Source organism: Chrysoperla carnea, chromosome 2 (genome assembly GCF_905475395.1).
Source record: "Chrysoperla carnea chromosome 2, inChrCarn1.1, whole genome shotgun sequence".
In the NCBI taxonomy this organism is placed as follows: domain Eukaryota; kingdom Metazoa; phylum Arthropoda; class Insecta; order Neuroptera; family Chrysopidae; genus Chrysoperla; species Chrysoperla carnea.
In genome coordinates, this window is record NC_058338.1 from 30,307,446 (window position 1) to 30,550,221 (window position 242,776).

General features: G+C 28.9%; 10 protein-coding genes across 11 annotated transcripts; 6 read left to right on the top strand and 4 right to left on the bottom strand.

The window, feature by feature from the left end:
* Positions 1 to 20,927: 20,927 nt before the first annotated feature.
* On the bottom strand, positions 20,928 to 35,278 carry LOC123292453 (transcriptional regulator ATRX-like). 2 transcript variants are annotated; one of them, XM_044873120.1, is made up of 18 exons: positions 34,938 to 35,278; positions 32,522 to 33,880; positions 31,915 to 32,107; positions 30,674 to 31,097; positions 30,508 to 30,593; positions 29,046 to 29,174; positions 28,832 to 28,976; positions 28,680 to 28,772; positions 28,268 to 28,513; positions 26,111 to 26,770; positions 24,764 to 25,552; positions 24,491 to 24,618; positions 23,779 to 23,993; positions 22,859 to 23,030; positions 22,480 to 22,674; positions 21,666 to 21,814; positions 21,512 to 21,604; positions 20,928 to 21,061 (listed from the first exon to the last, which is right to left on the bottom strand). In XM_044873120.1, the coding sequence occupies exons 1-18, from the start codon at positions 35,200 to 35,202 to the stop codon at positions 20,991 to 20,993; spliced, it is 5,412 nt and encodes a 1,803-aa protein (XP_044729055.1). In that variant the 5' UTR covers positions 35,203 to 35,278; the 3' UTR covers positions 20,928 to 20,990. The 2 variants fall into 2 exon arrangements, with proteins under 2 accessions (XP_044729055.1, XP_044729056.1); XM_044873121.1 differs by lacking the exon at positions 22,480 to 22,674.
* A 5,634-nt stretch (positions 35,279 to 40,912) lies between these two features.
* On the bottom strand, positions 40,913 to 237,038 carry LOC123292438 (neuromodulin). Its single transcript, XM_044873096.1, has 4 exons — positions 236,931 to 237,038; positions 98,469 to 98,702; positions 42,259 to 42,368; positions 40,913 to 41,158 (listed from the first exon to the last, which is right to left on the bottom strand). Exons 1-4 carry the CDS (start codon positions 237,016 to 237,018, stop codon positions 41,015 to 41,017), a joined length of 576 nt encoding a protein of 191 aa, XP_044729031.1. The 5' UTR covers positions 237,019 to 237,038; the 3' UTR covers positions 40,913 to 41,014.
* LOC123292434 (protein amnionless) lies at positions 53,866 to 60,067 on the top strand. The gene is made up of 8 exons (XM_044873092.1): positions 53,866 to 53,988; positions 54,919 to 55,197; positions 56,793 to 57,221; positions 57,467 to 57,682; positions 57,754 to 57,913; positions 58,398 to 58,683; positions 58,918 to 59,086; positions 59,948 to 60,067. The coding sequence occupies exons 1-8, from the start codon at positions 53,922 to 53,924 to the stop codon at positions 60,007 to 60,009; spliced, it is 1,668 nt and encodes a 555-aa protein (XP_044729027.1). The 5' UTR covers positions 53,866 to 53,921; the 3' UTR covers positions 60,010 to 60,067.
* Positions 79,927 to 94,436, bottom strand: LOC123292439. The gene is made up of 3 exons (XM_044873097.1): positions 94,381 to 94,436; positions 90,352 to 90,609; positions 79,927 to 80,192 (listed from the first exon to the last, which is right to left on the bottom strand). The coding sequence occupies exons 1-3, from the start codon at positions 94,384 to 94,386 to the stop codon at positions 80,106 to 80,108; spliced, it is 351 nt and encodes a 116-aa protein (XP_044729032.1). The 5' UTR covers positions 94,387 to 94,436; the 3' UTR covers positions 79,927 to 80,105.
* On the top strand, positions 129,512 to 138,606 carry LOC123294104 (the record flags this gene model as incomplete). The annotated part of the gene is made up of 9 exons (XM_044875190.1): positions 129,512 to 129,822; positions 129,894 to 129,983; positions 130,940 to 131,758; positions 131,832 to 132,051; positions 132,116 to 132,409; positions 135,351 to 135,556; positions 135,999 to 136,808; positions 137,003 to 137,222; positions 138,375 to 138,606. Coding segments are annotated over exons 1-9 (3,138 nt in total), but the record flags the coding sequence as incomplete, so codon positions are not given.
* Positions 139,652 to 142,362, top strand: LOC123292437 (UDP-glycosyltransferase UGT5-like). The gene is made up of 5 exons (XM_044873095.1): positions 139,652 to 139,909; positions 139,972 to 140,781; positions 140,854 to 140,915; positions 140,986 to 141,073; positions 142,216 to 142,362. The coding sequence occupies exons 1-4, from the start codon at positions 139,663 to 139,665 to the stop codon at positions 141,034 to 141,036; spliced, it is 1,170 nt and encodes a 389-aa protein (XP_044729030.1). The 5' UTR covers positions 139,652 to 139,662; the 3' UTR covers positions 141,037 to 141,073; positions 142,216 to 142,362.
* LOC123292435 (UDP-glycosyltransferase UGT5-like) lies at positions 143,764 to 146,650 on the top strand. Its single transcript, XM_044873093.1, has 3 exons — positions 143,764 to 144,019; positions 144,335 to 145,364; positions 146,320 to 146,650. Exons 1-3 carry the CDS (start codon positions 143,773 to 143,775, stop codon positions 146,618 to 146,620), a joined length of 1,578 nt encoding a protein of 525 aa, XP_044729028.1. The 5' UTR covers positions 143,764 to 143,772; the 3' UTR covers positions 146,621 to 146,650.
* On the top strand, positions 150,946 to 153,044 carry LOC123292433 (glucose dehydrogenase [FAD, quinone]-like). Its single transcript, XM_044873091.1, has one exon. It carries the CDS (start codon positions 151,156 to 151,158, stop codon positions 152,941 to 152,943), a length of 1,788 nt encoding a protein of 595 aa, XP_044729026.1. The 5' UTR covers positions 150,946 to 151,155; the 3' UTR covers positions 152,944 to 153,044.
* LOC123292432 (glucose dehydrogenase [FAD, quinone]-like) lies at positions 154,090 to 156,566 on the bottom strand. The gene is made up of 2 exons (XM_044873090.1): positions 156,511 to 156,566; positions 154,090 to 155,983 (listed from the first exon to the last, which is right to left on the bottom strand). The coding sequence occupies exon 2, from the start codon at positions 155,974 to 155,976 to the stop codon at positions 154,141 to 154,143; it is 1,836 nt and encodes a 611-aa protein (XP_044729025.1). The 5' UTR covers positions 155,977 to 155,983; positions 156,511 to 156,566; the 3' UTR covers positions 154,090 to 154,140.
* LOC123292436 (UDP-glycosyltransferase UGT5-like) lies at positions 175,515 to 178,381 on the top strand. The gene is made up of 4 exons (XM_044873094.1): positions 175,515 to 175,799; positions 176,564 to 177,367; positions 177,932 to 178,160; positions 178,303 to 178,381. The coding sequence occupies exons 1-3, from the start codon at positions 175,550 to 175,552 to the stop codon at positions 178,153 to 178,155; spliced, it is 1,278 nt and encodes a 425-aa protein (XP_044729029.1). The 5' UTR covers positions 175,515 to 175,549; the 3' UTR covers positions 178,156 to 178,160; positions 178,303 to 178,381.
* Positions 237,039 to 242,776: the final 5,738 nt, after the last annotated feature.

Sequence of the window (242,776 nt, forward strand, 5' to 3'; positions counted from 1 at the left end):
AAGAAAAACATTATATTTAAATTAAATGAGAAAGTACTTAAAGCTTAGGTGAATTTAATAATTTATTTCTATATGCGATACCTTTTGATACCAAAATGGGAGAATTGTTTATAAAATATGAATCAGAAGAGAGTTGGTGAACCTTTTTCACCGAACAAATTAAAATATTAGGCTTTTTGCAATTATGTGAAAACTATCTAAAATACTTAGACAATCTTGTAGTTTATAATAGTACCATAAAAATATATGGTTGTCGATGATATAAAAACAAAATTTTAATTTAATTAGGAGTTCATCGAAGATCCATAATTTGATGAACAGAGAAGACTATAGTTTAGAGTATTGATGATTGAAGAGAATTTCTATATTATTAAATTTATAAGCAGCACTTCCACACAAGACATCATATATTTTTGTAGTTGCGTGATATTGTAAAGCTAAAAATATCACATTATTTGACTACAAAGCATGTATTTGGTATGTATGTACCGTGCAATAAACCAAAACTTTTTTACAATACTCAAGGGAAACAAACACCTTAAGTGCATAATCTAGCTCTAGTTTTCCTGTTCTTCACCGTTTACAAAATCATTGCAGAATGAAAAATTGCCGGAGAGAAGAGAATTTTCCAAGCGAAGACAAGATAATTTTTTTTAATTCTCGTCAAGCATTTTATACATTACAGGTGTCTTTGGGACATAAGTAACTGTATATAGAGCACCTTGACTTGTATACATTCTAGATAATATTTCATTTTTAAAAACTATATCGAGACATATTCTGGACACCAAGACTTAAGGCGCCATATTACACGAGCGCATTGCAATTGATTATTATCTTTATTAATATTTCAATAAAAAAACAATACCGACCTTCAAATAAAATAAAACAATATTGCGTAACAAGTTTCAAAATACACTCATTCTGTGCTAATATTTAAATATAATAATAAAATATTTATATAAAATATAAATGATAAAATAAATAAAAATATATAACAATATATAAATGTATTTATTCATTCAATTTATAAATAAAAACAAATTTAATAATCATTTAACATTTGACTTGATTTATTTGTATATAATATTATTATTATTTATAATAAAAGAATATTATTTATTTTTGATAATAAAAACAATTAAATTTCATACAAATTTACATTATTCAGGATATTTGATGGCTTATCACAGAAAAATAAATATCCACAAGATCATATTTTATTTCACCACGATCTTTTCATTTACTTTTATCCCAATAGCTCATAATGAAGCGAAATTTTCATGATTACTTTTGCCTGCCTTTTTAGTAAAAATTTTGTATTTGAAATTTTCCGATGAGATAGAGTCCAATATTTTTAAGCGTTACAAACGTGGGACTAAACTTAATATACCATGATATATTTCATATACATGGTATAAAAACATTTCAACGTTCAATTAATATCGTGCCACAATATTACCAGTATCGTTGTGAGAATGATGTATTACATACATTTACGTTTTACTTTAAAATTTTAAATTACCTATTTATGTCTTTTAAATTAATTATGATTATTTATTCGTGTCGTTTTGTGTACATAAACGACCTTCATGAATTTAATTGTTATTTAAATTGAATTACAATGAAAGTAGATCGAATTTACCATAAATTTTATGTGGGTGTATGAGTAATTAATTACAAATGAATTTAGACAATTTAAGCCCACCTGGGATTATAATAAGGGAATAGAATGGTGAAATGTATAGACCATGAGACACCACGGTTTTTTAAAATGATGAATACATATTGGAAACTTCATGAGTGGCTTCCTTTTGGCAAGTCTATTAAACTTTCCTCTATTATTTCAGTTATTATGTTGAAAAAACACAGCAAGGAATTTGTCGGCCACTATGACCACTTAATTATGAATTATTATGATTTTAATTTTTTGTTGGGAAAATTTTTTGGAAAGGAAGTTTTGCCCATGATACTCGCTGACATTGTAACTTTCTATAGGTGTCTAATCATTAATTTTAATCTGATTTTTATACTTTTTGGATCAAAGTTACCCCATCCACTGAGTTTCATCAAATTCCAAAAAAAAGAATTGAAGAAATTTTATCAAAATTCCGGCATTTCGCTAATTATAAATATATATATCCTAAACATGTCTGTAATAACCTAATATATAGTTCTTCAAAACGACGATGCTTCTTGCAATATCGATGAAGAATTTTATTGATTGCAGTGTTTTTATTATTTCAAGGTGATTGTCTATCATGGTTGAGATAAATTTTGAAATCCAGATGTGTAAAATTCAATACATAGGAGTAAATAAGACGGTATGTTCTTTTTAAAAACTAAAATACATTATTTCAACACCTTCATTTACACATATCGTATATCATCTGCCCCTTGTATTATTCATAATGCCTATGTTGTTCAGTTGTTTTGTGATAATTAAAACACTTGCACAACATCTTAAATAATCATGTTTGTTATTCATTATAACTATTATTATATGTCTTATATATACCAAAGATTATATTATTTAACAGCTAAAACAATACAGTGAAATTAGAAGAAATTGATTATCATGCAACAAAAAAAAACAACGATTTTACTGAAATGTTCATCTGAATTATGCGACTGAATTCTGGGCGACGAGTGACAAGGGTTTATAAACAGTTTTGATCATAATTTCATACAATTTATTTGAAAGATCTGTCACACGTCGCTTGCCGCTATAGTGTGAATTCGCTATTAGCATTGTAGATTTGTTTTCTTATCAGGTTAATTTTGATCGATTTTAGTCCGTATCTCAAAAACTATTCGGCCAGTCAACAAATGCACCCGATTTTTGTAATTTTTGGGTCAAAATTACCTTATAAACTGAGTTTTATCGAAATTGGAGGTAAAAAAAATTTTTCGATTTTTTGCAATTTTTTTAAGGGGTACCCCTTTGATAAAATCGAGAAAATCGCAAAAAAAATTTTGTTTTGGAATTTGATGAAACTCGGTGGGTGGGGTAATTTTGATCCAAAAAGTATAAAAATCAGGTTAATTTAATGATTGGATGCAGAGTTTCTGAGATATCGCAATATTTTGATCGATTTTAGTCCGTATCTCAGAAACTATTCGGCCAGTCAACAAATGCACCCGATTTTTGTAATTTTTGGGTCAAAATTACCTTATAAACTGAGTTTTATCGAAATTGGAGGTAAAAAAAATTTTCGATTTTTTGCAATTTTTTTAAGGGGTACCCCCTTTGATAAAATCGAGAAAATTGCAAAAAAAATTCTGATTTGGAATTTGATGAAACTCGGTGGGTGGGGTAAATTTGATCCAAAAAGTATAAAAATCAGGTTAATTTAATGATTGGATGCAGAGTTTCTGAGATATCGCACTATTTTGATCGATTTTAGTTCGTATCTCAAAAACTATTCGGCCAGTCAACAAATGCACCCGCTTGTATATAGAATTTTTACTTTGTATATAGAATGTTTCATAAGTGGCAATGTTTTTTATCACTCATTATTCATAAGGCTGAAAATTTACTCAACTAAAAATGAACACACGAGTTTTATAGCACTTGTTTTATCAAATTAGGTTTAATAAATAACACGATAGGCTACACACATATTTCTTAATTAAATTTATAATTTAAAACATAAATTGTCTGGTATTATAAAAATCATGTGATTATATTTATCATTATTACTAGAAAAAATAAAAATAAAAAAACTAAATTTATAAGTAATGGATCTTTTTTTTTAATCCACGATATAATCCAGTGTCTAGTTCTGTGGAAAAATTCACTCAAATTTATGTATGGATTGCATTTATGACTTGCATTGAAAATTTAATATTATTGTCTCACAAATTTAAATAAATACATAATTATGATAATTTACATTTGAAAAATAATATTTGTGCAATTTGATTTCTTATTTTCACAATTTTTAATGCATTAAGTTTAATTAATTAGTGTTTTTCAATAATATTAATTTGACATTTTCTTTAATATTAACATTTAAAGAATTGCAAATTAGTTATAACAGCCTCCTTTAACGCCAAAATTCAAATTCACTGGAAACGCTGGCATCGATTATATTGTCCCTACCATGACTACGCACACAACGAATAAGCTTTTATTACACCCAAAATAATTACTTTAGGTGAAACAGTATCTATTGAAAGCTAGAAACATACTTAATTATAAATACACAAAATATCACGATCAAAGGTACAAAAACAAAAAAATATAAGTTCATTGTAAATGTTACAATATAATTATCAATAAAATTTGTTACCTATAATTAGATACATCTCAACTAAAATCTGTATATTTGTTAGTTGATTAAATGCGAGCTAGTTTATTAAAATTGGTAAAAATAAGATAAATTATAAAAACTTAAATGCTAAGTGGAAAGTTATAAGCTTTTATTATAGAATAGTGACGTTGAAATAGTGTCTTTGAATTAAAACATCTACATATCTACAAATAATTCTTTAGCTTAATTTAGGGAAGTGTAGAAATCCGAAAGGCCTTATAGCAGCGAAAATATTTGATATTTAATAAGGAAAGGGGAGATTGGAAGATGAAACTCCAAAAAACTACTTTCTCGAAACTACTTCAATGTGCTACAGGGCCGTCGGAAAAGCGAGTTTTTTTCAGTAGGAATCTCCCTCTAATTGCTGAAATGAAACACCGGTTTTATAACATCGAGCCGCCTAGTATACAACTCTTATTCGAATTTCAGCAAACCCCTACTAAATTGGAGTAGTTTTAGGGGGTGTAATCATTCCTATACATATAGAATTCTTGAAATATTAAAAACTATTATTATTGCATTTTTAATTTTGCAATAAGAGTTTTTATTTGCGTCTAGAGAAATCACACGAGTACTTTTTTGCTTATAAATGATCAAAAAATACAGAAATATTATTTTGAATAAATTCAAATTTGTACTTTTACAGTCCCCATTTCTTGTTTATCTGTCGATTGTTTTCATTAACGAACTTAACCTTTCAAATACCAAAACTTTATTTAATTAAATTACTTGCAAAACCAATGTCGCATTAGACCGAGTACACGAACAATTGGTTTCGTAAATTATATATTTTCACCTACGTACAGAAAGTGTCAACTTTCGTCTTGCTGTGGAAAACGAAGTTGCCGCTTTCTGCCTCCGCCGGTGAGAAAAATAGTATACCACACCACGGAAGCATGTAAAGAATATCTCATTGTTTGTTAATGAACATGAGATCTGGGATATTCTTTACTTTTTCTCCTTAGATGTGTAATATACCTACTATTTCCAGCATCTAAGCCAAGCAAGTATTAATAGCTAAAGTACTAGTACTAATACTCAAGTACTAAGTACTAAACTTACGTACATATAAGAATTTATAACCCCTAAACTATTCCATTGTTCTAATTGATAAGGCAAAAAAAAAACATATGAATAATTATAATAATTCTAATAAAAAAGAAATATTTTATTTAAACATGAATTAAGGAAAAATAACATGGTTAATAAATAATAGGATTGATAAAAAACATTTCAAGGTAAAGATATTCGAATTATTTTACAAGGTTTTATAAGAGTGATTATACTTGTACCATAAGAAAAACCTCTTAATTACTTTTTTTTGCTATTAATATGGTACAAATTACAAAATTTTAATTACAGAAAATATAGTTGAAAAAAAATATTTACAATTTTAATATAAACATTCTACCTTATTTAATACAAGAGAAATTTACAAAATTTAAAAAACCCCGACAAATTTTTCGCGTACGGAACCCTAAACTCGCACTTGAAACATATCTAAGAACACTCTCCATTAAATTACCTTTTTCTAAACTGAGCTGATTTTGAAGGACATCACCAATGTTTTTGCACTTTGTACTCGCAGTTGAAGCATAGTTAAGAACACTCTTCAATAAATTATATTAAAAAAAAATCGGTTCATCCATTTAGGCTCTACGATGCCACCGACAGACAGACAGCCTTATAACACCACTTTTTTTAGTTCAGTGGTTAAAAAAGGTTGCCTGGGAGAATTTACGACTTTGATTGTTATTTTTTATTTTAACTATTAATAATATTATTCCAAGATTATCTTTAGTATAAGTTCCATATGGTGGGCTCTAATAAAAGTTTTAGATCTTTCTACTATACATCCTATACGTACTATTATACATTCATGTTCCTTTCATTTCCCAAAATGACCAGAAAAAGTATTATATTACGAACGATTAACCGGACGAACCAAAATTCAAAATGGAAAATGAAATCAACATTAACTTGATGCGCCCTAACTTCCTTGAATTCGGTTTGACTACCATAGTCCGCGAAGAAGCCGAGAAGTCCTATCGTATCGCCTGCCTGCATTAGTAAATTTCGTTTTATTCAGTCTTTCCAGAAAAATTTGAAATTTGGTTTTGCGTCAAAATTTTGACCAATACTCTTCCAAAAATTCAGCCTAATGTTGATATTCTCGTATCTTACTCTAATTGGGTAGATACCCGATTCTAGTATATCGCCCTGCTTATGTAATTAGGAGTTTTAAACGTTCTTATTTTGCGAATTTCTCAAGATTCTCAAAAACTATTTCACCATTTTGTAAAGTAAAAATTTTTCACCTGAAGTGATAAAAAATATTGTAACATCCTTATTTTAAAATTGCACTAAACCCCTTACTCAACCACCTGTAATTCTGATTGGATAACGTTAAATAAAATGAATCAATTTTACTATTTTTATAAACGCTTATGACCTTAAGGTCATATTCCATCTTTAACGAGTATCAATATATCAATATCGATATATGTTGTTTGTATATACGTTATAATTATCAAGTTTACAATATTATTATAATCTGTTTACAATAAAATTATATACACTGAACTCGTTAAATGATATCCAACGGATATTTTATTTAAACGTTTAAATGTATAATAATGTCTTATTGCTATTTTGAATCTATATTACATTATCAGGAAATAATTTGCATAAAACAGATAATAAGGAAGTCAATAATGGTTTGTAAATTAATAAGTCACGATATTTTTATATATATGTACATATTGTAAGTCAATATAAATGAAATAGTGTTTTTTGACTATATGTATCACACAATAATTACTGAAGATGCGGTTTTTATCTTATTTCTTTGTAATAAATTATTCACTGACCATTTTAATCCACATTGGACCACAAGAGGTAGCCGATATACAAATTTTTATAACGTTATATTCCATCAAGTTCAAAATATTCCAACCAGTTTTATAATAATAATAACTGGGTTTAACATCCGTTTTTCAGATACCTATCTATAACAGAAGCCACCCACATCATTATTTTTAAATTTTATTTATTATTTAACTACATCCATATAAACAATTAACTATATGATGGAATCGGTTGCTTCGTTCTCATCCAATTAATTGTAATTATAATTGATCACACTGACGCTGACTGAATTCGAGCCCGCAGCCTCCGAGCGAAATTTAACCAAAAACTTTACAGCTATTTTGAAATATTTTTAAATACAATTTCTTACACTCAATTATTAAAACCGAAGAAGTATTAAATGTTTCAATAAATTGATTAATTTTATAACATAAGTTATTAAGTATTAATAATGAACCACTCAATAAAATGGATATAATAATAAAATATATATGAAATGTTTTATGAATAACTGACTGACTGCTTTAAAATTCATTACCACGACTTACTTTATAAAAGATCTATTTATATTTTCTACAAGTAAGAAAGAAGTGCTTATTTAAAATATCGAATAAGAGAATTCATTGCCAATGTTATTAAATGTATGCACAATAAAAAAATATTGATTGCAAATAAATAAATATATGTTCGATTTATTAATTTTAATACCTATTATAATCTTTGCCAAGAGATGTTTTAACTATTTATTTACTAGTGATAGGTAAAACTTAAATAATTTAAGTACCACTATTATAGTATAAATGATTTACTGGTTACAGTTTCATATTTATTCAATTAAGTACACTAACGCCTAACGCAAATGGAGTCGTAACTTGGTCGTAGAAGATTAGTGGCGAAAGAAATTTTTTGGAAAGTGGGTTATGCTAGTTTTAGAAATTAACAGTCATAGTTTTTAACCCTAAAAGATTTTTCGTTCATAATATGTGCCATTTCTAATTTTTCTAACTTGCCGTATTGGCAATACTCACAAAAATGTTAATTTTTTCCAAAATTTTAATATGCTGTGGCTACAAAAGGAGGAACAGAAGGCTAACCTAAATGGGTAACACAAGTTTATGTGTCTTGGGCTTTATATAGTTTTCTGAATTTGTACGCCATGAGTTTGAATGCAATTCATGATCCACGTTATAACAACAGTTCAGCAAATGGTAGATAACGAAAGCTTTCTTTTCTGGACACAATATTTTGAAATTTTGGAAAAAATTGTCATTTTTGTAAGTATTTCCAGAACGGATGTTTGAAAAAATTTGAAATTTGACACATAATAGTATGAATTAAGAATCTTTCATGATTTAGAACTACGTCATAAATTAAGAAAAGCATTAATGAAGATACGAGTGTTAACCCAATCCAAAAAATATCTTACACCTCAGACTTCATTGCATATACAATAACGTTAAATATTTTTTCAGTTAAGTAAGAGATTTTGTAGAACCGGGATATGGCACGCCTAAGTCTCCACCGCTGGTTTTCATAATTTATCATCATAAGCTTTAAATCATGAAGAATTTTGTATAATTTCAACACCCTATATCTAGAAAAGAAGGCTTCCCCGGCTGTAAGTGTATTGAGAAATTATCATTTTAACGTTACCATATTCTGAAGGCTTGTTGTTGTAACTTGGACCACCCTGTATTATAGATATTGCCATCATACATATACCTGCGTTACCCACTGGCCTGCATCTACATAAATCATCACTTTATCGCTAAAAGTCTCAATTTGCGCTTGGCCTAATAGGTTATTCGTGTGTTTGTAGAAAGAAATAAAATTTGTATGCTTTTTCTATTCCAATAAAAATTTCCCCGAGGAATAAGATTTCGGTATGTCGTTGAAGCATATCCCCGTCTCGGGTACAAGGAAAATTTCATCCTTAGCTAACTTCAATAAGGGAAGAAATATCCGAAAATCAGTCTTCTTAAAATTAACTCTTAAAAAACGTCGCCAGTCTTCGAACCATTAGGTCATTGTGAAAATATATGGAAAATAGTCAACAGAATATGTTAAACAAATCTCTCTGTCTTCAATTTTCTATATAAAATTGTATGTTATACTAATATTTACATTTTGAAACCATTAATACAATTGATTATATTGTAAAGAGTATATTAAAAATTGTTTTAAAATGATTTCCTTCATGATGGTACTTGAAATACTTGAGAGGTACTTCAGACAAAATATCTTTTTAACACTTATTCTATCATTTACAATAGCAAGTATTGTAAAGAAAATATATTTATTGATTTTAGAATTAAAATCATTTGATTGAAATATAATATTCCCATGGCTTAGTTAAGCGTTTACTCGTTTTATACTCCAATACGCGTCTTTAAAAGTATGATGGATACCTACGCAATGTAAAATTTCTTAATTACTTCTTTATTTTAGGAGCCATTCAATAATTACATACGCATTTGGAGGGGGGTTTATAATCTATTCGTGTGCTTATGTGGGGGAGACGGGGTGGTAAATTTAATGATTTTGATGTCGATGGGCTTGCCTGCGTCTTCATCTTCAAACTCATTTGTGACAAAATACAAAAAAAATTTTTTTAATTTTTTTTTTGAAAATAGCTTTTTAATAGTGCACCGCAGCAGTCAAGAGATATCGAGCTGAAATTTATATAGCGTGCTTAGGGCGTAAAAAGTGAAATCGAGTTCATAAATGAACAACATAGGTCATTGGACCTGTGGCCCGTAGATCCATCTTTTAAACCGTTAGAGGTAGAATATATATATTAAGGACATGAAACCTATAAGCGCCCGTGGCTGAGTTTAAAGCGCTAATCTGGACGGGGTCTAGTCATCGGTCGTTGCGTACTTCGTACTGCACATCAGGCTGTCTAAGTGATTGAAAACAACTGAAATTGTTCATTTGATACCCTCTCAACTCTAGTTTTACGTCCTCAATATACATGTACATGGGTAGAATAAACTGTTTACCCATGATGGCGCAAATTAGGTTAGAAGCACAAACCGTTACAAAAAGAAATTCACGAAAAAATGTTTAATTTTGAACACGAAAAACTTTGTTTCTATCAATCGTAGCGTGAACTTTGACATAAATGAGTTTGAAGATAAAACGCAGGCAAGTCCAACGACATCAAAACCACCAAATTTGAATAAATAGAACGCAAGATATGAGCCAAAACGTAAAAAAAGCCTTTATCCAAGATAACGGTGAAAGTAATAATTTCCCAAATACGCAAAATCATATTTATGATCTCCAAACAATCCCCTATTGAATCAATGAATAAAAAAATCAAGTGTCAAAATTTTTGGATCATCCCTCGTCGATTTACGTAAGTGCACTGTACTATAAAAAAAAAATACTTATCAAACTATTAAACATTCAAATCATTCGTATTTGCAAATGAATGAATGTCATGTGACGACATTGACAATAAATACATGAACAACATATTATAACTGGATACAAAAAAATAAAATTTGCATAAAAAAAATATTTTAAACAAACATTTATTAAACTCAGTACATAGTATAACATTTTACATAATATAATTAATTATATTGTTTTATAAAACCTTAAGGTAATTCATAAATGATTATAATATTTTTTTATTATAATTTATGCATCTACATATCTACTATATTTTAATTACCGGCATCATGTAAATAAGTAAGTTAATATATACAGTCGTTCAAATAGATAAACATTAAACATTTAATATAATATAATGATTGACAATAGTAATTAAATAGATAAATCAAATTGGTCAAATTGGTGGTTTTTACTTTCCAATAAGGGAATAGCAATATGTCAGTCATATAAAATACCTACACTGAAAAAAAATTATTAATATCAACAACCTTACTTAATAATATCAACCTTATCGCGAGAGTAAATAAGGTGAATGGGCCCACGAATGTGATAAAACTACCGTACGGGGTTGAGTGCTGTAGTAGACACAACCGCATGAGTTTTTTGTATGAAAGTAATATACTGCCTAACAAATTTCAAATATTGTTGTTTTGAAACGCAACATAGCTTTAAACAATCTCTTTTTGATTGGTTCTAACACTTATAAATGTTATAACAAAACAGTGAAGTGATTGACACAACTACATGAGCAGACTTATTAGGTTCATTTAAAAAAAAAATAGATTCCTTCGAGTGGGACTTGACTCAGCGACCTATGGATTACTATTGATTTTAGTGTCTTAAATTTACCGCTGTACCAAATGGGCTACCAATGGTTTTATTTATATGTACAAAAATATGTTATATATTATAAAAATGATCTCCTTAGCTATTGGATTTTGAAGAAAAATATATAAGACAATTTCTACAAAAAATTTCCCAAAGAATACGCTCTTAATAGATGTCAATCGCACCCTGTATATGATCAAGTATACCTATATATCAAACTGAGTTAATTGTTGAAATATCATGTATAGATAGTGTCGATTACTATATATTTACAAGATGGGTCTTACGGATTTCAGTTTGATATCTTTTTTCGTTTTTGAGTTGTGTTCACAGACGGGTGGACAGGCGGACAACCGAAAATGGGCTAATTAGATGATTCTATGAACACCTATGCCAAAATTTTGTTCGTAGCATCAATATTTTTAATCGTTACAAACTTGGGACTAAACTTAATATACTATGTATATTTCATATATATACATGGTATAATAATTTATAAGACACAATACGAGAAAATGTTCCAAGTTCATTGACATTGGCATTATTGCAGAGAAAACGACTTTTATGATAGTGAAAATATTTTTAAATAATAAAAACAAAAATTGCAATAAAAATCGAAATCAATAATAAAAAAACTTAATAAATATTTCTTTAATTATAAATCATCGGTCGCGCCTAGCAAAACAGTAATAATTTACAAGTACGAATTTACTAAGAGTGAAAAACAAAAATTTATTTCAAACCAAACAAAAAAACCATAAATCTTCTTCCATCTTCTCAGACAATAAACAATAACAAATAAAACATAAACTACATTCAAAACTTTTCAAAATAATATATAGGTGGTTCCCAAAAGTAGTTCCGCCTTTGCCGTAAATACACAATCTTAAGACCTTCGGCCTAAAGAGGTCTCCGATATATAGCTCTTCTACTGCCATCATTTAATTTATTTCTATTCCGATGAAATTTCCAAATTAGGAAGTTGTCTCTATGATAAATAAATCACATAATGGAAAATGTACTACAGATTATTAGAGAAAAACATAACTTTCCAGTTATGAATCCAGTTTGTCAATTAAAAATCAGAGTGAGGTTTTAATTGAACATGAAAACGAATTTGATGCCGGTGTGTATAAGATGGCTCCCTTAAAGTTGTCGATTAAATTTATTTATCGAGTTTCAAGTATATGTCAAGTTAAAAAAAAGTATTTGCTGCTATAAAAACCTACTGACGAGAAGTCTATTCCTTGATCAAATGCTTTATTACCTATAATATCTACATTTCTGACGTTTTATACTAGCCACCCAATAAATTTAAATTCTTCCATGTTATTAAACATGCGCACACAAATTATAATTTACAAACTTTAATAATATATAATTTTTAAATGTACATAAATATAAACGGTCGTATGTCATCGCAAATGGAACAGCTGCATATCAGTCGAGTGGCAGTTGACGTTGACGTTCGATGACCCAAAGTCCATCATCAATGTACTATAATGTATGTATAGTTGAATAAAAGATGCAATATACATTCAAGGAAGTTTTTTCTTTCAACTTCGTACTCTTCGCATACATAAAGAAGATTTTATTACATTATTGTTAATAAAATAATAATACATTGTATTCAGTTTTATCAGAAATCGTTTTTTTTTTAACAAAGTTTATTCACTGAGAGACATTATTGAAACACAAAATGCGGTTATTACCTCATATAAAATTACAATGTTTGATTTATATTGGATTAAATAACAGCTTTTTTTTACTTCATCATTGTGGTAGTCCCAAAGAAAAAATATTACATTGGGTATTATATACATTGGATATACGTAATACCCTTCCCTGAATGAGAAATTCCACAAGACAACATATTTTGGTTTGTTAAAAGATCAATAAATAAATTTAAAACAAATTAACTGGATTAATACACTGAAGAAAAAAATCTTAATACCAACCGATATGAGGTTGTCTCAACCTCATCGCCAGATCATATATGGCGATTGGTGCCACGAATGTGATACAACTACCGTACGGGGTTGAGTGGTGAAGTTGACACAAACGCATGAGTTTTTGTATGAAAGTAATATACTGTCTTAACAAATTTCAAATATTGTTGTTTTGAAATGCAACATAGTTTTAAACAATCTTATTTTGATTGGTTCTACCAGTTATAAATATTATAACAAAATACTGCTGTGATTGTCAAAACTACACGAGCAGGTAAAAAAAATAAAAGGTTTATACTTGCTAATAGGTTTATTTAAAAATAAATTAATTTCTTCAAGTCGGATTTGAACCAGCGACATATGGATTACTATTGATTTTAGTGCTCTAAGTCAGCAGGCGAACCTGTTGCGCTATCGATGCTTGTTACAGATAAACCAAAAAATATGGTAAATGTTATAAAAATGATTATTGAAGTTGGCTTAATCAAATATGGACTAGATATGCGATTTTAATAACCAAATACTCTATTTAAAGCAAACGTAAAGAAGTTTTCTCTTAATTCAGTGTAATCAAAGCAGGAATTACATAGCCCATTTGTATGCGTGATGTTTGGATAGGAAAATATTACTGACTTTGTGAGAAGTCATCCAGGTCGAATGCGCTGGATTTTTGACGTGAATCAAAAATAATATTTTAATATGAATGGCAACATGAGATGAGTTTTCATTTAAGTTAGTATTAACGGTTCAGTCCGTGCAAGCGCATTCTGTTACTAGGTTCCTAATTATCACAAGATTCATAGCCTGTAATATAATGCTAGGGGTTAAAACATTTCCAGCTTCGTTCAAAATCAATGATATAAAAATATATTTCGAGACACCCTATATTTTTATTGTAAATTAATATCATTACTATAATGGATATTTTGAATCTCTTGCGATATAAAAAAGCCCCCCACAATATTGGTATAGTGATGTATATACTTCACTCTCATGAAAACTCTTGGTAAATTTGTCAAAGTCAATTCATATTAAATACTTTCAAAATACATCCATCTACTAATAGACTAATGATAACGTTAATAGTTATCAGAAGAAAATTTTTATATCAAGTGTTATAAAAATTAGGGCTAGATAGCAAAAAAGTTCTTTTAAATTAATTGATTTTGTTAGTGCCACTGATTTATAAAAACATAATTAATATAAATTTTTTTAAATAATTTTCTTTATATAAGTAGATACACAGACATTAACAACAGACAAGGTTGAACATGGCGCATATAAAATAGCTAATCCAGTATTATACGGCTCTGGTGGTATGTATATCATGGACAATTATATGCCGGCCGGCAACTTCACTGTGACTGTATTCTCACATGTAAGCAAATCTTTCCATATAATCAAAAACAAAATTGACTGGTATTAAGCCCAAAAAATGAGTCGGAACTGTTCCTGATGCCAATCGCTTGAATTGTTGGGATTATTACAAAAACAATTCTAGTCTGATTCGACATTTAGCATTCTTCTCAAATCTCCAGATACCATGCTGAGTTTTTCATTTCCCAATATTGCACGTTCACAATCGGATTCTTCGATTTTATTGCCCATAAAAATACTTTTTTAAACCAAACGGGCGTCAATTTCAACGCACCTTAAAAGGTTAAAGTTACACATGCATTTTTTTTTCTCAAAATAAATAAATATTAGTAATATATTTTGTTAAATAAAGCTACTTTACGTTAGAGCTTTACCCTATGTATTCGCAGTATCATATAGCCAAACATTTTATTTTACATAAACGTGCGTTCAACGAAAAAAATTCTCTCTTCTTTCAAAACTTTAAAAATTTTTTGTGATTTCAACACCGTTTTATACCAGATTAAAATAGAAAAAACACACATCTACACATGACAATGTATAAGTAAGACATATGAATTTATGTATTATTAACGCTTACATAGATCACGTAATATGCATTAATTAGCCTTGTAAATTTTATATATAATTTTAAAATGTTATATCTTTCATGATATTATTATTGGATTCTTCATGCAAACAAAATCCAACCGTAGTTCCTTAACGATTAATAACTTCAAAATTGGAGACACATAACAAAAAAATTAATATAGTCTCTGTATTGGTAAGTATGTAAGAGCAATAAATTTTTCGTTGCCGGAATCTTTTATTACTTGTTCAAAATTTTGAGCCATTAAAAAGTAAATTTAGGATTTCGTAGATGATTCACGTCGCAGCATTTACGCCTTAAAGAAATTAATTGATAAGTAAATAAGAATCCACACTAAAATCGGCGTGTAATGTTGCGGTAACGCGACAGAAGTCGCTCATGCAAAATTTTGAATTGACTCTAGTACACTACATAAATTTCGATTTTTGCCCCAATTCCTAGATCAGTTTTTTGTATTTTTAAAATACGTATTTTCGACTACCAAGTAGTCATCATCAGTAAGAATTAGCTAGTGAATGTTACTCTTTGCTAATTTGGTGGCGGACTGCGACTTTATTTCGACATATCCTAGAGTTCTCATTTATTATCTTCGATAATATTTATATTCTAGTACACTACGTTTCAATATCTTCAGCTATATCTATGTACTACAATATGCTATCACCTTAGATCATCTAGAACTAACTTTGCCATTCGTATACCAAGTATGTACCTTTTTGCTTCACAGAGATGATTAACAAAGACAACAACACAATATTCAAACAGCTGACAGAGAAACATAATAACAGAGCATGTTATTCAATGCGTATGATCATATTGACGGAAGTCAGCTCTTTCAATAGTTACTGTTTGTTTAATTAATTCTGTGTAAAAGTTCTAAAAAATGGTTAGATATTCCTTTATTTGCAAGGGATATTTCAAAATATACATGTATCACAGGTTATTAAAGTTTAATAATTAAATAAATATTGATTAAATGGCAATTATTATGTTGTAAATACGCGCCAGGATATTATATTGTATATTAAGACATGCGCATTAATAATCATGATCTATCATTTATTATCATATTGGAGACGTAGTTCTCCCTCTGTTGCCATATCCAGTACATTTTGAAAAGCTATCACACAAAGTAATAAAACAAAAATCTAATTTTGCTTTGCGCACTTTCGTAAGAACACAAATATATTGTTACTGGACTATTCGACTGGAGTAAAAATATTCCCGCTTTATCAAATTTTAGAAACTGCTGGCCTTCCACAGACTTTAAACCACTGAATCAGTAATGAATTCAACTCTAATGGATAAAGTCTAACAATTGAAATATGGTGGCAAAAATGCAATATTATATGAAAATTATTGTTGACGTCACTAAATTCAGTTTTACTCGTTAATAAGAACTTTTTCTTCGCTAAAAATTATAACGGGTTTTTTACATCTAGTAAATAAAATTATTGCAATCTCTGATGTTTAAATTTTGTCAATTTAATGCAGAAAATTGGAACTCTCTAGTTTAATAGCGTTGTTGCATTCCTTACGCACGCATACAAAATTATAGACAAAATAAAGAAAATCAAGTTGATTAATTAAAATAGTAAAAACTATTTGGTAATAATTAATAATATTCAAAACTTTAAAACCAGTTATTATCAATAAATATTATGAAAATACTCGTTTTTCCTTTATTAAAATAAAAAATGTAAGTGAAAATACTAAAAAATTATGCAATATTTAATAATTAAATATAGACCATAAAACAAGAATAGGCAATAAACAATAACAACTTGTTACTAAAAAAATACAAGTGAAAACAAACAATTGACTGAGTTAATTGTTGAAATACCATGTATAGGCAGTGTTGATAACTCTGTCACATTTCACATACATACATATCTGACATATTTAATGATATTCTCATATAATGCGCAAGTGTTGATGCGCAATCGTTTGTTTTTTGACGTCACGTAAATAACAAAAGATATTCGCTTTGATATTCCTATATTAATACATACTATAGAATTTGCACCTAATTAAGGCCCTCGTGGGTAAACAGTGATGTTTACAAAAAAATGTTTCAAACAAAAGTTTTTTATTTTTTTATAAGCAACATTTTTTACATTTAAACTTTTGTTCTATCTCTAACGGTTTACAAGATGGGTCCTACGAACCCAAGACCCAATTGACCTATGATGCTCATTTACGAACTGGACCTGACTTTTTACGTCCTGAGTACGCTGTAAAAATTTCAGATCGATATCTTTTTTCGTTTTTGAGTTATCGTGTCCACAGACGGACGGACGGACGGACAACCGGAAATGGATTAATTAGGTGATTCTATGAACACCTATACCAAAATTTTGTTCGTAGCATCAATATTTTTAAGCGTTACAAACTTGGGACGAAACTTAATATACTATGTATATTTCATATATACATGGTATAAAAACTTAATATACTATGTATATTTCATATATACATGGTATAACAAGAATATTGTACATATTACCATATTTACATTTTAAAAAATATCGTACGTGTCTATAAACCAGAAACAAACATTTTTTCCCAAACTACTCTCACAAAAAAGTAAATATCGTTTTTTTTATCAATTTCTTCAAAATTCACATGTGATAATTTTAAACTTATACACATAGGGTAGTCAGGGTGCTAAATTACGCAAAGTTTTATTTCCTCTTTCAGTTAAACCCATGTGAACTCTTTATTTCTAATCGTCAAACCAGGTAAATTAAATTATGAAAATGTCTTTTCAACAAAATCAATCATAAACAAACAATTGACTGATTTAATTGTTGAAATACCCTGTATAGAAAGTGTTGGATATCGGTGCTTGCATTATTTTTTATAAATTAGAAGAGTACAAAAAACCAACACAATTATGGCGGCCTTTCGGTCGGCAATTATTTGATTTTCTAGAATTGTTTTTCGTTTTTCGAGAAAGTTTCACAAGACAACTACTGAAAGCAACCTGAAAATTTTCAATTCCCTATCTTTTATAGTTTTGGAGAAAATGGACGCCAAAATTTTGTAATAATTGTCGTCATCGCGGGTTAACAGTGATGTTAAGAAAAAAGGTTTCAAACAAAAGTTGTTAATTTTTTTATAAGGATCATTTTATGCATTTAAACTTTTGTTCTATCTTTAACGGTTTACAAGATGGGTCCTACGGACTCAAGATTTTCACCTTTGTTGCTCAGTTACGAACTCAACCTCACATTTTACGTCCTGAGCACAATATAAAAGTTAAATAATTTTACCTATTCCTAACTACATTCTTTTTATGTTCTATGTTCGTGGAAGTCAGAATTTCAGAAGAGAGTAAATTTTACTACTATACCAAAAATGGATGAACCAATTAATAAAATCTGATCGCCAAAATGGATATGAAGAGAAAAAGCGGCGGAATAGTAATAGTAATGAAATGAGAACCTTAATATCAAACAAAAACGCATACAACCCGCATATCTTTCTGAAGTTATTAGTCTTCGAATTATATGAATATATAAAGATGACATAAATATCTATATTATAATCGTCTGAGCCACACAGAATTATAAAAAAAAAAAATCTGTCAATCAAACACACGAAAGGAAGCTAATACACACAAATTTCAACGAATTACAGTTGTATTGTGACCTTAAACCTTATGATATAAGACTCAAAAAACATATAATTAGATTAAATCATATGAAACCGGATTGAATTAATTCGAAGATTAATAAACTTTCAAAAGTTTAAAATTAATATTATTCAAATAAAACGAATGACAAATATTACATACCACCACTAAAAACTTATGATACCTACTGTCATTTATCCCCCCTCGAAAGTTAGAAATACAACTCTTATAATCTTTTTTATCACCGTGGGAAATTTATTTATACATAGAGTAATAGAAAAACTTGAGTTTTATGAAAACCGACAACTAGCCAAATAAATAAATATAAAAACGAAAATTTTATTACATAATAAACGATTGTGTATTTTTAATACAAATTAATAATTCGAAAAACCGTAACTATTTTTCATTGTAAAAATAAATCGAAAAGAAAAATAATAAAAAAGAAGTCTTATTTCTATTCATATTTATGATACTTACTTGATTGAATATAAAAAATGTATTATGATTTTTGATCCTTAGAAAAATAACACATTTAAATTTATGTTTTTATTTAAAAAAAATGAATATAAAAAACTTAATATTTAAAAATACACAGTCACAGCACAAAAACAAAACATACGCACCAAACAACAGTCAGTTAAAAACTGTCGAAAAGTGAAAACATAAACATATAAATGCGCGCTGCCATACCACGCAATTCAAACATCTTTCATTTCAGTTTATTCTTATTTTATTTGTTTCATACAAACAGTACAAACATCATCATAATAATATTCATAATATGCATGCATTTTACTGCTGTTTCAAAATATTCACCTTTTTTTTACCTTTTACCTAGGTATACTAATACCTGTAAGGTTGTAAATTTCTTAAGTACATTTTCTTAAATTTTGCTTTTCAAAAGTCCGATTATTTTATTCAATTGTTTTGAATCATTAACACATGCAGACATCACCTACTGATAATTTCTCAAAACAATACAGCATCTATTGGTAGCTTCTCAAACCATTCTTGCTGAAGCGCTATTTTATTATTTTTATACTCATTAATTTTTAAAACAAATGAATATTATGGAGAGGTTCCCATTACTGCCAATGTTAAAAAAGAGTATACGAGTTTCAAAAGTTTTTCAACGCCTAGTGAATGGGTCTAGTCATAAACGCTCTTCACCTTCATAATTTTGTTTTAAAAATATTCTGTTAGCAAAGCGTAGTTTCGGTCTAAGAACCTTTGGGATATAAGCCCAGCACGCTTCCACTGCGCCACTCTGCTCTGTGTAATTATATCATAATAACATGTACTAATTCTGTTGTAAATACAGTAGTGTTTACAGGACCCAAATACCAGATGGCATTTGTGCCTGTATGCACAAATTTGTGTATTATGCTCATTATATGGTCTAAATCGTACTCATAGAATACTAAACTGTATCTCGTGCGTCAAAAAAACGCACATCTTTAATTTGTTTTTTCTTCCCACTCTAAATATATTTTATAAGTGGAAGCATTTACGTTATCCGTATTATGAGGAAATGTGACGTTCATATCGGCGGATTAACTTAGTAAGCCATCACCTTATCCATCCTCATAAAAGGTTACCATCCTCATGTTATTTAGTGTATTTTTAATTAATTTACCGATATATACATAGGGACAACAAAGTCAACGTTGTTGAATTTTTAATTTGGAAATAATTTCTTATGATTTGCCCGAGCAACGCTATACAATAGTACAATTTGGCTATTTTATTTTCCCTGATACTATTTCATTGCTAAATGGTTTGTATAACCACTATTAGTGATTGTAGAACCACTAATATGAACAAAAGTTTGTGGAATGTTGGTTTCAGTAAATATAATCCAAAATAAAAATATATAATATTTTATTCAAAATATAAAATTTTAATTCAAAAATTTATTCTTTAAATTTCAATTTTTTAGATAATTTTAATTTAGCGATATTAAACAATTCGTAGACTAGATTAACTTAACTAACCATAGTATAATTCTAATTAAATATATTTTAATCTTCAATCACAACGACATAATCCGTTTCAATAGCAGGTTCGGGCAGTTCAATACTAGGGCTATTATCTGAAACAAAAATACCGTTAATTGGACATCAGTCACAACAGCCTCCTTTATGCCAAATTATCCACTAAAAGCGCGGACGTCGAATTGCTTCTCCCTACCATGACTACGCACACAGTCAATACGTGTAAACACTTGTACCTACATTCAAAATACACCCTTTGGACACACTTAATAAATCGTCATTTTTCTTCCACTTCAGTTGGAAATTTCGCAATTCAATAATAATTTTCATTTTAATGAATGTTAAAACTGGAAAATTTGTTTTGCTTATATCTTTTTTCAGAGATAAGTGACAAGGTCCAACAAAATTTTGAGCGTTTGTTATGTAATTCTCAACAGATTTTTTTTCACTCGTTTTATAACATTCTCTCATTTCGTTCATAATGTTACCAACAGTCTAGAAATTATTCATTTTTTAAGAGTAGAGAAAACTATAAAAATTGTATTTACCTCTATTTTGTTCTAATGTTGTGCTTTGGTTTCTATTCAGACTATTTATATTTTCGCTTCGTAATCTATTATCATTAACAAACGGATTTCCATCTAAAATAAAATTTCAAATTAAATAAGATTAAATAAAATGTAGGAAATATAATCAACATACTATTTGTATTCGATTCATTATTTGATTGTTGTTCTATTTCCATACGATCGGAGTCAAGTGGATCTGAAAGAATATACTCTGGTTCGTCACACTCTTTACTAGTGCTCGGAATATTTTGATAGTTGTTAATATTTTGGAGAACACTCGCCCTGAAAATTTTTTTAATTGGTTCTAATTAATGTTTACATTTTTTTGAGTGGTAATGTTGATACTATTGAAGCATTTGGATAGCAGAGAAGAGGTGGATAGAGGATGAAAGTTTAAAGTGAAAATTATTTTGAAGTTTTTCAATCTGACGTATTTTTAGCCACGTATGGCATCGTTAATCGTTACTTAACATTTTAAATTTGGAAGAGTTTCTAGATTAGTATTAGAAAAATCCGCATACTTGTAGAAAATAAATATTTACAGAGATATGTTTACTTCCACTATTATATCGAGTGAAACGAGCAATGAAACTGAAGCCGTCCATGAAAGATTTAAAGGGGAGTTAAGAGGGATAAGTGAGTTCAACTTAAATACAAGATAATTTTACATCAAAGTGGCTGGATAACGGTTAGTGAATGATAAAATCAAAAAGCTTAAATTTAAAGTAGCTATATAAAAATAATAACCACAATTAATTAGTAATATACCTACCATAAATTATATTCAGTTTAAAACTTGTTAGTAAATTGGCTGTCAGTTATATAAATTTCAGGAATCAAAATGTCTAGTATAGTTTAAATTTCAACACTGGTACAATGAGAAAACGTTAGTGTGGCTATTTTAACGCTAGTGTAGTTATTTTAACTCATATTTATGCATTACTTACTTTTGTTTATATTGAGAAAGTTTATTAAAAAATCTAGATGTAGTTGAAAGTTCATTTGAATTTTCTAATGATAAATTTTCTAGATTATGGACTTGCATTTGATTAAATAAAGGATTAAAATTTTTCTTTCTTTTAAACGCTGGAAAATTGGTATACGAATCTCCTACTATAGTTTCATTGTTCATGTTTTTCTTTCTAAAATTATTGCACGTTGTAATAATATAAATATGATTCAATAATTAGAGTTAGTTGTAAATTTAAGATTCTGTATCCTCAAATAATCCTTGGATATTTAATAAAGTAAATAACCTTTTCGTTAAACACTTTTGAGGTTATAATATAAGCAAAAGCTAGCGAAGTTACATGAATGTTTCAATACCTGAGTAAATTTTTTGGATAATTCATTGGATTTAAGTGGTTTGGAAGTGGTTGAATCATTGAATGTAAATTATTTTGAAGTTCCATTGACGTCCCAGCTTGATTCGTTGGATTTAGATGATCTGGAAGCGGTGGCATTGATCGATTCATGAAATATGAACTATTTTGAAGTTCTGAAAAGGAAAACAAATTTTTCAAATAATTTTAAGCAAGCTTATAATGAAACAGTAACTAGGCGGACTGAGTTTTGTTCGTTTTGCGACTGAGCAAAACAATATCTTCCCTCCTAAATACGACTGGAAGTTTTCGACCGAGCATTGAAGAACATTTTCATCAAAATCGTTAGAGCCAATTCCGACATATTTATATATACCTATATATACAGTGTGTTCATTTCAAAATATCCTCCCTTAATAACTCTTGACCTGATGTGAATATTTTTGACTGAATACACGTCGATTTAGATATCGAGGGGAAGTTCAAAAATGGTACCTAAAATTTTCTTGGTACCAATTTTGAACTTCTCCTTTCATATCTAAATCGACGTGTTTTCATTCAAAAAAATAATCACATCAGGTCAAGAGTTATTAAGGGTGGATACCTTCGTTCTTCTGTGTAGTCTATCTTAAGAACCAATCGATCGATTTTATTTTTTTAATTTTGGTTGAATAGAGAATTTAATGCTCTTTCAAATGATGTATAACAAAGTAGAGTGTGCCATTTGAAATTTCAAAGTTAGGGTGGCTAGTGGTGAAAGGGTGAAACCTAAAATTCTCTCGGTACCATTTTTGAACTTCCTCTTCAATATCTAAATCGACGTGTTTTCACATCAGGTTAAAAGTTATTGAGGGTGGATATTTTTGAAATGAACACACTGTATATAAGAACTGCTCGATTAAATATATAATATAAAATACATACGGTGGTTTTTCAATCTTTCCTCTTCCATTTCAAATTCTTGCCAAGCAGCTTCTCTTTCAGAGTCATCTAATTCTTCATCTTCTTGATTTTGAAGTAATTTATCATGTTCATGATAACTAAATACATAATCAGGATATTTTTGCAAGAGAGTTCCTAAAACACGATCTGATGGTACATTTGGTGCCGGGCGCTCCAATTGATTGTAATCAACAAACCTGTAAAATCCAAATTCATAAAAATTATTATTCATGTTATCGGTGGTATGGGGGTTTTAGGGGTAACTAATTTTAAACCAAACTTCCAGAAGAGAAATTAATCTATGTACCAACTTTTGGAGAAGAAAGAATTAACCATAAGTCTAAAAAAACAAAATTTGCATTCTTGCAGTCAGAAGTCGTAAAATATGAAAAAATTATAGTGTTTTGACGTGTAATTTTAAAAATAATCTTGCATGCAGTTGAAAATTCTTATATTTAACATATTTAATTATACAATTAAAATTTGGGTAGGATTTCACTTCATTGTTAACGAGCATAAGGGTAATCTGTTCAGCCTTAACTAACAATTTTGTTTCGAATGTAGTGATACGATTTTTGGTATTTTGACAGCGATAAATAAGCATCACCAGCCCGTTACAATATCAAAAATTTCAATTTCCAGATTTATAAGAATTTTTATTAACTTATGGAAAATTGAAAACTTAAATACTCACGTGAAAAATTCTTTAATTACATTTCCTTTACTGCGATAATGTCTATCTACTTGTTGCTGATCTACGACACGGCATGATATGGCCTGTTTAGTTACACATCTTTCATAGATTTTTTCTTCCATGGCACCCTGTTAAAGTTTGTTTAGATTACGCAATTCTAAATCAGTATTTTCATAAAAACAAAGAAACTTTTCAAATGAATCGTGATCAATTAGATGAATTGAATCAGGTTTATGATTCAGAGTACAATTATAGAATAATTTTTAAACTTACCAATGACACTAGCGAATATACATAACAGTCTTTACTTTGTCCAAAACGATAAATCCGATATACACTTTGCATATCATCCGATGGATTCCATGATGTATCTAATATAACTATACGATTAGCACCCAATAAATTCAATCCTAAGCCAGTCACTTTTGTTGTTGCAATTAATAAACGTAAACGTTGATTACTTTGATCATTAAAATTTTCATAAATTTGATCACGTAATTCCGTTGACGTACTACCATCAACACGTACATAATCAATACCATTCTCAAATTTACTAGAAATAAAATTCTCTATTGGTGCATTTTTTAAAAAGAATTCAACCACATTTAGTATATTGACTGATGTTGAGAATGCAAGTAATTTATCACCGAAAATTTCACACTGATTTAATATATGAAAGAATATCATTAATTTACTGCCACATTCAACACGTTCTAATTCTGTTTTGTCATATAAAGATGTATACCAACTTGAATCTTTTAGTAGATCTCCATCAACTTTATCATTTTCTAGTTGCTCTGCTTGAGAATTATCAAGTTTATTATTTGGTGAGATTTGAGTATCTGGATTTGCATTTTTTGAATTTCGTGTAAATAAACACATTGGATGTGTTGAAATTTTTTTAGCACGTTGATATGTTGATAATAAACGTAATGAATGAATTTGTTTAGCAATTTCAATAAATTTTTTATAAATTGTTACTTGTTCGTTTGACATTTTTATGAAAACAATATAATGAAGTAATGATGGTAAATAGGGTTTTAAAATAGATCCTTCTACACGCTGAAAAAAAAATTAAATTATAGAATTTATCAAACTATTTTCTTATTTTATATTAAAATACTTTCAATTACAACAAATTAGTTTGCGACGATTCGCCAATTTATTTAACTCAATCGAGCTCTAAAAACACACATAGAGTATAAAATAAAGTCGTGCTTAATCTTTGCGAGCGTTTGAAGTAAAAAAAAAAATCATTTAAATAAATATTATTTTTTGGTAAATAGTGCTTTTTCAAAATAATTAATATTAAAGTCCCGGTGCCAATCAACACATAATGACGTTGATAAATATACCTCTGGAAATTATAGTATGAATATATTATGCTTATTGTTAATCTAACAAAAATTTTTAAGTGAGTGGAAAGTTTTAATTGCGCAGGAAAACTTCAATTTCACGGATATCCGCTTTTCTGTTATTCGGAACTGCATGGATATTTTTAAAACTTTTCAATATCCCGTAACGAAATATAATAATATATCGATGGGAAATGATGAATAAGAAATATTTGACAGTCTATGTTTAACATTAACGCTACCGAAAATTAAATATTATAAATACCTGTACAACACCCGATAGTTTTTTATGTAGCACGTGAGCTCTTCGTTTCATCATGCGTATATCACTTGCACTTGAATCTTTTGCTTGCCCTTTGATTATAGGATTTTCAAATCGGTTTGCAAATTCTTTTGCACTTCCCAATAAATTCGGTTTGACCAGATTAATCATACAATAATATTCTTTTAAATTATTTTGCATAGGTGTACCCGTCAGCATAATACGTCGAGCCGTCTTTATTTCAGATATACATTGTGAAATTGCACTTTTACTGTTTTTTAATGTATGTCCTTCATCACAAACTAATATATCGGGACCAGGATTTAAAAGTGCTTTCTTACAAAATTCCCTTAGTTTATTATTTTCTTTAATTGCTGATATTTCAACACCTTTATTTGTTTTATTTGTTGTTAGTGAACGAAATAAACTATAGCTCATAATAAAAACACCACCTTTTTGAAACCATGTTTTAATTTTTCTAAAACGAACTTCAGCAGCCAATTTTCCAATTACTGAATCTACTGTAAATAGTTTATTTAATTTAGATAGCCATCTATTAAATTCTCTCTCCCAATTTTTTATTGTTGTAATTGGTGCAAGTATTAAAGCTCTTTTAACTGCTGTTTCTGGGTAAGAAAATAATGTGTAGAGCAAAGTTACGACCTAAAAAAATTTTTTAACCAATTGTTTGTTATACAGTCGTAGTTGCTACACATTTTGATAAGATGTCAGCTTATTAACAGAAAGACTAAATCAAATTTTTTTACAGTCTGCCAATGACAGAGAACATCTATACAGCCATAAGCAACAGAAAAATGTATAAAATAACATTCATAACGAATTAATGTAAAACTCAGAGAAAAATTTTTGACAGTCTGTGATTCATTTGAATAAAAGGCAAGACAAACTTTAACATAACCATTAACTGCCTCCCTCTAGAGATTCACAAAAATGATTCAAAGTTTATTCATTTGATTTAAAAATGAAAAATTCTACTGAATTCAAAATTCCATTTCAAACTTTTATTTTCGAAAGTAACTTGTTAAAATATTCATTAACGATGTGCTAGTATGTTCGGTAAACGTTTCCCAGGTATTTTTACTGTCTGATTATATGAAAGAAATCACTGCACCTTTCATATATACCCAAATTCTACTGTAAAAATAAGTTCGTGGCCTAAAAGCTAATGTGAAAGTATGAATAGATGTAATAATGTTATAATTGAAGTTTTAGAGTGTTTTGCAGTATAAAAATAGTCGATTCACCCGTCACTGTAATTGAAATACGCGTAAAAGTTGTTTTAATAAGGTAATAAATAAATATTGATATAAATAAATGTTATCTTCTTCAAAAAGTTATTAGAATTGCTTTATCTAAATTCTAAAGAATCATCAATAATCAATTAAGCAAAATGTACCATCTCTAAATCTGTCAAATGAGGTCGCATGCGTTAGAAAAGCGCAAAAATTATGTTTGGCCTTTTTAGGAATTTTAGCAAAATGACCCTTTAAAATTTTTTTTCTTGTACTTCTTATTATGTATCTTTCAGGTTGCCTCCCTCTGGCCTAATTGCTGACGATGCCTCTGCCAATATCAGTAAAAAAAAATATTGTTAAAGTTTGTACATGAGAAAACCATCTGCCAGATCTCAAATGAATGGCAGACTGTAAAAAGTTTTTTTTTCTGTTGTATGTGGCTGTATATATGCCGTCTATCATTGGCAGACTGTAAAAAATTGATTATGTTTTTCTGTTACGAGCTGACAGTCTATTGACTAATGTAAATATAAATACTGAGATGTTTATAATGTAGCTCATGATTTTCAATGAATTATATTTAAGTTTTTAGGTTAAAACAAATAGACTGAGATATAGTGACAGATTACAGCCAACGATTTCCTAGAGTGTACCTCAGAAAATACTGTGTATGAAAAAACTAATATACAGAGCAGGAAATTTTTTTATACTACCAAAATTGGACACATAAATAATATAATTGCTTCTGTCTCAAGTATTAATTAGCTTACAATACTGAAAAGCATGTGCTCGGAGGCATTCGGAAAATGAAATCTATCACTATACAGCCAGCCTAAATTATAAAAGGTTTTGTTTTCGTTTATGAAATTTAACATTCATGAATTCTTTAATTTTTTTTAGATACCTGCAAAGTTTTCCCAAGTCCCATGCAATGCGCAAGAACACACCCAGATCCACGACTGTTGGAAATTAAATCAATACTCTCATAGCATGAATCCCACATGAACTTCACACCTTCTTTTTGATGGTCTTTCAATACTTTGAATAATTCTGGATGAACTTGTATTCTCGGCTTTTTAGTTTCCATATTATATTCTAATATCAATGTTTTCGGAATATCTTCTCCTTGTTCAATAGACAATTGTGAAGACTTGAAACAATTTTTTTTAAATTTTAGAACCATACTATTTAATTATGTTATCAAAATGAACTACTTAGTTTAGATAGTAATTAGTCCAATTGGAATCGCATTTAAGTAGAAAATGCACAAATAAGAAGACCTCATTTTAAAATTAATTTAAGTTTTCAATACTTACCATACTATTTCTTTGCGTCAAACGGAACATTCTCTCTTTTTCTTCTTCATTGGCTTTTTTTGTAGCTACTGCTAATTCTTTGTACGACATCACCTGTAGTAATTCATTAAAATATTACATTACAGAAATACTTTTAAAATATATGATATTACTTTGGTTCTTCTTTTACGTTGCGTTGTTTTGTCTGCTTCAGCTTCATGTCCAGATAACTCATCGGATGAAACGCTCTCACTTGAAATAGCTACAGTTATAGTTTTATTCGATTTATCTTTTCGATTTATCATCTCCAATAAATCTCTGCAAAATAATTTTGTTGTTGTTAAGAATCTACTCAGTTTTTTAAAAATATTTTTAATTTTTGCTTACTTTTGTTTCTTCTTTTTGATGTCATTTCTATCGTTGTTTTCTTTATTATCATCGGTTATAATTACATCATCATCTTCAGACTCATTATCTTCTATTATTTCTACATCACTACTTCCAGAATTGCGTTTGCTAAAAAATTTAAATATTTGAACTATTTTTAAATTATTTAACAATTTACCAAAATCGATAATCAAAAATATATGAAAAATGTAAACAAAAAGCAGAAAAAAAGGCGAAGAATAACTTTATTATTTTTGTTAGATGGTTCAACAAAAGATGAAACAAGGAGCGATTTGTTCTTTTTAAATAAACATTCTCAATTTTAACTATTATTTATTACAAAATTATTTTTTGATTTTGTAGATTTTGCTAGAAACTAGATAGTTCATTTGAAAGATTTGTGACGTACTGTTTTCACCTTTAAACTGATTGACTTGACTTTTATGGTATACTAATGATCTGGTCCAATTTCGGACGAGTGCATAGATGGATACCTGGTTTACCCTCGAGAAGGTCACGGCCTATAGAATTTTGTATATATTAACAATTTGTAACATCTAAAAATATGTATGTATATATGTATAGAACTTTAGAATTTATTATTTTCACAATTTAAGAAATTTTAATTAGGATGTACTATACGTATAGAAGGAGTTAGCGGATAAACCAACAGGCAGGCGCGAATAGCAATTTTCTTTTATATGAATAGATAATATTTGTTAAAATTGATCTTCATAGTTTTAATATGGATATTTTTCATATTTTAGTTTTAATTATTGAGAATATAACAGCTCTTTAAACATCCTCTCTGATAAATAATTTAAAAAGATAGAGTGAATTAACTAAGAAATGTTATCGATATTTTGTTTCTGTCATCGATATTTCATAGCAAACAAATTTCTTCATTCTTTCAAAATATTTTCATGAATTTTCATTTTTCCTTTCAAGTTTTATGTACACAAGGCAAAACCATTTCAAATGTATTTAAATTGTAATTATAAGACAAAATAAATTTAAATATACAGTAGAATCTCGATAACTTAAACCTCGGTAACATAAAAACCTCTGTTACATACTTCAAAAAATACTATGTTCCCTTCCCATCAGAGCCCAAAACATCTATAGCTTAAAATACGTAACCTCTATAACTTAAATAAATAATCTCTGTATAGGCCCTCAGTAACTACATAGAAACATGTACATACCTCTATATTAACTAGGGTACATAGAAACATGTACATACCTCTATATTAACCTTTACCTAACATAGACCCTTGATAACTTAAAACCTCTATAACTTAAAATATTTTGTGTTTCCCTTGGACTTTAACTTATCGAGATTCTACTGTATTTGGTTAAAACAAATTTTTTCAATTTTTACCCCAGATATATGTTTTTTGAGAAACTAAAATCCTTCAAAAATATCTACTACTAACATAAGTGTATTTAATGTTTATCTTACCTTTTGTACTTATCCTTTTTATTATCATTTAAATTAAATCGTAACAGTGGATCATTTCGCCAGTCATCACCAGATGAACTTTTCGCCTGAAAAATGGGTGAAACATTTTTTTTGCGTATGTTTACAGATAAAAACATAAGTAAAATAAATTTTTTTATGTACATACGTTAGTTTTGTCTGATAATAACTCCGATACGTCACTTCCATTTTCTGTTTTTTGTGTGTTTCCATCTTTTTTTTTTGTTTCATTAGATTTACGTCTTTTTTTAACTCGAATCTCCTCATCTGAACTATCTGTAGACGATTCGTCAGATGATTTACCACTTATAGAACTCATGTCACTAATGTCTGGTACATAGTCACTTACATTTTCATCACTAAGTTTAAAATCATCATCTTCATCATCGCTATTAATTGAACTGTCAGAATTACTGCTGCTGCTATCACTATCGCTACTTGAAGATGAACTGGATAACGATTGTCTTTTCTTAGGCGATTTATGCTTTTTCTTCGGTCTCGCCATTGACTCGTTAGAAGAACTTGTACTAATTCGACGACGTTTTCGATCAAGGGAAGATATATTTAATAACCTAAAAAAAATTTAAAAATCCTTCAGATTGATTATAGATGGCATAGAGTTCAGGATATAAAGATCTAAATCAGTTCAATAAATTTTTATTATGTTTCGATCACAAGAATTATCGTTGAAATAAATCTATTTAAATGATATTTCTGTACGATCAAATAAGCCTCGACCTGTGTGAAATCGGCATAAAAATTTTTAATGGAAACCTCCTCATTTTTTATAACATCTTTATCAAATAAATTCCTCATAAATTGAATGGAAAATTCTATGCATGTTGGCAGGTATAACTGTATTTTCATGGATCTTTCGGATTGTAATTGTTTTTCGAGAAAGTTATCTCCGTAAAGAAATAAATTTTAGTCTAAACCTTTTATAAGGTTTTAAGTTTTAACAATTACTTTGTATAATTACAGATATATTCTTCCATTTAATTTCTGCCGAAATATAAAATTTGCGAAAAATTATTTCGGAAAAAAATTAACTAATTTTGTTAGAGAGTAGAATATGAAATATCTTGTTGTAGAATATGAAATTTCGAAGTCAACTTCCACATTGTAATTCTAGGTCAAACGAATATGTCTGGTTTTACAAATTTTTATTAAACCTAATCGTATTTAATCGAAATTGCTACAATTTAAGCTTTAATTAAATAATTACATTTCCAATGTCTTAAATTATACACAAATTGAAGTATTCTGACGTATAGAGGTATTTCGATATATTAAAGAATTTATCTATCGAAAATTATTTTATGCAAGGATACCTTAGTATACTTTCTTTTCAATCACTCTTTAACATTAATAAATCAAATAAAAACTCACTTGTTTATATCATCTGTACTGCTTGCAGAAGAACTTTGTATTTTATCTGGAAGGTTTGAAAAATCCATTTTTTCTAGTTGAACGACGCATTTTTGAAATTTTTCAGTTAAATTATCCGAATCTGATGCAGATTTTGATTTTTCATCTAATATATTGAGTTTTATAATTTTACCATGTGATCGACTCTGTAAAGCTATTTGAATATAAGGATTAGGAACTTCCATAAATTAACGTTTCTTACAATAAATTATTGAAAACAAGTGAGGGCAAACAATTGACTGAGTTAATTGTTGAAATACCCCTGTATAGAAAGTGTTAAATATCAGTGCTTGTTATCATTTTCTTATAAATTTCTTAAAAGAGTTTAAAAAACCAACACCATGTTATTTGATTTTCGAAAGTATTTACTATACGTAAAGTTAATCGCGAATACCAAAATTTTGTTCGTAGCATCAACATTTTTAGGCGTTACAAATTTGAGAATAAACTTACATATATACAGGGTATAAGTTATATAATCAATTCAAAATCAAAATAACGGTATCGTGCCTAAACTTTTATAGAATATTAAAATAACGTATAGAATATTAAAATTTTCTAAAATTACCTTCATTTTCAAAATTATCTATGGAATTGTAACTTTTTTCGGAATCAGACGATTCACTCGAGGCACTGTCATCACAAATATTTTTAAGTGCTTGTTTATATTTTAATTTTAATTCTTCATCCGATATATCAATATCCGATAGTAACTCGTCAATGTCATCCATATCTTTTTCACTACTTGTGTCATGCTCAGAATTATGTTCTATATCTTCTAAATCAACGGACAAATTACTATCATTATCAAGTGGTTCTGTATTTTTCTCAAAGATTGATGATTTTTCACTATCCGTTAATAATATTTGTGTTTCAATTCTAGCCATTTTTTCTTCATCCATACTTGACGAATTTTCGTTTAAATCCGGTAAAATATTATCTGTTGTATTTTCATTATCATGTGGTTTACGATCAATTTCAACATAATTCTTTTCAGATTCTGATAAGTTAAAGTAATCAAAACTACTTTTATTTTCTTCAGCGATGTCAACTAGTTTGTTACCCGCAGAAATAGTATCTTGAGTTAAAAGCTCATCATTTATTTGATTTAGTTTATCATTTACTAAATCTTCACTGTTGTTCTGAGACGTACAGCTCAGAGGTAGATTTTGAATATTTGAATCCAAATCAGTGGTTTGAGACGATGTTTCAGGTTTAATTTCTTCATCATTACGGAATTTTTCATTAGGGTTTTGAAGATTATCCTCAGAAACAGAATTTTGTGTTAAAACCTCATCTTTAATTTGGTTTATTTTATCCTTGAATAAATTTTCAGTATTATAAAAATATCGTAGAGGAAGCCTATCAACATTTTCATCCGCATTAATCAGTTGAGATGAAGTTTCAAATTTAATTTCGCCATCGTTTAATATATTTTCTATTTCATTATTTACTGATTTATTAGTGGCTTGTGACAAAATCTCAGATTTAATATCTTCATCCATTTCCATATTTTCTGATCTATGAGGCGTTTGAGATAAAATCTCAGATTTAATTTCATTGTCATTGTTAGTTACTTTTTCGTGATCACATTGGCACTTTTGTGGTGAAGTTTCTGATTGTATTCTATTAGTTGAATTTAATAATTCTAAATTTTTCGGTGCAGGCACTTCATTATGATTCTCAGTCTGTAATTCTATAGGTTGAACATTATTTTCATCCACGAGATCATTATTTTCAAACGATTTATCATGAATATCACTCAACTTTAATAATGCGGTATCAATTTCATTATTTTCACTCTCAAATAACGAAACATATTCAGATTCACTTATAGAAGTTTCACCTATGTTTTCGTTATTTTCATCTTGAATGTTGCCATTTTCATTAATGATTTGTGAGTTTTCACTTATGTTATCCGAATTTTCTGTTTGGAAAAGTAAATTATCAGTTACGTTTAAATGAGATATATAATTTTAATACACCATCACCAATATTTCATAAGTGACATTCCCCTAGTAAAAAAACCACCGAATAAATTTTTAGAGTTTAAAGAGGGATAATTCCTGCTCATAAATAATAAAAATATTTCCCCCAATTTCTGATAACACAGGTCTGCAACCAAAAATTTTCTGATAGATTTTGACCTCCCAAAAACATAAAAAATATTCTAAACATTCTATCACACAGGTTTTCATAGATATTAGTAACAACATAAACTAGTCTTTAAGTAGTATTATATAGTCTTTTATAGTAATATTATATTAAACTAGTCTTAAAGTATTATTATTACACAATGAAAATAAATTAGCTTCGCTTCCAATAGGGTATTCTGTGCATATGGAAGGAAACTAACCGTAATAATTTGGCCATTATCCTGGAAAGAATCAAATATCAAGACCATTAATGGATGGTTTGTGGGGACTTTTGGGTCAGAAGGCAGGCTATACTAAATACCCTCGCTTCTTATGTTTATGGGATAGTAGAGCCAGAGAACAGCATTGGACTAAAAGTGATTGGCCACCCCGAGAAACTTTAAATCCTGGAGAGAAAAATGTTATCAATACTACTTTGGTGCCGCCAGAAAAAGTTTCACCAGGATGTCCGCGCGATATCGAGAGACGGTACCAAGGAAGATGGGATGTCACTATGCTTGCAGGCTACTGTGTAATTTTTAATAAACGAGTGCTTTTACCAATTTTTTGTTTTTGAATTTGCAAAAAAAAAACCTTACGTGATAGAAAAAAATGGCCATCATTTCTGAAATCAGCGCATTCTAAAACATATAATTTAGTAAAAATATCTCATGCAGCTGACAAAAAATTTTTTTTGTAGACCTGTGTAATTAATAAATACATATTAAACATTTTTGGACCCACCATAACGAAGCCGCATATAAAGTTTAGGTATGGTAAACAATAAACTCTACTAATACATAATGTGGTTTATTACAAAATAAACTATGAAAAAACTATATATCTTACCTGCAGAATTGTCTTCCACAATACTAGGTGCAGGACTATTTAATTCATGAAGCGAAAGTGTGCTATTCAATATACCAGATTTTACTGATTTAGGATCCAATAAATTTTGTTTACTAACTATTTCAGAAGCATATGAACATTGTGAATTATAGTGTGGTTCTAAAAGTTCATATGAATCATATACATAATTATCAGGAATAATTTCTGAATACCTTTTTCGCCATTGAAAAAATTCATGTTCAAACGTTCTATAATAATCTTTCATGTTTGCTTCACTATACTTTTGGATTAATTGCAGTTTGGCAATACAATATTGAATTTTATGAAATGATGTCAGAAATTCTCTTTTTACTTTACGTTTTTTAAATACTTCTAATGTATCAATCATTGTTTTTGCAAAATATTGTAAAGTATTGATATAATTATTTAAAAATTGTGCAGCATCTTCATACTGTTTTTCCGTAAGTTCTGTCATGCTAATGTTTTATTTGTAAAAACTAAATTATTAATATGTATAAAACCACTTGAGTAACAGAAAACTTTATTCTTTTTCAATATTCTAGGCTAAAACCTGGCTTTAAAATATTATCATTTTTATTTTTAAGCTAGTAGATACTAGATAACAAATAATCAACATCCGTGATTCCATAACCTCAAAAAATAATATTATTTGACAATAGGAAAAGGTTGACGGACCAGCTGTGAGCCTGACTGACATTGCAATGGGTTTGTTCAGCATAAAATGCGCATTATGGGGTTAGAAAAAGGTGATATTTTCATATATTTAAAATAAAAATATATGGATAATGCCTTAGCAGAATGACAAAGGTTCATTTTTGGCCTTACTAACTTATATATATGTTAAAATAAATATAGAGGGAGGATTCGATGTAATAATGGTTCCAATATTAGAAAGAGATAAAAAACAAGTGAAAACAAACAATTGACTGAGCTAATTGTTGAAATACCTTGTATAGACAGTTCTAATAACACAATCGTTTGTTTTTTGACGTCACGTAAATAAAGAAAGAATTCCACTCTTAAATAGCAGCACACACATAACTGATATTCCCATATTAATACATACTATTGCACCTAATTAGCGCCCTCGTAAACAAACAGTGATATTTATAAGAAACTGTTTCACACAAAAGTTGTTTATTTATTTATAAGGAACATTTTTTACATTTAAACATTTGTTCTATCTCTAACGGTTTACAAGATGGGTCCCAAGACCCAATTGACCTATGTTGCTCATTTACGAACTCGACCTTACTTTTTACATCTTAAGCACACTATAAAAATTTCAGCTTGATATCTCTTTTCGTTTTTGAGTAATCTTGATGACAGACAGACAGACGACAGACGACAGACAGACAGACATACGGAAATGGACTAATTAGGTAATTTTATGAACACCTATAACAAAATTTTTTTCGTAGCATCAATATTTTTAAGCGTTACAAACTTGGGACTAAACTTAATATACCATGTATATTTCATATACATGGTATAAAAAAGTTGCGGTGGAGTTATCTCTGTCATATGTCTATGGTCATCTCTCAGTGCAACCAAGATAGCTCTACCTTAGATTCAGAGACTATCTCTTTCTAAAGATGGCACAACATTTCAACACAGGAAGTATATGCATCGCACCGTCTAGTATTATTATGTCTATGGTACAATCATAATGTATATACCATAGAGATAATACATATAGAGAACGCGAGGGATCTACTATCCTGTGAGTGGATGCTCACAGGATGATGAACGAAAGAGAAGACTGCTAGTAAGATGCTCTGTGTCCTTGTCATAATATGATATATTTAGGTATAGAGATTTTGTGTCTGCTATTGTATTTGCATTATTATACTATGCATATATGAAATATACATAGTATATTAAGTTTAGTCCCAAGTTTGTAACGCTTAAAAATAATGATGCTAGGAAAAAAATTTTGTCATAGCTGTTCATAAAATCACCTAATTAGTCCATTTCCGGTTGTCCGTCCGTCCGTCCGTCTGTGGACACGATAACTCAAAAACGAAAAAAGATATCGAGCTGAAATTTTTACAGCGTACTCAGGACGTAAAAAGTGAGGTCAAGTTCGTAAATGAGCATCATGGGTCAATTGGGTCTTGGGTCCGTAGGACCCATCTTGTAAACCATTAGAGATAGAACAAAAGTTTAAATGTAAAAAATGTTCCTTATAAAAAAATAAACAACTTTTGTTTGAAACATTTTTTTGTAAACATCACTGTTTACCCACGAAGGCGTTAATTAGGTGCAAATTTTATAGTATGTATTAATATAGGAATATCAGTGTGAGTGTGTGTATTTAAAAGTGAATATCTTTTGTTATTTACGTGACGTCAAAAAAAACAAACAATTGCGCATCAACACTGTCTATACATTTTTGTATGTGTTATGTGATAAAGAAGTCAACACTGACTATGCATGGTATTTCAACAATTAACTCAGTCAATTGTTTCTTTTCACTTGTATTTTGTATGTAATGGACAAGGACACAGGGGAACTCACTGGCACTTACCGGCTAGCGTTTTCTGTATTACTTCTATGGAAATACAATAGAATACAATCAAGTCGCGTTCTAAATATTGTACTAGTTATCTATCTTAATACATGAAGGAAAGTCGGGTTTGTTAAACCATTTATAACTCGAGAACAGCTCGGCAGTTTGCATGGTTTTTAATTTTTTTTTATTTGTCTCCAACTCGAATCACAGAATAACTATTAAAAAAGCAATTCGGAAAAGGAGCCTTTATTAAACGAAAAATGGATTTATTTAGGAAGGTAATTAAAACAATCTCAATATATTTTATGTGTGGAATTTTATTTTAATATCTCTGCAGTACAGATGGAAATATATTTTCGAAATATGTCTAAATAGTTTGATAATATTGTACAACAACAATAATAATATTTATGAATTTTATATACTTTTTTTTAATAATATTCATCATTTGGCATTTCGCCACAGAATTTGAATAATTTCTTTATTTAGAGAGAAAATTTTATTTTATTTTTTTCATTTATTTATTACTATTTTTTTAAAACATGAAATAATAATATTTCAATTATATACTATAAAAAAATATTTATCAAAATGGTGGTTAGTCGTAATAATAATTTTCTTCTGAAAATTTCTATTATACAATAAAGTTATTTGATTAATTCCAAATTATGTAAATGTTAAGCTGCGACCAAACAAGAAGGCGAATACCACACAACAACGAAGGTAGGCTACCCTATCTTCGTTGTTGTGTGATGATCGACTTCGTATCTAGCCACAGTTTTAGGGTTCAGCTCTATTATTTGCTTCAAGCGACTTTAAACCATAGAGGTAATATAACAACCTCTTTGCTTTAACCACTGGCGAACGGCAAAAAAGTTACGGCAAACTAAAAAAGACCTATGTTTAGTTACTTTAGCGTCATACTCGTGAACAGATATGATTTCTGGTTGGTTCCATTTTTTAGTACTAATCAATTAGAAGTTATTTTTTGTTACCGTTTATTATCATGATAAGCAAATATTGCTTCGTTTTATTAACGAGTTTAAAGCCGCTTGACGCGACGATGGAGCCAAGCCCTTAATTTCATTAGTTTGGGTATGTAATGTTACGTTTAATATTTTATATGTGTTAATTGAAAATAAAATACAGCGAAATGATATTAAGGATTAACCGTTACTTTTAGCTGCTAATTTTTTTGCTTTTATAACTTAAACAATGTATATTATTTAAAGAAATGAATTTCTATCTCTCTTTCATTTTAAAATCAACTAAAGATCTTGCTCAGGGGTGAAATTAAAAGATCCGTTATATCTGAAATTTTTAAAGCTATTAAAGAATTTTAGGTTTATCTGATAAGATTAAAAATAAATATTTTAAGAGAGTCTAAGTGTTTTATTATTATTATCTTACGATAAATTTATAGAGTTCCTATCTTTCATTAGATTTATTTCACAGAAATAAGAAAAAGTTGTTTTGTTATCGTATGTCTTGAAAATGAAAAGTTTCTTACCAAAAGTTTTATGAACTTGTATCTTATTTCAAGGAAATGAAGCCAATATTAAAATATTTTCTTATTTCTATGCAAAGAATCTCACATTAAAGTTTTTTGCAATATTATTGATAAACTCTGAAACCCAAAGTCTATACTATATGTTTACTAAATGAAACAATTTTTCACTCCACTAGATACAATTAAAAGTTTTATAACTTTTTTGGAAACCGTGGCGAAATTAAATTAATGTATGTCAGAGCCTAATGCCTTATAGTACTCTTTCAAGGCCCAGCGACATATTAATTTTGAAAATAATATAATTTTTGATGAATTATTTATGTTATGTTTGATATTAATAATTAATTGAATAAGAAAGTTACTGATTTTATTAAAAATACGATTTGGACATCCCCGGGCAGCTCTTTAAAATACGCTTAACTAATCACTTTATTTTTGGAACGTTTTTCTGTAATACTTCAATAAACAGTTTTTAACACAGCTCGGAATAAATTGATTTGCTGATAGTAAAAAAAAATTAAATTGAAAGACTAATAATTTTTTTAAATAAATAAAAATAACCTACATAAATTGTACAAAAGTTTTCCTGCTAGTTCATTATACTAAATTTTTCTGATGTTATTTATATTTTAAAACTGCAGGAATACTATAATAAATTTAATGTATGTTAAAAAGAATGCAAATATAAATGTAAAAAAAAAGTTTATTATTTATGATATAAAAAAATTTATCTCTTTTATTTCATACTTCCACCTATGCATGAACATAATACACATGAACTGTAAAAATATGCGCATTTCCCAATTATTTCTTTATAAAGGATTGGGATGAAACCAAAAAGGGACAACTTCTGATAAAGGTACGTTTGTATGTGAAAAACAGATATATAAATATAAGTTTATAAACCGTCTCTTTCTAATATTTGCTCAATTATGCAAGAGAATGCGCAGTCTATGTATTATATGTCTATGATTTTTATAAATTATGGAGTGTATTCACTTCCCTTCATTTATGGGTTCGTTTGTTATTATATAATCGAGTATTTTAAAAATTTGGAAATACAATAGGTTTTTGATATGAAATAATTACTAGTATATTATTATATAATAATATTTAAATATTTTTTCTACAAATAGGTAGTATAATTTAAAGGTTAACGAGTAGTTTTCTATAGTTTTTATCATGGTTTTGAAAATTCAATCTTATATAATATATCAAATTCCAAACTTGCTTTACGACTCATTAAAACATAGATGTTAAATATTTTTTTCGAAATCCACTAAAATATGCCCATAATTTACATTTGTTTATGACGTCACATAAATTTTAAACTAAGCATAGTGATTTCAATATTGAAAATACTTGAATAGGTAATAATTACAATTTTTGGAAATATTTTATATAAAATTAATAAATAGGGATTATATAAGTACACGTGCTACATACAGACTTCTGACTTCACCATAATTTACCCTATATGTTTAGATAAAATAGTTTTTAAAAATTTGAATTTTGGGGAAAAAAGACAAGCATATTTAAAATGCAAATCAATACCAAAAATGCAATTTTTAAATATCTTCATTGGCAGTGTTAATAGCTTCTGTACTTATATTACCCTTAAATACCCTTATAATTTGTTAAACATTTTTTTAAACTTCCAAAAAATATTTTAATAATATTGATTATTATTTATTAAACGTAACATGAAGAAATGAGTAAATAAGATACCAACACATTTTTAACCACTTTGATTTGTTTTTCAGATGTCGTAAATTGTATGATAAATGAAATATAATTATTTTAAATATATCGTTTTTGTTTTTAAGGAGAAGGTATTTTTTGGTTTATATTTTTTTGTTTAAAGCATGTTATCTCTAATTTTTTTTTATTGAGATACTCAATAATGTTTTTTAGTATTATTTATTTATTTTTTTTAAATATATAATAGATTTTGTTTCAGTTAATTGAGGAGCTAAAAGAGGTCTCATACGTTTTATTTTTGTTTTTAATTTTTCTCTAAACATAAACTCTTCATTTTTTGGTTGGAGCATTATTTGTGGCTGCAACGGGCTCCGTTTCCTTACGAACTTTATGTCCACGAAATGATGCTTGTATTTTAGTGGCAGCTGTATTCAAATCTGGATCTGTTAGATCAATATCCAAGACTTCTTCAACCTGAAATAATGAAAAATTAAATTGAGGTTTTTCTTAATATTGTTGGCTACTTTGAAAAGTATAATTTTTGGGATAGCAAGCGCAGTTCATAGTTTACACTAATATTATAAATATTATAAAGTGTCAAAATTTCTTTGTTTGTTTGTAGGATTGTTCTAAATGATAAGAGTAATACTTATCAATAATCCCGAAAATTTCAAAATTAAGGCACTAAACTATCATATTAGATTGTGGATTATGTGCAAAGTTTATAAAGATAAATTTATCGTAATTGATTATTGGTATGAAAAAAACGTACACCACACATTCCAAACTCCTCGTGACCTTTTTGATACCAATTACGATAAATTTATCTTTATAAACTTTGCACCGGCAGTTTAGAGCCCGTTTCATGTAAGTATAATATGTAAATTGGAACTACTGAAATCGGGCCCACTTTTTAATGAGTTGTAATTCCCAATTATCAATAGTATTCGATTTTAACGCTAAGATATCAGCGCCACGAGTAAAAAAGCTAAACCATACATTTAAAAACTGATTTTTTCATTAAAATAAGTTAAAAAGACTAAAGATGCCTACTAGGCTACTTCATTATATATCTAAATGAGCTTTGCCATATTTGCTCCCCGAGCCTTTTATAATTGCGATCAATTTAAAGTTGTGGTGGAGGTAATAAAACTTTTTCTGACATCACAGTGAGGTGTAAGATATTTTTGATAACAGCCTTACAAATTTTTGACCTAATAATAACAGTTGCCATAATCTAAAGAAAGCTATTTATAACGAAATATAAAATTATTGATATAATTTTCGAAAATAAAAATAAAAATTAGCACCTATATCAGTTAGCACCTAAATCACACCAAAGTATTTTGACACAAACGGTTGAGAAATTAACGCGTGATTAAACTCACAATTAATTGTATAGCAATCAATCAATTATAGAAATAATATAGAATTTTCTCAGTTGATGATTTTCTTATAAATAATAAATCATTTATTTCTGATGGTGGTGTGAAAATAATAAGGAAAGAGCAAAAGAAAGCATAAAGATAGTATACTATAATACTAATAAGATGCTATTGTATGTTGTGTAATACCTTATCAGCAAGAGCTTGATCAACATCTGCTTTAGCTTTTTCTTCATCAGCTTTTCTACTCATGTGACCTCGAAATGATGCTTGAATTTTGGTGGCAGCATGACACAACTCTGTAACAGAAAATATAAGTGCTTATGTAAAGGATAGTTTTTATCATAAAAACAAGTGAAAATAAACAATTGGCAGAATACATTGTTGAAATACCCTGTATAGGCTGTGTTGAATATCAGAATGTTTTAATTTCCTAGAAAAATTATTATTTTATTTTCAAAAATCTATGACAAGACTTACTAGGTAAAGCTTGATATCTTTTTTCGTTTTTGAATTATCGTGCTCACAGACAGGCGGACGGACGGAAAACCAAAAATGGATTAATTAGGTGATTTTATGAACACCTATACCAAAATTTTGTTCGTAACATCAATATTTTTAAGCATTACAAACTTGGGACTAAACTTAGTATACCTTGCATATTACATATATGCATGGTATAAAAACTTAGTATATCTTGCTTATTACATATATGCATGGTATAAAAACTTGGGACTAAACTTAGTATACCTTGCATATTACATATATGCATGGTATAAAAATAAGCAAAGCAAAAACAATTTTATAGTGATGGTTTTAATGCACTTTATCTATTTTTCTTTATAATGAAATAATAATTTCTGTTATCTCTTACGCATTTTTTGAGCTTGATAAAGTAAAAATAAATTGACAAAATATCACAAATCAATGAATATATTTATATATTTTAATTTTATATATTTTAATAATATATAATCGATAATATGTTTCAATTGTAAACAGGATATAACAAGTGAAAATAACAGCTAACGAAGTTGCTAGCGTGCATACGTGGTGTTGAGAGTATCAATATTTGAACTGCGGTTATAATTTAGTTATAATCATTATAACTGCTTATAAATATTTAGAATATATTAATCTCAATTCGTATTTCTCGAAAATTTATGTATGTAAATATTTTCATATACGTACATCCAAATACTTTTGTACTGATTTGAATAATTTCCAGCTGAATTATTTCTACTTTAATTTGAATTCTTGTTTGTCCAATATATTTGTTGTTACAATTCCCCTAGTCAATTCTATTCAAAATTGGTGATGTTCTCAGTGGCGGATTTAGCCTTGATGCCGCCTTTAGCATGGTTTGATTTAAGTCAGTATCTCAGAAACTATTCGGCCAGTCATCAAATAAACCCGATTTTTGTATTTTTTGGGTCAAAATTACCTTATATACTGAGTTTTATCGAGATTGGAGATATAAAAAATTTCTCGATTTTTTGCAATTTTTTTAAGGGGTACCCTTTGATAAAATCGAGAAAATCGCAAAAAAATTTTTTGTTTAGGAATTTGATGAAACTCGGTGGATGGGGTAATTTTGATCCCAAAAGTATAAAAATCAGGTTAATTTAATGATTGGATGCAGAATTTCTGAGATATCGCAATATTTGGATCGATTTTAGTCCGTATCTCAGAAACTATTAGGCCAGTCATCAAATAAACCCGATTTTTGTACTTTTTGGGTCAAAATTACCTTATATACTGAGTTTTATTGAGATTGGAGATATAAAAAATTTCTCGATTTTTTGCAATTTTTTTAAGGGGTACCCCTTTGATAAAATCGAGAAAATCGCAAAAAAATTTTTTGTTTAGGAATTTGATGAAATTCGGTGGATGGGGTAATTTTGATCCCAAAAGTATAAAAATCAGGTTAATTTAATGATTGGATGCAGAATTTCTGAGATATCGCAATATTTGGATCGATTTCAGTCCGTATCTCAGAAACTATTAGGCCAGTCATCAAATAAACCCGATTTTTGTACTTTTTGGGTCAAAATTACCTTATATACTGAGTTTTATCGAAATTGGAGATATAAAAAATTTTTCGATTTTTTGCAATTTTTTTAAGGGTACCCCTTTGATAAAATCGAGAAAATCGCAAAAAAAATTTTGTTTTGGAATTTGATGAAACTCCTTGGATGGGGTAATTTTGATCCAAAAAGTATAAAAAACAAATTAACTTAATGATTAAACCTATAGAAAGTTGCAATGTCAGCGAGTACCAAGGGCAAAACTTTTCAAAAATAAAGTTTTTTCAAAAAGTCAGAGTTCCCCACCAAAAAATTAAAATCCATAAAATTGTGAACAAAAGGGTGGATAAGTGAGGGCTATAATGTGATACTTCTAAATCATTTTATTTAAAAAATTATTTATACAATTACTTTCTTCTTTCTGGCTTTGGTTTGCGCGAAATAAAGTCGATTATATAAATCTTTATAATCAATTTCTTACACTAATTCAGCTTCTATTAAAAAATTAACACTGCGGCAAATTGAAAAGTAATGGATTCATTAGATTACTCAATATATTTAATCATTAGATTACTCAATATATTTTATTGAAAATATTTGGATTGTCCTTGAATTATTTCGTCTTTAAAATTTTGACTTTCCGAAAATTTTGCTGCATAGGCACTTGCCTGATATGCTTAAGCCTAAATCCAGCACTGGTTGTTCCCTTTAAGTTTATCCTTTGAATAAATTCAAGTTCACATATAATATCTATTCAGCGGTTTAGACTGTACTTTGCAACTTAGTCAGAATGGAAATTGTTGTTTAAATATTAAAGGATTTGTTTGAATGTGAATGGCTATGGCAGCAACATATACAACAATTAATCGATAATAAAACCATTATTATTTACATAAATTCAATATAACACATATTATTGTGGTTTATACATTGGTCAATACCATCATACATTGGTTAATATAATATGTTACATCATTGTAATCATATCGTATCGTAGGTATTATATTTATAATTCAGATCTTTAACCATGTAAATGGGTTACTGTTAAATGATAATCTATGATTGTGTTCAAGTTTTGGCCAGATTAATAATTATACTATTTAGTTAGTGTAGTGACGTTAATATGAAATGAAGCAAACCTACCGAAAAAATTCCTTTTTCGATCGAACTTTGTATAATCGCTGGATAATTTTAGAGAAACACAATAGTAAAAAATTAGCTCTGTTACACCAGCGACACAAAGTACGGAAATCGTATTTAAAAAGTGCTAATTTTTTTAGCTCTATTACGCCAGCGTCGCAAAATACGGAAAACACTTTTAAACAAGTGAAAACAAACAATCGACTGAGTTAGTTGTTGAAATACCATGTATAGATAGTGTTGATGACCCAATCGTTTGTTCTTTTACGTCATGTAATTAAAGAAAGATATCCACTCTTAGATAGCCACACCTAATTTGTACCTAATTTGTTTATTTTTTTATAATGAACATATTTTGAACTTAAGCTTTTGTTCTATCTCTAACGGTTTCCAAGATGGGTCCTACGGACCCAAGACCAAATTGACCTATGTTATCAAATTTTCATCAAAATTAGGTTTTGTTTTTTTTTTTTCAATCACTGGTATCTCAAAAACGGTGAGTTTTAGGAAAAAATGTCATGAGACAAAAATGCTTATAATACCTCAAAATATAAGGTCCAACGACTGTTTTTTCATGATTTTTCAGCAAAATTAGCTTGGCCGAACTTCTAAGTATAGTAAAGTAATAGCAAACTTTCTAATCAATATGACTTTGTTCTACACATTCATAGAAACATTTTGAGCCAGGTCTCATAAAAAATCATACTTTTCCATACAATTGCATTTGATGACCTTTTTTCGGCTTTATTTCGTACAGTAAAAAAAGAACACTCATGTATATAGGTCAGTCATACATGATTTATGACAAACGATTACAAAATAAAGAGCAACACTTTTGAGAGTTGAGTAGATTCGTGGTTTTACTACATTGTTGATATGTTATTGTCATGTTGATGAATGAATTAATTCATCATGTATTTGATGGATAATCTATTTAAGTCCTTTAAGGCTTCTGTTTACTATCACTTGTTATAACAGTAGTCATATGGTTTGTATTTGTATGCCTAAAATACTAAACAATGGATATTATGTGAATTATTAACATTACTTTGAAACAGAAAACATCATTTTTTTATCACGAGGATTAATGGAGTTTATATTAAAAACCAACAATTACATTATCCTTTTTAATGAAAAAAACAAATCTTGATGGTTATGGTCGTTAGGGGCTTAAGTAATAAGTCTGTCGGTCTAAGAAATAGACGGAACAAGTCCGATATGGTTGCATATCATAGCTGCAAGCATAAAATTGATTTTTAGGCAAAACTACATCGTTATCTCTCTGTTAATATTCCGCGTTAAACAATGACGAAAAAGCCTCGGAATTATTTCAACTTTGGTATTTGAATTTTATATCTCCCTTCTGATTGGTGTTACGAGATCGAGTTTTCGTGAAAAAGGACAGGTAGCAAAGTATTGTATATTTTATTAATTTTTATGTTCAGCACTTTCAGAGATACCATGGATCAAACTAATTGCAGGATAAAAAGTAAAAAGATACTTTTCGGTATCACAACGGCCCCTTTGGCCTAAGTGTGTCGCACACCAGGACAGTCCCTCTAACCTAATCTAATCTACACAAAAAGATATATTTTTGGACTCCAAAAACTGTCTCAAACAAAAAATGTTGACTTTTTTATAAGTTCTAATTTAAACCTTTCTTCTATCTCTCATCGGTTACGAAGCAGTGGGAGTTTTTCATTGAGCCTGGTTGCGGCGTAAGATGTGAGCCTATGAACCCTTTTCGAGGTTCAAGTATATGTCAAGTTCACTCTGGTAAAATACACTTTATATTATATTGATCATATTCTTATTTCAAAGAGAGGTCTCTATCTCCATTTTATCAGTTTGCATTTATTTTGAATAAATTTAAATAATGAAGAATGACGTATGGAATTGAAGATTTTATCTATGAAATTGATGTGAAACCTTCGTAAATGTAGTTTATGTATATTGAAAAACATAAACTACGGAACGTTTTAATATTTTTTGAGGTAATAGTATCGGAGCGATGACATTCAGAGGGTTTAATGTAGGTATACGACACATCTATACTGCAGAAACTGAAACATAATATGCCATAAAAGTTTTGAAAATTTTATCACCAATATCATATTTTTTTCGAAAATATATTTATGCCCTGTATCGAAAGACAAAGGAGAGGGGAGAGAGTGTGTTACAAATCCGTTTTTTAATTTTTTTATTCAATTTAAAATCAATTTGAGCCTTTTGACACTATCCCTCTTCGGAAATGTGCAATATAATTTTGAAATTTCATTTAAAATACGATTGATTTTTCCATTTTTGGTGTTTTTCAGCGTACTATTTATAAATTCCCTAAAATCACATTTAAAAATATGTTTAGAGTTCGTACAAAACGAAGTGGCACCGAGCATGAGAGAGTGTATGATGTATATGTATGTGCACTCGTATCTACACTCTCTCTTGCTCGGTGCCACTTCGTTTTGTACGAACTCTACTTCCCAGATTACATTACAATATAAGGGAAAAAACTCGTGAGCAACATAGCTTTGCTTCTAAGGTCATATTTACCCTTTATTCTTCTTATTATTCAATGTTTTTTTATTAAAATGAGATTTTTATCTTTTTGACCATATTAAATATTCACATTAGAGGTCTGACACTATCAAGAGACCCTTGCATTATGATAAATTTTCAAGCTCTATTTGGAGGAGCTTGTGAAATTGTGAAAAACCATTATTATTCGGTAAAAAAAATGGGGTAAGGGAAGGTTGGTAAGTAAACACTCCCAAAAGGTACTTTCGTAGCACTAACTAACCTTCATATCATTCTGGAACTTTCTAGCTCAATTTCTAGAGGCTGTAGAGATTAGCAAAACTTAAAAAATCTTACATACTGAATTAATCAAAAGAATGATGGTAAATGTGCCTAAAAGAAGCTAATCCAAATCATCTTAAATAGTTTATTGAAGGCTATAAAACGTATTTATAACACACCCCTTCCCTTTTCGATACAATTCATGAGTCTATATTATCGTGGAAAATATGACTAAAAAATTGAATATGAAGGTGAAAAGTAAAATTCCAAAAAAAAAAACAACCAATTATTTTGTTTCAAATTAGTTTCAGCTGCCAATTTATAAAGTTGGCGCAGCTGTATGTCTGTAGTATTAGTATATTTGTAATAAATATTACAGCACATCCAATATCCATATATGAATTATAGTAACGTAATAATACCTCCGTTAGTCAGATACATAGTACTTTAAAACAAGGCCATATTATTTAAAAGAAAAATTAATTTAAAGTAAGCTCCCACTGCCTTATTATTGGCAGGGGGAGAAAACGGGAAAACATAATTAAGGAACAGATAATTTGTGCGGCTGGAGGAGTCCTTTCAATAGGAACCGGTGAACTAAAGTTCAGTACGAAAAAAATGCAGAAAACCCACATTAGCATATAGTCAGCTATTTCGTTCTTACACATAAAACGACATTTAACCTAATTATTCGTCGCGTTAATTATAATTTCAAAAGTTTCGTCACCGGAACTTGAATCCGTAACTTCCCAGCTTTGTGCTACACGCATGGATTACTTGCAAACAAATTTTAAACCAATTGGACGTAAGTCTCAACCGGTGTGCAGGGCATAAATTTTATACTTGAGTGGTAGAATAAGACAACGAATTCCTGCGCTACGATTTTTTTTTTGGTAAACATTTTTGGCACAAAAATTCATTTTTTTTAAATATAGCAAATATTTTATTTTATTTATTTAATTTGAGTGAATGTTTAATGTCTGTTATTTGGGAGAAAGCTTTTTAGTTGATTTGGCTCATGTTTGGTCTGCTCATAATTATACGTATAGTTGAGTGGCAGATGTATAGTTAAGGAGTGGGTTTGAAGAAGAGTCTTATAGTTGACTCCGCACGGTTGGGTTTCACTTCTTCGATGTATCTTTGTAACTTCGATATTTATAACTCTTTGTTGTAATAAAACACAATAATATTTCCTTCAACTGGTACCTACTCGTATTTTTAACTTCAAACAATCTAGCCTGTATATAGAAGCCATCCATGTATCTTTTACATGAGTTTTTTTTTTCAACACAGTTGTAGGTATCTATTTTTACGAATATTTATTGGTTATGATGATAACAAAACATTTGTAAGTTTTACAAATAAACAAATAAATATAAACAAATATGAGAACCAACCGATACAATACAATAAACATTGTCAGCGCATACTTTTATATTTAAAATTCGATTGTTTGTCCGATGCACAATAATATGCCGATATATTTAGCATGAACAATAAGAATTGAAAATATACCAATTTTATATTAGACAAAATAAGAACAATATTGAATCTCGCATATCAAAATAAAGATTCTTTTATTGAAACACGGTGCAGGTAAATGATTGTCCACGAGTAAAAAAACAACATTTACAAGTAGTAGTTAACATTAGCTTTGATGTTTTCACACCAAATTTAACTCTAATGTAAGTAGCGATTAACAAAAAGACATTTTTGGGTTGGATATTTTTAATCTTCAATTTTAAGAAATATTTTGTAGGGTAAGTAAGATACCATGCGAAGTGGTCGCCTTGAATGTTTAATAGTTCTTAATGTTTAGGGCCATTCAAAAACCAACTCAGGCTCATAGCTAATATGAAGAGAAATTCAAATTTGTTCATAATAAGAAAAAAAATTTTTGTTTATGCCATTTTTTCGAAAAGAGAATAAATGCATCTAGTTACTAATCCGTGCAGGCATCTACAAAAAAGGATCAATGGATATTTGAAGAAGTTTTACCAAAATGCCACAATATTGAAGTGTAGTATAACTATTTATTATTTATGATATTGACTATACCAGAACGAAGGTTTTCAACTTGTTTGTTTATTTGATATTTTTGTAGTCATCGTGAGTAAAGTTGTGATCAGGTGATCATATCACATAGGCTAAAGCATGACATTGTTAAAAATGTTACATTTTGATATACTACAAACGGTACACATTTTCAGAAGTTTAAAGCTAAATTATACATAAGCTTTCAAAATAATTTTTCTTATCCACACGACGGCGACGATTAATATAGTGGGTAGAAAATTAGAAGTTTTATTTTTTTAAATTCTAAGAAGGTGTTTGATTAAAAGGTTTCATAAAGAAAGACTTCATTGAAAAAAGCTTTGCCCATTCAGATTTAAAAAAAAAATATTTTAGAATATTTCCATAAGTTTCTTAACCTGACTCAAAATATTTGGGTAAAATTACCCATTCCTAACCTAAATACAAAAGTTAAGCTGATTTAGTTAATAAAAACTTGGCCCAAAATTTTTAGGAGACTTCGTCGTTCGTGTCACTTGTGTAATTATTCTATAAACTTTTTATAGAATATTTAAACTTCTTTTAAAAACAGAAAATGTCATTTAGTATAAACTTGCCACGCTGAGAATATTTAAGTCTACCATGTTTGTTTCTGTATATACACTTTCCACTAGTTTCAAGAATTTCTTTCAAGTGAAAATTTCGTCACATTTACTAACAAGCAACCAAAGGTATCAACTAGTTTGGATACAGAACCAGAAAAATATGAAAAATCTAAAAATTATATCTAAATTTGTTCTTGATATCTGAACCCAGAAAACACAGTCACAACTTAGATAAATCCAAAGTCTCCTTATCTATCGATATTCAAGCAGCCGTATACAAAAACTAACATATTTCTGTGCTGTTAACCAAAAACAATTTTATTTTTCTTTCCACCATTTTATTTTTCTTTCCACCATTTTTATTTCCTTGCACAACATAACGTTTTATTTCCTTGCAAACTTTCTGGATTTTATTGACAAAAGGTTCTGTTGACAAATCACTATTATAACAGATACATTATTCGGTCACACTTCCGTTACATATTTGTAACAGCTCCGATAAATCAATCTGTATTTTATAACTCCACAACATGCAATAAATATCTTCCACCCAAATCGATAGCTCGACCATATACCAACATTTATACATATACATGAAAAGGGCATATGTATTTACTGTTAACATACCAAATTGGCCTATATATGTATTTGTTGTTATCATGTATAAAAAAAATACTTCCGATGTCAAAATTTCATAATAAATATCTGTTTTTTTTCTAGTATTTACTTCCTACATCGAATTTTACCCTACCCTAATGTTTATAGAGAAAAAATGTTTAATATGCTATCAGGAAATAATCGTTTGTCTCCGTAAAAAAACCACTAACGAGTATAATGAAAACCATATCAAACAAATTGTTGGGTTTTATCATTAATAATTTATTTTTTTTACGTTTTAAGTACATATTAAAAAATTATACTTTTGCTGTTTTAACCACAAATTCCCTGTTTAAAAAAAATTAAAACGAATTGTATAGGTCGTTCAAACAAAAAAGGCACAGAATAAGAGAGACTATTCATCTACATTCATCTACACTCTGGACCCGATCTAGCTATTTTGACGCTCCGGGCAAAAAGTAATATTTGTCGTCCTTACATTCATACCATACACAGGGTATATTTTTTAAGTTTACATATGCTTGAAATATATATAAATAAATTTAATCGACGACAATGCTTCAAACGACAAATATTTGTTTCAAAGGGATACATCTTATACCGGCATCGAATTCTAGCTAAATTATCAGGTTCAATTAATACCACACTCTGATTCATAACTGACAAACAATAGATGAACGCTTTAAATTAGAAAGTTGTTCTTTATAAATACTCAAACATTTTTTGTTTGAAACATTATTTGTAAACCGAATAGTTTAGACAGTAATTGATAGCAAAAATCTAGCTTTTTGTACGTTTGTTCATTCAATTTGAACTAAAACTTTTATTGGATTTGTTGGAAAATTTTTTTGGAAAGTTGGAAAAACAGTGCCTAGATTTCTCAGAAACAATTATAGGAATTTACAATTTTGATATGAAAAAACAATTTTGGGTAAAATTTTTCAATCCGTTTTCGTCTAAATTGTACGGTTTGCGGAAAAATGTTGCGAACAAAAAATGTTACTTTTTTAATCAATAACAACTTTCTAGTTTAAAGTGTTCATCTATCGATCACCAGTTATGGAGTAGAGTGAGCCTTTCATTGAGCTTGAAAACATAGGCAAAGTTTAATGTCTGCATAAGATCGCCTACACAAAAAAAAATTTTTTGCTTTAAACTTTTTTTAATGAAAAAGCTTATTTTTCGAATTTCAAGCATATGTCAACTTAAAAAGTACATATCTTATATGTACTGTTTTGCATACATACATTAAATTGTGTTATTTCAGTGTTTTATTTTATTTATAAGTTATAATGAATTTTCCTTACAATCCCAGTTTTCGGAATAGCCCTGGTCTTATTGAGCCCCGGAATTATCGAGACTACTGTATCTATATCATTATTTTAGTATTTGCCGCCTCACAAGTAGTAAAAAAATTGCGATAAATGTATTTGGAGAATGGAGTCACTCTTACGACATACGCTGTATAAAATATTTATTTTCATTTCTTTTGTACCAAAAACTATACAAACTACAAATTATTATTCTAGACAGAATACATTCAATTATTATTTCAGAACAAGTATATGGAATATTATCATGTTCAAACCACTGTTACGTCTTATAAATAAATGATCCTTAAAGAAGAGTATCGATCGTTGATAAAATGCCAGTATGACCTACATCAGAAACAGAAAAATAATGATAATGCTCATAATTTTGGAACTAAGCCATATATGTAAGAACAAAAATATTTTTTTTTTATATTTAAATCTTAAGCTATCAAATAGGCGGGTGAATCTCGAAAAAATAATTGAAATCAGACAGAAAAAAATTATAGCCTCTTCAGTTATATTCTCCACTATTTTCGTTGAAAACGAAAAGTGAGTATAAATCTTATGATGTTGTCTGTTATTTATTGAGTCAAATAAACAAATTTAATAAAAATTTGGTCAGATTCTATAGTCGCATCAATGATTGCTTTTACTCGGGAATCGTCAATAGCAGCTCCGATTTTGATGATTTTTTTTTTCAAAATGAGTCTTTTTTATATTATTTAAAATCAGAAACATTTCAGAGGGAAAACAAATCTGAAGGGCGAATAGGCGATGCCCCGACTGATATATTGACGCCCAGCATAAATCGCTAATGATAGAAGTTTGTTCGAGAGGATATTAATTTCATACTGCAGGTGTCATTTAGTTAAGGATTTTTCGAAATTCATCCCCTAAAGAGGTGAAATAGGGGACTTTACAAATACTCACAAACTAAGAATTGATTTATTTGCCTTGGACACTACATGGGCAAGGGCTGACAAACTAATACTTCGGAAACCAAAGTTGACCCAGCCTCGACTTCATCGTCAGTTTTGATAGATATTTTCCGGAGAATTTTTACGTTTACTTGGTAAATACGTAATAAATAATAATCACTATTGCACATTTTATTCAATAAAGTAAGAAAATTTAGTAAGACTACGCAGTTCCTGCGAGACGGTTATTTGTTTATTATCAAGTAATTTGATATTCATTAAAAATCATGTTGCATTCATTGGGAAGTACTTAATTTATATTTAGTTCTAAGCGTTTATCTATATAATTATAAAATTATACGCCCAAAATATTAATTTTCATTCATATTACAATAATTAAATTATTAAATAAATAGAACGATGGAGAGATCGTTTCATAAAATGAATTGTTTTAAAAATTATGTATTTTCAATAATTTTCTATTTATGTAAGTAATAATAATAATAATAATAATAATAGTTAAATAATGTGTGCTTTGATATTTGTAAAGTGATATAGCTTACGAATTTACATAAATCTTTCAAAATACATTAAGATTTCAAAATACTAATATTACATTGGCCAGTGAAATTTTAGTTGTGAATTGCTTTTTCTTGGTGTATTATTTTAGTGAATAATCTACTTTCAAACTATCAGCGGCACATGTTCAGTATAGACATTTTCGATTTTTGTAATATCGCTTTTATAGACGCGATTTGACGTTGCGAGTATCGCTGAAACTTTTTAGGCGTACTTTTTTGTCCTGCTACCTGCCCATTGGTACAAAAAGGTCTTGCCAGTTGAACAATCCGAACGAACAGAATATTTAAGATACCTTGTAGAGACCTGTAAAGCTTGACCAGTCTTAAAAATCGTGTCTTAAAATTTTTAAAAAGGTGATTGTGTATGTATTATCTAACCAGAAAAACGATTCTGGCCGCTAACTCTATATCGTATTTGGCCGAAGTCATATCCTGACGGAATAACGGTAGTAGTGGTTTATCAGGTTATAACAAATTGAAGCATGGGAACGCCTTTTAAGACCCTGAAATGTATCATAAGTTTTCTGCATTTTAAAATAACTGGCAACTGAGCGCCTTTATCTAGCCGGAGAGGTAGTACGGGAAAAAAAATTCAATTAAATACACCTTAAATAAGAAGCCTACAAAGTTGAGCAATAGTAACAACCTAAAATTGCTATGGATGTTATTATAATTAAAAAAAAAATAAATTAGCCACTAAATAAACTGTTACATTGTAAAAAAGACCCAAAACAGTAGTCCAAATAGACATGTTTAAATTTATTCATCAAATTCTTGCATTCATGTCTATTTTAAGTGATTTTGACATGATATACTATTTTCGGTTTTAATTATAGTTTTGGGTAGTATCTCAAAAATTAATGGAGATATTCGTGTATGGAAACATTCTACTCAATATAATAGTCCACAAAATTGGAGAAATGGTAAAATACCATGTGATACTTCGACAGTTGTATTTCCAACAGACTTGGAAGCCGAAATAAGTTTTCTTCCTTTTAAGGAAACAAAAATGAGTCAGCTAATTTTACCCCGTACTGGAGTTTTAAATATACCATCGGCTCATAGCTCAATTGAATTTTATGATAAATCAAAAACTGCAGCATGTGACGGAGAAGGTATCTATTCTAAGTTTATCTATTTTAATTTGTTTATTTTTATTTAGTTGTTTATTTTTCCTTTTTTACGTCAGAAAAGCTTAAAAAATCAGCAAAGCTAAGTGGAAAATACTCGTGGTTATAAAGCATGACTATGCAGAAACAGAATTATTACTTAGATATATTTTAAAATTCCTGTATTTTAATTTATTCGGAAAAAACTATCATTGGAACATAAAAAGCACACAAACATTTGGAAAAAAAGTTTACTTTAACTAACTTTGACAAGCTGTATCTCGATAACCTGAAGTATTTTTCATAGAAACTTTTCTTTATACTTTTGCGAAATTTTCTCCTTGTGAAACTTTTCAGTTTAGAATGCACCCTATATATTTGATTACTTTCAAAATTGCTTTTAAATTATTTCAATAATTTATATATTCAGGAATTGATCAATTAAAATTTTTTTTGAATGATCGATCAATCTTAAATAATATAGTACCTATGGCAATTCTTTTTTCTATCATCCTCTAAAAAATGTAGGCTGGAGTGTTTTCACATTTCAACTGATAAACCATGCTGAAAAATAAATAAAAGATATACCTACATGTAATCAGATTGTTTCACAAAAGACTGGTTTTGACATTTTAATTATGATAAAACATTTGACGTTGCATTTTATTTAACTACGCCCTTAATCGTGCTCAGCTTTTTATATTCTACCCAATATCATGTAATTTTATAATTGTTCAAACTAATAACATTTCAAATAAGTTTTAACTACAGCAATCACACATAAAATTAAGACCCGTTCACGCAAAAGATTACTAGGTGCATACATATACAGGATGAACTTTAAAAAGTTTTTTTTTTTTTTTAAATTTTTGCTAAATGGATGGAAATATCAAAAAATCAGTAAAATATGCGTCTTCTTATTTGAGAGGGGGGGATGTATGAATGAAAACAGTGTGAATTTAGGTTTATTTCCCGAGGGTGCCGCCCCTCGTTAAATAGAGGTGAAAAAACAACATACTCTTTGTATCATATTATTTCAAATATTTCTGGTTAAAAAGTTTCCACTAAAAAAATTTTTACCAACAATTTCTCAAAATTATAGCTTTTTGAACAGATCTTATTTTTTTTTAAATAAAAAAATAAAGGCTTTTAGACAGGGTTTGGAAAAATTTATATATATTCTAAAATAGGATTAATGTACATATTAATTCAATTCCTTTGGTCTTTCTCTGTTAACATTGATCGGAATTTATCTGGACTCACACACGTTCCAATGGCTACATATTAACATTTTTCAGTACTTTTTTCGTTGCCTATAAAAGCTAACAATTTTGATGATGTAAAAAGGAATTTATTTGTTCTCAAAACAAAAAAAAAAGAGGTAAGAAACTTAGGAAATAATTAAAAGCTAACTATTTTTTTCCTGGAAAATTTTTTTTTTCAAAATTAAACTTTTGCAAAATTATATTATTCCAATACTCTGAGAAAATTTCTATTCAGTGTATTCAAAATAAAAAGTTGTGTCTGGAATTTATTGGGAAACAACAAATTTTGGGCTAATCGTCATTAACTTATGTTTTTTTGTTAACTATTATTTTTAGATCGTCTGTTTAAACAACTGAAAAAAGAACGTTGGCTTGACCCAAATAATTGGATTTCAATCACATATAAAAATAACATTGCAATACCCGATTTAGAACGTATACCATGTCAATATGACACTGTTCAATTTCCTGCGGGCATGGAAGCTGCCATCGAGTATCCAAAAGTAACAGTGGCAATAGGTGCCATAAAAGTTAATGAGAGTGCAGCCGGTAATGTAGTAGAACATTCACCAGTAAATATTTTAAATATTGTAATTAATGATCAAGCTGAATGTCCGTTAAAATCTGGATGTTTATGCCATCCCGTTAAATGGGAAGAAGATGATCGTTTAGAAAAAGAAACATGTGATAATGAAAGAAAACATTGCAAGCAAGTTCTTTGTTTGACTCCAATTCGCCCAGTTGGTCAATGTTGTGATATTTGTGGTAAATATTTAACTTAAATAGAGGCCTGATTTGTCAATTTTTGTGCTTGGTTTATTGATGAATAATTTCGACGTATACCCTTATAGCTGTTGAAGCAATAGCTTTATAGCATAGCTTTTGTAACTAATACAAACATACCTACGTTAGGTATTTACAAACCAAGCCCAAAATTAATCAATCTATGTATATTGCAATGATTATTACCATTATATGGAGATGAAAATACGTGCTTTTCATATTTGCAGGCTCTGTGCTTTCAATGAAATACACATCAGGATTTTCATTAGAAGATTTTAAAGTATATATTAAAAATTTTCTTAAGAAAAATAACTTTGATAATATTGATTTTTACGTAAGCAAAGTTTGGGGTGATGAAATTCAATTAATATTTCGTGAAAAAGACGAATACAGTACAGTAAGTAACGATGCAGCTAACCAAATAAAAGAATTAATACAAAAAGGTATCTTTTCAATATTAAACCTTTGAAATTTGAATTATTTATGTACTTTTCTTTACTTGTTTTATTTTCAGATGTTCATTTGGGCTTACAATTTGATTCCATTCATGTGTCTGGACAATATTATAATCCAAATGGTGTCAGTGGTATTAAAGCTTTATTTTTAACTTTATTAGGTGCACTTGTGATAATTGGTGGCGTTTATGTAGCTACTAAAAACTATAATCAATATCCGTAAGTAATAGTTGGAGACCATAGTTCTCCCCAGGTTGAGTTGTGGTTTCTAAATATCCACTTCAAAAAAGTATTTGATTTCCAATATTCTAAAAACTGTGTACAAAAGGTTAGTCCTTGTGATAGATCAAAACACGTGGCCATGAATTGTTCACCATTTTTACAGAAATTTTTAATTTATGGTTCAAAATGATGCTCATAGATGGTAAAGTGAAATGTCATAGACTAAATTTATTTATTTTTAATATAAAAAAGTATACCTTTGTAAATTATAGCTCATGTGTTACTCTTATGTGAGCTATATTATTGTGCAGTTTCATTCAAATTCATTCATTAGTTTTTGCATGAAAGCGTAACAAACAAACAAACAAATATCCTTACTTTCACGTGTATAAAATATATATACATATAGATATATAGATAAAGAGATTAGTTAGCTACGCTTGGTATAGTTTTATAACATATGTCACTTTTGTTTATTAAGGATTCTTCCACCATCATTAAGAGATAATTTAAGATTGAATTCACTTCCATCACTTGGTACCTACTCCCCGTTCAGAAATTCCGGTTTTAGCTTCGCATCTTGCTGGCCATTTTCTTCATATAGTGAATTGGATTCAACACAAAACGAAAATATGGAATTTTTACCGACTTCACACATAAATGACAACGATGGGCAAAATGGAGATCAAGAATTTGAAAATCCATTATATAACCAAGAAGAAAGAGTAAATGACAGTACGATGGACACTGAAGTGGAATCTTATGAAGTAGGATATTTTTTTTGTTGGTCAATATGGTCAAATTGAATCTCGAATAATTTTCTATGTATTTACTTTAAATAACATTGGAAAATTAGCCTTTTTCATTATCCAAGTTGTGTTATGCCACGTTGCTTTAAAGCGAATTGCAATATTTATCTTTCTCTTTAATATTGCCTTCCACTGTTTTCTTGATGCATATGTTTAAATAAATTTAATAGTTATTATTTATCCTTTTTATAGTTAGAAAATGATGCCCAAGAAAATTCAAAAGGCGGAAATGAAGACGTACCGAAGATTGTAAAAATTGATACGAGTGATCTTGTAGAGCCTTTGATTGAACAAATTGATTTATTGGATACAAGTGACACTGAAGATCATGTTTCAAATGAATCTTTGACATCAAATGCTGGTAAAATTTGTTTTAATGTAGAAGTAGGATAATAATCAATTATAAAATTTGCTTTGGGCGAGTTAATAAAAACGCGGTAAAAAAGACATTTTCCATTGAGAATATTTTCATAATAACCCGATAATAAATGAGAATGACCCTAAATTAGTGGGTTTCAAAAAAAATTCCAATAAGATCGGATCAAATTTGCATATGTTATAAAAAAACCGAATTTTTTTACTTTATGACGTCATCAGAATCCAAAAAATTTAATTTTGCTCTATCACATCCAAATTTTATCCAATTTTGATAAACCAAGTATGTAATACTACTAAATTTGGGTCATACTTTTCAAATTTGTGATGAAAATTAACGTAGCTCTAATAAGTTTCAAGAATGTGGAGTCCCGGTCCCGGAATTAAGCACATAAATGATAGCTAGCGAAAAATAGATATCGCAGCTGAAAAAAATGATCTAAAATTAGTGGGTTTCAAAAAAAGTTTCTATTAATTAGGATCAAATTTGCCCGTGTTATAACAAAAATCAAATTTTTTATCTATATGACTTTATATAAATTAATGAGCGCCTCTTACATGATTGTTTACTAACCTTTTGTTTTACGTATAAAACATAAGTTTTGTTTTGTGCCTCTATTTCTTTTGCGCCGAAGGCGGGTGCATCCTTTACCACGCCCTATTTACGGACCTGATTTTCTTGTTTTTGTAAATTTTTTCTAAAGACAGTTTTGATGAATAAATATTTTCTAATTCTATATTTCGTTTGGAGTTAAAAATTGTTATTCTTTTTTTCGTTTTAACGTTCATATACTATTTTTTATGTAACTTATTAATGTTTATAATGATAATTTTCTTTCGAATCTAGGTCAAGAAACATCTCAAGAAAATTCATTGGTGGATGTAACTATTGCTGACAAAGAATTATAACTAGGTTTCCTTGTTTTAAAAAAAAATGTGATGAATAAACTTATAAATATGGATTAAATAATGGTTCTTTTTTTAGTTCTTGTTTAATTTTCATATTTAATAAACTGTATTGATTTACAAAAATTAATTTTGTTTAATATACAGTGTGTCGCATTTAAGATGAAGACACCCTTATATTTTCGTAATTTATAGGAATATCGATTTGAAAGTTTGCACAGTAATATAGGGGGGTGGACTACATTTTTGAAGATAGTTTACAGAAACCTGAACCTTAAACTTACCTACTAAACCTACTACAAATTGACAAATAAGGCAAATTCTTAAAATTTTGCTCAGAGATGGTTAGAGATATCGGAAAAAATTATTAGAAAAAGTTGCTTAGAATATTTTTTTATGCCCATATACCGATTATCATGACAAAATTCGCATAGATAATTTTTCATTATTTTGATCTTTACTCAAAATTTACTCCAATCATTACAAGTTCGACTTGCATGATTCGCAGGGTGTGTGTCGCACTGGTATCAAATTTTAGCTTTTAATGGTAAGTTTTTTTAAAAACCTTTCATTGAAAAATAGTATAACGTTTCCGCTTAGTTTGCGAAATTTGTTTAAGTGGACAAAAAATGATGATTTTTCACTTTTTGCTAACTTAAAAAATTATTATTAAAAATTATTAAATCTTTTGTCGTGATCTGTTTAGTCCATACACAGAGTGTCTACATAAGTTGCCTGCATATAGAAAACTTTTTTATTATAACGTTTACGATAAAAAGTTATTCTTTATAAAAATCCTTGCTTCGAAAGCACCCATGTGACCCCCCCCCCTTAGATCCGCGCCTGAGGAGTGAAAGTGGATACGTTGAGGAAAAAAAAACAGAAGATAACAGTTTAGGAATGAATTGTTAACAATAGAAATGTTAGAAAACATGTTTTTGACGATATTACAACAAGATAAAAATGATGCAAAAATACCTAATTTCAGCGTTAAATTAAAATTATAAATACTGGAGATAGATTTCTGCGACTGGGAGTTTTTTATTGGAAATTTACTCCTCTTGAACAATCTTATGGAAGTTGAGTGATTAATTACGTACAATGTATAATATAAAATGTGGTTTTAATGTGAGTTGATTATCAAGGGTAGCTTATCAAATTCATCATAACATTTGAGAGATAGAGTTATTAATTAAATTGTACGCGCTCATGTTTAATTTATAAAATTGTGTTGCATGAGTGTTATATAGTTAATTACTTGATATAAAACAGATTCATTACTTATCAACAATTAATATTTATTATTCTAAGTTACATTGTAATAATATATTCATACTTGTAAGTCTTGGAAAATCAGTGTTTGTGATTTATTATAACATTTGTTTTTAGATCGTAAACCCATAATGAAGCGCAATTTCCATGATTCTTTTACTGTCTTTTCGAGTGCCACCTATGGCATGTTGTAGCTTTTGATTTGTAATTAAAAATTTTCATATGCGTACAAAAAAAAGGTTTTTGAAATTTTCTCACTATGTTTTTTTTTTGTACTTTTTTCTCAAAAATCGGATGCGTTTTTGAGATACGGATTAAAATCGATCCAAATATGGCGATATCTCAGAAACTCTGCATCCAATCATTAAATTAACCTCAGTTCATCAAATTCATTCATCAAATTCCAAAACAAAACCTTTTCTGCGATTTTATGAAAAAAGTACGTACACCTTAAAAAAATTGCAAAAATTAGTGGAAAACAAGTGAAAACAAACAATTGACTGAGTTAATTGTTGAAATACCATGCATAGACATTGTTGATTACTCTATTATATTACACATTCATACATACGTAACTGATATCCCCATATAATACATACTATAATATTTACGCCTAATTTGCGCCCTCATGGGTAAACAGTGTTGTTTACGACAAAAGTTGTTTATTTTTTGATAAGGTAGATTTTTTACATTTAAACTTTTGTTGTATCTCTAACGGTTTACAAGATGGGTCTTACGAACTCTTAGGCCAAGACCCAATTGACCTATGTTGCTCATTTACGAACTTGACGTCCTGAGTATATGCTGTAAAAATTTCAGCTTGATATCTTTTTTCGTTTATGAATTATCGTGTCTGCAGACAGTCGGACAGACGGACAGACAACCGAAAATGAACTCCAAAATTTTGTTCATAGCATTAATATTTTTAAGCGTTAAAAACTTGGGACTAAACTTAGTATACCTTGCATGTTACATATATGCATGTTATAAAAAGGCACCACACAACTTGATTGGAGTTGCTTTTTTAAATTTATAAAACCGACAAAGAATCTAGATCTAGATTATTGAATTATTAGTTATTCTAAAACGTAAAGATATCATAAAGTTTTTAATTTCGAAGTAAAAGTTATTTTCATTGAGAACAAAAAAAAACTGTATATAACCAACTGGCTTTTACTGAATTAATATTTAATATACATAGAATATATTTAAGAGACATTATGATATTATGCTATTAGTTAGATATTTTAAATTCCATTTGAAAATATTCTTAGATTATTTTTTAATTCTAAAATGTTTTCATTTTGGATATTTTAATGAAAAGATATTATTATGGTAATAATTATATTATATTAAATAATCTTAAATAATGTCTGTAAAGTATTTATGTATTCATAAATAGAATAATTAATAAAATTACACCGGGTGTCTTTTTAATCGACTTCAAACAAAACAGGAGTAGGTTATCAATTCGACTGAATTTACGTGTGTTACCCCAGAAATTTCGACGGGGTGAATCGATTCTGATGATACTTTAGCTATTTGAAAGCTGGTGCTCCGTCCCATTTAGTTTTGGTCTAGTTCTAACAACGGCATCCGAGAAAAGTTAAGTATGCACGACAAGAGGACGAATAACTCAATACCACGCCAAGCGATTTCCATGATTTTTTTTTTTCGACAAATTAATTAGTGTACTTCAGATTCACTAAAAATCACAAAATAAAAAAACTTTTAACAAAAAGAAAACCGACTTCAAAAGAAAAACTTTTTCCAAAACAAATTAATAGGCACTAAAAAGTAAAAAAATACCACTTTTATTGGAATTTTTATTGGAAGACATATGAAAAACATTTTTTGGGTAAAACTTTTTAGTTCGTTTTTACCTAAACTGTACGTTTTGCGTAAAAATGTTAACTTTTTAATAAGTAACATCTTTGTAATTTAAAGAACTCTTCTATCGATTACCAGGTTTCGAATTGAGTGAGCTTTTCATTGAGTCTGAAAATTTGGGTCAAGCTAAATGTCAGCGTAAGCTTGAAGCATTATTTTTCGAGTTTCAAGCATATGTCAACTTAAAAAAGACACCCACTATAGAAGTTTATTTTACCTTTTTAGTTTAAAAAGAGGTAAATGAAACTTGGTTTATCTTTAATACGATGTTTGCAATAGATATGTGAAAATATGTAGCTTATTTAAATGTTTTGTAAATAGGAGAGGTATAATCGCTTAGAGGTATTTCACACAACGATATATACAATTTGAGTTGCAGAACTAAGGATTTAACATTTATTAAATGTTTACTTTATAATTAAATGCAAGATAATCCTTCAATCATCTTTAGATTTCACCTCGAAATCTAATGGAATAAGCTGAATTTTTGTACAATTTTCCATAATATCTCATTCCCTTTGCCGAGAATTGTATTAACATATACTATAAAAGTTAGAGAAAATAATTCTGTAAAAATTTTTCCCGAAACTTTTTTTTGTACGTTTAGCCGTTTTTGAAATAGAGGGCAATATTCGATTTTTAATTTTTTAAAAACTCTTATCTATATATTACCTATATATTCAATCTTAAGAGGGAATTCGCTTAGCTACCAATTTTTGTTGTTAAATAAAAATATTATTATTCCAAAAAACTAAAAAAAAAAAAATCCTAATCGGCGATCTCAAAATTCTGACGGGTGTTGATTTGCCCAAATATTGACTGATATAGAGGCGCAACATGGACCTGGAACTTTTATATTATAATTGTAATAAGCGACCTCGAAAATGGTACCTATGACAAAATTGCTAGTTCGATCGGAAACTTTGAAAGGTGAAAAATCATTTGGAGCTTGTGAACTGAAAAAAATGCTTGAAGTTACATAAAAGCTTGTATATACATTATCTGAATGAAACGTATGATTTGTTTTAGTTTGTTTGTTTAGCAGAATGCATAAAGAAAACATGATACAAAAAATTATGTTACTCAGAATTTTAAGACCGGTAACATAGAAAGAGGTCTGAGAATACAGATACATATATAAACATTTTTAAAGAAAGGAGAAACAGGCACATTTTACAAGATACACTGACAAAAAAAAATTAAAATACGGTATTGCAGTCATTTGTTTGTTTTCACTTGTTTTTTTCTATTATTTATGGTTTGTACTTTCGAATTATAAGAAAACAAAACAATGGAACCCTATTGAGTGAAGGAAGTAAACGTTTTACACTCATGGAGGATTAGTCAACAGAAAAGCTGTTCAAATATAAAACATTTCCTAACACAAGAAACTATTTTTTATAAGAAAAACCATTCTCGCATTTATTTTTTGTAATCATTCTTTTTTTAGTTTTGAATCGATATTTCGGTTATTTTTGTTCAAGCCAAGCAGATGGAAAAAGAGAGATAGGTTCTGTGAATAATAGACATTAAATTCAATTACTACCGGGAGTAGGCAACTTCTGCTCCACCGCATGGGCGTAAATCGAAAAAGTACAAGCACTTATGTATATGACATTTTTGAGTACACTCAGACAAACATTTTCCACCGGCTCCCATAAAAATCTACTGACGAGGAGAGAATTCCTGTGCCCAATGATTCATTTCCTACAGTATATACATTTGAATAACAGGATAAGAAATAAAATTTTCAATTTACTTTGCTTAGTCCACTTTTATTTTTTAATATTTTAATAATTTAAAATATTTTGACTAGTTTCGTCTGTGACACAGTTATGAAAATGTCTATGTTAGACGAAACTAGTCAAAATATTTTTAATTATTAAAAAATATTAAAAAATAAAAGTGGACTAAGCAAAGTAAATTGGAAATTTTATTTCTTACCCTAATTATGGAGTTCCACAAAGTAAAGCTCTCTACAATTAATTATTTGAATAACAATTAATAAAAAATCAATATCTTTGTATCCTCGAGTCTGTACCTATATTTTGCCTTACCTATACTTTGACTTACGAATTATCTGGCTCTGCTTCTGGGGTATCTTAAATACTAGTCAAAATATAATAACGAATGGTATTTTGCAGATATTCTTAAAACCGATTAGATTTTGGTTATATGGAAAGATGGTATAACTCTCAAAGGCACAATTTGAGGATTTTTAATTCAGTATTGTATAAGTATTTACTGACTACATCATTTGTATGTACTAATGGTAGAAGTCCAGTTTATATTCAAAATTTGACAGGTTTTGTATATCTACATAAATAAAATATGAATTATTGTTTGAATTAAGGTAATAATTTATGAATAGGTAACAATTATGTATCACACATGTTGTGCATTTATTACTATATCATATAAAAAAGGAAATTATTATAAAATAATAAAATAGTGATTAACATTTAACTAGAAATGAAACAAAATAAAATTATCTCCCATATTCTGTATTAACCTAGCTTCTAACAACTTTTACTTGTTCTTCTAAAGGTTATCTTTATATTCTATGTGAACATGTGAAATAACTACGTATAGCAGAATAATTATTCTGGAACAAAGGTAGATTATTATATTATATTTGAAATTTAAATGAAACTATATTTGGTATTCATTATAATAAATTTCATTCTATTCAACTTGAAAGATATAATTTTCATTGGATATAAATTTAAATCAAAAATACTCTTTAAAGGACAAGCTTTTATTGTATTAAAAAGTAGAAAATAATTATTTGTTTGAGTCACTCAAATATGACTGTTTGTAATTTGTTGTTTGTGATATTTTTGTTAATTTAGTCCCAAAAAAGGTTTGTATATGCATCAAATATGATGGAAGCGATGGGAACATCAAGCCTTATATGATTCATCAAATGTTCATCGATCCTACCTATATACACATGTATATACAATATACATATCTATCTGGACGTTTATGTGTCTGTAAACTCTCTAGCGGTCGCAATTTAAGTCCGATTTGAATTACCGAGTTTGGTATATTTGGTATATCAAGAAAGGTTTTGGTATTCGAAAGGTCAAGTTCGTTAATGAGAAAAATCGACAGATAAACAAGGTGAGCGGTGCGCAAAGTACAACATTTTGAAAAATATTTTTGTATTTTTTGCAATACCTTATCGATTTTGAGAATTATATTTTTTTCCCCAATCTCTGAGGGAATTCGCTTAGCTAACGCAGCTCCTGCGCTACGATTTTTTTTAAAAAAGTATTCTTTAAAATATTCTATACTTTATTATAGTGTGTTTGTGTAATCGAGTACTTGTAGAACATGTGACTTACCTGAAATAGAAAAAAGAATATAGTTATTAAAACCAATTATAGTTACGATAAATGTTATTGACAATTTGATTAAACTTGATAGGTAAAGTCGGCAGTGTTTTCGCTCAAGGTGATCATGTTAATAGAAATTGTTGAGCTTAATTCAACTTTTGGGTTTACAAGTTCTTCAAGCTCCTATACAGATTTAAAATTTACAAAATTTTTTTTTAAGAATATTATTTTTTTGTATAAAATTGTAATAGAACAAATTCGAAGAACAGAAAGCGTTTATTACTATAAATGAAAGACCTAGGCGAGAAAATGTTCAAAACTAAATTCCAATGATCATTTTGTACGGCAAACCAATTTTCATGGTGAAAATGTGTGTATTTATTTTAATAATCATACTAAAAGTGCGTTATGCCCAAACATCCCATAATATGGAACTTTTACCTTACATAAATCATGCATAAATCAGGTACGTTCAATCAAATGGTGATATTTTCAGGTCCGCTCTTCATTCCGACTGAAACACAAGTTGAAAATACCAACATTCGACAAAGTATACTTGCTTTATAAGGAAAAATGTTTTAATGAGTGAAACAAGTGATTTGAGAACTATGTAATTTCTGTTGAAGGTATACAAATTGGGCTCAGTTGTGTGAAATATGAACCATGGTATATACACAAATATATTATGTATAATCTAACTACCTACATAATATTATTTACTTACTACATATAATATTAATTATTGTTATTTAGCAACACAAAGGAATTGTAAAATTTAATATAGTAGGTAACAACTAACCTTTTTGAAGTGTATTTAAAAGAATGGTTTTATTAATTTGATGTACAAAGGGGTCATCCACTATTACACTGTACCCAAGTTTAACGAGGAAAGATGAATTCGATCTATAACCCCTAGAATATAATTGGGGTTTTGGGAATGTCTGACTTGTATAAAAGGTGATTTATTTTAATCGAGTAAGGCATTTTCCTTCTAAGGAGTGCATTTTTATCAAAAATGTTTCAAATAAAAGGTCTGTCATTTGAAGGAGTGTTTCCTCCTTCCATTCCAGATATCTGATTTTTTATAAGTTATTTTCGAGTGACAAAGCGAGAACATTTTTTTGTAGGATTTAATTTTTTGAATTATTTACAAAAATCACCAGATTACAGGGAGAGGCTGAGGGGGCAGTAGTGAAACTTCGTATCAGGGTTTATATAAACAAGGTCCTAGGTTTGATATAACTACCCACTGGGACCCCTTCCCCTAGAGCCGTGGAGCTGGAGGGAATGAAATCGTCAAATGTGGTCAAATCAACTCTATCCAAAATTGATAAAATATTATTTAAAATTTCTTTTTAAGTCACTTTTGTAACTTGGTAATCTTTGCTTAATCTCACCCTTACCAAACTACATCATTCTAAATATTATATTAAATCCAAAAAATACCTAAGCCTGTTCCTCATTACTTGTTTTAAATAATTCTTACAATTGGCTGCTTTCAATAAAAATATTACAAGAATAATATATCAATTTTATAATATAATAAAGTCTTGTCCGATAATTCGGACCGTTTATTAGGTTTTAGCTCCCAACCAGCAAACAAATATCGTATGGGAACATAGTTCCAAAAACATGTAAATATTAAACTAATACATGGTGGCTCGATACTAGTTTATATACCCACATTTGATTAACAACGTAAATTATTGATAATAATTAATAGTTTTATTGTGGTTTTGCTTATTTAAAATTTAGCATACAAATAGGGGGTCAATATATTTGGGAATAAACTAACTATTGATGTACCTGCAATAAATTGTAAACAGAAGTAATTAAATAATTATGAGCCAAAATATTTTTAACAAACATTTAAAAACTCATTCTACTGAAAGTTATAGATACAGTATGGCTATGAAGTTAGTTAGAGGGCGAAACTGCTTTTTTAAAAATAAAAAAGTAATAATTAAAGAAAAAGGTATCAGTATTTTTATTTCCCAGAAAAATTAGGAAAAAAACTGTGGAAGTAGATGGACGAAAAGTAAATCACTACTGTCAAACGATTATGATTGTCGTGGTATTTAAATGAGTTTACCAAAGGTGAAAATTGTTAAACAGATTGCATATTGCATAACATTTATGACAGTCAGTCAGTTAAATATGAGAACAGAGTTGGTGCTTCAGCCTAAAGTATGTACAACAACTTATTACAACTTGATAATTTAATTATTGTGCATACATTAGGGTTGACTGACCAGCTCTGTTCTCACATTTAACTGACTGACTATCAAAACTGTTATTTATATGCAATATAATACAATCTGTATAACAATTTTCAGCTTTAGTAAATTCATTTAAATACCACGGCAATCATAATAGTTTTGATAGCATATACCTGACCTCTGTTCTATCGTTCGCTTGACTGACCGTATGTCTGTGTATACAACTACTAAAACCAATCCTCAAATGATCAGCTTTAGTAAATTCAGAGAATTTTTTTTCGCCTGGTTCTTAATCCAATAGATGAGTTAAGCTGGGAATTAATTATTGTTGTAGCTTGGATGATATTTCCATATCTTTTGTATTTGGTTAACATTATATTTTGTAAATTATGTAGGTATTATTAGCATTATTATTGGACGATATATTATTCGACTAATATTGAACTCGTTTCATATTAATTAATATATTTTAATACTTTTTATCACGTAGCTTTTTAACATCTACTTACAGCCATTTTAATTAAAAATAATAGGTATTTATATGGACAGTTTAATCAAATTTAAATTATATGTTAAAGCTTTATAATATAATAAATAACAATTAAAATGTAAATTTGATTTTAATCAAACTATTTTCTATAAACCGATAGCAATTATGGTTACGTTTGCTTTTAGTATTTAAACAATATATTACATTTTTCAAATTCAATCAAATTTATTCAAAATGGACTGGTTTTGTAGATCTTTACAGGAAAAACAAATGTTCTTGTGTCCGTTACTTCCCATGAATAGATTTTTCTCAATCAAAATATATATTCATTTCACAGGCAGTTGAAATTGTAACAAATGTTTTGGTATAATCGAATAAACAATAAAGTGGTAGTTAATTTTATAATTTACTTCTGGAATATTCGTCAATCATCACAAACATGTACTCACGAAGAATAGAGAAGGAGACCGAACTACATGTAAACAAATAGTTGCCACAAATAAAATGTTAGTAGTGTTCCTTTTTTGCATCGAAGTGAATATAGTATAATAAATAGGAGTGTAAAGAAGATTGTTGAAATATAAGATAATTCTGATTCACTATCTATTATTTATCTATCTATTTATTATGCTATATTCACTTCGGTGCAAAAGGAAAACTAACGACGCTAATAGTACAAAAAGTAACTATGATTTCAACGATTGTGTTGGCAAATTTTGTCCATGCTTATTTTTATAAGATAATACGGTATAGCCAAAAATAAGGGCAGTGTTAGTCATGGTTTTCCATTCCAACCAAATTATTTTTAACACCAGTGTAAATTGAATCAAATATATAAAATTTTCTAATCTCCTTCAGTTGATACCTTCGAAAAAACTCTAGTCAACTAATGCCAAGTTGTCATACACTAAGAGGATTATAGAATGCCAAGAAAGCAATGTCGTTCGTAATTTGTATTATATTTTAAAAAGTTTCGAGTATATTAAATTTCTAAGATATTTCAAAATAATATGAAAATTGGGATATGCTGTTTACCATCCAGACCAATACATTGATATATTTCAGAAAAATTTTATTTTTTGTAACTTTGCATATAATAAATGCCTTTCATTATCGTATTGGGAAAATCATTTTAACAGGGTTAAATTGGGTTTAAGTACGAGTCGAATAAATTTATGTAATTTGGGTTTAAGCAAAATTGGGTTTAAGCATGAGTCGAATAAATAAATGTAGGTATATTTAGCACATTTTTCTTAAAATCGGATATTGCATTTTTAATATTTCAAGAATTTTTAATTCGGAAACTAAGCGTCTAGTCCTTTTTTGCACCCCCAACTCCTTTTTTTATCTGTCGATTTTTCTCATTAAAAAACTAGACATTTTATTCAAAGCGGACGTAAATTGTGACAGCAATTGGGGGTACAGACACATAAAACATAGTCTCATATATACATAATATACATATAAGACGTACGTAAATATCCATACATAAGTACATACGTAAATATAGCTCCATTTCCTTCGATAATTCGATAATAACCTTATTCGATAAAAATCATTTAATGGTCTAGGTTTTCCATAAACTGCTGGTGCTTTTTTTAAAACATACACCAACAATATGTCAAAAATGCAAAAAAATTCATAAAAACATTGAATTTTGGTGTAGAATGATCTGTATTCATTGATTTATTAATCCATATTCTTGAATTTTAATGCAAGAAGGTCGTATTTAATGTTATAACAGTGTATAGAAAAAATAAAGATTTCGAAAAATGGTTGATTTCGAATTTCGAAGTGAAAATAATAAGTTTGTATAAGAAAATTAATAAAAATAAATTTAAATATTCTATATTGGCATAATGCGACTGTTAAGATTTAGGTCACTTTTATTGTTTTCATATAGTTATAGTATAAATACAAAAGTTATCTCACTCGAATATTCGAATATTAATTTGGTGAAAACATCTTTTAATATAATATTATTATTCTGGTATAAATAAATATAATAAATTATTGCTTTGGGCGTTTTCGGTTTAAGAAATAATCTGCCTAGAAAATATTCTAGATGTTACAATTAATTAAAATATTTTGAAATTATGTAAAATAGGTTCGTGTTATATATGAAAACTATTATGAGAAAATATGAAAATTTCAAAGAAAACATGTAATAATGCTAGGGTAAGGAATATATCATATTTTGAATTAACTAGATAAAGATATGGAGCGATATATATGGCCTTTGAAATATTTTTGGCAGCTTAGTTTGTATTTCTTGCATATCTATTCTGTTCTACTATTACAGTGTAAGTACCGTAATAAATACATTCGAACAATTTACTGATACAAAGAGTAAAATTTTTAGAACAAAATTCCTTAGCCGTACGTTTTTTATAGCCATACGTAAAAAAAAAAACCCATTTTAAATGAGACTGAGGCAGCATTCTATTATTTATGCTTCTGTTATTTATAATTTCGGAAAACTCAGGAAACTAAATTTAAAATATTTAGTATCCTGTGGTTCTCACAGCTTTTCTCCGAAACTACAAAAAAAAAAAAAAAAAAGATTTCTTTTTTCGTTGGTAAATTCAATTTAATATTTTTTTGTGCCAAATTGCATACCAATCCGATCAGTTAATGCTAAGGAGTAAATGAGGGGTCAATAATTTTCTGAGAAGTTGGATTTCACCCCTTCCCCTTTAGTATTATCATATGAGATATAGACTTGAAATTTTAACAGAAGACTCATTAACTAATACAAAAATTTGAATATTTGGTAATGCTTTCAGTTTGGTGTCGAAACTATACTAAGTGTTCTCTAGAGGTATATAGTTGGATAGATAACCACAATTTTCTACCTTGAAAATTGTGGTTACCAATTATAGAATGTATCTACCTACTAAACATTAATTACTAAGTATAGATTATAACTAAGTGAGTTCATTTGAATGTAATAAAATATTCAATAATTCCTAGTAGTAGATATAGTCGCATAAAGGAATACATAAAATAACCTTTCTAGAGAGTCCTCAATAAGAACTCCGATTTTGATGATTTAAAAAATAAGCTCTTAATATATTGTTTAAAATCAGAACCGTCCCAGAGGGGGGAAATATTTTGGAGGGGGAAAACGCAATGTCCCGATTGACATATTGACGCCCAGCCTAAATTGCTAATGATAGAAGTTTGGAATTTCGAGAGGATATTGATTTTATACTGTAGGTGTAGGTCATTTAAGAAAGGATTTTTCGAAATCTACCCCCAAAAGGGTGGAATAGCGTATGGAAATTTATTTGAAAATATATACAAACCGTCATTTTTCAGTTCACCACTTAACCAATTATAAAAATTCCTTTACCTATAGAATTCTACATTATAGTCAAATAACATGAGCTATATTTTATTTTCAAAAAAATTTGGGTTCCGAATCAAAAGTAAAAATCTATTTTTATCGTTATTAAGTTAAAATACATTATTTGTGGAAGTTGCGGATTATATAAGTTGCACAAATATAATTTAAACAATATAAATAACTAGCAGTAATCTACGTTATAGTCTCCAATACCCTTACCTTCACTTTTATTCACTAATTATTGGAATTTAACTTTTAGTACTAACCCCTAATTTTTTTGAAAATAAAATACGAATATGTCAATTACTGATAATGTAGCATTCTATAAGTGAAGGAATTTTTAAAATCGGTTAAGTAGAGAACTGAAAAATGAAGTTTTATATATATTTTATTATACTTTTATTAGCATCATACGTATGTTAGTATGTAACGGAAACTTTGAACATGATGAATTTCGAAAAATCCTTTTTGAAATGACACCTACAGTACAAAATCAATATTCTCTCGATACTTCAAGCTTCTATCATAAGCGATTTAAGCTGGAGGTCGATCTTTCAATCGGGACATTTCCTTTTTAACCCTCCAGATTACTTTCCCCCCTCTGAGAGAATTCTAATTTTAAATGATATATAAAAAGAAACGTTTAAAAAAAATTATCAAAATTGGAGCTGTTATTGAGGACTCCCGAGTAAAAACATTCATTGGTACGACTTATAGTACAGTTGCAGTTGGTATTTATATAAACATGTAGATGGCACATTTACATTATTAATAATGGGGAAATGCATTGATAAGCTTATTCATATAAATGTTAAATGTTATAATTCTCTGTTTGTTTTATCGTTATTAGTGGAGCAGCCAAGTCGTATAATTTGAGATGGTACACACAAACAAATCTTGAGCAACAGAGCTTTATCACTTAAGACATTTTTCCTCGAGATTTAAAGAAGTTCCTCGGGTAGCACCAAAAAATCTGGTTTTGTAGTATAAAAAGAGAATACTGGGATGGGACGTTGACACACCCAAAAAACTAGCTCAATTTGAAGTAGCTGTACAAATATGTTAAACCGAGACATGCCCAAAATTCTATAATTAGATTCTATAATTAGTCCTGAGGTCAATTAACAACATTCTCCTCCTTCTCTATTGGGCTTCGATACAGTGAAAAATTTCGGGAAAAATACGAATAACAAACCTTAAGGACAGTTCTTCCTCAAAGTTAATTTGGGCTTTGTTCGGGAGTCTCAGAATATACCCTATATAATTCTTTCATTTCATATTTCAGTTATTATGTGTTAATAATTTTGCAAAAAAATAAAATAAACTTTTCTCATTCTTTTGTTCATTTGAATATAATTAGTGCTGTTTGTGAAATGTTTATGATTGAGATGGAGAGATTAGTCATAGTTGAGTCTTAAATATGTAAGGTTGATCTTAGAGGGCTATATAGTTTAAGCTGTGATTTTGGAATGAACTGTTTGAAATCCTGATGATTGAACAATCTGATACTCAACCATACGATTTTATATAAATAATTGAATATTTCTATATTTAAACTAGAAGCTAGGCTCATCTCTATTCTCGGCGTTACTTAATTCTCTGTCTCAAGAAATGGCGATTTCTTGCAAATATATAGAGCTTAAATAGATTCCTTTTCGGGGCGCTTAATTATTGTGCTATCAAATATTTTTTTAATAGCCGATCATATCTTAAGATGCTAAGCTTAGTCTTGGATCACAAAAATGTATGTTTTGAACAGATAGAAGAAAACATCGAAGACAAAGTATGAAAATGAAAATTGACGGAATTCTATTCATACCATTTCACTAATTATTTAATTCACTTACTTAATTAGTTCTTTCAAAATCCGTCAATTCGTCTGTCTGTCTAAATGAAATTTTAAAATTATATCCGGGTTGATTTTAAACCATTGAATAGTATATTCAGGTTGTTAAAACAATTAAATCTGTCAACTATTAAATCTCTTTTATTTTAACTGGAATACGGAAGGGATTTTGACTATCAACATTCTGCTGCATTGTTTATGTAGCTTAACATATTATTTAGACTCTGCATTGTGAGTAAGTGTAATTATACAGAATATTTTTATTGTGCATAACACTTGATGAAATATTGAGTGAATAAATTTTCAAGCACCATAATCTATTTCATTTTATATCAAAGCTTTACTGTCAACATTCGTTAAATGTGTTCATTCAACTTAACATACATTCAGATTGGTACTATAGAATGCTACCCAAGACAATTTAAATAGCGTTGAAAGGTAGAAAATATAGAAAACCAAAGATTTTATTGTTAGTCTAGCTTTTCATTTAAGTAAAAATGATTCGAAGAAAATTTGCGATTATTCGAATTTTATTTATGTTATTTAAACAGGTACTACTTATACCGTTATGCCACTCTTATTTGACTTTGGATTTTGAAAGGTCTCTTTCTTTATGAGTGTATCGTGCTTACAATTTTTTACGACCGTTTCCATTTTTGTGAAACTTTTTGTATATATATATATATATATTAGAACACCCTATACATATGTATATATATATATATATATATATATATATATATATATATATATATATATATATATACAGTGCAACCTCGATATAACGAATCTGAAGGGAACCAGTAAATATTCGTTATATCAAGTAATTCGTTAAACTGAGGTTCGTTATGTTGAGGTTAGATTGGTCTAAAATTCGTTATAAAGAGGTAAAAGAATAGTTTTATTCACCTCAATATGTATTACGTACTTATACTAATAAATGATAACACTTTTTTATCAAATTACTACATATGTATATCTATTTGCTATGTATTTATACTATTTCTTGATAGTTGAAAATTCGTTATATAGAGGTTGTTCGCAAAGAATATTCGTAATGTAGAGGTATATTTTATATTGACTCTTATGGACAATTCAAGGGGATTACGAAAAATTCGTTAAATCGAGGAAATCGTTATATTGAGGTTCGTTATATTAAGGTTGCACTGTATATGGATGCTTTATATATATGGTGTTCTATAACTGACTGCAAAACTTTCGCTTCCTGAAGTTTTGTCACTATAAAAAGAATCATCGAAATCGGTTGGGGTGATATTGAGTTGTTCGTCCATTTGTCGCGCCCATACCTAATGCACATTTAAGCCTTATATAGTTTTCTCATGGATGCCATTGTCAGAACTGAACCAAATTGAAATGGGACCACACCGGAAGCACCACAAATAAAAAAGAATCAACAAAATGGGTTCACCCGGTCGAAAGTTCCGAGGTAACAAAAATTAAGTCGATTTGAGAAAATCATCATTTTAAAAAAAAAAAATTAACATAAATACTCGAATATGATAATGAGATAAATTACTCTAAACAGTTTTTTTAAACTGTTTCAGTTTGAAACTATTTTTCATTTTATTTTGTGTACGAATATTTTAAAACACATTTTGAAAAATTGTAAAAGACTGCAGTATTTGTTCGCTTTGATACACATTGAAAATTTACGTATGCAGAATAAAAAAAATAAAATTTAATTATGAATTTAATTTAATAAATGTTAATCAAATAATAAATTGGATATAAGTTCCTTGTTTTGTTATTCTTTCGTTTGCTTTTTCATTTCCTGTATACTTTAGCAAATTACTTTTTATGACGTAGATATTTCTAATTTCTATTTAAATAAACAAAGTTAGTTTAAGTATGAGTATAGAGAACCATTTGGATTTGGTAAAGAAAATTGAATGATTGATGATTTATTAAATGAAATTGTAAAAGATTTTCTAAAAAGAATTTCATTACCATACAAAAATATTAATAAAAATGGAAATACAATCGATAAAGGGGTAATTTTGATAAAACCCTTTGATAAGATCGAGGAAGTCACAAAAAAAAATTTTTTTTGTATTTGATGAAACTCGGTGGATGGGGTAATTTTGATCCAAAAAGTATAAAAATCAGGTTAATTTAATGATTGGACCTATAGAATGTCAGCGAGTATCATGGGCAAAACTTCATGTTCAATTACACTTACCGCAAATGTGATTTTTTTTTAAATTTCGTTTTATGGCATGATATCTGATAAATTATCTATTTTGTTTTTCTTATTTGGTCAGTATGTATTAATAATGGTCCATAATTGCTGAATATTTACTTTAGCCGCAACATATTTCCTATTAGGAGATACATATCATATGATATAAACAAGTGTTAACAAACAAACAATTGACTGAGTTAATTATGGAAATACCATACATAGACAGTGTTTACTGTGCAACCGTTTGTCTTTTAAGACATATAAGTAAAGAAATATCGCTACTCTTACACACAAAGTAAAATTCGTGGCGCAGGAGCTGTGTTAGCTAAGCGAATTCCCTCAGAGATAGAAAAAATAACATTTGAAGTTGGTAGGATCGATGAATATTTGAAAAAATTTTCCCAAAATTTCACCATCAGTACAAAAGCAATAGCTCCATTTCCTTAGGTAATTCGCTAATAAGAGTATCTTTCCGCTCAGTTTCTCTATAGTATATCTTATAAACAAACATGTACATAATGGATACATGTAACGTATAAATTTGAAATATTTACAATATCCGTATACATACTATATAATGTTTTTAACTTAATTTGCGCCCTCATGGGTAAACACCGTGATGTTTCAAACAAAAGTTGGTTATTTCTTTAAAAAGAGCATTTATCTATTTTTAACGTTTTACAAGATGATGTTGCTTATCAAGACGACCTTGGCCTATGTTGTCCATTTACGAACCCGACCTCACTTTCTTCTGAGCGCTCTATAAATATTTTAGCTTTATATACCGTTTCGTTTTGAGTTATCGTGTTGACAGATGGACGGACAGACAGACACACATTCAGTCAGATAACCAGAAATGAACACCCATACCAAAATTTTGTTCGTAGCATCAATATTTTTAAGCTTAACCAACTTGGGACTAAACTTAGTATACCTTGATTTATTTCATATATGCATGGTGTAATATAGAAATACATTGAGTAAATATCAATAAATGTATACCAAAGTTAATTATCTCAAACATTTATTTGTATGAATTTCGATTACAATTTATCTAATGCAAATCCAATATAAGTTCTATTTACATTTCTACTAACAAACTTTTGATGAATTTAATTAAATACATAAATTTATCTTCCCTGAATAGAAAGTTATTGTAATGGGTTCGATTTTCCAAATGAAAATTTTCAACATATCTTTACGTTTCATGATGAGGAAAAGGCCTTAATACCAATTTTGAGAAGAAGAATCTTTTTTTGTGGTCACTAAACTAATTTTGTTGCGACGGCCGCAAAGAAGCCACCTAAATGCTACCCTAACCGAAGATAATGTTGATATTAAGATCTTCGCAGTAATTTTAGCTTTACTACTATGGAAATTAATGAAAAGGGAAAGAAATGATCTGTAATTCGAAAAGAACGATTTTACAAAACAAAGCTTTAAACAAAAACTGCAAAACTAAAATATTTACAGCTCAGCCTCAAGTCCATTGGAACACACTGTATACATATAAATGATGGATTATTTTAGTCCATTTTCCTTTTGATCCATGCAATTTTGATTTTGATGGATTTAATTTATATTTTTTCCATTTAAACTTACATATTTTATAAAATGCTTCATAATAGTAAAAAGTTTCAATGTAGATTTATCTATAAATAATTCATGTTTACACTTTATCTATCCAATGTCAAAAGACTTCATTGAATGAATTTTTTATATCTAACAAAATAAATTTTGTTCATATATAATCCATAAAATTATAAAATACATTTTAAACCAGAAGCATTTTAAAAAAAACCATTTGTATACTTGTGTTCATTTTTGGAACTTTTATAATTTATTAAAAATAATGCCCTGACATTTTACACTTTCTATATATACAAGGTATTTCAACTATAGCTCAGTCACTTGTTTGTTTTCAATTGTTTATATGATCATTATTGTAAATAATCATATAAAAGGGTCCCGCAAAAGTCCCGCAAAAGGGTTCCCGCGGGTCCTGGTCCCGCAATTAAGCTCATAAGTGATTACCGAAAAACTGAATTGCAGCTGAAAAGAATGACCCAAAATTAGTAGGCTTCAAAAAAAATTCCAATCAGATCGGATCAAATTAGCCTGTGTTATAAAAAAAAAGAATTTTTTAACTTTATGACGTCATCAGAATCCAAAAAATTTAATTATACTCTATCACAATCCAATTTTATCCAATTTTGATAAACCAAGTATGTAATCCTACTAAATTTGGTTCATAATTTTCAAATTCGTGATCAAAATTATCCTAGCTCTAAGCTTTTCAAGAAGGTGGAGTCCTGATCACGAAATTAAGCACATAAGTCATAGCTAGCAAAAAGCTGACATCTCAGCTAAAAAGAATGACCCAAAATTAGTGGGTTTCAAAAAAAATTCCAATCAGATCGGATCAAATTAGCCTGTGTTATAAAAAAAAAAAGAATTCTTTAACTGTATGACGTCATCAGAATCCAAAAAATTTAATTTCCCTTATCACATTCAAATTTTATCCAATTTTGATAAACCAAGTATGTAATCCTACTAAATTTGGGTCATACTTTTTAATATCAAAATTATTCTAGCTCTAATAGGTTTCAAGAAGGTGGAGTCCTGGTCACGGAATTAAGCATATAAGTGATAGCTAGCGAAAAACTGACATCCCAGCTGAAAAGAATGACCCAAAATTATTGTAAATTAATGAGCGCTTTTTACATGATTCTTTACTAACTTTTTTTTCTACGTATAAAACATACGTTTAGATTTGCGCTTGTATTTCTATTGCGCCGGTGGCGAGTACCTCCTTCGCCACGCCCTAGTTACGGACCTGCATATAAGAAATTCAAATGAAAAATCAAATTATTTCAATGACATTGCGTGAAGTTAGAGGTTGGCTATATAAAGTGGCAAAAGAAATATTGTTAAGCATTTTTGGGTCGATAGCTGCTAGTGGAATTCTGATGTTGACCAAACCGCATATGTCTCTCAGAAATTTTATTTTTTGTGATATACAGGATGACCAGTTTTTAACGAGCTACCCCCTTTTTCCTTACGTTCATCATCCTAGCAGATTTTTTATTTTCAAATGAACCAGTACATTTTGTTTTGAATATTTTAAATGTACTTGTAAATTAATCTACTTGCGCTACTGTAAACTAAAACAAAAATTTTTTTTTAAATGGCTTAAACAATATAAATCATGTTGGTATTTTTTGCTTTGTCTTTTCTACAAAGCATTTTGTGCGATACATTTTAAAACAATGCCATATAGTTTTTTTTTTTTTTAAATAAAAATCAAATACAAAACAATAACAAAATTTTATTAAAAAACAAATAATTACATTAGGATTCCTCATTCGTGAAAAAAGTGATATTAAATCTACATTACATCGAAATTCGGTTAGCTTTTTTTTTCTATAAAATTCTTTACATTAAAATATTCCAGTAATATCGTGAATTTATAATGCTAGAAACTGTAAGTTATCCTAGGTAAACGAGTTGACCTCTGGCAATAGCTGTTGATATAGCAACATTGTAATCATAATCACTTTCATCTAAATCTGTTTCCTAATTAAACAAAAATCATTATTAATTATGTATACAGGGTGTCTCTATAAATAAATTTAATCGAGGAAGATGTAAAATGTTAATTTCAAAGGCACGCATCTTATACCGGCATCGAATTCGATCTTAGTTTTCGTGTTCAACTAAAACCTTTCTCTGATTATAATTGACAAACAATAGATGAAAGCTTTAAATTAGAAAGTTGTTCTTTATAAATTCGCAAACATTTTTTGTTGGAAACATTTTTTTGTAAACCGAATAGTTTAGACAGTAATTCATAGCAACAATCTAGCATTTTGTGTGTTTGTTGTTGATCTCTATAGAAAAACATTAATTTTATTAGATTTATTGCAAAAAAATTTCCGAACAGTGTTTGAATTTCGCAGAATCAAGTATACGAAATAAAAATTTTAATATGAAAAACAATTTTGGGTAAAACTTTTCAGTTCGTTTTTCTTTAAACGGTACGGTTTGCAGGAAAATGTTTCGAACAAAAAATTGTTAATTTTTTAATCAATAACAACAACAAATTACCAGTTAAGAAGTAGAGTGAGCATTTCAGTGTGCTTGAAAACCTAGATCAAGGTTAATGTCTGCGTAAGATATGCGCCCGGTTACGAACTCAACATTTTTCGCTAGAATCATTTTTATCTATAAATGTTATTTTTCGACTTTCAAGTATATGTCGACTGTGAACTTAATCAAATGATTAATTATAGTCCTTAAGACCACAATGAAGTTGTAATTGTGTGGTTCTTCTTACCTGCCTTTAGGAAGACGAATAAAGGTAAGTTAAGAAAATATTCAAAAATGATGTATTTTAAAAAAAATCGTGATATTTTTAATTTAATTTAAGGTGACATTAACACCCGAGCAACAATTCAAGTTCAATTTTTTGTTTTAGTAAACCTATCTTTATCAAGCATTTAAAAGTGAGGTTCAATATCTTCTAGAATATATTATAATATAGTATCAAAATTGAGATATATCTTTAAAAATAATATGATAATATTTCGGCATCAAGGTTCGGAAATTTCTAAACCAAATTTTCACAAGGATTTATAGATAAATCCTTTATATGAACGAAAAACCTTTTAAAATCTTGTCAAGTTTAGCTTTACTAGTTTAAAGTTGCATTAATCATCAACAACATTATTACTTATTTTAAGAGATATATTCTTTTCCCTTGCCTTCGGCTAGGGTGACTCGTAATAAAGGGGAGAATATAGGACTTTCGGTTCGAAAAATTGGGACGGGTAGATTTCTTATCCTGACGTAATAAATCGTATTATTGTCTCGAGATATAGGATAGCAGAACCCGCGTTTTTGTCACCCTTGACTTTCCTCCTTAGGCGCGTAAAGATTGTTTCGGAGAAAATATGCTGCGTTTTATAGCAGATATAGTTTTTTCGAATAGTTCATCAGATCGGAAAACACTGAAGGTTTGTTTTGTTCTAAATAATAATTCTGTATCTACCGTTGGCCCTTAATTTTGGTGCATCCTGTGTATAAGGGTTGCCTGGTCTTTACATTAGATTTTTCATATTTATAAAAGGACTGTGCCCACAAAAAAATCGATTCCATTGTTTTAAAATGTAAACGTATATCACAATATTTGCATAGAAGATTAAATATGCGAGGATTTTGTATTCAACATTTTTATCCTATGTGACTGGAAAATCAATATGTGTATATATGTATAAGTGGTATTAACTTTCATAAACATGCGATAGGTGTCCAGTATCGTTTTACCCGTGCGAAATGTATCATGTTGATTCGAAATTTTTAATGTTTAAGAGCTTTTTAACATTTGTCAAACATAGATCTTTAAATAATAAATAACTAGCTGTGAACTACTCGCTTCACTGGGCAACTTCAATTTTAAATACAAAGATTTTTGTGTTATAACCTTCACCTCATATGCCTTCACTAACTGTCCTTTTGTTTACAATTTCGTTTAACCTCTAAAATCATCAGTGTTTTTCTACTATATTATGCATGTATTATACATATAAACTTCCTATTATATCATTCTATCTATTAAACAAAACCGCATCAAAATCCGTTCCGTAGTTTTAAAAATCTAAGTACACAAAGGGATTAGGGACAGCCAGATGGAAGCGACTTTGTTTTATACTATGTATTATAAAACAACGCATAACGCTTCAGCAAATGTATAATCACTACATAGTATAAAACAAAGTCGCTTTCTCTGTCTCTATATCCCTTTGTATGCTTAAATCTTTGCAACTACGCAACGGATTTTGATGCGGTTTTTTTTTTATAGATAGAGTGATTCAAGAGGAATGTTTATATGTATAATAACATCCATTAAATAGTGGAGAAGTACTGCTATTTTTGAGGTTTCTAAATGTGATGTCGTAAAATGAAAAAAGTAAATAAGTAAAAATGTAGTGTATGAATTTAGATATTCTAAAGATAGCAGGAAATCTTCATGGTATAGGGAAAGGGGGATTGTTTTACTCCAAATTTAACGCGTGCGGGCCAAGGGCAGTAATGAATAAATCAAAACTACTGGATCGATTTGAATCACATAGGCTATATATTTTATACCCGTGCGAAGCCAGAGCGGGCCGCTATGTTTTTATATACAACGTTCACGGTTTTTCTGTAGTGTATATCAGCATTGCAACCGGGCGAAGCCGGGGCGGGTCGCTAGTATTGTATATAAACAATTGGAATTATTGATTTTCCTTTTTTGATTTGATATTTATTCTGAACAGAATGAACAGAAAATTGGATACCAATTTTGATACTTAAAATATGAATATGAAAACAGCGTCTATAAGAGGAAAGAAACAAATTTAGTATCAAATGTATCAAATCTTCTTTCTAAGATATTTGAATTTGTAAGAAAATCATTTTTTGGTGTTTCCTTTAGAAATCTGTTACAAAATTCGATGCGTTTTTTTTTTACAATTGAGCTGCATTTTCAACTCTTTTGACGTTTGCAAACTTCCAGCCATTTTTTAATTTTTTGTTTTTTCGAAACTTTTTTAAGGTTACTGAATTTTTACTTTTTATAGCATCAAGAAAGTATAGATTTGAATTTTCTTCTGTGTAGATAAAAAATATTCAAAAACTTCGGCTGGGGAACGATTATCCTTTATAACCTTTTTTTGAAAACAATCAGTCCTGAACGACAATACTCTAGATTCTAGTACATGTTTCATTCATAAAATTTAGCGCATACTCGTAATCAATAAAAAAGAATCAATATTATTATTCTGACTATTTTTATACATAATGATAAATCATCCATTATAAATGAGATTTTACCTATATCGAAATAAATAAACACAAAGATGTACATAGTCCCATCAGTGAGACAGTTTACTTCAGGTTTGTTAATTTTTGAATGATGGTGTAATTTCAACACTGAGTGGTCATTTAAAAGTGAGTTACATGAATTGATAACACCACCCACTTACCAATGTTTATGTCCCCGTAATGTTGCATTTGCCTTTTGAAAATCGACAAGAATCGAGATTTCTAGCTATAAGGATGTGATTGGCGTCGATTTCAAAAAGTAATTATCATGAAACTAATAGTACTTTATACGTTTTTTGTAATTTAAAAAAAAAATTTTGTCCAAAAACATTAAAAAATGTACCTTTTTGGGAGACGTTTTATCTGCTGACTGGACTATTAAAAGTTAAAACATATAAACATGTACCTTATACATACATATTGATTGTTTTATGAAGTAAACCATGGGAGAGTAATATTTTAGTGTAACCAACGGTTTGGTAATCGATTTATATTTATATTTATATTATATAATAAAATTATATTAAATTTATCCAGCTATTAATAAATCTTTGATTATTGTTGTTTATTGACAGGTCATAAAGTGCATGGATAGACAATAATGATGATTATATTACATTTTTTGTATAAATAGAAATAATAACAACAATAGAATTATATAGCCTAATATATTACCAAATCATATATTTTTACTTTCTATGATGAGAGTTGTGGGATACATGGGCTGTTATTTTCACTGTCTAAGTTTAATTGAGTAAGTGGTTTACATGGCTACTTATTTTAATGCATTATAAGTATATAGGTGCGACATGCGTACATGTTGCGAGGGTATAAACTTTTAACTTCTCTTAAGGATGCATGAGCATGACTGCAATGTTTGATTTAAAGGCTCAAAAGTTCTTTATAGGTAGACTTTCACTCAAAGAATATGTGGTTAAAACTTACACTTAGATATCCATGTAAATATTTACGAAAAAATCATTGAAAATCGATATAAAAAATACATTGCTCTTATGAAGAATTTCCAAAAAATGTCATATTTTAAAAGTTTTTTTATAATTGTCACTTGGAACGAATGAAAACAAATTGAAACAAATATTTTACTTCGATTTTCCAGGTTGGAACAATAACTTTCTTTCAGAAAGCTATAATAATTCGATTTATTTCGATAAGTGAATTATAATCTGTATTTTTTTATTCTATCCTCGACTGGGAATTGTAACTTAAATGAAATTCAAACACACGGGATTTCATGAAACATAAAAAAGATAAAGAGAAAATACAACATTGAAAACAGAAAAATGATTATTTTTTCAATAAGGTAAACCATTATCAGGTGTTTAATAAATAAACGAATACCTGCTTTTAAAAGGAAAATAAGTATAGTTTGAGGGTACTGCCGAATATTTTCAAAAATTATAATGCTTAATTGATCTCCTAGATAGTTATTATACCACATATATACGTAATATATATCAAGGTATAATAAGTTTAGCCCCAAGCTTGTAACGCTTGAAAATATTGATGCTACGAACAAAATTTTGGTATAAATGTTTATAAAATCACTTCATTAGTCCAATTACGGTTGTCCGTCTGTCATCACGATGACTGAAAAACGAAAAGAGATTTCGATTTGAAATTTTTATAGCGTGCTCAGGACGTAAAAAGTGAAGTAAATGAGTTCATATATGAGCAACATAGGTCAATTGGGTCTTGGGTTCGTAGGACTCATCTTGTAAACCTTTAGAGATAGAACAAAAGTTTAAATGTAAAAAATGTTCCTTATAAAAAAATAAATAACTTTTGTTTGAAAAATTTTTTTTTAAACATCATTGGTTACGAAAATTCGTATTTGCAGGAAAAAATTCATCAGTACGACGTACGAGACAACTTTCCCTTACTATTACAACTCTGTGTGGTTATTTGAATAAATCAAGGGAAATAAATCAATCTATATCCTGTAGTGATAGTAACAAAAGCCAGACATTGTCATCGAATTCATATTGTTTATTTAATTCATTTTATATTGTTAATTGAATAGAAATTTTTATAACAAAAATCATTGCATTTACATTCAATTTTGTTCAAAGCTTTTATTTCTATATAAATTATAAATAGAAAAAAGGACAAGTTTATAGTTCAATTTTAATAATAACATTGTTACTACTGACCTGTGGCATTTTTATGCTGTGCTGCCCTACCAAGTTTCTAATTTGTATACGTGGTGTATTACTTTATTATGATATCAAGTGGATAGTATTGCCTTCTTGTAAAGGAAATTAAAATTACATAAAATGTAAAGTTTCCAATCACACACGACACGACAAAAAACTTTCCTTCTATATTAGCCCGTGAGCTAGTAACACCAAATGTTGTCAGCACATTTTTCCATATGATTTTTAACCCCTCAAGTGGTAAGAAGGGTCTCAAGCCTCCCCTCAATGTTGAAAATATGCGTTATTTAAATGAGCTGCCAAAATCTTGAAACCAGTGTGACTTTATAAATTTTAGCACTTTAGGACCACACTTTAACCCAAAACTTGGATATCCTTAAATTTTAGTGAGAGCTATTGTCCACCAAAGTTGTATACTTTTACTGAAGGTAGGAACTTCCAGCGGCTAATCTACAAAGTCACACTGGTCTGAGGTTTTTGGCAGCTCTTTTACGCTATGCATATTTTCCTGCAACTTTAAGCGCGAAAGAGGGGAAGGTTAGAAGCCCCTAGTACCATCCAGAAGGCTGGAAATCATAGTCCATATAATATTTGACTTATGACATCTAACATAAGTGAAATGTAAGAACCACAGGTTTTCGGAATTACGACATTCTAGTGTTACTATTACTAACTCGCGGACTTATCTTACACATCCGAGTATCAAAGTAAGACCACTTTTGTTTCCAGCATCTTCTTATGACGGGGTCTGTGACCTCTTTTGTATCTCAGATATTTATTCTAGAATGGATATTTCAAGTGCAAGAATATATATTTATTTCAGTTTTCGATTTATGGATTGGTCAAAGTAGAATGTCTAGAAATATAGCGGTACAAATTTGAAGTCCATACTGCAAAAAGGCTGATATTTATCAAACAAGGTATCAATAGCTTATGATCTGAGCGATGGCGTCGTGATTTTTATACCACTCAAACAATCATTTTGCTCTTAGGGTTACTCAATCTCGTAGTTCTAATCAACGCGACGGAGAGATATGAAAATTTCATAAAATTCATTATTTTGACCAAACATTGGGGGTGTATATATTTACTTTGATTGAAGGTATGTGGGTGAAATTTTGTGAAAGGAACCGATAAGTCCAGGGAAAGTTTCAGCTCATGATGGTTAATTTGGAGATCTGATTGGAGTTGTGAGATCGAATCTTGTTTTAAAATGCCGGATAGGACAATATCTTGTACGGCTTTTGAACTATTTATATACATTAAAGTACAAACTGAATTAATCAAAATTGATTTTAGGCCAATTTTAACATAGAAGGAATGGCGTCAATATACGTAATCGTTGCATGCAAGTGATTAACATTTTGAAACAATATTTGTAATAATTACACAGTAGGTGTTTTCAATTACCTACCATATATTATCATACCATACTTATGTCAAATAAGCATGTAATTATAGCTACGGGCAAAAGGTATTTAGTTGTAAACAGCCTGACCTATTTACCTTAATTAATCGATAAACAAACATACACAAGGATGGAGAATGAAATAAGATATCCTGTTAAAATTTTCGGACACATAACTTGGAAGTTTGTGCTTTGTATTCAAAGAAACATATACAAATATACATAAATAAAAAGATTCAAAATTAATCAAGCGATTAATAGAGAGAATGTTAGCAGTTTTAGATACATATTTGTGTACCAAACGATACACAACATTTACGATTTTTTCTAAGATAGATTAAAGGTGGTAAGAAGAAGGAGGAAGTGATACCATTATGATGGAATTTGCTTCAAAAGATTTATTTGTTTTACGAATACAGGATGTCTTTTTTAGGTTGACATGCTTGAATCTCGAAAAATAAGTATTATCATAAGGTTTTCAGGCTCAATGAAAAGCTGATTCTATTCCATACTGGGTAATACAAAGACGAACACTTTTAATTAGTAAGTTGTTAATAACTAAAAGGGTAATATTTTTCCGCAAACCATACTGTTTAGGCGAAAATGGACTGAATAGTTTTAACCAAAAATTGTTTTTTCGTATGTCTTCTGCGGAGTCTAGATACTCTTCCAAAAATTTTCAATAAGAGTGGTTTTGTTTTTCTATAAAGACCATTTTTGTACAAATTGCCTATAGAGCCTATTGTGATACCATATATAATATGTTTTACCACCTTTCCGCTGATAATTTCATTTATTAGCTCCTCAATTTCAGAGGTTGAGGGCACCTCCTTCATGCATATACCATGCATTACACCAGCCCATCACAACTATTAATTAAATTAATTTTGTTGCGACGGCGGAAATCGAACCCGCTACCCTAAGCATACCGCGGATGGAATTGGTTACGCCTTCACCAACTGAGCTAATAGGGCGACTTGTCATTATGTTGTATGCATTAAAAATCAGTATTGGTTATGTGCGATTGTGCAATTGTGCATGAACATATAAAAAGTATATGTATTAGTAGTAAATAATAATTAATACTCTAGGCAAAATATGAAAAATTAATATTTAAATTTAAAAAAAAAATTCTCTTTTGAATAAAAACAAACCCTTGTGTATTAATTAAAGCTTTCTAAAGTTAAATTACTATTTTTTCTACTATTTTTAAATCTGACCGTAAGGAAAGTTGTCTACATAGGCTCACTGTCTGCGTAGGACCATTATGATTTTCAAGATTTCATGAACTGACTTACAACGAACTAATTTGCGGCAATATTTGGAGAAAATATTGTTGAAATATAGATGTGCTATTAATTAATACAAGAATGGAGAAAATAATCAAAATAATTTGTTTTTTCCGATTTTTTTTTAATTTCAATTTCGATGTGAAATCCGCAATCCGCAGTAATATACAGTCCCACATATCACATTTTTAAGTACTTTTTTTATAACAATGAAGTGAAACCACCTAGTACAATATTTTTTGCAACACAAAACGGGGTCACCGTTGTGTACAATATTTTACAATTTAAGTTGTAAAAATCTCATTTTCCATTGAAAAAAGCTTTGAAGTTTTACAGTTTTTAATATAAATAGTATATATAAATTTTAAACTTAATTTCAAACAAAACTAGTATAGCTATACTACGTAGGTTATACAGTTTGAAGCGGTGGTTTGAGTTTCGCCACAAGTGATATTTTTAGTTTTCTACCCTTGCTAAGGTAGTCAAACCGCAGCAATGTCTCACGTTTTTTAAGTCCTTTTTTGTGTACAGCCTGTGAAGTTTATGAACAAAAACCAAAAGCAATGCCTTAACAACCTTCCCATGGTATTAAAAGTTGAATCACAGTCGTCTATTTTTGTAACTCAATATTTTATTTTATGTGCTTGAATCATATGCATTAATTATTTTTCACTGCGCTATATAGATATCTATACTTCCATCGATAATTAAAATATTGATTTTATTTACCAATGATTCAGCTTTATTATTACTATTTCTATTGAATATTAATATAGAATTCCTATTTTCCTAGAATTTCTAGAATAAATAGTTTGTTGGTTGCAATTTTGATAAAGTAGCGATCTAAAAAATTAAATTGTTAAAAGAGCTCATATCGTTTGAGACGGAAACAAATAAATTAACGACAGAAAAAATCACAGTATCGTTAAAATACCAATGTAAACAAAATTTTTTAATTATCTTTACATATATATTTGTTCAGACAATAAGTGACGAAACTGAAACGATGCGAGACTAATTATTTTAGTCTCGTATCGTTTAAGATTTAAAGCTTTGTTTTGGTTTTGAATTTAGGACTCTTACAAGGCCGAAAAATTTGGAAAGGGAAACAAATTTTTGTTTGTAAGCAATTTGACATAAAGAGTTACTTGTTCATCACTGTAAATTCGATTGACATGAAACTGCAGGATAGAGAAATCTTAATGCCTGGATTCTATGATCTAATAATATTCTGGGCTGAGATTACTTCCGAGATATATCTAAGCCAAAACTACAACTATTGTAACAAAAACTTTACTACCAGGACTATTTTCCCAGCCTCGCAATATGGGAATAATTTCTAAAACATCTGGAAGTCAATGATATTATCAAGGAAAGAACCTTAACAAAATATTTGATGGAAAATGTATACTAACGTTTAATTTAATTTGAAGTTGTAAAAATTTCATCAAAATTGGTTCAGTAGTTTAGAGTCTAAATGTGAAACTGTGATGTGCAAACAAACGCACATTTACTTTTGTAATTTTTGTGAGCGAACAAACTAACATTTTACAGACTTACAGAATAATTTAAAAATTGTACAAAAACTTGGACGGTGCGTCGTATATTTTGTTAATATCTCCTTTGTGGGAATGCACTATCTATATCGATCATGGGCGAGTTCATATTCCGATTCGTATTCGGGTGCTGTATCGTGTCCATCACCTTTTTTGAGGTGTGGATCCGCGCTCGACCTAATTAAAAAATATTGTTTGTCTGGTACTATTTATGAACTTGAATTTAATTTTCAACGAGCTTAAAAGTTAATGTCCAAATCAAGGTTTTAATGAGATATCTGCCTCTAAATCACTTTCCTCGTTTCTTTTTCCTTTAATCGCATTATTGATGACTGAAGTCTATTCAGCTGGAGACATCAAAATGGACACCCCATGTTTATACGTGACATTTGCATGTATATAAAATTAATTTCATTATTTTTATATTGTATTGATTTTTGTTACCTTTGATGGCTCTGTTGTTGTTGAAGTTTTAATTACGGATCGTCGCGTTGTTGTAGTAGAAAGTGGTACAGTAGGTCGTTCGTAAATATAACCATTATTATTATGATTGGTAATTGAATTTTTTATTTGTTTATTAAAACTTGTAACATGATCATTATTACTATGCCTTTTATAAAAAGCATTATTGAAATGCTTTTGAGCTTGAATTACGATAAAATATTGAAAAATAAAGAATAGTAGTAGCAAATTATTAGGTATCTGTAAAAGATAAAAAAAAAGTATATATAAAAAAGTTTTCTCTTTCAGATAGTTAAAATCAATAGGTAATTTGAGAAACTTCTGCTAGTTGTTTTATAGTGGAAGAGTATATATTTTATTTGTCGAGCATAATAGCCTTTAGTTATTTATACAGGATGTTTGAAAAAAAAAGCTTTTTTGAAATCGTTTAGTTTTTCAGGATTCCAAAAGCTCTGACTAAGTGTAAAACTTGACAATATTCGACGAAAAGTGCGAAAATTTTTCGATATCTGGAATAATTTTCAAAATATCGAAAATTGAAAATTTGCTTTAATTATTTAGCTTTCGATATTTCGAAAACCATGGTAGATATCTATCGAAAAATTTTATTCTTATTTTTCATCTACATTCATGAACATATTTTCAATAAGTTTTATCTTTTATAAAATAATAAACACATAGGCGTAGTCATTCTTGCAGGAGTGCGTTGAAGTTATTTATCGCATGATTCACTCTGATTCTGATTCACTTAGATTCACTCTTTCAGCCCGCCGCTTCATTGTGACTGAATTTAAATCACATGATAGACAAAAAGAAAGAATGACCTTCTAATTTCGAATACAAATTTTATTAATTTAATTGGCTTAAATACACAAATAATTATTTCAATAATTAATTTTCGTACATGCTTTTTCATGTAGTTTAAGGTAGAAAGGTAATTTGGAAAAATTCTAGAATATTTTTTTAAAGTTTTTTTTTTTTTTTTTTTTTAATTGTGGAATCTTCTACCCATACACTTTGTATTTTTGATATAGTTTCTGCAAGAAAGAATAAGAGTTAGTAGTAGGTACGTGTTTATGTTGGGCTAAATAAATTAGAGCAAACATTTTTGTTATATACTAAATTTTATCAGGTATTGTTTAGTGATGTTTATTTGCCATTGCAAGTAAACGTTGCCAATGATATACAAGTAAATAGTACATATTTATATCCTATTTACGTATAGTACAGTTTTGTAATATTTTCTGGACTATATTGTAAATATCTACATATTATTAGATTTAATAATCGTCAGGATAAGTAAAAAAAATGACTTAAATAAATTAATGACGGGTTTTCTATATGAAACCTTAACGAGTGAAAATTTAATAAAAAACGTTTAAAAAATCATTCTTAAACTGTTTGATAAACTAAACTATAAATCTTGATTTAAAGATAATGTCTAAATCGAATCGTGTTGAATGGCTATTAATTAATTATTTAAAAATTCATTCGTGAGATTTTTGACTGTGATTAGTTAATTTTATTTTTTACTGAAATTAATTATCAAATATTTTCACGACAAAGAATTTAATTAATACATTATAGTATGTCGTTACAAGCTTTCTCATATTAAACACATTAAGCGGAATTAGAATTGGAGAGTAAAGAGACTTATTCAGGTTGTGCTTCTGCTATGAAAAAATTGAGCAAAAACGTTTTGTTAGCAATAAGTTTTATTATTGACGGTACTCGAAAATCAAGCTTCATTATTTTACGTATAGTAATAAAAGAAAATGGGACTCATTAGTTTCGTCGACTTGAGTTCTTCTGTAGGAACCTATGGGCAAACCATCAAGCGAATGGGAAATTGAAGTTGAATACGCTTTAGAATATTTATTTTAACTTGCGTTTAAAAAACTTGCGAGTGTCTTTTTTTCTTAATGAATGTTAAAACAAAAAAGATGAAAAAAAGATATTTTTCAACAATTTTCGATAAATCATGAACCAGAATGGATTTATTTTAGCTTTATCTTGGCCTATATTTAATTTACATATTATCAAATATATTTCTTTGCCAAGAAATATTTCGCGTATAAATTATTCAAAATGAGTATGACCGAGTCATCAGATTTTTCTCATTCAAATATACAACTGTTTTCAACGTAATGTAGAAACTTTTCTTATATAGCAAATACATATTCTTAAATTTATCGTAAGGTTTTTAAAACCTTATATACACCTAAAATATATTTTATAATTCCATATATAAAATGAGTATTTTAAAATCTGTATATATAAAGACGAAAAAAAGAAGAGTTTTAAAGCAATTTAAGTCGTATGAAAGTCGTAGTTATCATTGTTTTTATAAATTCTTTTTTCCTTTCTCTAATACGCTTTAGGTTAAAAACGTTAATAAGATTTTTCTACTCGTATCATGTTTGTGATAAACATTTATTTTTGTTGAAAACTCTGGCGTATATTAACTTTTTGTTTATGTCGTCTATTTGCATTTAGAACAAATAATATTTTCTCTCTTTTATCCGCATTAGAAAGGCTTAGAGTTAAATTCGTTAACCAAAAGCTTTTCCCTTGGTCTGATATAACTACATATAAGTAGGATCGACCATAAGTCAGGTATTAATTAATGCATTTATCCTCTCTTACTCTCAAGGTATCACCATGAATACATGTAGATTAAGTTCTCTTTCCTCTGTAACGGAACTTTGCCATAATTAATCCAAAAGAATTTATATTCTAAACGGCAAGAGAAAGAATACCATTTTAAATTAGAAAGTTGATCCTCAAAAAAACTAACATTTTTTATTTTATCGAAAGAAAACATGCAAGCTACAAAAAAATGCTTTAGCCAAAAGTTAGTCAAGGAATATAGAGGACATTCGTCAGTGTTTATGACTTTGATTTGTAATTTTAATTTCAAGGTCATTAGATCTTGATCTTCAAATTATCTTAAAAATTTACCTGGGCTTAAAAGTTACTAGCACAGGCGAATGATCTTTTTGTCCTTGAGAACTTTTGTCTAAATTTTTTGGTAAAGCTAGCATTTTTTCTTTAGATTAAATGCAATAATGGCATATTTTTAAGTCGCATTTACTCCGAAAGCTAATGATTGCCGAAAAAATGTTTTTAATAATTGAAAATGTGATTCTATCTCTAACCATTAAGGATCCAAATTGACTATCAAAGCAAATCGGAGAACTAGTTCCAATCTTATGTCAGAACATGATGTCCCCCATCAAACTCTGCAACTATTGTTTAGGTTTTCTTTGATGGATCAACTACAAAACGAGCCATTAGCCAGAACAGAATAAAGCGGCCCTTCCTTTATATTATAGAATTCGCCCTTATAGTCTTAAATGGTTCATGGAGGATCCTTATCAAGCTAATGACTTTTTTAGTGAAAGGAACGGAAAAAAATACAAAATATATAGTTTTGATTTTAATGTATTTTATAAGACGCTTGTTTATTTTTTGTGATTCTGTTAGTGATATCATAATCTTGACACTTGTTTAGTTCCGAAATGAGTATCAAAACTATGACATTTCGTCAAGGAGAAGAGAATTACAAAAAAATTTTGTATCTACATAAACACGAAAGAAAATACCGTTTTTTTTACACATAATGTGTTGGATCACGAGTGTTGCGAGAAACTCACTTCTAGTGCAAAAAAACTTTCATTTTGCATCTTATAGTTATATAAATACTTATTTTCAAATTTTGTTTCAACCCATTTTTCTAAGGTATTATTCAAAATAATTACAGAGTATGATTCTTGAATTTGTACACACATATTTTAATCGAACGAGTCTGCCAAATATACAGAGGTATAAATTGTGGGTTTCCTCGATTTGAGTTATACATACAAATTCAAAACTTTTGTATATTTTAAAAATTCTATTTTTATTTAAACAATGTGTATTTGTTCGCAAGTAATTTTATTTAAAAAAAAAAAAAAAAATGTATAAAAAATAAATATTATTTTTTTATAACAATTATCACAGAATACATACCTTCATTTTTATTTGATTTGATTTTATTATTTCAGTATATTTAATAACAAAATTGAAATCACTGTTATACCAAGCAAAAATAAATATAAAAAAATACACCATTTTGTAAATGATGTTTTGTTTTTATATTTAAATTTCTAACAGAAATTTAATATTCATCAATCGTTTTTCATTATTTAATTTAATTTTTTGTTATTGTTTTGTTTTTCGTAATACATAATCGTGCTTATGAAATAATTATGTAATATTCTTGTGAATTCATTAATATTTCTCTTGTATATATGTATGGTGGTGGGTGGATACTAGCTGAATATCATTTTAAAAGTTAGTGATTATACGTACTGTTTGTTTAAAAAATAGCCAGAGAGTTCAGCCTGAATTGCGACAGTCTCATGAAAACTTTATGACAGACCTAAAATCTCATTGTATGAAGCCTGGTGATGGTCTCGGATTCAAGCTGTGTTTTACCATCTAAAATTTTAAACCAATTGGTTGTCGACTTTGAAAGTCATTAATTTCTTGTCGTGATAACCCCCGTGGTATTCATTGTTATATGCAAACATTATAAAGTATATTTCCGGTGACGAAAAAATTGTAAGAAACGTGATTTGCGCATCAATTTAGAAGAGTTATAAACGTAAAATACCTTTTTGCATTGATAAAAACAATAATTTTCACAATAAAATGAGAGCGAAGAATGAAATGCACCAAAGAAAACTAGGTTGAAATGGCTATATCTCGGTAAATTTTTCAGTATACCGTTTAAAAGGAAATACTTTATTTTTATTTTGTAATACTTTATTTAAAATACTAATTCGATGTAAAATTTGATTTTCTACAAAAAGTTTTCAATAAAATTTCTCGAAATTTACTATTTCACTCCTATATTCAATTTCCATCCTCTCATTTAATAACGGTTTTTTCTTCTTTAATAACACATGAACGATTCTTGCAATAAAAACCCATGATCAATAGCTTATTTAACCAACTGAGCTACTATAGCTGACTGCCTTAATTGCCTTAAACACTGCTATATTATTTATTAAATTGTAACAAAGATGTTTAGCTGAACTTAACTCAATGCATCTTAACTGATAAGACGCATGTTTTTATAATTCTTGGATTAGGAATTGTTTTTGATAAAATAAATCAGACTCTAATAAAATTATACTTATAAAATGCTCTGGTTAGTTTTTGTGTACTCAAAACAGGTTAGTGCCTATTCTATTTGTATTATTATTTTATAGGGACATTAAAATCGACAAGCGGATGACAACAAACAAACAATGGATGAATGTTATTACTAAAATTGTTTATTATTATTCTGTATAATATTTATACGTTAAGTGCATACCGTGTGTCCGCTAGCAGTAACAAAAAGTGTTATAAAATTAAACAAAGATCAGATAAATTACGATCTAGTCCCGAATCATAATTCAGTTCTATTCTCATTAAGTACCCTAACGAAATGGCGTAATTAATCATAATTATTTAACTAAATTTTATGCGACGAATACTCCTACAGATCTTCTTATATACTGTTCAAAAAAGGATCGCTGATAATATTGCAAACACAAAGGTATATACCCAGTTACTTTAGTTGTGATAAGAAGTTTAATAGTAGAGAACTTGCATTGATTTTTTTACCACAAATTCATATATAGGTTAGGCTAGGTTATATTGGCTGTCCACGAAGGACAAACTTAGGCTATAGAGCCTATTGTGATACCATATGTGTTTAACCACCTTTTACGCTGATAATTTCATTTATCAGCTCCTTAATTCTTTTCAGAGGCTGAGTGCACCAGCCCATCACGCCTTAACCGACTTAGCTAGGGTTGACATATAGGATTGATATATAAATGAAACAATAATTCATAATAATAAAATCAATTCAAGTATATTAACAATTTTTTTTAAATTAATTATTCCATTTTGTTATAAATTATTAATAAAAAAGAGTTTTACATTTTTACACCCGTGCAGGCTGTGATCCAATCGGAATCACGCTAAATTTACATTTTTCAGTTGGTTTCTATGGAAAGTTACGTTAATTAGACAAACCATTTATCATTCTGAATGTTATTTTATCATTTACCCGTACAATGGCGTTGCAAAAACGATGTGTTGACGTCACTGGCGTTTGAATTTATAGTTTAGAAAAACCATTATGTAAAATTACATGAAAAATGTAAATTTTTAAAAACAATTTTTCTTACTAATTTTTAGTAAGTATATTTTTATTTATATTCTCTTGAAGAAAATAATATTAAATAAGGTTTAAGTACAGAAGGAGCATACTTATAGACAAAGATTCTGAACGAAAGAAAGTATCTACTAAGTGAAATCATTTCTTATTTTAACTAATTGAAATGAAATCTCACTTCCGGTGAAGCGATATTGAGGAAAAGAAACTTCTGAAACAGTAAAGTAAAAATCTAATCAAAAATTAATGGCACATATTACATCCGAATTTGTTCAGATCCTGTGTAGTGTTACAATTTGTAGGGGTACATAGAATATGGGAGAATCGTCTAGATAGTCCTTCTCTCTGGATCGGTTCACTTTAATTTTTTAGTTCGTGGAATAGCTATCGTGAACGCTGGTGTTATTTATATTTAAATGTACATAATGAACTTAAAAATTTGGAAATCAGTTTTAACTTTTTCAGTCTATATTTAATCAATTTCCAATAGGCAAAAAATGCTCTTTTTCATGTAACAATGTGTACTGTAATGTACAATGTACTAAGTCAAAACTCAGTTCGACATTGGCAACCTTCCCATACATCTTCTGTGTTATTTGCTTAATAATAAATTATTATTAATGTATTTATTTTAATGAATTATTTATTTTTAATTTAGTATAATTTCCTCTATAATGGTCTTTATAATAAAATATTTTTCATTTTTCAAAGAAAAAAAAAAAAAAAAACGATCAATTAAGTGCCTGCTTTACTATTTACTTAAATACCACGTAATTTATTTTTCTTTTGCTGTTCGTTACCTGACATTTTTATTTTATAATAATACATAAAACAAACATTTTAATAAAATAAGATTTATAATACTTTATCTCATTATACATTCATTTTCCTTAAAAAAATTTTTTTTATTTAAATAATGGGAAAGTAATTAGAATAGCTATGATAACATGATAACACACGGTCAATTCCTTTTTTACTCCTTTTGTAATAAGTAAATATTAAAGAGGAAATTTTTTCTACTTAAAAATACGATAATGCGTTTTCCATGGATCTTTACGATTTAAGGTCTCCTTTTTCCAAAAATACTTTTGGTGTGTTTGTTTCCAAGTTGATTTTGTTCAATCATTTGTAGTTTTTTTCAAAAACAAAACTTTCTCAAACTGTTCATCCCAATCATTAGGAGTTGATTTTCAGAAAATAAAGCCTAAATATAATCCTTAAGAAAAAGGTTTCCCCGTACCAAATTTTATCAAAATCTGCACGGTCGTTCAGCGATGAAAGCAGAGCAGACAGACAGGTCAAAAGAAGGGTAGAGTTAGTTTCGCATTTATAACATCGATGTATACCGGTTACTCTATTTACTCGGTAAGCTCGGCAGGTAAATTACGTATCCTTCAATGAGAGTAAGCAAGGGAGGTATGTTCTGATGTGAGACTCACTCAGTGTAAATACAGAGTATCTACCAATTATTTTTTTAAAATTAAAACATTTATCTGGGAAAAAATATAATAATGTAATATAAATTTAATTCTTTTTATAGACTGTAAAGCAATGGTCTTTTCCATTATTAAAGTCATTTACAAAAAAAATAAATACTTTTTACTTGTTCAATTCAAAGCAACCCTCGAATAAATACAGAGATGAATGAATAACCAAATAAAATTATCCCCAAAAACATTATCCCCATTCCCAAACGTTACTTATCATTGAATAGAAATTAGGCATGGAAAAACGGGACTTACAGAAGTCCCTCGGATGACATTGAACCAGTGTGTTGACTATTGGATACACATACAGAGGCATTTGTTACTTTCAACCCACCGTTATTATGGTACCCGGTCTCCCCTATATCGAATAATTAATCAGTAATCAAATTACTAACCTTTGTCGTCAGCCCGAAATTCGGCTTCCAATTCCTCCCGTGTAGGTTCTTTTTCGTCATTTGCATTTGAAGGTGTTGCGTTTTTATCTCCAGCTTTCATAGTTTTACGCGTTCGATGTCCACGAAATACGGCTTGGATTTTAGTTGCTGCCTCAGCTGCTTCTTTACTATCTTTTATTAAATCTTCAAATGTGTTCCGTAATAAATTACCGGTACCAGCTTGGATTTTATGTTCTGTAATAATAAAAGATAACATTGCAATACAAAAATCTAATAAACAAACAATTTCATTTTAATGCTTATGACACATTCATTTGATTCTCTTCTGGTAGTTCGATTGCTTTAAATTTCTTGTTCATAGGCTAGTATATAAGTGGGCAACATTTCAATAGTTTCTTATGATTTAACTGCTACTATTTATAGGTATAAAGGTGTCGTTAATTTTTACGCCGCGCTATGTTGTCTACTTTAGAGTAGATTATTTTCTTATTAGCAGAAAAAAGCAGATATTCATCTTTTTCAACCTGGCGGAGCAATAGACACTTACAGTAAATTTTTCGATTTTCCTTAAACACGTAGAATCGATTGTAGGGACCAAAAAAATGATTATAATAAAATATTTACATTTAAAAGTGTTTTGACATTAAAACAACTAAACAAAAAAATTAATTTTTCTTAGTAATTTTTAGTTATGTAATAGCATTTATATAATATTGTGACAGAAAAACAGGCTATAGGAATAATATATTAGACTTAATTTCCCCATTTAGAACTGATTAAACTAGATCGAAATTCTATGTACATTTATAATTCAAATTCATTCCCTATTTTCATTCAGATTTATATGATGTTTATAATTTCGTTAACATTTTCACTAGAATATTTTATTTCAAGTGTTGTAAATATTATATAAAAATAAGATTACGAGATTATATTACCGTTTCAAGTAAAAAGAAAATGAAATACATAAATAAATTATTTACTAACATAAAAAGATTTACTAAAAAAAAACGAAAGACGACTCAACGTTTCTATCTACGTTTTGTCATATCACAATGCTAATTAGAGAATGTGACACGCAAAACTGATCAAAAGTTAAAAATAAAAAGCTTCTCATATATCATAAAGAATATCCTATCTATCTTTTAGTTTTCGACTGTCGAATCGATTTACAGGAATAATAACTTTATTCCGTCTTAATCGACAACTTTCCAGTCTTAATTGGATTTTATTGTTAGAAATAAATTAAAAATTTCATAATTGCTCGTACCACAAGTCGTACCACCTTTTGCCCATTATCTTCCTAGCTCATTTCACACCTGTTTCCATTCCCATAACATCTATTTTTAAGACAGGTATAAAAACTTGCATTTTACATAGCTTTAGTTTAGGAAGTATAATTACAAACCAAATCTACCAAAATTTTCTATAACAAATAAAAATGTTTTTGGCGAATTTTCCCTAACAATTATATTTTCCTATGCATCGTAGAAAACAACCATATCTTTAAAAGACCCATTCGTCCATTGAGTACACTGTAAAAAAGTACTGAATAAAAAATAAATATTTGATTACTGAAAAATGACCTTTAACTAGGGAAATATTCATTTGCAACATAGTAGGTATTCTTTTTATTGCACAGTGAACATTAATTGAATCGTTTCAAACATTGTAGTCGCCTCCATACAAAAACTCCGAAATGAATCGAAATATTCTCTCGGGATAAAAATTTACCACTACAAAACTGTGCTTTTGTGATATTTTTGTAGAGCACACTATACATGCCATAAATATTAAATAATTTATAGGATATAAACTTTAGGTATTAATAAATCAAATTATTAAATATTTAAATTGTAAATATTCACGAACCAATCAATACTTTTACAAATTTGTGAATTGCGTATTAAAATGTGTGTATTTCTTATGTTCTCGGAATTCCTCGTATATATTTTACCAATAAGTAAATATTTTTGCTGCTTATATAACCTTTCATTAAAGGTTATAAACTATGATAATGCTTTTTGGAAATTGTTATAACATAATTTATTTAATATCTATATTGTGATATGTGTAACATATTTTAAGTAGTTAACCTCTGAAATTCATGATTTTCCGTAAACTATTTAGTGTACGAAAATTTAATGTCAATCATTGAATAAATTACAAGCTATGAGAGTAATCGAGTTTTACCTAGAGTATGTTGTTTGCTGTTAACTTTAATTAAAATACTATTCATTCTCTACCTTCTGCGTCAATGTAATAGATATTTAGCAAAATTGATTACTTCGTTTTAAATTTAATAAAACTTTTCAGTTCTTTTTTTCCTAAACTGTACGGTTTGCGGAAAAATGTTACTTTTTTAATCAATGACAACTTTCTTATTTAAAGTGTTCAGCTATCGATTATCAGTTATGAAGTAGAGAGAGCTTGAAAACATAGGTCTTGATAAAACTTATTTTTCGAGTTTCAAGCATATGTCAACTTAAAAAAGCTACCCTGTGTTTTATTTAAATTATAAATTCTGGCTCCGGGCGGTTGCCAGACTGTACTCAGATATTGACCTAGTTTCCTTTAGAATGAACTTTAAAGCTGTAGCAGCCAGCCTACTTGAGTTTTATTTTTAGTGAAGAAAAACTTCAGGTAATACTTTTACACTAAAGTAAAATAAAAAGTTTGGAATGGTAATTTAAGTAACTTTTCATACAGCAATAAATGAAGATGAGGTAGATGTAATATGCCATTTTATTTATTTAAAATGCTTCTCTCAATGTAGACATAAACGTTACATAGCACAATTGTTCATAAAAGAAAATGAATATTACACCTTTGAGAAAGTACATGTAACATGGTTTGAATATTACAGTAGCCAATAAAAGCTCATTGAATTGGAAATGGCATAAACTAAAAATACTATTCACAATTCATTCGTCTGTACTAAGTTTAGTTTATGTTACTTGCTATTTATCTGATAATAAACTCCTAGCTTGAATTTAAGCTCAATTCTATACGTCGTCAAGTTTGCAACACACCGTTCTGCATATTGAATTTCAATAATCAATAGATATTAAATATTTCAGATTTGAAAATTTACAGGTTTGATTTTTTTTTTGTATGTTTTTTTACTTACTTCCTTTCAACGGAACTTTGAATCAACATGATAGATTATAATCACAAAGAGTCAAAGAGTGATGTGGGCTACATTTTATATCGGGAAATTAATATCAATCTTTTGTTATAGTTCTGTAAGTGATATAAAAATTTTATTAAAGTTTGGCCACTACATAAGCTATAAAAATAAAAATTATGGGGTGGTCACAATTATGAACTTTTCTCGGGCGGTCACAATTATGTACTTTTTATTTTAGATTATAGCCCATAAAATTTTTTATTATTAGACAAATTCAACGATACACCACTTTTTAAAATCGGCCGACAAAATGTTTTTGTCCAGCTTTTCATTAAAAAAATGTAAATTGAAGATGTTTTTCGGGGACAAACTTTTATTGCACTAAAAAGTAAAAAATAAAATTTTTATGGATTACTCATACATTAATATTTGTAAATTTCAGCTCCTTAGGAATCCGGCAAGTGGGTCATAAAAACAATGGAAAGGTGAAATCTAATAAAAGCTTGTAACTGCCGCCGCGCATTGTTGTGAGTTATGTTACATAAGTTATGGAGTGTAGAGGTAAGGGAGCACACTCTCTGTGTTAAAACAGTGACCCTCAAATTATATTAAATTAAGATGGCATTCGTGTTCCAGAGGACCATGCATGCATACACATACAGTTCAGTTCAGATCATACAGACCTCTATACGAGCGCCATTCTAGCCCTTTTATTAAATGCTATTTTGTGGACACTTGTTGAGTTAAACAGCCATCCATAAGAGATTGTGCTTCTTTACCTCTACACTCCGTAACATAAATGTAACATTCACATGTCTATTATCACATCTCTATATGTAAAAATTGAATTAGAGTAGCATTTTATAGAGGAATCATATTTTAAAACATTGTCATAACATATGCTCACGAAGTATGTAAAAACGAATTACCTACGTTGAAACATTATTTGCATTTGTTCAACTAGAAGAATAGATTTGTCTATTTGAATTACTTCTATATTAATGCGTCATGCAACATAGACATTACACCAAGTTTTTTTTTGTTACCCAGTGTGAACACTTTTACACAGTGCTAGGTTTAGGCTTTAAAATTTTAAAAGCGTAATAATTCAAGAGCTGTCCGAATTTTTTCAATAATATGTATATGATTGAATTTACTTTTTAATTTGCCGCATTAAATTTACAGATTAAAATTCAGCAAAATTGATAAGCTAAGTTCAAAAAAATGAATACTTTTTGTGCATCTCCGCACAAATAGTGAATCTTTTGGGTTCAACACTATTTATTTATCTACTATAATGCTTAAATTTTTGTTGAAAGCTTCAACCAAACTGAGAAGTAGAAGTGAATCGTAAATGGTTACAATTACTTTTAAAAAAACTAACAAAACTGAATTTTTCTTTTAACGTGTTGAAGACAATCTTAAAGCAAAGAAAAGTACTTATTTTACGTTTTTTATTATGTTTTAAATAAAGAACATTTTCTCAACTAAGTTTCAGGGTTCCGTTCTGAAATGGAACAACTTTTCGTGTGTGGTAGTATCTGTTAATTATTACTAGAGAAAAATTAATTTTTGATTATTTATCCAATCTTTTTTTAAATGACCGTGAGAAATATTTGTGGGATATATAAAATTTCTCAGATTTAAATATAATATTATTATTATTAGCATTTTCATTCTGCCAAATAAAACCTGATGGCGGGGCCGGTTTTGGATGTTTGTTTATCAACTTAACAACAGCACCATCAAATATTAAAGAATGAAACAGATTGATGTCGAAAAAAAGAAGCTTCAGATTTACCATTTTACCATGTATACAAAAAGCGATATGAATAAGATCGAGCATCATTTTATTTATTTTTGTTAGGTTTAACTATATTTCTATTTTTTTGGAGTATTCAACAAATCAAGCCTTTGTAAAATCAAAAAGTTAGCTTGTTAAGAAATTTCCTAATACCTTTTGCGAATACGGCACCTTTAATATCAAAGTTAAACTCATACATGACAAGCTTTTTTTTGTTAAATGTTTTAAGTATATAAATATTTATCTTACAAATAAAACTAAAAAATAATAAACTATGTTACATTATAAAACATATTTTTTCTAAACTTTTTCATACAAACTATAAATTGATTTTCTTTTTTCTTTTGAAACATCCTGTTTATACTTCTTCTCTTTTTCTTTTATTATTTATATTTGAACATTTTTTAAGTGAATAATGAAGAATATTCCTATATATTATAAATGTGAAAGTAAGGATGTTTGTTTGTTTGTTTGTTACACTTTCACGCAAAAACTAGCCAATGGTTTTTAATGAAACTGAACAGCAGCTCATACATCAGAATAACACATGAGCTATAATTTATAAAGATATATTTAAAAAAAAATTAAATTTCATCTAACATTTATCATAGATGGACCAGATCTATCATTTTGAACCATAAATTAAAGATTTCTGTAAAAATTTAAAATAGTAAATGTCAAACAATTCAAGGCCATCTTTTCTGATATACTCACTGGATTATGACCATTTTACAATTCAAAAAATTGAAAACTGTACACATCTTTTATCTGCGCAAAACAATCCCTTCAAGTATTATGGAAAGGAGATTAGTGAGATCAAGAGAGGTGGAGGCTATAAAACGGTGCTTTTTACTTTTAAGCCCAGTGAAGCGGGCGGGTATCAAGCTGGTATATGTATATATTAAGAAATGTTGGAACTTGCATATAGAAAAGCTTTTATTTAATTAAATTTTTGTATACATATTAATATTTTTTGTTATATTTTTTTTTTTTTTAGAGAAAAAAAAAAAATTCAAGAAAAAAAATTTGGTGTGAATGAACGTTGACCTCCATATAAAAATTACATATTAAAATAGTTAAAAATATAACGGACGTTAAATTCAATTAGAAAATAATTCACGTAGGGAATATTAAAGAAACTCAAAGAACAAGATTCAATATGATGTCCCCTATCAAACTCTACAATTTTTGTTTATTTATTTTTTCGTTAACTACAAAATGAGCTATTAGCCATTTTAGATGAAAATGACCTAACCTGTATGAATTTTCAGTAAGGGTATTTTTATTTTAATCAGTACTTATTTTAAAGAGACTCAACGTTTCGTCTATTTTCGTGTACTCGTCCCAAATATTTTTTAATCATTTGATCTCGATTTCCTCATTATACGATGACAGATTTCAGTCTCGCGTGAAGCCCTCTTAATCTTAAGCTATTTCATTTTATTCAAAATGTGATTGGTATAAATTTATCATACAAATTCCTGAAACTAGTGATAACAAGGTAAAATTAAACCCAAATTTAAGCAAAAAGTGGCGATAAATTTGACCGTGCTCTGTAGGTATACTTCTTCGTTAATTTACACCAGAATGAATTTATTTTAAAATAAGATTATCCAAACTTGTTTTGCATTTATTGAAAACCAGTGTCATTTGAAACTAAATTCTATTTAGTACATAGAAGTAAAATTCCTATTTATAAAACCATATTTCTTCATTTAACTTGCGTTCAATAAAATTGCAACACCCGATTTATGGAAGACAATATCTTGGCGCTCAAATTGATTCTTTTATTGCAGATATATTTGGTGACACTTCAAGTGACTACACACATTAAAAAATCTGTATTTTTTCAATTTCATCCGACTTCCATTAAATATATATAAAATTTTTAAGTGTCGCAATTTTATTGAACGCAAGTATACTTAAGAGAGCGAAGCCGAGTTCACAATAACAATAACAATAACAATAATTAGATTTTAGTGATGTTAATAATTGGTAACATAATAATCATAATATAAACTTATGCTTATGTTTATGTTTGTATATAACATAAAATTTGATTATTGTTTTGGTTACATGACCGTTTATGTTTGTTTAAACTTTAGATTATACCTACGTTTTATAGTCTGGTATTAGCACCAGAAAATAGGTTGGGACTTCCATCGAAACTCACATTAACTGGATTTCTTCAAACAATAATTCATGCCAATTCATAAATAATGATTTTCATATTTATAACAATATAAAATTTAAAGTCAATGTTAATACTGCACTCTGTTAAATGTTACATAAAAATTAAATAAATAGTTATTTTTCGAAGTAAACATGAATCCCGTCGCATATTTTGAGCTAAATTCCGGTCTACTCTGGACTAGAATATTCGTTTATGATATTAGTACCATATTCACAGACAAAATTAAACTATAAAAGAATTCTTTAAAAAGAATACATTTTTAAATTCAATGGTAATATTATAATAATAATGTTTATAGTATAAATGAAGATATTAAAGTAAAAAAAAGTGCACAGCCAAAAAAAAGTAACACATTGTTGCTCAAAAACATTTTAAATAATGATAATCCTTATATTTTATAAAAATTAATTTTGTGTTTTGATATCGTGATTAATCACTAGAATCTTTTATCCAACCGATTTATTCTTAGTGGACAAGAGCCTATTCCCGATTACCGACAGCGTGACAATAGAATCACGATTACATATTCGCAATTTTCTATCGATATAGATGTTTGTTTAATTATCTACAAAAATCATGCATTTCTATCATCTTACTCGATCTAACTCTACGACGTTGAGTGTTTTTATATAAATATAAAATATAATTACTAGACAGATATTAATTAACAAAAGAAGCGTAAAATTATATTTCATTCTCTCCAATTAAGTAACCACTCTCTTAAACCATATTTATATAAAGTTTATAACAGAGTAAACACATAAATAAGCTTAGGGTTTTGTGTATGGTAGCATGATAATGGAAGTAACTTTTAATTACATGCAACCTAATACATTTACGAGTAACTTTTTAGCTATAAACAGTGAAAATTGTAAACAATGTTTAAAAATAGAAAAAAAATAAAGGAGGTGAGTATTGATTTGAAAATATGTATTATAAAATAAATTAATTTATAGTTAACAAAAGGATACAGTAATGTACTTTATACATACCTACTCGTATCAATCATTTAATAAAATAAAGTTCAAAAACTAAATCTGTATCGACCACAAAATGATGTTCTAAATCAGGCATGGGCGAGTTATTTTAAGTCAAAGTTACCATTGTTATAACTTTATTGTGTGCCTTAAACTTTATTGTGTGCCTCTTTATCCAAGTCCGCATTGCTCAGAGAAGAAGGATGCGAGACGGGTTTACGACTCGTCTACCTATCTCAGTTTCTCTTATAGTAATGAGATAGGTAGAAAAAAATATTGTCTCTCTGTCTTACTCGTATTTTAGATACAGAAGTATGAGTGTCTTATCTAAGCCACGTTCGTAATGCCCTGCTCTAAATAACGCTAAATAGGCTCATTGCCTGCATTAATAAAAAACAATTTTGTCCTGATTGGCAGACCTTTCTAGTACAAAGTCACAAAGGTACATCTTGGAGCAGAATGGCAAGCAAATTCAGTCTTACGATGGAAACGACACGTATATCTAAACCCTTTGGAGATTATTAAATCGCAATAGGAAATGGAAATATAAATTAAGAAATGTTTCCAATATAAGTCAATTCGCCATTTTCTTCAACAATATTTTCGATATTTTTCCTAATACCTTTTTTGTGTAATAAAACATTTTATTTAAAAAAAAAAATATTTTTTATATAAATTTTTTGGAAATTAAACAATTCGTATTTTATAAATTCACATTTTATGCATAGCCAAAAGCAAATTTTTTCAATGAATTCAGTCGGAGAAAAAAAAAGATAAACGTCTACTTGCTTTCAAAAACAAGTATTAAAAATATACCTAAAATATTATTTTATTTATTTTATACATGTTTTCAATTATTTACTTACCCTACTTACATTAGCGGTGTAGGTATGAGAGTAGAATGTACCTCTCTACCTATCATAAAAAATCAAAATTTACTCTTAGGGATTTTCTTTTTGACGTCAGAGAAAAAAAATGTAAAATAATTCTACGTCTTTGCAAATAAAATAGAGATTTTATGCTATTTTTTATATTTTAATGTTAAGAAATATGTTTAACAGAAAACTTCATCTGACTTTCATGGCAAATGTTTTATTTTAGCTTATTATAGTAGATAAGCTTATTATAAGATACCTCTCTGGCTATCTGAAATTGAGGACCAATCTCTAAATGTTGTTATATAATTTTTGTCGTCCCTTATATACGAACATATTCGAACCTTAATTGACGATTTCATTTAATGCTATCATTATTTTTAAAATTTTTTATAAAATCTAAAATCTTACATACACAAAAAATAAAATTCGCTCTCGAGTCCATAGTAATTAAATTCCCAAAGACCAAAAGCTATCGATTGATATGTCCTTGGAATCCGTCAGATTTATTGTGTTTGCGCATTGAGTCAATGCAGTTTAAAATTTTTCTTGGCACCTTACATAAAACAAAACCGTAATTATGACGTTAAAAAGCAGGTTTTCCACTGTTCATGTCGGGAGGTTCTAACTATTAATTAAAGTAGGTAATGGTGAAAATGGATAAGATATTTTGATGATAACATTAGTAGGTGAAATAATCGACCTTTAAAGTATTATTTCAAATGACTTGAGATCTTTTTAATATGTTATAAATAATTGTATACTAAAATTTTTGTAGAATTACTAATTCAAATTTTGTGTGCAAAATAGTTTCCATTGTAAATAACAAGTGGTTAGTGGACTGGTTACAAAACTAGTTTCCAACTGATTCTACAGCTAAATCATGTGGAAGTGGGCTTTGTTGAGTTTTTAACTTTTTAATGCAGCTTTTAGTGAAAGATATAACGAAAAATTAAGTTGATGTAAAGGTTACATAAAGTAAGTTTAATAAAAGCTCAGTTGAGAAAATATATTGACAGAGACAATTGCCAAAAAGTATTATTCTATCTTTTTTTTTTTTTTAAATTGCATGGTTTTAAGATGATTTCTAACAAATATTCTCTTTATAATAACGCCTTTTATTTTGTGTACAATAATAACGTGGTAAAATATATGCTACAAGCTGGCGTCGTATAACTGTAAACAATTAACTTTATGAATGTAAAAAAAAAATGTAAAAGCTAATGAGAATTTATTATGGTATGCTTTCATCTTAAACCTCTACAGTTACGTTGTTACTATTACCTAACCATAACATATGAAAATAATACTTTTAAACCATGTGTTTCTTATCATTTTGATAAAATAAAATATTTATTTTCATTTTTTTTTTTTTTACTTGGGATAATAATCATAAGAAAATAATATATTTTGACAATATATAATAATATAATAATATGGTGATTTTTTTACGTCGATCCAAACGAAAAAATACTATATCATATAAATTTCGTACAAGTAAAGCCTAATACAAGTATATAAAACTAAGCTACGAGCTTTAAGGTCCAATCGGAACCTAAAGAAGAATCGCATATTTCAATAAATTATTTTTAAAATATGTTCTCTTAATACTAATTGAATAACTTTTTTCTTTTCACTTTTCTACGAAACTTGTTGTTGTTTTAAGTAGAGTACGGGAATTCCGCAGTGGTCGAACGTGTTATTTATTTATGTATTAATTTTTATTAAGTATTCAGTTACGATTCAATTTTTCAAGGAGTTTAATAACAGTTGAGTAATGAAATACACCCGAGGCCAAAATAGTTCTATAATTTTCAGTTCAAATATTCGCAAATTAGTGAAAAATTATCGAATTTGAAACTTTTTACAGTTTAACGATCTTCATGTGGCGTAATGAACTACCGAAAAAAAAATTGTAGTCTGTTCAGAATAGGCGAATTTTATCAGCAGACAGGACAAGGTCAAGAAAGGACAAGGGTGAAAATAGATCGGACACATATATTTAGGAAAGCCAAAATAATTTTGGAAAAAGAAGAAAGAACATTTGACCTAGTGTCGCCTATGCAAAAAACGAAATTCTTCATAAATTATTCTTAGCTCATACTCTTATTTTCTCAAAACTGTTTCAGTTTTTTTCAAAAAAAGGCTTTGTATTCCTTTTATTTGCGATACACCGTTACTAATCTAAGCGTAAAGACCTCAATTTGTTTATTTATCTGCAGGTAAAAGATCATATTTTTCGAAAATTTCTGTTATATTTCAAGAGAGTTTATTGTACCCCGTGAAGAACGTTGAGTTATGAAATTTTTCTTCCCAGTAGAAACTTCAAGGTTTAAAACGTATACAAAAAATTTCAAATACGATAAATTTTCCCGAAGTTACGTTATTTGAAGTTTAGTTAAATCTTATGTCATTTCATTTACCACCACTTACCCCACTAATTTCGTTGTTTTAAATTTTTTTACGTCATGTAAGTAAAGGAAAATCCCTCTTATATTCCCATATAAAACATACGAATAATTTGCCATCACTCTGTATAATTGTGCAAAATTTCAAATCGATATTCCTATAAATAACGAAAATATGAGGGTGTCTGCATCTTAAATGTGACACACTGTATACATCGTATAATAAACAAAGTAAATAAAACACAGCGGATACACGTTTCTAGTAAATAAAAAGCAAAGTTTTTTTAAAAATATTGATATAATAAATTTTATAAATTGTACAGAAAATAATAAAGTATAAACGGATACATATTATATACCTGTATAGAAGATATTTGATGAAAGATAGTATTATTTAATCGACCGTTAACCACACATAACAATTTTCACAGTTTCACATATAGGAAAGTTTACAAGTTTACAACATACAGTTAGGTTAGGATATATTGGCTGTCTACGAAGGACACACTTAGGCTATAGAGCCCATTGTCATACCATATATGTGTTTTACCACCTTTCCGCTGATAATTTCATTTATCAGCACCTCAATTTTAGAGGCTGAGTGCACCTCCTTCATGTATATAACATGCACTATACCAATTTTGTTGCGACGGCGGAAATCGAACTCGGTACCCTAAGCACTGTGTTGGTCTAATTTAAGTAGGTCGGTCTTTTAATTCTGACTAAAAATAAGTAATATTTAGCAAAGATATAAATTCGAATCAATTAAATCCTACAATTAGGCTCGAAAACACACTTTAAAGTGAAAAAAGTTGGTCTCGATAAAACAACTGATATATAGTAAAGAATATTCGAAAAAAACGGCCTACGAGATAAAAGATTTTTTAAAGCGTACTGGCTTTTATTAGTTATTTTTGTGTATTTCATTCCACAATGTGAGTTGGTTTTTATATTAGCAAGGCGGGATTTCCGCTAAATGAGAAAGCTTTCAGAATCGCTTTTGTCAGTTGGGAATCGCTCTATTCTTGAAACTAGAAATATTTAAGATTTTGACACAATTGTTAGAAGCAAACTTTGCTTCTTGTTCTTTTTGTGTTTTTTCTTAAATAATATGTTTCATCTCTAAAATGCATTTGGCCGATCAGTTCTTCGAAAAAACATATTGCTCAATCTTCAGATCCACAGTGATCGATCGAGAGTAGATTAAGTTGTCAATTGGTTAGAGAGCTGATTGAAAATCTAATTATATTCTTTCTTGGAATTATTTTGAAAAAAATTGTTCAATCCTCTTACCCAATTTGGTGGAATCGTTGAGGTGCACAAAGTTTAGAAAACTGAGAAAATCCATGATATTTCGATATAAAAAAAGAGGAAATCGAACTGAGAGCAGTTGTCACTCTAAAATCAGCTTCTTGACACTAATGTAACGAAACTCAAACATTTATCGATCATCCCAGACATATTGTATTTTATTAAAAATAAAATAAAACCATTATATCATTAAATTTATTCCCTCTAACATGAAAATTTTTCTATTTAAATTATTAAATGAAGTTATTTTTCATTTTAAAATCCCAATGGATTGTTTGTTTATTGTTGCTCTTTCCTTTTATATAGATAAATAACAAACATTGAAGATTTTGTTCATTGTTTATTGTTTATTGTCGAGTTGAGATAACACTTCACTGCTAGGATCCATCCATTGATGTTCAAGTCATTTATGTATAGTGTACGCAAATGTACAGGAAGATTTAAACCTGTCTGATTCATTATTTTAAAAGTTTATTGTATGAAAGAAACACACACCTACAAAAGTTACATTCAAAGAAACTTTTTTAATCAATTTTTCATAAGAAAATATATGTGTGCTAAAAAAAGATAAAAATACAAAGTTTAAAACACTATTCCCTATCTATTTAAAATATGAGATAAAACAAATAACACAACTGTTCGGTTAAACAAGTAAAAACAAACAATTGACTGAGTTAATTGTAGAAATACCATGTATAGACATTGTTGATTACGCAATCGCTTTTTTTTTACATTATGTAAGTAAAAAAGTTAGCCACTCTTAGCCTGCAGTGTCACATACACATAAATGATGTTCCCAAATAATACATACTATACATATAATGTTCTAACCTAATTTGTGCCCCAACGGGTAAACAGTGATGTTTACGAAAAAGTGTTTCAAACCAAAGGTGGTATTATTATTATAAGGAACTCTTATGAAACTAAAACTTTTGTTCAATCTCTAACGATTTACGAAATGGGTACTACGGACTCTAAACTAAAAATTGCAATACACATGTTTTTTAACTTTTAGAAAGATTATCAGCGTAGGATGGAGCATCGTGGTATTATAAAACCACAGGTACAAAGTTCGAAACCAAATTTTGGAAGTATGAGATGGTCGTATTCATACAAAGGCTTATAATGCACGCTTTTGGGAAACTATATTTGGCTAATAACTCAAGTAACTAGTCCTATCTACCGTGATCCCATATATAATGCCTCAAAACTTTCTGCTAATTTAATGGGTAAGATCATCTTCTTGGAAATTAAACTAAGATATGAAAGTTTTACTCGAAGTATTGTTTCGGATATTTTAAAGTAAAACTGGAAAATCTGTTTATATCACAAATACCTCAAGTTTTAAAATCTTGCACACGTAAGAATGGTTAACATGAGACAAACACGCTAGCCGATTTTAATGATTCTTACGTTAATCGATTTCCCTATTTTATAGCTATTCAATGAAAATTTATCGAATATATCGATAAAATCATCCAGATCGGTCCACGCGTTTGGTCTCTAGTGTGCCTGAAAGGAACACACATACATGGATATATTTCGCAGTCGGGTACTTTTAAAGATACTTTACACTGATGCACGATTGTTAGTTGTACAAATGGTTTTTTTTGCATACTGTTTCGTCGAGTGAGTTCGCCAGAGATAAAAAACTCTGATATCCCATATATATCTTATTAAACTAATTGTAATTATAATATTTAATTATTATAACGAAATTAGAAAGTTAATTAAATGAGTTATAAGTTGTTTTACAGTAAGTATAAAGAATTTATTAGATTTTTATCATAACAATTCATGTTAATTATTAGAACATTTAAGTTATTCATAAATAAATTCTTAACAACATGTAAACTGAACACTGATTGGAATCGACTTTAATAACTTTTTACTGATATTTTAATAAAAATATGAATGCTTTTGCGATAAAAATCATATTATTCCAGAATTAAATAATATATTTTATTTCGTTATAAGACTGACTGACTAAAGATTATTAAATTTTCATTTTTGTAAAACTTTCTTTATATATGTTATAATCTCCCCATATACTTTTTCATGTTAATATAATGTGAAACTTTGATAATTCAAGCAATTTATTCCGTTTTTATAAGGTTACGAAAATAACATAAGTACTATGTCAGATTCATTAATACGAAACTATTTTTAAATTCAATTCAGATTTACAAAACTAATTCAAGAAAATTTTAAATTAATTTATACAGTAATTAGTGGTAACCATAATTATTGTGACAAAATGTATGCTGTTTACAACGCAGAGTCCCTAAGCTACCTCAAATTTTAAAGTTTAACCCTAAGTGAAAATAAAAAATACTTTACAAGTTCCCAGCGGAAAAAAAAGTTCGTTATATACCCTAGCTCGAATATATAAATAAGTCTGCGTGTTCCAAGGGTCACATGTTTGTACAGATGGTTCGAATTTTCAAAAATATTTAAGAATTTCTAAAACTTTCCGCCAAATTTGTTTTACGTTTGTAGAGTGCCATAACGTTCTGATTTTCGAATAAGTAGTTTTAATGTGTTGTAGATAGCGTATATTTTAAGATATATAACCCATCAGATTCGCATTCACTATTAATATTGTTTCAAAATAAGTAATTACAAAAGATAAAACCAATTTTCAAATGACAGGCTTTTTGAAACTACTGAATATAATAAAATTGTTTCCTAAATAAAAACATTCGTAAAATGCTGGATGAGTAAACTGTAATTACGTTTGTGTAAATATGTTATTCGCAAGAGACGAAAATGGCTATTGACTTAAATTTTTCACCCACAACTGTATAATATTTATTATTGGATAATATCTTTATGTATTTTTAACATGCTTTTATTAGCTTCTTTCGTATGTAAGTATGCTAGTATGTAACAGAAAGTTTCAGCATGATTTTGACCCCCTTAAAAACGTCGGATTAACTCGAAATTTGGCGTAGATACTTATTAAGGACCGATGACAATACAATAATTTAATAAGTTTATTCGATTATCCTGATCAAGATTAACGATTTCCATACCTGCAAATATATACATTTACTTGCGCTCCCACCATATTTATACTGAATTGTTAATAAATAAATAATAGTCTAAAATAACACAAAATAAATGAATAATCTGAACAACAGGTAAGCCATTAAGCCATTAAGGTAAGCCTTTCGGTTGTTTGAGAAAGGTTGCGAACGATAAGTGCTACTTAAATCAAATTGAGATAGATTTGGTCACTTGTCAAATAAGAGAAAAAGTATTTAGTTGTATTTCCCAGTAAAATTTTTAAGAAAGTAGTTCAAAAAGTATTTACGCGGCGTAGGTACTTTCAACGTATTTTGAATTAAAAATACGAATACTATCCGAAACCGTTTCTGGAAATAACATGTGAAGTATTCTTTTATAAAATTCTTTCAAGGCAAGGTATGTCGAAATAGATTACAGAGATATTTTTTAGTAAAGTAGATTTTGTTGTAAAATAACTATTCAGAAATTAGTTAGTATGTGTACACGAAGTGCAAGTATGTGAACATTATCATTAACCCTAGACCCACATGAAAAGCTTTAGTGTGGTTTCAAGCTCTTTTTATCATCTGAATGAGTTTGTATTTAATGACATACACAAAGATATGACTGTAATTGTCCGAATAATGGCGAAGAAAATTATGAATAATCCTTTTGTTAACCGAGAACACTTTTAAGATCTCAGCGCCGCGACAAATAAAATAGTGAACTTTTAATCAGCTGATCATTTTAATTGAATAAAAACATTATAGAGCGATTATAGAATGTGTTGATATTTATTTTTATTTTGTAGAAATTTTTTATAATTATGTTTAAAGTGTGCTTTTGACAGCTGATTCCTTTCGTTATATAAAAAGATTGCTCTAATATGTTGTTGATATTTGTAAGTTTTGATAAGTATCTTTGTTGCAAATTTTGTACTTTGTCGTATTATTTTTTTTGCTTGTAAAACGGATTTAACAGACTTTCATTCTTTATGTGATCATTGTTGTCGAAATTCCCAGTTTAGCCATCCAATTCCTTTGGTTCATTGATTTCCCATTCCCTTGTATGTTTTGCTCTGTCTAAGCAAATTTACGTAAAATAACATTTCAGCTACACATAAATATTTAAAAATAATATACCCATAGTCAATCTAAATTATTTAATCATAGGTAATCACTATAAATAGCATATAATTAACAATCATAATTACGGTGAAGCCGTACATCTGTATAACATTCTACGTCTATAGAGTGACCTGTAATAATTCAACTACACACATTTTGATCGATAAACTTATGCCACTTTTGGAATTTATGGTCGCAAACTTAATAAAAGATGTTTTCTTCATTATTTAAAGTATGCTTTACACCATTAAAAAATTTCTACAAAGAACGGAACATATCACAGTTAGATGGGGTATCGTTAAGGCAATTTGAATCAGATTATCGCCCAGGGGCTATAGAAGTCCATTCTTTAATTTAATCATATTCTAGTAATTCGCGATGGAGAAAAATTATAAATCGGACAATAAATTTCTGAAATTTGGTTAATTTTTCGAATTCTTAGTGACGTGCTTGCTGCAACACCAACTACCTTAAATCGATGGTTAGTTATATAACATTAACGTTGACTGGTATTCGAACCTTGACAGTAATAAATATAACAACACACACTTAACAGGCAAATTCAAACGACATTGTCTGTTATGTTTAGAATGTTGTTAGTAGCTGGTAGGTAATCCTTTGTTTTATAGTTAACAAAAATTTTATTTATTAAATGTGCTTTCCCGCATGTGTTAATCCATATGTATGGTAAAGGAAAAGTCGATTGTTAGTGAGAGTTGACTCTTTCTAGGCAAACAAAACTCTTGCTAGAACATCAGAAACAGTTGATTGATAATAAGTAAACATACTTTTCCTAGGAGGAACTAACTATGCCTTCTGTGGTTTCGTAAAAGTTGATTTTCAAAACTTGATTTGGAAGTTCGACTGTTTGGAAGTTTTTTTATTGATATATTGCTTGTCTGTTGCAGTGCACTAGAGACAAAATATTCTATTACATTTAAGATATTGAGACATTAAGATATTATATTATTACAGATATTTTTGAGTAGATAATAAGCGTGAACAGAATATTATCAAAATTTTTTTTTGGAAAATGTAATAGTTTTCCTTCGTGATTGCATTCATTTACTAATACAGGGATTGGCTCTGCCTTTAATAGGGTCAAGTTAGCATGGGTCTGTTGGTTTTTGATTAACCCTGTGGTTACGTTCATTCACTGAAAAAACTGAGAAAAAAAACTTAGCTCATATTTTGTATGGCCTATATTTTAAATTTCAAAAAAATACGTTTCAAAAATTTCTTAATATTTAGTAAATATTAAAAAATATTAACATATGTATTCTCTTAAACTAATCGTATTTTTGTTATAAGAAAATAGTTATTTACGATACTAGTGAGTCGAAGCGCAGATAAAAAAGAGAGAGCAAAAAAGACAGACGCTTGAATCGATTCATCGAAAGAAAGGAAGTCTTTAGGTAGATTTTGCTTTTTTGCCTGGTCGAAAACGATTTCTACAAATAATCAAATTCTGGTATTTCAAATCGTTTTTTGTTTGTTTCATATTTTATTTTTTCTCGATTTGCAATTTAAAGTTATGAATTTTGATTCATTTTTATACCATGTATATGAAATATACATAGTATATTAAGTTTAGTTCCAAGTTTGTAACGCTTAAAAATATTGATGCTACGAAAAAAATTTTGGTATTTTGGTCATAGAATCACCTAATTAGTCCATTTCCGTATGTCTGTCGCCTGTCGTCTGTCCGTTTGTCATCACGATTACCCAAAAACGATAAGAGATATCAAGCTGAAATTTTTATAGTGTGCTTAAGACGTAAATAGTGAGGTCGAGTTCGTAAATGAGCAACATAGGTCAATTAGGTCTTGGATCCGTAGGACCCATCTTGTAAACCGTTAGAGATAGAACAAATGTTTAAATGTAAAAAATGTTCCTTATAAATAAACAACTTTTGTTTGAAACATTTTCTTATAAACATCACTGTTTACTCACGAGGGCGCTAATTAGGTGAAAATTATATAGTATGTATTAATATGGGAATATCAGTTATGTGTGTGTGGCTATTTAAGAGTGGAAATCTTTCTTTATTTACGTGACGTCAAAAAACAAACGATTGCGTCATCAAAACTGTCTATACATGGTATTTCAACAATTAACTCAGTCAATTGTTTGTTTTCACTTGTTATATTAAAGAATTTCATTTTTCATTAATTTATTTTTTTATATTTTTCATACCTGTTATATCTGTAATATCTTTTTCAATTAAAATCAAATTAAATTTCTATTTATATAAAAAAAAAAAAAAACAATACGATTGATAAACAATACATATTTTTTTATTATTTATGAAATACTTTTATTGTTTATTTAGAATATACATTTTATTGAATAAATAAATCAAATAAAAGTCCCCACCCTCTCTTCTTATGTTATAAACAGAATATTTAAATACGTATAACAAAATAAAATATTGATTTACCATTATTATACTGGAAAAATGTGCATACCAAGTTTTTTTTTCCTTTGTTCTTTAAAGTAATTTAAAATTGTCATTATTTAACCTGTGTATGCATACTGACAATTAAGCAGAAGCAAAGTAGGTCTAAGTCATGGTTTAAGAGTTGAAGACATGAGTTATCTATAAATATTATCAAAGATAATAAATGAGAACTCTAGGGTATTACGAAATAAATTTCGACTACCAAGTAGTCATCATCAGTAAGAATTACTGACTACTCTAGGAAACTCTACTATCTAGGAATTGGGGCAAAAATTATAAGTTATCTAAAAACAAGTGAAAACAAACAATTAACTGAGTTAATTGTTCAAATACCATGTATAGACAGTGTTGATGACTATCACATTATAAATACATACATGTCACACATACATAACTGATATCCCCATAGAATACATTCTATACAATTTGCGACTAATTTGCAACCTCACGGGTAAACAGTGAATTTAAACTTTTGTTCTGTCTCTAACGGTTTACAAGATGGGTTTTACGGACCCAAGACCCAATTGACCTACTTTGCTCAGTAAGCTGTAATTTCAACTTGTTATCTTTTTTCGTTTTTGAGTTATCGTAAGGACGGACGGACAACCGAAAATGGGCTAATTAGGTGATTTTATGAACACCTATACCAGAATTTTGTTGGTAGCATCAATATTTTTAAGCGTTACAAACTTGGGACTAAACTTTGTATACCTTGTATATTACATATATAGGTTCTTAAATTTTGATTGGCAATTTATTTACTAGAGCCAGTACTTTGTCGATATTTCAAACGTCTTTACTTATTTTTTTCCAAACTGTCATTTTTTGTTATGAATAATAAAGAAGTTCGATAATAAGAAAATTGATTTGATATATAAATCAAGTAAAATTGTCACATGTTCTATTCACATTATATTATACTTTTAAGTGACACACATCCATCTGCCAACCTATTGTGAAAATATTCGATGACATAAAATCAATCCACCTGTGTGAGTTGATACTCAAAATGAAAAAGAGAAAAAACAAGTATTTCATAGTCAAGCGATCAGCTTCTTAAAGATTTATTGTAGGTAAACGATTTTCAATAGAAAAAGCTTAAAAAGTGTAACGGACGTATTATACTAAAATATAAATATTTAATTCATGGTAGGTATTGAGTTAATTAAGTAAAAGTAGTTAAATTGCGAAACTTGACGTACAAAATTAAAAATACCAAACTAAATAACATTATAAAATAAAAATTAATTTATAGCCGAGGAAAATAAAATCTGTTTAAAAAATTCGAATGCAAGAAATGACCTATGAAAAGTACACTGCAAAATCGTGGTCAAAGGTTTTCGCGAAAATAGGTTTTTTTTTTCAAATATTTCGTAATATTAAGTTTATTACAGTTTTAGCTATTAAAAAATTTGTTTGCGTGTGAATTATACCCAAAAAGTTCTGTAGAAAATTCCATGAAAAATCGATTTATAGGGGTCAAAAAACATGGGAAATGATCTAAAACTTTTGTCAACCTCTTCATGACCACAGAACATTTGTAAGCGTCTAGAGTAGTAAAACACAGAGCGGGAAGTTATTTTTTAAGAATATTTTCGTAAACAAGTCAATTTCCGAATCAAGACGCTTGAGCGTCAGCGCTTTTAATATGGGCATAGAAATTTTTCTGTTTGTTTTCAATTTTTGACCGATTGCAAATTTTAGCTAATGTCAGCTTATGTTATTTCTAATCATTATAAATAAACCTTTCCATACTATTTTTAATCTTTATACAATCATGGACAGAAACTTTTTTCCTTGAAATTTTTTGTCGCAAAATAACAATTTTCTCACCTCTCCTCGCGACATAAAAAATGTCAGTAAAGTGTTTCTTTATCCGCGGATATCCATTTCGAAGTCTAAACTTTCCAATTTAAGGGCTGGCTGACAAGGATTTAAAAATGGAAGTCGACAAAGAAAATGAAAAATGGATATTAAAAAGAAAAGCGAACACTACTCACAGTAAGGCATGGCTGGTAAGTGCATATTACATCACTTTTTAAAAGTGATCAAAAGCAAGATAAGTTAATTTTAAGAAAAATTTTTAGAAAATTAAGAAAAATATTTGAATAAGAAAGTTAATATTTCAAGACGTTAAGCGCATTAATAATTGATATTTTTATATATTCTCCTTCAGCAAAAAAATATATTTCCATTATGCTGCTACTGCGTGTAGAATTTTCTCATATAGAATACTTTTTAATAAAAATTTTGTATTCATACAGTGTGCAAAATAATCAAAAAAGAAATTTTTATTTGAATGTTAGTTATTTTATCAATATAAATTTAATGCAAATTTCAAAGGAAAATTTGAAAGCAAAATGCACTTGACCTACATCAATTTTATTGATTATATCCAATTTCAATTCAAAATGGCAGTATGTTTATTTATAGAACATGATTACATTGATAATAACTCTGCTATTAGATATTAATATTATTAACTTTCGAATAGAAAGTTATAGTTTGCACCCCAAAAGTCGATTCCAATTTAAGATATCTTAAGGTCTTAAATAATAAAATTTAAAGGCGAAAATACCTAGATCATTTAAATCCACATATAAGCTCATATAGCTAATAATAATAATAAGCTAATAATAATACAGGTATGCAAAAATATGAATTTTAGCTATCTTTGAAGTAAAATTTCTTTAACTTCTTTTTGAACTTTTCTTGGAGGGGTAAGTCAAATTTCCTAAGCGATGAGAGTGAGGTAGCCTGAATATTCCCCTTACGGCTGAATATTACCTATTCGCCACTTATCAAATATTTTCAGTTTTGTAATAAAGGAGTACAAGAAGGGATTTATGTAGTAACTTGAACGCGTCAGATTTACATATCAGGGGTTTTTTTAGACCTTCCTTAGTACCTAGACCTTCTTTAGTACCACCTCCAAATATTAGCCTTAAATATGGAGCGCGTGGGTAAGGCAGATGATCAGATTTGTAAAAAAACAAGTGAAAACAAAGAATTGACTGAGTTAATTGTTGAAATACCATGTATAGACTTGAATACTCTATCACATTACACATATACCTATACATGTCACACATACATAACTGATAATCCTATATTAATACTTACTATAAAAATTGCATCTAATGTGTGCCCTCGTGAGTAAACAGTGATGTTTACAAAAAAATGTTTTAATTATTAGTTGTTTATTTTTTGATAAGGAACAATTTTTACATTTTAACTTTTGTTCTATCTCTCTATCCAAGACCCAATTGACCTATGTTGCTCATTTACGAACTCGACCTCACATTTTACGTCCTGAGTGCGCTTTCAAATTTTTGTTTTTAAGTTATCGTGTTTACAGACGGGCGGACGGATAACCGAAAATGGACTATTTAGATGATTCTATGAACACCTATACCAAAATTTTTCGGAATAATCTAAATAAGAAATAATACGCCAGTCAGTAATAAGACGATTACCTTTCTACCTATTTTAATAGTATTTTATTTTTGGGAAAATTTTCTTATGTGTTCGTTACTACTCCAATCTTCCCAAATTTATAAATTTCATGGTGTGACATTCGACACTTTATTTTAGTTAGAACAACATAATGAAAGAAGAGAAAAACCAAATGAAAATAATCTTCATCTTGATGACTTGATATTCCGAAATTTTTCAAAATCCATTTATTTAAAAATTCACATTAACAAAAAATATGACCTCAGCGTTTTTTGATGTACAATAAACTTCTAAAAAAAATGTATTTAAAAAGAAAAAAGTTAAAACAAGAACCATAAATAAAACCATAAAAAGTTATTTTTGAGTCACTTGGATTTTCAAAAATGATATTTTGACACTGGCAGGAAATAATACATTTGGACATGCGTTATAATTGAAACTATGTTCCTTATCGTACGACATTTTTTTTGTTGGTTGGGAGCTAAAACCAAAAAAAATTGCAATATACACCAAAAACCTCCATGTCGGTTACCTAGGAAACTAAAACTTTTCAATCAATTCAGATTGCCATGAATTTTGAGAAAATGCAAAAATTTTTTTATAACTGTCAATTTGTATTTTTTGTCAACTGTATTGTTGAGTTGTGAAAGTTATCAGAAGTTAAAGAAAACAGAGATAATTTAAAGTAAGTACAATGCAATTTTTATGTTATGTCATAATAAATATCCTGATCAAACCAAACGTGATGTACTCACATATTGGGTTGACTACTAAATCAGAAATATATCTTTTTTAAACTTATACTACAGTTATTTCATACAGTAAAAACTAAAAGTAGCTATAAAATCAAACAAGTATTTGACTTCTAAAATTAATACCTTAAATTTTCAGAAAAATATATTCTAAATAAAAAAAGTAAGCGCTAAATTTATAATGTACAAATATACGAAAGGAATATAGCTCCTACCGAGTGCTTCACGACATCTCTCGATCTTTTTTTTTTGTTTTAAGAAGAAAACGTAAAGCTTCGGACATTTCTAGGTATTAAGAGTAATACTGTTTAACATGTTCTCCTGCATCAACGTTTTAACATAGTAGTTTAATGTATCAAGTCAGTACATTTTTTGATAGAATGTGACGCATTAGTAAGTAAGCTTGTATGTATAGTATGTAGGTAGGTATAGTATGTGTTAATTAAACAAATAACTCTTTGTTAAAAACGAAGTAAGTTAGAGAGTTGGTAATTCTTGTAAAACATAATAATAATAATAATAATTAGCTCTGTAGATCTAATAAATACCAATCTAACTACTACCTACCTATTAGACCATAAGCCCATAATTAAACGAAATTTGAATGTTTCTTGTTGTGCATTAAATCACAATAGTCTGTGCCATCAAATAATCAATCATTAGTATACTGTATTTTTATAATAATACTTCGTTATTATGGATAGAATCTAAAAAAAAAAATAATTTTATCTATGAGTCACTCATACCCGATTATTTGCAAAGTTGGGCTAGCTAGGGGTCAAGAAATGAAACCATCAAATAATTCACCAAATTGAAGACATAAAGAATCGTAGAACTTTGGATTCACTATGTGGACACACGGTCGTTATATGTAGATTGTGATTAATGTTTTTAAAACAAACACGAAGGATTTCATTTTTAATTAAAATACATAGAAACGTAATTAGATTTGTTACTACGTTAGACATTGATTCATACTTAATTAAGTAGAACGATGTTGTGTTATTTTTTGTTCTTTATTAGAATAGGAATAGTGTCTTTAAATAATATATTCATATAAGGTATAATTACTACGAACTTGAATCTGTAAATCATAGTCATTTTTTGGAAACAACCTCTCAAAAGTTTGGAACAAAAATTTTTCAACCGTTATCTGGTTTTTTTAAGACAAATGTAATAATAGATCATCCATTCGGATTATTCTTATCCAACTCAGAGTAATTTGTAGTTTCCTTAGAAAACAAATATGTTTTTCAAATTCAAACACACCAAAATGGTGACTAAGGCTGTAATATGAGGTACTTCAAATTTGAGTATCTATATTTATTTCTTTAGCGAATCAGAATTCCAGTGTTAAAATAAATTATTGAAATATGTTATTAGAAAAACGAACATTTATTAGTTCGAATAAATGAAAGAGAACTGCTCATTATAAAAGCACTTGACCAATTTTAACACCTGACTAATTCTTTCTAAAAAACACTCGTTATTGAAATAAATGTTTTATTTCATCCATTAAAAAATATCATTACGTTGCATTTTCAAATGGAACAAAAAAAAACTATGAAAGGAAACATACATATTGATACTGAACTGAGAGGGAATATGTAAAATATCTAGAAATAGCATATAATGTAGTTGTACCAGCTTTGTTCTAAAGGCGCTTTATAAATCTTACTCTAGCAAAAAATTGAAATGAATGGTCAAATGAACATGGCTCAATTCATTTCGCAAAGTGAAATGGTCAAATAATTAAGTAATTCAAAACAATAATTCAAAAGAACAAAATCAACTCAAATATTTCAATTTCAATTCAAATATTTCCAAAAATTTGTCCCAAAAAATGATAGCTCTCTAAGTATCCTTTTCATCTCATCTGATACCCTTGACCATCACCTTGATAATAATTTAAGAAGGAGTGTTATAAGTTTAAAGTGTTTACCTATACGTCTGTGTGTTTCTCAGTGACATCGTAGCCATTAAACGGTCGAACCGACTTAACTGAGAACATTTTATGGCTAAGTTTCCAAAAATCGGCTTACAAAAAATAAATCGCATTTGTCGGGGGTTTTTTAAATTTTGTAAATTTCACTTGCACTTAGAGTGATTAAAATAAAACGGTTTTGACCATATAGGTGTAAAGTTTACACAACCATAACAATTTTCTTCATAAACGTTTAAATGAGGGAATAAATAACTATTTATAAGAGTATTAGAAACTTTAGAAGCTTTAACTACATCAGTTATGCAATTAGGAATTCGTTTCTTGTGTGTATAAAAGAAGGTTAACTGAACTTTACGGTAAGCTCTCTATGGAAGAAAAACCCATGTAGAAATTTACTTAACTGTAGAAATAAACTTAAACTTTCAATATTTTACATAAAGTATAGCCATTTTTATATTCTTTATAGGTAATAAAAAATATACATTGTGATTCTAAGGGAACATATATACGTGTTTTCTTCATCTTTCGCGTTTTGTAAGTTAAGCTGTACTTTGATTGTATCTTATATATTATTTCTCTATCATGTTTTTTCCTGTTCTTTTTCCTTCCTTATTCCTTCATCAAATTTCATGATTTGCACCTCATTGTCAAGCATATCGTGCTGACTATTGACGAAAAATATATTCATGGTCTAAAAATGTACCGCTTAGGAAAAAATAGACCAAAGAAATAATATTAACATTTAATTCAATATGTAATTTGAATTATGATCTCATGTAATAAAGTTGTCTTTGTAAAAGTAATCATTTTTAATATTATTTTTCAACAATTTTATAAATTTTTTTTTTTTAAATGCGCATAATAAAAGTATTATAAAATGTAAGTGCAATATTCAAACAGTCAGTTGTCATGAATTACGGATGTGTTTGATACCATTGTTTGGAGATTTAAGTTATCTAAATTATTATTTTAAATCACAAAAATGATATTTGGAATTTGCAAAAATGATATATAGGCAATTAGTTTATAGTTTCAAAAATTTAACTGCCTACTTCATTTCATTTTCAACATTACATTGTTTTTAGCGAATTAAACAAGATACTAACAATACAATATCATGTTCAAAGTAAAGATAACATAGGTTACCCTGATGATCCTGATTAGAATACTAGGATACAATTAAATTATTGTATTATTATCGGTTCCTGATATGTAGTTACAAATAAGTCAGACTTGACTTGTAAGATTTTATTACATTGTTCGTCAAGTTACAAGCAAAGTTAATATAAGCGTATTAAAAAATTGATAAAAGCATTGTAAATGTTGCTCTAGAAATCCCTGAGTTAGTGTATAACGTATAACTATTTAACTTATTCATTTATTATCTTTGATAATACTTATAAATGTGATGTGTGTGGTTCTGACTATGAAAGGTGAAAATATGTTAGAAATTTCGATCTGAATTTTCGGACCTATTACAAGAACTTTCCTATGGAAATAAAAAAATATTTCATTCTTGATAAGCCACCTGTATACAAATAAGTAAAATGGGTATAAATGTATTTAGATACATTATTCAAGTGATAATGGCTTTTCAATTTAAAGTAATATACACAATTTTATTTTACACATTTTCTACAGTTTCGATTTCATTATTTTTGTTGAAATAAAATGAAAGCAAAGTATGGGAGGTAGGTAGGTATATTGTTTTGAGAACTTTTCTATATACACTACATCATATCATATCTTTATACCGGGTTGATCTATATAACTGGTACATGGAGGCGGAGTTTACATACATAAGGGCTTACCCTTATACAAAAATTTTTAAATAGTAGGATATTTTTGAATCATTCAAAATTGTAATTGACCATTTAGATAAATTTTAACCTTTATTGATTCGTTTTAACATGAAATATTTATTGCTTTATTGCTTTATTGCTTTACAATGAGACAGATAATATATTTGAAAATAGATATTTTTTATTATTTACAAAAATCTCCTACTATTGGATATTTGTATATCCAATGAAAATATTAAATTAAATTAAGGCGGTCAACTTAAAATACTCAATGTACTCTATATGTTGGCTGACCCTGTATATAAAAATTACGTATCACGTTGTTTGTCCGTTATGGACTCCTAAACTACTGACCCGATTTTAAATTTGATTTGCACACTGTGTGTAATTTGATCCAGTTTGAAAGGTAAGATAGCTTACTTACATCTCAACTTAGTGTCGCAATATTATTCTATTGCAAATTATTATATTTTATTGCAAATTATTTGTCTATTATTTGACAGTCACAATTATCTGTTAGCTCCAAACGTTTCTAACAGATGGCGATATATATTGACTGGATTGAGTAAGTATTCAATAGATGGCGCTATATTAAAAATACAAACGTTTCATATAAGTTACAAATGTTCCCCTTGAATAGTTTACTACAATGTATATAACAAGAACCTTAGCCACAGCAACGCGTAGCCGGGTCTGCTAGTACAGATATAAAATTCATATAACATTATGTTTTCATTTTGTTTCCATGTTTTCAGGAAAGGTAATCATACATTGAGTTTTTAATATAAAACAAATATTTACATTACCTAATAATTTCATTTAGAGAGAAATAACATGTTTTTACATTTTTGCATTATGTAGAGTGAAATAACATTCCTCCCAAATAATTGAACAATTTTTTTTAAGAGTAGTAGATCTTTGAGTGCAGACAGTTGTAGCAGAAAATTTTTAAGTGAGAGTATTAGCTCTCCTCGATCTGCATACTATAAAGTATCACTGTACCAAGTAATTTAAAAATCAAACCGTATGACATGTAAGTTATAATCATTAAAGAAAAAGCATCAGCAATATTAATATTACATTATTTACTACTCCGTTGTATTCAAGAGTTACATTATCACATACTAAACAGGAAAAGTTTTTATCAAGCATTTTATTTCTCTTCTGCGCCACATGAAAACTCTTCTTTTAAATTGTGTTTTCTTGCCGATAAGAGTATAGACTAATATAGATGAGTTAATGCCGTCAGCAAGTAATTTCGTAATTAATCTTCTTAACTAGGTATTAATATAATTCTCGTAAGGTATTAAGTAGCTGGCAACCTTTAGTACACATGGAGTCAAATGCATCTTGAAATATTCATAGTTTCTCGTTATATAGGTATTGATATTAACTGGACAGTTGGAGTAATTTTAGGTATATTAGGGTGTGGGTCATTATACATATGATCTTGTAACAAAGTACGGAAGTTTTTCTCGATAGTTGTTATACCATGTATATGAAATATACCAAGGTATACTAAGTTTAGTCCCAAGTTTGTAACGCTTATGTTGATGCTATGAATAAAAATTTTGGTATAGGTGTTCATGCAATCACCTAATTAGACCATTTCCGGTTGTCTGTCTGTCGTCTGTCGTCTGCCCGTCTACCCGTCTGTCATCACGAGTTCGAAAATGAGCAACATAGTTCAATTGGGTCTTGGGTCCGCAGGATCTATCTAGTAAACCGTTAGAGATAGAACAATAGTTTAAATGAAATAGTTTAAATGTAAAACAATAGTTTAAATGCAACGAATATGAATGGACAAAAAGTTGAGATTAGTTCTTTTATGAAAGAATCTTCATAAAACAATTTTAAAACATTACTAATGACTAGTCATTTCATTTCATTCCCAAAATCACAATAAAATACAATGAATTGTGACCTGTTTATAATACAAGTAACTCATGTTATAATAAAAGTATATTTGTTCTTTATTATATAATCGGTTTGTAGGTCTCATTTAGTTCGGTCTATAAACTCTACATAAAAATATTCTTTATGCGATTTTTTATTATCAAATATAGGATATAAAGATTTTTATCATCTTGAGACCAGAATAAGTACCATTGTACTTATTTCTGCAATTTTATATATTTTCCTAAATTATCATTTACGGAAGTCGTATTTTCAAAATATTCAATCTAGTGTTTTTTAACAACTAGTTCTTGCTTGCCAAGATGCCAACTTCGCTGGGCAAGTTCAAATCTTTGGGTTATACGAAGCAGAAATTAATGTTAATTTTGTCATTAAATTTAACTTGATTACTGAAGTTTTTTATAAAGAAAAGACTATTTCGAATATGCATGAAAGAAGTTTATTTAGCAAAACCTCATTTGAATATACACACTGCCTGTTTGAATTAAGAATGGAAAATTTTCGCAGTTATGCTGTTACTAGCAGATACTCGCCCGCTTTGCTGGGAAATTCCTCCTTTAGACTATCACGTTATAGCTCTCACTTATCTACCCTTTTGTTCACAACTTTATGGATTTTAATTTTTTGGGTGGGGGACTCTAACTTTTTTGAAAATGAATGCCCATGATACTCGCTTACATTGTAACTTTCTAAAGGTCCAATCATTAAATTAACCTGATTTTTATAGATACTTTTAGGATCAAAATTACCGCATCCACCGAGTTTCTTCATCAAATTCCAAAAAATTTTTTTTGCGTTTTTTTCGATTTTTTCAAAGGGGTACCCCTTAAAAAAGTTGCAACAAATTGATCGAACAAATTTTTGTTTTTAACTTCTTTAATTAAACTTTAAACAATGCAGTTGCACAGGCTTTATTAAAATTCGTTGACTGTTCGTGGATTCCGAGGTATAAATCTTACGGCTCTCCACTATAAATAAAAATATAAGTTGTAATGACAAACAGTTTTATTTTTATCAGTTCTTTAAAATAAATATAATAATATATCTTTTACTTAATTACATTATCAAAGCACAGAATATTATCTCAAATAAATAAAATATCAATATTACGAAGGAACTCATTATGCAAAAATCAAAAATTGCGTATTCCCAGTTGACAACACTTAAAAATTTTAAAAATAAAATATATTAGGAAAAACTTCTTCTGCAATATTTAGTTGTAGTCACGGAAACGAAACACTAAAAATAGTCAAAGTTTGAAAACGCTGAACACGAATATTGCGTCAGAATCGGGGACCAGATATCTGTTGCCCGGAGTATCCAGAGTACCCAGTGTACTGTAGGCACCTGGTACCTCGGAAACCAATTCTGACGCGATATTCGTGTTCAGCTACTCCTAAAACCTCCGAGTGACGAGTTTGGAATCATTTTCATCACTATTACCCGAATTGTGAATTTAGTATATTTACAGTCCATTTAAAATACAATTATTAAAGGGCAAAAATTTTTTGGCACTCTAACGAATCAAATGCAGAAAACCGCATTCAAATCTGCCTTACTGTTGAAATCTTCGCACATCAGTGCCTTGTTTTGTCGTCAGATATTTGCTGACAAAAACCACCTAAGTAATACAACCACTTGAAGATTTACGGAGAGTTTCTTCAATTATAATAGTTTGTTAATTTTATTTCAAACTAATTAATTATTAACAAAACTTATAAGATACAACCATATGTTTATTACAATTGATAGTAGGTGTCCTATGTTCCCCGGACTATATACATACAGTAATAATGTTCTTTAAAACTTGGGACATTTATATTTAACTATTCAACTAAATTATAATAATTTAAATACGTTTTTGTTTACAGTCAGGCGTCTGTTAAACACAATTTATTAGTGCCAAGGTCAATACTCTTACATTCCCCACAAATATTCTATGCCAGTTATGATAATACTTTCAACGTTTATAGTATTAAATTGTTTTGTTGTGTACAATAATGGAGCAAATATTCTTGCATTATTTCCAATGTCCAGTAAAAGCCATACTATTATTGGATACAATTTATGTGAAACGTTAGCAAAACGTGGACATAATGTAACACATGTGAGTGCATTTCCAAGAGGAATCAAATTGGAAAATTATCATGAAGTGAATTTAATTGATTATGTGAATCCTTTTTATGGTAATATCTATTTTTTTTTGATATTTGTGAAAATTATTTTATGAAAAATAACTAGCTTTTTAAATTTATAGATGGAAGCACAAACGGTTCGGAGACACAGGGTAGAGAATCAGAATGTATACTAAGATCAAAAAATACAAAAGAAGTTGAAAATTCAGTCAGTAAGTATTTTTGAAATTGTAATCAAATATTGGTTGAGCAAATTTTCCAAATACAAATAATTGCCGATTTTCTTTTCACATCGAATATCCTTATTTTTCACATCGAATATATTGAGTGATGGATTTGGTAACATTTAATGCGTTATGTATAACATTTATGATCGAACCCTCTAGCTTAAGACTGTACTAGAATCCTCTAGTGCATTGCTAGAAAATTGAACAGTTAATCAGATTTTTCGAATGGCAGTCTTAGCTTAAAAAATTAGGAATAATGAAATTGTTAGAAAGATATTAAAATTTGCATAATATGATTTTTCCATTCCTGAAAATTTAAGGAAATATAATCGAAATCAGCGATTAGCCCAAGACCAGAACCATATTTGATTGTTTTTGTATTGCACCCCCCCCCCCCCCAAACATAATCTTGTTTAATTATTTTTGTCTTACACACTTACTCTTGCAAGTTTACATTTTAGCGTTGATCTTGTATACTTGCAAGACGAAACCTCAATGCGTGAGAGTAAGAAAAAGTACAAAACAAACTTTTTAAGACAAAGATAGGCAACTACAGTCTTTATCTTTGATCTTAGTCTTGCTCCTCACTAAAATAACATGATTAAATATAAAATACATTAACCATACAGCAAGTTGTCCACTTATCCAAATAAATTAACATCTCATTATATTAAAAAATAATTGAATTTATTCATTTAATTGAGTGAAATTTTTGGCGATAGTTGTAGGTAGATGCATATTTGTAACATATTATTTTATAAAACCACTTTAAAGCACTATACTTTACCACTTTACACTACTACTTTTACTTATTTTACCATGTTAGGAACTAATTACCTGGTACCTAATTATTTAGTATACCTACATCTGTTATGATTTTCTCCAAATTCTAGTATAGTTACGTACACTGCAAATTCTTAATTAAAACTATTATATTTTAGATAATAAAACTGAAAATAATGATAAAATAACTGACTGGCTGTCCGAAAATATAATTTCGCAAACACATTCGACACATAATGCGATAATCAAGTTAACAGATATTGTGTTAAAAGATAGAAATTTACACAGTATACTAAATTCGAAACAGCATTTTGATGTGATTATAATGGGAGCATTTGGCCAAGAGGCATTACTTGGTATTGGGCATCATTTTAATGCACCAATAATTGTAACAGCACCACCTGGAATGAGTATGTTTGTGGACGATTTTGTTGGGAATCCAGCACCATTTTCTTATGTTCCAAATTTACTTTTTGATTATACGGATAAAATGACATTTTTCCAACGTTTGACTAGCACAGTATATGGAACTTACGTAAATATTTATAGGCATTTTGTTTATTATCCGACTCAAAATGAATTATTACATAAATATTTTCCACATGCACCAGACGTAAAAGTTTTAATGAAAAATGTAGCAATCATTTTGAGTAATTCACATGAAAGTATTGGATATCCACGCCCATTAGTTCCAAATGTTATAAATGTGGCTGGTCTACACGTTTTAAAACCTCAACCATTATCAAATTGTTTGCAAACATTTATGGATGATACAGAATACGAAGGTGTCATTTATCTTAGTTTAGGGTCAAATTTTCATAGCAAAGATATGCCAAAGGCAATGAAAGACAGTTTTGTTCAAGCTTTTGCCAAATTGAAATCATTTAAAGTTTTATGGAAATGGGATGAACCAACAATAGAAGGATTAACTGATAATGTTCGTCTCAGAAAGTGGTTCCCTCAAAGTGATGTATTAGGTAAGTAGAATCTATATCGTAAAATTTCTAATATTATAAAAGTAGACCTTTTGAAAACATTATTATGTTTCAGCTCATCCAAAAACAAAATTATTCATTACACATGGTGGACTATTAAGTACAATTGAAACTGTGGCTCGAGGCGTTCCTTTGATTGGGATACCATTATTTGCTGACCAATTCATAACAATGAAAAGAGCTAAGGATCTTGATTTAGGTGTGATTTTAGATTACCAAAATATTACAGAAGAATCGGTTACCGAAGCCATTAATGAAATACTTAATAATAAAAAGTGAGTTACTTCATTCATCGTTTAATTGTATTATAGCTAAAGAAAATTTTTTCTAACTTTCTAGATACTATAAAAATGTAAAACAGCGATCTGAAATCATAAATGATCAAATAGTACATCCTTTAGATAAAGCTGTGTATTGGGTGGAATACGTCATTAGACATAAAGGAGCTGCACATCTGAGATCAGCTGGTGCTGATATTCAATGGTATCAATATTTGCTGATTGATGTTATTGGATTTATTTTAATTATTTTATCAATCATATTGACTGCTTGTTATTTAATTATTAAAAAAAGTTTTTTGTATTTCAAAAAATCTGTACAAGTTAAGAAAACTAGTAAGCTAAAAAAACAATAAAGCGGATTTGTTAATTTAATTAAACGTAACAATTTTTACTGCATTGAATAATTATTTATTTATTTATTATTTTATTATTATTTTTTTTTTTGTTAACGTATTACTATTTCGCTCCAAAAATCCGCCATTTTATTTGTTTTTTCAAAAACAATCTAAGAACACTTGGATTTTTGAAACAAATATAATGATACCATAAATTTTGAAATCCAGTGAGCCGTTTGGAAGATACGAATAATAATAATAAAGAAATTTACAAAAAAATATACATACATACAAGATAGGCGAAAAAAACATAACCACTACTTGAAAGTCGGGTAAAAATATTCTATACTAGTAGAAAAAGTTTTCACATTTAGTAGAAATCATTTCCGATAATATGTTTAAATTTTTACGAATTATTTTCAAACGTTGGGTACTTAAAAAACGTATCAATATTTCACAAGATGATAAAATTAATATTTAAACATTAAAATATAAAAGTTAGTTATATTAAAATTAATCTAATATTAGGTACTATTAAGTATGCCAGTGATTATAAACAATTGCGGAACAAAGTTTTATCAATATTTTTAAAATTAAAATGCAATCAGTATCATTTATTACACTAATATATTTAAAATGGTTTTGTTGCCCTAAATAATGGTGCAAATATTTTGGCATTGTTTGGTATGGTAAGCAAAAGCCATACCATTGTTGGATATGATTTATGTGAAACATTAGCAAAACGTGGTCATAATGGTACACATGTTTAGTGTACATCCAAGGGGACTAAAATTACAAAATTATCATGATGTAAATATAACTGATGTTGTGGATGCCTTTGCAGGTATGTATTTGAAAATAACGCTCTTTATTAAAATAGGAAATATTAATAACAGCTCCAAAAAAAAAAAAAAAACATTTAAAAAAAATCATCATAATCGGAGCTGTTATTGAGGACTCCTTAAGAATGGCTATTTTATGTATTCCTTTACCCTACATCACTATACCACTAGTTCGATTTACATCTAGGCATATAAATATCAGGAGTATGACAGAATCCATGTGTTAAGCAATGCATCTAAGTAAGAAGTATTATATGCATGTGTTGACCCCCCCCCCCACTCTCTGCAGGCACACAACAGAGGAACTGTTGTATAGTCACGATACAAGTCACTTGCAATTTCATATAACATTTATAATACCTCTTACTTAGATGCATTGCTTAACGCATGTACTCTGTTATACTCGTGATAGTTATATGCCTAGATGTAAATTGAACAAGTGGTATAGTTACATGTTATTAAAATATTGATTCAAACATCACGTGCTATTATATAATTTCTTATGTAATTAAAGAATACTTATATTTCTGAATTTTACTTGGAATTGATTTACCTAGTAAGAACTACCTGTTTTTACTCCGTGTTTATGAAGTATTTGAACTTGGATTTATTTGGCTTCACACAACTCATTATTTATGAAGTTTATAAATATTAATAATAATTACTTCATCACTTTATATAGACGAAGAAACAAAGCACAAAAAATGATCAAAGATCGAAAAATTTGAGCAGTAAGTCGGATTTGAATGCTCTTTACGGCATTCGATTCGTTAGAGCGCCAGAAAATTTTGTGACCTTGTCTGTTTATAAGAAATAAAAAACATGAAATTAGCATAATTAATATGCATTTTATAATTGTATTTTAAATTTACAAATCGGTTAATAGTAACGAAAATGATTTCAAACTTATTACTCGTGGATTTTTGAGGCCGCTGAACACGAATATTGTGACAGAATTGGTCGCAGAGGTAGCTTGGTGCAACGGTATACCGGTATCAGTTCAACGAGTTTGGATGCGAAAAATAATCGAATTTGGAACAACGATAGCTCATTTGAAAACTTGTATCTTCTAGTTTTGGAATCTATTGTTAATACTTTGGTTCTGTATATTTATTCATTATTATTATTTCTTCATTGATAATCATAATTTTCTATCTACGCGATTTTAAAATTTGCTTAGTAATTGTATTACTATAATTGTTTACCTTCAATTAATGCAAAAAGATTATAATGAATAAAATGCATATTTTCAAATCTGTAAAACTGTAATTGATAATTTTTATACATATCTAAATTATCAAAATGGAAAAATATTTTGAGAAAAAATAATCTAATTAGAAAGTAGTGTAAATACATAGTTTGTTCTATATAAATGATCAGGTAAACTACAAATTTTTGAGCCATTTTAGTCACAAAGAGTTAGTTTAATTATAATCTTTAAGAACTAATATCTCCCAAATTTTTTTTTTCAAAAATTTGAAAGAAGGACATTTTCTAGAATGATGTTCCCATACATGTATAGTTTGAAGTAAATTATACCTATTAATTTTAAAATTCTTTCTGAATTTAAGTTCTCGTAAAATTATATGAATTAAGAAGTTTTTTGCTTTTTGGTCATGTAAAATTTTAATAATAATCTTTAAGAACTGATATTATTATATTTAAAACGAAAACACCCTGTCTCAAAATTTCTGTCTTCAAATCATTTATTCAATCTACTGACATAGACTGATTTTGTGGAATACAATTTAACTTGCAGAAATGACGAATTATTTTATACCATTTTATCGTGTTCGATTACAAAATAAGAAGTCTACTTAATGTTATTATGAAAAAATTTCCTAACAAAAAGCAGATAATTTAGAATTTGTAGTAAATAACTTAAGCGTTGTTTACATTTACTTATACTTAAGAATATAACATTATTGTCTGGAGTTCATTAATTATCATCGACGTTTATCGTGCATTCATCATTTTATATAAATCGATAACATTTTAAAGTTAAATCATTAAATAAACTGTTATGTCCCGTCATCTCAACTGTGTAAAACAAGTTCTTGAAGTAGCTACACTTAAAAATGAATTATTTTATACTCTTAAGTTTAATATATTTAAGTTATTCTGTTGAGTTAAATAATGGTGCGAACATTCTAGCATTGTTTCCAATGGTAACAAAAAGCCATGCAATTGTTGGATATGATTTATGTGAGACGTTAGCAAGACGTGGTCACAATGTGACACATGTTAGCGCATTTCCAAGAGGAATCAAATTTCTAAATTATCATGAAGTTAATTTAACCGATTTTGTGAATCCTTTTCAAGGTGTGTATGCAATTTTTATTTAAATTTGAAACTTGTGCATGAATTATCCGAAAAAATATAAATTCCTTATGCCTATTTGAAATTTATCATCAATTTCAAATTAGTGAACTATAGAAATACTGGCCATAAAAATACCTGTGATAGCTCGTTAAATAATGAGTGAAGTCATCGCAGGTTCCATCGACCACAGCAAGGGCCTGGACTATCTCAATTGAACAAACGGTTAATGATAGTAGAAAATGATTGAAATTTTCGTGTAACGTACTTGATCGTTGAAGTACAATCACAAAAATTTGTATCTCGTTGCAATAAAATATTCTTTGAAATATATCGATATAGAAAGATAAATTCAAAATTACTTTTCTGAATCAAATATTTGTCTTTACTTTCAACCGTTAATAGGTGTAAACGAGTTAATAAAAAACTTACCTTTTTGATACAGATGTTAAGCAAGATTCCGATAAATTACTTAAATGGGTGAATCAAAATTTTATCGTGAAAACAAACACGGTATTTCATCTTATTAGAAATACAACAGAAATTGTTTTAAAAGATAGAAATTTGCAAAGAATAATTAATTCAAAACAAAAATTTGACGTCGTTATAATGGGAGCATTTTCTCAAGAAGCGTTACTTGGTATTGGTTATCATTTGAAAGCACCAATAATTATAACAGCACCACCTGGAATGAATTTGTTTGTGGATGATTTTGTTGGAAATCCAGCACCTTTTTCGTATGTTCCAAATGGACTTTTTGGTTTTACGGATCACATGACATTCTATGAACGCTTGATTAATACACTATTTGGAACATACATAAAAATATACAAATTTATAGTACATTATCCAATTCAAAATTTAATTTTACAAAAATATTTTCCAAACGCACCAGATGTTTATGAATTACAGAAAAATATTTCAATTGTTTTGAGTAATTCGCATGAAAGTATTGCATACCCACGACCGTTAGTTTCAAATGTAATACAAGTTGGTGGCCTACATGTATCAAAACCTAAACCTCTACCTGAAGATTTGCAAAAATTTATGGACAATGCACCAAATGGAGTAATTTTTTTTAGTTTGGGATCATTTGTTCGAAGTAAAGAAATAACAAATAATACTAAAAATAGTTTTGTAAAAGCTTTTTCCAGGCTTAAGCAAAAAGTCCTATGGAAATGGGACGAACCAACAATACCAGGGTTGTCAAGTAATGTTCGTATCAGTAAATGGTACCCTCAAAATGATGTATTAGGTATGTAAAGTTTTCAAAGTTCCTAAAGTTTTAAAATTCATTTCCGTTTCAAAAAATAGAAATCCCATAAACAGGTTGCTGTCCGTTTTTTAAAAATTGAAACCTTAAAAACCGTCATTTGGCCTATATTCTCTTCTAAGTATAAATAAGGTATAAGTTTTTAATTTATAATTTGCACCTACATAACATTTCAGCACATCCAAATATTAAAATATTTATTACTCATGGAGGATTGTTAAGTACAACGGAAACAGTAGTACGAGGTGTACCAATAATTGGAATACCAATATTTGCGGATCAATTCATTAATATGAAAAGAGCCAGTGATCTGGGATTTTGTGTTATATTAGATTTTGTAAATATTACGGAGGAATCAGTCCTGCAAGCAGTAAACGAAGTGCTTAACAATAAAAAGTAAGTAAATCCTCTAAGCGCCATAAAAAAAATTTAGTCTGTTTCAATTTAATATCAGCCTTAAAATGTAAATTTGTTATTACAATTGATTACAGGCAGAATGAAGCTAAGTCTAAGAAATTGTGACTACGAACGATTTAAATTTTAGTTTAATTACCGTAAGCGTAGATTCATTACTACCACAAGACGCCAAAGTTAGAATAGATATATCCTACGCAAATAATTTCTTCTTGTGAACAAGTCTCAAAATAATCTGACATTTTCATATTTTGAACTTTTCCACGTAGCTCCCTCGCTACCCTGATTAGGCGCCTTGATACCAAGACAAAAGTGCTATCAAAAAACTGAAATTTTGTGTGTCAATTAATGAGTATTTAACACGCCTTCTGTGTAAATTTTAAGTCGATTCTTTGTACGGCTTACGATAAATTAATTATAAAAAAAAAACCTTTTTTACATGGTGGTACATGAAGAAGTCGTAGTAAATGTTGGTTTTTTAGTTCATAAGTTCCTTTAAAATGTTTCCACTAACATAAAAACTTTTATCAATATTCTGTGCTTATAAAAATGAAAAACTTTTTTTGGTAAAATCATTGACTTGGACAATTAATATGTCATAAACTATATACAGAGAATCGATATGAATTTTTCACTATAAAAGACGTTTAAAAGAATAGTTCATTTAATAGCTCTGTGATAAATAAAATTTCCAATTTTTGGTATCATTTTCACTTTTAGGGTATCGAAATAGTTTAAAGAGTTAAAATGAAAATTATAACAAAAATTTTAAATTTTATTTATCAACAAAACCTCTGTGAAAAATTCATATCGATTCTTATGTGCCCTCTTTTTGGTAAAAACGCCAACTTTTATAGTTATAAATCGAACAGAGCATCGATATGAAATTTTCATAAAAGACGTATTTAAGAATGATTATTTGAAAAATAAAATTTCAAATTTTTAGTATCAATTTCATTTTTATGGTATCGTAATACTTTAATTAAGTGAAAATATATTTGTTTTTTAGAAAAAAACTTTAAACCCTACACAAATTATTTGTTGGTCCTCATTTAGAATTTTCGATTATCTACGTAAATCGAAAGCAACTATCAAAATTAAATAAATTTAGTGATTGCATATTTTGTATTTTAGATACTACCAAAATGTAAAACGACGATCAGAGATTATCAACGATCAGTTAGTTCATCCTTTAGATAAAGCTGTGTATTGGGTTGAATATGTAATTCGACATAAAGGTGCCCCACATCTTAGATCAGCTGGAGCAGATTTGCCATTGTATCAATATTTATTACTTGATGTTATTGGATTCATTTTAATGATTTTATTGTTTATATTTAGTATTATTTATTTAATGATAAAATCTTTATGTTTAAAAAAATTTGTAAAAAGAAAAAAAACTAAAATTGAATAATATATTTTCTTACATTCATTTTATCTTAAATTATTTCAATATTAAAGTTTTGAAAAAAAATTTGATATTAAAGGTTTTAGTGTCTTGATGTCTTGAACTTTTATTTTGACAAAATATGTCATTGAATTTTTAAAACGCAAATTTAACAATTATTTACTTAAAATTGCTGTACCTTCATTGAACATTAATTTTACATTAATCGACCTGCACATTAAACATTAATCGACCTTGATATTATTGTAAAAGACTGAAGTGGCGTTGCGATTGTTGTATAGTTTGATAAAAATAAATATTTAATGACTAAGGTTGATGACAGTCATCAAAATCTATTTTTTAAATTTCTTCTATTAAAATTGATTAAATAAAACTCCATTCGGGCATGTGCAGTAACAACTATTTAATACAATCAAGATAATACACCACTTGGCGCAAAAAGGAAGTGTCTGTTAATAAAAGCCCGTAACTGTGTTACATGTCTAAATCAAGATATAACAGTTCTTTCACGATTAACTGGAGGAACCTATATTGTTTACATTTTCTAAAAGAATATCTTAAAGACTCTATATAAAATTCGCTGAGAGTTTTTCCAACTGATTTGCAATTGGGCCACAACGTTTTTTGGCAGATGCTTGAAAGAACTCTTAGAGATATGGAGATCGCGATGGGTTTCAAATCTGCTTCTATTGCATGTTAAGTCAATCTTCTGAAATAAAATTATAAGAATTGAGTCAAAATCCTGAGCAAATTAAGTTTTTAAAACATTAGTAAGATTCTCTTACATGCGTAAGGAAAAATAAAGCGGCTAATGTTTTTTCTTCGAGTATTATAAAATTGCCAAAAATAAATCTAAGCTTTTTGTAAAACAAAAGCATCTTCCGATAGCATAATCACTTTCGCACCACTTTGTAGACTTAAACGATATGATTTAATCGTCATATTAAACGATAAAATATTATGATTTAAAAAAATTTTTTATAGTAAGTAAGAAGATGTTATTTGGCTAAAAACATGATCTTAGTGATTAACGTTGTTTTATTTTCTATAATAATTCATTTTGTTACTTTCAATAATGCTGCTAATATTTTAGCATTATTTCCAATGTCTAGTAAAAGCCATGCAATGATTGGATATGATTTGTGTGAATCGTTAGCGAAACGAGGACATAATGTAACTCACGTAAGTGCTTTTCCAAGAGGAACAAAATTACAAAATTATTATGAAGTAGATTTAACCGATTTTATGAATTCTTTTCAAGGTAAGTTTTTTAAATAAAATCCAATCATAAAGCAAATAGGTGTTTGGTCATAAATATTTTAGAAACGGAAAATTCCAACACAGGTATAATCTCAATATTTACGGATGGTTTAATCAGCTATACGAATAAAGTTTTTGAATTTTATGGACAATTAACAGAAATAGTTCTAAGGGATAAAAATTTACAAAAAATAATCAATTCAAAACAAAATTTTGATGTAATTTTAATGGGAGCAATTTCACAAGAAGCTTTACTAGGTATTGGTCATCATTTCAGGGCGCCAATAATAATAACGTCACCATCAGGAATGAATATGTTCGTCGATGATTTAGTCGGAAACCAAGCACCATATTCATATGTTCCAAATATGCTTTTAAATTATTCAAATCGGATGACATTTATTCAACGTTTTGTGAACTCCGTAATTGGATTTTATGTAAATATTTACAAACACGTTGTGCATTATCCAAATCAAAATAAAATTTTATATAAATATTTTCAAAATGCTCCAGACATACATGAATTGATGAAAAATGTAGCTATTGTTTTGAGTAATTCACACGAAAGTGTTTCATTTCCTCGACCATTAGTTAAAAATGTCGTCAACGTGGCTGGCTTACATGTACTAGAACCAAAAATGTTACCATCTGATTTAAAAAAATTTATGGACAATGCACAACATGGAGTTATTTATTTTAGCCTTGGATCGAATATTAGAAGTCAAGAAATGCCAATGGAAATAAAAAAGAGTTTTGTTAAAGCTTTTTCCAAATTAAAACAGAAAGTATTATGGAAATGGGATGAGCCTACAATTGAAGGTTTATCTGATAATGTTCGTCTTAGTACATGGTGTCCACAAAATGATATTTTGGGTGAGATTTAAGTGTAAAATTGCTTTCCTAATTCGAATTTTTTTATTATTATTTCGTAAAATTTAATTTTAGCACACTCAAACGTTAAAATTTTTATAACACATGGTGGACGCTTGAGTACAATTGAAGCTCTCGTAAGAGGTGTTCCTTTAATTGCAATACCAATGTTCGCTGATCAGTTTATGAATACAAAAATTTCCACAGACTATGAAATTTGTGTTCCGTTGGATTACCAAAATATTACAGAAGATATAATTTCCTCAGCTATAAATGAAGTACTTTCTAATAAAAAGTAAGTATGTTTTTAATAAAAAATTTATTAAAAGTATTATTTTATATTTGAGGAAAAACTTTAAGAGTAAATATACACTACCGCTATAGGGATATAGCTACAGCGAGATTTGTGCCAGCTAGAGCTAAATCTAGCTACGGTAGAAATCAAATTTTCGATATTTAAAAAATATAATTATTTCTGCTGGGTTAATCTAGCTAGGGCATGCTACTGCAAACTAATTAAAACTTCTTTTTTACTCTAAGCTTTCTCAGTGACCTAAAAAAAACCCTAAAAAATCAAATTTTGTGTTCAAGTACTGTATACGTAAATATTAAAGTATCTATAGCTGTTAATATTAAACAAATGGTAAAAATGCTAAGAGGCTATGATGTTGTAGTAAATTTTATTATCTACAACTTTTCAAAATTGCAAATGACGAATGAAGACTTCGTTAGTCGTACATATTATCCAAAAATCCAGAAGGAATCATGTTCTTAGAATCTTCTAAAGCGATAACTTTAGGATAACTCTATAAACTTAAATTCACTCAGCAATCAGATATTTGGTATACTAACGTTCTGTATGTATATACTCTCATAAAGTCTAAGGAAGCAAAATGTAAATTTTATTTTACTCATGAATAGGTAATATTATTTTAATTTAAAATTCAATTTAAAAACTATTTTAAAATTTAAATCAAATAATGTGTCATTTATATCGACCTGCATTTTATGCTAAGTGATGTTTTTTGCATATTATTTTACAAAAAATATGATAGCTTTTGTTATCTTTTTACATGACAATGATAAAAATATTTACATGTAATAATATAATTCACAATACCAAGGTTATATTTATAAAAATAGCTGTCTGCATTAAAAAGTAAAGTTCAAGCTTTAGAATTAAGTTATCTGAGCTAATTTTCCAGAATGTTCTTAAGACACAGAATATTTAATTATATTTCGCAAGTACTCTAAGCGAGTATCAAAAGAGAGTCAGTATCTGCAGTATGCCCCAAAAAACATAAACTTCCATCCTTGCTGGAAGACCGCTTTAAATTAGACTTGTGGAGCATACTGTATGCCATTAAATGTTAATGATTTAAATGAATTATTTATTCAATTCAATTCATCTAATATTTTATTCTCTCTACGTTTTAGATACTACCGAAATGCAAAACAACGATCAAACATTATAAATGATCAATTAGTGCATCCATTAGACAGAGCTGTGTATTGGGTTGAATATGTAATTCGACATAAAGGCGCTCCACATCTTAGATCAGCTGGTACAGATATACCATTGTATCAATATTTACTACTTGATGTTATTGGATTCATTTTATTGATTTTATTGTTAATATCTAGTATTATTTATTTAATTTTGAAAACTTTAAACCACTATTTTAATCGATTCATAAAACCTGTAAAAACTAATATTATTAGGAAACGTAAAAACAAATAAAAAATTGTAAATAGAAGTATGTAATTTCTGTATTTTTTTTAAACTGTATCAACCAGATAAAAGTTATAGCGATGGAGGGCGAATTCAATCGATCATAAAACTAATAAATTTTAACGATCAACGCAGATGATCCAACATAGTCTTTATTTGATCCTATTTATAAAAATATGTTCATTTTCATGGAACGATATGATGCCTTCTGTTTGAAGAATTAAAATATTGTGGAATATACGTTGTTGGAAATATACTTAAAATTTGAAAAATTAGTGATCCTTTGAGGTCAGACAAATTCTTAAATGTAAATAACTGCATTCACTCATAAATTTTATAATAATTTATCTTCTAAAATTTTCCTTATGATAAATATTTGAAGATTTTGTGTTTAAGAACTTGTATTGTAGCTATACAAGGTTGTTCAATAAGATTTCACCACGTAAGTGGAGTATTTTAAGAACGTGTATTTTAAGAACATAATATAAGACTAATATACAAAATGTTCGATCTACATCTAGGCATATAAATATAACGAGTATGGTAGAATACATGCGTTAAGCAATGCATCTAGGTGGGAGATATTATATATATGTGTTGAAGCTTCGACTTGCGTTCAGATAGTTGTAAGAAGCTTGGAGAGTGGGAGTTTCTTAGTTGAATAGATGATCTACAACAGATAAGCCACGATAGAAATCACTTTTGCAATTTCATATAACACCTATAATACCTCTTACTTAGATGCATTGCTTAACGCATGTACTCTTTCATACTCGTGATATTTATATGCCTAGATGTTTATCGAACATTCTGTATAATAACTGTTACAAATAAAATACTATACTCTTAAAAATTCTTAAAATACAGGTCTCAACCATTTAAATGCTAACATCTTGGCCAATGTGCTTTTTCCGTTAAAGTGGTTACATTTTTTTAACAATACGACTATCATTTGCGTGATAACAACTTATTGAACAATTCTGTAGAAAACGTGACATAATTTTAACTGGATTATGGAATGTTATAAAAAAGAATAATGGTACAAATATAGTCAAGTGTATTTTACAAGGTTGTCCAATGAGATGTTAGTATATGTTATGTTCTTAAGATGCAATATTACTAATTTACGTGGTAACATCTTATTGAACAACCTTGTATTAATTAGTAACCTTGTATCATATAATTATTACTTTTAGCTTACAAGTCCAACAAAAATTAATCATATTTTTATTCAAAAAATAAAAAAAAGTTAAGCTGGTCAGATGCCTTGCTCAATGCGTTTATTGTTATTTACATTAATAGCTCATTTTATTACTTTCAACAATGCTGCTAATATTTTAGCCTTGTTTCCGATGGTAACTAAAAGTCATTCAATGATTGGATATGATTTGTGTGAAACGTTAGCAAAACGAGGACATAATGTTACTCACGTAAGTGCTTTTCCAAGAGGAACCAAATTACAAAATTATCATGAAGTGGATTTAATTGATTTTGTTAATCCTTTCCAAGGTAAAATATAATAATTTATGGGTTATAATTTATTTAAAGGTTTTACATCTAAATTTTAAGCGGACTTAAAGATAGGTACAAATAATTTAACTAAATTTTAAACTGAGTATACCTTGATATATATTTCACGTTTACAGGGTATAAAAATAGGTCATTTTTTAATGGTCTAGGCATTTCATAGATTATTGCGTTTTTTAAAGATTTAAGTCTGTTTAAGACCTCCACATTAATGAATCACATCATTTTAATCAATCAGCACTGTTTGACATCATTATGATTTTTCCAAATTTATTTCAATTTTTATTAACGTTTTAGCAACACAAAATGGGAGTAATGGTATACTGACAACTTTTAATAAGAACGTGGTTACTCATACAAATGAAGTTTTCGATTTTCTTACTGAAGTAACCGATACTGTTTTAAAAGATAGACACCTACAAAAAATATTACATTCAAAACAAAAATTTGATGTTATTATAATGGGAGCATTTGCTCAGGAAGCGTTACTAGGTATCGGTCATCATTTTAATGCACCAATAATCATAACATCACCACCTGGAATGTGTACGTATGTAGATGATTTAGTTGGAAACCCTGCACCATTTTCTTATGTTCCAAATATTATGTTAAATTATTCGGATCGGATGACATTTTTTCAACGATTAGTGAACTCATTGTTTGGTTTTTATATAAATATTTACAAACAAGTCGTTCATTATCCAGCCCAAAATAAAATTTTGCATAAATATTTCCCAAGTGCTCCTGATCTACATGAGTTGACAAAGAATGTAGCCATTATATTCAGTAATTCACATGAAACTACTTTATATCCTCGACCATTTGTCCCAAATGTTGTACAAGTTGCTGGATTACATGTGGTACAGCCAAAACCCTTGCCTACTGAGTTGCAAATGCTTATGGAAAATGCTCCATACGGCATTATTTACTTTAGTTTGGGATCAAATATCCGTAGTCAAGAAATGCCAGTTGAAATTAAAAAAAGTTTTATCGGGGCCTTTTCGAAATTAAAACAAAAAGTGTTATGGAAATGGGATGAATCAACTATTGAAGGTTTATCGGATAATGTTCACCTTGGTAAATGGTATCCACAAACAGACATATTAGCACATCCGAACGTCAGACTTTTTATAACACATGGTGGACGCTTAAGTACAATTGAAGCTCTCGTACGAGGTGTTCCTTTGATTGGAATACCAATGTTTGCTGATCAGTTTATTAATATGAATATTGCCAACAAACATGGATATTGTCTAATGTTAGATTATCAAAATATTACCGAAGAAACAATTTCTAATGCAATCAATGAAGTTCTTTCTACTAAAAAGTGAGTAATTTTATTATTGTCATGAAGTATAGTGCAAAAAAATGAGTATAAACTTTAAAATAATTCTCCTGCTCAGCTTTTCGTAGTTTTAGCGAATACATAATTTGGGAAAAAATCGTCGAGTGTAGGAAGATATGTTAAAAAAATCGGAAAGATGCGAAAAACAGGTTTCTTGCAAAACAAAAACGGAAACTAATTTTTAAATTGCCGTAGCACGATCGCGCACGGCTTTTCCGAAGGACCTATTTGAATTTTCGCAAATTGTTGGAAAACCTTATATTAATTTGCAACGAAAATTTTTTACAAAAAGATACATTTATAACAAAAATTTGAGATTAGAAAGGATTTCCTGCGAGTCATACAAGCAGAGAAAATAAATGACGAAAAACGCGATATTTTCGCGATAAAACCATATTTTCTCGTAAAGTTTCGAACGAGTTTGGCTTTAATTAGTATCGCATTTTTAAACTTTAGAACCTTCTAATTTTTGTTTTTTTTTCAAAATCGTTTTTCCTTATTTTATTTTATTTAATTTTTTTGTAAAAATCCTGTTTTTCACATATTTTCGATTAAGTTTAAACACCTTCCTACACTCCGATTTATTCAAAAGTATGTTTTCTTAAAAACTACTATTTCTCTCTTAAATATATCGTGTAAAAATCGAACGGGGGAATAATTTTAGAATCTGAGGTGTTTTCTTACGTGTTCATTGTACTAGTAATTTAACTGGCTTAAGAAAATTCACCCAGGAAAGCTGGAGCAACTTTGTAAAATATTTTGATTAAGGTTTCGCATTAAGAATTCAATATTTTCATTTAAATAAAACGATGCACTGAGATTTCTAAAATTTTAGTTAACGATGTATTTTGATTAGCACTCTTGTAATGTATTTTTTATTAGCACTCTTGTGTTACATTAATTAAGTAACTTACCACTAAATTACTTTAATTTTTAGATACTTTGAAAATGTAAAACGGCATTCAAACATTATAAATGATCAATTAGTGCATCCATTAGACAAAGCCGTTTATTGGGTAGAATATGTAATTCGACATAAAGGTGCTCCACATCTACGATCAGCTGGTGCAGATATACCATTGTATCAATATTTATTACTTGATGTAATTGGATTCATTTTATTGATTTTATTGTTAATATTTAGTATTATTTATTTTATTGTAAAAAATGTAAGACAATATTTTAAACATTTCCTTAAAGCCAAACATACAAATATTAGAAAACGTAAAACTGAATAATAAACCATCTACTTTATTTTGTTGGTATTATTAACTTTTTATTTTTTTTTTAACTGTTATACCTAGGTAAAACTTACAAGCTTATTATGATAATTTTGAAATGTCTTCAACAAAATCAACAAAAGATTGACGATTATCACAAATCCGTCCCAAAATATTCTGCGGAAGAAGAGCCTAATTTTTGCCCGCTAAACTTTTTTGGTAACCTTTTTATTTTTCGAGTTTTTTTCACGGCAAAGCCTTTTTTTTCCCAAAAAATTTTTTTGCTTTTATTTGCAATATTTCAAAAAATATATATATATATCTGAAACTGCTAGAACTTATTGAGCATGCTGTCATTATTGGAAAACGCAATAATTTTAGTTCCCGTGGTAAAATCAGTTTTTCTGCTGAATAAAACATAGAAAAGAAATACGAGCAACTTTTTCTTTTCATTATACCTCCGTCAATTGACATGCATATGACTTAAAAACTTTTTTCATTTTCAAAGTTTTCTATGGTACCTACTTTAAAACGTGTTCGATATGCTTTTTTCAAAAAAACACTAAGTACTGCAAATTTCATTCGTCAATAACTCAAAAAGTATTGTCTATTCGATTACGCTTTAATGGCATATTGACCATAAGGTCATATGCAATAGTTAGTTAGTTTTCGTACTAAAAGGTACTATTTGTCGTACTAAAAGGTATGCGGATACAGAGTAGATTATCCGCATTAGTGAAAAAAATTTAAATAAAATAATACTGAACAAACTCTTCATCGTCATTATCTTCTGTACGGACATTGATTTAATGTCATATCGTTTTATGTTAACATTTATTTTTTTCACGTATGACCTACTTTTTTTTACACAGTATCATATTATAGCACGCGTTATAGACGAAAAATAAAATTATGAAATACGTTGTTTAAAAAATGTATGTAAATGTAAAGTTATAATAGGATGTAAAGTTATAATCATATGTTCTAGTGTCCTGATAAAAAATTTTCGCTGTTAACGTTCTCAAAAACCATTGTTTTACATTTAAAAATAGAAAATATTTTGGCAAAAAAATTTAATTAGCTTACCTTAATATATTTGCACAAAGCCACATGAAAATCGTTAAAAATTTTTAGTTTTTAAAGTATATGGCCAAGTATGGGGAGGTTAGTTCAGTGGTTTGGAAATAATTTTGTAATGTTGTAGGTATATGTCACCGTGGGCATTGTATTTTCCCTCAAAATTGTAAACGGGTTACCAAAAACCACACCAATCCGTCTGGGTCGAGTTAGTGAGGTTTGGGGTGGTTTTTGGTCTTTTTTTGGAAGATAAATTTATAATCTGACTAGTTGGTCTACAATCTGACGGAAATTACAATTTTACGGTAACTGGCATATATAAAAATAATATGTAAACTACGAAATCACACATTTATTAGAAAATTCACACTTGACTAAAATCATTAGACAAGTGAAGACTAATATGCAGGTTTTTAACAATACAGCAACATTTCAATTTTACAACTTGATTTGAATATGTATCACAACAACGATGTACGATATACAGTATATGAAATGGACGATGGTTGATAGAATATGCTGGAGATATGTTGGAGAATATGTAAACACCAAAAATTTACTCTTAGAGCACTGACTTAAATTTCCGGGTCATTTGTTAAAAGTATGGGACCTTTCATAGCTACAATTACGTACCGGATCGTCGAGATGTAGCCGATGGTCGAAGACGATTAAAAGAGCTTGTTAAAGGTATTCTATATTTGTTAAGGACTTACAGGCATTGTTTTCTAAGTCAATCATTAACTAGTCCTAAAAGTTTGACTATGACTATTCGAAAATGATTTGTTAAAAATTGACATAGTCGGTGTCAAATAAAATAAAGTATATTTTTTCCCCGACGATCAGCAATGTGGCCCTTTTTCCTCTCTACAATTACGCAAAGTGGCCTAGACTGTACTTGTAACCAACATTTATGTAAAACATAATAACTACTTGATTGTTTGTGTCCTTAGTCTAACCAAATTACTGATCATTGTTTAATCTAGAGCTGTGGAAGACGCGAAGATGAACTTCACACAATTCTCCTTTCGCATAGAGCATCCCAAGGGTATGAGAGAGTACTTACATATGAATACCTTGAGCAATGCGTATTAGAAAGAGATACTCTTATAGGTGTGTTTTCTTGCATATGGTGTAGTTTCGGTAGTAGACAAACAGCATAGTAGTGAACTATCGTTGAGTTGTGTCACAATTCATTACTATGCTGTGTGTCTACTACCGAAGCTACAACATAAGCAAGAAAACATTAGTAACTCTTTCTTAAACACATTGCTTAATGTATGCATATGTATGTACTCTCGCACTCTCGTGGGATGCACTATGCAAAAGTACGAATTCAACGCCCTGTTTACTTATTTGATACTTTCCTTTATTCGTTCTTATGTGGGAAAATATGCAGAAACGTTCTACGTCGTTAGAGGCGGCTTGGGTCTTTTTATCCAAAATCTTTTTCTATAGAAATAAAATATTTGAACACTCAATTAAAACTGAATTTTTTGTAAGTTATACCTATTGACAAAAAAAAAGAAGAAAAATCAATAAAAAAATTTGCCCTTTAGGATTCGCCAGGAGCACATGTGATTTTCGATATATATTATATTACCCTCACTCATTGAAATGTATATTGTGGTATACAAATATCCTCGTAAGTTATTCTGCACAAAGAAATGCGTGTCACTTTTTCGAACTTTGTTGTACAAACAGAGCACATTTTCAAATTTTAAGCTGCGTACAATATTCATCTGGTCCTCGACATTCAGTAATAACAAAGAATTGCACGGAAATAACAATTCTTTCTTAAAATTTAAACCCACTTTTTACAATTTTTTTTTGCTAAGTATCATGTTTTATTTATATCACTGTTTGGAAAATTCCGATTATATATGTCAAGGATAATTTTTAATATTTATTTATTCGATTTTTTTTTAAAGTCTAGACTAGGCGATGACTATACATAATTGTTTATTGTATTTTAATCACCTGGCACTTATACAGGATGTTTTAATTTAATTTAACGCAGAAAATAACTCATAGAAACTAGAAATAATAATAACATAGAAAATATCATACATTAAATTAGAAAATTGCCTCTTGTTGTTGGGATTATCATTTTAACAAATAATAATAAAGGTACACAGAACCTCGATTCTTAAACTCTGATTGAACATGATACAACAAATTACTTCCAAAAATAGGCGTTCGATCGTTTATGTACAAAATTCATAAAGGTGTAGAGAAAAACCAACTTTTGTCAATTAATTTCATAGGTCAATTATTTTTTTGTCAAGGGCTCTTATACTATTTTAACGCTTTTTGGTAAACTTAGGTATAACATAATATAATAAATACCTATATGATTTTAATAATTTTTTATTTAGTACCTCCCAACCGATTTAAAATAAAACAATGAATTTAATTACCTTATATTTAATTTTTTTCTCTTAAAAATTTGATAATGCTGACGTCTGTGCTTTATCCTTTTGACCCTAGATATATCAAGTATATTTTATGTTAATTTGCAAACAATACTTACAAATTTTTATATTAAATTATTTTTGTATTATTATTATACCATGTATATATGAAATATACATAGTATATTAAGTTTCGTCCCAAGTTTTTATACCATGTACCTATATATGAAATATACATAGTATATTAAGTTTCGTTCCAAGTTTGTAACGCTTAAAAATATTGATGCTACGAAAAAAATTTTGGTATAGGTGTTCATAGAATCACCTAATTAATCCATTTCCGGTTGTCCGTCCGTCCGTCCGTCTGTGGACACGATAACTCAAAAACTAAAAAATATATCGAGCTGAAATTTTTACAGCGTACTCAGGACGTAAAAAGTGAGGTCAAGTTCGTAAATGAGCATCATAGGTCAATTGGGTCTTGGGTCCGTAGGACCCATCTTGTAAACCGTTAGAGATAGAACAAAAGTTAAAATGTAAAAAATGTTCCTTATAAAAAAATAAAAAACTTTTGTTTGAAACATTTTTTTGTAAACATCACTGTTTACCAACGAGGGCGTTAATTAGGTGCAAATTTTATAGCATGTATTAATATAGGAATATCAGTTGTGAGTGTGTCTATTTAAAAGTGAATATCTTTTGTTATTTACGTGACGTCAAAAAAACAAACGATTGCGCATCAACACTGTCTATACATGGTATTTCAACAATTTACTCAGTCAATTGTTTGTTTTCACTTATTTTATAATAATTTTAACCATGCAACACTAACACATCATTATTGGCGTGTTTTATAAAGAAAAATGCAAATATCGAAACATATAACTTAGAATTATAATATTTACTATAAGCAACAGGTGTTAATGTTGTTCTTATTTGCTTGTGAAAATTCAAAAAATATCCTAAATTATATGTATCCGCGGTTCACATAATTGGTGCTGATGTTAATTAATTCAAACCAATATTATAAAATTAATAAAGTGGCTTCCGTTTTTTAAAGAAAACATGTTAGCAATAAAAATTTTCCAAGTAATTGTGTTTATTTTTGGTTTTTCAAGAATAACCTTTGGGCAAAATAAAGAAAATAACGGTCAATATCCTGAAACAAAGAATTTGAAATCAGAGTATGACTTCATTATTGTAGGAGGAGGCACAGCAGGTTCGGTATTAGCAAACCGTTTAAGTGAAATATCAAATTGGGATGTTTTATTAATTGAAGCTGGTGGAGTAGAAAATAAAGATGTTACGGATATTCCAGGATATCGAGATGTTATCCATACAAATATTGATTGGAACTTTACAACCGTGCCTAATAGTAGATATGGATTTAGTTTAGTAAATAATTCGATTATAGTTTGTCGTGGAAAAGTTCTTGGTGGTACAAGTGTCACGAATTTATTGGTTCATACTCGTGGAAATTCTGACGACTACGATCGTTGGGAGAAAATATATAAAAATCCAGGTTGGTCTTGGCAGAACGTTGAAAGATATTTTAAAAAATTTGAAGATTATGATGTACAAGATGATACGACAACATCAAATTATTTTGGAAAAGGTGGTCCTGTACATATAGAACGTAATTCATTTTATAACAAAATAACTCCAGCTTTCATAAAAGCAGCACAAGATACAGGTTTGAATTTAACAGATATAAATGGACCAAATCCTATTGGTGTTGGTACAACTGTATTAACCAGAAAAAACGGATATAGAGTAACTACTTATAACGCGTACTTGGTACCAATTCGTCGAAGCAACTTACATTTAAAACTTAATTGTCTGGTTACAAAAGTTTTAATTGAAAATAAAACAGCAAATGGAATTTCTATGGCATGTAGTGATGGAAATTTTATAATAAAAGCTCGCAAGGAAGTAGTTTTATCAGCTGGTTCTATAAAATCTCCTCAACTTCTTATGCTGTCTGGAATTGGACCGAAAGAACATTTAACAGAACATGGAATAGCTCTTATTAAAAATTTACCAGTGGGTGATAATTTAATGGATCATGTAACTTTAGTTGGTTTGCAATTTTCAGTAAATCAAAGTACAAATTCATTCTCTAATACTTATTTAAGTACGTTAAATCAAGTGTTAGAGTTTGAAGGGAAAGGTCCTTTGTCGACTTCTCCCATGGAAGCCATGATTTTCTCGCATTCAAAGAACGGAAGTGCAACAAAGCTTTTTGTTTTATACACCAAGCCCTATGACTATATGTATTGTAATGAGTGTAGCTTAAGTAATAAAACATGCGATGATGTTTTCGATCCAAAATCGAACAAAATGGCATTTAATGTTTACCCGCTTGTACTTAAACCCAAAAGTCGTGGTTACGTTCGCCTGCGCGACAATAGTCCATTTTCTGATCCACTGATTGACTTCAACTACTTTTCTCAACCCGACGATTTTGATAATTTATTGGAAAGTGTAAAAGAAACTATAAATATAATGAAGCAACCAGCTTTAAAATCTCTTGATATAAAAATAGTCAAAAATAAACTACCTGCCTGTGAAAAATATGAATTTGGATCGGATGATTATTGGAAATGTCAAATCTATGAAATACCTGGAACATTTAATCACGCATGTGGTACATGCAAAATGGGACCGGAAGATGATTCTTCTTCTGTTGTTGATTCTGAGCTACGAGTGCATGGTGTAAATAGATTACGTGTTATTGATTCAAGTGTAATTCCAGAAATAATTAATGGACGCCCTAATGGACCCACTACTATGATTGCAGAAAAAGGTGCTGATTTAATAAAAAGTTTCTGGAATAAAGAAAGCATCCTGTAATGTCCCCTTTATTACTATGTATCATTTACTAAAACTTAAACTTTATGAGGCTTGTATTTTGATGTATAATAAAGCAATCAATATGTGTGTTTTTATATCAACTCGTTATATTCAAAGCGTATGATAAAAGTGATGTTTCATTTTCGGATAAAAATTAAACAAATCGTGAAAAGAGCAGCTAAAGATACAGCTCAATTCATGAAAACCTATTATATAATATGCTTGGCCTCGCTAAACAAAAACTTTACCTACAATATTTATTGGTCAATTAGCTGGGCTCCCAATTTGGTTTTACAGTCACTCATACCTAAACAACGGAAACAAATTATCAATCTAACTAAGAATATCAAGTTGATTCAAAAATTTGAAATACCTTGATAAATGGTTTATTTTATAAAAAAACTAAATAAAAATTTAACCCTCATTTACCCTATTCACTTTATCAATAACCTATTAATTTTTATTTAAGAATAAACTTTCATTTAATTTGGAATTGGCTCTCGAGGAACGATACCACCCGTAAGTATTACCATGGATACTTCATAAATGAATATATAATAGTAGTTAATCTACCGTATTTCGATAAAAAATTCGAGAAATTTTTGAAAATGGCTAATTTTTTTTAATAGGTTTCTTTTGTTGTAAAAAAAAAAAAACAAAAAAGAGTTTTTCAGTTCCAAAACGATCTACGCGAACTTCTGCACGCGGTTTTTTTCAACTTTTTCTTCTTTTCTTTGGTGACGTTTTCTAGAATACTTCGGCTTCTATTATCGGATAGAGACGAAAAAAAAATTGTTTATTAAGAATTTCTGCATCGACCTTGCCTGCTATCGAACCCTAAACAATAACCTGAAAATCTCAAAAAACCGCTGTAATTTATAATTTTAAACTTTCTCTGGACTTCTGATTTTAGCCCGATACATAATAAATGAATTTTTATGAAAAATTTCTACAGCTTGTACAGTTTAGGCAAATCATCGGATTTTTGTTTTAATTGCGGGTTTTTTCATGTACTTTCGAATAGTGCAAACCATTTTTTTCAAAACCTGATTATGAGCTAAAACATTGCAACATAACAACAACACAAACATTTTAAATATAATTTATTTATTCTTATTTTATTTGAGTTTTAAAATGCCAAAGATAAAAAAAAAAAATTGTGCACGAGCTTCATTATTCAAAAAGCTTTCATATACGTTAGCTATAAAAATAATTTAAAATTTGATAATAATCGATATCATTATGTAACACACTGTAAGATAATTCTACGTCATTCCAACATTGTTTAATTAAATCAGCCCCCTTTTCTGCAATCATTATTGTAGGGCCATTTGTATGTGCAGCTACAATTTCAGGCATAATACTTGCGTCAATAACACGCAGTCCTTGTATACCATGTACACGTAATTCAGCGTCTACAACAGCACTCGGACTATTTTTGGGACCCATTTTACACGTTCCACTATAATGGTAAATTGTGGATGATAAATGCTTTATTTGACATATCCAATAATCATCCGATTCAAAATCATATTTTGCACAATCTCGAAGTTTATTTTTAGGTATAGTGGGTTGATATGGCTTTAAAGATGGTTGTTGGGCTATTTTGAGAGCTTCTTTAACCCCGATTAATAATTGATGTATATCATCGGGATTTTCCAAATAATTGAGGAATATACGTGGATCAGAAAATGGATTATTATCACGTAAACGAATGTATCCACGGCTTTTTGGCTTCAATAATACTGGAAGTATTGTAAACGCATTTTTAGTAGAATTTAATTGAAACACTGCCTCGCAAGTTTCAGTGCTTAGATGGTAATTGCCACAAAATTCTTCATTGGATCCAGCTGAAAATAAAATTTCTTCATTCAACTGAGTCCCATCAAATGGATTGGAGAATATGATTGCTTCCGCAGGAAATTTAGATAATGGACCTGTTTTATTCAACAAAAACAATTCATCTTGCCTATCTGTATCTTCTTTTGGGAATAGGGGCTTATTTATTGAAAATTGCATACCCAAAAAAATGACATGATCCATTAAATTATCCCCCACAGGCAAATCTTTAATTAAGGGGATATTGTATTTTTCTAAATGTTCTTTTGGTCCAATACCGGATAACATTAAAAGCTGTGGAGATTTAATTGCCCCCGCAGATAAAATCACTTCTTTTTTTGTATATATTGTGTAGTTTTGATTGGTACATGCAAATTGTACACCAATGGCCGAGTAATTTTTAATTAAAATTTTAGTGGCTTCGCAATTTCGTTTCAAATGGAGATTTTCTCGACGAATTGGAACCAAATATGCTCTATTGGAACTTAATCTATATCCATTTTTGATAGTCATAGGTGTTCGTCCCACACCTGTTTGTTTTGGCCCATTCAATAACGTTAATTTTATACCAGCTTCTTGACAAGCATTTATAAAGGCATTAGACAAATTAGTACGATACATACTAACTTCAGAATGCAAAGGACCATTTTGACCAAAATAACCAGGCAAAATTTTACTATCAAAACCAAAATAATTTTCTAATTTCCTAAAATACTTTTGCACATTATTGAATGCCCATCCTAAATTCCCATAAAGGTATTCCCAGCGATCGTAATCACCTGGTGCGCCTCGATTATATACCATATAATTCAACACACTTGAACCGCCAATGACTTTACCACGTGAAAGCAAATGTGTTCGATTTTCTAAGCTTAACCCCGCTTCGGATGTCGGCTCAGATTTAAAGTTCCAGTCGAAAGATGTGTGTTGATTTTGCATAGCTCGCGCGGGCACATCCATTCGTTTCTTGATTTCTTCACCGCCAGCTTCGATTAGGAGTATATCCCATGAAGATATTTCACTTAAACGATTAGCTAATGCACATCCAGCACTTCCTCCGCCCACAATTATAAAATCGTATTCTGTTTTGATTGTTTTTGCTTCTGGATATTGTTCAAAATTTTCTTCAATATCATCTCCATAAATTTTCAAAAAAACATAGCACAAAAATAATAGTTGCAGTATATAATTCATTTTAGGACTAAAATTAAAAAAAATGCGTTACAACAACCTAGTCAATGGTTTAATATATTTAAATCTAGATATAATCCATCAAAAAAAATTATTCTCAAAAGATGGTGGGAAAAACCGGAATTTTCGGTTAAGAGAAGGGAAATCAGAAATTTGTGACATAAAAATCATATTTATCTAACTATATCAACGGTATGCCGAAGTCTATGGGAGTCAGCTGCCTTGACCTTCTTTCCCTCGTTATACCCATGATTTTCATTAATTTATTAAATAAAGAACCTCGAATAGTAGCAATTCATTTAGAATTTATTGTAGATAGAATAAAATGTACCAATTTGTCAGTATTTCTGAAAATATTATGCATTTAAATCCCAAGTAGGTACATAAGTAAAAGTGAATCTTATTTTCTGTACTTATTTATGGGTACATGTTATCCGCGAAATAAAAATTATAAGCTAATAGTTATTGTTGATTACCCTTGATACACTCGATTACATCAAAAAGTACAAAAATAAAAATCTATTTAACAATATTTACCAGTTAACTTTAAGAAACACCGATTTGTAAGAAAATAAACAATATGATTTCGAATGGTTTCGAACTATTTAATCAATTTTTGTTTAACATTATTTTGAGTTCGCACCTAACAATTCAATGAACTTATTATTAGACTGAAATTAACAATACTATATATATATATATATATACTGATATTTTAAACTGCTTTCAATGTTTTGTAAAGTAAAATTTTCAGAATGATTTGAATACCAAAAAATACCATAGTTAATTAATGACATCAAAAAAGTAAATAAATAAATAATAATTAAAAAATTGATGTGTAAAAAATATAAACTTGTTATCTAAAAAAACAATTTATAGCAACTGAAAAATAACCGAACCATAATAAACATGCAAGGGTGGAAACAGGGTCGGATTTAATCGATAGTATACAAACCAGTAAACGATAGGACCTGCGATACTGATATTTTAATTACCTGCATGTCTTTTTTAACTTGTCGAAGTTAATTGAATGTTTTATAAAATTACTTTTTATAATTCTGCCACTGTATTTAATTTCCAATGTGCTTAATATTTGGCAAGTTTAGTAATTAGAATTATCAAATAAAGGAATCTCCATTTCAAATGACAGAACTTTAAACTTAAATTAAACAATTTGTCTCTGAGATATTATAAAAAATTATTTTTATTTTTATCTAAATAGTATTTATGGCAACTTGTGTGATCTATATCAGCCAATGTAGCCACCAACTCAATGTGGTACACGGGATATAGCTAAAACTGAGAATTTACTTTAATACAAAAGGTTAATTTTGAGACATCCTTTTCATCACTCAAATTGCTATAAAATACTCTTTCAAATAAACAAAATTCATGATATTTCATACACAAGGTGTTTAATTAAAATTAAAGCTCTATCATTTTAAGTAATAATACAAGTAACCTCCTCAAGAAGCGCGAAGGTAATAACAGCAGTTTTTCACATCACTAGAAAAAATATTTAAAAAATATCGGCGTTTAATTTTGAAGAATTTTCCAAATCAGTCTGATCAAAAAGAGTACACAATTTCTGAAATTTATAAAGAATTTCTATTTATTTGATTACAATCCGGGTATGGTATTATATATTCAATAATATTATAAGTCCTTACTACTCAGGAACACATGTGTAAGAAATTTAAATAAATCTAGATAAGACAAAAATAATTACCTAAATATGTACAAAAAAAATTTACTAATTAATTAAAACTTACTTAACGGAAACAATAATTAATAATATACAGTAAAGGATCAGTTTGTATGGTCAAAATTAAAATAATCAAATAAATTAAAAATTTAAACATCAAAGAAAATTTTGTAAATTTACAAAATTTTACTTTTAATTTTATTTTTAAATTGTACTAGTACGAGTCCTTTTCTACTAATTTCTGGCAAGTAGTAGCAAGTCCAGTAAAGTTGACGTTTAGGTAACTTTTTTGATCAAGCAGAGAAATTAAATTGGTTGTTATCCGTTTTGTTTTTTTGTGAAACCGTGAAAAATTTTATTTTAACATAAGGACAATAATCTCTTATAAAAAGAAACCCCAGCCCTAGGCTACTGAGCTATATAGCTATCTCATACAAACGCCATGGTGATTGTTCGTAATCAAAGTAAAATAAAACTTTCGAGAAAAACGAAAATTTGAAAAAGCTAGAAAGTAATTTGACTTCGTATAATAAATACTATTTTAGGTCAAAACTACGAAATAATGATCTCCATAGCGTTTTAACATTGGATTTCACACTCCTAGTACATGTAAACTTGCGTTGCTATTATAATAAAATTTTTTTTATATAAATTCCAATGTAGTAGGTATTTTTTACATTATCCTCGTTTTAAAACAGTTAAAGAATTTCAATGCAATAAAAAACAACTAAAAATATCATTATGAAAAATAATCAAAATTCATTAGTACTAAAATTTTAGTAATTTAAAAAGTGTCCCTTTATTAAAACCATTAAAAACATGCGTAATTACAACGATCGATTGCCATTGTCATCAAGCTTTACACTCATTATTTTGAAAAAAAATTCGTTTCTCTTGTTTTTCCTATTGAAATTTAGTGAACCACTTGACAAATTTTCCTACTTTGGCATGTGGAGAGTTTTTCGTTATTTATGAGTAAGTTATTCATGAAAATTTAATTGCTTAACAATCTAAAAAAAATCGAATTGGTGCACCAACAATCTCTAGCTACAGGTTAATTTTCTAAAATTTTTATCTTTAAGTTATTTGTTAAATATTTTATTTATTGCTCTTTGTTCTTTTTTTTTGTGTTAACTGCTTATTTCAATTGAAAATTTAGTTTTTTTTATTCGTAAGATATTCGTAAAATTTTTTCTTTTGCTTTTCAACTATTTCTAGAAGTTTAACCCAGTTAGTTTGATTTTATATTTCAACATAACTTAAAACTCGTTTAAAATAAAAACAAATTATTACTAATTGAATCTTACCAAGTGAATTAAAAAGTTTCTACAGCAAAGGAACAACTTACCTGAAACAAACAAAAACATATTAATCAAAATGAGTTAGCCTTTCTATTCAATAAGTTAGTGCTACTATTCATTTCTTGATTAATTTGACTTTATTTGACATAAATTTAAAAAAAAAAAAAAAAAAAAAAAAACTTTTTTAAGGTACAATTGAAATTACATTATAGAAACAAATAAAAAATAAAATAAATAAATAAAAGAATACAATAGAAAGCAAATAAGACTATGTTGACATAATTAAGAAATATAAATAATTTGAAAAAAAAAAAAAAAAGCTGTGAGTGCGACCCTTGAGGTGCACACAAATAACTTCTCATTGTCAGTATAATAAAAAAAAAAAAAACTTGACGGACTCGAAACGACTCGACCGAATGTTATGAAATTATTTTTGGATCATATTGCCCTGAATACACTTCGATTGACACTTCAACGAAGTCGATATCATTTTTTGTAAGGGCGTTATCAATCAGAAAAAAAAAACTCCACCGATTTGAATGAAGACATTATTATCGGATCATATTACTGTTAATACGCTTCAATGGACACCCCAACGAAGTTGATTTCATTTTTTGTTCGTGCGATATCGATCAGAAAAAAAATGACCATGAACGTACTTTCTTCTTCCATCCACAGAAGGTTTTTTCTTCTCCCTTCTACTAATTCATTTCCTTTATGTATAGTCAAAATATCAAAGACTTAATAAAGACAAAAGCAAAGGCTATAAATTGACTTCAATATTTGAATTAGGACATTCGTTACACCAATTTTATACTATTTAAGCCACATTAAGTTTTTAAAAAATATTTTTCGTTAAAAGCCGAGGTACTGCATATTTTAAAATTGATACTGTTAAGTGATAAAATACCAAGGATTTCTCATAGTTATCTAAGCATTTTAAATTATATATTTAGCAGATTTATCACGTACCTATAAATAACACGTTATGTAGTAAAAATTTAATAAATTGTAAGTACTACTAATCTTTATTTTTACTACAAGAAGTTCCGGTGGCTAATCCTATCAAGAGCAGGGCCGAATTACGCCAGAGCAGGCAGCAAATTATATCAAGACCCTTTTGATTTGCTTTATAGGTTATTAAGCTTAAGGTCTTAAAAAAAGAGAATTTTATAAATTTTTCTCAATTTAATGTGCGTACAGATAATACTATGGTTGCTACAACTAGTAGTTCATTGTCTATTCTTGGGTTAGTTTTGCGATGTTTCCAACTTGCGTGCAGTCGGGTGCACTATATAATCCAGTGCTCACTCTTAAGGTGCGATTTCCTGCTGACGATATCCACTTTATTTTTAGGTCACATTCTAAAATTTCAACATGAAAACCATCTCAAAAAAATCTTTGGCATAACGTAAAAAGTAAATTTTATTACGTGCTCGCAAAACGCAGATTTTGTGTCAAATCGCATATTTAGAAACGTGTAAATATTTTAAATTATCGTTGTATTTGCTTACAAATACGCTCCAGCTACTCTTAAAGAGACACATTTTCAACTTAAAAAGGTTCAAAATATGATACTAAATTTTATTCGACGAAAATTTATTAAAAAGTAATCATGTTTAAGAAGAAATATAACATAGTTTATTCAGAAAATTATTTGCTTTCTTTTCGTCCATTTCCAAATCTGTATCTATTGGGTTTTGGAAAAAAGTGAAGCAGACATTTTTAGCAAATTAGTCAGAGAAAATGCTCTTAAAGTTTAACCATTTATTCACGAGACAGCCTGTTCGAAATATAAATACACCTTCAGAAATTACTATGTAGATTAATTACGCCTGTTATCCAACAACTTGCAAATTGTACAAAATCGAGATTTTCAAATAGTCGATAAAAACACTTATCTTCTTTTTCCGTTTCGAACAAGACTACTGTATCGAAAAAAGGGATGTGTATTTCTAAAATAAAGTGTCTCCATGAACAGTTTTACTGCAAATTTTTTGTTTAATTTATCTCAAGAATACACAGTAGCACAGGAACGACACATAATGCAGTAATAATACAGCAACAATACAAGTTAATACAGCAGTAAAAAATTTAATAAAATATGTAATTAGTAATTAATCTTCAAAACATAAAAACAAATTTTAATTAATTACAAATACATACTCCTTTTTATGATAATGAAAGCGAACAAACATACAGTTTGGTGTATTATTTTAGTAAACCTACTATTTAAAAATTTTTCGAATAGTGTTAAAATTTTAGTAGTGTTTCCAACACCAAGTAAAAGTCACAGTATTTTGGGTGTTGCCCTAGTAAAAGGATTGGTTAGAAATGGACATAATGTAACATTTGTAAGTCCATTTCCGCAAGCAAAAGTTACCACCGATTACTACGACATAGCTTTAACGAAAGTAAATGATCTTTTCAAGAGTAAGTTCTATTAAAACACTCTCAATGAGACGAATATTGTTGCATAATTTTCAATCTTATTGAATTATATTTTAAAACAATTATTCAAATCAAAATGTAATTGTAAGTTGAATGTAAAAGAATAGTTTGGTGGATTTGGTAAAATATCTCTTCTAGAAAAATCCAAATTAAATTCGTTGTTTGAGTTCAAATATAAAAACCATCAACCAAGTATTTAATCAAATTCGGTTGGAGTCCGTATAGCAAGAAGCCTAAGATCGAATCGAAATGATGGTAGCAATATTTTTTTAGTTTACATTTTTTACTATAAATTAGCGCTAATAAAACTAATATTAATTTTAGACAATTGATTTAATTTTTATAATTGATATCCTATTATTTTGAATTTTCAGATTCAATAAACCAACAAGGCGGTGCCTTTAATGTGAACAAAATGAGTCACACTAAACAACTTTATGTATTTTTTGAAGTTTCTGCAAAAATTTCAGAGGCAACAATGGAAGATCCAGCTATTCAAAACATAATACACTCAAAAGAAACATATAATTTAATAATATTATCAGGTTTTGCAAATGATGCACTTGTTGGGCTTGGTTATCATTTCAATGTTCCGCTTGTAGTGTTTTCGTCGGTAGAACAATCTAATATATACAATGATTACGTGGGAAATCCAAGTTCATACTCCTATGTGTCTGAAGTATTTTTCACGTACGGAGATCGAATGACATTCTTTCAACGCTTATCAAATACATTTTTTCAATCCTATGTAAAATTATTAAAAGAATTTCTGCATTATCCAAAACAAAATCAAATTTTACACAAATATTTTCCAAATGCTCCCGATATATATCAAATGGGAAAATTTGTAGCTTTGATATTAACCAATTCACATTTGAGTGTGTCATATCCAAGACCATTAGTGCCAAATGTTATTGAAGTAGGCGGACTACATGTTCCTAAGCCTAAACCACTTCCAAAACACTTACAAGAATTTATGGATCAAGCAACAGATGGAGTTATTTACTTTAGTTTAGGAACGAATATTCCAAGTAAAGATATGCCCGTCGAAATGAAAGAGAGCTTGTTAACAGCTTTCGCAAAATTAAAACAAAAAGTATTGTGGAAATGGGATGAACCAACAATGCTCGGGCTTCCAAATAATGTACGTCTCAGTAAGTGGTATCCTCAGAGTGACATTTTAGGTAATAAACATTTACATAAATTAAGAGTTTCTAGCTACTAAGTTTTTTTATAACCAGCTCATCCAAATATTAAGCTTTTCATTACTCATGGTGGATTATTGAGTTGGATTGAGACAGTGGTTCGCGGAGTTCCATGTATTGGTATACCAATTTATGGTGATCAGTATAGAAACATAGAAAAAGCTGTACAAGATGGCTACGCTATATTTATGGGTTTTAAAAATATCACGATTGAATCTATGAGCTGGGCAATAAGTGAAGTACTGTATAACTCACGGTAAATACTGCGTTTATATTTTTTGTGTGTGTACAGAATATCACACGTTTGACTTATCACTAGGTATATAAGTTTTCAAGAAAATATTCAATAGTATATTACATACACTACAAGGACAGAAAGTTTGAGATTTCTGCACTGCGCGATATGATGTCCGAGGCGAAGTCGAGTGCCCAATGTCGGACTTTCTGCCTCCTAATAGCAGCAGAAAGTACATTCTTTCGGCTGTGGAGGCTAACCCTCCACCGAATATTATTTTCATCAACGACAAAACGTTCACTGAAATGGAAAAATTGATAAAATTTCTAAAGTTGACAAAACCGAAAGCTTCGCCTTAATAAATTGACATTTTAAATTTCAGATATTCAAGAAATGTAAAACAGCATTCAGCTATTTTTAACGATCAAATGATTAGTCCATTGGATAAAGCTATATATTGGATGGAATACGTAATTCGACACAAAGGTGCGCCACATTTACGATCAGCTGGAGCAGATATACCATTGTATCAATATTTATTACTTGACGTAATTGGATTCATTTTATTAATCTTATTAATAATATTTATAATTAGTTATTTTGTAGTTAAAAAATGTATGCTATTACTATGTACAAAGAATGATAAACCACAATCAAAAATTAAAATGCATTGAGACAATTTTTATCCTAAAACGTTTTCATATTAATGCGAATAAATTATTAAATATTCACATTTTCAATTAATTAAAACTAAAAGGACGACAGTGTGATCAATTTTACCGTCCCGTTGATTATAATTGTTCACATTGTCGCTGCCTGGATTCGCCGGCAACCTAAGTCTAAGTAAACAAACGGTTAAGGTTGATTCAGGATGAAAAATTTGACCTTGTGAAATAAAAACGTATATTTTTACCATGATTTTTCAACATGGCATTAACAAGTAGGAGCCTAAGGACTTTCACTTTTTCTAAGCGCGATGGACATATCATTGTGTCCGTCGTTATTTTGTAGTCATAGTTGATTTTATTGACATGTTTATAAAAATTATTAGAGTAGGCTAGAATTGTTGTTTGAAGAAATCTCAACAGTAGATGTTGTAGCTACTAAATACTGGTCTATCAAATAAATTTTTCCTTACAAACTTATACTTTTATAATACCAAATATAGACGTAGAAGTAAAATAAGAGTACAGATATTAATTTAATTTTGTTCAGCAGATACTATGTTAAATTTTTAGAAGACTTCAAAAAAAGGAGGTTGTCATTTCTACAATGGTGGTATGATATAGAGAGATATTCATATAATATCTATGAAAGCATAAGTAGTATTACAGAATTTAATAGGGCTATCCACCGGAAGTATTGCAGGTATCGCCAACTAGTATGGACCTGACGCCCATACTGCATTGACTCGTCCGCCATAACTAATGCTATTTAACTATTTCAGCTATATTGTGTATGATTATGTTACAAAATTTTTTTCTGATGTACTTTGAGAATTGTTATATTTGAAAGTAAAAATAAAAAAAATAAAAAAAGATTGTATACTTTTTTGGGAGTGGAAAAGTTAATAAAAGATTACAATTTTATGAAATACTAAAAATTAGTGTTCAATAACACACACCAAAACCCAAAGAAGAAAATTGAATTGGAAACCCTTCCCTCAGCTCAAAGTCATATCTCGAGAACGGTTGGCATACCAGCCTTGTGTAGCGAAAGCAAAGCTGTGGTCTCATTATTAATTATCAAATTACCAACCAACAGGCGAATAGGAATTTTATATAAAATTGCATAACTTCTATATCCAAGGAAATTATTGATAAAAAGTCGGTTGAAATTTTTTCCAAAACGTTTTTAATTCTTCAATTGTACTTTAAAAATAATTATATTGACATATCAAATGATATCAATGACAAAATATTAATTATCTCAGAAGTAGGATTACCATAAACAAAGAACTTATAATGTGAATAAGATAACTAGTTTTAATCTACTAACAATTACAAACAGTTGATGTAATTACCTACAAATAGTATTTTTATCTATTAAAAATGATTTAATAATTAATAATTAAATCATAATATTTAGTTTTTATCAGAAATAAATTTAATATAAATTATGTTTAAAAAAAAATCGATAATATTCAGTCACAATAAGAAACTGAGCTTGGAAAAATGAAGATTGTAAAGTGTGTTTTTATTCTTTTAGTAAATTGTCTATTTATAAATTATTCAAATTGTTATAATATTCTGGTATTGTTTCCAACACCAAGTAAAAGTCATAGTATTTTGGGTGTTGCATTGGCCAAAGGTTTGGCGAAAAAAGGACATAATGTGACGTTTGTAAGTCCATTTAAACAAGAGAAAAAAGTAACGGAATATAATGATCTTGGTCTCACTGGTATTAAAGAACTTTTTAAAAGTAAGCATTAAGATTTTTTTTTTAAATTTAATCAGATATATTAGTTAAACGAGCAATACAAAATTAAAATAAAAAAATTTCGTAAGGCTTTGCGCACAATCTCAGTTACTCATAAAATGAAATGCCCACAAATGTGTCAAGGAATAGAGTTCTAGACAGCATCCATAAAAATAAAAAGGCTAATCTTAGTTAGTTATATCATTAGCAAGGTCTTAGCATACTATGCGAATGCATATCAAATAGGAGATGAAACTAAGTATTCTTTTTAAGGTTTGTAGAAAAATTGAGGGACCCTTACTAATTTATAGAAAAATTATTGTATATTATTTTAAACACAATCATTTATGTAACCACCTCGCAATACCATTTTTTTATGCCATGTACCATTTTGTGCTACCGTTATTTGGGCTATGATCCAAATTGTTAAAGAATATTAGTATGTGTTAGATTCCAAGACCGAAATCGTCCTGTAAGAGTTTTAATCATCCACAGCGCGTTGTGGTTTATTTAAAACTTTCCCTAGTTTGTCATTTTTTCAAGGAATATCTCCAGAATTTTCACAGTCTAAGATAGCACGGGTTTACATTATTTATACATATAGTCGAAAACTGTAATATGCAGTATATATTATAAGGTAAACAAAAGGTACGCTACAACGGCTATTGAGTTCTAACTGAGGTTTACTATTTTGATTATACAGACTTTTTATGGAAAATCTAGAAGTGATTTAAATAGCGGTAGGATATTGCAAACTCGCTCCTAAATAATAAATTATAACGTAAATATACATTCGTTTTTATATTTACATTAAAATTTAACCATATTCATAGAAACTGGTAATATTATAGTTCCCGGGACTTTTAAGTAGATATTTTGTTAAATCATTATTCAATGTTAAATTAATTATTCAATTAAACTAATATATAAGAAGGCCGTCTAGGTTCATCATTGTTTTGTCTATGTCCATAACTATCGTTTGAATGAATCTAAGAAATTCAAGTACATTAATTGAAAGCCAAAGGTGCCTTGAATGTTTGCTTGACACTTTTCTAGACGAGTTTAGTGAAAACTTATGTACTAGAGTAGTGTATACCTGCGATTATGCATTAATAATGGGGTTTAACCTCCGTTTCTCTGACTATGCATTACTTAACTTAAATAAAAATATTGATTTAATTTTTCCAGATCATATTGATAAAAAAGGAGGAATATTTACTGCAAATGAAGGTCAATCAGGAACGCTTATATTTGAAATCTTTCGACTGGTACCAAAACTCGTGACAGCAATTTTAGACGATGAGGTAATGAAAAAATTAATGAACTCGAATGAAAAATACGATGCTATTATATTAAGTGCCTTTCTAAACGACGCCTTACTTGCACTAGGCAATCATTTTAAGGCACCAATGATTGTATTTTCAACATCTGCACCATCTTTTTTGATTAACGATTATGTTGGAAATCCAAGTCCATACTCGTATGTACCAGAAGCGATATTACCATATAGTGATCGTATGACATTTTTTCAACGTTTAGCAAATACAGGTTTACAAGTTGGTGGTAGAATTTTAAAGCATTGGATACATTATCCAGCACAAAACGAAATTTTACAAAAGTATTTCCCTGATGTACCTGATGTACAAGAAATAATTACTAAAAATGTTGCATTGGTACTCGCAAATTCACATCCAAGCTTAGGACATCCACGACCTCTAGTTCCAAATTTGATTGAAGTTGGTGGATTACAAGTTCCTAAGCCCAACCCACTACCAAAGGATTTACAAGAATTTATGGATCAGGCAACAGAAGGCGTAATATATTTCAGCTTAGGAACAAATGTGCCAAGTAAAGATATGCCAATGGAAATGAAAAATGGTCTGGTAGCAGCCTTTGCAAAATTAAAACAGAAAGTATTATGGAAATGGGATGACCCATCGATACCTGGTCTGTCAAAAAATGTACGACTTAGTAAATGGTATCCACAAAGTGATATTTTAGGTAAGCAGAAATTTCACGTTGACATTAAAGTTTAATTTTAAACTAGTTAGTTACATTTTTAAGCAAAATTAAATAATAATTATTTGACACTAGACATTTTCATTTTATCTAGAGCTGAAAGTTCAATGTACATTTTGTTTATTGATTTTGCTGAGGGTGAAAACTTGAGAGATTTACTTCAATTTTCAGTCGAATGTAGTTGACTACCCGAGCCTAACACCACTTCTCTAATGCTATAAGTCTATTTCTTTTGTTATACCTTCGCTACCTTTCACATGACAGAATAAAGATATTTTTAAAATTTTTCAAACCTTCTCGACTCTTCCGCCCAATTCAGTACTTAAGATTTTTCTAATTATACTAATGACCAAAATAGTTACTACTCAAAGTAAAGCATATATTGTGCTCAACAAAGATTGGCTATTTATATGTATAGTAATATCTATAAATGTTAGAGATCAATTGTCAGGTCAATAGAGGTCAAAGGCAGAGTAACATTAATATTTGCCTTCGAAAATTCGTTCCCGGTTTTATACCTAATATGGCCTTAGGCTAAGAACATGTTCTTAAGGCTGGTCTCTCAAATTTCTGCTTTTTATCAAATAAATTTCCAAAATGGACATAATGGGCAAGTAGATATTTTATTTCCGATGGGGATACCGTTTTGACATTATTATTAAAAAAATAAATTTTATCTTTCGGCACAAGATTGGTTTAATATTAATGATACATTATGATAACTATTTTCTTCAAATAGCGAGAATCTAGACTGTTAAGTCTGTATAATTATAAATATCACAATAACTCATTTTATTAAAATAAATTATATCTTTATTGAAATAAAAATACTTAAGTGATATAAAACTTAACTGATTGTTTCATCTTTTACAGCTCATCCAAATGTAAAACTTTTCATTACTCATGGTGGATTATTGAGTACTACTGAAACGGTTATGCGTGGAGTTCCATGTATTGGTATACCAATTTTCGCTGATCAATTTAAAAATATGGACAAAGCAGAACGAGACGGTTATGCCATTCAAATTGATCATAAAAATATCACTGAAACTACAATGACTTGGGCAATAAATGAAATCTTAAGCAACCCTAAGTAAGTATAAATTTTATTTCCACGTGTAAGAAAATTTTTGCGAATATTGCATCAATTTTAGACAATAGACTTGCAGTGTACAAACATCTGATTTTATGGTTTGCCTATTGTCCATTAATGAATCCATTTGCAAAAAAGATTTTATTGATATTACTATAATTTACGTGAGGCTCGGCATAACTGAATCACATATACAGATATGTGTGACTATTTGTTTACGATTTATTCTCTATGATTCATACTTTTTATAGATATTTCGAAATCTAATAAAATCCCATAAAATCGAATTCTTGTTTCGTGATGAAATATGAGACTCTCGGAAAGTTTAGTTATCTGATGATTCATTTTGGCTTGAAAAAAGCAATAAATAAACTGACATTGAGGGCAAAATCTCATGCCCTGATAAATAAATATTGATCAATAATTATAGCGGTTTGAGAGGTAATCATGTAATAGTGATGGGAGTGTAAAGTCGATTTAAAAAAACTATTTGTGAAATTGAAAAGCAAACACTGCTTTAAAGGCTGGAGTACAACTTATATGATCAAAAATAATCAAAAGATTTCATGCAATTATTCGAAGGTGAAATCGTAAATCCATCCTTTAAGTTAAATCTATAACCAAGCATAACATCATAAAAGCATACTTAAATTTTCTTGGGAACGAAAAGTTTAATAATACATTTAATTTACAGATATAGAGAAAACGTAAAAAGACGTTCAGCTTTGTTTAATGATGAACTTGTCAGCCCACTAGATAAAGCGGTGTATTGGGTAGAGTACGTAATTCGACATAAAGGTGCTCCGCATCTTAAATCAGCTGGAGTAGATATACCATTGTATCAATATTTATTACTTGATATTATTAGTTTTATTTTATTTATATTATTTATTATATTTTCAATTAGTTACTTAGTTATTAAAAATTTAATAAAATTTGTAAAAAATAAATTTATACAAAAGAAAGATAAAAAAGATTAGGTAAATAAACTTTTATAAATAAATTATATTATAATTTTTTTCTAACGTTTAATACTTATATGCAATTTATTTCTACCTACTCATTAACATAAAACTTCAAATATAATAATTATTAAAGTGCACGTTGAAATTAGATTCCTTGGTAAGACTTTATCTATAACAAATATAATAATATTTGTGGGGGTTTAACCTCCGTTTTTGTGACGCATGTCTATTCACAGAGGCCACCCACATCATTATTTGTTAATCTTTATTTATTCCATTACAAACATATTTACAATTACATTATTGATGTGGGTGGAGTCGGTTGCTTCGTTCTTATCCAAGCGACGACAATGTGATCAATTCTGCACTCCCATTAATTATAAATTGTTCACACTGCCGCTGCCTGGATTCGAACCCGCAACCTAAGTCTAAATAATCTAAAGTTCTAAAACTAGCACCTTAGACCGCTCGGCCATTTAGGCTGTTATATAGCAAATATAAAGAGCGTTAAAGTATCGAAATGATCGATTTTCTCATGACAGAAATATATATAAGTTAATGATAAATTTGATTTTGAACGTGACCATGTGGTTTTGCTTTTTCCCGAGGCCAACTTCAAATGACCTCGGATTTTGTAGATATTATTATTTTCTACATTGTAATGAGCAAGACCAAGATTAAAGCGAATGCTTGAAGATCATGGTCTTGATCTTGCATACTTTATTTTGGTCTTGGTCTTGGATTAATAACCTGGTTTTGGTATTGGACTTTTGCTCTTTTGCACACTAATTCGGCATGGTCTCGATCTTGCAACAAAACACTTGCTAGTGTTTTAAACTGAAATAAAAATTCTTGGAAAACTAAAAATGCAATATTCGATTTTAAGAAAAATGTGTTATTTTTTCAATCTAGCTAACCCAGCTGCTACGCTACAAATTTTATTTGCATTTGCGGTAAATTATTTTACGCGTAAAAACTACTAAAAGCATGATGTACAATTGTTATAAATGAATTTAAAAATAAATGTTATTGTTTCAGCCACATATTATCTTATCGGTATTCCATGCGTATGATTTACAAATAAATAAATAATATACTGATAAATAGTTTACAGTGTTAAATCTGTGTATCAAGTGAGCTAAGTTTGGTTTTTAGATATTTCTTAAATTTAATATAGCAGGACAAATATTGACATCTTCCAGGATCCAAATACTAGATCAATCATAGAACAAAGTTAATAGTTTTCTAATAGTTTATGCATAATCTTTCTACGAATTTCATAATAAATAGATGGATAAATAATAGACAAAGCCAATCAGGTTCGACATACCACTAGTTTTCGTTAAATTTTTGTGAAATAAAAAATGTATGATATTCGAAAATTAAATATAATTTTTGGGTAGTACATAATTAAGCCACTTTCAAGTATAAAGTGACTGATGACGCAATTATAAACATATAATTAAGTAAAGGATAAATTAGTAATTACATTGTAATTACTAGTGATACTTTCATTAATGCAATTAATGAAGGACATGTGAAAATGGCAAAGTCATAAATATACATCGACACTGATCCGTGCTGCCAAACTCCCCTCCATTTTGGTACACTGCCAAACCATTCTATCCACTATGAATATTTTAAGGTAATAGAATCACAAATTTTTTTTCCAGGCGTTTTTGACGAAAGTGTAAACGAAAATTGACACTTTTTTCTCGCTGTGCTAAACAAAGACGTGGACGCTATCCACCTACGTCGAGCCGAAAAATAATATTCACACTACGAGAGCAATTGGCTTCACCTTGGGCAACAATGAGCATATGCACTGAGTCATTATTTACTTTTGCTCTTTACAAATCAGCGTACAGCCTAAGCCGCTGATCGTAAAGATCTGACACTTGAAGCGTGTGTCTTTTGTTTAACGTAAGCATCCATTTAATATAAGAAAGAATTTCCCGAAATTTTACTCATAGGGGGGTGAAATATTGAATAAAAATGTGTATGAAAATCCGTCTTTTTGAGTCCACTACTTCCATCTTCTCCCGATTTTAAAAATTCTTTCATCTATAGAATGTTCTATTGTTAGCAAGTAACAAGGGCTGTATTAAGTGAGGGTAAAGGAAAAGGCTATAGGTCTTTGTTTTTAAAATTGAAATTTCCAAGCGACGCTGGCCGGTAAAGTTTGGCTTTAAAACAACCCCATGGTTTTATCAAACAATTTTTTTTAATTGCGTTGTTTTTACTTTATCTCTATTTTCCTTTTAACTGAAAATATTTGGCCTACGGAATCCAATTTAATAGTATTTGTGATTAATCATTGTGGCTATTAAGTAGCTTTAATTGTTTTTATAGATATGAATGACTAGTTACGTCATAAAGATTGTGATAAATGTAAATTGACCACTTGAAGATCACAATATTGAATAAAAACAAATACGCAAAGCATGTCACGAGTATTTATTTTACGAATGCAAAATGAATTTTCATCTGTCAATTGTAGTTTTAAACTTTCTGTTTTATTTCTGTGAAAGTGCAAATGTGTTAATTATATTTTCCGTACCCAGTAAAAGTCATACAATTCTTGGACATGCATTGGGTCGTGGATTAGTTAAAAATGGACATAATGTCACAATGCTTAGTCCATATCCTCAGGATAAAAATATTCCAAATTATCATGATTTAAAGTTAACAAAAGTGATGGATGCATGGAATGGTATGTTGATTTTAAGTTTTTAATCGACTACAAAAAACGAGGATGTGTCTCAGTATCATTCGCAAATCTACGCTGTTTATGATTAGAATTTAATGATAATTTTTGTATTGGATATGCTTAAAGAATAACACCAATTTTCCTTTATTACGGAACTCGATGAGGCTCTTAATTCGGATGTATTTGTTTACATGTGTATGGTATGCGATATCTTCGCTAAATGTGATCCAATTTTATTTATTTCTATTTTATTAGGTAGGCTAAGACCTAACATTCATTGGCGAGGCGAACTCGGAGCCCGTTCGCCAATGCGTGGCGGCAAACCTAGATTTGTCTAGCGAATCGTAACGTTGCTTGCATTTAAGAACAAAGTTTTAATTATACTTTAAATAGCCATCTGTCCATGTTTTCTGCTCGAAACTAGCTTATTCGCTTTTGGACATTACAGTACTTGCGAAGGGCTCATTTCACATTTTCGTTTTGCTACCATGATCATATCCGTTTTAAAAAGTCAAAGTAAATAATTTTTTTCTATATTCCAGCTTTTATGAATAAAAATGAATCCAGAATCAATATGAATAAAAATTACGCATTAATGTTTCAACTTTTCGAGAATGCTGGAAACTTAGCAGAAGGAACAATAGAAGACGATAATTTTCAAAAACTTATGAACATCGATCACAAATTTGATGTAGTTATTATATCAGCCTTATATAATGAAGCACTGTTTGCCACTGCCCATTATTTTAATGCACCATTGATTTCGTTTGCAACTACAGGCCCATCGATAATTGTTAACTACCTCGTTGGAAACCCGAATCCATATGCGTATGTTCCAGAATTATTTTTATCATTTTCAGATCGCATGACATTTCTAGAACGTTTAATTAATACTTTTTTTGGCGTATTAATGAATACATTAAAATACTTTCTACATCATCCTGTACAAGAAAAAGTTTTGAAAAAACATTTTCCTAACGCCCCAAACATTGAGGAGCTTCAAAAATTAGTGGCACTTGTATTTGCAAATTCACATAGAAGCTTAGACTATCCACGCCCGTTGGTACCGAATATAATAGAAGTTGGTGGATTACAGGTTGGGAAACCAAATAAACTAGCGGATGATTTACTGGAATTTATGAACAATGCAACAGAGGGGGTAATTTATTTTAGCCTGGGTACAAATATTCGAAGTGAGGATATGCCAAACGAAACTCGGGATACTTTTGTGAAAGTATTTTCAAAGTTAAAACAAAAAGTTTTATGGAAATGGGATGAACCGTCTATTCCAGGATTATCAAAGAATGTTCGGCTTAGTAAATGGTATCCTCAAGGTGATTTATTAGGTCAGTGCTACTACAAAAGACAAATGTTGAATTAATACAGTGCTTGAAATTAAAGTTTTTTGTTACAGCTCATCCCAATTTACAACTTTTTATTACACATGGCGGTCTATTGAGCACAACAGAAACGCTGGTGCGAGGGGTTCCGTGTATTGGTATACCAATATTTGGTGACCAACAACGAAATATGCAAACAGCAGAAGCTAAAGGATTTGCTGTGACGTTGGAATTCTCAAACATTTCTACAAAGTCTCTAACTTGGGCATTAGATGAAGCTCTTTCGAATCCAAAGTATGTAATTATTAACTTTTCTAAGCAAAATGTGCTTTTGCGTATCAGGCTACATTATATAGGAAAATGGCCGACGAATATTTTTTGTAATTACTTGCAGTAAACATTTGTTTTCATGGATTCCGAACAAAATTCATGTTCGTTTCATTTCAATTTTTGGGATTTAAGGACAAATATATATATTTTTTTTGATAAATACGATAGAATAAATAATTTTGCAAACAAATTTAAGCTGACTTTATTCGTAACATAGAGTGGTAGTTCCTAATTTCTAAAGGTATGATTATCACAGATAACCGTATATTCTTTTAAGAAGTATTTATTGTACATATACAGTAAGAGCTTTTGCCAATCATCTTGTCTTACAGGAGAAGATACTAATTTTTGAGTTTCATTAAAAAGATTATCTATTTTTTCTATTCAAGGTTAACAAAAACTTTTTTTCAGGTACAGAAAACAAGCTAAGAAATTGTCACTTCTTCTTAACGATAATATTGTCCATCCATTAGATAAAGCTGTGTATTGGGTGGAATACGTGATTCGTCATAAAGGTGCTCCACATCTTAGATCAGCTGGAGCAGACATACCATTGTATCAATATTTGTTACTTGATGTTATTAGTTTAATTTTATTTATTTTATTTGTAATATTTGCAATTAGTTATTTAGTTTTTAAACAATTAATAAAAATTGTAAAAAATAAATTTATACAAAAGAAAGATAAAAATGATTAAACCAATGTTTTATAAATTATGTTTTTTAATCTTTTGTCCATTTTTCCATAATAATGCAAAATTAGCTAATAAACTTGTGACACTACAAGACACATATGATCTGAGTACAATCGCAGGCGTTCCGAAGACCATATATCGGTTCAAAGTGACTCTACAAGTAAAATCGTTGAGGCTATTACAGGATACTGGCTAGGCGGCAGCCAAACAAAACGACTGGAAATACCAAAGCATCATGATTATTTCAGGATCTGTTACAGTGGGGAGGAAAACAATGCCTCATCTTCTCTGTCACTGTCCAGCTCTTACATTAAGGGATGAATTCACTTCAGCCACGCTTTCGTTGACGAACACTCCGACCTGAAGTCCGTTGAAGTACTATTAGTGTTCTTAAACAGCTTCAAATGGATCATGGAGTAGAAGGTCGTGGATAGGCCAGCCCTTTTTTTGTATCACAACGGACCCTACGGTCTAAGTGTGTCTTATCCCAGGAAAGCCTTTTTCTGTTAAAAAATACAATATTTGAATTCATATAGCTATTTTGCACTTGTACTTCCTGACTCCATCAAAATTTAATTAATTAAGAGGACAGAATTTAACTTAAAGTTATCGGCGAATACATTGTGTGAATGCAATCTGACGCTTTGGACCATTAAGAAAATGTTTAAAAAAGTTTTTAATGATGTTCCCTGTTTAGAAGCTTGAAGCATCTCCTAATTTGACCTACGTAAGTTTCCAAACATTCATTACAATAATTTTGTGCAATTGAGACTCTTTTGTCTCATCAATTTTTTTATATACAACATCGAAGCTGTACTGGCTAAAATAATTTATAGGGGAGATTTTAAACACTTGTACTTCAATGTATATTTATACCCATAGATAATAAATATTTATATTATTTAAAAATATATTAAATTAAATTAAATTAAATATGTAACAATCGATTTTTGTTATCAAAAGATCTTAAGTATTGTAGTGGATTATCATAATTTAAACTAATAAAACTAAAATCGTGTTGATAAAACCTAATTATAAATTGAATAAATGTAAGATCAGCTGTGAAGTAGTGTAGTATGCACATTGTAAAAATAATAGTTTTTGTCTTATATGATGAAAATGAATTTTTCCTTGTTGTACATAATAATTCTAAGTTCAATTTTAGTTTTAAGTGAATGTGCAAATGTTTTAATGATAGTTCCAACACCCAGTAAAAGTCATTCATTTCTTGGACATGCATTGGGTCATGGATTAGTTAAAAATGGTCATAATGTAACAATGTTTACTCCACATCCACAAAAGAAACAAACACCAAATTATCATGTTTTAAAATTAACTAAAGTGGTGGAAGTATTTAATGGTATGATGTGAATGTTTATTGAATCATTTGAGTACATACTAGTGCACTCATTATCGCTGTGTCATTGGGTAAAAAACTCACTTTGCCTACAGTTTGAAAAGTGGTTATTTCAGGAGATTGTTGTCCAAATTGAGCAGTTAGTAAAATGTCACAAAACTTAATTGAAAATTTGATGATTTCAAGTAAAATCAATTTTTTCTGGTATGAAATCTGTGAGATTTATTTGGTTGTAGTCAATGCATTTTTTATTTTTTATTTAGTACTTGCAATACAATAAATATTTGAAATAATTTTTTAACATAAATGGCCATGAAACTTTATTAAAACTACTAAACTAATCTTTAATTAGGATCTAATTATCCTAACATATCTTTAAGGTGAATGTTACATTGAAGATAGTTTCTACTTGAAGTCACGTCATTAAGCACATAATATTACGGCAAATTATGGATTCGAAGTTTTCTTATTAGCGTGGTTTTATTTGGGCAATGGAGAGACTTGAACGAACTCCCTCAATGTTTATTGGATTATTTTAAACGTGTCCATATTAATTTGTTTACTTTTAAAATTGATTTAGAAATGTCGAGTCATGTAGCTTAACACCCAGATAATAACTAATTATGATTAGAATAAATCTTAATTCATATAATATACATTCTTTGAATTATTGTGCAGTGTATTATTATCTATTGTAAATTACTAAATTAGTAATAAATGAGTTATAAACGTCTGTGACTATTTTGAAAATTTTATCTTTTTTTTAGCGATGATGAACTCTATTGGTGGCAGAACTCAAATGAATCAACATTATGAGTTAATGTTTCAACTCCATAAAAATGCAGCAAAAATGGCAGAAGCAACCTTACAAGAAGATAACATACAAGAAATTTTGAAATCCGAAAGCAAATTTGATGTGATCATTATTACATCATTTTTCAATGATGCTTTAATTGCTATTGGTCATCATTTCAATGCCCCTGTAATTGTTTTCCAAACAGTTGGACCATCATTTTTAACTAACTATCTCGTTGGGAATCCAAGTCCATATTCATATGTTCCAGAAATGTTCCTTACATACTCAGATCACATGACATTTATACAACGCTTAATAAATTCAGCATTCCAAACAATACTTAATATTTTAAGATGTCTCGTACATTATTATGAACAGGATAAAATATTAAACAATTACTTTCCTAATGCTCCCAATGCACATGAACTTCGTAAACAAGTGGCACTTATATTTACAAATTCCCATAGAGGTTTAGAGTATTCAAGGCCTTTAGTTCCGAATATAATTGAAATTGGCGGCTTGCATGTGCAAACACCACAACCACTGTCCAACGATTTACAAAAGTTTATGGATAATGCTACAGATGGAGTGATTTATTTTAGTTTAGGAACAAATATTCATAGCAAAGACATGCCAATCGAAATGAAAAAGAATTTTGTTAACGTATTTTCAAAATTGAAACATAAAGTATTATGGAAATGGGATGATGAGTCGATTTCAGGTTTGACAGATAATGTTCATCTCAGTAAGTGGTATCCTCAAAGTGATTTGTTAGGTAAGAAAATGTACATAATACTTAGAAAGAAAAACAAATTTCGAAGATATTGTTGTCCGCTGTTTCCTTGTTCATTTTCTCAATTGAAAAGTATAATTTCCTGAATGCCTTAGCGTAGGTGAAAATTTGTAGACACAGATTTTTCACCATTTCCAAACAAGTCTCTATTTTTTATTAAATCACACAGGTAAAAAGCATTTCTTACAAGAAAATCTCCTGTACTAAAAAAATTTTATGTGGAGCGAGAAACCCAATGAGATACATTTTATGTACTTTTACCACTATTTTACTGATTGTTCCAACTCCTCAATTATTCTTAGAGGCTAAAACCTGCTATCCTAGGCATACTGTGTATGGAATTGGTTAAACCAAAGCTTTAACAAATTAAGCCAATAAGGGTAGTAGATATCTTATTCGAGAAAAAATTCCTCGACGCAAGAAAATTTGGAATCAATACTCATATATTAATGATATTTCTGTCGAAGATATAATCTGTATGGATATCTGGTTTTTAATTACATTTATTATTTTTGCAATTATATATAATGCAACTATATTTTGCAGCTCATCCAAATCTTAAACTGTTTATAACACACGGTGGGTTATTAAGTACAACTGAGACTGTTATACGAGGAGTACCATGCCTTGGAATACCAATATTCGGTGACCAACAGCGAAATATGCAAACAGCTGAAAGACTTGATTTTGCTGTTACAGTTGATTTCAAAAATGTTACTGAAAAATCTTTAACCTGGGCATTGAATGAAGCACTCACAAATCCAAAGTAAGAAAAGTTATAAATCAGACTCTTCTGCAAAAAGCATTTAGTTTTTGAAAAATATTTTAATAATTAAAAAATAATATTTACTTTATTACATTCATTTTAGAAATCATTTAATTTATGCTGCTGTTGTATCGGTTTTTATTTTTTTCAGATATGCTAAAGAAGCCAAGAAATTATCAATACTTCTAAACGATAATATTGTTCATCCTTTGGATAAAGCTGTATATTGGGTGGAATACGTAATACGACATAAAGGTGCTCCACATTTACGATCAGCTGGAGCAGACATTCCATTGTATCAATATTTATTACTTGATGTTATTAGTTTTATTTTATTTATTTTATTTGTAATATTTTCAATTAGTTATTTTGTTTTTAAAAAATTAATAAAAATTGTAAAAAATAAATTTGTACATAAGAAAAATAAAAAAGATTAAATAGATGCTTCTAATTTATTCAATAATTTTAATTTATTTTTTATTGTTCATTGTGGTTTCAATTATTCTTCAGTTACGCTTATTATTTCTGTAGTTGAAACACAAACAAAATAAAGATTAAGATTAATCAATTCAAAAATTAAAAGCAATTCCAGAAAATCATTTCTTATTATTTGAATGAGCCTACAACTGCATAATTAAAATTGCATTATATGGAATTCCTATCACATAAATGTAAAAGTTTTTGCATAAACATAGTAACTTAAAGTCAATTATTTACACAGTATTTTCAACGTCTGTTACAAGTAATGTTTGAGAATTAGGAAGTCAATTTATTTTAACGTTTTGATTTGATATAGGCAGTTTTTTAAAGCTTTCAATATAAACTAATACGCGTAATTTCAATTGCTTTGATTTTATATTTATTGGAAAGCTATGTCCTTTGTGTTTACACATGATTATGAGCCCAAAGGCACCGTGGCTACCTGGAATGAAGAAGAGTAAAGCTTTGACAATGTTGATGAACTATAGTGTTTCAATTAAAAAACTGCCATTTGATTTGCGTTTTATATCTTTATCTCATAGATTATTTTCCTTGGAAATATGTGAAGCTTCTAGATTGTGTTCGATAAAACACAGATAATAAAGTCCAACATCAGTGAAAATTCATCATGTGCCTCGATACTGCTGATATTTGCCCATTGCTGCTCGAAAAAATAACTTCCAGATTACGCTTCATTCAAGCCAACTACTGCCTCCTTCAAAATCTATTATTTAAACGCAAATAACATAAGTAAGTTTTTCAATGAACCCAAAAATATCATAGCGATATTTCTTTTATGTCTTTAATTTTGATTTAAATTTTACACCTTATTATGCCCCCGATATTATGTTTTTCCGTACTCCGTATGATTTTATTTTCTAGACATCTCGTAATAGTTGAGCTATGACTTCCAATGGAGTAAAAACTTCAATTGGAGTAATTTCTGCGATATAAACGATTGAAGGTTACAAAAGTAGCTCCGATTTTTGATTCATTGATTCTTACTTCACGGAAACTTAATTTTACAACAATCTAGCTTGCAACTAGTTGCAACAATTACGTAATAACAAATTGCAAAATAACTAATCATTGTATATTGGAATCTAAGGCTCCACTATGAAATCTCGCATTACGCTGCACTTGACAGAACATACAAAACTCTTTTTAATGAGATTACACAATTTAAATTCAATAAAAATGAAAATAGTTCAAACAAAAATTAAATTAATCAAAAACAATAAAGAAACAATTTAGTTTATGGTACATTTTAGTATATGGTACCATAAAATATTAATATTATTCATTTTATATATATATATATATATATATATATATATATATATATATATATATATATATATATATATATATATATCCCTATCCCTATCCCTATATATTATAAATGTGAAAGTAAGCATGTTTGTTTGTTTGTTTGTTTGTTTGTTTGTTACGCTTTCACGCTAAAACTAGCGAATAATTTTTAATGAAACTGTATAGCAATATAGCTGATATATCAGAATAACACATGAACTATAATTTATAAAGATATATTAAAAATTATTACCATTTTTTTAAATTTTTACAGAAATCTTTAATTTATGGTTCAAAATGATGATTATAGATGGAGCAGATCTATGATCATCATTGTGAACCATAAATTATAGAATTCTGTAAAAATTTAGAATAGTAAATGCCAAACATATCATGGCCAACTATTCTGGTATACTCACTGAATTATGACTATTTTACATTTAACAAAATTGAAAACCGTGTATATCAAGAGAGGGCGGAGGCTATAAAGCGGTGGTTTTAACTTTTAAGCCAAGTGAAGCGGGCGGGTATCAAGCTAGTATATGTTATACCTATATATTTTTTTTAACATCGAAAACGCCAAACTTAATTACAGATTTAATAGTTATTATAAAAATATATATTTATGGATACATAATAAATACCTTTATATTATAATGGTATCATAAAAATAGTCATATAATTTTCTTTTAGATTCTTATTTTGGAAATTGTACCCTAATATAAACATTGTTATCGATAATGCCATAACACACCAAGTAAAACAATAATTAAATTTTTGTTAGTTAAAATAATATTAAAATAAAAGACGTAGTTCCGTTGAACAATCAAAGGCACCATACATTTATAAATGGAGTACATAATATTAGGAGACGACGGTGTATAATGTCCGCCTTGAGCAACAGGTATCTTGGGGGCCATTTTCCTCGAATCTTTGAAATTTTTTAAGGGGTTAAATCGAGAAAAGTCGCAAAAAAAAGATTTTGTTTTGGAATTTGATGAAACTCGGTTGATGGAGTAATTTTGATCCAAAAAGTATAAAAATCAGGTTAATTTATTGATTGGATGCAGAGTTTCTGAGATATCGCATATAATATTTGTATCAATTTTAGTTCGTATCTCAAAAACTATTCGGCCAATCATCAAATGCACTAGATTTTTGTACTTTTTGGTTCAAAATTACCTTATATACTGAGTTTTATCGAAATTGGAGGTAAAAAAATTTATAAATTTTTTTGCAATTTTTTTACTATGGAATTTGATGAAACTCGGTGGATGGGATAATTTTGATCCAAAAAGTATACAAATCAGGTTAATTTAATGATTGGACCTATACAAAGCTACAATGTCAGCGAGTATCATGGGCAAAACTTCATTTTCAAAAAAGTTATAAAAAATTAAAATCCATAAAATTGTGAACAAAAGGGTGGATAAGTGAGGGCTATAACGTGATTGTCTAAAGAAGAAATTGTCCAGCAAAGCGGGCGGATATCTACTAGTAGCACGATAAAATTCGGAAAATTGTGTGCTAGTATGTTTTCTCGAACAAGGTAAAACGATTTGTCCATTAAACTCTTTCAAATCGTAAAAACTGATAACAGAAATTTTTATTTAACAACAACAACAAAAGGGAAATCGAATTTATATTTTGAAAATCTTGATAAAACTATTCAACTGATTCATACAAACTTAAATGAGATAATTATTTGCTCTATAAACGGTTAGAGCTTGTGTCAGACATTTCTGTTGTATTGCATTTATAATGAGGAGCATCAATTGACAATAAACTTCGAAGCTTTCTACCCTATATACGCTCATATCCAATACACTATGAGTGTATCAAATAGCCTCATCTACAATTTACCCACGTGTACTTTTGAGTCTAGATATAGCTGTGACTACATAAGCACACAAACTTAATTTAGTATGGAGCTATATATTTACATATTCACAATAAAACATGACACAATTCCTGGTTAGTATACTTAACTTAGTATATTATACTACCACCTATTGTTATGCGAGAACTGGTAGTTTATTTAACAGACAAAACAAATTTGAATAGAAAATTATAGTAAGTTTGTTTAGTTTACGTAAATATAATACAATGTAGCATTCAAAAAAACTGATTTGTTATTGTTCATCTTACTCTTTTTATATTATTATCGCAAAATGACTCTACATTGATTTGATTGTTGTAAGAAACAGGTTCAAATATTTAAAGAAAAAGTCAAAGTCGCGGCAATGTTTAGCTTACTTGCTCCGATGTAATTACCACATTTCTTTCTAATCAAAGTTGTCCTATTAGCTCAGTTGGTAACCAATTCCGGCCACGGTATGCTTAGGGTATAGGGTTTGATTCCCGCCATCGCGATCGCAGCAAAATTAATTTAATTAAAAGTTGTGATGGGTTGGTGTAGTGCATGGTATATGCATGAAGGAGGTGCACTCAGCCTCTGATATTGAGGAGCTGATAAATGAAATTATCAGCGGAAAGGTGGTAAAACACATATATGGTATCACAATGTGCTCTATAGGCTCAGTGTGTCTTTCGGACAGCCAATATAACCTAACCTAACCTTCTAATCAACGAGGTCAGATGTGGGAGAGACATTTCTAAAGGCACGTCTCACCAACTTAATTTACCTTTAATTTACCTTAATTTACCCCTTAAACTCGAACTAAGAGGCTATAGAAGTGTACAAAAGTAAAATCCACGAAAAAACACATCAAATTTGCACATAAAAATGAAAGCAGATAGACAAAATCGTTAACACTGTCAAATAATAATAGTTGCGGAAAAGGGCGGCACTGACGAAGATGTGGTAAAAGGAATTAATTAAGCAAAGCAACATTTGTCCAGTTATGACCAATATGGAGATCACATCAACTCCGAAGGAGCACAAAACTGAGAATCTTCGAAAGCAATGTTGAATCTGTGTTGTTATATGGATGTCCAACCTGGAAAATACCCAAATAAATATTAAGGCAGCTACAAACCTTAACAAACCGTTGTCTCAGAAACATCTTTAAAATCCAATGGCCTGAAACAATCTCCAATGAAGATCTATGGAACATATGAAAGCAAACACCGGCACGCCCCCTCCGGAATAAAGGACATAAGTCAAGTAAGTCACGAGCAACCTTTATTATTATTTTGTCAACAAATGAACGTCGATCATTTTAATCAATGTCTGAAAAGGAATAAGAATTCCTTTTAAATCAGCAATATAAACTGAGATGCATTTTTAAAAATTCATTGAGATATGAGATTCAATCTCTCAGTTTTTCCCTAACAATTTTATATTGACATGAGTTCAATTCTTATTTAATTGGAGAGTACGTAATTGTGAAATATACAGTCGTTACGACGATATGATGATGAAGTCACAAGTAATTCTAGCTCGTATTCGTATTTCGTATTCGTATACAAAGAAACGACACACGTTATGTTAAATTATACGTATGCAATTAATTTAATAGAACGTGACACAATAATATTATAAAAAATTTTGTTACGCTAAAATTTATTTTTATATACAATTTTATAATACACTTGTCGTTGTGACACTGTAAATTATTTTGGGAGCATAGTATATGCACTTCATATTGGAATTAAGTTGTACTGATATAAACAGCAATGTTTATATCTGTACAATTGCTTTTATGCATTTGTGAAAAATATGTTTTATCAAACGATGGCAATAAAAAAATGGGACACTATGTAAATATTAGTAAATAAAAGCACTTACTGCTCGCTGGAATTTCATATAACATAGTGCGGAAACCTAAATAACGAAGAAAAAAACTTTTAACAAAAAGAAAACCGACTTCAAAAGAAAAACTTTTCCAAAACAAATTAATATGCACTAAAAAGTAAAAAAATAACGATAATATAATGTTGTTGAAATTATTGCTATTTTTGGAGTCGGTGTGAGCCAAGGAAACAACTCTAACAGAACAGTTTGCTATATTAGCTTGGCTGATACCGACACCAAAAATGACAATAATTTTAACTACATTGTATTATCGTTATTTTTTTTACTTTTTATTGCATATTAATATGTTTTGGAAAAGTTTTTCTTTTAAAGTCGGTTTTTTTTTATTTTGTGATTTTTGTGAAAGTTCACTAACAAATTTGTCACTAAAAAAAGAATCATTGAAATTGGTTGGCGTGATTAAGTTATTCGTCCTCTTGCCGTGCATACCTAATGCAAAATTTAAGACTTTTATGGTTTTCTCATGGATGCCGTTGTCAGAACTGGACCAAAATGAACTGGGACTTCACGGAAAACACCAGCTTTCAATTAGATAAAGAATCATCAAAATCGGTCAAAATCATCAAAGTTCTGAAGTAACATACATAAATAAAAAAGTACAGTCGAATTGATAACCTCCTCCTTTTTTGTTTGATACATTTCAAATAAAACCAAACAAATCAAAATCGGTTCATCCGTTTAGGCGCCACAGACAGACAGACAGACACACACACATAGCGGAAAAACTTATAGCACCCCTTTTTATAAGTTCGGGGGTTAAAATAAATTGACTATTAACTGGCCTGGAAGATCAAGGTCCAATCCAAGGTGTCTGTGGGATGACCTCTTTTGATAGGAACAAATTTTGCTTGAAACATTTTTCTATATCTGACGTACCCCAAATGAAGGATCTCATTAATGTGTGTCTAAGGACTTACTGTATACTTCTATGATATATGCAAATTTTATATTTGATATATTCTGATAATAGAGTGATATATATGCTAATTTTAATGTGATATGGATTTATATCAAAGCAGTTAAAATGATACAGTATGAACAAAAAAGTAAATATTCGAAACGGTCACTCCTTACTTATTACAATGTAGGGCACAAATTAAGCTCCAGTAAATTTAAATGAAGAAGCTAGAATGTGACGTCACGCACATGGTATAAACTTTAAACATTATTTGGCGCGCTATTTTATTAATTATTCGATTTATTTTGAAGTAAAAATTTTCGGATAACAAATACATACTAGAATGACCCATTTTTTGAATAAAAATATTGTTGGAAAATGTTCACCTTTCGTATTGCAAATTTTACATATGAATATGAATATGGCGGGGGGACCTCCAGGATTAAATAATTTTCTACACAACGGTCCCCCGACAGTAATTACAATTTTACTTATCATAACAATTCAGATGAAAATATTTTCTTGTAAATTACACCACACTTTGTTAGAAATTTTTTGTAAGTTACATCAAACTTTGTTCGAATTTTTTTTGTAAATTACACCAAACTTTGTTCGAATTTTTTTTGTAAATTCCTTCAAACCTTGTTTCATATTTTTTAGAGCATGATTTTGTAGAAGTCGGGGTTTTAGTTTTTGAACTTTATTTTATTTAAATTATTTTGGGGTTTGTGTTAAATATAAAGATAAATTTCATACATCATTCTATTAAAAAAATTCAAATTCAATTAATTCAATTTAATGTGAAGCTACAAGTCTACAACTAACGGACGGAAATACATACACTTAAAACTATTTTGAGACTATAATGTGTGATTAGGTATAACATATATTTATTGATAGTAAATACACTATCATTTAATCGAAATTTGTTTTTCGATCATAACTTTATGTCCTGTAGAGAGCGCCATATTCAATTTAATGTAACGCCACATGGCCTATAACCATCGGGCAATCAAAATGCTTCTAAGAATACTTCATTTGTAAAATTATGGTCAGTAGTTTAGAAGCTAGATGGGAACAGATGAACATACATACACATGTACCAAACACATAACCCTCGCCATTGTATAGTCGGGGTAAAAATTAAAGCCTTTACTGAGAAATACTTTATATGTAGGTAGTTTTAGGTATTTATATAACGTAGATACGTTTGTAATTTGAGCATGTGAAATGGTATCAGAATAGATTTTAGTTTCTAGTCTGCAATGTACATTTTATAAACGCGTTGATTGAACAATATGTTCATTCTTTTATGTCATTATATTTACAGATTTTCTTTCTAGACGAAGAAACGAAGGAATAACGTTCGAAAAATTTGAGTAGTAAGTTGGATTTGAATCCGGTTTTCGGCATTCGAGAGCGTCAGGATAAGAAATAAAAATATGCAATTAGCATAATTAATATGCATTTTATAATTGCATTTTAAATTGACGTTAATATTAATATAAATTCACAATTCGGTTAATAGAGATGAAAATGATTTCAAACTTGTTACACAAGGGTTTTTGGGGCCGCAGAAGACGAATATCGTGACAGAATTGGTCTCAGAGGTACCTGGTTCTGAGGGTAAACGGTTACTCGTCGCCTAGTCGAGTTTTCGGGAAATTTGTTATATAAACGATCCAAACCCGTTTCTAGGGTTTTTTGCGATTGCTGAACACGATTATCGTGACAGAATTGGTTTCAGAGGTACCTGGTGCATCGGTATCCCCTCCGCCTCCTGGAGTTTTCAAGAAATTCGTCATATAATCAGTCAAAACTCGTTACTCTGAGACCAGGTACCTCTGAGACCAATTCTGTCACTATATCCGTGTTAAGCGACCCCAAATACTCCCGTGTAACAAGTTTGAAATCATTTTCATCCGATAATAAGCGAATTGTGAATTTATATTAACGGTCAATTTAAATTCTATTATGCAATTTAGAATTAATTAAGCATAATTATAAAATGCATATTAATTATGCTTATACTTATAAAACATAATAGGTCACAAATTTCCAGACGTAATCAAATGCGAAAACCGCATTCCAATCCGACACTCTGCCCAAATTTTTTGAACTTTGATCATTTTTTGTGCTTTGTTTCTTCGTCTATTCTGCTTGTACGCTACAAAGCAGTAAACGGTGCAGTTTGAAATCGTAATTACTCGACAATGTGACCATTATAGAAATAAAAAATTCGATTTTATTGCACTAGTTATGATATTTTATAGTTTATCGAGCTTATATAGTTGGGGGTGTAGTATGCTAACCTACCCTGCTGCTTGAATCATATGTTTTAACAAATTGTAGTGATAGTAGGTCACGAAATAATATTTTTTTATATTCAAATAGAAAGAATAGTTAAATTTTCTCACTTTTTAATCAAAATCATCTTTATATACATATTCCTTAAATCAAAAGCTACATAATATTACCATTTTCACATTTAAATAACCCGTAAATATTGAAAATTGTTCATTGACATAAGAAAAAACGACATAGCTGCTTTTACAATAAAGTTTCAAATAAAAAAGTCTACCATGGTTAATAATATTAAATTACAGCCACAGACTGTGATTACACCACATATATATATATATATATATATATATATATATATATATATATATATATATATATATATATATATTATAAATGTGAAAGTAAGCATGTTTGTTTGTTTGTTACGCTTTCACGCTAAAACTAGCGAATGGTTTTTAATGAAACTGAACAGCAATATAGCTGAAATATCAGAATAACACATGAACTATAATTTATAAAGATATATTTAAAAAATAATAATAATAATAAAAAAATTTAATTTAATTTTACATTTACCATTTTTTAAATTAAAGAATTCTGTAAAAATAAAAAATAGTACATGTCAAACAAATCATGGCCAACTATTCTGATATACTCAATGAATTGTAACTATTTTACATTTAACAAAATTGAAAACTATGTATATCAAGAGAGGGTGGAGGCTATAAAGCGGTGGTTAATACTTTTAAGCCCAGTGAAGCGGGCGGGTATCAATCTAGTAAGACTGTATTTATTTAGAGAGGTAAAGTTGTTGGATTATTATTTAAAACAAAGACTACTGGGAAAATAACCTTTAGTAGGTACTAAAGAACTAATTGAATTATGTACATTAATAATATCAGCTTATACGGACTATTCACTGCTGTAATTCAATAAGTAAATAACATTATTATTTTATTACATCAATGCTGTTGTTAATTAGAACAGTCATCATTTATTACCTACTATTTAGGTACTTACTTACATTTGAAAATAGAATCAAAATTATTATAATAGCAGGGCAGTTTTTCAAAATAATAAATTGGACACGGTCATTTCAAACAATTTTTACTACGGACCAAGTTTAGTTTTGAACCAAACCAACATCTTTGTCGGTTGTCTTGTGTTATCGGTGCCAGCTTGAAGTACTACCAATATCCTGGCTTTTTAGTCACTCGAGATCGCAAAACTGGCGTCGAAATGTTTCGAAGGGTTCACCAATAGAGAAAACTGTTAAAAAATTTCAGGATATCCAAATCTTAAATAGTCCAAATGGTAGTGTATTGTTTGTTTTCAAAATACGCACTTGAGCGTATTATCCAAAGATTTATTTTCAAAATTCGCACTTATCCAAAAGTTTTATCACAAAAATTGTTCTCTTGGAAGTGTGCAAAATCAATTTTAACATATTAACAGGTAAGTAAAAACAGGTATTTTGGTTCCAATTACAATTTTTTGAAAACTTTGGATTAAGGTAGTTTTGATCATGCTGAGCAAAAGTACTTATGGACTCAACCCTCAAAAACCCTTCCCTTCCGAGCTACGGCCCTTGAAATTTATGCCTACATGGGACCGTAGCTCGGAAAGAAAGGTTTTTGAGGGTTGAGTACAAAAGAACTTTTGATTAGCATGATTAAAACTATGTTAATCCATAGTTTTCAAAATTTTAACCGAACCCGAAAATCAATGTATTTTGTGCGGGGTGCTTTTTTTTTTTATTTCACTTCAATTATAAAACATAGCTTCCTTTTGGACTCTTTACATGTATGGTATCAAAAAACAACCATACAATTTTCATCGGAATTATCTATGCAAAATCCGTTTAATTCCAGGAAGTATTGATAGTTACTTTGAAGTTCGTGCTCAGGGACATGACAATCCTCGAAGTCAGGAACGATTTCTTCCGATCGTTAATGATAAACAATAAACTTCCAAAACCGCTAAAAGTAATGAACACTTAATAAGAAAGTTATTCTTTATAAATAAAAAAACTTGCTCCACTGCACTGCTAACTCATGTATATTCACACATCCTCAATAATTTATTTAAATAAAAAGAAGATATTATTTTAGAAATCACTATATATGTCTGAAAGCGTTTTTATAAGAGAACAGGAGTGATTATGTTTTTAAGTAGATACTACAATATTAAAAAATTCTGCATAGAGAAAACAGTTGAAAGACAAACTTTCTCAGTTCTTACCTTGTATATAATGTTAGGACATAAATTTGAATGTTTTCGATATATGTTAGTTGGTGGAAAACAATTTATTTTATAAAATCGTAGAATCATTTCCAGTGATGTTAATATTGACACAAATACTTTAACGAGCATCCTTATCGATAATAAACGATGGTATAATGTTTCTATCAATAAAATATCATGTATACACACTACGAGTGTATATATATACTTACAGTCGAATTCATTCGATTTGATTCGATCCAAATTACTGAATTGGAATAAAATTAATTTATTTTATTTTTATTATATTGGAATAAAATTAATTGATGTTACGAATAAAATTTATATACAGGTGTTCATAAAATCATCTAATTAGTCCATTTCTGGTTGTCTGTCTGTCCGTCTGTGTACTCGATAACTCAAAAACGAAAAAGATATCATGAAATGTGTATATCGTGCTCAGGACGTAAAAAGTGAGGTCGAGTTCGTAATTGAGTAATATAGGGCAACTGAGTATTGAATCCTACGGACCCATCTTGTAAGCCGTTAGAGATAGAACAAAAGTTTAAATGTAAAAAATGTTCATTATAAATAAATAAAAAACTATTGTTTGAACATTTTTTCGTAAACATCACTGTTTATCTGCGAGGACGTAAATTAAGCGCAAATTGTATAGTATGTATTATAATGTAATATCAGTTATGTAAGTGTGACATGTATGTATTTATAATGTGAGAATGTAAACAACACTGTCCATGCATGGTATTTCAACAATTAACTCATTCAATTGTTTGTTTTCACTTGTTTATGAAATTTTCAGTCCCAAGCATGCAATTGTCATGTAACCTTTTTTCCTTACATGAGACTTTACTTTTGTATCCATTTATGTTAACATTTGCATTGGTCAAATACAATTTTGTCTTACAGAATTTCTAGGTACCAATGAGGATCCAAGTCTTATTTTCAATTTAAATAACAGAGGATGCCACACTAATATTCTGCACAGTCTACAAAATGCACAGTTTTGAAAAAAAATTAAATTAAAAAAAAACCACCCAAAACATGAAAAGTTGTACATTGATGTAGATTTTTCAGAAAATATAAAATCTAATAAGAAGTTTATATAAACAAATTGGAAATTTTACGCTCGATAACTTTCGACTGATCTATTTGACTGAAAAACGTGGAAAATCGTTTCCAAAATCACCTTCTTATTATTCTGCGCATACAAAAATTTTTATTCTATAGGTAAAAACCTAAAACTTGGCACATGTGGCATTACTGTACCCAAAACTTCAGCTTTCACCAAACTTGATGGCACTATAGCTTCTTTAAAATAAATAAGAGGCTTTATTGTTCAATTTATGTGACAGAAGCTGTAGGTACACAATATATTCTCTCGACAATATGTAGAAGAACAAGTATATAGTAATACCAATGTTGTTCTGTAGGTAATAGTTTATTCTGTACACTTAGGTTAAAATATTGAAGATGTGCTGTAAATATTGTATAGGAAATATAATAGCATTGGAAGGTGTGATCGATTCAATTATCTTTAAGTAGTTCATACTTATTGCAACCAATTTAGGAAAACTGTTATTTGACTAATAGTAGAGAACGCGAAGAGAAATCATATGCGTAGGGGATGTAAGTGCTTGGTTTGAGCAAATTTTTCAAGATGAAACAAAAGGAAAGCAAAAACTCTAAATATATTTTAATACTTGGTTGTCCCATTAAAGCAATATTAAACGAATTAACTCGGCAAAAATTTCAGAAAACTTTAATTAACGGGGCTAGTTTTTTTACAAATCCCGAAAAATTGCAAGTTTTGGTTTATCGGTCGACGGATACATTCTTTTTAACCGACTTCAAAAAAGTAGAAGGTTCTCAGCTCGATTGATTCGATTTTGATGATTTTTATTTATTTGGTGTTTCCCGTTTGGTCCCATTTCAATTTGATCCATTTTGACTGTTCCAAATAAAAAATGTTGACCCAAAAAAAAATAATAGTATGTGGATTATTTGTAATGGAATATTATGACAAAAAAACTAGGACTGTAGACTGAGGGAACATAATGTGCAATTATGTATAAAAACTGCAATACGTTATAGAAAGCGAACACAGATTGATGTTTCTTTATTGACTTTAATAAAAATAACTTTTAACAAAAACAAAACCGACTTCAAAAGAAAAAATTTACCAAAACAAATTAATATGCACCAAAAAGTAAAAAAATAACGATAATATAATATAGTTAAAATTATTGTTATTTTTGGTCGGTGAAAGCCAAGGTAATGTAGCAAACTGTTCTGTCAGAGTTGTTTCCTTGGCTGACACCGACTCCAAAAATAACAATAATTTTAACTTCATTATATTATTTTTATTTTTTTACTTTTTAGTGCATTTTGAAGTCGGTTTTCTTTTTGTTAAAATTTTTCTTATTTTGTGATTTTTAGTAAATCTGAAGTACATTAACTAATTTGTCACTAAAAAAAGATAATCGAAATCGGTTGGCGTGATATTGAGTTATTCGTCCATTTCGTGCGTACTTAACGCAAATTTAAGACCTTTTTGGTTTTCTCATGGATTCCGTTGTCAGAACTGGGACCACATGGGAAGCACCAGCTTTCAAATAGATAAAGAATCATCAAAATCGGTTCACCCAGTCGAAAGTTCTGAGGTAACACATACAAAACAATACAGTCGAATTGATAACCTCCTCCTTTTTTGTTTGAAGTCGGTTAAAAAATAACAAGAACCTTTTAATGAAAAAAATTTCTTATTTTCTATTATTTTACATAAATTTGATGTGGATGATATAACACAAAATGCAACAAATATTGTTTTTGAAAAATTGTCAAACAGAAAATACATAAAGCATGCATAAAAGATAAAATCATTGATGTGGAATCAGTTATAAAATTCCTTTATACATTTATATTCGATGAAAGATTCCTTTTCATTAATAACAAATATAAAATCACAACTCATAATCTCTGCATAGAGAGATAGATATTTATTTGTTTGTGTTCATTTCACTTGGGAAATAAATTTCTTTTTAGATAAAATGAAAATTAATTATAAACTATTTGGTAACAGCAAATTTCAAACTGGTTTTAAACTATTGTTTAAACAATAGAAAATTAATATTAAGTTAGTTATTCTGTACATTCTTAAAAATTTCTATAATAATTTTACGAAAAGTTTTGGATGTACTATATGTAGCACATACGGGTTGGTAAAAATATAATCGTAGTATGTTTAATTACTAACTTTTTTACCAAAGAAATTGTTAGTATAAACTGAAAGTATACAAAACTTTTAGCGTGTATTGTTTTGTAAGAATTCCATGTAATTCTGAGAACATTACACTCCGGAATAATTCTGGAAAAGCTTGATTTTTACACGAACCTTCTATTTGTGGTTCTAAACAAAATCCCAAAAGTCTACATCGATCTATATACCGCTACAAAAGTTACCCGGGGTTAAAGGTCACAAAATACGATTTTTCGCGAATATTTCGTAAACGGTCACAGTTGTCGAAAAAATAGTTGTTATATTATTTTTAAATATTTAACAATGTTCCCATAAAAAACTTAATTAGCCGATCCCATAAAAATAAACCCATAAAAATTTGATATTATACTCCCTCCTTTCTTTGTTAAAATTTTTTTAACGAATTTTTTTTAAAATTTTATTGTCGCCACGAGTCTGCTTTCAAAGTTTCGGGTCGATTGAAGGAGGGGTTACAAACCGATCCAAATTTTTTTTTTCGGCAAGCAGACAAGCAAAAGAAAGAAAGTAAAACGACAGAGCAGAGCAAGATGCTTTTGTTTGTTAGTTAATAGCTTTTTCGATGTTACCATCTCAGTATACACTTACCTACACAATGAGTAAACCAAATTTTAGAATTATACTTATCCAGATATTGAAAAAGATCTAAAACTTACCTGAAACAAAAAGAAAAGAAAATTATTAATCCATTCTACATACAAACTTAAAGTTAGATTTAGAAACACAAAAAACAAAATTAAGAATATTCAGTGCTACGTTCCCAAATTATAGTTTTCTAGAAATGAAAATTGAAGTTTTTCATAGGAATTTTCTTTTCTAAAACTTCTGTTTTTAATAATTAATGATTACTTTCCTTACTCTTCCAATGTTTATGTTGGAAATTGTTGAAGTTTTGAATATTTCGAGTTTCGATGACACAAGAAGGAATGGATTATACATTGATTTTTAAGTAAACATAATTCAATTAACAAACTCGAAGGTTTCAAATGACATGAAAAGAAGATTATGAAAAGAAACATATTGTATGACCTAGTTATTAGGTATTAACGGATGTAATTATTCCCACATTAAAAATATCTTAGAAGATGTAGTGTAGTGAAGCAAACAGTGGAGTTTTGAAAAACATAAGATTCTTTAAATCAAAACAATTATTGTATTAAAGAGAACGAAGGAGAAGTTGAAAATATGAATATTTATTATCATAAAATTTATATATAGAGCATAAAATAATGCTGCACAAGCAGAATAATCCGAAACATATTTTTATTAGATTAGTGGTACAACTAATAAGCCGGGATGCATAGAAAAAGTGGGGAAACCGATTTTAATGAACGTTTTTGTAACGTGTTTATAGGACTACTCCAAGAAACATTCAGCCAACTTAACCTAGCCAGAAAGGGGAATAGGGTCCTAGAGAAAGGCATAAGTATGAAGCCCTAATTTTTTTTAAATGCTTATTTTGTCTTAAAATTGCCATCTAGTAGGTATTTTTGGTCGCTGAATACGAATCCGAGTTTTCTGCATAAAATAGGATAAGTGAGTATTTATCGTCCAAACTGTTATCTAGGAAGTATTTTCTGATGTTATCTAGGACATGCTAGTTTTGGTGTCAGAATAACGTATTCTGTCACGTATTCCGTAAATTTTATTCTGTCACTGTTTACGAATCCGATGTGCGATTACACAGATTCTATTTTGTCTTTTGAAAATGGTGTCATTTTTTATAAACACTTAGTTTGCTGTTTTTATGCTAAAAAAGTGAAATTCTTGGCCAAAGATGACACGAAAAATGGACAGAATCCGTGTAATCGGATACCGGATCCGTCATCAGCGGACAAAAATTCCTGCAAAGTTTGGACGATAAATACATTGTTTGCTACTTTTATGCCAAAAATGAAATTCTCAGCAAAAAATGGCACGGTTTTCGGAAAACGTGACAGAATTAGTGTAACTTGACATTGGATACGTATTCAGCGACCAAAAAACCTACTATATATGCATATTTTAAGCCAAAAGTTAAAAGTTTGTTGTTTCAAACGTTCGGTAAAAGTTACACACACTTTGCAGGGATATTTTGCAGACATACCCAAAATCAATGCCATCAGCATCTTACATTATCCCAGTTCAAACTAGTCAACTAAATTCAATGCCGATTAAATAAATTCTGCTCTTAACGTTACACTAATCTTAGTAATATGGGCAATTGATGAAAGTTCAGCAAAATTAAATAAGCGGTGTTCAAAGATTTGATTTAATCGTATTAAAGCAATAGGAATGCTTTTATTTTTTGAAATTCCAAAATTAAGTAAGCTCCCGTATGGTGCAGGTATTCTTAAAAAGTACAAGCCATGCATGCAAAACCATAACTAATTAAACGTGAGATTCTCCCAAGCAATGAGAAGTCCTTTGCATATTCACCAGAAATTCAAACAAATGTTATCTATTTTCATAAGACAACAAATGTTATCTAATAAACAAAATTTGACGGCTTTGTTTCTTTCAACAAACTAATTAAATTGTCAGTACTAAATTCTCTGTACACATAAAACTAGCTAAATGTTTAATAGAATGTGAAAATCTGAACATCTAAATACATATATGCAACTCTTCTGTATTAACATGATATATAAAGCTCATGCCCACTTATTGAAATTGCAAATTTCATGAAAAAGACGAGCTCTTAAAAACATTAACGAATATATGATGTAATGGCAATTGTTTCCACTATAATTTGTCTAAGATGTCTGCCCATTTTAAGGAGAGAAGTGATCTTAGTGAAATTTGATATTATATTTCATTGAATAAAAATAAATAATATTGTCTTTAATATTTAAAAAATTATACAATTTGAAATATGTCATTTAGAGATCCAAAACATTTTTGATTTTACTTTTATAATTTTTTCCCACCTTTTTTATCGCTCACAAAAGACGATTTCGGCGTAAAACTCAAAAATTGATTCCTATCGTTCAAGCTATTATTTTTGATACAATACCTTTTAATATACAAAATTGGGTAAAAACTTTGAAGCAAAAGTTGATAAAAATATGGTTCTTGAAACTTTTCGTTACAGCCATTTGCAGCAAAAAACCTACCGGACAAAGTTATCTACACGATAGTGAAAATCGTTTCAAATTCCGTTGCGTAGTTTAAAAGAAAGTGGTTAGCGGATAGGCAGAAAGGCACGGATAGCAGCTTTCTTTTAAAAACACGGGTTTATTAGCTCAATTTGTACGTATGTATGGTTGCATAATTTTTCAACGTAATTTCCAGGAGAAAATTGTCCTAGTGATCAGGATTACCAGGATAAATCTGATCTTTACTACTTTAATAATATTATTTAAAAAAATAGTATTAAAGAAACTAAAAAATAAAGTAGTTAAACTAGTAAAAAACTAAAAACACGTTTCATCACACTAAAAAGTATAGATAATAATTTTAATTGCAATGAAAAATTCAAAGAGCGGGGAGCTCGATATCTGTAAAATCAACTAATTTAAAAAATGAATATAGAGACCATCCCACGCTTTATCTAATATTTAATTAATATCCACTTTTGAATGTAATAAAGCGGTATAGTTTTTTTAAACTATAATTTATACTATGAATAGATGATATACATAATCCTTTACATAACATATTCCTTTTCTTCGTACGGATACATTCTATGCAAATAACAGGAATATATAAAATTATATCGCATGTTTCGGTTTCACGAAGAGTATATCATTTTCATGAAATTTCTGAACTTCACTAAGTGAGCACAACATGCTTACCTACCCCCATGGGTTGTAGACAAGCTCTAATAGATATTTATGTTTAAAGGAAATAACGATGATTGTATGACGTCGTAATTGTATGACGTATGTATACAAAATGATAAAATACATGTTTGCCAACATAGAAATAATTTGGATCATCGTTATCATTATTATTATCCAAATTTACAGTGTGTTTTCAGAAGGAGGAATACTGCTGAGCTGGTATACGGGTCTTGAAATATAAATAATAAAATCTCTGCATATAGAACAAAAATATTAGCATTTCGTTAACTAAAGCTTCTACAAATTTTTTATTAAACTGATTTTTGGAAAATTAGCTATAAAATGTTCTCAATCAAGTCGGTTCGACCGTTTAGGGGATACGATGCCACTGAGAAACACATAGACGCAAGATAAACACTTTAAATTTGTAACACTACTTCTTAAATCAATATAAAAGTGATAGTCAAGGACATCAGATGAGATGAAAAGGATACTTAGAGAGCTATCATTTTTTGGAACAAATTCTTTATCTCTAAGAATTTGTTCCAAAAAATGATTTTAATTGAAATTGAAATATTTGAGTTGAAATTGTTCTTTTGAATTCTTGTTTTGAATTACCTAATTATTTTACTATTTCACTTTTCAAAATGAACTGAGCCAGGTTTATATCATTATACGTCATGTCTTTTTCAAACTGAATCGATTTTGAAGATAATCGATAATTTTTTAGTTTTTTCGAGAACGGAACTCTAAGTTCGCATTTGAAACAAAGCTAAGAACACTCTCCGTTTAATTGCCTTTCAAACGAAGCCAAAAAAATTCATACGGTTCATCCGTATAGGCGCTACGATGCCACAGACAGACAAACACACAGACACACACACATATAGCGGTCGAACTTATAACACCCTTTTTTTTAATTCGGGGGTTAAATATAACACCGTTCAAAAATTATATAGCTATTGAACGGTTTTCTTGGAGTTGAATATCTGAAATGTGAATATTCACAAATAATTAAAAGACTTACAAACAACATTGAAAATAAAATCTAGATCATAGAACTGAAGTTTAAAAAATTATGTAAATAAAAAATTTCAATAGTCAAATGCAGACTTGTAAAAAGTGCCGTGGATTACATCTCAACCAGTAAAGAGTTGTTTCATTTCTAGTAAATAGTTGCGATATTCTCTTGTAAAAGGAATGACTGATATAATTCAATATGTTGACTATATTCATCTAATCAGTTTTAATTTGTCTAAAAAATGCCAGATCGACACCCAAATATATTTAAAGCCATGAATGTCACATGTCAAATCCTACATATAATTCTGTTAAAAATATTAAATTACATGTCATTTGATAAAATGCTATCAAATGAATGAATCTTGATATACAATTTAACGGTGGTTAGTTATACAATATATTACATATGAATGAAACACTTGGTATCATGTTATTCGCTATTATATAACCTTAGGCATTATCATCTATTACAACACAAACAGATATCTATATTACCCACAATATTAGCAACTTCTTCATTATCAAGAAAATACAACAAAACTAACTTTTATATTATATAAATTGTAAATAACATTACTTCCAATATGTTCTATTAGTGCTCGTCAGTAAATGATGACTGATAAATACTTTTTATACCATGTACATATGAAATATACATAGTATATTAAGTCCCAAGTACCAAGTTAGTAACGCTTAAAAAATTTTGGTATAGGTGTTCATAGAATCATTTAATTATTCCATATTTTCGGTTGTCCGTCCGTCCAACTCGATAACTCAAAAACGAAAAAATATATCAAGCTGAAATTTTTACAGCGCACTCAGGACGTAAAATGTTAGGTTGATTTCGTAAATCAGCAACATAGGTCATTGGGTCTTGGATCCGTAGGACCCATCTTGTAAAGCGTTAGAGATAGAAAAAAAAGTTTAAATGTAAAAAAATGTTCCTTATCAACAAATAAACAACTTTTGTTTGAAACATTTTTTTGTAAACATCACTGTTTACTCACGAGGGCACACATTAGATGCACTTTTTATAGTATGTATTAATATGGGATTATCATAGAGTAATCAACACTGTCTATACATGGTATTTCAACAATTAACTCAATTCAATTGTTTGTTTTCACTTGTTTTAATTTTAGGCTTAATTATACTTGATCTAGTAACATTTTCCTCAACCAAAATTCCCGTAAGAAGTTCTCTATCACGGGAAAATTTACAGCTGATTTTTTGATATTTCTTTTCACATTGATTTTACTACCATAGGGATGAAGTACGTCTTGCATCTGGGTCGGTTTTTGTCTAATATGGCAAATTTAGATAAGACGTTGATTTTAATTATTAAAATAATTTGTGGCTAGGTATAAGCACCGACGAAACTGTCTGACATTGTTTTTAAAACGATTTTATAATCACCAATTTCAGAAATACACTACTATACTCTGTCACTGTGAACTTATAAGTACAATGGGATACATTTTCAGAAAATTAGTATAGTCTTCTTTGTTATTTATGCCCACCTGCGGAAACACTGGATTTCAGTTTTTGTACTGATAAATACTTTCTACAAATGCCAATCATTTGCTCATTTGGATTTTGTTTGAAAACCATCAAAATTCAATAATTTATCTTTATAAGATTAGAATGGTATGGATATAAAAAATAAGCTGCTATTGTACACAATTTATAGTTTGAAGCTTGAAGTTAAAAATGTATAAAAACAAACTTTCTGTTTGAATATTATTTTATTTTATTTCTTCTAAAATGGCAAGTAGTTTTTCTTTTCATAAATTAAAGATGTAGAGGAAACTTTCTTTCCTTGCCATATAAATTTCATTTACATTTGTCGTTGCGAAGTTCCGTATATATTATATTGTATATTACCGCGATATTATATTTCTGGATTATTTTTATTACCATAACAAATATTACGAGGTTAGAGATGAAGGGCTTAACATGTAAACGTCCTACAGTTTCATGGAATACAATATTATAACATTATAATTTCAAGAGTCAAAGAAATGCAAAATTTAATATTCGAATTTTCGACTTGGATTATCAAGAATTTTAAAAATAACATATCGTTACTGATTCCCCCCTCCCACCAGACGTTAAAACTATCCTTGAAGCTGTTTCGTGTCCAAATATGAGCTTAATCGATGCAGAACTTCTTAAATTTTTCCTTTCAACCCATATTTGAATCCCTCATAGCTCTTTTTTCGCATTAAAAAGTAGCCTGTGTTCGTCCTCAAGATCAAGACTACGCCTGTATTAAACATTTTAATCGGTTCAGTAGTTTAGGCGTGATTGCGTGACATACATAAATACATAGAGACAGACAGTATTATTTTGGGTTTTGTTCAGCTTTACAATAACCGTAACCTAGAGAATTACTAAGTTTAAAATTTTTTTGTCTCCAGTAAAACAGATATTTGCTGTCAAAGTTTCACAATTTTTTGCCTGGATTAATTGCAGCATTTCATTAATATTATTTATAACTTCATAAATATTAATTTTAAAAAGAAAATTTTAAAGCAATTATCTGAAAAAATTTGTAGATTTAGTAGTTAAGTTCTTAGCTTTTTATTGTTTAAAACTTAGAAAGTAATAAAAGTACTCATTAACTATTTGATATTGTCATAATAGAAAATATATTTATCTACAATAAATGTTATTACCATTTTTGATTTAAGTACACGATTACGGTATTAATTTTGTTGATTTTGTGCTCCTGTAATTTAATTCAGAAAAAATTTTTCTGTAGTCTGAAGTATTTCCCGATTTGTTGAAAATTTTACTGGCACCAACAATATTTCTAAGCTTTACAAACTTGGGACTAAATTTAATATATACTCCGATATATATAATATATAGGTACAGAGTATACAAATTACGCTCATATTTTGTTGTTGTTTTTATTTAGATAGAAAGAATATTGATTACGGGCATTTAAACTGACTTTCGAATGTCGAATATAATTATAGAATTTGAATATAATTTTCGTTTGCATGCTCACTACCAATTTATTCACGGTTTTAGGTTTCTATTAAAAATTAATTATATACAGCCACCTAAATTGGTATATATTTTTTTCATTAGGTATAGTATTATTTCTACACCATACGGATTGTACCAGGTACCACAAAAATGAGTGTCACTCGTTTTCTGACACTCAGTTTTGTGGTACATTTTAGTGATAATGTCTAAAAAGATTGTAAGCGATATCACTGTTCTAACGGTAGGAAAGAAGAAAAAGCCTTAACTGTGGCTACATTTTTTTTTTAAATATAATCAATCAATTAATAAAAAAGATCATAGTTTTTCAATAAAAAACTTTTCAAAAGCCTGGTGAATAAGATATCACAAATATCTGATAATCGTTTTTTAGATATTTATCGAATCTTTGTTTATTCAAACTTGCAGAATTAAGGTTAGGTTAGGCTAGGATAGGTTGGAGTGGTTTACCTGGGATGAAACAAACTTTGACAATAGGGTCCGTTGTGGTTCCAAAAAGTCTGTTGATCCATTCCAGGCAACTAATTCATGAATGATTTGGAGCTGTTTAAGAATAGAAAGAGTGCTTTAGCGTCCAAGTGACCTAATCTCCTCATGGCAAGAGTTGGATATTAACAGAGAAGATAATACATGGTTTTCTCCTCATTTGATATACTAGTAGACCCAATCGTTTGCAAAACTTGAATTTTAAAATATGGCACGCTCTTTGTTGAAATACTTTGTAAACCACATTATACCTCAAACAAGGGGTACCGTTATTTGTTTTGTAATAAAATCAAAATAAATTCAAATTAAATTTTTTATTTCACTTGACACAGTCAGGTGACCAGTGGACTATAAATCTTTTTTACAATACTTTTATACAAATTTCACATTAATTCATTCCATTGGGAATAATTCGTTGACCATTTCACATCACGTATGTAATAAAATACCATATTATATGGTTCTTTCAAAGAAAGATATATCTATCGATTGATAAAAACCGGTTAAATAGTTTTTTCTTTAGTATGGGAACTATTTGATGACACTTTCAAATATTTCATTGTGATTTCGATTTAACCACAAGAAATAAATACACTCCTTAGTTGTAGTATAAATTTTCTTATTAAACATCAGTTCTACGTCTAGTTTCTTTGCTACTTCAATCTAATCAGATATTCACGAAATTATCAAGTAGCAGTCCCAGTAATATATTGAATTATCTGTATTTAGAGAATAGGGTAACTTATTTTCCTATCTCTATCTGTTTATTTTCACTAAAATAATTTGTTCTTTTTTTTATTAAGTAACATATATTTATTAAACTTGATTAAGCCTTGAAGATACCTTGACAATTTCTTCCTATATAGTAAACGCTGAATCCAAAACACATTAAGTAAATACTGCAGTCAGTAATTACATATCGTCATAATAATTACATTATTACATTAAACTAACATCATCTAGTGTGTAAGTTAATATGGCATTGCAAACCAACTTCTACATACATTTAATTTTCAAGCTAAATAGTTTGATAAACTATACAAAAGTTTTATGTTCCTATAAAGTAGCTTCTAGGTATACCTACCCACCCATAGCTGAGGTTGTTCGTGATAATTTAGGGTTTATGTGGTCAGATATTTATTTAAAACTATCAAGTGTTCAAGAAACTTTAAAGTGTAGTATTAAATAAAAATGAAAAGTCTTTCAGAGAAGATATGTCAAAATTCAAATAAAGTGAGCAAAATGTTGCTTATAAAAAATAAACAACTTTTGTTTGAAATATTTTTTCGTAAGCATCACTGTTTACCCGCAAGGGCGCAAATTAGGCGGAAATTGTATAGTATATATTACATGGTAATATCAGTTATGTATGTGTAATGTGACAGATTAATCAACACTGTCTATACATGGTATTTCAACAATTAACTCAGTCAATTGTTTGTTTTTACTTGTTTAAAATAAGATAAAGCAGTGCAACGTTGAAATATATTTTTTGAAGGAAGTTCGTTGTTTTGAAGAAGTTGAGGTAGTTCTTTTTTTTAGATAAGTTGTGTTTGCCGATCTTGGTACACTAATGCATTTATAAATTAAGAAAAGTTATTTAACGAACAAAGACATTCAACTAAAATCTACAACACTTACAAGAATGCTTAAACTAAAATATGAAACCGTCAAGAAATAATTTTTAAAAAAAGTTGTAGAAGCAGGATAGCAATTTAAAGATTAAGACTTGGTTTTGATACCCTATATATATGTAATGTATATTAAGATATAGTAAGTTTATTGTAACCTGTATATACATGTAATAAATATCAAGGTATACTAAGTCTAGTGCCAAGTTTGTAATGCCTAAAAATATTCGTGTTACAAACAAAATTTTGTCCAGTGCTGGTTGTCTGTCTGTATGTTTGTCGGTCTGTGGACACGATAACTCAAAAACGAAAAGCAATATCAAGCTGAAATTTTGATAGCGTGCTCAGGGCGTAAAAAGTGAGGCTAAATGAGCAATATAGGTCAATTGGGTACGTAGAACCCATCCTATAAACCGTTAGAGATAGATATTTTTTTATTTTAGGCTGAAAGTTGCTATACTGCTCCTACATGCTTAAGTCCACCATATTTATAAATTTTACATTTCTCTCTAACAATGTTTCATATTATCGAGTGCTTTCAAGTATAGATAGGTAGTTAAAATGTTTCACGAACATATTTTGATTCATATTGATTACATAATTAATTTCGTCCATTGATGACTGTATATTTGATATGAAATCATCAATATTATAAAAATAAATTAACATATTCATTCATTTAAATTATAGGCATCAAATACATACAATTCATATATATATATACAGGCTGTTTTTTTATTAACTTGATCTTTTGTAGAACAAGAACATTTCCTCTACGGATCAAAAGTCACGATCATATTCGTCACATCACTCAGCTCATATTCGTTACTGATAGGAGATATACTAACATTTTCATACCATGTATATATGAAATATACCAAGGTATACTAAATTTAGTCTCAAATTTGTAAAGCTTAAAAATATTGACGCCACGGACAAAATTTTGGTAATCTAATTAGGATATTTCTGGCTGTCCGTCTGTCTGTCTGTCTGTCCGACAACAGGATAAGTTAAAATCAAAAACCCAAATATTATACGATACACAAGATTATGTAGCAATTTTATCGATTAGTTGATATTTTTACTTGTTAGCAATTTGCTGTTTGATGTTGTAAGATTTTTTCAATTTCAATTGTTTACAAGAACATTTCTGGAGTTTATGTAAAAAACAAATTATATCCCGGAATTTGTTTATATAAACATTTTTTTCGTGTTTTGTCTGATCCAGCTTTAAAATAGATTTCAAAACGAATGGAAATATATTCCGTATAGACTGTATACCCTTATAACGAGTTAATGAGTTTTGTGTGATTAATTATGTATGTTTTTAAAATGATGATGGTGTACTTCACTGCCTAAACAAAATATAAATTGAGATTTAAATTAAAAGCAAAAAACTTTCCAATACTAGGAAAGTTTTTAATAATAATGTTGTTTTCACATTTCTATAAAATGTTTTTAATATCGTGAACTTATTTCATTTGCATTTAGATATATAATAAAACAGTTTTTGACTTGAAACTATATAATTTGTTATCAGATTTACAATTTTATTTGAAAATGAATTCGTAATTAAGGTGAACAAACTTTCTGTGTTATAAATAATTTGATTATACTAAAGGTTTTCCTACAACACTTAAGGTAGTACGAGTGCCAAGGCAAGTTTAGACTTGTGGTTGAAATTATTTGTACCTTATTTTCCACTTTGATGATGAATTTTGTTATAACTTCATTAATGTAGACGAAAAATAGGAATACAATTTTTTCATATCTGCCTAGGTTTTCGAAATATAGAAAGCTAAATAATTAAACGAAATTTTCAAATTTCGATATTTTGAAAATTACTCCAGACTTCAGAAAAAGTTTTATTCGCACTTTTCGTCTTATATTGTCAATAACATATTTCACATTGAAAATTGAAAATATATATTTTTTTAAATTTGTGTTCCCACTACCGTGCTCATAGATCCTTAATTAGTCGGGCACAACGGATTGTTTTGTTTTTAATAATTTATTAAGGTTTTAACTTTAATTTTAATAGTTTTTTAATTTTCATCGAATGAAAACATATCATCTATCTAACGTTTTCCCATAAGGCCAATGTTTAGTATGCCTAATTTTGTATGCCTAGAATCATAATGTAATTTTTGTTGTTTCAAATCGAGCAAACAAACTATAACGTTACGTATACGTACCCAACCCAAAAAAAGGCAGTATACCGAATCGTGGAATTTTTGATTCATGGGCCCACAATCTATACAGTATATTTTAGTATAGGTAATATGCATATTCAACATCTTTATCTGAGCAGTACTATACCTTTGAATGAATTAGCATTTTAATCAAAATTATTGTTCTCTATGATAAATTGTGTAAGCAACTATTATAAAGCAATCATTCATTTAGGGAAACATTTACCGTATATTTATTAGTACGGTAACGTATATGAAATCAATCCTTGTTTATGGTCGTAAAATCGTATTTTAAACATTTGCATGTTCGTAAAATTCTAAGTATTTCTACATATAATTCTGAATTTGTTTCTTGGCATTTATAATTTAGTACGATAGTAAGTTAGAATCAAAATTTACATTTATTAAAGCCCGTGATTAAAATACCACAATGGGAATGGTTTTTGTTTGTAGCAATATTATTACTGAACATTATGTATTTTTTGGAGAATTTAAATATTAAACAACTATCGATAAGAGAGTGTAAGGGTTAATGATTGTGAACCATGATACAACATCATAATTTACTGTGCCTCACATCCTAATGCACCTAGAACCCTCATTAATTATACACGGAGGCGCTCTCTTCAACATGTCATTGTTACAGTTCACAGACAAACTACAGAATCCAAAATGAACGTACCTTGAATTTGCTATACCTTACCCTATTTACACATTGTTGTTAAGCGGAGGATTTAACAGGGGGGCAAAGGAAGACCCAGCGGGTTGCCCTACGAAGATTAAAAAAATGGGAAAAAGACAAATTTGTATAAAAGGGCACGGGAAGAAGGCATCAATTATATTTACGAAAACTAAAAAAAAGGTGGGGTAGTGAAGCGAAATTCGTATAAAAGGCAGCCAAAAGAGGACAGCAAGTTCATTAACGGGGACTAAAAAAAATTAGTTATAATTTTCTTTAACCAATTATTTGAGATACCTGATTTACTACACTGGTATTCAACTAATAACTTCAAATTAAACGAAACATTCAGTAAAAAAGAAGTAATCTGGATTTTTAAATCAAAATCTGCTGAATATATGTTATCATAACAAATTTAATTTATATTCAAGTAGTCTCAAATCCCAAGATACTTAAATAAAACTTATTCAAGTTTACTAAATAATTTGTTGTTTAAAAACACTATCAAATTATGATCAAAGCTCTTCGGAATCAAATATTCTAATATAGGTGTCCGTATCAGGCAAAATTATAGTTTAGGACTTTCTAAGTCCTAAACACATAAACGTTACCTTTTCCAACTACAGCATGAATAGAGGACAAAAGGCTGGAATGTGACTAACGTACTCTAGATAGAGCAATTTAATTTTTGAAATCTCAAATCACCACCATACAAATATTATGATGGTAGACTTGTCAAATTAAGTTTAGCAGATCATTTATAATCAATATTATTATTCCTATTATTTCGGTCAACTTATAATATACAGGGTATCCCAAAAGTATGGAAACTTCCGAAGACCGCGCAGAGTCAGGGGGAAGAAAAAGACTGTCAGGATTGTCCCTCTTGCCTTAGGGTTTCCTATGAAATAATATTTAATCTCGGAATGAACTGGAAGGCCATGATCAAAGTCATATTTTAACGTAAAATAGATTCTAATTGAATTTTTGGTTCGTTGCTGCTTTAAGGTAATGTTCAAGGTCAAATTCAAGGACACCATTGAATTCCCCGCCAATATGTCGGATTCGCCTAAACTTTAATTGCAAATCCCAATAATATATACAAACAAATTTTATAACCGATTTATTCGTTTGGTAAAAATATATGATTATCTTTCTTCTATGCAAAGTTTAATTTTAATTATTTGAGCACGTGAGCAATACACTGGAGGCTTTTTCAGCAAATATACTCAATACAATCGAATTTTTTCGAAAAACAAATGCAGATATAATACTTTATAACATTACTGAATATTAAACAAAAATCCACCTGAACGGGCATAATTTGATTTTCATTTTATATTCAAATATTTATATGAATTTATCATTTAAAATGCAAATATTTAATTTATGAAGCCTATATTTTTATATATAAACAAATAATGCTATGAAATATAAATAAAATTTACTTCATAAATAATATTAATACAAAAAAAAAAATAACAAGCTTTTGATAGATAATTTTATGCTCGTAAAATAACTTTGATTGAGGTCGGCATACATTATTCAAATTTTTTTTGTTTCTTTGTGTATTCGAAACTGTTTATTTGTTTATTCTAAATATGCATCGATATAGATTTATATCTAAAGCGAGCTCACCTCTATATATAGTAAGCGAAAATGTAATACAAACAATAGAGGTTTTGTGTTCGACAAGTTACCATCAGATTTAAACGTATATTGGCAAAACACATCAAGATGTTTATCACTTCGAGGTTCAGACGAGGAAATGTTTGTGATGATGATTTGTTTATGATGTACCTTAAAATGTCAATGTTTTATTAAAAGATAGTGGTTACAAATCAATGGATACATCTTATCATAAGTAATTTTATATGAAGATCTTTTAAAGCACTTATGTTTAAATTTCATTATTTCTTTGCAACCAAAAAATTCTATTTTACCTACATTGTAAAATAATTCAAGTTTTATGCATGAAGGTAGCAATCATTCAAAAATTCGATGAAAATTTTAAAAACTATATCCGATTTAGTGTAGAACTGCATTGGTACTTATTTTTGGCATCCAACACTATTGATTCACTATTGGATGTAGGTAACCCATTTAAAACTACTCTAACTGATTTTCTAAGTAAATTATGGAATCCCTGAGTATTCTGACGAATTGATATATGTATATTTTTATATGTAAACGATTTTTTTCAAAAGCCACACAACCCATGGATAGTATATATGGATGGGAAGAAATTATGATAAAAAAGAGTTAAACAGTAACCATACTAAGGGAAACAATCCCTATATATTATAAATGTGAAAGTAGGCATGTTTGTTTGTTTGTTTGTTTGTTTGTTGATTTGTTTCTACAGCAATATAGCTGATATATCAAAATAACACATGAACTATAATTTATAAAAATATATTAACAGAAATCTTTAATTTATAGTTCAAAATGATAATTATAGATGGAGCAAATCTATGATCATCATTTGGAACCATAAAGAATTCTGTAAAAATATTTAAAATAGTACATATCAAACAAATCATGGCCAACTATTCTGATATACTCAATGAATTATGACTATTTTAAATTTAACAAAATTGAAAACTGTGTATATCAAGTGAGGGTGGAGGCTATAAAGCGGTGAAGGCTATGAAGCGGTGTTTTACTTTTAAGCCCAGTGAAGCGGGCGGGTATCAATCTAGTAAGAAGTAAACATTACGTTTTTCTGTATATAAGATTTTGAAATGTGATAAGAATTATGAATAATACAGAATAAATCTTTGTAAATTGAAATTTACTGTGCTCATGGTTCGTTCTAGTAAAATTATTTTCTTTATTTCTCACCATATCCAGGAGACGAAGCTGCTGATATTCATACATTATGCAGATCAATGGTTTACAGTCGTATAGAGGTTACAAGTGACTATCACACCAGATTTTTTTGTTTGATATGTTATTTATAATAATTTATATACCGAAATTTCGTGTTTTATGGTACACAACAACTATTTGGATTTTTCTTTTAATACAAATCGATTGGAATAAATTGTTCTAATAAATAAATAGACTTCATTTTATATGTCAGTATTGTTTTAGTATTTTAAAAATATGCATAATTAAACTAAATTGATTCAAACATGTATGGGGGAGTAAGAATATTGTTGAAATTGACAAATACATAAAATAAATTTATGTCAATATTAGATGAAACTTTCTTTGTCAAGTAGACCGTGGGACAGGAAGGATGCTTTCTTAAATGATCAATTGAAACTTCGTGAGTGACTTCCTTTTGGCGAGTCTACCAAACTTCTCTTAACGACTTTTTCCGAAAGTACTACGTTTTCAAATGAGCATGATCACGTCATATTTAAGTTATCGATTTGAAAAAACGCAGCAGGAAATTTTTCGGACACTATGACTACTTGATAGCATTATTGTTTATTATATTAATAAATTACTTGACAATTCCCTGCGCTGGCGAAATAAAAGATATAAATTTTTAATATTACTTGACGCAAAACTAATATTTAACGTTGGAGGTCTTGTAAATGTTACGAACCTCGCACACAATACCTAAGATTTTATATACTTGTCGAATTTTTATGGTCCGAAAAGTATCCCTGAATATACAAGATTCAAATTTAAAATTTTTAACATATAAGGCACAAAAGTTTTTGCATCATATTTTAAAATTCTGCAAATTTCACATGTTTGAGAAAATTACCACATGTCTTATTTCTTTCTATTTTAAGTAAATGGTTTAAAGTAAAGAGCATCTTGTTCACAATTTCACATAAAATAATTAAATGAATGGTTGAAATCGATCACTTTAAATAATAATTATTTCGACATCTTTAAAAAGGAAATGTAACGATTTTCAGAGAAAACGAATTCAAAAATCGAGCATAGCAAGAAACTTGACTTGAACGAATGATTGATTCCGTTTTAAATTAAACTTATAGAAAGTTTTATTTAAAAAACTTATTAAAAAGATATTTTAATTTGTAAGCAAAATTTGTATACCTAGAAAAAAAAAGTTTATTTTATCTTCTATTTTTTTCAAAGCTCTACCGTCTTTTATTAAATTGTAACAAAGCATCATCTCATCTCATGACCTACAATCAAATCTAGTTCATTATTATAATTTTCTTTTGTTTTAGCATTATAAAAGCAGATGTAATCATCACATATGGATAAAATGTTGAAAATAAATTTGTCATATAAAATAAGAAGACATCAACATAAAATATCTAAATAATATTCATTTTATGGGCTTAGAACCAATAGCCAGGAGACACAGATTTTTTAATAATTCGTTAATAGGCTTTTGTTCTAAATTTGTATATACTTTACATTAGTATCTGATTTATTTTGCATTTTCAAAAACCAAATTCTTACCAACTAACTTCGAACCAACTAACCTGCTTTGTTCTATTAAAATGCAATGCTGCAATCACTGCGCTTATTATGGCGTGACGTAATACTTTCAGTTCTTTCTGATTGGTGTGACTAAATTACTTAATTTTAGTAAAATTATTTTTTTTTAATAATAATAATCCTTATTTTTTTATGAAAAATTATTCTGTGTTTAGTTATCTACATGATTAATAATTAGAAACTTTTATCCAACCGATTTATTCTTAGCGGGCCGATTACTTTCTAACCAGTTGTACCTATTCGATCAGCCAAGTTCAAAAGCGTAAACCTTTGACCGAGCTCAGTGTTGAAAAGCCTCCTCTACACTCTAGCAAAGTAACAAAAAATCGAGCACGAGAATGTGAAGGTGACAATTGTGGTGCCTCGTCTTGTCCAACTTCACTAAAAAGACGATTTTTTGTACCCGAGTCAAAGGCAACACGAAGCACCCAGACGGATATAGGCAAGCTTCATCTCCACATTCTCGTGATTGCTTGTGTACTTCAACGATTCAACGATTAATTTCAAAGTTGACCAAACAGTAATATTATTAATGGAAAATAACAGTGATAGGCAGACATCACTTCATGGCAAACACATTCAAAAGTTCCGAAAAAATTAATAATCTAGGATATTTTATGTGAATCATTAAACTGAAATTATTGTATTACATTGAAGTCGGTCAGGCATAAAAAAATTGACAAAATTAAAAAGTTTATTAAAATACCGTGCCATGCCACTTACTAACTCTTAGAAAGTTTAGGGAGCAAAATCATTCTCGTTTTCATAGAAAGTTCAATACTGTTTCAACAATGGTAGTTATTTCAAAAGTTCACGTCGAATATTGTAAAATAATTATTTCATAAAGATTTAACGTATTGGCAACTACGCTATTAAAACGAAGTAGGTACGCAATTAAAATTTTCCTAGAGTCAATGAAAATTTGACAAATTCTTTATCAATGATAGTTTCAGAGACTTTTTCAGCCTAGCAAGCAAGAGTTCATCCAACTTCTGAGTTTAGGTTGACCTCATAACATGTAAGTACACTAGATACACAAATAAACCTAGTTTTTGAGCTTGCATTCTATATATTGATCTACACGACAGTCGCAACTGTGCCAATATACAATTTCAGTCTTTACTTGATGAAATAGCTTGCCAAAATGGACCGTTTATTAAAGTTTATTAACATTTTTTCTCTAAATACAGTTAGCGAATTTAATTATCTATACGTAATCCAATTTTTTTAATTTCGTCAACTTAATTTTTTATTAATAATAAATACAAAGTTGATTTGATACGAAAAACTTTTAGTCATTGTACAATGAAATTAATCCATAAGTTCACAAGGGCGTGCAGATCTAAGAAGACCAGGATTACAGCTCACCGAATACAGTCCGGTAAAACACTTCAAAGATACCGAGCCGCCTATATGTTTACCTATATAAAAAGGCGAAAGTTTACATTAACACGATTGTAATGTTACAGTTTACGTATTAAATTAAAGAAATTTTAATCGTAAAATGTAAATTTTTGTATTTCATTTTAGAAAAATATTTCATTAAAAATTGACCATATACCTACTCACGCCCTCTTTTCATTATGAAAAGTACAAAAACGAATAGCAGAAATACATTCACTAAGTGAAAAATAAACACAGTACTATGGTTAGCTCATATATGTGCATTAAAATAATTTCTATTACCACAAAGGTCACTATAAAGACTTATTTTTTCCATAGCATAATAAAATATCATATGTTTTTGAATAATACTTGATTACAAGGTAAAATTTCATCAATAAGCTTCTTATATCATTTTTAAATATATTTTTTAGTTGGAAATTGGATAAACTAGAAAATTATATATACCTATATTTCCTGAAACATCATTATATTTAAATTTTTTCCAAATTCAAAAACACGAATTTTTCGCTTTTGAAACGAAAAACAACGCAATAGTATACATTACAAAAATGGCGGGTACGATAGATAAACAAGACTGCGCGAAATTTAAATTCACTATAATCATTTTTTTTAATGTGTGTATTTTATGTGATAGAAAAAATTTTCTACTTTTGAAAAAATGAATTTCAAAAAAATCATTTACTAAAGTGCAATAAAAAAGTCACACAATAAAAAAAAAAGAATCATTCTTCTCTCTGCAAATACAGAAAAAATAAATTATTTTTTCTTAGGAAAATAAAACATTAAAGAAAGAACATAAATAAAACTAACAACAAAAAAAGAAAACTATGAAATATAATTGCAAACACAAATTATAATTTAATTACTTACATAATTACAATAAAAAAAAGAACCTTAAAACACTTTTAATATTACAATACAAAAGAAAAAGTTATTTGAACAATGCTAATGAAAATGTATGTATAATATATATAGAAGTCGATATTAACGGGTATACAAGTAGTATATACTAACCAACAAGCCGAAAGTACACAATAGCGAAGCTGTACTACAGCGGGCGGATATGAGAATGGATATATACTATACCAGTTTTTCTTCGAATAATAATAATAACACTCCACTATGTATATGTAGCAACGAACGAACGAACGTACGTGTGTAGTACACAAGATTCTGGTACAACAAACTGATACTTTTTATAATGATGGCAGGACTATACAACAACAAGTATGTGCTTTGTGTGTTGTATAAGGAACGATATACGAATAAACGAACAAACTCACTGCAACTATAGCTCGTACGAATCCTACAATAACGCACGAGAGTACAAAATCGAATGAGAGTTCCTAAACTATATTAAACATATATTTTATGTGTATAGGGAACATTCTTACCAGCCAATGAACGCTGTGGAAATGGAAATACATGTTGTTGATAAAAATGGTACTACCATTGTTTTTGATTACAGAGATTTATGACATTTACAAATCTGATTTGTGTTGAGATTTGTGAAAGTTTGAAGAGCCAGCTTGTGAAATTTTCCTCGTGTACTGAAATTTTTGTGAAACGATAATGCTTTTATCTGAGATACGATAAAGGAACGATAAGATAACTCATACTTTTTTACATGAAATTGGATTTCAAATTTATTTTGTACTTTTACGTATCTTTTAACTACTGTGAGTTCACAGCCTGTAGTTTGAAGGATTGATATGAGTAAGTTTGATAAATTTAAAAAAAATGATCTCACTTATCCCCCTTCCATAACACTCGAAAGGATTGTTTTACACAGCTCAAATATATACACAGTTTTCAATATTTTCAAGTGTAAAATAGTCATAATTCATAGTGTATATCAGAAAAGATGAGAATTAAGTATATCAGAAAAGAAAGCCATGAATTGTTTGAAATTTACTATTTTAAATTGTTACAGACATGTTTAATATATGGTTCAAAATAATGATCATAGATGGCGCAGTAAAATGCCATATTAAATTTAATTTTTTTATTATATTGCTGTACAGTTTCATTAAAATCCATTCGCTAGTTTTTGCGTGAAAGCGTAACAAACAAATAAACAAACATTTATACGAATATAAGAGCACGGTTTTATGTACTTTATTAAAAACAATTAGTAATGAAATTGAGAGGGCTCACTGAACGGTACAGGTGGATACATTTTTTGAAACAACCTGTATCATCTCTTTTTGTGTATCGCATCGGGAAAAACAAAAATTAAATATACAGTATACTACTACGACATACGTAGCACGAAACATGGTAACAATTATAAACATGTATACACAGGTATATATAATCTCGTATATGCTAGATTAATACACATAAACTTTAAAGAAAATGTGCAAAATAACTCGATATATTTCGTTTATGATCGTCTATATTCGTCATTTCAATGGAGCTATATATATATTATAATAGAAGAATCACCATTACAAACATGTAGGGAAAATTCATACAGTTTGAAGGAAAATGTATTTTCCATTTACAATTAAAAGTGAGTTTTCGTTGGTATATAATTTAATAGCTCATTTGGTCACAGTTATGAACTTGTATTAATTACCCCTATGATAAGTATATTTCATTTTATGACAAATCGGTATCAAAAATAGCTCGATAAACGAAACAGCTTTTCGGGAAGAGTAGCATCAAGCTAATATTTCGTAAATGGTTTCGACTCGACTACAATACCATATTTTATATCAGAGAAAATAATGTTTTCTGATGGCCGAATACTTTCCAACCAAATAATACTTTTCGACTTTTTATGCCCCACACGTATTATGTTTGTGCCTTAATTTTCTGTGTTCAAATTTATTAACGTAGTAAGAAAATGATTCATGAGACCAAGCCTGTAAAACTGAGGTTGTATTACAGCAGCTAATCTGTCAACGCTACAAGGAATACTATCATATTTTGCGCACACAGTATAGCAAGCAGCACAATAGTCACAGCAAACAATTAAATTGAATAATGTTGCCGCTTGCTTAATTCACTTTTGGATTCAGTTGGAAGAAGAGGGAAGAAGGAGGGTGAAATCCCCAGGCCTTGGTTCTAAAACGAGACCCGCAAATCGAAATCACGAAAAAAATTGTTTTCTGAAGCCAAATATTACGCGACCTTTTCCCTGGATGCATAAATTCATATTCATTGCGACTGAATAACTATTTCAATGATTCAATAAAACAAATGAAAACCAACAATTTACTGAGTTAATTGTTGAAATACTCTGTATAGAAAGTGTTGAATATCAGTGCTTGCATTATTTTTTATAAATTAGAAGAGTTTAAAAAACCAACACAATTATGACGACCTTTCGGTGTCCATTTATCTGGTTTTCAAAAACTTTTCGAGAGTATTTTCTAGAATTTTTTTCGCTTTGCGAGAATTTTTCATAAGACCACTAGTTGAAGCTAGGCGCAAATTTGCAAATCTCTATGTTTTATTGTTTTGGAGAAATGGACACCAAAGTTTTGCCCAAATTTGCGCCCTCATGTATAAACAGTGACGTTTATGAAAAAATATTTCAAACTTTGCATATTTTCTTATAAGGAACATTTTATACATTTAACCCTATACTCACATACGCTATGTTGATCATTTTTGAGCTTTGCCTCACTTTTTACGCCCTGAGTATGCCATAAAAATTTTCAGTTTGATATCTCTTTTCGTTTTGAGTTTTCGTGTCCACAGATAAACAGACTGATGGATAACCAGAAATGGACTAATTGGGTGATTTTACTTTACTAAAATTTTGTTCGTAGCATCAATATTTTTAGGCGTTGCAAACTTGGGACTAAGTATACCCTGATATACCTTGATATACATTTCATATAAACAGGTTATAAAAACAAAGTCTAAAAATTTTGATAACTTTGTCTCTCACAAGATAATCATATATTATTGTGTCATATTACATAGATTGGAAATAGCCCGAACTTGTTCATTCCGCGAACCCGGATTGTATCTCTGCGATCCCCTTTTCTACATGTTTACAATTACATCTTAGTTAGGGTCAAACCATCCTTAAGTTTCTTTTTGTAACAAAAACTCAAGCTAAAAATTTTCATATATAGTATGGATTCAAAAATTTGTAGTGGCTAACATAGACGGCCACAGGTCCTAAAAATGTTTTTACAGATTTATGTAGTTGAAAACTATATTGTTGGAATTTTTTGTGCAAAATTACTTTTGGTCACATGTTGTAATAAATATCTAAGTTTTAAGATCCTTCTTTTGTGTAAAAGGAATACACTTACGGTAAATGATGATCTTGCGGTTAGGTAGTATACCTTTCTAACGTACAGTTGGAAGGTAGGTACTGCATACATACATCGATGGTTGTGATGGAGATAACGAATTAGGTGAACACGAAAATCATTAGTTATATCAAGAATATAGAAAAATATTATTATGAGTGACAACTCAAAAAGATATATATATATTGTTGTTATTGTTGTTATCTTGTTATATTTATTTATATTTTTTTCATTATAAAAATAAAATTTATTTAACTTGTACGAGATTCTCGGAGAAAAAGAATCCAATTTAATATGAATTTATACTTCCCATTTTTATTTAAAGGTAGTCGGTTTGAAATACTCCCACATCGGTACCTACTTTATTAATTTATCGCTCCGCTGAACAATTCCAATTATTGCATATGTATAAAATATTAAATTAAAAAAAAACCGGCGCCATAATATCAGGTTTGATCGATTCGTTTTTGGCATCGTAGCTCCTAACAGATGAACTGATTTTGATTTTTTTTAATTTTCGTTTAAAATGCAATTTGATCGAGAGAGTTCTTAGCTATGTTTTAAGAAAATCTACTTAGTTGTTTGAAGGTCATCACCTGCTTTCTAGTTGTTTCGGGTAAGAAACTTTATGTTTGCACTCGAACCTCGGCTAAGAAGACTATCGATCAAATTAACTTTCAAAAAAAAGAATCAAATTGGTTCATCCGTTTAGGAGCTTCGGTGCCACACACAGATACACAGGTGCACAGACACGTTAAACCTATAACATCCCTCTTGTTAATCGGGAGTTAAATCTATACAATATACATACTTCGCCCAACTCATAATTTGCTATAGTACAAGCTTTTATCAGACTAAAAATAAAGTTCACCTATAAAATTTTTTGAAAATTGGCCGCGATAACAAAAAAAAATTTAATTTAATGTAACCATTGGTTTCACATGATATAATATTACAATTTTCTTCTTGGGGGAATTTATTTCAAGTTTAGAAAATAATATGTTTGCACAACTGATATTTTCTTAATTCATTTAGTTTGCAACGTGCTAATTAAATAGACCCTGTTAATTACAATTTAAGTAGAGTGCTCATGGTGTGATGCGAATTCGTTCCAGAACGTTGTTTTTGTGCAAGAGTTTGGTGCTTTTCGATAAAAATTTGGTGTTTTTTTGTTAATCAAGCATTTGACATAAATGGTGATTTAAATTTTAATCTTTCTATTTCGAAGTAAACTTTAGAAATGGAAATTATCGAAGATAGCTAAAAATATTTTTCGAAATGAATATTGGTTCAATTTTTAAGTTCAAATAACTATTCTAGATGTTATTTAATAGTTTATTGTCTAGAACGCTGTCAACTATCACATCTAGAAAATCTAGAAAATATTATTATACATTATTATTGTGATATTTATATAAAACTAAAACTGAGTTTATTACTATACTATACAAATCTACGCTAGAAATGATATTATGACTAAGCATTTAGAATTCTAGACAATCTTTATAAAATTCCGTACCTTTATTGCGTGGTAAAAAAAGATAAATCGTGGTAGATACTGTTATAAAATTCGAGGCTTATAACTTTCTGGATAAGGAATTTGGTTTCTCTTTTGAATTTCACAAGGGAAAAAGTATTCAGTTGAAGTAATTTTCTGCAACTTCGATTTTATTATTATTTCCTATGAAAAATTTTGTATTCGAAAACACATAATAATCACAGTTTAGCTCGATATAATTCCTCTAATCATTTATTTCTAGTTTGAAGGAAAATTTTGCAATTATAAAATCGTTGCAATTTCAATGGCCGCAATGTTCATCCAGGTAGAAAAGTTCAAACTGAATTCCCTATTCGTGATGTTGCAGATCAAATAAATAATAACAAGTAGTTTAAATCACAGATTATAGTTTTTATATAAATTATAGGTAATCCGTGGTTTAAACTTTATAGCGTAACGAACAAAATTCAAATGTATTTTATGGGTCATGCAAACCAGTAACCAGCCAGGAGTACGAAATTTTCTAGAATAAACATGTTAAAAAATAAAAACCTTTTTTATAATGCAGTTATTCAATGGAATGAACATGCTAAAAAAGTGATAAAAGTGCTTTTTAGCTTGAAAAGAGAATTTCGTACTTCTAATTGGTTACTGACTAAATATTGTTTGCATCATATATTATTTACAGAGCCCTTGTTCACGTTATTTCATGCTCAACTTATTTTCTACATGATTCGTAAATGATTTTCGTTTTTAGCTCATGTATATAAGTAGTTTACTCAAGATTTTTTTTATTACCATTTCATCTAATAAAGAAAAAAGAATTATACCAAACGAGGTACACTTACATATATACAAGAAAAAATTATTTCCGTCTTTCGAAATTGATTTTTTATGAATCCGTTATTTATATTTTAAGCGAATTTTCTAAATGAAAACACAGTTATTGAAGTCAATTTCCAAAAATGGTAAGATTTTATTAGAAAACGATATTTTCTCAAATATTGTTTAAAATATGCTTCATCGTAATACGCAAAAACTAGCGAATGGTTTTTATGAAACTGTACGGCAATATAGCTGATATATCAGGATAACACATGAGCTATAAATTAAAAAGATGCAGATACTAAAAAAATACATTTTTTTAAATGTTTAATTTATGGTACAAAATGATGATCACAGATGGAGCAGAGCTATGATCCTAATTTTTAGCCATAAATTAAAGATTTCTGTAAAAATTTAAAATAGCAAATGTCACAATTCATGGCTTTTCTGATATACGCAATGAATTATGACTACTTTACAATTTAAAAAATTGAAAACTGTACACATCTTTTAGCTGGGTAAAACAATCCCTTCAAGTGTTATGGAACGTTAATAACTGAGATCAAAAGAGGTGGAGGCTATAAAGCGGTGGTTTTTACTTTTAAGCCCAGTGAAGCGGGCGGGTATCAAATTAGAATAGATATAAAAGAAAAATATAAAAGCAAATAAATAAATAAACATTAATATGTTTTAAGTTTGCTTTGTGCTTTGTTATTAAGATACTTTAGAGCTAGTTAGAATGCGAGGTTCGATCAAATATTGCCTGGCTTTCGAAAATCGTTACAAAAAATTCACAATGCAGGATGCTGTTATACTTTATCATTGTAGAATTTAAAAAGAGTGAAAAAATTTTCTCTCACCCTTATCTACTTAAAGTGTAAAGTTTGGAGATGAAAGGTTGGGAGATTTCGATCATTCAGGCTTAATTAACGCCGCTGGCGAGTCAATTATAAATACTGAAACTATAAAAATCATATTACGTAATGTACCTTGTTTGATAATTATTGCTAAGAAAATCAGTTTATATAAATAAATTGATATATTATTTGATTCATTTCAAAAGAGCATTCGCTAAGACTTCGCTGCTACTGCGCGCGTAGCAAGTTTATTTTTTATTTTTTATGCGATGAACAGCAACAATAAATAATATCATATTCGGTTTTTGTACAATTAATGTCAATAGATTCTATCTTTAAACTTCCATAGAAAAAATAATAAATTTGCTAGAAAATATTGTAAGATAGTTTTTAACTTAGTAACAAAAATTATTGAGATACCATTTTCATATTTTATTATGAAAAAATTATTTTCTTCTAGGGATCTTTTCAATTTTTTGGGAAAAATAATCGACGTTATTTGGATTTTTATTCTATCTATATTAAATAATTTTTGTGAGTAATATCTTCTTACAGTCCTTAAAGGTCAAAATTAGTCATAATTAACAAAACGACCAAAGTTGCACATATTTTTGTGAAAAGGCATTACAACAATTAACTCAGCAATTGTCAGTTTTCAATTATTCTTCATTTATTTCTTCGAATATATATACTAAATATACAAAATTTTTTAATTTTTTTATCACTGTAGTACAAGTTTGTTATATACAGTTATATATTTCTCGGCTGTATATATTAATGCAGTCGTATTTAATTGTTCCAATTTGTCTGCAATCTATACAGCCAACTTATCCATCTGGCATCCATCCAAAAACTATTCTATACTGACACTAGTAAAAATTAAATCTTTTCCATTTAAATTTGTAAACTTAACTTAATAAAATTTGATGGAACTGGTAAAATTAGTTGATTAAATATAGAGAATGTAATAATAAGTAAATTTAACAATTAGAGAAGATACCCAGTTGGGTGTACTCCTATATGCATGCGTTTAGTTAAAACTGACTAAATAGAGAAGGTGGTAAAGTGGCATACAAAAATTTTTAACAACTTACATTACACAAAATAGCAATCTAGAAATAAAGACTTCCATTTAGGCGCACATATTCTATTAGAAGACCAAGTTATTAATCAAGTATCGCAGGCTTAGAACCGCCTATTGTAAATTTTATTATCTCTTTCTGTGCTTCAAATGTGTTGGTCGGTTATCTTGATACAGTTTGTCTCATTTCTGATACTTCTCTATCCATAGTTAAACTCGCAAAAAAAAGTCGCAAATAGTTAGATCCGATCAAAAATTTGGATGTAAGGTATTCATCATTCAGGGCAGCAGGGTCTTATCTTCCCCGGTGTCCCGTATATCACACCTTAAACAAACATGTTTACATCAAATAAATATAAAATGTAAGGTGGTATGTTGTTGAAAAACTGTCTTTATTTTCACTCATGATTAATTATTCTGATGCGCATAAAAAACAAATCTCTCGAGAATATTTTAAAAATAAACTTTAAATAAAAAAAAAAAGGTTAACGATTATTTTACATTAAAATTTAAGTTTTCGTTTGGCTGTAGAATGTTGTACCTATATAAAATAAAGGAAAATGAATACCTATCTGTAGTATAAAAGTTGATAAAAGTTATTTTGATCATGCTCAGTTGGATATTTTTCTGCTGATATTGTGCTGTTATAAACTTTTCTAATATTCATTGAGGATTAAAAATTTAATAATGAACACAACACAATGGCATGTAAAATTAATTACCCTCACATAAAATGTACCATCTTCAAAAAAAAAAATTGTGTAAAACATCACAATTCTTTCTTATACGGATATAAAATTATCCTGAATTACAACGAAAAAAATTTAAAAGTTCGGAGAAAATATAACGATCAAAGGGGAGGTATAAAGAAATACAAGCGTGTCAAAAAGTATAGATGAGCAAGATTAAGACACGGAGGTCTACATACAATATTAGCAATGTACATATTATATTGTATGATTCTACAATAAACGACTGGCAAAATAAATCGTCGAAATCCGAAAACCGAAAAATTCGGTTTCTATAAATTCGACACACGAATCATGATTAAATTTTAAAAGCTTTTTTTATTTTTTTTAAGCAAAACTTACCTTCGATTCTCTTCGAGAAATTTTTCATTATTGTCTGCAAGTCTAATTTGAAAATGATATTGCAAGTTAATAAACATTTCAAGACAGTTGAAAGAGATAACAGCATTGAAAAAAGACCTTGTTCTCTCAGGAGACATGTGAAATTTTGATTTGAATGAAAATTTTAATGATATTCGTCCAACGAAAGTATGAAAGCGAACAGCGTGAGATCACATAAAAAGTATAGTATTGAGGTCAGAGAATCAAAGAATGATGATGTAAGATTGAGTGTCTTAGCCTGAACATTTAAACATATTTTTCGTTATGCACGCGAAATTTTCATCATTCTAGTCAACATGATAATATTTTTCAGCGCCAACCCCCCAGAGCCAGAATTGAGAAAATGAGGTAGCTAAATCTGCCACTATCACAGTATCTATGCTAAGTAGAATTTTTGAAGACATGTGTAAATTATTATGGTATAGTTTTTTTTTACACTCATAAATAAATCATTTAATCATGACGATGTAGATATTGAAAATTGTGTTTGTGTAAATATTTTTATCCCTTTGTTATATAAAAATAATTATCAGAACATAAATTTAATGTACACCAATAAATAATTACCTAGTAATAATGGATTGATATTAATTTTTTTTTTAACGAGAACACAACTCATTAAAATGATAAATAGAATGGAAGGTTTTAATTATTTGTAATCTTTTTTTTAACTCATTGCTTTTTGTTCAATGAAGAGAAATTAAAATTTAATATCTACTCTAAATACTTATTTTATAGATTGAAGTGGATAAAGATTAACCATAACATTTAGGGGTTAGCCAATTTCCGAATTTTCTTTGTCATTTATTTCTGTTTGAAATTTATATAATTCGCTTCGAATACTTATGCAAAGGTACTTAGTATCAGAGGCAATGTCGTACTTATTTACTGGTTCATTGGTGAGATACCAAGGTGTGTGACATTAAATTCTCATCTGCACTCATCAACTGAAGCCATGGTGCTTAGTAGACTTACTTTTACATATAGGAGCATCTTTCCATCTTTTTCAACATGATTCCTGTTGAGTCATTTCACCCGGAAATTTTTTTTATATGTGCTTGTAGTATATTTGTTCTATCATAGGTTTGTATAGAATAAAACGTTTTTATAATACTTATTTTAATGCACTATTTTTTTATGCAATCTGATTAGGTGTAATTGTATATAATCGTAAAATATATTTCCTGTATTAATAAAATAGATAATTTAAAATAAACTCGCGGACAAAGAAACAATGTTACTAAATAATTCTAAATTTCGTATATAAATAATATAGATATATTCTTGGCAAATTGAATCAAGGAAAGTTGAAAATAGCTTCAATCTCTTCATTTGTATGTAAAAAATATTAACTTATTTCATTGATGGTCACTTAAATTATATTTCTTGCACTAAGAACATTTCTTGACGTATTAAGAAGTGTAGTTGTTGATTTCGGCGGCCTTTGGTACTTCTAGGCCTTAGGGCTGCAACCCAATTAGCGATTTTTTTTTAATTCTTAAAATATGTTTAGTAAAAGAATAAGTTTTGAATGTAATTAGCTTTGAACAATATTTGAATTTGAAAATTAACATACATAAAAAATGAAGTTTCGATTATGGAATTTCTCTGCTTACTTTTATATTCACAGGAATTTGGTAAATTTTTTTTACACATTCACTAAATTTTTTTTACACAAGTGTATAAATATTTTTATAATTATCGCACCTTCATGAAATCGTAAAAGTGTTTTCGATGATGATAATAAAAGTTAATAAATCAGATTAAATGCAAAAAATATAAACATGCTTTTTTTTTAAATTAAATTGAAATATTTAAAATCCCCCAAAGTGTTTAATAAAATAGTTAAAGATGAAAATTTTTATTTAATTACTCCTTTATGTTTTTTATTTTTGCTTCTTAGGAACACAAAACATACTGTAGGTAGGTATATTGAACTGCTTCTCATATATGCATTTACATTCAACGGCCATAGGTATTACTAATAAAAAATAAGAAAAGAACTATTAAATATAGAGAGTTTTGCAAAAAACAAAAAACCTGTCGAGATAGAAGTTTTTAAACGTGTTATATGCAGTGAAAAGGCCATTGACTGTTCTTTAGTTGGAAATTTGAATTGTTATTAAAGAAGATGGAGATTATTATTCACAACAGATGCAGTAAAAGCTCAGAAAGGATTTTGGATTACGAATACTTAAAAATACTATGCAATACATAAAGGTAATTTATAGTAGGGTTATGAAAGGTTAAGGTAGTACCAGCATGAAATCACTTTTCGACAGATTTGGCCGAATTTTTTTTCTCGGGTTTATAATAGCTTTATTTATGAATTCCTAAAATTTCATAATTTTTGACCGTTTAGATCGCGAGATATTTAAAGACAAAGTTCGCGATTTTGAGGGTCATGTCCCATTTAAAGCATGTAAAATGTCCGGTCTCTCCAACTATTTTTTATGATATTATTATATATTGAAGAAAAAGTAGAAAAAAATGTTAATACAATACAATTCTAAAAAAAAAATTTAGAAATTAATTTTCACTTTCGAGATATTAAATTTGACGTAAATTGATCGAAATTGGGACGTTGGCATAATTATTTCCCATTTTAAACGGTCAAAATTTCTGAAACTTTGGGAAATAATAGTACCTAAGCATTATTAAATTCTTAAATTTAATTTTTCGTTAAATTCTGTCGAAAAAAAAATTGTACCATTGCTTTAACATAGAAACTGCAAATACCATGCTGGAACATCGTTAAATTTAGAGAGTTTTGCAAAAAAAAAAAAAAACCTGTCGAGATAGAAGTTTTTAAACGTGTTATATGCAGTTACACAGTAGTGGTTAAATAAAAAGGCCAATGACTGTTCTTTAGTTGGAAATTTGAGTTGTTATTAAAGAAGATGGAGATTATTATTCACAACAGATGCAGTAAAAGCTCAAAAAGGATTTTGGATTACGAATACTTAAAATTATTTATAGTAGGGTTATGAAAGGTTAAGTGTTTATATTACACAATATACAAAATACAATAAATAAAATCGAGTTGGTATATTATTTTGTCTGTTATATGTTTCATTAAAACTTCAAAAACTTTTTGTATTAGATAGGTATATCATTTTCGAAGTTTGTTCTTAATTATGAAGAGTTGAATGGGTCGACGATAAACTTTCTAATAAATTTCAATGGTTTGTTTGTGTATGTTGTGAATAATGTAGTTAAACTAAGTAAATTAAGTTCAAAAGAACGTTAACAAAAGCGAAGGCTTTTTGATTGATACAAATTCAAAAATGAGTTGGAATAAGGAAACCGAAATTAAGTACAAAATATTATTAACAACTATTAAGATGCATTTGCTTTTTCCTAAATTTAGTTTTAGTCATAAAATTCTCTCATTTTAAAATCAAAGCCATGAAACACGAGTAATTAATTTAACATCCGTTTTAACGGTAGTTCAACAAAAGACATTGTAGCTTTTTCGGCCCAAGCGTTTTCTTAGTATTTTGAACCACTACAACCAATTATTTTGCCACATGATTTAATGTTATTTTTAAAGGCCTCTTTAATCAAATAAGTGGTCGTACAACCAGAAAGATTTCGATAACCTGATTCTTTTTCGTACATGAGATGGATATCTACCAAAGCCTCTTTTTGTATAAGATATTAGCAGTTTTGCTTTAACACTACTCGTTTTAGCACAGAATAATTACTTTCAGACAAACATACAGGAAAATATATGTTTTTTTTTATTTAAACAGTACTTTTATACTTCCTAAGCAAGTAAGTGTTGTATTTCCCCATTATTAAATTATTGCGAACAAAAAATGTACTATTCAATTTTGTTAGGATACAATAATTTTAAGAAAAGTTGGTACAAATGTACTTAAAAGTCAAGGGTTATGATAGAATACCAATACTTTGCGTGATTACATTTCTTTTCCGCGACATTTATATTAACTGGTTTCAAAAAAGGAGGAGATTTCTTGGCTCGAAGATATGCATTTTTTTAAAACTTATGTGTGTCATCGATTTCTCCATAGCAATAGGCATGTTGACGAACTTTTTTTGTCACTTCAGGTGAAGAATTCTCAGAGCACGGGCAGAAAAGTGAAGTTGGTTTTTGAAAATCTTTTAATGTACGCAAAATATGAAAATTTAAAATTCCTATTTAAACAAAGAGGAAGATATAGATTTGTCATGTCATTGTCCGATATCACCATAGAGATACATATATAAAATATATATAAAACTGTGTCTTGCTAAAAAGAAGTGGGCAACAATCTTCTTATAACTTCTTCGTTTTTTAATCAATTTTAATTTCACTTTCAAATTTTGCCATAGTATCAAGTCTAGTTTTTCCCTTTTTGTAGGTAATATGACAAATTCGACATCAAGCAACTACCGTGTTGTGGACCGATTATGAATAAAATTTATTGACAAAAATAGAACCAACTCCAAAAAAATGCACCAAAAAGATAAAAATAATTTTTATTCGACGGCAATGAATTGAATTTTAGCTAAGGATTTGGTAAGCGTCGATTTCAAAGCGTAATTGCTCAAAAGGAAATTATTGAATCATTGATTGAAGTCGGTACTCTAAAATTACTTTTTATTATTTGGAGTCGATTCTATCTTTAGCAAAAATGTTTTATTTAATTTTATGCTGCATATACAGACTTAAAAAATTATATTAATTATAACATAATACAAATAATTACTCAATAATTTTTCGCATTTTCCATCATTCATGGCATGTTGCATTATGTGTTTTGCATGAGATGTTCTTGAAGCATGCACAATAAGCCTAATCTACACATGCAGTTAAAATATTGAATATTGATGTTCAAGTATATATGCAGAATATATAAACAGTTAACTCTCCTAGTTGTTATTTCATTAAGTTTGAATGTTTATTTTGTATCAATAGCCCAAAAATAAGATTTTATATGACTATCATCATTGATTTACAATATATTTTAATTTAATAAATACATATAATAATGTATTTGATGAAAATACAATAAACATTAGTATATATTTTTATTTATTAACTAAGTTATTGTGATCACGCTACTAATATATATCATACATACAAAACATATAGTGCAGTTTGTAGCGACGTACAAGTGCGGAAAAATTCAGTTTAAAAAATGTTTGGCTAATTTTTTTGCTAGCTAAATTATAATAGCACCTAAGCGATTAACTGAAAAATTTAAGCGATTCCAAATAAAATTTGATAGCTCCAAAACATAACCGTTGCAAATTTCTACGAATTTTGACTAAAGTAGCGCTATAACAAACCGTATGTACCTGAGTAAGGGCTACGCAATCTAGTAACAAGTACTGAAACGTTACTCACGAATTTATTTCGTTATTCGCTTTTTTCGTTACTCATATTTTTTTATTTAGAATATATACACTTTGACTTATCCTACCAATTAAAATTTTTTTAGGTAATGTGTATCAAAAGTAACGAGGGTAAGACTCAGTTTGGGGTAAGATTATTTCTCTATTGAGTTTTTCAGCTCAATTTTTATATAAAAAAAAGGAATCAAGGCATTATTATTTTTATTTATTAATGATTTGTTTTATTTGTCTTACGCATTTTTCACGTTGTATTAAATATTAATTTGTAAGTTAAAACATCAGGCATTATAACATCATCAATCATGTAAAGTAGAAATATATTCTTAGCTATAATATTTTACGGCACTTTCATCCCTTTCATTACAAAATTATGAATTATATAAAGAAGGATGAGATATTCGGGTAGTCATTATAAATCAACTTTCATTCGCTAATATTAAGAGGTTGTTCAATAAGATTTTACTAGTTCGATAAGTTTTTCTGTGTTTGTCCTTCGCGAAGAATTGCCCCGGCTGCTCTATAGTAGTTACTCTTACAGCATACGGGTACTCGTACATCCCTAGACTAAAGTAAAAGAGACATATTTTACGATGCCAGGCGAATGAAATTTTGGCATCTCTCCTCCCAAAGAGTGAGAGTAGCCGGATGACTCTTCTAATAAGCAACATGAGATTTTGTATACTTACTGACTCGTTAGATAAATGTACGGGAATAATTTCATCAGAAATTTTCTGTACTTGTGTGTCGCTACATGCTGCATTAATAGTCTATTTTATAAAACCTATAATCACTACACATTCATTTAAAGTACAGTCATCACACCATATGTATTTCCAATAATACGGTAGTTGTGTGATGTCGAATTTGCCATACTACAAAAAAATCGAATACTAGACCTAATACTAAGACAAAAACTGAAATTAAAGTTGATTAAAAAACGAAGAATGTTATAAGCATTCGAAGTTGCCCATCTCGTTTTAGCAAAACAAAGTTTTATATATATTTTATATGTATCTTTTACATCTTTTATATCGGACAATGACGTCATTAACCTATACCTTCCCCTATGTTTGAATAGGAATTTTAAACGTTCATATTTTGCGTACTCGTAAATATTTCCAAAAACCAGCTTCACTTTTCTGACCATGTAGTCAGAATTCTTCACCTGAAGTGATAAAATAAATTTATTCAACAAGCCGATTGTTTTATATGATCATTCAAAATAACCGCGAAAAAATAACAGGTCTGATATGAATAATCGTCTGAGATAGTGGTTCCTGAAGTTAACTGAACGATGACCCATCAAAGAAAACTTCAAAATTCAAAACTCAGAGGAGAAAGAATTCTTAAAAAACTGATACAAATATTGCCTTCATCGTTTCCGTTGTTTTGTGGATTTTTTAGTTTTCGTTTATCAACCGTCTGCCCTTTTATGGGGTATGGACGTCCTCAATCACTTGATAAATCGGCTATTTTTTTTATATTTCTTACGCTTCCAATCCCAATACTTTACAGATCGCCTACTAACTCTAAATTATAATAAATTAAATCCACTATGGATTGGAAACTCATATTTGGCATCCAATATTTGCTTGCGATCCATAGTTTTGAAAACCCGTTTCTATAGTTATACAAAATTTAAAAAAAATACAATTACACTGTTTTATTTCCATTCCGCAAAAGAAGCCACGAGTAAACTTTTCAACAAACCTTTAAGTCAAAAAATAGTTATGTATGTGTGACATGATATATGTGTAATGTGATAAAGTAATCAATACTGCCTATACATGGTATTTCAACAATTAACTTAGTCAATTGTTTGTTTGATTTGTTTTTAAGTAAAAGCTATTATCGCAGTTAGATTTACTAATATTGAGATTGAAAAACGTTTTCCTACGATAATTGTACATTTATATAAAAATATATTATAATCCGCTTTGTTCACAACATAGTGCTATATTTATAAATGGAAATATATTTTCAGGGTGCGTCACATTTCCATTAAATTGCACATTTATATCTAGGTAGTACGACGGCTTTATTAGGTTAAAATGAAACATATAATTTGGAATTTTAGGGTGTGAAAAATTATATATAGTGAAAATTACATACATGTATGTACGTGTGGTTGAAAAAGGTAGGGCAAGCTAAGCATTCAGCAATGTTATTTTGAATATGTGCCCTAAAATTCAACAATTTGATTTTATTATCTCTGCATTACTATCATTTTATCTGTTTTAATCTTGTTAAGCTATACGCGTACATATTGTAGAATATATGCAATCGATATGCTTTCAATTATCCTAGATATAATCGAAAAAATATAGTTTATTTTTTATATCCATGTCATTCCTATTCAATAATATACAGTAGAGCAGAACTTTAAGTTAAATTTTTGAATGGTGAAAACGTTAATTTATAGAAACAAACATGCTAACGATAAAGCATTCATAGATGTAATTGATATATATGGCTCTAATTTAAAAACTATGTACTTTGATTTTGAATTACATTTCTACCGAATTTTATTCGACATTTATTGTAACAAGCTAGAACCGAACAAAATACCATATTTTTGGCACCTAATTTCTTATAGCAAAATTTTATGATTTCCCTTAATTTTAACCCCCGAACAAGTTTGACCGCCATCTGTTTATGCATCGTAGTGCATAAACAGATGAACCGATTTAGATTTATTTCTTTCGTTTGAAAGGTAATTTAATGAGAGGTGTTCTTAGCTATGTTTCAAGTGTGAGTTTAGGGCTCCGCACCTGGAACAACTAAAAGATAGGCAATGATCCTCCAAATCGGTTCAGTTTGGAGAAAGCTTTAAGGAAAAAAATTCTCGGAGATTTTTTAAAATTTGTAAATTTTACTTGTTGCTAATATTAGTCGAGGGTAATAAATTATGTACCTACTGTGATATAAAACTTAAAGCATATTAGAACTATAAATCTGCAACGAGAAGAATTTAAAAAATGTAGTTATATAAAACTAATCTTGAATGATTTTTCATTTAGTTCAGTATACGTACTTAGAAAATAATGTTTGAAATTTTTAACGTATATAGATCTGAACAAGCATGTTTATTATAAGCGGATTATATATTTACGAAATATGGAATTACTAAAAAAAATGCTCTGGCCACCATATAACTTTCTTGCATTGTTCTATTTCCTTCCCTAGTAAATTCCGAAATCCAAATGCTTGAAAATTGAATTGAAACCCTGCTTTATTTAGTGATTCAACAGTAATTATTTTTAACGTGAAGCGTCATAAATCTCGCGCCTAAATTTGAGACTGAAGATTGATAACAGTGTGACGAAGCGACTTCTAAATCATAAAAAAAACAGTTTACCAAAACACAACAACTACTGCCGATAAGAGCCTAAAAACTGACGGCATTTCATTAAAAATTTCGATGTTTAACAACTAAGCCAAATTTCAAAAATGTGCTTAAAATTAAGTGGCATTGTAAGATACACAGCAAAGGATACACAATGACTTGTTTTAGCCAAAATACCTTTATGCACCATGTAACCTTGGACTTAGAGTGTTTAGTAGATAATTAGTATAAACAAACAAAGATAATAAATTTTGATGCCCTTTAAAGAAGAAATTAGGACACATTCTTGTATAAAGTCTACTAAAGAATATATCTTTTAGTGACCTTTCTGAAATATGAATACATTTAATCTGCATTGTTATAGTACAGTGTCTTTTAAAACAAAAATTATAAATCATAGTACTTAGAGCAAATTAACATCACTTTATAAATTCTTTAGTTATAGGATCAAAATAAACCAAAGACTTCACCACGTTTACGGATCTGCAAAAACCAAGCGGGAGTGAAAGGAATGCTTTAATTTCTCGAAAAAATGGCATAAAATTATCCTTATTCTGATTTTTCTGGGTTGAGATATTTTAGATCTAAAGTTAAAGCTAAAATCTTCCAGTATGTCAAGTTTAGTAATTTTCGAATAGTTATTTTAGCCAAAAAGCAATTTTATTCAAATATTGTCCACCGAAAGGAAATGTAATCCAATCAAATAACAAATATTGACAGTTAAGTAAATTAATTTTTGTACACCCGATAAAATATAATTACTGAACAAAATGTCCAGCTATAGTATTATATTTCAGGATATATACACAGTTTAATGTGACATTTAACATCCGATTCTTATATTAATATTATACAACAAAAGGAGTAGTATATTCAAATATAATAGAAGGAATTATGTCTGTGGAATGAGTTCTCTTATATAAATATCATAAATTAATTTAGAAAAAGTTTCTTTAACAGAATAAAATATTGTCTAAATATTTGGAAACTACATATATGATGGCTCTTTACTTATTATACTATGTATATATGAAATCTATCAAGGTATACTAAGTTTAGTCCCAAGTTTGTAACGCATAAAAATATGGATGCTACGAACAAAATTTTGGTATAGGTGTTCATAAAATCACCTAATTAGTCCATTTTCGATCTGTCTGTCTGTCTGTCTATATGTCCGTCTGTAGCATGTTCAGGACGTAAAAATTGATGTCGATGTAAACCGTTAGAGATAGAACAAAAGTTTAAAAAAAGTTCCTTATCAAAAAATAAACAACTTTTGTTTGAAACATTTTTTCGTAAACATCACGGTTGACCCGTGAGAGCGCAAATTAGACGTAAATTATATGTAGGTATAGTATGTATTATATGGGAATATCACTCATGTGTGTGTGGCATGTATATCACTCATGTGTGTGTGGCTATCTGTATTCACTTACATGACATAACAGAACAAACGATTGCGTAATCAACACTGTCTATACATGGTATTTCAACGATTAACTCAGTCAATTGTTTTTTTTTTTTTACTATCTAATCCCTCGCCTAATTCTCCCATGTAGGGTTCGTTACATAAATAAAATAAATATATACCAAATCTTTTTTATTTTCTATTTTATTCTTTTTCATAAATTTTAACGATTTGTTTGTTATAACCATTAAAAATAAATTTTACCACTTTTAGATATTATTAAATTACGGAATTTAGGATAACATCTTTTCAATCTACCATAATTCCCTCTATTCTAGAGAGAAAGCCAAAAAAAGACAAAAGTCGAGAAAACAAATTTAAAAAAAAGAGATTTAGAAAAAAAATTGCAATGGTCTTTATAATGACCATAGTGACATATTTTTACGATGCCAGCAAGGGTTATGTGTTTGACCGGTATGTATACCTTATGTATGTTCATCTGTTCCCTCATAGCTTCTTAAGCACTTATCATAATTTGACAAATGAGGCATCTCTGAAAGCGTCTTGATCGTTCGCTGGGTATAGTTTATGTGACGTCACATTAAATCGAATATGACGCCCTGTAGCGGACATCAAGACATGAACTAAAAATCGTATAGATAGTCATGAATTAAAAACAATATTCAGCTGAAAACTTTTTCTTGTTTTCATACTTTTTAGAGTGTCATTTTTTAGCCGCCACGGTTTAATTTTGAACTTTATTTTATTATTATACAGTTCATTCATGCATTTGAACAGTGTTGATGTAAATTACTATAGTTTCTTAATATCTATCTATTTATTCAACGCATGTCTGGTAAAACCCAGTTTAAGCCAAAACCAAATTCCTGAAGCCAAAAAGTAAAAGTGAATTTAAGTTATCAGGGAAGGGTTTCCGATGATGGGTTCTTGAATAAATAGTTACATTTTATTTGTACAATTTATAAAAGTATAAACAAATACACCTATCATAAAAGAAAACATATAATACCAATTGTATATTCCCAGTTCTTTTGGGAGTATAAATACATACTACGTTATTATTGTTGTGATACGAACGGTTACGAACGGCTAGGTGGTTAGGTCTATTGTTTGCACGTGTTGAAGTGAATATAAATAAAATACTTATTTAGATCAAGTTGATAATATAGGACAAATCAGCAGAAAATAAAAAAGGTAAACTAAGCCAGAAATCTGGCGAGTTATAAGTGGCTAATAGCAGATATTAAATGGTGGCTAGCGCCATTATTTAATTTTTTAACAATTATTGTATTCGCCCTGAAAAACGAACAAAAAATTTATATTATCTTTTTAGATCCACTTTGAAATAACAGATGGATATTGCTAAGGCGAGGAGGAAACACAAAATTTGATTCATGTTAAGTTTAATTAAATTTGAGTTAAGTTGAGACCACTCTACTTCAATAAACAAGTTTTGAAATTTTTTTGGAATGATTCTTTTTTGAGAAGGCTTTAAACGATGCCAATCTATAAAGTCTCATTTGGGAAGAAAAAGTCCAAAGATACTTAAGATACTGAGCCTATTTTTGTTGTTGTACTTTCATGGCTTACGTGTAAACCTAAAAGAAAACTCTCAATCTTAAAAATTTCCGAGAAAGAATATTTTCGTAAAAATTTTTTGGGTTAAATTTACTAGGACGAAAATTTTCTCTCACTTGAGTACTGTAGAAAACACGTATAATTCAGAATTCAAGAATAGATACCATATGCATGGCGATGATTCATGGCGCATTCCTCTCCCCGCGAACCCAATTCGCAATTGACCATTTTTTAAATCACAACAGCACAGTTTCTTGTAATAATTCCAGTGGTTATGTGAACTAGACATTAAGTACATTATACAATTTTTTCCAATGCGCTCTTTTTTTTTTTTTAATCTTGTTCTATTAAAGGGAAGTTGTACACACACTTTTAAACAAAATAAAATTAAAATCAAGAGTAGTGTGGGCTTATTAGGAGCTCATCGACCATGCCTATCACGAACGTATTATGATATATTCTGTCATTTTGGTCAACATTCTGGTGGCTTATTCAATCAAATTGTCACATTCTATTTGTACATTTGATAGAAACAGGAAGTTTACGTGTTGTCACATAGATGAATAGAAGTATGGTATAATAGTCTGGGTATATCTACATTGAATACATTTCAGTATTATATGTACATTTACACATCAGGGATTTACTGAATTTTATCTTTATGTTTGTAAACACTAAACAGTTGTTTATCAAGCTTCTAAGCCTATGTCAAAGTGATTACTCGAAGAAATATTTATCTGTTCATGTGTAAATTATTTTTGAGAGTATTTCATTAAAAATAAGTTTGATTTATATTTTTGAAAGTGATAAAATTAAACTAAAAAGTTGATATATATTTTTTTTAAATAAAATAGAATGTATAATGTCTATTAGTGATGGAACGAATGTTGAATTTTGTACATTCGCGAATGTGAATGCGAATGTTTATTTCCAATATTCGCGAATGCGAATGTTAACTTTCAAGTGAAGCGCTCACAAATTCTAATGTATTAGCTTAATTTATACTTATATATTATTTCTCTAGCATGTTTTTTTCTATCCATACCTTATCTTCATTATTTCTTTATCAAATTCTATGATTCACTCCTCATTTTCAAGCTTATCTTCTATGCCTTAATATATTTCATATATGCATGGTAGAGCAGGTGAAAATAAACAATTGACCAAACTAATTGTTGAAATACCCTGTATATGGAATGTTGAATACGAGTGCTTGTATTATTTTTGATAAATGAGATAAATTGAAAAAAACCAACAAAATGACGACCCTCCGGTCATCATTGTCCTAGTTTTCGAAAATTTTGAAAATTTATTAAAGTATTTTCCTAAAATATTTGGTTTTGTTTTTATCATTTATAAGGCTCTCTCGTTGAAGCTACCTACAAATTTTCTCTATCTTTTATAGTTTTGGAGAAAATAGATACCAAATTTTTGCCTTAATTTGCTCCCTCACGGGAAAACAATCATGTTTACGAAAAAAATTTTCAGACAAAAATTGCTTATTTTTTTACAATGAGCAAGTTTTTATATGTAATATTTTGTTCAATGTCTAACGGTTTAAAAAATGATTTCTACGGACCCAAGACTCAATTGACATAGGTTCTTTTTTCGTTTTCGAGTTATTGTGTTCACGGACGGACAATGGACAGACGGGCGGACAAACAGAAATGGACTACTTTGTTGATTTTATGACTACCTCATTTATCAAAATTTTCTTCGTATCATCAATATTTTTAATCATTACAAGCTTGGGACTAAAATAGTATACCTTGATATATATTTCAAATATACAGGATATAATAGTATACCTGTTCAACACTTTTAACACCTTCTCTTTATAAATTTCAGTGAATATTTATTTTTAAATATTTCAAACACCTAAGTATAGAAACAACTTACTGCTTTTTCCTTCACATCAATATCCATGGTACATAAAAAAATATACTTTTGTAAAATTGAAGTAACATCCAGAATAATTTTTATTAAACATAACAAAAAACTTGTATCTTGCAAATAATATATGAATACAAGATGTATCAAGAACATTCGGTTTCGGAATTCATTTTTAGATATTAAAAAACAAAATAACAAAATATATAACAATTGTTATTTTCAATTTTAATTTTTAGAAACAAATAACAATAGCCATGGTTAAATTGTAAAAAACGATGGCTATTTCTATTAAGAGTCACTTGCGTTAATATTTCCAGGGCAGTATTTCCCCAGGTAAAAAATAACTCCTTGACGAAATATTCCCCAAAATATTTTCATACTTAAAGACAAAATGGAATAGACCAATGCTATTTCGACCCCTTTAATCCATTAATCGTATGGTAAACACGTGGTCCTGTGATTGAACGCAATCACAAGATTAGCGAAAAAGCATAAAAACCCGCAGACCCGTGCTAACTCGACCCCATTAAAGGCATAGGCAACCCGTGGTTCAGTGAGTGAACGCGATTTCACGGTTAACCAAAAAACCCAAAACCACGCAGATTCCTGGTATCACGACTCCCATTAAAGGTATGGCCAACCCGTGGGTAATTGAGAGAACGCAATTACAGGGTTAACCAAAAAGTCAAGAGCTCGCAGACCCATACAAACTCGGTCTTATTAACGGCATGGTTAACTAGTGGTTCAGTGAATTAAATTATTGAATAATTATAAATATAAATAATTTAGTTTGAAGATATTTTGTTTTGAGAATATTTTGTCGAGGATATATTTTATCAAGAGATATTTTTTTATCCTGGGATGTTTTGGCGTGGGTAGTTCGTGTCAATGAAAAATTTTGTTCGGATATAAACTTGGAACGAGATCCTAAGAATCACTTGTAATTTGTTATTAGTAAATTGTTGACAAAAATGTATTGAACTATGAATGGTTGACGATTAATTTTTTAGAACTCCAAGTTATTACCACCCGTTATTTTTTACCCCTCTATAACTTAAAAATACATATTACCAATTTTTATCACATCCTGTTTATAAAAACTCTTTAAATAAATTTACAATTTGGCATATTTATTTTGCCTGGCTTCCAGTAAGTAATAATTCATGCTACAATATCATAACATTTCGTATGCCGTATTTTATTTCCCATAAGACTACATGAAGTTTTATTGTTTTCATGTTACATCATTGTTTTTTTCGATGATGTTGAGAGTACCTACTTTTACCTTATTGTTTCACTAACAATTTAACAATATTTTTTAGTGCAAAAAGTTTTGTTTTTTTACCTCTATCATTTTTTTTAATCTCGTGAGATTGTTTGTTTTTATAACGTCTAATATTTCACAATATTAAATTTGTTAATTAAAATATAATGATGTAATAATTTCTGATAATTAGTATAATTAAAACAATTTTACATTTTCTAACTCTATTAAGTTCAAAATAATGAAAAATAATTTCAATTCACAGGATAAGGTACCAAACCCACGAAAAAATCAAGATTTTTTAATAAAAAACAAAATCTGAAAACAAAAATATCACTACTTACCTACAAAAATAAGTGTTACAAGAAACTCAAATCAAAAATTTTAACTTCTTACATTTACTAACGCACGTATATACAAACGTATGGCATGCCACCCATAAACCAGTTCAAATAAAACACTATGTTCGAAATATAAGATCATAACTGGGTGAACCGATTTCAATTTGGTTAAGTTCTAACAATGGCATCCATGAGAAAACCATTTAAGTCTTAAATTTGCATTAAGTATATGGGCGACAAATGTACGAAGAACTCAATATCACGCCAACCGATTTTGATGATTCTTTTTTTAGTGACAAATTTATTAGTGTACTTCAGATTCACTAAAAATCACGAAATAAAAAAACCTTCAAAAAAAACCGACTTCAAAAAATCAACTGGGAACTTATTATGTAAGTAAAGTTAGGAAATCAATTTTCACTCACCTCAAACCAGAGTATACGATAAGGGATTATCACAAAATAATAGTTAGCGGAACTTTTAATATCTGAAGATAAACTTTTCCAATCTTTTCATTTAAACCCTCCTGTAAATCTGTATTTTTTCAAAATCAATTTGTTTACTTTCTATCTTTATATAGCAACCACGATTTTGCAAATTAAAAAAACATTGCGCAAACTACCAAAGTAAATTGCCTACTTAAACTAAACTAACATTCTCTAGATAGATTAATCTCCATCCAATATTTGCAACATAGTTCAATTTGTTCAGAAAGCTAACAATAATAATTGGTACATTTTTATTTACATTAATCAACGAGTAATAGATAATCATTAATAATACTGCCGACAATAAATCCGAATGTCTACGAATGCCGAATGATTGATTGATACCTGTTGATCAGTATATCGTCTAAATTATAGCAATCTGATGTCGATGTGATTTAACAAGGAAAAATATTCAAAAATGTACTCAAAATCATTTCTTCTGAATCTTCATAATCTCTAAACCAATGGCTATCAAAATTACTTACCATGATCTTTGCTTTGGTCTTGATTTTCATTATTATCAGTATTTTCAATAGGATGTATTCCCGCTTCTTGACTAGTATTACATCCCATGTTTGCTTTAAAAAAGAACTATCTTCTATTCACTTTAAAACTACTTATTATAACACTAATCATAGACAAAAACTATACATAGTTCAAAATTAAAAATTTCGCATAATTGTAATCCTTTTCATTAATTTAATAAACTATAAACTACAGATAACCGGAAAAAACTGTACCAAAACTTTTGGGTCGGATTAAAAAAAAACACAAAATATGATTATTAGCAAAATAATTGTATAACGACAATAGAAAATGATTTGATACTAATCGTATATAAACAACCGTAATATTTATGTATTGTGATGATGCGTGACTAAATAACTTTTCTTTTTAATACATAGACATGCGCCAAATGCTTTAGGTAAATTTAACACTATATAGAAATGCAACAAATACCTAATCATCGAAAAAGTTTTGATGAAGTTGCTCATTATAATTACTGTCTGTCTATTTTTCTATTTTCTATGTGCTAGACGTTAAGTCTCCATGGTAAAAATAGAAATGAGAAAAACAAGTTCATGATTTTTATATTTTAAAACAAAATAAAAATAAATCAAAAATAATATTTTCGTGCAATTATTTGGGGTGGTTTATATGATAATAAATTATTTTAACAACTAAAATTTTTACCTAAGTATGTTAATTAAGATGTTTGGGGATGATTGCTTTTTCACATGGAAATGGAAATCATAATTAAAGGTTGTATTTTAAAAGAAAATCCATCGAATTCAAAGTATAATACTCATAATCGAATCATAATCGAAAAAAAACATTACAAGAATGAAGAAGAAACAGTGCGCATCTCTCCAGCCGCTCCATATTCAGCTAGACGTTTGACAATTTTTATGCAGGGTTAGTTTGTCAAGGAAGTGGATTTTGGGCAATGACTCATTCTTAGGCTCCCTTCCCTCCTTTTTTTATGCCAATATATTACCATGTTTCTATGCTAATTTTTTTTATGAATTTCTCACTCCAACCACTTTCCTTCGAAAGTTAACTCTCAAATCAGAAAATTCGAGTTTCGAACATACTTGATTTCTTTATTTGCAAATCCAACTTCTTTAGAATTGATCTTTATTATAGTCCTCGAAGAAAAAGACCCTGGGTAATAAACTGACATCGAGGTGATTTAATTAAAACCGAAAACCATCAACTACAAATCTACAATAGTACATATCTAGATAGAAGAAACATCATTATTTTGCTATAAACCAAAAGTATAACTAACGAAAATTTAATTTATATTTTGTTTTCTTTAAAAGATAATTTCACTTCACATTATCATCTACTAAGACTCCAGTAATGACGTCTTTAAATGAATTGTTTACTAAAAAAATATTATTATTTGAAATGAACATTAAATAAAAATGAAATTATTACAAGAATAATAATTAAAATAATTAAAATAGTATATGAGTGTAAACGTGATTCAAATACGAATATCCGAGTACAGTACCATAGAAAAAATATGTAAATAAAATGATTACAACATCATTTTAAGAGAATAAAAATAGTAGCAATGTGGCATAATCTCACTCCGAATTCAAGAGAGCATTAAGTTGAGGCGGAAATTTTTCTGAATGCTCGCTTGAGGACAGAAGAATATAGAGTTCGAGGTCCCTTCGGCTACCTTTGGTGAATCGAACGTCCTAGATTAACAACCTAAAACACTTTTTTTGAATAGATTTATTTTAAATATAATAAAAGTTTTCAAGTAACTTTCTCCATTTAAATAACTTTCGAAAAAAGCACATCTCGGTTTGGTCTTTATCTCAATTCAAGAATTCCAAAAAGATACCTAAAATTATTGAAGTGTCTTTAAATGTTTATTTCACTTTTCTGAGCTTTTGTCGGTAAATTTCATAATGAAAGGTGTTATTTACTATATTTTCTGAAAAATAACGTATAATCAGTGGTGGATTAAGGAATTTTACGCTGATACGGCGCCCGAAATTTAAATCCACGTATGAAGTAGAGATGGTGCCGGTTTTCCACTAAATGGACAAACAAAAACAAAACACAAACTTCAAACAATACCTTTTCGCAAACTTTTTGAAGACTGGCGTGCTTTGCGACAGTTGGATAATAATAATCCAGTTGGATAAATGAGGGTTCAGTGAGCAGGTATTTTCAAACAATCTGACTTTTGAGAATTAACCTATACGAAATTAACTAACAAGATATATTTTAAAGATATTGTGTGAATAATGATAAACAGTTCATGTGAGTGCGACACTTTTTGCAAACGATGAAAATTACCCTCTCCAAGTCCCGAATTTCTTCGCGCCACTTTTGTCAGTCTTGTCAGTACACCTTGATGTTATAACATAATACTATCTGAGATCATTATCATTATCACGTGAGTCTGTCAATCATAAATAATCATGTCTAAGAAAATATATGTTAATATATCGATTTGGATTTTTGGAACCATTACAATAACTTTCCTATACATGGAAGTAAACAAGAAGATTATACATGGAATAGATATTATTGAATTGTATATCCATTTTTAAATCAAAAATAACATTTGAGACAAACCCTTGAACATTTTTCTGATATTTAGACGACCAAGTCTCTATCACTCTCGAATCTTCAAGATTTCGAAAGTGGATATCAACACTTCGAAACATAAAAATTTGGATTTGGGTATTCATTGAAAATGTTACCTTCTCATCATCACATGGTTAAATGTTACAATCTGTCTCCTATTTACCGTTAATAGTCTTGGATGCAGCTTTCTCTAACGTGAAAGAATAACAATTTTAACGATTATTACTTTTAACCCTAAGTATATAAATAAATTGTTTCATATTTAAATCAGCGTTTTTTTTGGCAGTAGTGTATGTTAGTATTTGCAGATTGTTAGTAGTAACCTCAGCTATACCAACAACTTGGTATACGCGGTAATGAAACAATAATAATAACCAATACAATACCACTTTATTTACTTATGTAGGCAACAACATTTGGGTATACAGGATCTTCAAAAAAATTGATGTCAAAGGGGATGATAATACAGTACACTAATCAAATGGAAATGGAACTAAAGACAAACATTAGGCAATAGAAAGTCAAACATACCCCTTCTCGATTTCGTTGGTTGTTTTTTGGAGATATTTTTGCACATATTGAGGGTTTTGAAAATTGTCAACAAAGTTTTGATAGTATGTGCAGTTCAAAAACAGACAGTTTTTTATTTTTTCGAGAGATGTTGGTGGGTGTGCTAATCACACAAAGAATATATTTTATTTAAGAAAATCATCCGTCCGTATCTCAAAAACTATTCGGCCAGTCGTCAAATGTATCCGATTTTTGTACTTTTTGGGTCAAAATTACCTTACATACTGAGTTTTATCAAAATTGGAGATACAAAAAATTTCTCGATTTTTTGCAATTTTTTTAAGGGGTACCCCTTTGATAAAGTCGAGAAAATCGCAAAAAAAAATTTTGTTTTGGAATTTGATGAAACTCGGTGGATGGGGTAATTTTGATCCAAAAAGTATAAAAATCAGGTTAATTAAATGATTGGATGCAGAGTTTCTGAGATATCGCAATATTTGGATCGATTTTAGTCCGTATCTCAAAAACTATACGGCCAGTCATCAAATGTACCCGATTTTTGTACTTTTTGGGTCAAAATTACCTTATATACTGAGTTTTATCAAAATTGGAGATACAAAACATTTCTCGATTTTTTGCAATTTTTTTAAGGGGTACCCCTTTGAAAAAATCGAGAAAATCGCAAAAAAAAATTTTGTTTTGGAATTTGATGAAACTCGGTGGATGGGGTAATTTTGATCCAAAAAGTATAAAAATCAGGTTAATTAAATGATTGGATGCAGAGTTTCTGAGATATCGCAATATTTGGATCGATTTTAGTCCGTATCTCAAAAACTATACGGCCAGTCATCAAATGTACCCGATTTTTGTACTTTTTGGGTCAAAATTACCTTATATACTGAGTTTTATCAAAATTGGAGATACAAAACATTTCTCGATTTTTTGCAATTTTTTTAAGGGGTACCCCTTTGAAAAAATCGAGAAAATCGCAAAAAAAAATTTTGTTTTGGAATTTGATGAAACTCGGTGGATGGGGTAATTTTGATCCAAAAAGTATAAAAATCAGGTTAATTAAATGATTGGATGCAGAGTTTCTGAGATATCGCAATATTTGGATCGATTTTAGTCCGTATCTCAAAAACTATACGGCCAGTCATCAAATGTACCCGATTTTTGTACTTTTTGGGTCAAAATTACCTTATATACTGAGTTTTATCAAAATTGGAGATACAAAACATTTCTCGATTTTTTGCAATTTTTTTAAGGGGTACCCCTTTGAAAAAATCGAGAAAATCGCAAAAAAAAATTTTGTTTTGGAATTTGATGAAACTCGGTGGATGGGGTAATTTTGATCCAAAAAGTATAAAAATCAGGTTAATTAAATGATTGGATGCAGAGTTTCTGAGATATCGCAATATTTGGATCGATTTTAGTCCGTATCTCAAAAACTATACGGCCAGTCATCAAATGTACCCGATTTTTGTACTTTTTGGGTCAAAATTACCTTATATACTGAGTTTTATCAAAATTGGAGATACAAAACATTTCTCGATTTTTTGCAATTTTTTTAAGGGGTACCCCTTTGAAAAAATCGAGAAAATCGCAAAAAAAAATTTTGTTTTGGAATTTGATGAAACTCGGTGGATGGGGTAATTTTGATCCAAAAAGTATAAAAATCAGGTTAATTAAATGATTGGATGCAGAGTTTCTGAGATATCGCAATATTTGGATCGATTTTAGTCCGTATCTCAAAAACTATTCGGCCAGTCACCAAATGTACCCGATTTTTGTACTTTTTGGGTCAAAATTACCTTATATACTGAGTTTTATCCAAATTGGAGATTAAAAAAATTTCCCGTTTTTTTTGTAATTAAAGTAAAGTTATAATTTGATTGGTTAACTACAAAACGAGCTATTAGCCATTATATATTAAATATTCTCATATATATTCTTTTAAAACAGTGATTATTCACATTCCAACGATTTTAACTCAAAATGTCTGCATTTTGACCTTAGTGTCAAACTAAGACTTTTTATCAGAATGCCAAAATCTACAAAATTTCGCAATTCCCATAAGATTAGTGCAGAAAATTCGACTTATGACTGAATTTTTAAGTAACATTCTGTATGCATAATGTTCACGAAATAACAGTATATAACATTATATTAAAATATCAGTATAACAAAAACCATCTAGCGCCTGGTACAAATGTTAACTGTATATATAGGTGAAGGACAATAAATTATGGGTTGGCAAATGTTAATAAACTAAACAAATATAAATGCATCCAGTTTTTATTAAACACAAAACTATACGTACCATTATTACCAATAATAATAACCTTCTTTCGACTAACGATGATCATATTGAATTTGTATAAACTGTAAATCCTACATATATGCAAACCGAATGTCTCATTTCAAGCAATCCAGAGGAAAATTTATTCAACGAATGGATTTTTTGAAAAATAGTCCAAGTGTAAGCTATTTTACTCTGAGAGGGGTATCTCATCTTAAATTTGACTTTTAAGATTTATTAAAAATTAACTAATAAGGTTTATTTAATGATTGGATGCGTGGCTTTTGAGATATAATCAAAAATTGGACATAAAAAGCGATTTTCTCAGAAACTATGCATCCAATCGATACATAAAACCGATTTTTGTATTTTTTGAGTAAAAATTACCTTATCTACCGAGTTTTA

Bases quoted from the DNA above. Each gene is read 5' to 3' on its own strand.
- LOC123292453 (XM_044873120.1), bottom strand. From the start codon at position 35,202: ATGAAAGATTATTATAGAACGTTTGAACATGAATTTTTTCAATGGCGA. The intron at 33,881-34,937 runs GTAAGATATATA...TTTTCCAAACAG, and splicing joins TGTGGAAGACAATTCTGCAG to AAAATTCGGATAACATAAGT. The intron at 30,594-30,673 runs GTATGTACATAA...CCCATTTTTCAG, and splicing joins TATTATCAGACAAAACTAAC to GCGAAAAGTTCATCTGGTGA.
- LOC123292434 (XM_044873092.1), top strand. From the start codon at position 53,922: ATGGAGAGATCGTTTCATAAAATGAATTGTTTTAAAAATTATGTATTT. The intron at 53,989-54,918 runs GTAAGTAATAAT...TTTTAATTATAG, and splicing joins TTCAATAATTTTCTATTTAT to TTTTGGGTAGTATCTCAAAA. The intron at 57,683-57,753 runs GTATCTTTTCAA...TTTTATTTTCAG, and splicing joins AAAAGAATTAATACAAAAAG to ATGTTCATTTGGGCTTACAA.
- LOC123292439 (XM_044873097.1), bottom strand. The intron at 80,193-90,351 runs GTAACAAAAATC...TTGTTTAATTAG, and splicing joins CAACAACAGAGCCATCAAAG to GAAACAGATTTAGATGAAAG.
- LOC123292437 (XM_044873095.1), top strand. From the start codon at position 139,663: ATGATCTTAGTGATTAACGTTGTTTTATTTTCTATAATAATTCATTTT. The intron at 140,782-140,853 runs GTGAGATTTAAG...ATTTAATTTTAG, and splicing joins TCCACAAAATGATATTTTGG to CACACTCAAACGTTAAAATT. The intron at 140,916-140,985 runs GTAAGAGGTGTT...AAATTTCCACAG, and splicing joins TGAGTACAATTGAAGCTCTC to ACTATGAAATTTGTGTTCCG.
- LOC123292435 (XM_044873093.1), top strand. From the start codon at position 143,773: ATGCCTTGCTCAATGCGTTTATTGTTATTTACATTAATAGCTCATTTT. The intron at 144,020-144,334 runs GTAAAATATAAT...TTAACGTTTTAG, and splicing joins TTTTGTTAATCCTTTCCAAG to CAACACAAAATGGGAGTAAT. The intron at 145,365-146,319 runs GTGAGTAATTTT...TTTAATTTTTAG, and splicing joins GAAGTTCTTTCTACTAAAAA to ATACTTTGAAAATGTAAAAC.
- LOC123292433 (XM_044873091.1), top strand. From the start codon at position 151,156: ATGTTAGCAATAAAAATTTTCCAAGTAATTGTGTTTATTTTTGGTTTT.
- LOC123292432 (XM_044873090.1), bottom strand. From the start codon at position 155,976: ATGAATTATATACTGCAACTATTATTTTTGTGCTATGTTTTTTTGAAA.
- LOC123292436 (XM_044873094.1), top strand. From the start codon at position 175,550: ATGATGAAAATGAATTTTTCCTTGTTGTACATAATAATTCTAAGTTCA. The intron at 175,800-176,563 runs GTATGATGTGAA...TCTTTTTTTTAG, and splicing joins AGTGGTGGAAGTATTTAATG to CGATGATGAACTCTATTGGT. The intron at 177,368-177,931 runs GTAAGAAAATGT...TATATTTTGCAG, and splicing joins TCCTCAAAGTGATTTGTTAG to CTCATCCAAATCTTAAACTG.
- LOC123292438 (XM_044873096.1), bottom strand. From the start codon at position 237,018: ATGGGATGTAATACTAGTCAAGAAGCGGGAATACATCCTATTGAAAAT. The intron at 98,703-236,930 runs GTAAGTAATTTT...TTATTATTACAG, and splicing joins AGACCAAAGCAAAGATCATG to AACATAAAATCCAAGCTGGT. The intron at 42,369-98,468 runs GTTAGTAATTTG...TTTCTGTTACAG, and splicing joins ATTTCGGGCTGACGACAAAG to AGTTGTGTCATGCTGCCACC.